The 260,778-nt window shown below is 47.6% G+C and overlaps 82 protein-coding genes and 3 non-coding genes across 85 annotated transcripts; 49 read left to right on the top strand and 36 right to left on the bottom strand.

Annotated features, from left to right (window-relative positions):
• Positions 1-4,143: 4,143 nt before the first annotated feature.
• Positions 4,144-4,533, bottom strand: HD556DRAFT_1433217 (uncharacterized protein; the record flags this gene model as incomplete). The annotated part of the gene is made up of 1 exon (XM_041305201.1): positions 4,144-4,533. One exon carries the CDS (start codon positions 4,531-4,533, stop codon positions 4,144-4,146), a length of 390 nt encoding a protein of 129 aa, XP_041157780.1.
• An 851-nt stretch (positions 4,534-5,384) lies between these two features.
• On the bottom strand, positions 5,385-6,983 carry HD556DRAFT_681706 (uncharacterized protein). The gene is made up of 4 exons (XM_041311294.1): positions 6,226-6,983; positions 6,084-6,174; positions 5,699-6,021; positions 5,385-5,647 (listed from the first exon to the last, which is right to left on the bottom strand). The coding sequence occupies exons 1-4, from the start codon at positions 6,604-6,606 to the stop codon at positions 5,420-5,422; spliced, it is 1,023 nt and encodes a 340-aa protein (XP_041157779.1). The 5' UTR covers positions 6,607-6,983; the 3' UTR covers positions 5,385-5,419.
• A 293-nt stretch (positions 6,984-7,276) lies between these two features.
• On the top strand, positions 7,277-8,253 carry HD556DRAFT_1537620 (proline-specific peptidase; the record flags this gene model as incomplete). Its single annotated transcript, XM_041309664.1, has 2 exons — positions 7,277-7,929; positions 7,982-8,253. 2 exons carry the CDS (start codon positions 7,277-7,279, stop codon positions 8,235-8,237), a joined length of 909 nt encoding a protein of 302 aa, XP_041157778.1. The 3' UTR covers positions 8,238-8,253.
• Positions 8,254-8,311: 58 nt separating this feature from the next.
• HD556DRAFT_1389311 (uncharacterized protein) lies at positions 8,312-9,600 on the bottom strand. Its single transcript, XM_041303508.1, has 3 exons — positions 9,414-9,600; positions 9,190-9,356; positions 8,312-9,130 (listed from the first exon to the last, which is right to left on the bottom strand). The coding sequence occupies exons 2-3, from the start codon at positions 9,353-9,355 to the stop codon at positions 8,625-8,627; spliced, it is 672 nt and encodes a 223-aa protein (XP_041157777.1). The 5' UTR covers position 9,356; positions 9,414-9,600; the 3' UTR covers positions 8,312-8,624.
• A 7,463-nt stretch (positions 9,601-17,063) lies between these two features.
• HD556DRAFT_1241785 (uncharacterized protein) lies at positions 17,064-17,930 on the top strand (the record flags this gene model as incomplete). The annotated part of the gene is made up of 2 exons (XM_041298227.1): positions 17,064-17,336; positions 17,391-17,930. Coding segments are annotated over 2 exons (813 nt in total), but the record flags the coding sequence as incomplete, so codon positions are not given.
• Positions 17,931-23,120: 5,190 nt separating this feature from the next.
• On the top strand, positions 23,121-24,281 carry HD556DRAFT_1295394 (proline-specific peptidase; the record flags this gene model as incomplete). Its single annotated transcript, XM_041299428.1, has 2 exons — positions 23,121-23,773; positions 23,826-24,281. 2 exons carry the CDS (start codon positions 23,121-23,123, stop codon positions 24,082-24,084), a joined length of 912 nt encoding a protein of 303 aa, XP_041157775.1. The 3' UTR covers positions 24,085-24,281.
• A 121-nt stretch (positions 24,282-24,402) lies between these two features.
• On the top strand, positions 24,403-24,727 carry HD556DRAFT_1203182 (uncharacterized protein; the record flags this gene model as incomplete). The annotated part of the gene is made up of 2 exons (XM_041296414.1): positions 24,403-24,487; positions 24,549-24,727. Coding segments are annotated over 2 exons (264 nt in total), but the record flags the coding sequence as incomplete, so codon positions are not given.
• Positions 24,547-26,917, top strand: HD556DRAFT_681410 (uncharacterized protein). Its single transcript, XM_041311293.1, has one exon. It carries the CDS (start codon positions 24,818-24,820, stop codon positions 26,681-26,683), a length of 1,866 nt encoding a protein of 621 aa, XP_041157773.1. The 5' UTR covers positions 24,547-24,817; the 3' UTR covers positions 26,684-26,917.
• A 1,252-nt stretch (positions 26,918-28,169) lies between these two features.
• HD556DRAFT_1445858 (uncharacterized protein) lies at positions 28,170-28,504 on the top strand (the record flags this gene model as incomplete). The annotated part of the gene is made up of 2 exons (XM_041306998.1): positions 28,170-28,320; positions 28,371-28,504. The coding sequence occupies 2 exons, from the start codon at positions 28,170-28,172 to the stop codon at positions 28,502-28,504; spliced, it is 285 nt and encodes a 94-aa protein (XP_041157772.1).
• Positions 28,505-31,588: 3,084 nt separating this feature from the next.
• Positions 31,589-32,020, top strand: HD556DRAFT_1528787 (uncharacterized protein; the record flags this gene model as incomplete). The annotated part of the gene is made up of 1 exon (XM_041309388.1): positions 31,589-32,020. One exon carries the CDS (start codon positions 31,589-31,591, stop codon positions 32,018-32,020), a length of 432 nt encoding a protein of 143 aa, XP_041157771.1.
• A 623-nt stretch (positions 32,021-32,643) lies between these two features.
• Positions 32,644-33,615, bottom strand: HD556DRAFT_1488016 (uncharacterized protein; the record flags this gene model as incomplete). Its single annotated transcript, XM_041308750.1, has 8 exons — positions 32,644-32,890; positions 32,949-32,996; positions 33,055-33,102; positions 33,159-33,206; positions 33,265-33,312; positions 33,365-33,388; positions 33,438-33,491; positions 33,544-33,615. The coding sequence occupies 8 exons, from the start codon at positions 33,613-33,615 to the stop codon at positions 32,882-32,884; spliced, it is 351 nt and encodes a 116-aa protein (XP_041157770.1). The 3' UTR covers positions 32,644-32,881.
• Positions 33,616-34,487: 872 nt separating this feature from the next.
• On the bottom strand, positions 34,488-35,612 carry HD556DRAFT_1310375 (uncharacterized protein; the record flags this gene model as incomplete). The annotated part of the gene is made up of 2 exons (XM_041300400.1): positions 34,488-34,543; positions 34,580-35,612. The coding sequence occupies 2 exons, from the start codon at positions 35,610-35,612 to the stop codon at positions 34,488-34,490; spliced, it is 1,089 nt and encodes a 362-aa protein (XP_041157769.1).
• Positions 35,613-38,208: 2,596 nt separating this feature from the next.
• Positions 38,209-40,845, bottom strand: HD556DRAFT_681128 (uncharacterized protein). Its single transcript, XM_041311292.1, has one exon. It carries the CDS (start codon positions 40,561-40,563, stop codon positions 38,497-38,499), a length of 2,067 nt encoding a protein of 688 aa, XP_041157768.1. The 5' UTR covers positions 40,564-40,845; the 3' UTR covers positions 38,209-38,496.
• HD556DRAFT_1202944 (uncharacterized protein) lies at positions 40,651-40,956 on the bottom strand (the record flags this gene model as incomplete). The annotated part of the gene is made up of 2 exons (XM_041296410.1): positions 40,651-40,820; positions 40,872-40,956. Coding segments are annotated over 2 exons (255 nt in total), but the record flags the coding sequence as incomplete, so codon positions are not given.
• A 222-nt stretch (positions 40,957-41,178) lies between these two features.
• HD556DRAFT_1488003 (glycoside hydrolase family 92 protein) lies at positions 41,179-44,601 on the bottom strand (the record flags this gene model as incomplete). The annotated part of the gene is made up of 19 exons (XM_041308749.1): positions 41,179-41,507; positions 41,556-41,636; positions 41,687-41,771; positions 41,820-41,858; positions 41,910-41,994; positions 42,054-42,204; positions 42,259-42,307; positions 42,354-42,440; positions 42,502-42,583; positions 42,638-42,942; positions 42,992-43,075; positions 43,124-43,457; positions 43,508-43,609; positions 43,669-43,891; positions 43,945-44,127; positions 44,179-44,218; positions 44,272-44,299; positions 44,353-44,377; positions 44,430-44,601. The coding sequence occupies 19 exons, from the start codon at positions 44,599-44,601 to the stop codon at positions 41,179-41,181; spliced, it is 2,484 nt and encodes an 827-aa protein (XP_041157766.1).
• A 201-nt stretch (positions 44,602-44,802) lies between these two features.
• HD556DRAFT_681005 (peptidyl-tRNA hydrolase) lies at positions 44,803-45,914 on the bottom strand. The gene is made up of 4 exons (XM_041311291.1): positions 45,678-45,914; positions 45,481-45,620; positions 45,051-45,429; positions 44,803-44,998 (listed from the first exon to the last, which is right to left on the bottom strand). Exons 1-3 carry the CDS (start codon positions 45,752-45,754, stop codon positions 45,056-45,058), a joined length of 591 nt encoding a protein of 196 aa, XP_041157765.1. The 5' UTR covers positions 45,755-45,914; the 3' UTR covers positions 44,803-44,998; positions 45,051-45,055.
• A 215-nt stretch (positions 45,915-46,129) lies between these two features.
• On the top strand, positions 46,130-48,281 carry HD556DRAFT_1487991 (hemolysin-III related-domain-containing protein; the record flags this gene model as incomplete). The annotated part of the gene is made up of 6 exons (XM_041308748.1): positions 46,130-47,004; positions 47,055-47,119; positions 47,168-47,384; positions 47,438-47,591; positions 47,642-47,744; positions 47,803-48,281. The coding sequence occupies 6 exons, from the start codon at positions 46,130-46,132 to the stop codon at positions 48,021-48,023; spliced, it is 1,635 nt and encodes a 544-aa protein (XP_041157764.1). The 3' UTR covers positions 48,024-48,281.
• Positions 48,282-48,897: 616 nt separating this feature from the next.
• On the bottom strand, positions 48,898-50,051 carry HD556DRAFT_680877 (uncharacterized protein). The gene is made up of 5 exons (XM_041311290.1): positions 49,969-50,051; positions 49,750-49,907; positions 49,520-49,704; positions 49,246-49,469; positions 48,898-49,198 (listed from the first exon to the last, which is right to left on the bottom strand). Exons 2-5 carry the CDS (start codon positions 49,837-49,839, stop codon positions 49,041-49,043), a joined length of 657 nt encoding a protein of 218 aa, XP_041157763.1. The 5' UTR covers positions 49,840-49,907; positions 49,969-50,051; the 3' UTR covers positions 48,898-49,040.
• A 684-nt stretch (positions 50,052-50,735) lies between these two features.
• HD556DRAFT_1389179 (uncharacterized protein) lies at positions 50,736-51,703 on the top strand. The gene is made up of 4 exons (XM_041303507.1): positions 50,736-51,089; positions 51,145-51,293; positions 51,365-51,425; positions 51,476-51,703. The coding sequence occupies exons 1-4, from the start codon at positions 50,952-50,954 to the stop codon at positions 51,536-51,538; spliced, it is 411 nt and encodes a 136-aa protein (XP_041157762.1). The 5' UTR covers positions 50,736-50,951; the 3' UTR covers positions 51,539-51,703.
• Positions 51,704-51,791: 88 nt separating this feature from the next.
• HD556DRAFT_1389172 (uncharacterized protein) lies at positions 51,792-52,992 on the top strand. The gene is made up of 6 exons (XM_041303506.1): positions 51,792-51,979; positions 52,068-52,205; positions 52,251-52,407; positions 52,463-52,602; positions 52,674-52,734; positions 52,784-52,992. Exons 3-6 carry the CDS (start codon positions 52,267-52,269, stop codon positions 52,844-52,846), a joined length of 405 nt encoding a protein of 134 aa, XP_041157761.1. The 5' UTR covers positions 51,792-51,979; positions 52,068-52,205; positions 52,251-52,266; the 3' UTR covers positions 52,847-52,992.
• An 883-nt stretch (positions 52,993-53,875) lies between these two features.
• Positions 53,876-54,444, top strand: HD556DRAFT_1445847 (uncharacterized protein; the record flags this gene model as incomplete). The annotated part of the gene is made up of 4 exons (XM_041306997.1): positions 53,876-54,016; positions 54,072-54,220; positions 54,272-54,332; positions 54,382-54,444. 4 exons carry the CDS (start codon positions 53,876-53,878, stop codon positions 54,442-54,444), a joined length of 414 nt encoding a protein of 137 aa, XP_041157760.1.
• A 703-nt stretch (positions 54,445-55,147) lies between these two features.
• HD556DRAFT_1241703 (uncharacterized protein) lies at positions 55,148-56,105 on the bottom strand (the record flags this gene model as incomplete). The annotated part of the gene is made up of 2 exons (XM_041298220.1): positions 55,148-55,656; positions 55,709-56,105. 2 exons carry the CDS (start codon positions 56,103-56,105, stop codon positions 55,148-55,150), a joined length of 906 nt encoding a protein of 301 aa, XP_041157759.1.
• A 1,241-nt stretch (positions 56,106-57,346) lies between these two features.
• On the bottom strand, positions 57,347-58,175 carry HD556DRAFT_1241755 (uncharacterized protein; the record flags this gene model as incomplete). The annotated part of the gene is made up of 3 exons (XM_041298224.1): positions 57,347-57,480; positions 57,534-57,598; positions 57,652-58,175. The coding sequence occupies 3 exons, from the start codon at positions 58,173-58,175 to the stop codon at positions 57,347-57,349; spliced, it is 723 nt and encodes a 240-aa protein (XP_041157758.1).
• A 392-nt stretch (positions 58,176-58,567) lies between these two features.
• HD556DRAFT_680615 (uncharacterized protein) lies at positions 58,568-59,551 on the bottom strand. The gene has a single exon (XM_041311289.1). The coding sequence runs from the start codon at positions 59,295-59,297 to the stop codon at positions 58,755-58,757; it is 543 nt and encodes a 180-aa protein (XP_041157757.1). The 5' UTR covers positions 59,298-59,551; the 3' UTR covers positions 58,568-58,754.
• Positions 59,552-62,958: 3,407 nt separating this feature from the next.
• Positions 62,959-65,486, top strand: HD556DRAFT_1241681 (glyoxal oxidase; the record flags this gene model as incomplete). The annotated part of the gene is made up of 12 exons (XM_041298217.1): positions 62,959-63,126; positions 63,182-63,272; positions 63,325-63,386; positions 63,443-63,570; positions 63,684-63,764; positions 63,814-63,844; positions 63,893-64,248; positions 64,304-64,479; positions 64,529-64,711; positions 64,755-65,017; positions 65,074-65,194; positions 65,245-65,486. The coding sequence occupies 12 exons, from the start codon at positions 62,959-62,961 to the stop codon at positions 65,484-65,486; spliced, it is 1,902 nt and encodes a 633-aa protein (XP_041157756.1).
• A 616-nt stretch (positions 65,487-66,102) lies between these two features.
• On the top strand, positions 66,103-67,273 carry HD556DRAFT_1241698 (kinase-like protein; the record flags this gene model as incomplete). Its single annotated transcript, XM_041298219.1, has 2 exons — positions 66,103-66,151; positions 66,210-67,273. The coding sequence occupies 2 exons, from the start codon at positions 66,103-66,105 to the stop codon at positions 67,271-67,273; spliced, it is 1,113 nt and encodes a 370-aa protein (XP_041157755.1).
• A 338-nt stretch (positions 67,274-67,611) lies between these two features.
• HD556DRAFT_1295359 (ras-induced vulval development antagonist-domain-containing protein) lies at positions 67,612-69,239 on the top strand. Its single transcript, XM_041299427.1, has 3 exons — positions 67,612-68,145; positions 68,197-68,268; positions 68,318-69,239. The coding sequence occupies exons 1-3, from the start codon at positions 67,664-67,666 to the stop codon at positions 69,153-69,155; spliced, it is 1,392 nt and encodes a 463-aa protein (XP_041157754.1). The 5' UTR covers positions 67,612-67,663; the 3' UTR covers positions 69,156-69,239.
• On the bottom strand, positions 69,240-69,953 carry HD556DRAFT_1389143 (uncharacterized protein). Its single transcript, XM_041303505.1, has 5 exons — positions 69,747-69,953; positions 69,646-69,686; positions 69,556-69,587; positions 69,404-69,502; positions 69,240-69,351 (listed from the first exon to the last, which is right to left on the bottom strand). The coding sequence occupies exons 1-5, from the start codon at positions 69,897-69,899 to the stop codon at positions 69,254-69,256; spliced, it is 423 nt and encodes a 140-aa protein (XP_041157753.1). The 5' UTR covers positions 69,900-69,953; the 3' UTR covers positions 69,240-69,253.
• Positions 69,954-70,155: 202 nt separating this feature from the next.
• HD556DRAFT_1241664 (ribosomal protein L39e) lies at positions 70,156-70,408 on the top strand (the record flags this gene model as incomplete). Its single annotated transcript, XM_041298214.1, has 3 exons — positions 70,156-70,214; positions 70,266-70,311; positions 70,361-70,408. Coding segments are annotated over 3 exons (153 nt in total), but the record flags the coding sequence as incomplete, so codon positions are not given.
• A 381-nt stretch (positions 70,409-70,789) lies between these two features.
• Positions 70,790-71,956, top strand: HD556DRAFT_680185 (WRB/Get1 family). Its single transcript, XM_041311287.1, has 5 exons — positions 70,790-71,082; positions 71,138-71,318; positions 71,374-71,556; positions 71,622-71,702; positions 71,768-71,956. Exons 1-5 carry the CDS (start codon positions 70,999-71,001, stop codon positions 71,824-71,826), a joined length of 588 nt encoding a protein of 195 aa, XP_041157751.1. The 5' UTR covers positions 70,790-70,998; the 3' UTR covers positions 71,827-71,956.
• Positions 71,833-74,302, top strand: HD556DRAFT_680159 (malate synthase). Its single transcript, XM_041311286.1, has 6 exons — positions 71,833-72,434; positions 72,486-72,621; positions 72,670-72,999; positions 73,079-73,213; positions 73,263-73,467; positions 73,522-74,302. The coding sequence occupies exons 1-6, from the start codon at positions 72,086-72,088 to the stop codon at positions 73,990-73,992; spliced, it is 1,626 nt and encodes a 541-aa protein (XP_041157750.1). The 5' UTR covers positions 71,833-72,085; the 3' UTR covers positions 73,993-74,302.
• Positions 73,932-75,042, bottom strand: HD556DRAFT_680218 (OsmC/Ohr family). Its single transcript, XM_041311288.1, has 4 exons — positions 74,803-75,042; positions 74,573-74,729; positions 74,323-74,507; positions 73,932-74,253 (listed from the first exon to the last, which is right to left on the bottom strand). Exons 1-4 carry the CDS (start codon positions 74,911-74,913, stop codon positions 74,194-74,196), a joined length of 513 nt encoding a protein of 170 aa, XP_041157749.1. The 5' UTR covers positions 74,914-75,042; the 3' UTR covers positions 73,932-74,193.
• A 13-nt stretch (positions 75,043-75,055) lies between these two features.
• On the bottom strand, positions 75,056-79,520 carry HD556DRAFT_1389132 (CPSF A subunit region-domain-containing protein). The gene is made up of 13 exons (XM_041303504.1): positions 79,265-79,520; positions 78,817-79,208; positions 78,483-78,770; positions 78,254-78,432; positions 77,841-78,202; positions 77,374-77,786; positions 77,085-77,326; positions 76,823-77,035; positions 76,491-76,659; positions 76,321-76,440; positions 76,061-76,267; positions 75,886-76,011; positions 75,056-75,834 (listed from the first exon to the last, which is right to left on the bottom strand). Exons 1-13 carry the CDS (start codon positions 79,488-79,490, stop codon positions 75,130-75,132), a joined length of 3,642 nt encoding a protein of 1,213 aa, XP_041157748.1. The 5' UTR covers positions 79,491-79,520; the 3' UTR covers positions 75,056-75,129.
• A 291-nt stretch (positions 79,521-79,811) lies between these two features.
• HD556DRAFT_1487955 (uncharacterized protein) lies at positions 79,812-80,693 on the top strand (the record flags this gene model as incomplete). The annotated part of the gene is made up of 3 exons (XM_041308747.1): positions 79,812-79,990; positions 80,041-80,481; positions 80,514-80,693. The coding sequence occupies exons 1-3, from the start codon at positions 79,862-79,864 to the stop codon at positions 80,691-80,693; spliced, it is 750 nt and encodes a 249-aa protein (XP_041157747.1). The 5' UTR covers positions 79,812-79,861.
• A 70-nt stretch (positions 80,694-80,763) lies between these two features.
• On the bottom strand, positions 80,764-83,743 carry HD556DRAFT_1389121 (MFS general substrate transporter). The gene is made up of 18 exons (XM_041303503.1): positions 83,397-83,743; positions 83,055-83,269; positions 82,983-82,999; positions 82,847-82,926; positions 82,767-82,795; positions 82,681-82,718; positions 82,556-82,631; positions 82,369-82,499; positions 82,287-82,308; positions 82,204-82,227; positions 82,125-82,155; positions 82,052-82,070; positions 81,959-82,002; positions 81,748-81,908; positions 81,314-81,697; positions 81,184-81,264; positions 80,994-81,131; positions 80,764-80,945 (listed from the first exon to the last, which is right to left on the bottom strand). The coding sequence occupies exons 2-18, from the start codon at positions 83,267-83,269 to the stop codon at positions 80,933-80,935; spliced, it is 1,503 nt and encodes a 500-aa protein (XP_041157746.1). The 5' UTR covers positions 83,397-83,743; the 3' UTR covers positions 80,764-80,932.
• Positions 83,744-86,038: 2,295 nt separating this feature from the next.
• HD556DRAFT_1204586 (uncharacterized protein) lies at positions 86,039-86,218 on the top strand (the record flags this gene model as incomplete). Its single annotated transcript, XM_041296447.1, has 1 exon — positions 86,039-86,218. A coding segment is annotated over one exon (180 nt), but the record flags the coding sequence as incomplete, so codon positions are not given.
• Positions 86,219-86,479: 261 nt separating this feature from the next.
• Positions 86,480-87,661, top strand: HD556DRAFT_680119 (uncharacterized protein). The gene is made up of 4 exons (XM_041311285.1): positions 86,480-86,892; positions 86,946-87,138; positions 87,190-87,503; positions 87,565-87,661. Exons 1-3 carry the CDS (start codon positions 86,841-86,843, stop codon positions 87,482-87,484), a joined length of 540 nt encoding a protein of 179 aa, XP_041157744.1. The 5' UTR covers positions 86,480-86,840; the 3' UTR covers positions 87,485-87,503; positions 87,565-87,661.
• A 1,368-nt stretch (positions 87,662-89,029) lies between these two features.
• Positions 89,030-90,837, top strand: HD556DRAFT_1445833 (uncharacterized protein; the record flags this gene model as incomplete). Its single annotated transcript, XM_041306996.1, has 7 exons — positions 89,030-89,069; positions 89,131-89,245; positions 89,303-89,479; positions 89,536-89,807; positions 89,872-90,124; positions 90,181-90,349; positions 90,418-90,837. 7 exons carry the CDS (start codon positions 89,030-89,032, stop codon positions 90,835-90,837), a joined length of 1,446 nt encoding a protein of 481 aa, XP_041157743.1.
• A 276-nt stretch (positions 90,838-91,113) lies between these two features.
• On the top strand, positions 91,114-93,747 carry HD556DRAFT_1208042 (uncharacterized protein; the record flags this gene model as incomplete). The annotated part of the gene is made up of 9 exons (XM_041296509.1): positions 91,114-91,312; positions 91,355-91,423; positions 91,492-91,821; positions 91,993-92,296; positions 92,324-92,462; positions 92,539-92,746; positions 92,786-93,505; positions 93,555-93,597; positions 93,648-93,747. Coding segments are annotated over 9 exons (2,112 nt in total), but the record flags the coding sequence as incomplete, so codon positions are not given.
• A 1,535-nt stretch (positions 93,748-95,282) lies between these two features.
• HD556DRAFT_1241783 (MFS general substrate transporter) lies at positions 95,283-97,160 on the top strand (the record flags this gene model as incomplete). The annotated part of the gene is made up of 8 exons (XM_041298226.1): positions 95,283-95,557; positions 95,610-95,690; positions 95,744-95,987; positions 96,155-96,371; positions 96,425-96,638; positions 96,692-96,883; positions 96,906-96,992; positions 97,043-97,160. 8 exons carry the CDS (start codon positions 95,283-95,285, stop codon positions 97,158-97,160), a joined length of 1,428 nt encoding a protein of 475 aa, XP_041157741.1.
• HD556DRAFT_1520402 (DNA topoisomerase) lies at positions 97,154-101,566 on the bottom strand. Its single transcript, XM_041309150.1, has 15 exons — positions 101,285-101,566; positions 100,864-101,228; positions 100,632-100,807; positions 100,342-100,582; positions 100,209-100,290; positions 100,010-100,146; positions 99,740-99,960; positions 99,502-99,693; positions 99,141-99,445; positions 98,794-99,088; positions 98,360-98,745; positions 98,059-98,301; positions 97,979-98,006; positions 97,818-97,928; positions 97,154-97,766 (listed from the first exon to the last, which is right to left on the bottom strand). Exons 1-15 carry the CDS (start codon positions 101,363-101,365, stop codon positions 97,600-97,602), a joined length of 3,030 nt encoding a protein of 1,009 aa, XP_041157740.1. The 5' UTR covers positions 101,366-101,566; the 3' UTR covers positions 97,154-97,599.
• A 2,001-nt stretch (positions 101,567-103,567) lies between these two features.
• HD556DRAFT_1487914 (uncharacterized protein) lies at positions 103,568-104,656 on the top strand (the record flags this gene model as incomplete). Its single annotated transcript, XM_041308746.1, has 10 exons — positions 103,568-103,640; positions 103,699-103,731; positions 103,782-103,801; positions 103,857-103,871; positions 104,019-104,077; positions 104,131-104,170; positions 104,199-104,203; positions 104,326-104,327; positions 104,384-104,443; positions 104,502-104,656. 10 exons carry the CDS (start codon positions 103,568-103,570, stop codon positions 104,654-104,656), a joined length of 462 nt encoding a protein of 153 aa, XP_041157739.1.
• A 9,246-nt stretch (positions 104,657-113,902) lies between these two features.
• Positions 113,903-115,268, bottom strand: HD556DRAFT_1310350 (uncharacterized protein; the record flags this gene model as incomplete). The annotated part of the gene is made up of 8 exons (XM_041300399.1): positions 113,903-114,064; positions 114,121-114,327; positions 114,352-114,486; positions 114,592-114,698; positions 114,778-114,840; positions 114,893-114,919; positions 115,052-115,091; positions 115,266-115,268. 8 exons carry the CDS (start codon positions 115,266-115,268, stop codon positions 113,903-113,905), a joined length of 744 nt encoding a protein of 247 aa, XP_041157738.1.
• Positions 115,269-121,190: 5,922 nt separating this feature from the next.
• HD556DRAFT_1487907 (DUF1253-domain-containing protein) lies at positions 121,191-123,951 on the top strand (the record flags this gene model as incomplete). The annotated part of the gene is made up of 12 exons (XM_041308745.1): positions 121,191-121,449; positions 121,500-121,687; positions 121,748-121,802; positions 121,855-121,990; positions 122,041-122,478; positions 122,531-122,615; positions 122,670-122,755; positions 122,807-122,957; positions 123,007-123,078; positions 123,130-123,263; positions 123,317-123,415; positions 123,476-123,951. 12 exons carry the CDS (start codon positions 121,191-121,193, stop codon positions 123,687-123,689), a joined length of 1,917 nt encoding a protein of 638 aa, XP_041157737.1. The 3' UTR covers positions 123,690-123,951.
• A 1-nt stretch (position 123,952) lies between these two features.
• HD556DRAFT_1487905 (uncharacterized protein) lies at positions 123,953-125,643 on the bottom strand (the record flags this gene model as incomplete). Its single annotated transcript, XM_041308744.1, has 10 exons — positions 123,953-124,230; positions 124,278-124,353; positions 124,416-124,440; positions 124,497-124,532; positions 124,578-124,606; positions 124,805-124,845; positions 124,888-125,157; positions 125,207-125,357; positions 125,407-125,420; positions 125,473-125,643. The coding sequence occupies 10 exons, from the start codon at positions 125,641-125,643 to the stop codon at positions 124,036-124,038; spliced, it is 1,008 nt and encodes a 335-aa protein (XP_041157736.1). The 3' UTR covers positions 123,953-124,035.
• An 824-nt stretch (positions 125,644-126,467) lies between these two features.
• Positions 126,468-126,541, top strand: HD556DRAFT_t84. The gene has a single exon. It is a non-coding gene; the product is annotated as a tRNA-Val (tRNA).
• On the top strand, positions 126,473-128,747 carry HD556DRAFT_1388968 (BRO1 domain-containing protein). The gene is made up of 7 exons (XM_041303502.1): positions 126,473-126,823; positions 126,874-126,955; positions 127,011-127,365; positions 127,418-127,940; positions 128,009-128,293; positions 128,344-128,443; positions 128,501-128,747. Exons 1-5 carry the CDS (start codon positions 126,629-126,631, stop codon positions 128,246-128,248), a joined length of 1,395 nt encoding a protein of 464 aa, XP_041157735.1. The 5' UTR covers positions 126,473-126,628; the 3' UTR covers positions 128,249-128,293; positions 128,344-128,443; positions 128,501-128,747.
• Positions 128,748-129,341: 594 nt separating this feature from the next.
• On the bottom strand, positions 129,342-132,157 carry HD556DRAFT_1388961 (HAD-like protein). Its single transcript, XM_041303501.1, has 4 exons — positions 132,085-132,157; positions 129,814-130,272; positions 129,636-129,767; positions 129,342-129,448 (listed from the first exon to the last, which is right to left on the bottom strand). The coding sequence occupies exons 1-3, from the start codon at positions 132,119-132,121 to the stop codon at positions 129,637-129,639; spliced, it is 627 nt and encodes a 208-aa protein (XP_041157734.1). The 5' UTR covers positions 132,122-132,157; the 3' UTR covers positions 129,342-129,448; position 129,636.
• A 1,166-nt stretch (positions 132,158-133,323) lies between these two features.
• HD556DRAFT_1241595 (thioredoxin-like protein) lies at positions 133,324-134,168 on the top strand (the record flags this gene model as incomplete). The annotated part of the gene is made up of 4 exons (XM_041298212.1): positions 133,324-133,698; positions 133,759-133,769; positions 133,835-133,914; positions 133,969-134,168. 4 exons carry the CDS (start codon positions 133,324-133,326, stop codon positions 134,166-134,168), a joined length of 666 nt encoding a protein of 221 aa, XP_041157733.1.
• Positions 134,169-134,971: 803 nt separating this feature from the next.
• On the top strand, positions 134,972-136,511 carry HD556DRAFT_1537587 (uncharacterized protein). The gene is made up of 3 exons (XM_041309663.1): positions 134,972-135,657; positions 135,713-135,803; positions 135,863-136,511. The coding sequence occupies exons 1-3, from the start codon at positions 135,142-135,144 to the stop codon at positions 136,054-136,056; spliced, it is 801 nt and encodes a 266-aa protein (XP_041157732.1). The 5' UTR covers positions 134,972-135,141; the 3' UTR covers positions 136,057-136,511.
• Positions 136,512-142,103: 5,592 nt separating this feature from the next.
• On the bottom strand, positions 142,104-144,983 carry HD556DRAFT_1487838 (uncharacterized protein; the record flags this gene model as incomplete). The annotated part of the gene is made up of 14 exons (XM_041308743.1): positions 142,104-142,380; positions 142,431-142,698; positions 142,753-142,822; positions 142,877-143,152; positions 143,207-143,353; positions 143,402-143,466; positions 143,516-143,640; positions 143,699-143,779; positions 143,830-143,968; positions 144,017-144,222; positions 144,275-144,372; positions 144,432-144,657; positions 144,709-144,815; positions 144,872-144,983. The coding sequence occupies 14 exons, from the start codon at positions 144,981-144,983 to the stop codon at positions 142,216-142,218; spliced, it is 2,085 nt and encodes a 694-aa protein (XP_041157731.1). The 3' UTR covers positions 142,104-142,215.
• A 3,553-nt stretch (positions 144,984-148,536) lies between these two features.
• Positions 148,537-151,931, top strand: HD556DRAFT_1388873 (RHD3/Sey1). The gene is made up of 13 exons (XM_041303500.1): positions 148,537-148,781; positions 148,841-148,938; positions 148,994-149,068; positions 149,118-149,203; positions 149,255-149,418; positions 149,474-149,810; positions 149,864-150,062; positions 150,114-150,490; positions 150,540-150,678; positions 150,731-150,957; positions 151,014-151,357; positions 151,423-151,489; positions 151,549-151,931. The coding sequence occupies exons 1-13, from the start codon at positions 148,618-148,620 to the stop codon at positions 151,687-151,689; spliced, it is 2,418 nt and encodes an 805-aa protein (XP_041157730.1). The 5' UTR covers positions 148,537-148,617; the 3' UTR covers positions 151,690-151,931.
• HD556DRAFT_t83 lies at positions 151,862-151,935 on the bottom strand. The gene has a single exon. It is a non-coding gene; the product is annotated as a tRNA-Val (tRNA).
• A 732-nt stretch (positions 151,936-152,667) lies between these two features.
• On the bottom strand, positions 152,668-155,471 carry HD556DRAFT_678457 (major facilitator superfamily domain-containing protein). The gene is made up of 16 exons (XM_041311284.1): positions 155,199-155,471; positions 154,872-155,138; positions 154,691-154,823; positions 154,564-154,620; positions 154,407-154,512; positions 154,333-154,353; positions 154,236-154,277; positions 154,168-154,180; positions 154,044-154,115; positions 153,942-153,991; positions 153,785-153,885; positions 153,683-153,725; positions 153,469-153,627; positions 153,317-153,411; positions 152,980-153,268; positions 152,668-152,922 (listed from the first exon to the last, which is right to left on the bottom strand). Exons 2-16 carry the CDS (start codon positions 155,097-155,099, stop codon positions 152,862-152,864), a joined length of 1,470 nt encoding a protein of 489 aa, XP_041157729.1. The 5' UTR covers positions 155,100-155,138; positions 155,199-155,471; the 3' UTR covers positions 152,668-152,861.
• Positions 155,472-155,571: 100 nt separating this feature from the next.
• HD556DRAFT_1388850 (uncharacterized protein) lies at positions 155,572-157,920 on the top strand. The gene is made up of 14 exons (XM_041303499.1): positions 155,572-156,118; positions 156,173-156,205; positions 156,258-156,277; positions 156,329-156,343; positions 156,391-156,429; positions 156,477-156,505; positions 156,562-156,575; positions 156,628-156,660; positions 156,755-156,757; positions 156,823-156,882; positions 156,934-157,068; positions 157,127-157,358; positions 157,414-157,468; positions 157,524-157,920. Exons 1-14 carry the CDS (start codon positions 155,833-155,835, stop codon positions 157,755-157,757), a joined length of 1,188 nt encoding a protein of 395 aa, XP_041157728.1. The 5' UTR covers positions 155,572-155,832; the 3' UTR covers positions 157,758-157,920.
• Positions 157,921-158,140: 220 nt separating this feature from the next.
• Positions 158,141-161,010, bottom strand: HD556DRAFT_1487813 (kinase-like domain-containing protein; the record flags this gene model as incomplete). The annotated part of the gene is made up of 9 exons (XM_041308742.1): positions 160,449-161,010; positions 160,365-160,400; positions 160,119-160,308; positions 160,040-160,063; positions 159,950-159,987; positions 159,630-159,893; positions 159,154-159,573; positions 158,938-159,084; positions 158,141-158,884 (listed from the first exon to the last, which is right to left on the bottom strand). Exons 1-9 carry the CDS (start codon positions 160,596-160,598, stop codon positions 158,141-158,143), a joined length of 2,013 nt encoding a protein of 670 aa, XP_041157727.1. The 5' UTR covers positions 160,599-161,010.
• A 3,684-nt stretch (positions 161,011-164,694) lies between these two features.
• On the top strand, positions 164,695-168,149 carry HD556DRAFT_1433185 (uncharacterized protein; the record flags this gene model as incomplete). Its single annotated transcript, XM_041305200.1, has 3 exons — positions 164,695-164,759; positions 164,815-166,130; positions 166,180-168,149. 3 exons carry the CDS (start codon positions 164,695-164,697, stop codon positions 168,147-168,149), a joined length of 3,351 nt encoding a protein of 1,116 aa, XP_041157726.1.
• Positions 168,150-168,725: 576 nt separating this feature from the next.
• Positions 168,726-170,002, bottom strand: HD556DRAFT_1388821 (uncharacterized protein). The gene is made up of 2 exons (XM_041303498.1): positions 169,076-170,002; positions 168,726-169,012 (listed from the first exon to the last, which is right to left on the bottom strand). The coding sequence occupies exon 1, from the start codon at positions 169,528-169,530 to the stop codon at positions 169,087-169,089; it is 444 nt and encodes a 147-aa protein (XP_041157725.1). The 5' UTR covers positions 169,531-170,002; the 3' UTR covers positions 168,726-169,012; positions 169,076-169,086.
• Positions 170,003-170,020: 18 nt separating this feature from the next.
• Positions 170,021-171,107, bottom strand: HD556DRAFT_1388818 (uncharacterized protein). The gene has a single exon (XM_041303497.1). The coding sequence runs from the start codon at positions 171,042-171,044 to the stop codon at positions 170,223-170,225; it is 822 nt and encodes a 273-aa protein (XP_041157724.1). The 5' UTR covers positions 171,045-171,107; the 3' UTR covers positions 170,021-170,222.
• A 1,916-nt stretch (positions 171,108-173,023) lies between these two features.
• HD556DRAFT_1445809 (uncharacterized protein) lies at positions 173,024-173,467 on the bottom strand (the record flags this gene model as incomplete). Its single annotated transcript, XM_041306995.1, has 1 exon — positions 173,024-173,467. One exon carries the CDS (start codon positions 173,465-173,467, stop codon positions 173,024-173,026), a length of 444 nt encoding a protein of 147 aa, XP_041157723.1.
• Positions 173,468-174,411: 944 nt separating this feature from the next.
• HD556DRAFT_1388803 (uncharacterized protein) lies at positions 174,412-175,893 on the bottom strand. The gene is made up of 9 exons (XM_041303496.1): positions 175,827-175,893; positions 175,745-175,778; positions 175,613-175,686; positions 175,502-175,563; positions 175,307-175,449; positions 175,161-175,256; positions 174,841-175,103; positions 174,730-174,784; positions 174,412-174,680 (listed from the first exon to the last, which is right to left on the bottom strand). Exons 1-9 carry the CDS (start codon positions 175,838-175,840, stop codon positions 174,627-174,629), a joined length of 795 nt encoding a protein of 264 aa, XP_041157722.1. The 5' UTR covers positions 175,841-175,893; the 3' UTR covers positions 174,412-174,626.
• Positions 175,894-175,956: 63 nt separating this feature from the next.
• HD556DRAFT_1388796 (uncharacterized protein) lies at positions 175,957-180,201 on the bottom strand. The gene is made up of 2 exons (XM_041303495.1): positions 176,267-180,201; positions 175,957-176,218 (listed from the first exon to the last, which is right to left on the bottom strand). Exons 1-2 carry the CDS (start codon positions 179,960-179,962, stop codon positions 176,075-176,077), a joined length of 3,840 nt encoding a protein of 1,279 aa, XP_041157721.1. The 5' UTR covers positions 179,963-180,201; the 3' UTR covers positions 175,957-176,074.
• Positions 180,202-180,845: 644 nt separating this feature from the next.
• Positions 180,846-181,668, top strand: HD556DRAFT_1241673 (uncharacterized protein; the record flags this gene model as incomplete). The annotated part of the gene is made up of 3 exons (XM_041298216.1): positions 180,846-181,027; positions 181,149-181,293; positions 181,354-181,668. 3 exons carry the CDS (start codon positions 180,846-180,848, stop codon positions 181,666-181,668), a joined length of 642 nt encoding a protein of 213 aa, XP_041157720.1.
• An 87-nt stretch (positions 181,669-181,755) lies between these two features.
• On the top strand, positions 181,756-182,487 carry HD556DRAFT_678001 (uncharacterized protein). Its single transcript, XM_041311283.1, has 6 exons — positions 181,756-181,865; positions 181,918-181,939; positions 181,987-182,022; positions 182,076-182,100; positions 182,160-182,232; positions 182,280-182,487. The coding sequence occupies exons 1-6, from the start codon at positions 181,842-181,844 to the stop codon at positions 182,403-182,405; spliced, it is 306 nt and encodes a 101-aa protein (XP_041157719.1). The 5' UTR covers positions 181,756-181,841; the 3' UTR covers positions 182,406-182,487.
• A 439-nt stretch (positions 182,488-182,926) lies between these two features.
• HD556DRAFT_1388760 (uncharacterized protein) lies at positions 182,927-184,139 on the top strand. The gene is made up of 2 exons (XM_041303494.1): positions 182,927-183,521; positions 183,574-184,139. The coding sequence occupies exons 1-2, from the start codon at positions 182,968-182,970 to the stop codon at positions 183,719-183,721; spliced, it is 702 nt and encodes a 233-aa protein (XP_041157718.1). The 5' UTR covers positions 182,927-182,967; the 3' UTR covers positions 183,722-184,139.
• HD556DRAFT_1310330 (uncharacterized protein) lies at positions 184,077-185,611 on the top strand (the record flags this gene model as incomplete). The annotated part of the gene is made up of 7 exons (XM_041300398.1): positions 184,077-184,125; positions 184,214-184,230; positions 184,384-184,707; positions 184,816-184,904; positions 185,155-185,200; positions 185,272-185,427; positions 185,561-185,611. The coding sequence occupies 7 exons, from the start codon at positions 184,077-184,079 to the stop codon at positions 185,609-185,611; spliced, it is 732 nt and encodes a 243-aa protein (XP_041157717.1).
• Positions 185,612-186,588: 977 nt separating this feature from the next.
• Positions 186,589-187,219, top strand: HD556DRAFT_677917 (uncharacterized protein). Its single transcript, XM_041311282.1, has 4 exons — positions 186,589-186,825; positions 186,883-186,896; positions 186,949-187,099; positions 187,155-187,219. The coding sequence occupies exons 1-3, from the start codon at positions 186,661-186,663 to the stop codon at positions 187,028-187,030; spliced, it is 261 nt and encodes an 86-aa protein (XP_041157716.1). The 5' UTR covers positions 186,589-186,660; the 3' UTR covers positions 187,031-187,099; positions 187,155-187,219.
• Positions 187,220-205,749: 18,530 nt separating this feature from the next.
• On the top strand, positions 205,750-206,571 carry HD556DRAFT_1241776 (uncharacterized protein; the record flags this gene model as incomplete). The annotated part of the gene is made up of 3 exons (XM_041298225.1): positions 205,750-205,938; positions 206,046-206,186; positions 206,242-206,571. 3 exons carry the CDS (start codon positions 205,750-205,752, stop codon positions 206,569-206,571), a joined length of 660 nt encoding a protein of 219 aa, XP_041157715.1.
• A 1,247-nt stretch (positions 206,572-207,818) lies between these two features.
• HD556DRAFT_677566 (pre-mRNA splicing factor component-domain-containing protein) lies at positions 207,819-211,140 on the bottom strand. The gene is made up of 8 exons (XM_041311280.1): positions 210,820-211,140; positions 210,757-210,767; positions 210,643-210,698; positions 210,487-210,589; positions 210,154-210,433; positions 209,956-210,103; positions 209,405-209,901; positions 207,819-209,352 (listed from the first exon to the last, which is right to left on the bottom strand). Exons 1-8 carry the CDS (start codon positions 210,842-210,844, stop codon positions 207,959-207,961), a joined length of 2,514 nt encoding a protein of 837 aa, XP_041157714.1. The 5' UTR covers positions 210,845-211,140; the 3' UTR covers positions 207,819-207,958.
• Positions 211,141-211,373: 233 nt separating this feature from the next.
• On the bottom strand, positions 211,374-211,611 carry HD556DRAFT_1241716 (uncharacterized protein; the record flags this gene model as incomplete). Its single annotated transcript, XM_041298221.1, has 2 exons — positions 211,374-211,473; positions 211,514-211,611. Coding segments are annotated over 2 exons (198 nt in total), but the record flags the coding sequence as incomplete, so codon positions are not given.
• Positions 211,612-212,763: 1,152 nt separating this feature from the next.
• On the top strand, positions 212,764-212,845 carry HD556DRAFT_t85. Its single transcript has one exon. It is a non-coding gene; the product is annotated as a tRNA-Pro (tRNA).
• Positions 212,846-213,165: 320 nt separating this feature from the next.
• On the bottom strand, positions 213,166-214,229 carry HD556DRAFT_677622 (uncharacterized protein). Its single transcript, XM_041311281.1, has 5 exons — positions 214,061-214,229; positions 213,941-214,014; positions 213,811-213,883; positions 213,501-213,755; positions 213,166-213,447 (listed from the first exon to the last, which is right to left on the bottom strand). Exons 2-5 carry the CDS (start codon positions 213,965-213,967, stop codon positions 213,335-213,337), a joined length of 468 nt encoding a protein of 155 aa, XP_041157712.1. The 5' UTR covers positions 213,968-214,014; positions 214,061-214,229; the 3' UTR covers positions 213,166-213,334.
• Positions 214,230-214,424: 195 nt separating this feature from the next.
• On the top strand, positions 214,425-215,950 carry HD556DRAFT_1433181 (protein arginine N-methyltransferase; the record flags this gene model as incomplete). The annotated part of the gene is made up of 9 exons (XM_041305199.1): positions 214,425-214,528; positions 214,596-214,621; positions 214,673-214,839; positions 214,892-214,955; positions 215,006-215,236; positions 215,287-215,402; positions 215,450-215,528; positions 215,581-215,680; positions 215,734-215,950. 9 exons carry the CDS (start codon positions 214,425-214,427, stop codon positions 215,948-215,950), a joined length of 1,104 nt encoding a protein of 367 aa, XP_041157711.1.
• A 373-nt stretch (positions 215,951-216,323) lies between these two features.
• On the bottom strand, positions 216,324-217,851 carry HD556DRAFT_677496 (Alpha/Beta hydrolase protein). Its single transcript, XM_041311279.1, has 5 exons — positions 217,398-217,851; positions 217,142-217,349; positions 216,957-217,091; positions 216,800-216,902; positions 216,324-216,732 (listed from the first exon to the last, which is right to left on the bottom strand). The coding sequence occupies exons 1-5, from the start codon at positions 217,721-217,723 to the stop codon at positions 216,503-216,505; spliced, it is 1,002 nt and encodes a 333-aa protein (XP_041157710.1). The 5' UTR covers positions 217,724-217,851; the 3' UTR covers positions 216,324-216,502.
• A 1-nt stretch (position 217,852) lies between these two features.
• Positions 217,853-218,640, top strand: HD556DRAFT_677410 (uncharacterized protein). The gene is made up of 2 exons (XM_041311278.1): positions 217,853-218,489; positions 218,594-218,640. The coding sequence occupies exon 1, from the start codon at positions 218,033-218,035 to the stop codon at positions 218,420-218,422; it is 390 nt and encodes a 129-aa protein (XP_041157709.1). The 5' UTR covers positions 217,853-218,032; the 3' UTR covers positions 218,423-218,489; positions 218,594-218,640.
• Positions 218,641-219,159: 519 nt separating this feature from the next.
• HD556DRAFT_1273630 (uncharacterized protein) lies at positions 219,160-222,841 on the top strand. Its single transcript, XM_041299206.1, has 3 exons — positions 219,160-219,894; positions 219,942-220,207; positions 220,256-222,841. Exons 1-3 carry the CDS (start codon positions 219,403-219,405, stop codon positions 222,561-222,563), a joined length of 3,066 nt encoding a protein of 1,021 aa, XP_041157708.1. The 5' UTR covers positions 219,160-219,402; the 3' UTR covers positions 222,564-222,841.
• A 2,811-nt stretch (positions 222,842-225,652) lies between these two features.
• HD556DRAFT_1295269 (CobB/CobQ-like glutamine amidotransferase domain-containing protein) lies at positions 225,653-230,118 on the top strand. The gene is made up of 2 exons (XM_041299426.1): positions 225,653-225,704; positions 225,757-230,118. The coding sequence occupies exon 2, from the start codon at positions 225,759-225,761 to the stop codon at positions 229,833-229,835; it is 4,077 nt and encodes a 1,358-aa protein (XP_041157707.1). The 5' UTR covers positions 225,653-225,704; positions 225,757-225,758; the 3' UTR covers positions 229,836-230,118.
• A 93-nt stretch (positions 230,119-230,211) lies between these two features.
• HD556DRAFT_1445792 (sorting nexin SNX3 family protein) lies at positions 230,212-230,914 on the top strand (the record flags this gene model as incomplete). The annotated part of the gene is made up of 5 exons (XM_041306994.1): positions 230,212-230,286; positions 230,350-230,416; positions 230,473-230,516; positions 230,576-230,797; positions 230,849-230,914. The coding sequence occupies 5 exons, from the start codon at positions 230,212-230,214 to the stop codon at positions 230,912-230,914; spliced, it is 474 nt and encodes a 157-aa protein (XP_041157706.1).
• Positions 230,915-231,184: 270 nt separating this feature from the next.
• HD556DRAFT_1433176 (TRAPP trafficking subunit Trs65-domain-containing protein) lies at positions 231,185-234,046 on the bottom strand (the record flags this gene model as incomplete). Its single annotated transcript, XM_041305198.1, has 4 exons — positions 231,185-231,311; positions 231,373-233,344; positions 233,396-233,833; positions 233,893-234,046. 4 exons carry the CDS (start codon positions 234,044-234,046, stop codon positions 231,185-231,187), a joined length of 2,691 nt encoding a protein of 896 aa, XP_041157705.1.
• A 171-nt stretch (positions 234,047-234,217) lies between these two features.
• Positions 234,218-235,300, top strand: HD556DRAFT_677188 (uncharacterized protein). Its single transcript, XM_041311277.1, has 4 exons — positions 234,218-234,481; positions 234,536-234,802; positions 234,855-234,998; positions 235,052-235,300. Exons 1-4 carry the CDS (start codon positions 234,290-234,292, stop codon positions 235,184-235,186), a joined length of 738 nt encoding a protein of 245 aa, XP_041157704.1. The 5' UTR covers positions 234,218-234,289; the 3' UTR covers positions 235,187-235,300.
• Positions 235,301-238,804: 3,504 nt separating this feature from the next.
• Positions 238,805-241,200, top strand: HD556DRAFT_1310316 (uncharacterized protein; the record flags this gene model as incomplete). Its single annotated transcript, XM_041300397.1, has 11 exons — positions 238,805-238,877; positions 239,004-239,074; positions 239,159-239,265; positions 239,410-239,503; positions 239,527-239,574; positions 239,649-239,715; positions 239,827-239,864; positions 239,973-240,018; positions 240,502-240,970; positions 241,044-241,072; positions 241,133-241,200. 11 exons carry the CDS (start codon positions 238,805-238,807, stop codon positions 241,198-241,200), a joined length of 1,110 nt encoding a protein of 369 aa, XP_041157703.1.
• Positions 241,201-242,010: 810 nt separating this feature from the next.
• On the bottom strand, positions 242,011-243,722 carry HD556DRAFT_1310315 (uncharacterized protein; the record flags this gene model as incomplete). Its single annotated transcript, XM_041300396.1, has 8 exons — positions 242,011-242,414; positions 242,705-242,808; positions 242,864-243,001; positions 243,045-243,144; positions 243,379-243,433; positions 243,488-243,508; positions 243,563-243,582; positions 243,641-243,722. 8 exons carry the CDS (start codon positions 243,720-243,722, stop codon positions 242,011-242,013), a joined length of 924 nt encoding a protein of 307 aa, XP_041157702.1.
• A 3,673-nt stretch (positions 243,723-247,395) lies between these two features.
• On the top strand, positions 247,396-247,809 carry HD556DRAFT_1445788 (kinase-like domain-containing protein; the record flags this gene model as incomplete). The annotated part of the gene is made up of 2 exons (XM_041306993.1): positions 247,396-247,468; positions 247,529-247,809. The coding sequence occupies 2 exons, from the start codon at positions 247,396-247,398 to the stop codon at positions 247,807-247,809; spliced, it is 354 nt and encodes a 117-aa protein (XP_041157701.1).
• A 6,902-nt stretch (positions 247,810-254,711) lies between these two features.
• Positions 254,712-255,347, top strand: HD556DRAFT_1241722 (kinase-like domain-containing protein; the record flags this gene model as incomplete). Its single annotated transcript, XM_041298222.1, has 1 exon — positions 254,712-255,347. A coding segment is annotated over one exon (636 nt), but the record flags the coding sequence as incomplete, so codon positions are not given.
• A 4,167-nt stretch (positions 255,348-259,514) lies between these two features.
• Positions 259,515-260,364, top strand: HD556DRAFT_1445783 (uncharacterized protein; the record flags this gene model as incomplete). The annotated part of the gene is made up of 4 exons (XM_041306992.1): positions 259,515-259,659; positions 259,717-259,773; positions 259,831-259,904; positions 260,053-260,364. 4 exons carry the CDS (start codon positions 259,515-259,517, stop codon positions 260,362-260,364), a joined length of 588 nt encoding a protein of 195 aa, XP_041157699.1.
• Between the last annotated feature and the right edge of the window lie 414 nt (positions 260,365-260,778).

Raw genomic sequence — 260,778 nt, 5'->3', positions numbered from 1 at the left:
ACTTGAACATGAGTGCACCTATTTCTGCCTGCCTATCCCTTTGACCATGGCATGTCTTGTCTGCGTCCCGCCCACGCCATATCATCAACTTCAACTCTACAGCTGGCAATCCGACGTACTGCGTATGACATCGGTCAAACTCTGATTGCAGTCTGCGGCGTTGTTACAAAGATGTTAAAAACAGAGGTCCAGCTGAACAGTATGTTGTCCGTGCAGAAATGATACAGACGTTCTGGATCGCTGGTTACACAAAGTGCGACACCTTCAACAGCTCCGGGGTATTGCGTCGAGGGTATCTGATTTCGGGCATTCGCGCACCATGGCGCTTTCTCGCAGACGTCGCATTGACTGTTTTCACTGCTTTGGAGGGTTATTGCGATCCCTCAAAGGCTGAGCCACGAGATTCACGCGTGGTGATGTTTTGTGAACGATACCCACATCGGTGAGTGCAAAAGTCCTCTGACATTATATGTGTGGTGATCATGTACGAAATGACCGTCCCGTCTACTGATCCATTATTCTTTACGTCAACTTTTAACCTTCCGCTGCATCGGGTCTTTAAAAGTTGTAGGCCGCAATTATTCCATTATCTAGAGGTTCAAATTCATGAGTCAAGCATTACGCCATCACCGGGACCCACTCACAGACTATACTATCGTCATCGTCATCAGCCCAGGCAATTGTTTGTGCCACTGCGAATCGCGTGAATACCATGGACAAGAGTAAGACGTAGAAGCCGGTGCTGGATACGCTCATAGTATTGAATGATACTAAAGCTCACTGGTCAAGATGCGTTGCCAGATGAGATTAGTTGGGCCCTTTAAATGTCAGCTCGGCGAAGGGGGAATGCATTGGTTTAAAATTCGGGAATGGTTTTTTCCAAAACTTTGAATGTGTCAAGTCGCACGATGTAGTGCTAGTAACTGTCACTAGAACAAATCCATTCTCCCCCTTCGTCCACGTATGCTTAATTGCTTTATATCTAGCACGAGTTGCCGTCGGCTCGATGTCAATTGTGTCCACCCCGTCATGCTGGGCTGTTCATTTGCAACTTCCAAGTTGCTCTTCCATCATTTTCATTATCAACCATACATGGATACCATCTACACATGATTCCAGTACGCCGGCGTACAACACTGAAGTACTGACGCAAGCTCACATCCTGTTACTACTTCTCATTGCTCGTTTAATTTCGTTCTTTCGTTCCAGTGCTATATGGCAACCACCTGTACTTTTCATGGATTATCCCAAATGCATCTAGGTATCATGACAATACGACAATAAAAACTACTGGAAATAAAACAGATACATCGTTCTTCTACCTGTCACTGATGACGCTGTGAATCTTCACTACCATTTTCACCACGCGCTGGCCAAAGTTGCTTGGGAGTCCGTCGACGATCTCTGTCGTTTTATTTGCAATCGCCCTCATACAGCATTCGGAGGAAAAACCTTCGTCACCCTAGGAGATTTTCGACAAGTAGCAGCCGTATTCAGAGGAGCAGGGGAATCAGCATTGAGCAACGCAAGCAGCATCAGTGAAATCATCACCATTATGGCACAAAATGCGCGTGCTTTCATTCCACACTCCCGTGTGCATGGCCGCATATCCTCAATTCACTACATTAGTTGGCGAAATTGGCGAAGACCACTGGCACTCGACAAAGGCTCCTGCTCTTAAATAAAACAACAGCCTGAGATCGATGAAGCGCGTGCTTTTCTTTTCCCACGCACATACTAGCGCTCGCGCGTGTCTCGGGTGACCGTGCATTTCTCTCGCGTATTTGTTGACGAATTCAATGACAAAAATTCTGGACTCTCTACCTGGTGAGTGATAAATGATAATCTAAGTTCAGATATTTTAAAAGAGGCAGACTACGCACCTATCGACGCTCCTGAACAAACACCAGGTTACCTAGCAATGCTTACTGCGCCCGGAATTCCTCCCCATAGACCGGATCTCAAAATTATCGATTTATCGCTCAAGCTGGAATACAACTTGTTGTTGAAGGCTGCTGTCACGATATGTGTATAGTGATCATATACAAAACGACCGTCCCGTCTACTGATCCATTATTCAACTTTCAACCTTCCGCTGCATCGAGCTTTTAAAAGCCGCAGGGCCCCAAGTCACCAATTCTATCACTTACTAGAGGTTCAAATTCGTCAGCCAAGTCCTACACCATCACCGGGACCTACTCACAGCCTATACCATCTACATCGTCACTCAGGCTCCCGTTAGTACCATTACACCCCGAGTCACTGGGGACGGGTGCTGCTGGGATTTGCGCGAGGGTCACGGACAAGAGTAAGATGTAAAAGCTAACTTTGGGCAGGATCATGGTAGTGTTGAATGATACGGTTGGCTAAGACTTGTTGGTTAAGATGCGTTTTTGTGTACCAGCTGAGATTGTAGTTGGGCCCTTTTATACATCAGCTCGGCGAGGGTTTACCCAAGTGAAGCACGTTGCTTTGGAATTTAGAGATAGTATTGCCTCATATTTTTGTCAAAGGTAAGATGGAAGTCGGCGTTCAAATTCGGTGCACAGTGATTGACTGATGCGGACTTACCATGGCTGTATTAATCGTAAGTATCGCCTGGCGGTAAAGGTCTCAGAGTACCCGTACTGACCCATATCTGACGGCACCCGCAGGTTTGTACTGTTTTTGGATCCAACACCACAATGCTGATGCATAGCACCTCCAAGCAAGGACATGCCGTCACTACTTTGAAAATAACATGACTTTGAGGGAAATCTGTTTAATGCAGTTGCTGCTATGATGAAGTACTTCGACTGAAATAGTCAGCGATAAGTTCCCAAGTTGGATTGGAACCACTCGACAATATCTGCGTGATCCAGGCTGATCAGGCGGAGCCCAAGAGGTGGATTGGGACGTCATATAATTGTACTCGCTGGAGCCTCGAGCGGTTGACCAGTCGCCATATCTGACTGTATGAGTTGTTCTGTCAACACCACACATATTTTTTCACGAAAGAAGTTACATTCTACACCTGAATAGAGATACGTCCTGCGGTCCGATAGCCATGGATCATGGTGATTGGTCTAGCTCAGCTGCTCGCCTGTTATGTTGACTCATGAGAAAGAAATAACCTTACCCTGGATTGAGGACAGTGGTACGCCTCAGCCTATCAGGGCATTCGCGCACCAGAAGATGGCATAGATTATGATACCACAAAGCCTGGTTGCCACATGGGTGAGGTGGAAAAGCAGTTCGTTGCATTTCGATTTCATTTCCGTTATCCATCGGTGATTTCCTAGGCGCCCAACATTGTGGGCGTTACAGTCGCTGCGATTAGGCCATCGGCATCATCAGAATCATCATGTGGCAACGCCACCATGCAGCCCACAGAACTTGAAGGAGTTGATTCCTTCTGTCGGTAAATCCATTCTCCGACTGCAAGCTAACTAGACATCAACACTTCAAAACAAAATTTATCGGCAATCTCCTTGCAATTTTCGACAACCCTACATGTATGTGCGGGGTGCTCCAAGCTGAAACTCCAACGTCGAAAACAAGTTTTAAACGTCCATATTAAATGACACACATGGGTCCAACTGTTGTGGCTACTGGCAGGCTGCAGCACATCATCGCGATTCGCAAGTACCTCCCACCCTCTGTCGATATCAAGTTCATCTCCGAGTCAAGCAGCCATTGTCATGAGTCTTCACGAGAGCGTGCATTCTAACCTCGATAAATATGACTTGGAGATTTATCTGCATGGTCGCAAGCGTCTAGCTATTTGCTAGTAGTCAGCACCGAGTTGAACTTTTGATGTTGATCGACTCCGCTGTTTAATCATGGACGTTGCAGCTAGCCGCTCTGCTCGACTCGGACTACATCTCAAGATATGACCATATCATTTGGCGTCTCTATCAAATGAAAGTATTCATTTCCTGGCTTTTCGTCGCTCTGGCGTTTCAGATGTACCATCCAACAATCTCACGCACATGTCGTTTTCAGTCATCCTTGGCAAACTTTTTACGAGCCCACATACACAAACTCTCGTCCAATTTGTGCAGATACATTTATTTTGGCCTATGTAAGTACAATTGTGTGTATACTTCAGTACGCACTGTATAGTTCTGGAGTGCAGTCTGTACAGGTATCCGTTCAAACCTCCTACACATCCGAAGTCATTCCATTTAGCTTATCCACCTCCTCATACACTTTTGTCCAGTCACGACAAACGGTCTCGTATCCCCTGACGGCGGTCCCCAAGTTATTTACGACCGGCTCGATTTTGATGTTGGGGTGGCACAAAATTGATTGGCGAAGATAATTCATGCAGTGACGAGTAACCGACGACGGGGGGCGCATTTCCGCATAGTTGTCACGGATAATTCCCAGGCACTTGAGCTGGTGAAAGAGCGTCACCGTGTAAATGCGACTTTCACCCGTCTCCTCATCTTTGATGGGAACGGTGTGCCCTCCCCGTGGAATGAGTTTCGCAAACTCTTCTCCGCCCTCATCTGTATCGGCGCGGTAGTGTGCTGTTTGGTCTATTCGCATCCATACTGGTTCTCCGAAATCTATTTGAAGGGATAGATCTGATACGTGGAATTGTCAGTCAAGTCTGTAGGACATGCTCGAAAGCTTTGTAGTACCATGGCTGAGAGCAATTCCTTTGAAAAGACTGCTGTCGGACAATCGAGGCCTTCGTGCAATAAGATTGGCAAGGCCAATGCCTACGACTGTGGCGAGTATCACTTTAAGAGCAAAGAAAAGTCGTCTCATCACTACTAGTATGTGCAGGGAATTGTAGTAACTTTTGGCGCTTAATATCCAACTACAGATAGTACTAGTAGCCCCGTGGCAGTACGCTACTAGTGCGGTACTCACGGTGTGATTCCCGGATTGATCAATCAGAGTCGCCGCATCATAATGCGGAATACGGCCAGTAGTCACCTGTACGATTGATGCCACGACAAGGTACGGGGACTCATCCTCATCGTGGGGTTGCTTCGGATACAGATCACTGCGTGGCTCGTAGAAGTATTTAGGTGCCGTAAATTTATGGAAGACAAAGGTTAGCGTAATGAGGACCCGGTGGTGGGGCTGAAAGGCAGTCCACCACTGGCAACCAATTACTTATCTGCGAATATTAGTTTGAGCGCATCAGCTCCGTGATAACACCGAGGCCAGCCCTTACTAGTGCTACATAGTGGGAGACCGATACGTCCTCTTCTGTTAATATTAACGTGTTTCCCTTCAGGCTGAACGACTACGCCGATGCAAGATTTCGTTACATAAATATGTTCTTTTGTGCAGTACAAAGTCCAAACAATACAATCCCGAGACCGGTCTACTGTCAAAGTATACTAAATAAATATTCGTTTTACATGTACTCTGACCCGGGGCATTCTACACTGTTATCTCAGTATCCAAGCGACCTTGCTCACACAGTCGTGTCTGCTGACTCGTGGTCATTGCTCTTGTAGTTCGCATGCACTCTAATGCCAGGGGAACTAGTGAACGTTTTGGAGCCATCCTGCAAACTGTACCCGAAATCGCCCATACGGATTGCTTGCATTGATGGCTTCGAGGTCATGACCCTGGACATGGTGTCCTGAGACCAACCCTTTCCTTGCGCGACCCGGAAAACTATGAGCAACATTGCAATCACCTGTGGCATGTCATAAGTAGCGCGAATGCCTCTCTAATCGCCAGTACTAACCTGAATCTGAGGTAGCAATTCAATAAATGCTGCAAATATGGGATTGTTTATAAGGAAGAGTATCAGGAGTGCCAGCGAAAACGCGGAATAAAGAGCGGCAGATTCGACTATCATCGCGGCAATCGACGTGTACTGAGTGCCGTAGCCAGAGCCAAGAACTTTGGAAATTCGATGACGATATGTGAGTAGACGAAGTACGATAACGATCGTGATGATGATGTTCAGTGCGAGTGAGAGGCCGAGATATGGAACGGTGTAGTTGATGTTAGTCGTGAAAAATGGGGAATTGCTGGTTAATTGAAGCAGCCACAGTATGCCCGTAACTATTGGTTGTGATAGTGAGCATCCGATACAATCAAACAGACATGAAAAGTAAGCAACTGACCGACAGATGCAGCCAACATCAGACAAGGGAACAACATGATGATCCACGCTGGCACCATACACCCACGGTAAATTACCATGCAACGCCAAACCTGAACAGATATATTAGCGATAACATTTCAACATCGAATATCTTTACTCACGACCAATCCATCTGAAAGAGCCATCATCAGAACACCACAGACGTTTCCAACCATGTCCACTGGAATGCCGAACATGTTATTCTCAAATGCGTTCGGACCGCCTGGATAATCGCGATATTGAATGAATGCGAGTTGCGTGAAATCAGCCAGCGTTGCCATAAATAAGGTGCCGAGGATAAAATCTATGGTGATGTATATGAGCAGAGGCAGGCTCTTTTTGTAGTTCGTGCGGGTGATTTGCCGGATGAGGGAGTAGAAGCACATAAAGAACAGTGTAACACCAATGCCATATGCAATGGAGCTGGCCACTGCACCCTGCAACCAGCCTTTCTCTGCGAGAAGCACTTCAGACGATTCGTCTGGTGTCCAACTAGATGACATGATGTATCAGATGGCGAACAGAATAACCTGAAGGATCCTCAGGCTTCCGGAGGAGTAAGGAGATATCTGGGGAGAGTGGGAGCGAGTCGCGACCATGATGCGAGCACCTCGTTAAATAATGCCAAAACATATCCATTGCAAGGTTCTTAAGCGGGTGCGATAAACCGTGTGGTGCTTTCAAGCATGACGTGGCGGGATTAATCACTACAATTGCAAAATCAGAACCTTTCAAATGACTAAACATTTCCTCTTCAGGAAACGAGGGCGCATGTTTGAACGGTCCACGGAATTGGAAGTCCAGGGAGATACGATGGTTCCTCCCAGCTAAGGCGCATCCGTAAGTAAGCTTGATATCCGAATGAATATCAGAATAGACTAGTAGAATTGGGAGGGACTTACCTCATAGCACAGCATCGATGCTCGATTGTAAGCAATTAGTGCCTTCTTAGCGTTGAATCCGAAGTAGATCGGCTCCCAACAAGTTTACAACCATCGAAACACCGCCATTTCGGCGGCGCATGACACAGCCGCGATAATTCAAGTTGAACGTTCCAACTTGGTCCTAACGTTGTCATTTTCAAACGCATCAGCATTTATCGCGTATCAAGCCTCATTTGGTCGACAGCCTGTAGTAGTATACCTCCGACGCGCCCCATACGTTGATCTTTGAATGGCTGAAGTTACAGGAAAAGTAGATTTCAAAGTCGGAGACGATACGTACCAGACTTGGTACAAAATCCTTGGCGATCTCACTTCAGGTGCACACCCTCTCATCGTGCTGCACGGTGGCCCTGGCGTCTCACATGAGTATATGACACCTCTCGCCGAAATTCACAACAAATGCAACATTCCCGTCGTTTTTTATGACCAGATCGGCATCGGAAAGTCCTTTTTTGAAGGTGTGGCGGACAAGCCCAAAGAGTTTTGGACCGTTGATCTCTTCGTGGATGAGCTGGAAAACCTCGTTGCCCACCTTGGTATCCAGAATGGCTTCGCTCTTCTAGGTCACTCTTGGGGAGGGATGCTTGGGGCCCACTACGCCAGCCACAGACATCCTGTGGGTCTCAAACACCTCGTCATCACCGGCGGAGCGCCGTCCATGGCATTGTGGGAACAAAGCACCCGCCAGCTGCTGAAAGCGCTGCCAGCGAATATGAGGGAGACGATTGAAAGGCACGAGAAGGAGGGAACGACAAATAGCCCCGAATATCAACAAGGCATGGAGATCTTCTATGAGAAGCACGTTTGCAAGACCCCCTGGCCGAAGGTGATGGAAATGTCCTTTGCGGCTATGATGCGACATCCCACCGTATATCATACGATGTAGGTGATGTCTCAATGCATCTTTCTGATATGTACTGATCATGGTTGCTAGGATCGGACCGTCAGAGTTTACGATCACAGGAACACTGAAGTCGTGGTCATGTCTGGATCAGATTCACACAATCACGGCTCCAACTCTGCTCACCAACGGTGTGATGGACGAAGCGCAGGACGTCTGCGTGAGTCCTTTCTTCCAGAGAATCCCGCATGTGAAGTGGGCGCAGTTTTCGCAGCGTCATATGCCATTCTTGGAGGAGGAGAACCAGGCGAGGTACCTTCAAGTGGTGGCTGATTTTCTTAATAGTTAATCCTGTAAAATATAAGTAAGATTTAATGCATGGGAATGGAATAACCAGATTATCGCAGCGATTTCCTCCTTCCACGGGTACAGCGAAGCATTAGCCCAAAGAGGGATTGTTCTACCCAAAAAATCAACATTGCGAAGACGCATAAGTAATTTGCAGGAGCCGGTTTGCAGGGCTTTCCCCTCGTCTGGGACTCGTGACAACTCTGGTTATGCAACTCCGTAATATAAGGCAGTACTACTAGTAGAGACTGAACGATTTTGTTGGGTTGAACAGGCTCGGATACACATTTAAAACCTAGTACAGCCATTGAACCACTCAGTAAAATAATACATAGTTCTGCGGATACATTCAGCGAACAGGTTGAAGCGTACGAAGTAGTGTATCAATTCAGTCCCAATGCGTCCTCCACTGCAACCACTTCTCATGGTACTCTTCAGATACAGAAATGGCCTTGCTCCAGTCCCTGCACACTAATGTGTCCCCCACTCTGTCCTTCTCATAATCGACATTCAGAAAGTCTCCCATTTCCAACGTATGTGCAGCATCACACATAAGAGTCTGCCGAAGATAATTGAGACAGTGATGTGCGTGATGAAGATTGGTCAAGGGTTTGTCACGGTTGTAGTCGAGGAGGGCTTCCTGCAGTATCCATAAACAGTGAAGCTGATGACCGAAGACCAGCACGAAAAGTCGCTGCTCTGGTCCTAGATGGGTGCGACCAACTATTTTCGGCCAACTTGGGAGGCTCTCCCACTCCAGTTGAGATTCTGTATCAGATGCATTTAGAGCAAAATGCACACTCTCGTGAAGAGTCATCGCGACGGCGTCATGGGTGAGATCGACAGGAAATTCCCATGGGTAATCGTCACCAGCGTAAGTGTATTCTATAGATTCTAAAGTGCGGAGGTCAGTCTATCATGTTTTTGCTTCGACACATATGGGAGGTACTTGCGATGTTCTGCCGGTTGCAGTCGGATGTGAGTATGCCACATGGTGGCAAGTATAGTAAACATCCCGAACATCCAACCAACTGCGAGTTCTACTCGAGACATCATGGATACTGATTGCCTGATTCTGCTTGAAGGTACTGGTAGTAACGCAAGATTAAGCCCAGGCATCCTGTTGATATATGATTAGCACTGCCAACTAATCTGCCATAGCCCTAAAATACTTTACCCCGGTCAAGTTAGAGCTCCTCGCGGATCTCGCATATGGACTGGTTGATTGTCCGGCGCGGTCAAACCTGTCCTTTCGTATGATTCAATCAGCACGTGATTGCGCTGAGTCCAGAGACAATTTCTACATTTATGAACCGCAAAAATTGTTAAGACGCGGTGCTGTACGTAGTATATATACGAGGGGGAGATTGCCGATAAATTTTGTTTTGAAGTGTTGATGTTTTCTGGCTTGCCGTCGGAGAATGGATTTACCAATAGAAGGAACTAACAGTCGCCTCCTTCAAGTTCTGTGGGCTGCATGGCGGCGTTGCCACATGATGATTCCGATGATGGCCTGATGCTGATGCTGATTGCAGCGACTGTACATAACGCCCACAATGTTGGGCACCTGGGAAATCACCGACGGATAACAGAAATGAAATCGAACTGCTTTTCCACCTCACGCATGGCAACCAGGCTTTGTGGCATCATAATCTACCGACATCTCCGTCATCCTGAAAGATGTGTCGTAAGGTACTGAGGCTAATTCTCTTTGATAGTTCTTAATGTGACAGGTGAGTAGCTCAGCTAGACCACTTACCATCATTCATGCACACGGCTAGACCGCATGATTCAGATGTAGAATGTCAACTTCGTTCGTAGAAATATGTGTGGTGTTGACAAAACAACTCATACAGTCGGATCCGATGCGGTCAACCGCTCGAGGCTCCGAACGAGGAGAGACGAGACTCCAGTGAGTGCTGTTATATGGCGTCCCAATCCACCTGTTGAGCTCAGCGATCACACAGACGTATTTACGGCTATCTTCGCCGTATTGATAGACCAGAATTTGAAAAAAAATCATTTAGCCGCCTTATGTGTTATTGGAACAACACCAAACCAACAGGGGCGCTCATACTTTGCTAACTACTTTTTACGGTAAGTCGTGATAACCTTAGTTGTATGGGGCGGTACAAATGCTGTAATGAGACATTAGAATCGTCGCAGCACACGCACACTGATCTCCGACCAGCTGCACATGGTGATGGTAGTACCGTGCTACTAGTACTTAGGTGACCTTCATAGTCAAGCAACGAATCCATCGTCGTGCAGGACACTACAATGTTGTCAATGGTAAGTCGTGCTCCTCCGAAGAGACTCCGCCATGATTTTGCTCGCAGGTCCTATGCTGCTCTGCATCAGCGTCGTGGTGGTGGATACCACTCCAAAAATCGTTACGAACCTGGAAGTGCCGTCGTGCCGGCCTTAAGATGTTCGGTGCTAGTACTTTGACCATAAGGCACTGGCAATACTTATGATTAGTACAGCCATACTAGTAAGTCCGCATCAGTCAACTATCGTGCACTGAATCTGAGTGCCGAGTTCCTTCGTACCTTTGACAAGAATACTACTATCCCTGAATTCCAACCAACGCACTTCATTTTAGGTGACCCCTCGCCGAGCTGATTGTTTAAAAGGACCCAACTACCAATATCATCTGGTATACAACAACGCATCTTAGCCAGTGAGACTTAGCCAACGGTATCATTCAACACCATGATCCTGCCCAACATCAGCTTTCACATTTTACTCTTGTCTGTGGCCTTTGCGCGAATCCCGGCAGCAGTCGCTACTAGTGGCTCGGCATGTCGCAGGACCGGTGACGATGTGGATGGTATAGACTGTGAGTAGATTCCGGCGATGGTGTAGGACTCGACTGATGAATTTGAACCTATAGCAAAAGAAGGAGCGAGCTGCTTTTAATAAAGCCTCAATGCGGCGGAAGGTTAAAAGTTGATGTAAAGAATAATGGAACCAGCAGCCGTCATCATTTTGTATTTGATTACTATACACAGTGACAGTAGCCTTCAACAACAAATCATTTCGCCAGTTTACGGAAACCGTTGCTCTACGGCCTATCCTGGGACTGTGTGCGACATAAGGAAAATAGGCAAGTATGGCACGAATAGCCGATAAAGTTTGTTTTGAAGTATTGATGTTTTCTGACTTGCGCAAGTCGGAAGGATGGATTTACCGCTATCTCGATAGAAGGAACTACTCGAACAGTCGCGGATCCTTCAAGCTTCAAGTTCTATGGGCCGCATGGTCGCGTCGTCACATGATTACATGATTCATGTCCGCTCGGAGGTGCTGTGCATCAGCATTGTGGTGTTGAATCCAAAAATAGTACAAACCTGTAGGTGCATCCCGGCCTTTCAGTACTAGTGCTCTGAAACCTTTACCGTGGCGCCGCCAGGCAATACTTGCGATTAATACAGCCATGGTAAGCCCGCATCAGTCAATTGCTGTGCACCGAATTTGAACGCCGACTTCCATCTTACCTTTGACAAAAATATGAGGAAACACTATCTCTAAATTCCAAAGCAACGCGCTTCGCTTAGGCAAACCGTCGCCGAGTTGATGTATAAAAGGGCCCAACTAAAATCTCATCTGGCACACAAAAACGCATCTCAACCAACCAGTCTTAGCCAACAGTATCATTCAATGCTACATACCATGATTCTGCCCAAAATTAGCTTTTACATCTTACTCTTGTCTGTGGCCTTCGCGCAAATCTCAGCAGCACCCGTCACCAGTGACTCGGAGTGTAATGCTACTAACAGGAGCCTGAGTGACGATGTAGATGGTATAGCCTGTGAGTAGTGCCCGGTGATAGTGTATGACTTGGCTGATGAATTTGAACCTCTAGTACATGATGGAATGAGTGACCCCTGCAAAGTCTTTTAAAGCCTCAAGGCAGCGGAAGGATATAAGTTGATGTAAAGAATAATGGCACAGCAGCCGGGACGGTCATCATTTTGTATTTGACTACTGTAGTGCACACATAGTAACAGTAACCTTTAACAACAAATTATTTCGCCAGTTTACGGAAACTGTCGCTCTACGGCCTGTCCTGGCACTGTGTACGACATAAGAAAAGTAGGCAAGTATGGTTGGGCTCGTAACCAGCCTGGCGTATAAATTGAAGCATAGTCAGACTGGTTACGAGTCTAAAGTATGGTACGAATAGCCGATAAAGTTTGTTTTGAAGTGTTGATGTTTTCTGGCTTGCGCAAGTCGGAGAATGGATTTACCGCTATCTCGATAGAAGGAACTACTCGAACAATCGCTCCTTCAAGCTCATCGTTGACTGTTTCGATCCTACTTCATTATGGCAGCAACTGCATTAAACAGTTTTCGCTCAAGTCAGGCTGTTAACCCGAAAGTGACGGCATATCCTTGCTCGGAGTGCTACGCATCAGCATTAATATTGTGGTGTTGGATCCAAAACAGTAAAAACCTGTAGGTGCCGTCATCCCGGCCTTGAGATATGGGTCAGTACTAGTAGGTACTAGTACTCTGAAACCTTTACCGCTTTACCGCCAGGCAATACTTGCGATTAATACAGCCATGGTAAGTTTGTGGTAAGTCCGCATCAGTCAATTGCTGTGCACCGAATTTGAACGCCGACTTCCATCTTACCTTTGACAAAAATATGAGAAAATACTATCTCGAAATTCCAAAACAACGTGCTTCACTTGGGTAAACATTGGGTAAATCCTCGCCGAGCTGATATATAAAAGGGCCCAACTACAATCTCATCTGGCACACAAAAACGCACCTTAACCAACAAGTTTTAGCCAACAGTATCATTTCAATACTACCATGATCCTGCCTACAATTAGCTTTTACATCTTACTCTTGTCTGTGACCTTCGCGCAAATCTCAGCAGCACCCGTCGCCAGCGACTCGGAGTATAACAGGAGCCTGAGTGACGATGTAGATGGTATAGGCTGTGAGTAGGTCCCGGTGATGGTGTAGGTCTTGGCTGATGAATTTGAACCTCTAGTAAGAGAAGTGGGTAACGAGCTCAGCCCGGCCGATATCTTTTAAAGGCTTGATGCAGCGGAAGGTTGAACGTTGATGTAAAGAATAATGGATCAGCAGACGGGACGGTCGTTTTGTATATGATCATCACTATACACACATAGTGACAGCAGCCTTCAACAACAAATTGTATTTCCAGTTTATCACTTGAGTGGGTAGTGAGAAATTAAGTATACTACCACGACTATACTTGACGACGATGGCAGAACTCTATGTAAGACAATACATTTTAATCTAGGGAGCCTGTGTCCTAGTAGGTACCGCACCTACATTCAAGGTTCGTGCAGTTAAGTATACGTGGACGAAGGGGGAGAAGGAATTTGTTCTAGTAACGGTTACTAGTACCGTACGTCGTGCGACTTGACACATTCAAAGTTTTGGAAAAACCATTCCTGAATTTTAAACCCATGCATTTCCCATTCGCTGAGCTGGCATTTAAAAGGGCCCAACTAATCTCATCTGGAATAAAATAGCGCATCTTAACCAGCGAGCTTCAGGCGACGGTATCATTCAATACTAGAATGAGCGTGCCCAACACCAGCTTCTACGTCTTACTCTTATCTGTGGTATTCATGCGATTCACAGTGGCAAATGAGTGTATCGGGGCTGGTGATGATGAAGAAGATAGTATAGCCTGTGAGTAGTCCCCGGTGATGGCGTAGGGCTTGGCTGATGAATTTGAACCTCTAGTAAACGGTATAACTGGTGACGTGGGGTCCTGCGACTTTTAAAGGCTCAATGCAGCGCAAGGTTAAAAGTCGATGTAAAGAATGATGGATCAGTAGCCTAGCGGGACGGCCATTTCGTACATGATCACTATACACATATAGAGACAGTAGCCTTCATGAACATGTTAATGTGACTTTCAAGGTTGGCGCAATCAAGTATGCGTGCCAAACTAAGGGGGAGAAGGGAATTTTTCTAGTAATGGTTAGTACTTACCGTACATCATGCGACTTGGCACATTCGAAGTTTTGGAAAAACCATTCCCGAATTCATTCCCCCTTCGCCAAGCTATCATTCAAAAGGGTCCAACTAATCTCATCTGGAATAAGACAACGCATCTTAACCAGCGAGCCTTAGGCGACGATACTATCATTCAATAATATGAGTGTGCTCAACACCAGCTTCTACGTCTTACTCTTGTCTGTGGCATCCACGCGATTCAGTGGCAGCAACTAAATGTGCCTGGACTGATGACGACGTGGATGTTATAGCCTGTGAGTAGGTCCCGGTGACGGCATAGGACTTGGCTGTGAATTTGAACCTCTAGTACATGGAGGAAAGAAATGCTTTTGAAGCCTCCTTAATAATGCAGCGACGGGAAGGTTGAAAGTCGATATAAAGAATAATGGAATAATAGACGAGACGATGACATCTTGTACATGATATAGTAGTGGCAGTAGCTTTCCTCAACAACAAATTAGTATACTACTAAGATTATACTTGCTGAAAATACATACCGTAGTATTCCTGTATCGTAACGGCGCTCGGCGGCCCCATAGAATCATCTTCTTGCGAGATAAGTCTATTTGATGTCCAACACCAGTTGGTGTGCACATGCTGTACTGAGTGTACGTATACCTTGTACTAACAGTCAGTGTAATCTCGCGCAGTATTCAATGCTCGTGCGACTTGGGGTGACAGCCACATACCTTCTTGCGATCGTGAACGATTCATGATGCTGACTCGGATGCTTAGCAACAATATTTGTCGATGCTGCTCGAAGTTAGTATTCTGTGACAGCCTCGTGCCTCGGCTGTCACAGAATTTAATCTACGCGTGAGTAAGTAAGGTGGCGCTAACGCACCTTGTCCTGACCCACGTCAGTAGCCAATTCTCTAATCACTACGTCAGTAGTAGTTCCCCCCATTGTCTTCTTTACCTTTTCTGTCGTGTATTTGCAAATTTCACGTTCCCTACTATGCCTCTACCAATGGCAAACCCAAACCTCGCTATTGCCCCCGACTTTCGAACGCCCGAACTAGTGCTGCCGTGGTCCAGTTCCGAACCGTGGTTCGAACCTGACCATTGGTCAGGTTCGTCCTTGGTTCGGTCCATGGTCCAGCATTTTGCACGGACCGAACCGGAATGAGGTTCGTGGTCCGCTAACTCCTGTGCGGTTCATCTATAGGTTCGGACCTTCCCGAACCGTTCCGAACCCCGAACCGAATCTTCCTTGCAACACCTTCAAGGCTCAATCACACGCTTATGGTCATTTTGACTTCTCGATCCTCAAGATTCGCCATGGTCACTTTGACCTTTGGCATTCTCAAGACTTTTTTTGACTTATCCTGTCCGGAGGTTCGCATCCCGCACACCCTGCTGTCCGATAACGCCTACCTGTTCAATCAAGCTCAAGGTATGACTTTTCCGTCAAATCAAGCGCAATAAACTGATTGACATATTATATTTCTTAGGATCCTTCAACGCATACTATGAGTTAGTAGGAGATTGGGTATTCACATATAAAGGGAGCAAGGTGAGTGATATATTTTGACTACCGGTACAATGTCTGAACCTGAAGCACAGTGTGCCCTCAACCCAGACGGGTCTCTAAAGGACGCCAAAGACATCGTTTTTTACAATGATCCTGATGATGCCGTCCCCATTTCCGCTCCATCCTCCTCTGCCCAGCCACCCACAGACGCCTTCTCTGTGCTACTGCAGACTGGACACAAACCAGTGCCACTTACTGCAGGTGCTCGACGCTCCATTCACACCTCTAAACCTTCTGCGCGCCTTCGTGATTCCGACAACGCTTGTTCTTCAACAAGCCGCAAGCGCGCATTATCTAGTGCAACCGAGCAACTAGTTAGGAAGAAGGTTGTGTTACAGCTCTCCGCTCCATTATCTGACGACGACACGGATATTGATACTGACCATGGTAATTTAAGTTCTTGATCCAAACTATAAGCTCGCATACGTTGAAGGCCGGTGGGATTTTGGAGATGTTGCAGATGGCAGAGCTCGTCTGGAGGCCGTGGTGAGTACTCGTCTATGTTGTTTTCCTGCTCTAATCTTTTTTTTTTTGTAGTTCGATGACTATTATACACCGCCAAGTCGAACACCTACTACCAATGAGCAATCCGCTCCGCCGACGAGAGCTGCCAGTGTACGCAAGCACTATGGTGACGATTGGATGCGCGAGGCTATTAGGACGCGTAAGACATCAGACCACCTTACTCACAATCCTCGTCAAGAGCTCAACATGTACTTGTCTTCGCCACTAGAGGAGACTGATGACATTGTGGCCTGGTGGGGGGGTAAGTTTTCTTTTTGACTTGTTTTTTCGCTACTAAATCTACTGAATAGCTTCACTCGCTGCAATACCCTACACTCGCGCGCATCGCGCGAGACTATCTACCCATTCAAGGCAGCTCCGTTCCTTCCGAACAAGCATTCTCAAGCGGAGGAATCACTTCGACTATCCGACGCAATGCACTCGCGACTGACACGTTCACTGCACTACAACTACTGAAGGGAGCATATAGGAATGGGCATCTTTCTGCAGGAGTAGAGGCTGAGGGACATGCGGCTTCATTGGACATGTAACTACGAGTACAAATATCTTGCCTATGTTTTTTTTTCCTGGCTGTAATTTTTTTGCGTTCAGTTCGCGTTCAGACCGAGAAAAAACTGAACCTGACCGCTGCGAACCGTTCGCAAAGGTTCGGTCTAAGGTTCGTTGAAATAACTAGAACCGAACCTTGGTCCGGTTTTTGGTTCTCGTCCAACCACCTCTGAACCGAACGGAACCGGACCGCGGCAGCACTAGCCCGAACACGCGGAAGCAAGAGCCGAACTCGTCAACGAAGCCATCAACGACCTGCAAGCAGCTACCATCTTAGCGAACCTCTGGCGCATCCAGAATGACGCAGAAAAGCGTCTCTGGACGGTCAGACTTGAAGGCGAAGCTCGAGAAGCAGAAGCCGAGCGCAGAGAAGCCGCAGAAGAAGAAGCCCAGCGCCAACAAGCTTTAAAGGCAGAACAAGAAGCAGCCGTCAAAGAGCAGCGTAAAAAGAACAAAGCCAAGTACGCTCCAGTCAAAGACGTTGAAATCCCTTCGGACCCCATCATCCTCCCTTCTCAATATGCAACGCGGAAGATGAAGTCCGGCGAGTACTGTGAACTATTCTATTTCACTAACATCGGTCTCGAAGAAGCATCCCGATCAGCGTTCACGGCTGACGAAGACGCCCTGGTAATGCTGCCCTCATCCGACGGACTACACAAGTGGATTCCTGCCGGCGCTGCCAAAGACCCCAAAGTCCAAGTCGTCAAAGACGAAAACCTCACCTGGGAGCAATTCAACGAATCAGCTCCGCGCATGGTCACCTTCATGAAGGACAACGACTGGCCAGACGACCGAGTGAATATGCACATTGCATTCTGGTCCGCACTACAGAATCACAGATGGCGCCACGATTTCGACACTCACAAACAACGCGCGCTGCTGTTATATCAAGCCCAACAACGCAAGCGTTGGCACCTCGCCGTCGGCAGCTCCAATAGTTGGAGCATTGCGAAAATCAACCAGGACTTGCTGAATGAAGCTCGTGAGACGATATTTAACCAATTCAGAATGCAGATACTGTCTAGCCAGGTACGCTTGCCCTCACCATCCTCATACCAGAATCGCAACTAAACGTTCTCCACGTTGCTCGCCTACCTTGTACCTTTCTCCCCCCACTCTCGTTTGGCATCGCGTCTGAACAAACCCTACCCACCGGCGGACATCACGCTCCGCCACCACCTGCGTTAACTGGACATCATGATCCATACGCTACGCGACCTCCATCGTCGCTGGCCATCACGTGCCTCCCACTCCCAAACCAAACCCGGCCATCATGCGCCAACCACACCAGTCCCGTGCCATCGAGGCAACAGGGTCAAACAGGAACCAACAGCAGCACTCACACTCTGTTAGCTTCCAGAAACGAGGCCTAGCAAGAAGAGCAAGTCCTTTCGAGACCCCAACACCCCCCTCCCCTGCTGCGCTATCTGCCTCAGCCGCAGCCCTCACCGCACCATTGACTGCTCGGCCACCCACACGTGGGACGGCAAGCACAGCACCATCTCCGAACGCATCCATAAAGCCCTCTGGACCAAGGAAGGCAAACAACTCTGCACCGCCTGGCAACGCGAGGAAGGATGTGACAGCGCCAAACACGATGCCAAGCACGTCTGCTCCGGATGCGGCGCTGTCACCCACGGGGCCCAGCGCTGCCCTAGAGCACAGAAAGCGTAGCCCCATCACGCCGTACAAAGCGGAAGCGTGGCACAGAGAACTACAACGCTTTCGACTACTGCCACGCTTCGCCAAAGTTCCTGAAGGTTTCCGTTTCGGTTTTTCTCTAAACTTCCCTACAATACTAGCCACACAAACCCCACCTAATAAACAGTCTATATCTACCTACAAATCCCAATTCGACGCCAACCTACACAAAGAACTTACAACATCGCGATACTTAGGACCTTTTTCAACTAATTCCCTTTCGAAACTTATAGGACCTTTCCAGTCGTCGCCGCTCTCCATTATACCTAAGCCCGGCAAGCCGGGCAAATTCAGACTCATACAGAATTTTTCATTTCCACACTCCTTTGATCCGCTCTTTCCTAACCCTTCCATTAACTCCTACATTAATTCTAGCAACTTCCCCACTACTTGGGGTAAGTTTTCCATCATTTACCTACTGATTTCGAGACTGCCACCAGGTTCGGAAGTGGCGACACGAGACGTCGCCGAAGCATACCGAACCCTCCCCTTGCACCCTTCACAATGGCCCGCAGCCGTCGTCAGAACCTCAGACACAGAGTTCTGTGTTGACACCTGCACGGCCTTCGGCGCTACGCCGTCAGCAGGAGCCTACGGCCACGTTGCCGATGCAGGCGCTGAGATATTCCGCCACCACGGCATAGGACCTTTAGAAAAATGGGTCGACGACCACATTTTCTTCAGAGTCCGGAAAGAATTCCTAAGGGAGTACAACGAGAAGCGCGCCATTTGGCACAAAGACCTAGCCGAAAGGGGCATCCACCAGACCGGAAGCAGACTCTGGTTTGGCGGCCGCGTTTTCGACAACGGAACGATAGAGGAATTCAGCGAGGACTGCTCGCAGCCGATAAGAGACCTCTCCAGCAACTCACCCAGATCAGAGCACGACCGGCTCTTTAGTTTCAATCTCCAGGACGTCGACGACGTCTCGGATGACTTAGGTATATTTTGGCAGCCGGACAAAGACCAGCCATTCACATTGCGCACTATCTACATCGGTTTCACATGGAACCTGTACCTTCGCGTAGTTTCGTTAAGTGAGAACAAAGTCGACAAGTACCTTCTAGCTATTCACACTTGGAGAAAGAAGCCGGCACACGTGCTACAATGTCACGAGTACCTCATACGAACCATTATTCTTTTCTGAACTCTAAGTCCTTTAAGCGCCCAGTCACAGCGCCTGTTACTAAGAAAGTATTTATAGTCGAAGATGTCCCAACAACGGCGTCTATTGTAGAGTTACCTAAAGAACCTATGAACGAGTCACGTGACTTATCGGAGTATGCCGGACTAAACTTTATTCCAAACGACCCTGACAGAATGTTCCAGAACCTTACGGTTGCTGCGGCACGTGTCATGACATCATAGTTATATATAGAATCGTACGATATCATCTTATTATTTGATTGGTAGTTAGTTCAGACTCAGTTTCGATCTCAGTTACAAATATGTGTATATAGGTAGTGTCTTGTAGTCAGTAGTTCTTTAGTTCAAACCTCTTGTATCTCCTAGTGAGCAATCCGAGACGTACCTGCTGCCTTATCCTCTTTGTGATTATTCTGTTGTTTGAGTCCTAGTCTCTGCCCAGCGTTAATTCGTTATTGGGTTGTGACATACAAGAAGCTCTACAGCTTTACGGTAAATTGATGCATGCCTGCTCCGCAGCCATAAGGGGCAGAGCATACCTGACAAGCCTAGAACGCACAATCGCCCTTTGTCGTGGGAAACCGTTCATGCCGCATCGACCCGACGAAGAAGTTCAGAGCGACTTAATCTGGTGGTCTGACACGCTTCAATCCGGCGGCATTTCTCGACCTATCTACCCTCCTACGCCTTTTGCCATCCCCCTAGCCTTCTCAGACGCCAGCTCCAGCATTGGCATTGGAATCGTTGTGGGAGACCGTTGGCGCGCCTGGAGACTCATCCCAGGCTGGAAAACCGCCAACAATGCCGCAAGAGACATTGGATGGGCCAAAGCAATCGGCTTCGAACTCCTGGTACGCACTCTCGCCTCTCTCCCTGGCATTAGCGACTGTACCGTCGTCTACGGCGACAACACCGGAGTTATCGAAGGGTGGTGGAAAGGCTGCCACCGAAACAAAGCCGTCAACGAAGTCTTCAAGCGCATTCACAACTTCATTCTCTCTCTACCCAGACGTTTCGAAATCCGCACAGAATACGTCACAAGCGGGTCAAACCCCGCAGACGGACCTTCAAGAGGAAAACTCGGACCAGAGCACCTTCTACTCCCTGAAATCCACATTCCCTCTCAGCTCAAGGACCTCATCGTCGACGCAACACTCCCTCTCACTCCCACAGAGTACCGTCTATTCCGCGACGGGCAGTACGCCCCTCCCGCCGCCAAACTCATTAATAGCACACTCATACGCCAACAAGCCATCGAACGTGCCAGAGCAGCCCGCGCTGAAGAAGACCAGATTATCATTAATGCCATCGCCGACTAGTACAAAGGTCCAATACTCTCGTTTCAGCGCCCCGTTACCACCTCCCCCCCAACCCGCTCCCTCACCGCAACCATATAAACCCGGCCTCACTCCTCTTCCCTCCCCCCTCAGACCTCACTGCCTCGCTCGCGAAAGACTTCGTAAGTGGATCCCACCAGGAACAAGCACCCGCCGGATCATCCGAAACGTCCATATCGGACGACCAAGTAGATCGCATCCTGGAAGTTATGGGGTCATCCTGGGCTCTATCTACCAAAGAAACGTACGGTGCCGGTCTCCTAGTCTTCCATGTCTATTGCGACTCTCTCAAGATACCAGAGGAACAACGTTGTCCAATATCCCCTACTCTACTCCTCGCCTTTCTTTCTAGCTGCGCAGGATCTTATTCTGGCACTGCCCTTGCCAATTACACCGCAGGGTTGAAAGCATGGCACCTTTTGCACGGTCGCCCATGGATCGTCAATGCGAAGGAACTCAAGGCCATCCTAGACGGCGCTGCAGCCCTAGCGCCAGAATCCTCTAAATGCTCGAAACGGAACCCTTTCACTGTCGATATCCTCAATACTATGCGCTCTTTCATGAACCTAAACGATCATCGTGACGCAGCAATATTCGCCTGCGTCACTACAACCTTCTACGCAATAGCGAGACTCGGAGAGTTCACCGTTCCCACAATCAAGTCCTTCAACCCTTCCAAACACATCTCCCGTCGCAACGTCTCCACCGCTACCGACCGAAACGGTCTCCCCGTCACCAAGTTTCACATCCCTAGCACTAAGTCTTCCCCTCTAAACGGAGAGGATGCTTTCTGGGCCGCGCAAGAAGGCTTGTCAAACCCTAAAGCAGCTTTAGATAATCATCTCCTAATCAACCCTGCCGAAGACGGCGCTCACCTCTTCGCCTGGAAACACCCTAAAGGTATGAGACCGCTATCGAAGAGAGAAGTGTTAAAAAGACTTGCCACAATCGCCCAAACAGCCAGCCTACCTGATCTCAAAGGGCATGGCATCAGGATCGGCGGGACGCTCGAGTATTTGCTGAGAGGAATACCTTTCGACGTAGTAAAGTCCATGGGCCGATGGTCTAGCGACGCTTTCACCATTTATTTAAGAGACCACGCAGTCGTCATCGCACCTTATATCCAAGCCTTATCCCCAGCACTTGAACCTTTCTCGCGCCAAACGCTCCCTCCGGTGCGCTGAGAAAAAAAAAAAAATCTTCCTAGGTGAGTACAGCTCCTATCATCACCGGGTGTCAAGCTTCGCAGTCCGCGTCGCTACTCTCCTACGTTTTATGGGATCACAGCTCACCTTGAAACCATAGGTTCGGACACATGCGCCGGGCCGAAAAGCCCTTCGGGCTTTTACCCAAACCTTTCCCCATCCTTCCTAATCATTAGAACCTCCATGTATATTCGTACTCCCTTCGAATACATTCCGCTTGCTACTCTCAATTAGCCACCGCTCATCGAAAGCATAGACTCCCTGTTGGAACTTGAACTTACAGAACAGGTAAGTTAATCACCGCTATAAAGTAATACCGTAGATAACTTACCCACGCCGCGTCAGTCACATCAGTGCAATCGATGGACCATCATGGAAACAAGCTCAAACCTAAGGCCTAAGGGAACTGCTCAAATCACCGCGGAATGATGGACGATTTGATTGAATGGTAATACCATATGGCTACATGCATATTGTAACTCCGCGCTCACATCACGATGTGCATGGCCATCAAGTACTTGAGCGCCCATTTCATCCAAACTCCATATCAGCCTCCATAGAACAAGTCCACAGCTTCAAGATTCTCCATACTGATTAATGATTTAACGCCGCATTCACGTGTTTGAAGTTTTGGATGAATATATTTTCCAAGACCGGTTGTGAAATCAAGCCTCGAAGAATCATATATAGCGCTAGCACGACTGATTTGATGATCAGCCTCCCAAACACCGCCGTTTCATTTCGGGCGATGGACAAACAGCCGAAATAGTCCAGTTTGAACGTTGAAACATCCTTCTCAGGTGTACATAAAGGGTTGCGTCCTGCTCGTTGCTAGCTCGCTCTCGAAACACGCCCCATACGTCCAACTTCCAATGACCGAAGTTACAGGCAAAGTAGATTTCAAAGTCGGACATGACACGTACCAGACTTGGTACAAAGTCGTCGGCGATCTCACTTCGGGTGCCCACCCTCTCATCGTGCTGCACGGTGGCCCTGGCGTCTCGCATGAGTATATGACACCTCTCGCCGAAATTCACAACAAATGTAACATCCCTGTCGTCTTTTACGACCAGATCGGCATCGGAAAGTCCTTTTTTGAAGGTGTGGCGGACAAGCCCAAAGAGTTTTGGACCGTTGATCTCTTCGTGGATGAGCTGGAAAACCTTGTTGCCCACCTTGGTGTCCAGAATGGCTTCGCTCTTCTAGGTCACTCCTGGGGAGCGATGCTAGGGGCACACTACGCCAGCCACAGACATCCTGTGGGTCTCAAACACCTCGTCATCACCAGCGGAACGCCGTCCATGGCACTGTGGGAACAGAGCACCCGCCAGCTGCTGAAAGCGCTGCCAGCGGATGTGAGGGAGACGATTGAGAGGCACGAAAAAGAGGGGACAACGGATAGTCCTGAATATGAAAAAATGGTAGGGATCTTCTTTGAAAAGCACGTTTGCAAGAGCCCCTGGCCAAAGGTGATGGAGACGTCCTTTGCGGCAATGATGGAACATCCCACCGTGTATCATACGATGTAGGTGATATCTTGACCGACCTTTCTGATATGTACTGATCATGGATTCCAGGAATGGACCATCAGAGTTTACGATCACGGGAACGCTGAAGTCATGGTCGTGTCTGGATCAGATTCACACAATCACGACTCCTACTCTGCTCACCAACGGTGTGATGGACGAAGCGCAGGACGTCTGCATGAGTCCTTTCTTCCAGAGAATCCCGCATGTGAAGTGGGCGCAGTTTTCGCAGCGTCACATGCCGTTCTTGGAGGAGGAGGACCAGGAGAGATACTTTCAAGTGGTGGCCGATTTTTTGACATATGCTTGAATAGTTAATCCTGTAAAATATAAGACTGAATGCACGAGAATGGAATGACCAGTGATTTGCACCTTCCACGGCTTCAGGGAAGGATCTTAAGGCATTATCCTGTCTTAGGTGAAGGATATACGATGAGAGGGCGGCCGTCTGCCATATGTTAGGAGAGCTTGGAGATACCAGAAACAAATGAGGTGGGAAACTGTTACTGGAATATCGGATGAGATGGGAATCCGGATGTAGACTTTGGTTTGTGTACGGGATTTGCCGAACACACAACAATAATATTGTTATTGAGCTTGACACAGTACTTATGCATTCACCAAAGACATGGAAAACATACTATCAATCGGGGCAGGCGTCGCTCTGCGCGTCGTGCTCGACATTGCAACAGGCAAAGATCACAAACTCGTAGGTTGGTCTCGAGCGGTCTTTGATTTTTTTTTCAAGTATATCTAAATTAACTTCGCTGCAAGGCATACTTATCGGACTCTGGGAAGGCGTCGTACTCTCGCACTTCCTCTCAAAACACACCCGCTCTCGATCGAGGTCAAAAGACCCATACCTCGCCCTTGCTACGCGCGTAGCAATTGACATTTACTTATCACAATCACTTTCTCGCTTTGCCCTCACATGCGCATGGACGCTAGTCGGGCTCCTCCTTGCAGACGTCGCTCCCGGGATATGGCGCGATACAGGTTTGAAGAGTGTCTATAAGACACTTAGGAAGGAAGTGAAATCCATAATGAAGACCATGCCGCGATGGAAGGTCAAGAATGACTTCCGGGTACCGAAGATTTCCATCAAATATCCCGTGCGAAGCTTGTTTAGACGTGCTCCACCATCATCTGTTGTTTCGAGTACCCGCGCTGCACCTTCCGCTTCACCCTCCCAACAAATACACAAAAGACGCATGCCACTCGGGACGCACTCTGGCCGTCCTGCCCTTTCCGAAACGAATTCTGAGCTCAGTCGCGTCCGCGAAGTCGTCCCAGGTCCATCCCCAGCATTCATATCAACCGCCGTCGATCCTGCATGTCTTCCACCTGTCGACCTGCACTCTCAACATATTTCACACCTCTCCGATGCTGGGCCTTCGAGACACGATCCTATAATTATCCAAGATGACAGCTGGGTGCACGTTAGTGTATCTACACATTCTCCAGAACAAGAGGAGGACCCAGAGCTAAGTGTACTCGACATTCCTCCACTTACATCTGAAAGCCAAATGATCACCGCAAATATCGAAGTTGTTTCTCCTACACCTCGCATGCATGTCAATGCCCTCCCTAAAATCACTGCTCATCAAGTGCCACTGCCAGAATCACGGCCGGCATCCGTCATGGGCAGCGTCCTCTCCCTATTTGGCGCGAAGAATATAATGAGCCGCGTGCGAAGCGACAAGACTACCTCGGACGTGGGAATCGATGCCACTCAACATCAGGCAAGCACGGCTGAGTGGGAGCGTCCAATTTCCAGACAAGGACAGCCTCAGCCCAGCGCAGTGACAGGACACCGCCGCGTGGGTTCAGGCCCTGGACCCTCAATGCTCAGGCATGCAGACGACGATGACGACGACGACGACGACGACGACGAATCGGTGGTGGGTTCAGTGGTAGGGAAAGGCGCAAGAACTGAGCCGATCTTCGGCGGTAGGTCAGAGTCTCTGTTGGGTACTGGTACTACAGGAGGAGCAGCTTTCGGGGGCGGACTTTCTGCCGAGGTAATTGCACCCGAAGCTTTTGTGGGTGGGTTTGCAGTGGAATGTACCGGGAATGAGTTTGCCATCCACTCAGACATTGCGTCTCAAAACCCACCCGTGCACCTCTCTCAAACACCCACCCTTCCTGACGCTCTAACTACGAGGTCTACGATTACCGATCCCAAACCTCTCGACGGGGTTCAAGCATCGAACACTGATGGTATCACGGGCACCAACATCAACACCACCGCCGACAATCCCCTCCTGAACACCATCCCCGATGCAGACGACCCTGGCAGCAACCATAATCCTGCTCTTACCGCCACTCAAAAACAAGACAGACCAGGAAGGAAGAAAAGAGGACCTAAGAATGCTATACAGCCAGCCATCCAGAACGCCACACCCGGTGCACCTGAGACTACCCCCCAAGACCAGCAGAGCTCGGCCCGTGCTCAGACACCAGGTCCTGACACTCAAAACCCTGCAGGCTCTGCATCAGACCCCCTTCCCACTCCAGATGGTCCAACGCAAGATGCGGCTGTTCCTGTGCAGCGTACGACGGAGATAGACACAAATACAACAAAGCATGGGCACATCCGTGGGATGCAAGGACCCGACTTCCCTGACAGCAGCCCTAATTCGCCGCCACCTCCCTTCAAGGAGGTAGGGACGCCTATTGAGCCGACCCTTCTTACCCCAGAGCAGACCGAGCGCGAATCCCTACGCGGGGAATTCTTGATGCGGGAGCTGAAGCAGTTGGAGGTGCTTATCTCGAAAGCGGAGAGTGGGACAGGGCGGGGAAGTCCAAGTGCATTGAGTGTGGAGAGGTTAAATGGGCTTAAGGAGAGGCTTGAGATGGTCAGAGAGAGAGTCGAGAGGAGGGTTTATGAAGGTGCTTCTTTGATTTGAATCCTTTTGGTTTTGGGCACGGTGCTGAATCTTCCACTTTCTCTTACCATGCACAGACCTCTCTGGCGAACTTGAAACCCCACCCCAACTCACCCTTTCAGGTATCGACGGCCCGTCAGCCGTTGACCTTGTACATACCGCCATTGTAGATCTGCTCCTGGAAACACCTCATGCAGAGCCATTAGCGGTCGTTGGATATATCAACAAGCAGAAGAAGGGAGGCGGAAAGGTAGGTGAGTTGAAGAACGCTGTTGTAGATTGGGTGAAAGAGTGAGTTTTTTTACCGCGTTGTTCCGCCCGCTTTTTAGCAGATGGGTTTTATGCTATTCTATTTCTTCTTTTCTATGTGGCTTCGCACTAATGCCTTACATTGTAGGAACAAGTTCAAGGTCCGGAATGACTCGGGGACCCCATTTATTCTGAATATCACGTTTTGAATGTTTATGTATTACACGCCCATTGATTACCATGTCCACAACGCTTTCACCACCAGTGTCGTATTTCGCAACTACCCCACGGATGTTTTGTTCATGTGGATTTTATCACGATTATTCAACCATGCGAGTACCCTACTCCACTAATCATGCCACGATATCGATATCTCACCTATACGATTTCATTACCTGGATACAAACGTTGCTGGACAACGTTGTCTCTGTTCTTTATGCTCTGATTTATGGTCGCTCACATATATGCAGTACAAGTACTGTGTTCTTTTGTATATAGTTTTTTATGTTGGGCGAATAATTACTTCAATGTATGTCCTGTATGATTTACGGGACTGCTGGGCATGCGATTCATTGCACATGGGCAATCAAACACTTGGTACTCCGGAGCATCAAAACACCCGCGGTGTGGTTCGAGCATCATGAGATGGACAAGGAATTTGCGCATGCTGCTCCGGGCTCCGCGATCATCTTGGTCTTCAGTGTCTTCAATTGTCGGGTCATCCATTAGCTTCCCGCCAAATATCAGAGTAACTTCAGGTCCAGACACTGAGTGTCGAGAAACATTGGCGTACTTCTCCTACGTATTGAAAAATTACAGAGATGGGGTTTAGGGCTGATATATAAGCCTTAACGCAAAACAAGGAAGACTATCGAAAGCCTCTTTTCAGTGCAGAAGGTCTATCAGTCTGTGATTATTCGCTTGCTTGTTGTGTCGATAACACGGCGTGTTCTGGACATCCCAGCGATTATGGTACTGCGGTATCCCGAGAAGCTACTCTCACACCTCTCGAAGCAGCTGAGCTTCCCATACACTGTGCGCACTTGCTGTGCTCTGGCAGCTCGCTTCAGCACCGAAGCGCAGATAATGTGGGTAAGGCCGGGGCTGATTCTGTAGGCCTCTTGGAGCAGACCTCTATCGCTTTTTTCAAGGCTACGAAGGCCCCACATCCATGAGGCGTGCGGTTCTGCTATAAATTCAGCTTGTCCATGCGTATTCCATCAAAATCGTGGGGCTCACCTCTCGCAAAAGTTTCACAATGTACCCCAACATTCCATCCCTCATTTACGTTTTATTGGTACTTCATATTTCGTGTGCCGCCATCATTGTTAAAGACCCAGGTACGAATTATGTTCCAGCTCAGCTGAGTGTTGATAACCTGTGCAAAGACGTTGCCCCGGGGATGGCTGGTGTGGATCTTCAGATATTGCCCGCAGCTATTATCTGATGCCTGTGATAGTTCCCGTTGCCGACACTCAGGATGGAAGACTGTGGATAACAGCCGTCCACGACGAAATAATCCCAAGTAAAGGCAAGAAGTCACAGCTCGTTACGCAGCGGCCTAGTAAACTGATCGCCCGCAGTCCGCGCTGATGGTCGACATACGACAGAGGCTCAAATGAGTCTGACGCCCCTCGTCGGTGCTCTTTGGCAAACAGGCGTTCACCAGGAAGTGTCACCCAGCCGAGGTAGATAAAATTGCTTGACTTGTTCCTAAGCTACCATTTCTGCTTACTATAGCAGGCAAGAACAGGGCAAACGAGCCTGAACCGACACCGGCTGCTATTTCTTTTTGGAAAACGGAGGAAATAGCTTCAAGATTGCGTCAGTCTATATGAATATGAATGATCGCTTGACTAGTAGTGCTTACTAAAAATATAGTGGCTGTTCAGCGTGCTGAGGGACCCGTACCTACGCACGTCTTGGGATTACTATTTCAAAGCGCAGTTCACGAGAGGATCTCAGATCCTTAAAGCAAGCAGTCTAGCAACCGGATGCCCTTGCGCAATAGACTGACAACGATCAAAGAACTATTTCATTCGTGAAGGGTATCACAGCAGTTGAAAAGCATTCCCCGAGTCACAGGCGGCTCTGGAAAGGTTTAGTCAATGGGAAGATTCAGTGAATTTCAACTACTCACTATGTACAACATTTCCAACCAGTGATTCGAAAATGAGTTGTCTGCATTAACGTCAGCAGCTTAGGACAGTTGAAGATGCAAGAAATTACAAGTCTTACCACTTTGAAGTGCTGACATTATCTTGTTCGCAAGTCTAAGTGCGTGTATTGGGGAAAGATCATCTGTGTCAGTCCGCAACTATGCACTGTTTTGTAACCTCTTGTCACGTTGACCCCGAAGATCGCGTTTCAAAAATAAGCTGTTAAATGTTTTCAAAAAAGCGCATGACAGAAGATAGAGACCGACACATGGCACTCAAGGACGAGAACATGTCCATTAATCAAATGACACAAACTGCTGGTTACTAGATGTCTAGACTTGCAGACGAGAAGGCCCGGTGAGTCAAGGTTGTATTTATTTTCCCCGTGAGTAATGACCAATGTGTAGCCTATAGACTGTGACATAGTCTTAAAGTGATCAAGTTGAAATATTTGGATTTGGAAGAGCGCCGAAACACGGTATTTCCCAGTCGGCTTTCTAACGTCACTGCATGCGGCCGAGAATGATGACCGTATCAATTTGCTATCGATGGCCAAAGTACTCAAGATGAAGCCTGCTAAAGCACCCCGATTTGGCTTGAGAGAGGGCGCATAGTCAAACAGGAACAGTGCTTATCCCGCTCGGAAGGTGTACATGGTGCGAACCCCAATCATTGTTTTTGGAAATCGCTAAGTGTAACTTGTGCGGTCTTTCTTTATTGATAACCAGCGGCCTGGACCATGGAACGCGGTGCATACTACACACCAGATGCGTACAGGTGTTTCCAATGAATTGGTATGATTGTGCGCTGATGGCAATGACAAGTCAATACTCCAAAGCCCGGCAGGCTGCGGGGCACAAACGACACGATGACCGGACATGACATGTACACACTGTGGATAGTGATTCCAATCAAAATCATTGGAAAAAGTACTGATGCTGAAATTTTCATTGGAACTTCTACTGAAACGGCAGGTAGTTAATTTCATTGGAGTGCTGAATCCAATTCAGCACCAAATTTCAGCACCATTATCCAATGAATCCAATTCAGCACCACTTTCAGTGCTATTTTCCAATGAATCCAATTCTCCAGCTTCGTCTGGCTTAGGAAGAGTCGGAGGCACAACCTGATTGTGTCAGGCTAGTCCAAGCATTAGCTTGGGGAGGGACACAAGCTGGTGGAGCCGCTGGGAGGGCGGGAAACCTGCTTGTGAATTTGGTCGTGCGCTAACTCTTGTGCGGCACAAATGAAGATAAGCATCTTTATACATTCTAACAATTATGATAACACTGAAATACGCTCAGGCTGCAGTAACAGTCCACAGAGATAAATAAGAGGGAGTGCTGGTGGGGGCAAGGAACAGGAAATAACGAACAACGAGATGAATGTCGTAGTAGGTAGTAGGTCGAAAAATGTAGGAAAAGGGTGGTATATATCAGGATTTGTAGTTAGCCATATCAAAGATCCTATGGCTTAGTGGTAGCGATGCTACGTACCGATGGTTAAGGTCATGTGTTCAATTCCTGCCATTGCTCAATTCCAAATGGGTAATCAGTGACACATCGTATCATGTAATCTGTGAACTGCATGTCACAGTGGTTAGCAATATTCATTTTTGTCATTCTTGAGCAGAATTTCAGCACATTATTTCAGAGTAAAAATTCAGCGCAATATCACTGAAATTTCAGAGTAAAAATCGGAACTTTCAGCACCTCGATTTCAGCACCTTGTACTATGAATTTCATTACATTATCACCTGATTTTACCTAATGAATTTCATTGCATTTACTACCCACAGTGTACAGAGTCCGAATGAGCAACTTCCTGAAGTAAGGATGACAACCGAAATGACGATGCGCCACTGCAAAAGACTATCTTTTCACCAAGGTAGCAGTCTCGAACCTGTTTGCACAGGTAAGTAGTGAAAACGATACAATCATGAATGCAGGGATCAGTTACGAGTCTAGCTGATGGTTCATCATAGTACTCATCCTACAGCGAGAGGGTCAACTCTTGGTTTCTCCTAAGAAGATGAGAGCGATGGGACAGTTGTCCCACCGATACTCAAAACGACTCCAAGGACGGGCTGCACGCATCCGGGAGAATTTTTGTTGCAGTCTCGAATGAGCGGCGAGTACAGTTCTCTATTTTTATTTTTTCAGCTCGTGGTTGTTGCAATGACTACCACTAACTTTCAGGCATCAGCACCGGTCACTCACTCATGATAAACTAAACATAGGATGCTCGTAGTACACCTAAACTCTCTTGCGCGGTAGGCTATCATGAACCATACTTGGACGTGAGCCGGTACCTCCCTTTGCGACGCCCAAAGTTGCTGTATCAAAAAATAAACATAGTTTCTGCACTTGGTAGGACCTCCGCCTATACGGCCTATTCACCCCCCCGGAATTGAGACGGTTCGAAACATTGGCGACGCTGACGCTCCTTGATACCGACTCGCGGGGTTGCCAAGGAGTGATCACTGCTGGATAATGAGCCTAGTTTTCACACCAGCCTCATGCAGTGCATATTCAGGGGAAATAACATACCGTATAAATTGGATCAAGACTCCACGCAGTCCTTTTCTCATAGTTTCTCTGCGTGTCCCAACATCGTCTATATAAACACGTCTGTCTCATTCAATCTCACTAGTAATATGTTGACCTTGCCTCGCTTCACGGTTGCTCTCGCTCTCGCATCCTCTATCTTCGGTGCTACTATTCCTGCAGTACCCTCACGCCGCTCCGGGGAGCTTTGGGAGGGTTTGGAACATGAAGAAGTAGACCTAAGAGGTCTAGCACCCTCTCGCCGCTCTGGGGAGCTCTGGGAGGGTTTGGAACACGAAGAAGTAGACTTAAGAGGTCTAGCATCCTCTCGCCGCTCTGGGGAGCTTTGGTTGGGAGCGGAACATGAAGAGGTAGACGCGTCTAGCACTCTTGCACTGATCTGAGGAAGGAGGTTTTCCCTTACATTGATGTTTGAGGTTAGTTCCTGCGCGAGCCTCACGAATCTAGTCCTGAAGCACTTCTTACAGCTATAACATGTCGTCCGTGGTTTGATATTGGTTGATCATGAGCGAGGGGCTCCGTGCTGTTGTATATACAGCATGTGGGTAGCTTGGTCCGACAGACAGGCCTCTCTTAGCATTTCCGGCAACCCTCGTATAATTCTTTTGTCACTTTCATTCTACAGTTGCGAGCACCCTATATATCTATACTAGTACTGACATGGAACGGGAACGAACGAACTAGATGACGAGACTATTTATGTAATATAACTGTATGTAAATTTGAACTGTCGCAGGCACTTTTAGCCCTCGTTGGCATAGATAGAATTCTCTGTCGTGGTTTTGAATGATCATGAGTTAAATATTGTTTGATTTTCATGTACCTGCTGTGCGATTCAGAGTGTCGAGTGCTGAAGCGCTGAAACTTTGTGTGATGATGATGTCTTGGGTCAATGGAAAAGATATCTGAATTAAAGTTCCCCCAAGCTGGAGTACTTCAAGCTGAAGACGGGAGTTGCAGTCGAAATGGCAGTTACCTGGTAAGTATGTTCAGACTCAGTCAGAAGCTCCTGCCTTGTATAGTAGAATTTTTGCTGACAAACAGAGCGCGGTGGTCCTGCCGCAGTCACTGCCAGTGCGATCGGTAATGCACCTGACATTTCAACCTCATTGAGCACTATCCTACTCAACATCCCTTGTAACTTGTTCTACATAAAAATACGATTCTGCAAAGTGGTTGCCTTGTGTACAGTGTCGCGAGTCAACACGTGAAACAAGTCTTACTAGTAATCATAGCGGTGTGGTTCAGAGTCCCTGCGTACATCACATGGTGAGTTTGACATGATTACATTCAGTGTGACACAAGGCTTACGCGCCCAGTTACCACTGGCTTGCCTGGGTCTGGTTCTGGAGTCTCTTCCTGAATACATTGTGCGATGAGTTTGACATGATGAGATTTGGTGTGAAACAAAGCTTACACGTCCAGTTACTATTGGCTTGCCTGGGTCCGGTTCTGGAGATTCTTCCTGAATAGACTATGTGGTGAGTTTGACATGATGACATTCGGTGAAACAAAGCTTACACGCCCAGTGACTACTGGCTTGCCTGGGTCTGGTTCTGGAGTCTCTTCCTGAATACATTGTGTGGTGAGTTTGACGTGATCAGATTTGGTATGAAACAAAGCTTACACGTCCAGTGACTACTGGCTTGCCTGGGTCTGGTTCTGGAGTCTCTTTCTGCGTACATGTTATGGTGAGTTTTACACGTTTGGTGCGAAGCAAGGCTTACGCGCGCAAGTGCTAAATAATTAGCCTATGTATATTGTAAGCTCAAGGTGATACTGACACGAAGCCAAGCTTACTCGGGCCGTCACGACAGTGCTACGCTTGTCAAGAAGAGCAGCGTGGCGAGCAGCCTGCAGACATTGTGTGACAATATGATAAGATTTGACGTGATGCGAGGCTTACTGGCACTCCAGCGTTGACAAGGGCCGTCAGGCCGAGGAGAACAACGAAAGTAGTAGAGAGGTGGATAAACATGATGGTGAGTTGATTTCACTTGTAGAGAGGTTGTTGACAATTGATTGTGGATGCTGTCTGTTTTATATTCCACAGAAGAGGACGTGAAGTCATGTTTTGGACATATGCATATGATAGTACTAGTGATGAAATTCCTCAATGGTATTTGTTCAAAGGGGTCAGTTGTCGAAGCATTGTACGTGTCCCAAGTCGATCCGACAATTGAATACTGTTCAAACTGTTGTAGGGATGCAAGATTCGTGACATAGCCGGACCCTGAACACATTGCAGACTTTGCACTTTTGTTTCTATCAAGAAGCCTCGACTTCCAATTCCAATTTAGTGGGAAGGAGGTTTTGTATTGAAACGATTGTGCTCCCATCTGTCCTACCATGACTCACTGTCCAGCTGACCGATGTAACATAAGTCGTCAACAACCACCGTTCTGGCACCAGTTGTAGCAATGCATGACAAACGTTGAGCGGTAGTATTACCATGTCAGCGGGCGCGAGTTACTAACCTTGTGTGCTGTATGCAATCTACATATACCGGGTCACAGAATAGGCATCGAGCAACGTGTAGCGCTGCGAAGATTGTACGCTGGACAGCAGAGCAGGACCAAGTAGAGCTATTTGTTCTTTGAGTGTCCGAGCAAAAAAAAAAAACTAATCTGATAAAACATGAGAGTCAACAATCAGATCGAACGTGTGCATTGATTCACGGTAGGCCAGAATGAGATAAATAATCTGCAATTCGCCTTGAAGGTTGCAAAATAACGTCCCCGCTACGGCAGTAATGGGTTTTGTGGTGCTACGGTCGAAAAAACTCGTAGTATATATACACGATACAGGAAGCCAGCTACGAACATCTACGTAAACCCAGTATTGATCGTATCATAACACCCATCTCCCTTCAGCTTGCAACCCGGATGCCCACACTTTCTGCCAATCTGGATGAAGACAAGATAGACAAGTCATCTCAGTACAAAAGTGCACCGGGTGATCGGACACCACAACATGAATGTCGTTTAAGGAAATAAAATACTCATCGGACACCTCAGCATCAACGTCTTTCAACCAAAAATGACCCTCTTCAGCATCTTTGGACCCTTGTATTTCGACGGGTATGCGGCGGCCCCTGAGCATGGAACCAGGGAGCGTCAACAGTTCCGCGTGTAACTTCAGTTCCATGCTAGAGTCGTACATATCATCGAACGGGAGTTTGACTTGGGGGAAAACCAAAGAGACTCTTTCGAGTCTCTCGAAAGAATCCCACGGAACGTACTCCATCCACAGAGGCGCAGCGTAGCCTTGAGATCCAACACCGCACCTAGCCCGAAAAATGATGTGTGAAGATATGTCATCCTCGTCGGGAGGGATGGCGATAAGGTGGGTGATGGATGCCAGGAAGGCTGATCCTGAGGCAAGCCTCGCCATGTCCCATGAATCACAGGTGATCCTCGATAACGTTAATGTTTTTATGTTCCACGGAAGTGGCAAACATCCACGGTCTATGCTGTCATCCATACGGCCCCATGCGAGCTCTACGGAGAATACCAGGAGGTCTAGACACGAGAACTCGATCGCTAGTGACGATGCACTCAGGAGTACTGGAGCGATGAGCTCAATGTCTGACACAGGCTCAGAGGTAAAGCGGCTGTAGACGTGAGTGTCTGAGGGACGCCCACCCCAACGCTCTCCAAACCAGATGTTGCGTATGTAAGATGTGTACTCGAAACGGAGAGCAGGATACGTGTGAGCGTATTCGTTCTGCATATATAGAGCATGCAAGAAAGCTGGCATGTTACGAAAATCCAGTAATACTGTGTGCAACATTATAGGCAGTGCAACGTGCCTAAAAGCGTGGGAGACGAGACAAAGTTCACGAGCGGTTGAGTACAGATTCATCAGCTCATATTCCTCGTCTTGAGTAAAAGTGGGTTCTGCAGCATCTTGTATGATGATGGCGACGATCTCGGCGGGAAGGTCGTTAAATGAAGCTCGGGGGGTAGTCTCCATGGTGGCTGAGTGACATGGAAAACCGGTCTGAACGAGCCCTCATTAATCATTTAACACCTCGTGAACAATGGCAGAAAAAGTTGAACAACAGTGGCCCGAGAATAAAAATATGTGTGAGACCACAAGTTATGACAGTTTGTGCCAGAGTTGTTGTTCCATTTAGTCGCACAATGTGGTCCGGCTCTGTGGAAATACTGGTTATTACATGATGCAAATGTGGGACGAACCCTCGAGAATCTACGTACACGAACTCATTCGGTGACCGCATGGCACAACTCTTACATGGTAGTCGATTGGTTGGACTACTCCAGAGCAAATTCTACTGCTGCTTGACTAATGGAGCAACTGCGAAATCCTATTGATAAAAAGAACACCCACCACCAACAACATCACTGGAACGATGAATCCACCCCGTCCGATTGACACATGGCTTGTATGTGTCGTCACTGACTCCCAAGGAGGGGGATTCTGGAGTGAGAGCGTCTGAGGGTAGCAGAATGCTTGGTTTTTCAATGTGCGCCTAAATGGAGTCTATGGTTCTCCGACGTACGATTTACGATCCATCGACAGAGTTGAAAGTATCGCAGCCTCTGTACCCTTGCTCCGTTCAGTTACGCACAACTACACAGGCAGTTGTGTGACGAAAAATCCTCTTCTCCAAAGGTATCAACAACTTGAAGTAACATACGGCGCTGATCAGCTACTGCTCGAGTGTTGTGAATCATGTCAAAGAGCGAGGATTTGGCCGAAGGGCATTGTTGTAGCAGGCCATGATGCCGGTCTCCAAGCTCCAGTATGCATGCTTTATTCTGTGATACTTCCGCCTCGATCAGGGGTCTCGCTGAGTAGAGTGGGCGCTGCTGTGAGCTACAGAGTCCTATCGTATCAAGCGAACAGCTGAGGAGAAACAGAAAAAGGTCTTGACCTCGCACTGGAAAACGATTATAATTGAATATCAAACATACGACGTGATATCCCAAGAGCAATGGTCAGCACACAGATGAGTTCGAGGCGCGCTTAGAATAGAGTTTGGGGTGAATCGTGGGGCAGGTGGAACGTGAAGTAGAGTATGTGGTCGGCTTCTGCAAGTAGGGGATTGGCATCATCTAGTCTTGGGTCTGAAGAGCCAGTAAATGGTGTATATCAAGTCTGATATATTGGCTTTCTGAGCTACCAGGCATGATATTGCGATGGAGCAAAATGATGAGGATCAAGGATGGGCTGAGCGGTGGACGGAATGAGTGGGAAGGGAAGATTGGGGTAAGGATATGGGGACTGCGGATAGAGTTCGGCTGAGTGGGAGGTTGAGGCTTGGGATTCAGGTCATGCTGCATGTGTATTTCCACAGGTCAACGTTCAACCCTGAATACAATTGATCACTGCTATGACAAGTGGCGATGTCCCTGTTAGCATCCGGTATCGACATTGTCGAGGGCTGTTCGGCACGACAGACATTGGTATGACTTGAACGAAAGCACGCGAGTCGCCCTCGGATGTCTTATTGATTTCTAAACGTTCCTGTTCCTTTCAGGTATAGCTATTCAATGCCCGCGTCCAGTCCCCATCACTTCGTGCAGCAAGAAGGAATCCAGGTAAGGAGAGGCAAGAATAGGAAGATGGTGCCGAGAGAATAGTGAGGGAATGAGATTCAAACACTCTGATGGCGAAGAGAACGCATAGTCTAACATGCTAGCCAGGGCCCAGCAGTCATCGTCGCAATTATGAACGCGGATCTATGAAAGATGAAGTCAACAGTTTACGAGTCGAATAACGCTCAAATATTTCTTGTACCATAGTCATGCGAGCATCCTACGCGGTGAGTGTGGCAGAGGCAATAAAACATCTGTTGTCCGTCAAACGACTTCGCCGCAAGCGTTATAATTTCAACATGAATTGAATCGACGTTTTCGGATCAAGACGGCTTCGTTTAGGATCGTCACATACTAGTCACACGTGACTTCACCTCTTGGATCTATGCATCCGCATATATATGATAGTCCCTCTATCGCCCAGCCAACCATTCAACTGGTTACTCTTCCAACGACTCGGTTTTATACTACACGAGCCCACGCTCAATCTTCTTGCTGCCTTCCGCGCTGTCCTGGGCAAGTAATGGCTGAATTGCTAAGGCCAACGACTTGTCGGCAAGTTACATGTGTGATACAACAAGTGTAATCTAACATTCCCATCACTCATCGAGAAAATAGCAAGAACAGCAAGGAGGGAGGGTATCCTTGTCGGGGGTATCGTATCTTGTACAGTCTCCATTACACTGTTATCAGAGTCGAAAATTGCCCATTCTCAGAACGAATCGAAAATTTGTTACTGCACCGTCAGCGTCAGCATCACAATAACAGCCATACATGTTATTGAAGCCGAATAAACTCACTCCGCATTAAACTCCTTCAATACCTTTTCCACACTCCCCCGCCTGTTCTTCGTATAAGATACTGTGACTTTTATCGGTCCAACGTCCCGCCGCTCAAGAAGCAAATCGATGATCGCATTCGTCAGCGCACTGGTGAGTTCCTGAGGACTTTTGCCGGAAGAGTTTATTTCGAAAGTAGGTGGTGGGCGTTTGGGTGGGTCTGGTAAATATAGTAAGCAAGACAGTGCGAGATCTACGGAACACGAACGTACCAGCGAAAATGATCCTTGAAATTCTTGCTTTCACGGCACTCAGACGAGCCTGAATCTCAGAAGGGCACTGATCATCAGAAGAGTCCATTATCTCCCGTTTGCGTGATTCCTCGAGTCGGGTCACTTCTTTAAGTAGGAAGGCATGGCGGTGGGTTTCAGCCTCTTCTTGGGCAGGAGTGAGACGCGTCGGCTCTGGTTTGGGGCCAGAGTCTGGAGGTAAAGCTTTGGCTTAGTTCAAATCGCCTTAGTGGACACACATACCTGTATCTTGGGAATCATCGCCTGCGACTTGGGTATCACCACTTGCAAGGTTGGCAACTTGACTATCATCGACCGGTCCCTGATTACCTTGTTCACTATTTTCTGGCTCTTGACTATCCTTGCCGTTCTCTCGAGCACAATCCTCTCGGTTCGGGCTATCCGCACCTCGGGCATTGTCCCCAGCGTTTGAAGTCTCAATGTTCCCTTTGGTATCCTCACCGGAGTCTTGTCCACCCACGCCATCCGCATCTCCGATATTCGTGTTTGTAATTGCCTCTTCTCCTTCCCCTTTGGAGACCTTATCCTGCTCTTCTCCTTTCGCATCACCCTCGGCAGCTGGCGGCTTGGCAACAGCACCCTGACCTTTGGAACCCTCCGTGACCTGTTCGCCTGGTCGCTTCCCATCACCAATGCCTGCACCAAAATTCACCCCACGCGGATGCACAGGCGACTCGAATTCTTTGAATGGTGGTGGTGGATCATCATAAATATCAGCACCGCTGGTATCTAACGGATTAAACACCCTCGTGGTAGATTCATTACGCGCTCCCACATCTGGGAAAATTGGGTCTGGTTCGGTAGATGGAGATTTGAGGCCTGGCATAGGACGAATTGGGTTCGCAGGGTCGTAATCGGTATGGTTGCGGACGGAAGTGGATGTGAGACCTGGGCTTGTACACCTCGATTTGGACGTGGGCATCGGTGTATGGGTCCTGGAGAGAGGTGCAGGTGTGGGGGTCTTGGATAGAAGTGCAGGCGTGGGTGTGGTGAGTGGCGCTGGCGTTGGCGGTTTAGTTAGTGGCGCTGGCGGCATCGGTGTATGGGTCCTGGAGAGAGGTGCAGGTGGTGTAGGGGTCTTGGATGGAAGTGCGGGTGCGGGTGTGGTAAGTGGCGCTGGCGCTGGCGTTAGCGGTTTAGTGGGTGGCGGTGGCGTTGGCGTTGGCGGTTTGGTGAAGGGCGCTGGCGTTGGCGGCTTGATCTGGGGTGCTGAAGCGGGCGTTAGGTCTGGGAGAGTGGCGGGGGTCTTGGGCGGGGAGAGTGGCGTACTCAAACCAAGCACTGAGCTCATGTGCACACCGTCACTACCAGGATGTGCTTGAGGCGTGCCGGAATGTTGAGGCGTCTGGCCGTCTGGCCGTATTGCAAACCCGCCGATTCCAGCAGCACTATCGGACAGGATGATCTGTTCAGGATGACGAAGCATCGAGTGTTCCCATTTGCTGCTGTGTCCTGTCGAATTCGGCTGATTACCGGAAATAGGCTTATTTTGTACCGACACCCCCGCTGAGCTCGCCCGTTGATGAGGTGGCGTGCGTGATTTCCCAATATCAGGGCCTCGGTCCTTACCAACTTCCCTGACACCGGTGCCAGTGTTTTGGTTCGATATGCCCGCGCCAAAGGTGGATGATAAATTCCTTACACGGGAAGCAGGACGTGATTCTAGTGGTAGAACTGGTGGCGCATGGATAGAAAGATCGATCTCAGAATCTGAGATGAGAGGGAGACCTTCAATATATGAGCGGGGGGTAGGGGAGATGATTTTGGATGTGAATGCTATTCCGACTGCAGCTACGGGTGGAGTTAAGTCGAGCACGCTGAGGTCTGCACCCTGTTCCTGCTCTTGTTCTTGCATGTGAGACGGCACGGCAGTGTGTACCCGGTCGTCATCTTGAATCGGTATAGCCTGGTCGTGCCTTAAAGAATCAGACGTGTTAGAGAGAAGGGACGAGCGAGGAGAGGGTGTGTCTGGGTTGAAAGAAGGAGGAAATTCAGGGTCGACATCAATGTGAATGAGGGCCGGGGAGGGTCCTAGAACAACTTCACGCGTAAGAGTGTTCGTCACGGAAGAGGTTACTTGGCTGGAGGGCGAGTTTGATGTTGAGCGTCTCTGCAGGATCGGAGTTGGGGAAGCTGGCGGGGCAGCACGCGTGCTCGATACAATGCTGGATGATGGAGGACTAGACAAAAGATCCGGTACACGATTTGAAATAGATATGTTTGGGACCTGTATATCGTTTTCAATCCTCCATCGTGGCATGGATCTCCTCATGGCTTTGACATCTTTCCTTAGCGCCCTGTATACATGCCTCAGCCCCGTCTCTCGCAACACACTGGGCGCTACGTCAGCAAGGAGGAGCCCAACGAGTGTCCATGCGCCAGTGAGGGCAAAACGAACTAGCGAGTTCGTGAGCAAAAAGTCGATAACGAACCGAGTCGCAAGGGCAAGATAAGCATCATTAGGATTTCGCGGATTTTTATGGAGGAAATGTGAGAGTACAAATCCTTCCCAGAGCCCAACGAGTGTACCTTGAATGATAATAATTAGATGGGCCACTCATCAACAGTAACAAGACGCACCAGTAAGCCTATAATCACTGTCAGTCACGATGTCGATAACACTGCGTAGGGCGAGCCCAAGACCGATGGCGATGATATTGTCCATGTTATCACATACGTCGTGGAGGATGACGAGCCCGATTAGCTTAGCGGACCTCGCAGCTTAATTTGTGATCGAGCAACGATCGGATCGCGACTCGAGGCTTCAATATCAATTATCGCACGGACCTACTATGTGTGCAAACAAGGACAAATTACATGACGACCTTGACCGTCACGTTCCGACTCGCATGTTGTCACAATCCGCAACAGAATCATCGATTTGCTTCTATCGTGCCCTAGCAAATCCTCCCATCGACAGACTCTCTGGTACAGGCCCACCACAATCATACGTTTTGTCCTCCGTGACAACTATTTCGATCTCCCCACCCACTCTGAACGTATCATAGAAATCAACGTAGCATCTACTTTTCGCAGGCACTCCATTGATCGTCACATTTTTCACGTACGCGGGCACACCATCGGGTATCGGGTACGCCACAGACGCACCAGAGTAGTTGGTAACAGTTACCGTAGTGCTGGTGTTGAGGTAGGCATTGTGGATAGTATATTTTGGCGTGAAGGGCGAGACAATAAGGTAATGCGTCGTTGAGGGAACTGCACCCGAGTTAATTGTATGGATGGGTGAACGAATGAGGAGCATACCTGGGTACAATCCTAAGAGATGAAACCCGAGGAGTGTTGCCATTGCGGCCTGATCGTCGTTTCCAGGAAGACCCGCGGTTTCTGGATCTAATTCAGCATCACTCCATATCAGCTAGCTTCTCCAATCTTACCGATATTGAAGTTATTCATGACAACATCGCGGACACGGTCCACAGAACGCCAAGGTTGGTTTACATAGTGGTATCCGATAGGTGTCTGCTCTACAGGTCAGCATCGTTTCAACCGTGTATATTAGAGAATAACCTGGAAAGAAGGCTCGTTGCCTGCTAGATAATATCCTTCCTGGATATCACAAGTCAATATTAGTCAGGACGACCCGTAGGATGAACCTACGTCAAAGAAATGGTCGAGTCGACTCGTGAACGTTGTATTTCCTCCCATGAGCTCAACCAAGTATTCCGTATCGTGAGGTGCATACCTGTCATTGCCCCTCGTAAGGCATCCAGCACATCTTGACGCAAGAACAGAGAAACTCACCAGCTATACTCCCACGATGACGATTCGTAGAACCCGCTCTGATTATCCTCCTGAAGCGAGCACTCTTGACTGCTCCTGGTGTCCTTCGGCGAGCAGTCGACAGGGTCGGTGTTATAGAAGGTTCCATTGGAGAATCTCTTCTGCATGAACCCTGCGATGACAGCGTCAGGATTCACATCCCCATCACTACATCGACCCAACAAACCTTGGTATCCATCACTGTACACAGTTGCATCCCAGACATTGCGGTACCACTGTAAAGTTTGCGATCAGTGATTTTTGACGCCGCTATTCGCTCACATATGATCGGTTCGTGTAATATTCAACATCGTCCGTTTTGCCAAGCACTTGTGCCACCTGACGAATACCGAAGTCCTGGAATGCATACTGGAATGGATACAGCCGGGTCATGAGATCGTAACGCCAGCATTGATCACGGAGCATTCACCTCAAGAGTTCTACTTCCCTCCCTGGTCTGTCTACCGGTACTCCCAGTGTCTAGAACAGCAAAGGGTACATAAGAAAATTGCCTGCAAATCTAATTCAGCGCTCATATCTAATACGGTATTAACGAAGTCACGCACTTGTATACATTCACCTGCCTGCCCATTGTATTCCATTCGGGCGGATTCACCTGCCCGTCCGCGACAAGCGCGGCATACAAGTCGTTGAGGTCGATTCCCAGCGCCTGCGCCTCACTGTGATAATTCACCGCAAACTGTGCCACGATGCTGTCACCGCTTGACCCGCCCTGTGTCCACCCAGGAAGATTGTTCGCGCGGCATTCCGGCATCCAGCCGAGTTTACGCCAGCCATCGATGTAGTTGTCCACGATTTGTGCGAATTCGATTGGGGAGTGAAGAGTCATGAGGGGGTAAAATGTTCGGAACTACGTATGTAGGTGAGTCAAATTCTGACATCACATTATTGCTGCTCACCGTGTCCCAGCTACAGTAAAGAGAGTCAAAGTAGAATGATGTCGTGTTCGCAAACGCGCCTTGAGTTTCTAGAGTAGCATTATTCTGCAAAAACACGGTTAGTTCAACTTCGTTACGATGGTTTACACCTACAGGAGTCAATGACGCTCGGTACAACGAAGAATACAGCATCTCTGTCACATTAGCGGGCGTGTTTACAACATCGATCTCGATCTTGCTGAGCTTCTCTTGCCAAAGAGCCTTGGACGCCTTCTGGATTTCCTCAAAGGAACTTGTGCCGATTTCCTCCTCGGCATTGGCACAGGCCTGGTCCGTCGATACGAATGAAATACCCACACGAAGGATCACTTCCTTTGGGTTATCCTCATATGAGAAGAGTGCACCTGATTGGTAGGGTGTACCCCCTATCAAGTTCTGAGAGAGATTAAGATGGGTCTGACCAAGTCCTTTTGCGTCGAGACCGTACCTGATGAGCGTATTGTTAGTTAAATTATGACAGCAGTGCGCAGTGCTCACTTATCACCCGTCCAGACGCCATATTCACTCAGTTTTTGAGTTCCGCTGTTCAAGAGATCATAACAAGCAAATGCCTGGTAGTGGTACTCGCCGGGACCGAAACTAACGCACAATCAAGCTGATTTACCACATCACTGACCCAAAGGACATTCAATGCCCACCTGGAACCGTAGTGGCCGCCAATCGTGATACGACCATTTTCTGGGTCAATATCAAGGGTCCCGCCCGCAAATGATGCCGGCAAGTCATTGGCTAGGTCGAGTACAAAGTACGGTTTCGAGCCCCCTGGGAATGTGAAGCGTTCTATCCCAGCACGACGCGTCGATGTAGCTTCCATCTTGATATCATTATCTAAAGTCAGTGAAAAGTAGCCTGGGTACGCGTCTGTTGCGCTCATTTCAGCTCCTGGGACTTCCATACAACACAAGACGCCATACCATCACTATCGTTCTTCCTGTACCTCTCACGCGCCTCCAGCGTGGTCGTGCACGTGTCAAATCCTGAAGGACAAAGGAGGGGCATGACCTCGAAGTTACCATACGTCCCGAGGGATGACCCCGTGCCACTGTCATGCAGGGGACTCATTCCGCGAGCTTTCTGGGATGGATCCGAGATGTACCCTAAGGGCGATTCATCGTAACGGAGCGTGCACGACCTGCAGAACAACTTACCCGCTGGCGCGTAACCCGTGAAGTCGGTAGTGAATTTGACCTGGAGATAGGCATACGTGTTGTCGTCACGGTCATGTTTGAATTGAGACGTACCATTCCAAAGGGCACCGACGCGCCTGGACTGCATGGCAGGCATCGTTCAACGACTTACGACGCGTCATGGAGGGAACCTACCAAACATCCCCATAATTGGTATAATCTGGGAAATAGCTGTCAGTACACGTGAAGCTGCCGAAAGAAACCCGATCTACCAGTTCCGATGAAAGGATTCACGAAAGCAGTGTAGTCGATATCCGTGGATTTGTTAGATGCCTGCGCAGCTGCTATAGCAGCACTGATACGTGCTTGAACTTCTGGTGATGGTTGAGCATAGGTCGTGCCAATACACACCGCAGCAGCAGATGCTAGTAGCCAACCAACCATGATCACACCCGTAGTTCGCTTCGTGTTGTGGGGATTAACTAACGCTATATAACAGCGCTTATGTAGATCTTCCAAAAAATTTATATACTTTCATTTAATGACCGAACACTGTCGGACAACGGCATCAGTACATGGACAACACTGCACCCTTACGTGCCATCGCGTGCAAGTCGGTGAGGCTGAATCATACCCGTGACGTAGCTCCGACGGTAAGGTATCGTTATGGCCACGCCACGTAAAATACGTGATGTACATATGGAGACGAAAAGTACACGCATCAGTCTGCGAGTACTACGGGGGCGTTCAATGTCGGGACTTCGCTGGCGTTGAACGGAAATGAAGCCGTCACCACGGGTTTGCCACGCGTCGTGGCGAATACCCCATGCTTGTCCGAGGTCTAAGGCCAAAACTTATTAACAGATTAACAAAGCGCTGAGATATGAACCCACAAAGGTCACGGTAAGCCTTGGCTCTCAACCTGTTTGCGCGCAATACGTTCGAGTTCGTTACAAATGAGGTCGAGGCCTATACCATCGCCATTCCAATAGTATTTCTCTTCCTCTGAAAGCTTCGACAGAACATATTCTGCTGCATCACCAGGACCTCTACCAATGCCAATACGAAATCGATGAAAATGGGTTTCGCCTCCGAGTGCAGATATGATGCTGCGTACACCGTTGTGCCCATTGGCAGAACCACCTATTTTTGGAGACAAAGCCTTCGGTTTATGAGATAGTGAATCGTGGATAACGACCATTGCATCTGAGGCTTTGACAGAATTGCGGAGAGCTCCTGCCACTGATGGACCGGTGATATTCATGAGGGGCTCTGGCCGAGTGTTTAAAGCCATTGAGAAACTAGAACAGTTAAATCACTAACTTGGTTTCAGGAGTGTCAGAGATACAGCAGTTTGGCCTAGCGTGACCTTTGAACGTCCAGTCACGCCCCCCATCGTTCTGTCAGTGGACATATGTATATGAAATCTTGCAGCTAAGGCGTCAATTATAAGATGCCCGATGCTGCGGTTCCAGTCAGTTTTTCGTGTCAGATGACATCTGTAAGTAATGAGAACCTACCTATGGCGGGTCTGGGGAAACGGAAGGTTACCCAGGCCTACAACAAGCAGTTGGGGAAGTCCTGAAGCGACGGTCATCCTGCGAAATTTGTTGGGTATGTGTCGGGTATTGGTGTATACTGAAGGTCAATGAGAAGAGTCGAGTTTTAGTAAGCCTTCAAGAGCTCCTCGACTCGGAGTCCGAGTCATAGTAGCTGGCAGCCGGTGCACTCGAATTGAACGTGACCGTCTATTACCAAGTGTGTCCCAAATTTAGCAATAAGTGTGACAAAAGGCACAAAGGCAATTATGCCGACAAGATACCATATTTAGAAGCGTTTCGGAGGATGTATACTAATTCCGACGTCCTCACTTCTGACGGTCTACAGATAGGCGAGGCTCTTGTTTGTTCTTCCGTCTTCCGTCTTCCGTTTTCCGTTTTCCATCTTTTATCTTCCATCTCATTTTTATACGATGTCGTCGACTGCGACGGAGGCAAATATTGAACTCCGTCCTCGTCACAGACGTCGCTTTTCCACGAATGATCCACAGCGTAACCTCCGCCTGGCTATCTGCCAGCGCCTGCCTCATTCACTTGAGGCACTCGACCTCTCATCTAACTCAGCCAAAGAGACTTTTGCTGCGCTTCGGTACCTCGTCCTATCCTATTTAGAAGACATTGAGATGCGATTGGCCACACTCGAATCTCCAATTACTGACCTTCACCTCGCTGAGGCTTTGAAGAATAAGGGTGGTTGCTCTGTCGAAGAAGCCAGACAGTGGGTTAAAGATGCCCTCGAGATGCTCCGTAGTATTCGAATGGATGTTTGCTCTCACTTCCCGGACCTCCATCTTCCAGACATATCTCCAGTAAAGTCTCATCTCCCCGAACTCCCCGATGTCCCTTCCCTGAGCGACGTGCGCTCGCGTCTACCTGATATTCCGAACGTCCGTCCACATATGGCAGCCCTAGCTCCAAGCGATATTATATCGCTGTTAGAACATGCCTACTCCCGCTTTTCCGACTTTGACTTTTGTGGTTTTCTGCCAACTCTTTCCGCTCGCTTCCAGTCCTTCCATGCGCACCTACGTTCGTTTGACCCTCGCTCTAGTGAGCTTCCATCTCTCCCGGGAAATTCTCACATATCCGGCCTCATCGATTCCATCATGTCCTCCGAACTCATCACTGAACTATCTGATGATGTCACTGAAGCAGAGGCCATGATAGAAGTGGCAGCAAAGGACATTGCTCGTGCAGTAAAACAATCATTACAAGGATCACAACTAATTGAGTATGTCGACCTTCCGCCAAAATGGCGAAACAACCCCTTTGTCCTCGGAGGCTATCGGTATGTGGCAAATCCTCACCCTCTTTGCAACACGTTCATTCGTGCATCAGGTTCATCCCCCTAGAAAAGTGGCCGCTTATTATTATGTCACTGTTCGCTGTACACAATGAAACCCGTACGTTATATTTCTTATGAATATCGTTACATGCTGACTAGCACAAAGTGAACATACACACGCATCTCATTCCATTCATTCTTTGGCTCATTAACTTGATATCCATATTTAACGCATCAAATATCGTAGACGCTCCGGAGGTGGCATTTATTTCATTTGCTCTTTTGTGCCTTTTCAGCAGTGTGGTCTGGCATACCATGGCCGGCTGTGCACATCCTCAGGGCATGGAGCTTTGTGCACGGATAGATTATGTAGGCATTGGATGGTGAGTACAATTCAACGCTTCTTGAATTTGCTGAATCATTCACATCCCACCAGGCTTATCAGCGCCTCAGTTGGCACCGTCGTATATTATGGCTTCCAGAATTGTCATCCAGAAGTGGGAAACGCATTCCTTGTTTGTTGCTTGATGACTGGGATTGCAGGGAACGCATTCCCATTCTTTAAATGGTTCGATCAGGCCGAGTATAAAGTAATGACGTTTTTCGCTCTTTGAATTTCTTACTGACTTGATTCCTTCAGCACTGTCGCATTGCTTTCTTTTTGTCCCTTGCATTTACCGCCGCCGCCCCGATGACAGCCCTCGCATACCTCCAATCGCCTGCGCAGATGTTCGCTTTCGTTTGTGAGTCCCTTCTTCTACCATACCGCAAAACATCCCCCGTATTGATAAGCTTTTCTAGACCCCGTCTGGCCCTCCATCACATCGTACCTCATCGGCCTTGTCTTCTACGCAACACATATCCCGGAACGCTTCCTTTCCGAGCGGTACTCTCACTGGCTGGACTGGTGTGGCGGCGGTTCTCACGCAATCTGGCACATTTTTATTGTCATTGCTATTGGCCAACACCGTGCTGCGATGGCAGAGCTCCGACGCGGCGTTGAGTGTCATGCTGTATCGTGACGCTGATTTTTTAATTGGGCTGAATGCATTTAGAGGAGCATTACTGATCTGCGTGACTGTTTGCTGCCATCTAAGCATAAGTAGGGATCAATTATTCCGTCCTTAGGGTATGCTAGATATATACAAGAACACCCTTCGGCCGGCTCTTCGACGATATAAATATTCTATTTACAATAAAAACTGAGGAAATACAGCACTAGCATTACCCCTACAAATAGACAGGGTCTCTTACTCGACAACGCTGTATACAATTGACCGTGAGCGTTGAAGAGATCAATCAGGGTTCGCGCTGACATCACACCCAGATCTATATCCATTGAATGTAATTGCATATGTGGATCGCAGAAGAGACCGTCTTTGATTCACTGTCTATGACAAACGGTTTGGATGGAATGCGCGAAGTCTTCACCGAACTGGTCGTTACGTTGAAGTGTGAACTTACAGGGCAGGTAAGTTAATTACCGCTATAAAGTGACACGGTAGATATCTTACCCCCACCGTATCAGTTATCAGTGCAAAAAAATGGGCCACTGATGGGCCGCCAGAGTCGTCGTTTCGCCTGCAGGCTGCCCTGGACCTGACTGCAAGTCCCCAAAACGGTATAAGTATTCCTGGCCGATTGCAAATTACAACCTCCGCATGACGATAGCCACCAAGCCGCGCTAAATGATGCAGACACCGAGGCGAACGTCCTCGGTATTCTCTCAACCAACAAGGTTTGTACGCAGGCATGGTTTGAGATCTTGAGACCAGTGCGTATTCATCTTTGATAATATATTGTGTTTGTAGTAGCAGCTCAGGAAATATAACATTAGCACAATTTTGTCACTCGTTCATCTCTGCAAATAGACACATCGCATATGCGAGTTGCAGAGGGAACTATCTTCAATTCACTGTCCACGAACATCATTCTCCCGCCTACAAGGGGGTCATTGCACTGCTGAGCCACGAGGCGATTTCAACTCACTCCTCGATCGCATCGTGAATGTGCTCATCTTCTCGTTGACTGAAAGGCAACTAGAACTTGGAACGAGGCTTTATTAGCCTATACAAGGGCACATATTTTGCGGTCGGGTATCCTTCACGGGAAATGCCATAGGCAGACCATCCTCGAGCATTGACACCTGGTGCAGTAGGCCCGGTGGCGCAAAATGTCACGGAACATTTTTCTGGTCCTATGCTAAGTGAACAGCACAGAAGAATTTACACATGCCGGACTTACTATTGGGAGACAAGTACATCATAAATGCTGCGCAAGTTGTAACTTCGGAGATGACGTACTTCCCTTTGAGGACATCAGGTATGGAATTGAGCAGCTCGATGATGCGCTCATTCTTGGGAAAGCTGATGTATCTTGGCTTGTACATGACCAGCACAGCTGCTTGTTTCCTACCATCGAACTCAAACTCAACTTTGAGAGCAACATTCGCTGCACCAGGCACGGCGCTGCAACACAGTCAGATATGTACCCAAACATTGCATATTGTAGCACATACGCTTCAGTATTTGTGCTGAGGTCCCTGGCAATCACACCCTCCGATTTGACGATGAGGCTGTCTTCCCCTTCCTCCTCTACGGGGCATAGTGCCGGATCCGTCATATCGATAATTTTATCTGCGTAAATGTTCCCAAACACCTCGAATTCTCCAGTTGAATCGTTGTTCATTCCATAGTCGCCCACCTGTGCCTGTCAGGTTGACTGAAACCAAGTGGTATATTTACATACCCTTATCTCTATTGGTAGATCCCAGCTAACCTGGTAGTTGGATGTAACGCCATAAATGAGGTCGATATACTTCCGTGACTCGGACTTCATCGCAATGATGTTGCCAGAAGACGTGCAAAGTCTTGGGTACCATGGGCAGCATAGACTTCTTTATATGCCTTTGACTGGCGCTAAGATATGATCAATGAACAAAGGCTTAAGTGAACGGGTCATAACTACCTGTCTTAGTGCAAGCTTCACAGGACAATAATCGAGGTTACTTCGAGACAGAAGCCACATGCGGCGCGATAAGCACATGATAGTTCCCACGGTTACGATTCACTTAACACGCTGCAAAGGTCGATGCGGTTTTGTTATGCAAAACCAACAGATAAGCCTAGACTCCCTTGAACAAGATTCAGACCTCAAAAAAAGACATACCAAAAGTACTATTTGCTCTGGAATTCCATGAGGTGGAGCGTCCAGGGATGAAGCTTAAGTGGTGTAAGTGTCTGACCTCATTGACGAATTCATAAGACTCGTAACTGTCGTGACAGTTCCCGTCATGGTACCTACTGTGATGAGTGATGTCGTTCAGGCCGGCTCCTTCTCTGTTTATAGCGAGCTCCCTGGTGTCTTTCGCCCTCCATCCGAGTTCATCGAACTGGCTGTTGAAGCTCAAGTTAAAACTTACAAGACAGGTAAGTTAATTATTACTGCTTAGACATCTTACCCCCACCGTATCAGCTATCAGTGAAAACCAATGGGCCATCATGGAAAATGCAAACCTAATTATTGGGAAGATTCGCTGATGACTTTACTGATGGACCGCCAGAATTGCTGTTTCACCTGCTCTGCTGATGATGGGGCTGGCAGGCCTGTCCTATGAAGGTAAGTGTAAGTATTTCTGGCCGATTGGAAATTATACCTGGATACAATAGCCACCAATCAAGCCGGCGTGCATGAAATGCACCTGATGCCATGTTATCGATGGACTGCCACTGCCAGACTTTGAAATTTCGTCTGCAGGAATATCAAGGATCTACAAATGTGTCAGCCTGTGAAGGACAATCGCTGCCAAAGTCCGGTTTAAGCCAAGTCACCGACCCATGTGCATCTTCATATCACCGTGGCCAGCTCACTATAAAGCCCCATGAAAACACCGCCAACCGACATTCATCCGATTTACATCCTAACTCCCACTCAGACTTCACGCAGCAATCATGACGAAACCTCCGCGGGGCACCTATGTCATCGTTAACAGGGTTCTCTCTCCAGCTGACGAAAGGCTTGCGATCACCTACAACGGTCCAAATCAGCCTTTGACCGTGAATACCAGGACCGATTCTTCTCACCAGCGTGTATGTGCTCCACGTCGTTTTATGTGTACTGCTTGGGTACATATCACATTTGAAGTGGATCGTTCGGGATTACGACCAGAACACCAAATCCCTGGTTCCTGTCGATGCTACTGCCCTCCAAGTTGCTTGGGGTCCCGACTGCGCGACAGTACTTCCAGCACATAACTATGTATGGGCAATTAGAGAAACCAACTCAGGATACACGTGAGTTCCACCTCGTTATTTGTGTTTCATTTCATGAATGGGTCGAATTACTTATCAACCGAATCCTCCAGTATCCAAGATGGTGGAGTAACTGTGTTTTGGGGAGTTGCGGATGCAGTCAACAATGCTACGGTAAGGTTTATGGGGCTAACATGGATTTACCGTTGCTGAGAATTCAGCAGGTCACCATTGGAACCGGCACTGGTGACGAAAAGCAGAGGTGGTTTTTCGAAAGAGTGCTGTAGTCTGTAGACCTTGGAACGAGTTGAAATGAGCACTAGTTACATCAGTAAATGGTGTTGTCCCTCGAGAACCCAATCAATGTATTAGTATTATGACTGCTCAGGCTGTGGATTGGGATGCATATGATAACTGCAATATTCACCTTGCTCCGCAAGGTCATGTTCCCCAGTTAAATGCCGAGCCTCAGCGGGAAGTCACCTGACCTCGATTGCGCGTCCCGATCGGGCGGGAACATCCAAGTCTCTACAAGCGTGACGTTCACACCTCTTCTTTCTCCACTCCGTCGACCATTCATTCCGTGCATTTCGTCAGCTTAGCTTAGCTTTTCTTTTCTTTTCGCCACTTCGCTGACGAATGTGGCTGTCGGAGCCATTCATTACTTCAGCTTACCATTTTGTGCTAATTCATCAAAACTAATTCCATCAGTTGTTGGTTGGTTGCCAGTGAGTGTGCTTTTGTGTTCACCGACAGGCGTGACAATATTGTTGTATGTATATCCCGCGGACTTGGAAATTTCGTCTGTGGGCCCAGTGTGTCAAGCATCTACAAATGTTTCAGCCTGTGAAGGACAATTGTCACTGCCAAAGTCCTGTTCAAGCCAACCGACGCATATACATCTTCAGATCATTGTGACCAGCTCACTATAAAGCCCCGTGAAAATGCTTGCTAGTGCGCCAACCGACATTCATCCAATTTACATCCTAACCCACTCAGACTTCACGCAGCAATCATGACGCAACCTCTCGAGCCGGGCACCTATGTCATCGTTAACAAGATTCCCTGTCCAACTAACGAAAGGCTTGCGATCACCTACAACGGTCCAGATCAGCCTTTGACCGTGAATATCAGGACCGATTCATCTCGCCAGCGTGTATGTGCTCCACGTCGTTTTATGTGTACTGCTTGGATACATATCACATTTGAAGTGGATCGTTGAGAACAAGACCAGATCCCTGGTTCCTGTGGATGCTACTGACTTCCAAGCTGTTTGGGATGCCGACTGCGCGCGTACAATTCGGAAATATAATTTCGCATGGATCATTCAACCAACCAACTCAGGATACACGTGAGTTCCACCTCGTTCTTTGTGTTTCATTTCATAAACGAGTCGAATCACTTGTCAACCGAATCATCCAGTATTCAAGATGATACAGGAACTGCGTTTTGGGGAGTTCTGGATGCAGTCAACAATGCTCCGGTAAGGTTCATAGGCTAACGTGGATTTACTATTGCTAAGAATTTAGCAGCTCGTCGTTGGATACGACACCGGTGACGAACAGCACAGGTGGTCTTTCGAAAGAGTGCTGTAGACTTCGGAACAAGTTGAAATGTGTAGCCACCGGCCGTGACATCAGTAAATGGTGTTGTTTCTCGAGAAACCAATCGATGTATTAGTATTATGATCGCTCAGGCTGTGAATTATGATGCATATGATAACTGCGATATTCACCTTGCTCCGCAAGGTCATGTTCCCCAGTAAAACCAACTTGATGTCGAGCCTCAGCGGGAAGTCACATCCAAGTCTCTGAGCGAACAACAAGCGTTTACATCTCTTCTTTCTCCGCTGCGTCGACCATTCACCGGCACCCCGTGCATTCCGACAAAGGTCTGTCGGAGCCATTCATTAGTACTACTCAGCTTACCATTTTGTGTTAATTCATCAAAACCAATTCCATCAGTTGTTGGTTGGTTGAGTGTGCTTCGATGTTCACATGCACATCGCCCTCAGCACTTAACGTTATAACAATAAGGAAATACGGTACTGAGTGCGCCCCTAGTGGAGCACTCGTATTGTCTAAGCGCAGTTCCAAAATTGTGGCCCACTTCAGCCCACTTCTCGTCTAACGTAGTCGATCATGTCCATTCTCTCGTCAAATGTATATCAGAGTTAAAATATAGTGTATGTGATCATTTAACACAACTATTGTATCTGCGCGTGATAACATGTCCTTTAGAATCTAACAATATATCAGTCCATACCCAACATTTTTCATTCAAGTATATTCACCATTTGATCACGAGTAATGGTGAACATTTTCCGACTCTGGTCTTAAATTCTTAGTGCGAACACAGCTTTGTAGATATCAATAATTCGTCTCCGAATTTGAGTAGGACATGTTATGTTTGGCTGTGTCTCAGGTGTGAGGTTGTATGTATGCATCTGCGGGGGTGTGTCAAGGATCGGATCTACAAATGTTTCAGCCTGTTGTCGCTGCCACAAGCCAACCGACACATATGCATCTTCATATCACCGTGGACAACGCACTATAAAGCCCCATGAAAATGCTTGCACCAACCGACATTCATCCTAACTCCAACTCAGACTTCACACAGCAATCATGACGAAACCTCCCGCGCCGGGCACCTATGTCATCGTTAATAAAGCTCTCTCCCCAAATAACGAAAGGCTTGCGATCACCTACAACGGTCTAGATCAGCCTTTGACCGTGAACATCAAGACCGATTCTTCTCACCAGCGTGTATGTGCTCCACGTCGTTTTATGTGTACTGCTTGAATATATATCACATTTGAAGTGGATCGTTCAGGATCACGACCAGAACACCAAATCCTTGGTTCCTGTCGACGCTACTGCCCTCCAAGCTGCTTGGGGTGCAGACTGCGCGACAGCACTTCCAGCACATAGTTATGTATGGACCATTACAGAAACCGACTCAGGATACAGGTGAGTTCCGCCTCGTTCTTTGTGTTTCATTTCATGAACCGAATCCTCCAGTATTCAAGATGGTGTAGGAACTGCGTTTTGGGGAGTTGCGGATGCAGTCGACAATGCTCCGGTAAGGTTCATAGGCTAACGTGGATTTACCGTTGCTGAGAATTTAGCAGCTCGTCGCTGGGTCCGACACCGGCGACGAAAAGCACAGGTGGTCTTTCGAAAGAGTGCTGTAGACTTCGGAACAAGTTGAAATGTGTATAAATGGCGTGGTTTCTCGAGAACACGATCGATGTATTAGTATTGTGACCGCTCAGGCTGTGAATTAGGATGTATATGATATTCACCTTGCTCCACAAGGTTATGCTCCCCAGTTACATAAACTGACTTGATGGTTGAGAAATTTACGGCTCAACGAGAAGAGTCACATGTCCTCGATCGCACGTCCCGATCGGGCGGGTTCAATATTCAATCCGGGCGATGGGTGGGCTTGCGTCGGCTGAGTTCGCGTCTGCCACGGCGTTAGCATGAGAGGTTCTCCTGATGTCGCGGGTCAGTATCTGGGGACAAACGGCGTGTTCATGCGATCGATGCTGGGCCTATATCACCTTCTGCAAAATCTACACTCACCAGTTACTCTTATTTTTTGCCTGACAATTTAGTTGCTTTGTTTGCTTGATTGTTTACACTTGAGCGCCGAGCCATCGATGTACTTAGTAACCTGTGCTTGCATGAGCGTAAATGGTCAAATATAAATATATTACTCATGCACGTCAAATCCAAATTTACCAGTCCGTCTATCGACGCCTTGCCTCATAGACGGGGCTGTTCGAACACCCTATGTCCGAGACATAGCCCTATTCGATGGCGGAGAGCGTGCTCTTAACTTTCAATCATCAGCGCAATGTTACTTCCATACGTGCACGCCTTGGCTCTTTCCTACATGATCTGATGGAGATGTGAAGAGCGGAATTTCTCGTCCAATCGTTTACTCACATAATTATGAATGTCCTGCGGGAAGCCTGAAGCCGACGACTGTGGCATCATTCCCTTGAATATCGCCTCGGGCAAGTTGCCCATCAAGCCGCCGTCATCTGAGCCGACGTCCAGTATGGATTGTTCATTCAGCGAATTTTGTGAGCTGTCTTCGTGCGACTGAAGGCTCTCGTGATTTGAGAGGTACGAATGTATAGGGTGTCTTTGCGGACAGATGGGCTCCAGTGAATTGTGATAAGCACGAGCCGTGTTTACGATGAAAGGTGAATTAGCTTGGTATGGACGACGTGGTGTCACAGAAGATGGGGGCGTGCATACAGGGACCGAGTACCGAAAGTGGTATATAGCAGAGAAGATAAGAACAGGGCGTCGACGGCCTAAGCACCTTGGCAGACAAGGTGCCGGGTCTGCAGGACGATACACATCATGAAGGATGGTGTATATGGTGGGGTCTTGTAGGAATAATTATACGTCTATTGCGTGTCAAGGTCGGAAGGTACGGACCTGGGGATTTGCACAAGAGTTCCCAATACCTGGGAACCAAGGCTGTTCCGTAGAGTACTGGGTTATCATCCGGTGGGTTCACAGAACCGGCAAAATATGGTCCAATACATTCGAGTTTCGTGTCCTCGCTGTGTATGGGTGCGCCATCCAATAATATAATATAGGATGACTTGCCAATGACGACAGAGGTCGAGACGAAAGTTACAGTGGGATCAATATCCTTCATGCGACACGGCGTGTTCGAGTGGTAGAGCCCAATGGGGGACTGGTATAGAGTCGAAGATGAGCCACATGAATATGATGAGGATGAGCCCCAGCGCGAACTAGACTCTGGTAAAATGTCAATGTATACTGGAGTACGTGTGTCAGGAAGCTGGTTACGTCTAGATAATGGCATGGTAGAGCTGTCACGGTATTGCGGGGAAAATAGACGAACGTGTAGTTCTCAGGTCTCAGCGGTTAAGAGCTGGAAGATAAAAAGCAAATGGGTGAATTTATATCCGCCCTCAAGATGAGGAGAAAACCTCCGTGACCCGACTTCACTCCGCATAGGCAGATGTCTATCACTTCCAAGAGTAAACCAAAAATAGAATGACGCCTCGATGAATGCTCAAACCGGCGTCGGGGCAGATATGAACATTAATCCCATCCAAATCGGGTGCCTCCATGCCTATTTGTTATAACGATCTGTGGTTGCCCGCCTCGTGAAAGATATACCTGAAGATGAAGCGATAATCGATCGTGCAGGAATCAAGCTGAAGTTCGCGTTTCGCACGAGTCACTAGAGGGGTTTTAATTATTGGAGGCCTGGATTCGGAAAAGGGCCCAACGTGAGAGGCCTGGTAAGGCTGTGAGCTGTGATCTGCAAAAGGTGATATGGACCTTTCAGCATCATGATGGCCTCGAGATAAGGCGGCCATACAGGTTCAGTTACTATGATAACCCTTCCGAAGACTCAGAATGTTCTTTTGTCTAGAAACTTCTTGACTCGATGATTTTCAAATTAGCTGCGGAGGATTGGAAGCATATTTTGTCGCGCTGGATGGAGATGAGCAGCATTCAAGCTTCAGAACGCACCACTTACATGAGCATGACATCGCGCGAGCAGCGAGTGGTTTCCAACAAGACCACTCAGCGTGACACTGTCACGTACTAGTCTGTACATGCGGAGCCCCAAGTGTGCATACCAACAATTATGAGGTTAGGGTTCGAATTCACGCCATTCACAAATTATATCAAGTGTGTTACAAGTTGATTGCACCTAAATATGCGAGACTTTTCGGTCAGCTACATAGGTCAGGCGCACAGTGAATGAAATCAGCACTAGGGGGGAAATAGTGGGCAAATAAGTAATGAGGTCGAAGATACCGTAGGCTGCGGTTGGAAGGATAGCTACTGATATGTCTCAGAGTCTATCATATTAGGTTGACCTTCCTTGGCATCGGATCAACCCGATTGAGAAAATAAGTGTAAATAAAGCCAACAATGGAGTATGAATACTTGTACAGGTGGAAGTGAGCATATCCTCGGTGGATGGGTCCGAAGAAATGCCATGCTAGATGAAGATATACTGAACCCACAGGTGTGCGTTATGCGATGTTATTAACATAGCAGTGTCAAGTGATAGACCAATATGATTTACTGATGGTTATACCAAGAAACTGCCGGAACACGCCGAGGAACGATGATACGAAGGATCTGTCCGTCAAATTCTGCGCGCACTTGCGCCAGATCAGCGTCATATCCGAATAACACACGACGTTCGAAGTGCCCTGCATTAGGAAATAAGTACACTATAAAATGAATAAAAAGATCGACAGCTTACCGCCTTCAGGCTCCCATGAATCAGCAACGACGTGAAGGATGCGGCGCCTGCGAGTAGCAATCGTACTGAAAAGGTAATCAACGAACTTCCCATGAAGCACAAACCATCAAAAACTCACATGCCATCCCTTCTGAAGCCAGGGAGTCGCACAACCAGCCGATACTCCGACGACGAAGTCTCCACAGCTATCCAAGTATCTGGGGGAGGAGCATGGCAAAGAAACGAGTCGTAAGGAGCACGTCTATCGGCATCTTCTCCGCAGCGTTCAGCTTGTGTTGGCGGTGTCAAAATCACTGGTGCCTCGGGAGCAGGATACAGGCTTGAATTAAAAGATGATGCAGGCGGGTGCGTCTGGCTATCGGAGACATTATCGCGCGAGTAGGCCGGAGCAGGTGACGATGGGATGGGTGCGTTGGACAGAGAAAGGTGTTTAAATTGCAGATCATTGGGTGCTGCATTTGTTTGCGGAGGCACGGGCAGCGTTCGCCGCTCGGATGCCTCCGACGGTGATTGGCTGTTACTGGGGGAGGGCGAAGCAACAGTTACTGAACCATCCATCCGGGGCAGAACATTGCAAGGAGTTTGCGATGGCAAGGGCAGCCTCGCTATGGGATCATCATCTAGACAATTGGTAGGTTGCATAGACAGATGACCGTCAGGTAATGACGGAAACATAGGCGCCGCTGGTGCGGATTGAGTTTCCATACTATGTGACGAGAACTGCTGGCGAATAGTTGCTGAGGAAGTATCTGGAGTATCAGGTTGCTTGTTGCCCGAAAGATGCGAAGTGTTCATGTCTGGCGATGAGTCAGGGCTTGCGATTCTAGCCGGTGTATGTGGAATAGGCTGCAACTGTATTGATGGTGACAAATGAAGCAACCCGGTGGAGCTATGATCCAATCCTGTAGAGTCGTCACTGTCCGTGTAGTGTAAGACCCCGGTAAAGGATTGAGAAACATCAAGATGTACCCTTTCGAGCCAAATAAATTTGGTCTTGTGTTGGAAGCCGTATTCGGGAATGTATAGCCCGTTAACTGAGAAGGTAGAGAAACTTCTCTGGGCGAATGGAAAGAGGTGTGTCGCTTCGAAAAGGACAACCTACGAGATGGTGGCAGCGGGGAACGAGGAATGTGTAGATATTCTAGGAAAAATTGACATAACAACAGTTGAGCGAAATTTACTATTTGAGTTGAAAGTTACGAAGACAAATTGAATACAACATTAGGTCTTTAACCGTGCCGTATGACGATAGCACGGATATATCCGGTTCCTGGAGAGATCCGGAAACAGGCCCCATGGGAACGAACGAATGCAGAAGATCCCGGGGATTAAACCGCCACGAACAAATAAGAGACTAAGTAATAAGCATGTCGACGATACACGCCAGTAGTATTGAAAAATCAAGAAAGCGAGTTTGAGTTGAAAGCAGAGCATCGCCCAACGTCGATATGGTTTTGTTATGTGACCAAAAGAAACCAGATTGCTCAAGACTAGTGGCGTCCGAGTGGGAAACGCCATTGAGAGCATCATGACCACGTAACTCGCGGCGTAGCGCAAGTGAACAAAATGGAAAACATTGTCGATGAACAGACAGCGCCGATAGCGCTTCAGCGTCAGAGACAGCAAAGACAAGAAAAAGAAACTATTTAAAAGTGAGAGTTGTAAATGGTTCTTACCTGATGTACTACGTTTGTGGTTCCGGAAGACTGGGGATTTCTCTGAATGAGGGGGAGCGTCAGACGATGGGTTTCCATTGCTGCGCATCGTCTGGAGTAAGTTGACAGAGCGTCTCTGGAACAAAGGGTGGGCGTAGTCTGAAGATCGATGCTGGATGATTTATGCGATCAGCAGGTTATGAGCGTCAGAATCGAGGCCGGTAAAAAGGAGCGAAGCAGGAAGAGATGGGATTCTTGTGCGGCTTTGTCACACTCAGCCACTAAGTAGGTCAACTGTGGTAGTTGATTCATATGCGGCGAAAGGTGGCAGCATTATAGCGGGTGGAGCAGGTTTATGATAGGTGGCGTGAGATCCCGAGGAATGTCGTAGTGACGTCACAATCTTAGTCATGATCGAATATTCGGAAATGTTGGACTCATCCAGCAGATGCGATTTTGTACGGATGCATCATCATTTCAATTCTTCTTATCGAACCGATGACGGTAGAAGAAACTTCACATTAATGTATACATTGACGCGAGTTGGCCACGAAAATATTCAGGAAACGGTCGGCGTTTGCCGATTTAAACTAACTTGAGGGAGCAGCGCCCTGGTTGGACCCATCCGTCTGGTTGAATATGGTTCTGGCTGATCAGTCTCCCGCGATTAGTATTTGATTTTGACCCCGGCATTCCAAAAGTAGTTTTCTAACCACAACCTTTAGGTTTAGAAGAGAATCCCTCATTTTTTTCACTCCTTGCTCCATCTAAAGCCGATCATCGTAGGTAGCTTATCAACCAACCCTCAGTCTACCCACTCACTTGCTCTTGGCTGATTTAATTTTCATGGCCGCTGCTTCAGTCAATCATTGTTCGCGTACAAAAAATGGAAAGAGGAACTGATACGAGAACATTAATTCCATGTCGGTTCAGAACTCCTTCACTCCCTTGCCAAAATTAGGCATGCAGCTACTTATGTTCAGGTACACTACTTGCTATGAATATTCTCGTACTAATACCTAACTTCTCTGCGGACATAGGAGCTTACCCCGAGACATAACACATATTTTGGCATCACAGCATGTCTACTGCTCACACTTTTACTACAGACAATTAGACACGTGCGTATCACCCAAACGCGCACCTGCGAACGGTATAGGTAAGCATTACTGTTGAAAAATTTCCTTATGCGGAAAGCTTGCATGATATAGCTTCACAAGTCAAGCATGAGTTTCATAAAGTGGAGACCGCGGCGCTCTTTAGATGCGTATGTCTGGGCAAGACTCTCATATCAAATTGGTACGTTTGGTACCCTGAAGGAGGATGTGAACACATGTGGAACAATCAAGGTCCTTCTTGGATACGCAGGTTTCGCCGCTGAGCGGTTGAGTACTTCATGTGACATGTATTGCCTTGGCGCCAAGCTCAGGATTTGCGGCTGAAAAACTATCCCTTGCACGGTAAACTATGTTGAATCATCAATTAAATATGGGAACTCAACAAGGAGTTGCATCAGACAGCAATGGGAGGTGGATATTAGGAAGCAATCGCTATGCCGCCGAAGTTCAAAACGGAAGACGTTTTCCACTTCGGAATAAGTGCGGAAGTCGTGTTTATGTGTTCTGACGCGCATCTCATCTATTCGGGTGCGTTCCTCGCGTCTCCTGGAGCAAACATTATTGCCAATAGTCGTGCCTGGGTAGTTGCCGTCGTTTCGCGCATCTGCGTGTCCCAGCGCGATGTGAACGAATATTGCTCTCAGCACTTATGCACATACCTGAGTGGTGGATGTCTCAGCTAATACCATGACACGTCTTCTACTCCACCACGGTGACAGATTTAGCTTCTTGCCATCACATCACTATCTTAGGTCTCAGTTATAGGAGCTTGCCTACATGCAGCTAGTCCGACAGTTCAGAACGTTCATAATCCGGTGACATCATTCATACTACTGAATCTTGAACGTGCTAGCTTCCGAAACCGATGAGACAGGAATCCGAGTACATCGTCTTAGGGCCTGGCATACCGATTGCACTGCTCTCATGACGGCAAAGGCCGACCGAACAGCGCGGAATCATATTCTGATCGGAAACTTGAGGTACAAAAGAATTTTGCTAATCCGAGCGGATCTAAGAACTTTCATTTGTGAATCCGGCAGGAGCCGATAAAACGGCTTGGGACCATCATTTGATGAGGGGAAGGTGTGGGGATACCCTAGGAAAGGCATTCTCGTTGCAGGAATTTCCCGTCTTAGTGTTACGAGATATCGGTGAACGACAGGTCATGTCAGCATGACATCCCTCGGACTGTTTGACGGGAGTTATGCCATGAGATCAGTGCTCAACTCGGCGTTTGTTACCAGAGCCTTGGACCGTTCTCACTTCACCAAGGTACATGGGTGAAAGGTTTCTGTGGAACACTCACTCAGTTACGGTGCCAGTGTGTTCTATTACTCATGATCTTGTACTTACTGAGGAGCAGTGGCCGACACGGGGTTCTTGTTGACGTCTTGTATCCACCGTGACTGTCGGTACTCTGCAGTCTTTGTGAATGATACGTACCGCAGAAGTCGGGCTTTCAACGTTCCAACGCTGGTTTCCAGCTGCGCATCGGTTCCAATGACGTCATGTGATGCGAGGGGAGGGATCAGTTTTGGAGGTGTTCGCGATCAGGTGGAGGTGATACTCAGCTAGCAGACTCATATGTTCCGTATCCAGCGGAGGGGCGACGCTCGGCAGTGGCACTGGTCGATCCATCGAACGGGTTTAGAATTATGCAAAACTTCAGTGGCGTCGGCTAGGGTCAACTTTTGCGCGGTCTGCTTAACTCCATGGTGCCCGGCCATCAAAAGTGGACCAGTATTATGAACGAACATTTTCCTTCGATTGACTGGCCTGCTAGAAAATATTCTGGTTCATACCGGAGTGCCCTGGAATTTGAAAACGACGTCACCGCTGAGTCTTGACCGCGTTGCCGACAAGGTGCTAGAAAATCGAACATGGAGGACAATCGCGTGTAGTGCCGAGTAAGTTTATGTATGACAGGCTTGAGCTGGAACTGGAACGACTTTTCTTCTGAATTATTCAATTGGGGTCTGGGGATGACTGTAGGAGCCAATTTAGAATTTTGTGCAAGTCGATGCGCAGTGAAGTCGTTGCAAACGCGTAGAGTATAGCTACTGTATGTAATCACCGACGTTTTAAGGTTTAAGCCAAATTTTCGGCTGGTTCCGAGTCGAGCTAACCAAGTCCAACAGCCAAGAGCTCACACGTCAACTTGACAATTGTCACTGCCGTAACCCACTGCCAGCAGCTGTATGGCACTCTCGGAAACCGTTATCTTGATATGCATCGTGAGGACCGTACCAGAGGTTATACTATGCTAAGGAACGACTGCCTTCTTTCGAGATGTCTGGCTGGGGGAGACTACAGAAAATATCTGTGATACACAGTGACATTCTTGCCCTGTAAGAAGTTCCATTACAGTATTGATTCAACTTGTCGAGCTAGCAGGCGTTCTACTTGCGTTCTACCACCGCCACTACTTCAAAGCTGCCAGTAACGTCTCACAAACGGGACTCCGAGTTGGAGCGCCCGCCTATAATTGTACTTTTCTAGGCGGTCCTTCACCGGCACAATATCGGCTGGTGGTAGATACTCGACTTGGACCGTTCTTGGAATGCTGTTCAACGTTATGTGATACATATTTATATTTATGTCTGGTGCATCTAGTCAACTGTTTTTCTTCCCTTCTGCCGCCGCCCTCCCGCCATGGTTCTGCTTACTTCTCCCAAGCAGACAATATCTGAACTCGTGTTATACCTTCTCTGCGCTGCTGGATATGTGCGTGCGGCGAGGAACGCACCTGGCCAGCCCAAACAGGCAGTGACGGTCAACGCGTTTGAGATCGTTGGCAACAGCATCGGCAGTGGCCAACAGGTACGTCGGCCCGCCGGTCGCTGCTTCACTTTCCTTGACTAACATTTGACCTTAGGTATTCTTGGGTACTGAAGACAAGGTCTATATCGTTGACAAAACAGAAAACAACCCGACACAAATCAATGGCCACCCTGCATGGGCTGCAGGTTTGTATTATTCTGTGACGTTTAGTTCTAATATGTTGATTATCTCCTCTAGAATGGTCTGTCAGCTCCGAACAAACGCGTCCCATGGATGTTATTACGAATACTTTCTGCGCGGTGAGCTTATCCTGTTTCCCCCTTGATCCGCATAAATATTTACGATAATCGGTCAGGGAGGAAGTGTTTTAGGCAATGGGACGTGGCTCAATGTTGGTGGTAATCAGGCGGTTACTTATGGTGGTGATGCTGCCACGAGCCAACTCGGCGGAGCTCCCTATGACGATCCTGATGGCCGACAATCGTATGCAGTCTTTTTCTTTCTTATATATCAGGCTAATGGTCATGCCACGCTGCACCTCAGTATTCGGTACAAACTTTTTATCTGACATGGCAAATTATTCTGAACCATTTTAGGATGCTCAACCCGTGCGATGGCGGTAACTGCGATTGGTTTTTGGCTGCACCCATGACTACAAGGCGTTGGTATCCTACCCTGTGAGTATCTTTGCCAACGTGTCACCCCGCACTAACGTCGCGAATGCAGTGAAACGCTTCAGGACGGAAGCATCATTATTGTACGTTTTTCACACTTCGATGTATTTTTGATTTGCTAACCCCCATAGGTTGGAGGATGCATGAATGGAGGTTACGTTAACGATGCATCACAAAACAACCCTACGTACGAGTTCTTTCCCAGTCGTGGTCAGCCAGTTCTCTCGCCCATCCTTCAGAATACGCTCCCTATAAACTTGTACCCTCTTTTATGGCTCCTTCCATCTGGAAAACTCTTTGTTCAGTCCGGCTGGAAAACGGTCCTGCTTGATATGGACCAAAATATGGAAACTCCATTGCAGGATATGCCAGATGCCGTCCGTGTATATCCTGCGAGTGCCGGAAGCACGATGTTACCATTGACCCCGGACAACAACTACACGGCGTCGATCATGTTCTGTGGTGGTAGTAACATCAGTACTGCGCAGTGAGTCCATATTCCAGACCGTATGTCTCTAGGTCGAATTAATACATGAATGCAGATGGACCCAAAACTGGGACATCCCTCATTGGCCAGCGTCTTCCTCCTGTGTGCAGATCACCCCCGACCAATCCCCGAATTACGTTGAATTAGATGCCTTGCCGAACGGTCGAACGATGGGAAACTTGATTCTGCTTCCTGATGGAAGGGTCTTGTGTTTGAACGGCGCGAAGATAGGTTAGTGCCAGAAGGCTTCTGACAATCATCTTGTAATCTTGAATTACAGGTACTGCCGGTTACGGAAACACCACATTTACTATCGGCCAGTCGTACGCTGACCAGCCACAATTGACGCCGCTCGTGTATGATCCAAAGGCACCAGCTACCGAACGTTGGTCTCTTGATGGACTTTCTTCGAGTACCATTCCACGCATGTATCACTCCACGGCTACCTTACTTCCAGATGGTAGTGTTAATGTAATCAGACCAGAGCTTCGCTAATTTTTTTCTAGGTTCAGTCTTCGTGGCAGGGTCGAATCCCAACAGTGACGTGAATACCACCGCCCCCTATCCTACCGAATATCGAATCGAGCAATTCTATCCTTCGTATTACAACCAACGTCGGCCAGAGCCTCAGGGTCTGCCGAACCAGCTCTCTTACGGTGGCTCCTATTTCAATGTTTCATTGACGCTAGCAGACCTTTTTGGTAATGTGGACAACATCCAAACAGCAAACGTTATTGTTATGAGGACCGGGTTCTCTACGCATACAATGGTACGATAGACTCAGTTGCTTATTTTTAAAATTGATTCATGATTCATCCGTTACAGAATATGGGCATGCGCTCGGTACAGTTGCAGAGCTCCTTTACAGGAAATAGCGATGGAAGCGCAGTTCTTCATGTAAACCAGTTGCCCCCCAACGCAGCCATCATGCCTCCTGGTCCTGCACGTACGCCTTTGAATCCTCTCCCTAATTTTTGGATGCTGAGCTCCCAGTAGTGTTATTTGTTGTCGTTAACGGTATCCCCTCCGTCGGTATTCAGGTCATGTGCGGGTCTGGCAATATTGAGAAACAGACGATGATGCCTGTGCAAAACCTTCCAACCTCGGGTATTAATTCACAGCAGGCGGCGGGACAAAAGCAGATCTCTGGTACAAGCTTCTTGGTCCATTCTGCCAGAGATTGGTTGGTCTTTATGATGAAATACGTTGGAGTGGTCTCCGCTATCTTACTTTTTTGAGCTAGCGAAGCTGACGCGCCTCGTGTTTGCTGTACCTTTGCATAATACTTTACATTACTTTCGACCATTTGCATGACTTTTTAGACACGGACGCTACGTCGCATACCCGTAGTCGTGTACATTGACCATAGAACGCCCGCGTATTTGTTCGTAATATGCCTGAGCGTTGCCGGTATTCGGATACCGGATCGTGCCAAGATGCTAAGGATGGTTGGTTGGAAATAATGAATATACATACTTGAGCCGACTTTTCCGAGTTCTCAGCTTCTCATGCAAGCAGTGCTAGTGAAGGTGCCAGTGCCTTGGATAATCTAGTGTAACTTATGCTTAAGCTTAGTGCTTAAATAAAGATTGCGGGGAAAGTCATAAGGTCAATAATTTTAACGTTAGTGTGGGGCAAGTGCGGCGGAAACATGGTACCAAAATAAGGTAATTTGATTATCTCAACGTCTCAGATTGCGGCCAAGTATTTAGCTGGTATAAATACTCAATTCACGTTCGTGCCAGCATGCAACGTTTGCAGCAACCACTATCACGGGCTCCTACAACTATACTCGAAGCTTATCCGTCACCTGCTCCACGTATGCCACAGTCACCTCTTGTGCAATCCGCCAAAATGCACGTCAAGAGGGTGACACTAACGTCCAAGAAGAACTGGTGGATGGGTGAGTCGCTAAGGTTTGCATATATAATCGATTTATTGACTTTTATGTTGCATTGCAGTCGAGCTAGATCAGGAGGATGAGAAGCCAGTGCATCCGTCTACCAAGTCGTTCGCGTCATCAGAAGAAACCACAGTAGTACCAGACAATGGCCTTTTCAATCAAAAGGTTGAGGGAGAGAAAGTAAAAGAAATACCATCTCCCAACCCCTCGATACCTGTGTACAATCCACCACGGCACCCAACTTCGATATTTTCCTTCCCTACGCCAACCGCTTACTCTGCACCACCAAACCCTACCGCGAACCTTGCTCCTGTGGCACAAGGTTCCGCTTCTGAGCTGTTCAAGTGCGTCGTCAAGAAACCTGACGTTGTACAGCTTGAGATCAACGGAGAGATGCAGTCAAATGCATCAGATGTGACAACACAATTCCTCGCCGAGCTGCGCGTATATACCACGGTATCGCGACACCGCAATATCACCGCATTTCTAGGCTGTTTGGAGAACGTTGGTATGGTGTTGGAATACATCGACGGACGAACACTATATGAGGTCATTCGCTTGAAACCAGCTTTAACCCGAAAAAAGAAAACCGACTTTCACAACCAACTTCTCGACGGCCTTACACACCTACATTCATTTAGACTGAGTCACGGAGACCTCTCACTGTTGAACATTCAAGTGACGCATTCCTCCGATACCATCAAGCTTTTTGACTTTGGACGTTCTGTGTCTATGGACTCGGTATTCATCTCGCCATCAGATGAACCTGTTGATCCTTTCCAATACATTGCACGGACAGGGCCGGCCGCAGCAGTAGCACCGCAAAGGAAGGTGGAGCAAATACACCCAGGTACAAGGCCATTCGCGGCTCCAGAGGTCCTCCGTGGGGAATGTCAGGATCCGCTATTAGCTGATGCCTACAGTTTCGGGATGATACTCGTCGCGATTGACCGCGTCGAGGTAGTTGACCTCAAGCCTTGGGAGCAACGGAAGGATGTGGTACCAGAGAGCCTCTTTGAGGGGTGCGAGGTATTTGAGGAGTCCGCGCGTCAATATCTCAGGCGGTGCGACACCAGGAAGAGGCTTTCAAAGCACGACATGATGATGTTGGTGGATGAATGAGTTTCTGTGCGCTTTTTTTTGCAGCTCCACAACCCCCCTCACTCCAACAGGACGACATCGAGCTCCGCGAGCCGATACCCCAGCACAACACCGCAGTTCAATTGCATCTTCGGTGTACTTGCACATTTTCCATTCTTGATGGCCAATATCCATCTTAAATTTACATTCTGTATGACTACTACTAATCTCTGGACACCACTCAATCCGCACACACTCATCACTGTATATATCACAATGATTAGCTACGTTCTGATACCGAATAATGGATTTTCCCTACTTTACATGCACTTTCCGTAACTTTGTAACCAGCCTTCCATAAAAGAAACTTGATTCCCACGCTTGTCTTTACATCCTTGACTTTCCTCTCCCGCATCTAAGTAGTCACTAAACATGGCGACCGTACATCCCTCACGCATGGGTTTGGTCCCACAAGACCCAAAAGATACTTCTCTCGCCCGCAGACGTGCACGCTCCCCTTCACCTCGAGCACGTAGCCCACCACGACACAGTGAACGAGAAAGAGACAGCGGCAGAAACCGAGCGAGGGACCGCAGTAGAGAACGCGAGAGAGACAAAAGGAGGGACAATAGTACGCATAAGGACAAGGATGGAGGGGATGTAAGAAAAAGAGACGATGATCCACGGCAGCAAAGCCTCAACCCTGACCGAGGACGAGATCGCGAGAGGGACCGCAGCAGAGAGCGGCGTCGGGGAAGCCCTGAGTACACTGACTACAAGCGCCATGCGACGCCTCCACCTACCGAGGCTCCGTGGCGGAATCAGGAGAATCTGTACCCCAACCGACAAGGGAGGGATCGACCACCGCATGCTGGTGGGTCGTATGGTGGCGGGGGGAGCGAGTATTTGGAGAGGTACGTTTCCAGTCATTGAAATCAGTAAGTGATGTATTGAATTCAATACAGTCGTCGAGCACAAAGAGATGCTTCGACACTAAGCATCTGGCCTCCTTCTCCCAAGGCTCCAACGAGAACACTGTACGTTCATTTTGCTGCTTAACATTTGGTATACTAAAATTACATTCAGTTCACCTTCTCGCGATACAAAATCACGCAAATCTAAACGTGACCAGTCATTAACCCCCACTGACTCCTCTGACAGCGAGGATGGACGCAGGCGGAAGGAACGCAAAGACCGAAAACGTGCGCGGAAAGAGAAAGACAGAGCTGAACGACGGGAGAGGAAAGAGAGAAAGAATCGAGCACCTAGCAGACACCGGAGCTACGACAGTGCAGAAGAAGACCGAGAGAGAAGCAGGCGAAGCAAGAGCAAGAGTTATCACCCTCGCAGCCCAAGTCCTAGTCGTACCCCATCGCCCCCTCGTGCATCTGAGGAGGACGAATGGGTGGAGAAACCCGCAGCTGCACCATTCGCCTCTTCGTCCTCAGTCGATCAGAGCCTTAGCTCTATGCCACCACCATCCACTATCCCATTACACTCTGGAGAGGCGATGGACGAGGACTCTGATGAAGATGTCGGACCCCAACCGCTTCACAAGGTTACGATGAAGAAGTTCGATGAACGCGCTTATGGTAGTGCTCTACTTCGCGGTGAAGGTAGCGCCATGGCTGCCTTCTTACAGGATGACACGGACTCGCGTATTCCACGTCGTGGTGAAATCGGTCTCACCTCGGACGAGATTGCTCAATTCGAGTCAGTTGGCTATGTAATGAGTGGAAGCCGGCACAAGCGCATGAACGCAGTGCGTATGAGGAAGGAGAACCAAGTCATTAGTGCAGAGGAGAAGAGGGGCATATTGAAGTTGCAGAAAGATGAGAGGCAGAGACGGGAGACTATACTAAGGGAGGAATTTAGTGAGCTTGTGACCGAGAAGCTTAAGGAGCCGCAAGTGCAGCCCAAGTGAAGGCTGTTATTTAGCTCATCCAAAGCGTTCGCGTACATGTATTTGACCCACTGGCACAACTAATATCAGTGCTTGCATGACCATTGACCATTAATTGTCTACAATTCTGAACGAGAATTTTTCTGCAGGCTAACAAGCTCGACGTCAAAGACTAAGGCGGAATGTGGAGGGATAACACTGCCAAATCCACGTGAACCTAATGGACCATGGTTGAGTATATACCTCACAGATTGCCAGAATAAACCAACCGTAAGCCATGTCTGAAGGAATCGTCAAGGTACGCCTTTCGTTGAGGCACATGCCTTGGAGACCCTCGTCCCATCCTTTGATAACCTGACCAACACCAACTGGATAAATAAACGATCAGCAAGGTACCTTGAACGCAAACTGAATGACTCACGTTTGATAGGTAATGGTTGGCCTCGGTCGACACTATACAAAGATGATTATAATTAAGTAAACGACAAACAAAGAGAAGGCCGTTGCCGACCTTGAATCAAACTTGCTACCGTCGGAGAACAACGTCCCAGTCTGTATTTCATGCCGCATGTTAATTCATGCGACATAGTCAACTCGCGAACCAAAACTCACGTAGTGTACCTTTATGGCATCACCGGTCTTGGCAGTTGTAGGGCAGTCCTCAGGCAAGTAGGTGACTGAAATCTGCAGCTCCTTCGGCGGCTCGGCGGCCAGCGTGCACACCGCCAAAGCCAACATTGAGAGCCAAAATTTGAGGAACTGCATAGGAACACACTAAAGTTCGTGTGGGTGCGTATGTACGAGTTTAAGTCTCGTCACTGTCGGATACCGGAAGCGTGGGGCGAAGAGCGGCTAATGCCGTGCATGCCGCTGAGTCAGCAACTGTATAGTGAGTTCACGATGATAACCTTATTTTTCATCACATCTCATCACAGCGAGGAACGACCCCCGACATCGACAATAATGGTGAGTTGTGACGTTGATCACTGCGCCATGTACTGACAGGTGAATTTGCTTCAAGCCTTCCCAAAAGTCCTTCAGAACGAAGCGTATCCTCGCCAAGGCCGGCCGTCAGAACAGGTGAGTGGGGTGTATTGATGCCTTTACGCCCCAGTCATAAACCACTTCCAGGCCTATCCCTCAGTGGTTCCGTCTAAAGACGGACACTAAAATTCAAGTATGTGCCGAGGTTCTTGGGAGCTGAGAGCGTTGCTGATACTTTGCAGTACAACGCTAAACGCCGTCACTGGAGGCGCACCAAGCTCAACATTTGAGCAGCCTTCTCTTTCTTTCATTCTCGATGTTTTTGGCGCTGTGAAGTTGAGGCAGAGACAACACGGAGAGACGCACCACACCAATGCAACGCAGCATGTATCACCCCTTACTGGCATATTATGGCTATACAACCACCTCCGCATGCAAATATCACCTTTCCTTCTTCCTTAAGTCATGTCTGTTTCCTTGAGACTCTCATCGCCTATAGTGCACTGTTATACTCAATTCACAGTTGACAAAACACAATACTGGCATTTCTTTTCTGTGTCATTGTCCCGAGCGCTACAGGTGTTACACGATTTTGAACAATTGAGTTAATGTCCGTCAGGACAGTAAATTGAGCAGCAAGATCAGTCCTTGGACTGCGATGTTGCAATCTACCAATTAGCGAACATGATGATCCGGTGCGAAGGCCGCAACGCCGCGAACGCCGTATGGCTTGTACCAACGTGTTCGGCTGTGTGCAGTGTTGACGTTTCTTTCAAACTTGCCGACTAGCTGAAGGCTTGATATTCAATCACCACCTGTACTTGCACTGCACATCCTCTCTTCTTTGCTATCAAGTGCGAGGCCCGTATTGATATCTACCATGTCACTCATCTTCACGATTTTTGCGCTCGTCTTTCTGACTGAGCTCATCTCATGGATTGGCCAAACTGCCCTCCTTGAATTTGTTGGTATTCTTCTTAATGCCTCATACGTATGAGTTTACAGTTTCTTCCTTCTAGGCATGGGATCTCTACAGCAGACTCTTCATGAATGCCTCATATACTCGACAGCGCCAGCTGAAAGCTGAGCTCCTTACGGCGAAGAAAGAGTTGATGCAAACGAGCGCACAAGATCAGTTTGCCAAGTGGGCAAAGCTGAAGAGAGGCGTTGACAAAGGGCTAGCAGAGCTTGAGAAGTTCAGTACGTGGGCTCCACGACACGTTGATGCATACCGATGGACTGACGTGTTTCATAGATGGAGAGCTTGCGTCCAGGAAGACTGCATTCTCACTGAAGTTCAAAACACTGATGTGGGTCTTTACGACAGGACTATCATTCGTCATTGGCTGGTGGTATAGAAAGGCTGCAGTATTCTACCTACCTCCTGGTTGGCTTGGCCCACTCGGCTGGTGGATGGCTTTCCCTTTCGCACCTAAAGGTCAGCATTCTCACAGTTATTAGCACGATCAGTCCGCGAATACTCAATGATTGACCCACGCCAAGGTTCTGTGAGCGTCGGGGTGTGGCAATTGGCTTGCCGCAGAGTCATTAAAGTTGGAGAGCGCACGGTGAAAAATATCCTCGGTAAATTCAGTCTACTTATATCCATCACTATCGAATACTTATCACAAAATTCCCTCGTCGGGTAGCGCCTTCGGAACCCGTCGCCGTCCCAGTTGAAATGGGAACCAATTCCAAGAGCTCGTGATAAGGAGTAGTGGCGGATCCCCGAAGGAGATCCAGGACTGATATTCTTATGGTGATCTGTATGCGTATGCTTCACGGATTCAACTGTCTGTACTCCGTGTTCAATTTCAGTTTCACGTAATTTCGTGGTTATTGCAGAAATAAACACATGCTCACTCAGAATGCATATGTCGGATCTGCGGTATGTCGGAGTCCCGAGACTAGTACATAACACACATTAATCTAATCTGGTTCCACAACTCCACTTATCTTTCTCAAACATGGTTGCAGGCGTTCAGATCCACACAAAGGTCGACATTTCTAACCCTCAATCTGACATCCTCACCGATGGTGCACTTACCTTCCTCGCTGCACTTCATAGGACGTTCGAGTCTACAAGACATAGCCTCCTAGTTGCGCGCGATGATGCGCAGCGCAAGTTTGACTCAGGAGTGCCTCTTGACTTTCCTCCTGAAACAGCGCACATCCGTGCTGAGCCCTCGTGGCACTGCGCACCACCTGCACCCGGTCTTGAAGACAGACGCGTTGAGATCACAGGTCCTCCTGACCGTAAGATGGTCATCAACGCTATGAACAGTGGTGCAAAAACCTTTATGGCAGATTTTGAAGGTTCGCATGCCATCCATGATACGCACAATTACGCTAACATAACATGTCTAGACTCCAACGCTCCTACGTTCGCAAACGTGATTAACGGCCAAGTCAACTTGCGCGACGCCATAAGGCGTCAGATTGACTTCGAGTCTGGCGGCAAGCAATACAAGCTGTCTGAGAAACCAGCAGTGCTTATTGTTCGGTACGTCGCACATCCTTTTTCTATTCGGTTGTTCATATTTCGGTCTAGGCCTCGGGGTTGGCACTTGGACGAGACGCGTATTACGATTGACAATACCCCTATTTCGGCTTCTCTCTTCGATTTTGCACTCTATTTCTACCACAATGCGAAGGAACTCATCAAACGTGGCTCGGGTCCCTATTTCTATCTTCCGAAGATGGAGCACTATCTCGAAGCTCGTCTATGGAACGACGTCTTCCTCTTCTCTCAGTCCTACATTGGAATAGCCCACAACATAATCAGGGCGACTGTCCTCATCGAGACGCTTCCCGCGGCGTTCCAAATGGAAGAAATTCTCTTCGAACTCAGAAACCACTCGGCTGGATTGAATTGCGGAAGGTAAGGAGCATTCATATGCGTATAATTAATTTGTCCATCATGTCATGGGTCAGTCGCTCATTTCCGCGTGTATTCTTAGATGGGACTATATTTTCAGCGCCATCAAGAAGCGAAGGGCGGACAAAAGCGCTGTGTTACCAGACAGGAAAGATGTTACTATGACAGTGCCGTTTATGGATTCGTATGTGCGCCTCTTAATCCAAACTTGTCATAGGTAATGCCACGTTTCGTTCATGACGATAAGGTACTCATCATGTTTTTAGGCGGAAGGTTGCTGCTATGGGCGGCATGTCTGCTCAAATCCCTATCAAGGATGACCTTCAAGCCAACGAGGTGGCAATGGAGAAGGTCCGAGCAGACAAATTCCGTGAGGTCGCTGCTGGCCATGATGGCACTTGGATTGCGCACCCCTTGATCAATCAGATCGCTCGCAAAGTGTTCGACGAAAATATGCTCGGTCCTAACCAGGTTCGCACAGCGATATTGTTTTACCTGTTCCTATTGCTCACGCATCGGTTATAGTACCACATCAGACGTGAGGATGTGAAAGTAGCTGCAGCGGACTTGTTGAATGCAAGCGTTCCCGGAAAGATCACGGAGGACGGCATCCGCTCTAATGTTTCTGTGGCTCTAGCATACTGCGGGGCCTGGATTGGCGGCAATGGCTGCATCCCTATCAACTACTTGATGGAGGACGCGGCTACTGCTGAGATTGCACGTGTGCAGCTCTGGCAGTGGGTGAAATATGGCGCACGTATTGACACTGGCGAGCAGATTACCACGCAGTATGTTGACCGCATCATCGCAGAGCAGGCGCCCGGCATCAAGAAGATCGCCCCGGGCGTCAAGGAAAGCCACTTGAAAATTGCTAAGAAGTATCTCACGGCGCAAATCAGGCAACAATGGCCAAGCGAATTTTTGACGAGTGACTTGATGCCATACTTGACGATGGCTGATGGCGTCGAGGACAAGTGGTACAGGAACTCTTTGTAAAAGCGTTGCGGATGCGTACCTCCCGGATATATTTTGCTCGGTGTACTTGTAGTATCATGCAGATTAATTAATGATTGAGTCGCCAAGATGTTACGGCTAATGTGCATTATGTCCTAGCATTCTCAAGGACCGGAATACGTGTGAACAAGTCGCAGGAAAAAAACAGTTCCTGGGGCCAGAGCCTGAAGGTGTACCTAATACCTATGCCTTGGAAACATTCACAACTGCGCCATGCATAAGTGCACGACTGTAGGGACAAGCCTGGGAGGAGTACCACGGTCAGCGGATCACAATACATGCTCCCAACACGCGTGAGTAGGGGAAACGTACCTCATGACCAGCCTTGATCAGTTCCTCGTCTTCCACGCCCTCAACCTTTATATCCACGGCTAACCCGAACCCCCCAAGCCCCTCCGCCTCTCCGAGATGCACGGTCGTGTGGATCACGGCGTGTCTTGCGGCATCTTTCTTTCCCGTCTTGCCTGCCATCATCTGCAAGGCTCCGAGGAAACACGCTACATCCGTTACGCATATATTCAGTGCAGATCACGCGATTTAAAATATATTAACGAATACGCACATGCGTATCCCATGGCGAACAGTTGTTCAGGGTTCGTCCCTTCACCGTTTCCGCCCATTGCCTTGGGCGTTCCCAGGTGCAGAGAGAAAGGGGTCTCGTCGAATGATTTGACCTCACCCTTGCGACCCCGCCCAGCAGCGGTAGCATGGACGGTGTACTATACACGAGTATTTGGGTTGAAAAGACGCGTTATTGTCAGAGATCATTCTCATTCAGTCTGTCAGTAGCACCTTGTGGTTCTTGAGGGCCACGGGGGCGGCCGCCTTGGTCGCGTACGACCGCGTTGCTTGGATTGCCCGCACGCGAGAGGTGTTTACGATACGTGCACCAATGTTCAACATTCTGGCTTTGCTTTGGCTTTCGAAAAGGCTTGGGATGGTTGAAGGAGAGATGCAGGTGGGAGTTTAGATCGTGCGGGGGTATTTGAGTCTCCCCGCAATCACCTGCAACGTCACTGTCCATCTAGTCAGCCGATTACATAAATCACAAGAAATAAAAAATATTTCAGTTTTGAATACAATACAATGATCAGTCTACAATATGACTGCAAACAACACCTAGAAACCACTAGCAGTCACACGCAACTGCTCTAGCTTTTTCAGCACCTCTCCCACTGTGCGATCAAGTTCTCCAGCAATCGCACTCTGCTTCGACCCTGGCAGCCGAGCATATGTCTCACACAAATCACCATCAACAACTGCCTTCACTGGTACATAGTAGCCTCTCCAGCTCAGGTGATCCCGGCCCACAAGACTGCCCTGCTCCGTACGCATGTGTTGCTCGAGCGTTGAGATGAAATCTACGTCCTCCTTGGACACGAAAGGCACGAGAATTCCAATAGTGCCATGAATGCCAGTGTAGAGTAGCACCTCGCGACCACCAGCAACGAGCGACACCTTGTGTATCGAGGTAACAAGATCACCAACGTGGAAGTGACACAGCATGTTGGTTTTGTGTGGGGCACCCATCAATATACCCTTCTCATGAAGGATACCAGCGCCTGTGGGGTCGTCATCCACTTGGTCAGAGACCTTTGAGTCCAGGCGGTTCACAAATACGTTGCCAAAGCGATCACCGGCTGCGACAGTGTTGTAATCTACCATTGTCGCCGCAGTAATCCATCTAGGTTGAGTATCATCTGCGAAGACGAGCAGTCGATTCTCTGGTGCCTTGTATACTGCGAAATGTATCGACTCCTGCATGTCGCCGACAAGTATGCGGGAACCCTGGGTGTTGAGGCTCACGATGGCAGTAGAAAATGTCTGAAATGTGAATGTGAGCAAAGCAGATTGACAATGTTGGTGTATGCTTACTTTGTTCTCTGCTTTCCGTAAAAGCTTCTTCTTACCCATCTCATATATCCGCAGAGCCTTTCCAACGCCAGCAACCAGACGTCCTTGGAATCCCATGACAGCAAGGGGGACATCGTCCGTCTCTGTCTAAATGGGTCTGTCAGCAAAATGAAGCATTCGTCAATATATTCCTCACCTTGTGAAGGAGCTCCAATCCCACGCCATCCTCGGTGAAACGATAAGTTCGCAAGAAACCACTAGTACATGACCGCGGAGACAATAAAGTATCCTGCGCCGTGCCTACGACAAGATGTAATTCATTGTTTCGTGCAGAAAATGGTACGAAGGCGAGGCTGAAGGCAGCCTCGTTGTTGTCTAGTGTGACAGTCGAAACGGTCTTGCCCTACAAAACGTAAATGTAAGCCCACGCATCAACCAGTCATGATATGGCCTTACCTCGACAGGGTCAATGATACGGATTGCGGACGCCCAGTTCCCTGCTGCCGCTTTCGGCCTTCCAAAGATCTCAGGTGGTAGGTCAAGCATTTCTTGATCAACGTGCTGTCCTGCTTGCGTCTGAGATAACGATAAGTCCGCAATAGTCACAACGCAAGAACAAATCTCACCATGGCCTGTAACCGTTTGTTTGCGGCCTCATCGCCCAAAACACGATGGTCGCCTTCAATGAGATAAAAGTGGCGATTTTTGGGGTGAGATATAAACCTCCTAGGGGTCAAGGACAGCGGAATTGAGTCTTGCTTCAATTTCATGCCCAGTTTTGGTATTTGAAAAATACTGGCAAGGAAACCGTAGTCAGTGTTAATTCGAAAAACAATAGAATAAGGAAATTTCAGTAGGAACAATTGGTATTCAAAAATATTCGGCATGTCCTCCTTAGAGGTTCATCCGGTATCTCTATTCTCATCTTCGACAAGGCATGATGGACGAGATCACTCACCGAAGAACACTACCAGCTATGCCAATGAGACCCTCAGGACTGAGCTCAGCGGAGAAGCTCCATGCATAGTCCAAGTTATCAAAAATCAAGGGGGTGAAATGCATGAGATTTTGATGTGTGTAATTCAACCAGGATCTGGAAGAGAGCGCTAGGATGGCCGGATTCCCTTGTATTTGAACACGAACCAATCTGACTGGTCGGTTCCCGAGGAACCTGATTGTAAACAATTAGCCGTGATTCTCCAATGAGCGAAACAACTCACCGAGTCCGAGTATCAGTTAGTTGCCCATTGATAGGATCAAGTACTGTTCGTAGGAGAACGCCATTTTGGAGACCAATGTTAACAAACATGGTAGGCTGGGTCTTGTTGATACTCGCATCCAGCATGTCGGCAATGCAGATAGTTGATGGCGGTGCTGTCAACGCTTGCAAACTGATCGTTTCCAGTGTGCTTTCTGGGTCAAGCGACACTATTCGAACGGTCTGGTCCTCGCACCCAACAGCCTAACAATATGTGAGTACATGATAGGATTTCAAGAAAGATGGCTTACCAGATAGGGCGTTCTTTGGCGTCCCTCAGGTACCTCAGCTATGCTTAGAGCCGTTATGGTCGAACCCATAGCCTTCCTATCTTGATATTCATTCAGCTGTCCATCAAGATCGAGTTCGAAGTAGACCAGTTCAGCAGAGCTCAGAGCAACAACCACCTGACGTTTGTTTGTCGTAGCAGTGACAATAGTCTTTCCTTGAGGAGCCGACCACTGATTGACGCGGTGGTCCGCAAGTATATGACGAATGCCTTGTGGATGCACCTGCAGGAGGGCGTCAGCACCAATTTGCTGAACAGCAAGAGTGGGCGCTGATGACAGGATACCAGTGTCCTGCACTTCTTCAATTGTTTCTCCAATGGAAAGGACGAGAGTTCCATTGACGAACGAGAGAATAATGTAGGTATCAAACTCATCTGCAAGCGACATCAGCGGATGTTTTTCGAGACATCTATGAAACAAAGACTTGCCGTCCTCGCGCCGCTTAGTTGTCCAGACGGCATTGGGAATACCAGGCAACTCTGAGCTTACGGATTCTTCAACGTCAAGACCGTGGCGAAGTGTTCTGAAAGAACTCCTTGTTCCACGTCCGCAAGCAGTAAAAATCTGAGGCGTATCTGAGTTTGGTAGTAGGTTCATCACCTTGGAATCTATGATGGGGTCCAGGGATTCCATTTCATCTGCGAGTGCAAGATTATCTAGCGGTCGTGGCCGGAAGTGCGCATGAGGTAAAGCAATGGTGGGATTTGCCATTCCGGTGCCCGGATACGACGTCGAGCTAAACTCAGGTTCATTGTCATCGTCACCCAATTTCTGGAACTGGTACAAATAACTGAAATCAATGTCAGAAACTTCTCGCGAAACGTTGAATTGAGAGACGCACTGATTTCCAAACTCGGATGCAACGAAAAGGAAACCAGATTTAAGAATACAAAGACTGGATGCCACAGGGACAGTGTCAAAATACTTGATTTTTAGTGCCTTAACTTCGTCCTCTTCATGATCAATTGTGACCTTAAAGAGGTCACCATCCTCGCTTTGAAGGAGAAAGAAGAAAGCACCCTACGAGAAATATTAATCAAAATAACAGCGACAGGTTGCAACAGACCAACCTTCATTTTGTGCATGACGGCTGTAACGATGATGACGCCTCGCTGACGGTCTTCCAGAGGGTGTTGTCTTCGTGGGATGGGGACACGGTGTTGTCGTCGGTCCATGTGTCGGTAGATTATATGGTCTTCACAGCAGACCAGAACACCAGATGGTCCATCGAAACGATCCGTAGATGCGACTTGGCCGCCAGGGACTTGAACCAGTAAATTGGCACGTCGATCTGTGGCTTCACTCCATTTTCGAACGACATGGTTGAGGCCCAAATCAAGTTCGTAGTATGTTAGCATCTGGAAACTCATCAGTCATCAGATACTACAAAATCACTGAACACACCTTCTCTGCATTGTTGAATGCTTCCCCTGTAGGATCTTGATCAGACTCAGAGTAGTCGACTTCGAGCGCAGCGAACAATGGGTTTTCAAAGCCCACATCAAGGCCGACGATATGATGAATGATCGCATTATTTTTGTGTGCTTCGAGAGGTGACGAAATCGTAAGGTTGGCTGCAGCATCTCGGTTCAAGATGTACACGAGTTTGGCCTTCTCTACTGATGAGATCATCACGCTACGGCCCTTGGGGTCAGTCGCAAGGTATTGTCCAGGTACAATGCGTCGCGCTCCAGACTTGCCAAAAGTTTCTTGATGTAGCTTCACGAAACTACTTGTCTTCGGGTCATAGTCGAGAATGATGATGCGCCCAGAATCCGAGCCTACGATTGCGTAGTCTGAGAATAGAGTATGAATAAAATGGAAACAAAAGATGATACGTACAGGGGCTCACCCTTGGTACTGCCTGTCAAACGAAAAGCTGCTAGAGAGCGAATAGAGCCAAAGACATCAGAGGCAATGACTGTTGATAGCTTGCCGGTCTGAACATCTGGGCGCAAGAGCTCCAGTCGAGTGCCACGAGAGATGATAATTTCCTGGGTTCGTGCGCCAGAAAAATTACCAACGATAGCTTGCGTAGCTGCCGTTGGGGGCTGAAGCGTCAAATTGTATAGATGCATCCTCCAAGTAGTCAAAGCCGACGACGACACGTCGAACTAAAACTATGTATGCAAACTGTCGACAATATTTTCAGCAGTTTGGTTTGTGGCTGAACAACACTTGAGCTGACATAATTGCTTGATTTTGGCAACTCCTGTTGTTCGCGAGTACACGCGGTCATTTGCATTCAACTACTATCGGTCATGCTACTTACTAGTAAATCGAATCGAATCTGTTGAGAAATGATGCAGATTGTGTTTTCAGCGTGGCAGTAGCAAAAATTAGATTCACCACCTGCCGTGGCTGCCGACGTCGGACATTAAATTTAACAGTGCGTTTCACTAGCTGCAGTCCTCCAAGTCGAGCAAGTGGTGATCGCTGAGTTGGGGCCATGGAACATTGCAGAGGCAAGCTGTCAGCATATACTGACCCCAACTATGAGTCTAGGATCCAGGCGGCTCTCGCGGACATCGCAAATGGCACCTGCAAGAATATTACAGTAGCTGCAAGAGTACACAAGGTATGATTATGTATTTTTGAAGTTCCTGCGATGCTCATTTCGTTGTACAGGTCGCGCGGCAGACTCTTAAAGACCGGAGCAAGGGTCTGCATGTGTCTCACAGAGATGTTGCCAAATTGCCGCAGCTCCTCCAGCTGTCTGAAGAGGAAGCTACTATCAAGGATTGGCCAGCTCATGAATCCGGTGCCGCATGCCCTGTGCACCCTCGTGATTTACGTGCCCAGGCTAAAGAGATCAGTGGAAAGCTTCCCGACAGTCCCGTAATGACTTCAGGGAGCTCACTCGTCACACGCTCAATTTCGACTGGGTTGCAATTTGAATTTGGATCTGCAAGTACTCCCGCAGTCCTGTCATACGATGAAGTGATGAAAAGTGACCGTGAAGACTTGTGGAAGAACATTCAGCTCCTCTACAGTCGGAACAAAACATTGTTTGAGATGCAACTGATGCAGAGTGCACAACTCGCTGCTGTAGAAGCTCACTGCACTCTCGTGAGCTATCAAATTTCGATCTGAATGAACAGTTGACTAATAAGACTCAGAAGAAGTGTCAGAAGTCGAAGAACCGTTTTTTCACATACCCAGAGTTCAAAGCAGCCTCCGAGGCTGAAAAAATAGAGCGTATCAAGAAGGAGAAGGTTGACTCGGAGAAAGCTGCCCAGAAAATAGCTGAAAACGATGTTGGACTCTTTGCACAGCATTGATGGTCTGCATAAATTAGCTCCGTATTTCTCCGTAAATACTGTATCTCACAGATTTACTACATAGTAGCATCCTAATCAATTGCTGTCGAAGTTCACGAATCAGGTCTTGGTCCACAAATGAATGGTAGATATTCAACCCGTAGAAGTTAACTATCATTTTAATGTATTGTCTAACTTAGTATTAAATGAGATGTACGATAATGGGATGTTGAAAAGGACAGTTTGGGTAGGCGTGCGTTTTATATAGCATATCTTAAACACTCAGATCAGCGAAGGTCGTGGATGAATTATGAATCTCACCTGAACAACGGACTGGCATCGCCCATATCCCTGAATTCATTTTTTCTGCTGTCAGTAAGACCTTCCGCCTGACACTGCGCTTCCTTATTTTTATTAAGCCGGCTACAGTCCCACATAGCGAACAGGCTCAGCGAAATTCTATAAGGGAAGTGGTTATCAATATTACAGTCCAAAAACCGAGAACACATACGAGAGACAAAGGAATCCCATGATAGTGCCATGTCCAATGTGGAAATTCGGCGGATCGATGTAAACGAATGAGGAGCAAATACTAAGACAAGGTTAAGCGGACGACGGATATCTGTGATGATATGACGCACCCTCCCAGGTTTCCAAGGCCAATGACCATCGCTATCACAACGCCACGCTTCAAGTCGCCTCCTGCATTTGAGCCTGCCCAAGCAAGATCGACTGCAATTGTTGGATAGACACCGATAGCAGCCAGACAAGCTCCAGTATACGACATGCCTGCTGGCCCGTCACAATAAAGTAAGATGTATCCCACAATAGACACGCAGGCGCCACCAATGATAAATGGGCCGCGAATTTGGTACTTGTCAGAGTAGATTCCAACTAGGATTGTGGCGAAGCATCCTGCAAGAAACGGTGGGGCTGAGAGCAACTGAGCATGGGTAGTGGAATAGCCGAGTTCATTGATGATAGTTGGCGTAAAGAGAGCGATGGCATAAACAGGGACGAGCAGCCTAAGGAAGGACTCAGCTTCGTCAATGAGAAATAATGAAACAAGGAGTACCCCATGTAGATAAAAACTTGAATGTAAGTCTTGTAATCTTTCATGGCCTGCAAGACAAATCGAATATGGTAGTGTGTGGCGAGATTATTCGCATCTTGTTTGAGCATATCTATCACGTATGCTCTCTCTGTCTCGGTGAGAAACGTGGCCGTTTCGGGATACTAAAAGGTCTAAATGGTTAGTGCAAGACACAACATATGCACGAACTCACATCATGCATGAAGAAAAACGAGAGACATGCTACGAATAGGGTGGCTGATTGAAGATGAACGTCTGGATTACCTCTGAGACCCAGCAGACTCACCAGCACCCTCTAATAAGAACTAGGAGTGCACATGAAATGAGTGACAACTTGACCTGAAAACATGCAAACATACAATCCATTGCCAACCATGCAATCCTCCGATGCTAATCAACGAATCAATGATGGACTGTCAATGACAATATGTTACTTACCCTTCCAAATGCTCGATACCATACCTTTATTAATGAGAAGGTCAAGCCCGACAGCAGGTTGTTCGAGAAGTTTGAAGACTCACGCAAGGAGTCCGCCGAAAGCACCTAACAACCAAAGAAAATGTGAACACGCATGAACTCGACGCTTAATGAAATGTTGCTTACCTGCGACTGTTGCTGCAGAAAAGAATATGGCAATGCGCTTAGACTGTTCAGATCGTGGATACCAGAGAGATATGTAGTAGGTCACTCCAGGGAATAAACCCGCTTCTGTCAAGCCTAGGAACATCCGAGCTCTACCGTTACATAGTTTAATGCGTCTGTTTTCACCATGTGGGTAAATTCTACGCACACGACAAGAGATCGAAATGAATCAACGAGACACATAAGGGTCATCACGAGACCCCATGCGAGCATGATAATTGGTACTGGGATGAATATTAGGCGACGGGGAAAACAAGGTGGAGGTAAACGTACTCCAGCGTGATGGTCTGAATAGCTTCAGCGCAATATTCCTGCATAAACATTGAGAATGGACATGTTATTCTTGACGCTAAACATACGAGGGGACCTCAGCAAAGCTATACAGTATCTAGAGGAGGCAAGTAAGTATTGAGTAGAGTGAGCATGTTATATCACGCACAAAAAAGACGGCCGCCGCAATGTTGTACCTGAGACCGATCAAATTCAGGTCTTTAGACATGCCAGCGACTTTCGCATTTCCTGCGAGTGGTAATGGTGATGAATAGAAAGTATGATACACACATCCCACTGCTTACCAACATTGGCCCGGTCCCTGAAGGTAGCATAAATAAGCAACACTAGACAAGGCAAGCGTTCGACAGACTCACAAGAATGACAACATGTATAATAACGACACGAATGGTAACAAATGCCAATCGAGCTTGCGCAGAATGCGTGCTCTTTCTCCCGGATTGAGCTCCTCGGCAATTTGTTTTTCCTCTATATGAAGGACCGTCGCGATGCCGCTCTTGTGCAGCGAGTCTGTACTACCCTGCGTTAAAGTAATGGAAAGGAATGACTGGTTAAATGAGTGGCTTGACATCTGGAGAGTCGAGATAAATCCCGTTCAAACAACTTGAGTGAGCGGTCGGTATGGTGGTACTGGAGTTACCAGTTGAAGAAAAAAAACTAGAGACAGAAAAATATAACGTTATCGATCTTGGACTGACCCTTGGTAAGTTGGCCAGAGGTCGGAGACTCGGATTCGACCAGACTATCAGGATTCAGGGTAGCCGTATGCTAAATATTCATTCCGTCACGGACCGAGGCCTCTTCGGTTTCACAGACCCTGAGAAGTAAAAAAACACTGCTTCATGGATAATGAATGGGTCGATACCTATGATAACTCTGTGGTAGTTACGGAACACCCACATCATTCATCAGATTCCGACCAGCTCAATCCCGCAGGAGTGCTGCCAGCTCTGCAGGGTGATGACGTAAAATTGTGCCACTGATGGCGGCAACTTATGTCAGACTTTCTCGGAGTGGCAAATTTGTACGGTGCCGCCGATCGACTGTTTACTACTACTACTTCAATTATACTGACCATGGATGACTTTCTTGATAGATTATCATGTCATAAGTATCGCCCAGCATCATGATTAAGGAGACGTGTCGTGATGCCGCTAACAGCTGTTCATTTCCAGTGAATTTGCAAACGCGCCCACCTCGAATAAACCTTAATCTATTTGGCCCGGGGGAGGGAGGCGAACAGACTTGGATGGTCGGACTTTAAGCACCACGCCAGCGATATTTGCCGACATGATAAGCTTTGCTCGATGTGCGTGGCGCAATCCTGCAGTGATACACCCTTTTGCTAATCAATAAACTTTTCAGATTGATACTTAGTGCCCCGTACGACATGTACGACCTGCTAAAGCAGTGTCTACCTAACCATGCTGCCACCAATCTGGCCCAATCTGTCATAGCGTCCACATTCGACTGATCCTGCTCGAAATTTTCCTTGTCATCCCTGAATTTGTCGGCGCATTCGCGATCCCTGCATTTTATGCCGGCGCGCTCACGTTCGACTGTTACCAACCCAGGGTCTTTGCATTCTGATTTATCACCGCAAATAATCCACACCCTCCGAAAGGTATAAATGATGTGGTTCCGGGTGTCAGTGCGGTGTCGTCGAGTTGCCTCGATCTCAGCAATGGGGGTTGCAGCTAGGACTTGAGCTGTGTCGTTGTCATCCAAAAGTTCTGCCTCATCTTCGTTGATCAAGCCTGAGAGGCAGGTGCTGGATTGCGAGATTGTCATCAAGGCTACCATCGCTATTGGAAATGTTTTTGAGACTCCGAAGTATTCTATTCTGCCTACGTCCACTAAACACTCATATACATGATGGTTTGTGCAGTTGCCACTCGCCGACCCAGGACAGATATCGTATCATCGGTGTATTGCTGCCATCTTGAGAGGACCTGTGGGAGTCCTATTGGCAAGACTTCGTGAATTTTGAATCCGTCCGTTCTTTCACAATGTAGCACGAGCCGGACCTATCGTTGCGACGGACTACATGGATTCGCCACTTGCATAGATCTGTTAATAGTCATGCTCAGACTTGGGCTACGTCACGGTACTCATGTTAGCAAACACTGAGTACAGTTCTGTGACTCATATTTTCACTTCCAAACGTTACTTCTGTCGAGATTTGGAGCAAGTGGATATGGCCCACGGGCCATGCAGTGACTTAACGGATAATATGGCTAGCGGAGTTATGTGGCACATAAAGTACAGCGGAACTTACCGAAATAGCCGCTGGGATGAATCTATCTCGAGCAGAGTTCCCGACTCCCAAAGGAGGGTTTTGTAGGTTAGAAACGTCCAGCTTCATCTAACTCCAGGGTTGCTGACATGTGCTAACAGGTTGGGCTGGGCCGAGCGTTAGATCGGGGTGGTGCGCGAGCAGGTGGAGCCGCTAGGAGGGCGGGATACCTGCTCACGAAATTCGAACATGTCAAAGACTTATCAAGCATCTATTTGACGAGATATGCAATGAAAGGATCTGCTAATATGATGACACTTCAGTAAAAATGGAGGGAACTAGTACGGTATGTGGATTAACAAACTAACAGACATTATGATAAGGGGAGTGATGGGTGGGACTCGAGAAAGCTGAAGGTGCGAGTGAGGAGGTGTGAAGTACGACGAACTCGACAGTGTGGAGGAACGACAATCGAACGAATGCTATGATGCGACATTGACGCGTCGGATGCAGGAGGTAGTGATTCGGAGGGTCAGGCCGGTCAGGAACAAACCAGAGAAGACAGGGACTAGAAGGTGCGGCCAGGAATTTGATCGCGGGAGACTCGGAAGCGGGGAAAGGTAGGTACCTACCAGAACAAGCCACAGGAGAATCAAGCGCTATGGGAAACCTTCAAAAGCTTCATGAAGCATCAAGTCACAGAGATCACAGAACTAGACACATTTGCATCAAGGTGTGTGTCTTATTAGATACTTTTATGTTTAAATGGCCTGATTGATGCTGTAGCGGCTTTAGGCTATATAGCGCTATATACCTATCACATGTAGCCTTAAGGGTGTCTACATGGCGCTATGGTGCCTACATGTGCCTATACCGTTGTCACCGTGGCTACGACGACATTGGTTTTTTCCTAATGTTTCTGCAATGTGCCATCTATAAAAGCGAACGCTTGATCATCAGTTGCGTTATTCTTTATTCTCATCCCCAAGTTCCGTCATGAGCAACAACGCTGAGCAAGAGAGCAAGACTCATTCTGACCCTCAACATCTGTCAGAGAAGACTCCTTTGTGGAAGTCTTTGTATGTGTCGTCGACTGCTCCAGGGGCAGCTACTCCGGATATCTTGGCAAATGTGCCTGTCAGCGAGAATCCTCGTCCACTGCACGTTATGGCCGATCATGCAGACTACTGGGTCGATGCAGAGGGTGAAGTCTTCACATTTACATTTCCCGCGACACTGGACCTCGACGGTCAACATAATCGGACAGGACCATACTTCAATCTTCCTCGAACTGACTCTTGGGGAAGTGGCTGTTTTTGGGCTCGTGCCACACAATCTTTGACAACTTATGTCACAGCTTGACCTTGCTGCATTGAAAAAGATGCGGGCCCAGTTTGAACTTCGGCCTCTAGACGACATGGCCACTGACAAGTATCCAATGGAAGCCATCCAATGCAGTGGTGACGCCCTTGACATATTGAATGCCCTATTCGGTGAGGTGGAGGAGGCCAGGAATGCACGTAGTAAGTACTCTCCTGCATTGTACATACTTCCAATTGCTTAGAATTCTTAGTTCTCGATAAAAATGCTTACCCCAAGGATCTGCCTTTCTGGCGTCAATATCCCCATGGTGAAGATCAGCGTTTTGCTATCATCGTGACCTCGAACGCCTTGCTGGAAGACTTCCCAGATCCGTCGCATGCCTCGGCGGTGCCTCGTTTGAAGCGGGCGGAAGTCGGAAGTAGGTTTTTCGGTCCACATTGCCTCCAAGTTGCCACAAAATGACATGTCCTTTCCTGTAGAAAGTGACACGATGCGTAGTCCCTGTGAGTAGTGATGTTTATTCTGATATCACACTAACACTTCCGCTCACTGAACAGCCAAAGCTAGAGCTAGAGCTGCTGCAATGGCAAGTGGGGGGTTTGGCGATTATGCGGAGGGATCCACTCAAATTGATGGTGCGATGTTATGCATCTGATTTACTACTTTTGGATTGCTCACAACAGCGCAGGTCATCGACGCCTGTCTGATTTGCCTGACCCCTTAGAGCGCTACGTTGGATTGATTAAACAGTTCAATCTTCGTGATACTAAGGTTGTGGCCCCTGATGTCCGTGATAGACAAGGCAATGTCATTCTGCCCGAAGATTATGAGGAGAAGCTTCACACCGGCGATGTCGTCACTGTGGAGGTATATCTCAAATTGTAAGACTTTCGAAAGTTCTGGCGCATTCTGTTGCTTAAATAGTTTCATAGATGGGATATCCGACCTCACAACAAAGGAGACAAAGGAGCTCATCTGGACAACAAGAATGGCTCGCGTGTCTATCATGTGATGTTGAAATCAATGCAGGTACTGCCTGATGCGTCCATCACGGCCACCACTTTTCCCGATGTCCACAAAGGAAAGTGCAAAGCTATTGACGAAGCTGGTCCTAGCAAGAAACCAGTCCGCGCGGATGATGCAGCTGACAGCGCAGGTGAAGAGGATCACGAGGAGGAGGAGGATGATTGTATGAAGATGCGACGGACATTCAAGATTGAACAATAGATAGATTAAAGACCTTCCAGTGAGTCTATTTCGAACATCATGAAAAATTGGTCTTCACAGGCTAATCGCACTCGTTTCAGACTCATAACTTCCTGTGAAATTGTTTCTTCGAGGCTCAACCTTATCTTGAATATTTATGCATAACATTGCCACACTTCAACGTTCAACGTTGGATGTGCGATGTAAGCCGATTGGTATTCGTTGTCACTAATCTGCGGACTGATTAGTTTGTTCTCTTTATTTGGTTCTTCGCTCCCCACATCTGTTTCTGATAGACGGACTGTTGTGGGCTTATGTTAAAAAATTGGTTATTTGAATGTATTTGGTTTGCTCTCAGGACGCCCGTAGTTGAAACGAGGCGAGACAGAGGTACGTTTACCAGAGGTTCGCAGAGTGTGCAGGGGGGACTGATACAGCCGGGCGGAGCCGGGGACTGGCGGATCACCACGTTACGATATGAGAACTTGAGAATTCTCAACTTTAACTTCAATTAATCCAAGCCGTTTCAAAGGTCCCGGGTCAAGATGTGCGAGCGGGATTCATGGTACTCGTACTCAGTATGAACCATTTCAGCACATGATTCAAGTTGTGTTGATGACGAAGCCATGGGGTCGTCGCGTCGTCTACTAACTTACATGTCTAAGGCTCACGTGAACTTGGTCGACAAACTTGACTGCAGCAGCAAAAACTTCGTTTTTAAATACGAGCAGGTTTTTGACCGTTCGACGAGATGAAGGAAATACTACGGGTCGCCACTACGTGGCCACTCCATCACCAGGTGATATTGGGACTTGATGCGCCCCAAGCATATTCGTTGCGCTTGCTGGTCTTCGTGGTCACTCAGGCTGGCAAGTCAAAGCTGCCGTTTAAGCTAACACTAGCGCGAATCCGTATTCGACTTTGGCACCCTTGGGTTCTTCTCTAGGTAAGACAATGGCATCGTCTTTGACCGGGGCAGCTAACGTCGTTGCAGTTGCTCCTGGCAAACTTTTATCTTTGGAACTTCGGGCTACTCGTTGTACATTGCCTTCTTGCTGTAATATGATTTGTCAATTGATCCTATATTTACTGAAACATTTCGTCTCAGTGCTGTTAGTATCCATTCTAGTGCCCGTGCGAGTGCTTTTGGTATCGTGGCGGGTGTCATCCATCCTTGCTATCTGCGCAGCTTTACCGTCTATTTGATTTTGAACACGCCGCTATACCAGCACTCCAGATATATGAATCGATGTGGTACCTGTATGGTGGATGATTGGTGACGGTTCATTTTCTCGCGTTTCCCCGGTATTTTTTAAAGTCCGCTGTACGCATTATTGCATTTATCTAGATTATTATTATTATGAATGTCGCAGGTCACACTACTTCCCAAGAGCGGACATGAGCAGACTAAATGGCAAACATTGTAACTTTTCTTTACGTGAATGACTTCAATTTCTGCAGTCGCAATACTCAATAAGGCTGAGGTGCTCTTTTTTAAAAGGGCAGACAAAGGTGCCACGTCTATCACTCTCTTATTGATTGCTTCCACACTCGAGACTCGGACAGATGCCAAATGCACTTGGTAAAAATGGTCGAGTTCCGGCTCGTGAGTGGCTAGTCTGCACTATGATCTGAATGATCACTGATTCCTCATGTTCAATCAACAGCCCCCGATGAACTTATCAGACCATTCATTGAAGAATTTGTTGCGAAGGGGTATCATAATTCTGAAATTGTCTCTCATCTACGCAAGCACTACGATACCGATATGTACAATGTTTCGTGAGTCACCCATCGACTTCTTATCAAACACACATTCAATACATAGTTTGATTACAGGATCGACCTACTGAAAAAGCGGCGATCTCAATGGAAGCTGAAGTCTGCACGCGGACAAGCACACACTATTGCAAGTATAGGACCTGCTATTGAGCGAGTGCGGGCACGCTTCCCACAACAAGGTTCACATGATATGAGGCAGACTCTTCTGCATGAAGAGAAAATCACTGTTCCAAGGTGCGCTTACCAGTAGTCATATTTTTGCATTGTGGTATGAGAAATTTTGCACACAGGGCATTGATACTTAGCTACATGAATCTCCATCATCCGGAAGAGGTTCTGGCTCGCAAGAGTCGACGACTGAAGAGAAGCATCTACTGGACAGCCGGTGTTAACGACATCTGGGTATTTGATCAGCATGATAAGTGGCGTCGATTCCAGCTGTTCTTGCATGTTGCAATTGAGCCGTTCTCGGGACGTATACTGTGGTTAAAGATTTGGTGGACCAACCGTAATCCTCGCCTTATTTTTGGATGGTACTGCAATACAGTACAAGCTCTCAGTGGTAAGCACACTAGTAATATGTCACTGCGTATCAACTGTAGATAAATCAATTTTGATTCTTCCAGTTATGCCCCTAGTCACTCAGAGCGATCCTGGAAGTGAGAACAATGGAATCGCTAATGGCCACACCTTACTTCGCCACCTGCAAGACCCAGCATTGGCGCGCACATTGCAACACAAATTCAAGGGTCAACATCGCAACATCAAGCCTGAGATTTTTTGGAGCCAGCTGCGACGGCGCTGGACCCCAGGTTTCCAAGATATTCTAGATTATGGTGTTAGCGAAGGTATCTATAATCCAGATGATGCCTTGGAAAGGTAGAGTACTCTATCATCACTTCATTCTCATCAAACACTGAATATCGGCTATTGAGGCTTGTTTTTCATTACATCTTCATCCCATGGCTCCAGAATGAGCTTGATCTCTTTGCGGAGAAGTTCAATAATGTCAAACCTCGTCACAACTTGCACAAGGCACTCCCACACGGCCGACCCAATGACATTTTCTATCATCCTGAAGACTTTGATTCTCGTGACTTCTCTGTGAGTATTGCGCGTTGCGGATCTTGTCAATGTTTCAAATTGATGGATAAAAATGATCTCGCTACTAGGTGAAAGTCGATCAATCTTCACTTGATGAAGTGCGACAGACATATGCTGTTCCTGACCACCCGGTCTTTCTTTTGGTCCCTCGTGAATTTTTCGATCAAGCCTCTATTTTCATGGTTGAACTTGGTGCACCGCCGGTAACTCGGGACAATGTCTGGAACATATATGCAGATCTCCTTATGTGTTTCCGATTGATTGAAGAGAATGCGCAGATTCGCGAGCTTCTTGCTGCGCAACCATCACTTCCTTGTGATGGGGATAAATTGATTGGAAGCGAGGACTTACCTGTTATAGATTTTCCGCCGTTTGTTGAAGGTAGTGGTCCTCATGGGGAGAATAACTCAAACGCTGATGGGTCAGATGATGCGGAATCTGATTTCTATGAGTTCGACTGGACCGACGAGTCTGACAAGTCTTCATAATGTATACATTGCATGTAACTGATATCTGTGAATGTCTATGTATAGAATCAACTTCACTTGCAAGTAGTAATGTGATTTGCCCCAAAAGAACTCCGGAACAGACGGAGGTGGTGATCAATGAGATTTGACACGCACTTGCACAGAATATTGCATTTGTTTCGCTAACAGTGCGCTGGCTGATCTATGCGTACATTAATATATAGTAGAGCCAGAAATTTACAATCGTCCTCTCGCCCCAACCCTACATCTATTTTGCACACTGGTCTTAAGATGGCTGACTTCACACCAATCAATCAATATGGTCCTAGGACATGTCAACGTTGTAATGTCAAATTTGACATGTCAGTGGCTTTTGAATATGTCCGTGGCAAGGATGGCTCAGGTCGTCTATGCTGTCCTGGCTGTGCAAAGCATTACGCTGATCGCAAGGCTGCTGAGTTAATGCCAAACAGCACAGGTGTCGGCAAGTTTTTACGTGTTCTTGCTATTTGGTATACAGTGCTCACCTACTAGTCAGATTTTACGAGTGGAATGGGAGCATCAAGGCATGCACTTGTAAAAGCTACATCTGCAGCACAGCGGGGTGGTAAGTAGTATCAATGGTGTCCATACCATTATTATATGTATTAGTACTCACTACCATCATTGTTGCAGAACAATTTTTCCCGAGTCAGCGCTTCAGCTCTAGCATGACTACTACCAGTGGCAGTGGGAAAATGCTTCCACCGCCTGCTCCAGTCTCCCGTGAGTACTATATTTTAAATGACCCCATTAGTTCCTTGTCTGACATGGAGTCAGTCAATACACTACTACGTCCGACTGATGTACCAGGTGGCTACACCTCCAACCATCGACTCTACAATGAGCATCGTGGCAAGATGCTTCTTGCGGCATCATCCACACGTGTCCAAACGGTCACAATTCGAGCTGCAATTCATCATTTGAAACCCGAAGGCAAATCTGGAACCTTACTGGTTGGGGTACGTCTCAGCTTTTAAAGATGCATCTATTGATTTCACTGACTCAATACACCATGACAGAACCTCGAGCGGGACATGCGCGTACCTTTAACAGTCACACGAGCAGGACTCCGCTTTTCTATAATACAGCACCTGCAGTCGCTATGGATCGAATGGTCACGCAACAACTCTCAAGTCACCCTGGAAAGTCTCGAAATGCACAAATCGCCCATGATGATTCTCTTTGACCCAAGAGAGCCCTTAAATGATCCTGACGCAATGGTGCTTCAGGACTTCTTCCTTCACTCGACAGCCAAAGATCCGGTTCCGAAGTTTCATGCTAGCACAAAGGTTGCTATTCTTTTAATTATGACTCATGCACAGTATGAAAGTGTTCAGCTTTGGAGGGAGCAAATTGATGAGTCAGTGAGTGTATTTCTATTAATTCAATGTTCAAGTGACTCGGACGTTGCTAAAACCATGTTTAGCGCTTTGATAATGTTGATTGTATGACCGGTGACATACAGACCAGCACACACGCAGCATCACATATCACACAGGCAGGTGTACATGTGTCATCACATACTACCAACTGACCAATTTTTGAAGAGCCAACATTCGAAGAAACTACGTAGCCCCAGCTCAACTAGCCCATCTAGTAGCCGTGTTTATAAACGTATTAAACAGGTATTAATTCAATTTTTAAAGGATCATCAAACTTGCTTATTCAATGATTGCACAGGGCACTGAAATATCTGTCATTCCTGAATCTACTAGTAGTCTGACGGACATGTCCACATCGGTCGTGACGACAGCCCTTCCCAGCCGCATCAGCAGTGCCATTGTGTTTCCTGAAGCTTCGCAGCTTTGCCTGCTACCTAGCCAACAACAACTCATGGCTGCCATGGAGGCGCAAGGCAGCATTCGAAAACAAGCCTCAGCTACTATTTGTATGTTACACGCTCTCAGCTGAGTATCTACTTACATAGTGATTCATTCAGCCAAGTATCAATCAAGCACTTTCCGAGTGTATGGCATTCGCTCCGTCAAATTCCATGACATTGTCACCACTCCACTCAATATCACACACTCTCGTTTTGACCTTGTTTTGATATCGGTTGATTCTGATCCAAAGTCGATGATCGGTGCTGCCGGAAGCTTCAAGACTTGTCATCCTGCTCTCTTGCACACAGCCTCATTGACACCAACTACATCCACGTCCGATGAACCATCCTTGCAGGCCACCATCTTCACAGCGAGGCAAGTGGTAGCTAAGCGTGTGTTCTTCCGAAAAGGTGAAGGGAAGAAGCGTCATAGGTTCTCCAAAGAAGATGAGTTGGGGAAGACACTTGATGAAGCTAACTGCCTATACTGGGCTACGTGCTTGATGTCCCTCGTCTACATCTTCGTTGATGAAATGATCGAGACAAAAACAGTAAAGGCTGCTGTTGCAGATCAGGTTCCTCGTCTTCGACTTGTGCATGCTGCAGTTGCAATCCCTGACGATACTTCTGATCATGCTGGAGCAGCAACATATCTATTGGAGGAAAGGATCGAGGGCAAGTTTATCAAGTATATCAATAATAACTCCGCTGTTCCCACTTATCATTTGCGGGGGTTTGAGGAGAAAATTGGACTGTTCCTGTGCTTTGCACAACACGTACAGCATCGCCTCACAAATGAGGTCGTCTATCTATCTGATTTTCAAGGTAATGCAGCCTTCATTTTTATTGATCGTGTTCTGAACAACTTTTTCAGGATCTGGGAATCTTCTCACTGACTGCCAAGTCATGACCGGACCGTCAGTTCATACTTCGCATATCTTTCAATTGTCATTAACTTGATTTACAGCGAATATTCAGCTAACTTTGGCGAAGGAAACTGTACCGAGGCATTTCATGCCTTCAAGTCTACACATAAATGCAACTTCTATTGTCGTGCATTCGGTATGCAACCCTTTAGCTCTACAGCCCCCAATTCATAGTAGTTTAGTGTATTATTGAAACTGGTATTATTAGCATACAAATGTCAAACGTATGCCGCATCCAGCGCACAACCAGGTTTCATTCAACGAGGAAACAGGTACAAAGCCTCGAGCCACATATAAGTATCTAGAAAGTGATAATGTAAGGTGAAACATAGGAATGAGACTGGGTATAGTGCGCCATCGATATCATTGCAGAGGCATCCTGAATACATCCTGAGGACGATTGAGTCAGCCGGCGGCGGGCGCACAGAATTCATACTACCTCGGTGCACATTGGTTGTAAAGTCGGACGGCTACCCGAGCTTATTGAATACCATAACACTACCATCTGCGAACTCGAGCATAGGAACAGAGGGAGATGACGACGAGCGGGGATCTGGGGAGGTATTTATGCTTCGTCAAGATAAAGTCTGAGAGGTGAAGGACTCACATCTGATTGGCCCGCCGCCAGAATATATGCTCATGCACATTCATCCAATCCAAGCTTGTCAACAAGCTCGGGTTCCTTCATGCGTATGAGAGGAGGCAGCCATCCTAAAAGGGAGTCAGATATTTGTGGTGGCTGCAACAACTTGCCGCCAGCCTGTGACAGCATACATAGGTATACAAAAAATATATAGAAATACATCGTGAATGAACAGACGGACTTTGAAAAATGCCCGCGGCAACGCGGCAAATCGAACCGTCACCAATCATCCACCATAGTACCTGATGATCGTTGGCATGGTCTTTGCCAACGGTGTACCTTCATGTTACTGACCACACGTACGTTGAGGATGAGGCCCTGAATGTCTAAGAAGACCAACGTCTATTATCAGTCGGCATACGATTGGATGCAAATTGCGGGCGTGGCAAAGATCCAACCTCCAGCGGCTGCAACGGTCCCTGGTCACATTTTCAGGGTAATCATTCATTCTTAGCACTGTGACTTCTTCGGCCTCACTAACAAATTTTACGTCAATAGCATTGCGGGCTTATGGTTCATGAATGATGATTCGATAATGCTTAGTGTGTGGTAACCATTGGACCACCTGGCAAACTTCGAAATCGTGTCATGATCTTGACACGAGTATCTTCCTTTGGTGAGCGCACCATTCATCTTCGTGGCTCACTAACCGGATGGGTTTCTACATATCATAATCAGACTTGGAGCGCGCCTCTAGTTCACGAAGTCTTTACAAATGCTGTGTGACTCCTAGTCCAGATTTCAGTGCACGACTTATTATCGTGATAGATTCAATTGAATCACATCGGTTCCTTCCGCGCCTATCAATGCTACTGATGAAATACATGTGTAATATGTGGGCTTTCGTCCCATTGTAAGTTTTAGTCAGGCATTCATTTGTTCAAGCCGTGCTAATATTTGACCAGGTATGTACTGCGTCTTACCTACGGAATTCCGCATGCCTGCAATTCATTGAGCCACTAGTAACCATATAAGAGGAAGATAGTAGTTCCTCCTTGATAATGAGCCCTCGTACGTCCATCTTCCAATTACTATGTCTGAGGTACACGCAGAAGTCGAAAAACTTGACAGCAGCAAGGTACCTGTACATCCGCACACTGAGCTTTTTAACCGTCCGACAGGATGGAGGAGGTACTACTACCACCCCATCACCCAAGTGTCGATGTTGGGATTTGTGTGTTTCTTGGGCCCCGGCATCTTCATTGCACTGACTGGTCTCGGTGGTGGAGGCCAAGTCAACAGTAAAGTCCAGGCTAACGCCAGCGCGATTTTGTATGCGACTTTTGCTTTTTTTGGATTATTCTCCGGGTGAGTTCAATTAGGTCGTCGATTTGACCCATGGCGACTCATGTCGTTGCAGTTCCATTAACAATGTCCTCGGTCCTCGATGGACTCTGATACTTGGAACGTTGGGCTACTCGTTGTATATCGCTTCGTTCCTGTATGATGTCTCGTACGTCGATCCTGTGATGTTACTGAAATGTTGCGCTTCAGTGTTATCAACATCCATCCTGACGCGAGTGCTTTCGTTATCGCGGCCGGTGCCATCCTTGGTATCTGTGCAGCTTTGCTTTGGACCGCGCAGGGTTCTTTGATGATGTCATACCCCACAGAGGCTCAGAAGGGCACGTTCATCTCTATCTTTTGGACAATCTTCAATCTTGGAGGGGTCATGGGTTCTGCTGTAGCATTTGGAACCAGTTTCAATCGTACCGTGAGTGATATATATGTTACGTTTGTGAATGGAAAGCCGCGCTCATGTCCTCCACCGTCAGACCAACAGTGGTGAGCATATTTTGGCTATGACTGACCGCGGAGCTGATTGATCTTGTCATCTTTAGTTGGCAATGGTACATATGTATGCTTTTGATAATCTCTTGTCACCAGAGATTGACACTAAACTAGGTTGGCTTCCTGATTTTGACCCTCGTCGGCGTATTCCTCCCACTATTGATGGCAAACCCAAACAAGGTGATTCGTACGGACGGGACTCACGTGAATCAGGTCAGCTACCCATCGTGGAAGACGGAGGTGTCCCGCTTGTACGTGGCGCTTAAGACCGACCCTTGGATTATCTTCCTCTTCCCGATGTTCTTTGCCAGTAACTACTGCTTTACCTGGGGTTCGTCATGGTACTGTTCTTGGGATCAGCGTGGTCGCTGATATGTTGCGCAGAATACAATAATTACAACGGCGCGATATTTACTATCCGTGCTCGGGCCCTGAATAGCTTGATGTCCTATACGTCGCAGGTCTTTGGATCTATCTTCCTCGGTTACTTTATCCTTGACCGAAAAAGGGTCCGGCGTAGAGTCCGCGCCTTCTACGGCTGGAGCCTCGTATTCTTTGTGGCTTTCGCTTCCCACGTCTGGGCGTATTTCTACCAGAAGTATGTCATCCTGCAACACCACAGCCTCAAATTACAATGGAAGTGTTCCTTAGGACATATACCCGCGCTGAAGCCATGAAGGATGCTTACAAGATCGATATCATAGAAGAAACCTATGTTGCACATGTCTGGGTCATGATAGTCCATGGCTTGCTGGATTCAATGTTGCAGACATATGCATACTGGCTAATAGGCGCCATGTCGAACGACCCCGCCAAGTTGGCCGTGTTTACTGGCTTCTGCGCGTATTAACTTTGTAAGTTCGAGTTCAATACTGATCAAACACCATACAGATAAGTCCCTGCAATCAGCGGGTGCGGCAGGCGCATGGAGTACTGATGCTGCTGGAATCCCGTGAGTTCTTTAGTCCTCTGTGTGAACAAACCACTGGACCAGTGCTTCAGATATATGAACATCTTCCTATCGACTTGGTGCCTAATGGTCGGCAGCATGATCTTTGCCGCACCAATGGTATACCTTCGCGTTACCGATCATACGGACGTAGAGGATGAGACTCTGTGAGTACCCCCTCCAGGGGTAGCGTAGTGCTGCATAGTTTAGTTAGTTACCGAGTGTCCTTCGGGCTTTGTCGTAGTGTAGTGCTTTTCACCACTTCTTGGACACGCAGGCACACAGTCGTGGTTGTACTGCCACCATGATTGCCAATATAATGCACCTGTCATTGGTGTTGATGTCCACTACAATGTGCGAGTCGCAGACGTAGAAAGAATCGCCCCAGCGGTGGCAACGACGGAGAAAGCATAGCCAAGCATTGAGGATAGACGTGAGTTCGACAGATGGATGTGTCACTCAAACTATTAGGACTTGTCAGATTGATTCGCCACTGATTAGGTCTTAAAATGTACAGTAACTGACAAACGCAAATGTGTATGAACGCTCCAATCAAGTCGGGTTGCCACTTTAAGCGGGTCGACAGCCATAGCGCATTCGCCGTTTAGCCTCAGAAATCATCTGGAGCGCCAAACGTTCCTCCTTTCGTCTTGAACGCCCCTTTCTTCCCACCTCTCTTCCCACCTCTCCCTCGGGAAGTGGTGCTCGAAGACTTTGAAGTTCTTGAAGTAGATTTTGGGCGCTTTGATGGCCCAGGCCCACCACTATCAGGACATTCTGTCATATTATGAATGAATGGGACGTCCATGTTCAGATACAGCACCATACCAGAAGTCCAATGCCCTTTCTGTCCACACTTGAAGCACGCATCACCGGACGCTGATCCTCCCGCCTTTGCTGCAGGCCTCGATCGACTAGTCATGTCACCATTTGGACACGCTATATGTATTTAGCAACCTCTAACAGCACATAATTTTACTGTTACTCACCAGACGCCCAATGGCCTTCTTGATCACACTACATGCAAGGTTAGTGTCTCAAGGCTTTGTCTTGATGTGTGCACACAAACCTTAAAGCACTTCCCGCTACCAGAAGCTGAATCATTTTGAGTTCCTGATCGAGACGACATGGGACGTGAACCAGCAGCGCTCTTAGGTTTTGGTGTTTCATCGTCCCACTCGAAGAATGCACACCCCCCGTCCTTTCCTTTGGGACATCCCCAGAATATTCGTCCTTTATTTGGCCCCTCCTTATTGACAGTACGCCGTGCCGCGTCTTCACGACATTGACATTGACGTGCAACGGCGTCGACCTGATTAAGCTCACACACCTCTGTATGAAACAAGATGTAGAACAAAACATGAACTCACTGAACGTTCGCTAGCCAATGCGCGCTTGGCCGGGACAAGCGGCGTGGGATTTGCTGGCATACCAATCGATCCGTCGTCGCACCATTTGAAAAACCCACATCCGTCACCGACTCCGCAGGCATAGAACTCCTTTCCTTCACGAGCTGACTTCTGTGTGACTGTTTTGCGCTGAGATGGGATACCACATTCACATTCGGGGGTCATACTTGAAGAAGGCAAGGGGTTGTGTCGGGGAGCAGTTGTCGGGGTAATAACCCTCGAGAATGTGGGTTTACTCCCAGAAGAAGTTGTCCGCGAGACAGGAGCACTGGGCTTTGATGGTACGTTGGATGCTCGTGAACGACTTCGAGGTGGTGAGGGAGGCGGAGGCATATCATCATTCGAATCTAGAGAACCATATCAATTCTCATATCTCATAACGTAAATTTACATACCATCAATGTCGTTGGAAGGTGGCGGTGGGGCGGCCCTAGCAGCACCTCGTCCACGGCCTCTTGGAGCTGGAGCTGCAGCGCCCCGCCCGCGTTCTCGTCCTCGACCGCGGCCACGGCCGGCACCTCCTGGCGGGGGTCCTCCATTGTCGTTATCATTATCATCATTATTTCCGCGACCGGCACCCCTTCCTGCACCCGCACCTCTACCCCTTCCACCGCCGCCACCGCCGCCACCATTGCCACCGCCACCACCCTGGTTTGCCCCTGCGTTACGTTCAATGTACCTGCGCACGCTCTAAAGTGCATTGTGAACGAGACGACAACAGTGTGTAAACCAGACCACCTACAGATACAACCTTATCGAACTCTCTCTTTGCGAGAACATACATCTCCCTGTATTGTTCGATGCTTTCGGTGAGCATCTCTGCTTTAGATTTCGTGCCCTCGCAAACTCGAACCATGCCGCGTTCGGTTTCACGCCTGAGCTGCGGCTTCGATAAGCTTCTTTCAAACCCAATTTCATTATATCCTTCTATAAGCCCAATTCCAAGGGTCGAGGGCATGAGATGTTTTGTTGCACCATCCATGCGTTCAATGACATATTCCCGGTCGACAATCGTCTGAATGTGCTGAGCAATCGTAGCATCAGTGCCTGCGGAATAATAAATGATCAGATTGGGGCGAATATCGTTGTATGTGAAAACCCACCAATGCCGTTTTTGTCCATGAGGGTAACCAAGTCCGCCTCAGTGAGGAGAGACGGCGAGGAAGTTTGACCGTCCTTGATTTCGCATACCGTAGGTACAAACTGCTCTCCTTCCTGAAAGTTCGGTATCTCTTTTGCCGACCACTTGTCATATGGGTATACTTCAAGGTAATTTCTCTGAAGGACAATCAATCCTACGAGGGTGTGAACGTGAGTCGTAATCGCAGCAGAGGTACTCACCGGTTGCATTAAACTCTTCACCGCCATAATCTACTTGCACAATTGTCTCTTTGCCTTCCGCATCCTTGCTACAACTCGCAAGAAAACGCCGAGTTATGAATTCGTATACCTTCTTCTCGTCACCAGCAAGATTCCCTGCATGAGCAGTGGGGTGAATGGGCGGGTGAGCCTTGTCGTTATTTTTGCCCCGCCTTGGAGTATTGAAATTACCCTCATGCAGGCTGAGCATGTATAAGTCTGGCGTTCACAAAAAAACCTTGGGAAGCATACCCAGTGGCGAATCCTCCCCAAGCAGGATCGGCGGTTTGCTTCTCGATGAGTGTCATAAAATTGAACTGAGGATCGTATTGGTCCGTTTCTGTGCGTGGATATGACAAAAAACCTTGTTGGTAAAGCTTCTCCGCAATCTGGTGAATATGACCACGGTCAGATGGAAAGAAATAAGCGCCTATATCTCGATTCAGCTCACATCGAGGACCTTCTTGGGAGCAAGCTTTAATAATCTGGATCCTGCTTTCTGTAGCTCTACGGTTGTCAATGGGAGTGGTTTGCTAGGATGTTCAGCCCGGTCTAGTACGGTTCAAACATGTAGAAAAACTCACTATTTTTTGACATCTTTCTGTGTCACTTTCACCACTCTGGCAGTGGGATTCTGCAAAATCTCCTGGTGTATATCAGCAACGATATCGGGTTCGAATAAGTGACCCCTTTTCCAGTTAAAGTCGACCTTCATATCATCACGATCCACAGAAAAGTTGATGAACCAGAAGTCTTCAGGAACGAAGGACTTGACTTGATTGTATCTTTGGACGACAAACCCGAGCGTCGGAAATTGACAGGGACCTGCTCGGAATGTGTCATAAAAAGACAAGTGGCTCGATGACGAACGAACCATACGAGACGACTTCTCTCTTTTCACGAAATTGGGCGAGCCGTGTCTGCAGTGTAAGAGTTTGCATACGTGTGAATGCAGCACCTATTCTCAGGTCAAGGAAGATGCGCGCCTCGACGGCATGGGCCTGAGCCATGTCAAGATCAACAGGGTGCTGAGCAGCACGATGAATTTGCCTGGGGTCATAAACGTCTGTTAGTGAAAAAACTCTGGCCAAGAACCAGATACTCACTGGGGAATGATGGCACTAAATCTAGCTCTCTTCACAACGATTTGTGGACGTGATTTCCTGCATACCTTGACAATCTCGCTCCCAATGTTCTCTCCTTCGCGATCACAATCTGTCCAAATCATGAGGGTATCCGCTTGACGCGCTTCAGTCAAGAGATTGCGTTCGATACTCTTGTTGTCTGCGGGCACTGAGGTGTGAATGGGCGCATCGAACAGTGTAATAGGGTCACAAGAATTCCACTGTCTGTACTCCTCTGGAAAATCGTGGGCAAGCAAATGACCACAGACGGCGGTTACTGTAAATTGTGAGTTGGTTTGTGGGTAATCGAAATCAAAATTCTTGATGAATCTGTTAGACGTTGGACGCTGGAAGCAAAATGTACGGATTTGAGAATGTTGGTACGTAATAATCTCTGGCTTACTGTTTCCAGGCGACCACCAGAGAGAATTGAGCTGATTGAACGAGCTATAGAAGGTTTCTCTGCCACACAAAGAACTCGCATGCTGTAGTTGAAGAGTGATTCTGTGTGAAGAGTGTGGAAAAGCCTGGTCCTTAATTTGTCGAACGAACTGGGTCGTTTAGCTTTTAACAGAACGGAATTACCGGGATAAATCCAGGTTTGATTGGCAGACGTGCTCGCGAGAAACGATGCTGCTCTCCGAGGCCCGAGCCCCACTTTGAACGGACAAAACGCGACACGGTCAGCACGCGTCGCAAGTTGGGACTCCGCGAAGCACGTGCTAACGCCAATCAAAACTTCTAGTCAACATCGAGTTACATCGTCCTTTCCAGTCGAAATCAAGGCATTATGCATTATGTCTCAATCATCGCATTTTTGCCACCGCTGGGTCAAGTATTACTGTGAGCGATACATCACAATCGAGGTCCCACGGACGATATTTTGACTCGACGGTAATGCAGCGAAATGCCTGGATCATCATGCCAGATCACGAACCTGACTTGATAGAAAGAAGCACCGTGAAAAAAACGCGTCCCCTGTCAAGAAGACATGGTCAGAAGCAGATTTCTCTCACCATGTGGCCATTGAAAATTTGCGATACTTTCAAACTGGCGCTCAAGAATACTTTTTGATCTTCACAATGTCCCATGTCACGGACCAGGATGCGACCAACCGTGATCCCTTACCACTCAGTGGAGCTGCCGCAGGACTATGTTTGGTCCAATTCCATCGATAAGATCAGTAGCGCCACTATTAATACTAAACTCGACGAATTAATCTGATCGATTGTTTGAAGTGGTACCAAATTGTGTACGTTTGCAATGTGAATTGGTTGTGCATCTTTCCGATACAACCGCAGTTTCTGCATCAGGATGAATAATTCACAAGCATCAAGCAACAATCACATCCAGGGCAAATATTTACGGTGCTACCTGATCGATCGATCCCTGAAAGGCTCATCCAGGTTATCTTACGCATTGATGATAACTTCTTGCAGTCACCATACCCATACCGTTGCATCGTTTCCTGATTTCTATGCTAGGTTCTCTTATATTCACGCATGCAGGTGAATACTGGCTCTAAAAGGCTCCATGGTTGTGCCAGGGGCAACCAATCATCCCATGATGTCCAGTTGAATCCACATAAAACTTTGCATAGAACCTCATCGTGGTGAGGACTGCATCACTTCCTGTTCCTGATTTCAGTGACCATGCGTCGCTGTCAGGCCTGTTAGACGGTGTGCCTAGCCGGATCTAAGTCGAGGGGCTTCGGGTGGTTCCCTGCCAGTACGAATGATTGTGAATATTTCAGGGCGCAGTGCAAGAGCTTATCTGGCACATCCAGAATCCGGATAAGTAGCAGTAAGGAAGGGTGGGAATAAAGCTTTCGGTTACCTGTGCAAGAAGAATTTTTGGTGCATAGCATCACCAGTGCTATGGTCATTATCTTCAAGTTCCACTCACTTTTTGACTTGTCGCACCATATGACACTGAGTCCCTCCGGATCCGGTAATCAGCTACTAAGCGATATTGTCGTGCCCCATGTCAACGCCTCAGTAACAACTAGTACTGAGCTTTTCGCTAGTGCAAGGTGTGTAGCCCAAGCTTACCTTTCTTCGGGTTATCCCTATGTATTAACAAGTAGTTGTACCTCTCATACTCGTCTGCTTGCGAAGAGTATAAGGAATTGGCATCCAATGGAGTGAACATTACCGGACGTTCAACTTTCACATTCACGTTTAGGGGCTTTATATAACCAGAGTGGCGTACTGTGCCGGCTGGTCGATCTCAGAGAGATTTGGCAGGCGAAGCATGGAGTTTTAATTTTAGCAGGTGCCGGTTGTGCCGGTCTAAGCAGTGGTACTACATAGTTACAATTCATGCATTGGTTTAGGTTAATCATCATTACATAGACATGTAGCAAAACAAACGGTTAGTACTTAGTGTCTGTACAATGTCTGTATGTACAATGACACCTGGCCGGGGGCCAGCACAGCCGGCACCCTGCTAAAATTAAAACTCCGTGCTTCATCTGCCAAACGTCACGCTGTAGTCTAATCCAGGAAAGATTCTGCACAAGTACCATTTTAATTAGCATCCACAGCCCGATGACCACGCAACAGTCCCATCTACATGGATTGCATAGATTTTACCCCTAAGGCGGTATACATATACATAGTGCGAATGTTATTGTCATACTAATCTACCAAGTTTGCCTCTCGTCCACATCAAATTCTCTACCAATATGACCATGGTCTCAGATGATCCCGCTTGGTGGCTGACCATCAATGCAAATCGTTCTCTTAGCTATTATATCGGTTCGTGGAGAGCAGTTGGATTCAATATTTCAATCTAACCTCTACTGCTGCCTTGCAGTTGCCGTCTTAGTTGGAGTGACATATGATTGGGGTGAGCATGATGATATCCAAGGACTGCTGATTTCTTACAAGTACTTTCAGCACTTACATTTGGACAAGAGGTATGTCGATGCTATGACTGGAGCAGCTGGCATCTCGCTGAGAATGGTTTTATAGGTGGAGCTGATCTGGGTGAGTAGAGTCTGGTGTCAGAGGAACACACACGAAAACACATTTGATTCCAGAGACAACGCTGGTCCCTAATGACAGTTCTGTATCTCAGTGCACGTACCTTATTTGTCATGCTTGCCATGTTGTGCTGACTTGAAAGTATTTTAGGTGCGCTACCTTGGAATCTTATCTGCTGCATATGTTCGAAAGGCTACACAATTGGTGCTGTGCTAATTTTCTATCTCTCATAATCAGCATGAACATGTTGCGTATGTCTCAGTACATTCATTGTCTTTGCTTCTTCTGACCAATGGCATTCAGTGAGTGTTCTGACCATCTTGCTGTCAGATACAGTGAGTCTTCTGCACATATAACTGCTATTCCTCTCCAATTAACCATGGTGCCCTGTAGGAGTGGGCGTGGTTCTTTACTAACTTATTGGTTCACTAATAACTGTCATGCTATACTGCCACAGATGTGAGTCTGTTTGGAGTGTGCGCTACCTGAGGCTGGTCACTCACTGGACTGGTCAGGCTCAATTTCATACAACGTGTGGAATTGGATAGTTGATGTGGCATATGTAATGCTGTGGGGTAAGCTTGGCACTTGCAAGACCTCAGCGGTTTTGACTTGACTGAAACATGCTGCAAGTCATCATGGTCACTCGGTTGCATGCCATGTATCAGCGATCCAGAAAAATCCTGATATTCCTCATTGTCACCTTCCTGGCTGTCAGCATTCTTAACGGTGTGACTACCGTAATGATGACGATGCAGATTTCAGGGGGCGAGCTTAATTGTGGATGAAAATAAATGTGCATGGGGCTTATTGATGAATACCAGAGGAATTCATTCTCTCCGGTACTTATCAGTGCCAGATTGACTATCTGGAAGATATCCTACTTCTTATGTCTGCTACTTGGATACTCGGCACTGCATGGGAGGTCCTCACACTATGTCTCGCAATCTGGATTGCGGTAAAACACTTCCGTGAACTGCGACAATATTCAGCAGGAGGGATTATCAAGGGCTGTTTCACGGTGTTGATGAAAACTCACGTGCTTTACTTTGCCTGGTTGTCACAACCCAATAACGAATTAACGCTGGGCAGAGACTAGGACTCAAACAACAAGATAATCACAAAGAGGATAAGGCAGCAGGTACGTCTCGGATTGCTCACTAGGAGATACAAGAGGTTTGAACTAAAGAACTACTGACTACAAGACACTACCTATATACACATATTTGTAACTGAGATCGAAACTGAGTCTGAACTAACTACCAATCAAATAATAAGATGATATCGTACGATTCTATATATAACTATGATGTCATGACACGTGCCGCAGCAACCGTAAGGTTCTGGAACATTCTGTCAGGGTCGTTTGGAATAAAGTTTAGTCCAGCATACTCCGATAAATCACGTGACTCGTTCATAGGTTCTTTAGGTAACTCTACAATAGACGCTGTTGTTGGGACATCTTCAACTATAAATACTTTCTTAGTAACAGGCGCTGTGACTGGGCGCTTAAAGGACTTAGAATTTAGGAACGTATAATGGTTTGTATTTGGAACTCGTGACATTACCCCCTCTCTAGGTTGAGCGTCATCGCGAAAGACATTTGGGCGGATAAAGTTTCGACGCCATTCCAAGAATTCTTGTGTTTCGAACACCGATTTATTAATTTTGCGGGGATTCAATGCTTTCGGATTTTGCCGATGAAATTCTTGAACTTTCAACCGTGCATTTTCGAGGTTCTCTTCAGGTTCCCATGTCGCTTCTTCTATCGGATATCCTTCCCACTCTACTAGGTATTGGAGTTTTGATCTGTGCAGTCTCGAGTCTAGGACTTTTCGTACTGTCCATTCGGAATCGCCTTCTGATACGATCTCTGGCGGCGGACGATGATGTGGAGGTCTTTGGATTAAGGTCGAGGGGAAATGCGGAGTGAGTAATTCTACATGGAATACTGGGTGGATCTGATATTTTGCTGGAAGTTTCAGGCGGTAATTTACATCACCCGTCTTCTCAAGCACTTCGAACGGACCAAATCTTCTGTCGGAGAGTTTCTTATTCGGTCTTTTCTGGTGAATATTTTTGGCGTTGAGCCAGACCATGTCTCCCTTATTGAACTGTGGTGCGTCTTTTACTCCTTTATCGTAGAATCTTTTCATCCGCTCACTAGCCATGCGTAGCATACTTTCTGCGTCTTCTTTCGCCTCTTTCATTACATCCACTCGTTCATCAGCTGCAGGTACTTTGGAATTGGAAATCGGTGAAAAGGTAAACTCTGGATCATATCCGTAGAGTACTTTGAATGGACTATGGCCGGTTACAGTGACAGAATTATTGTGAGCGAATTCTGCTAGTGGAAGCCAGTCTACCCAATCATTTTGACGGTAAGACGTGAACATTCTCAGATATTGCTCGACTTCTTGGTTTATTCTTTCCGTTTGTCCATCTGTCTGAGGATGATAAGCCGTTGACATGTTCCATTTTATGCCTAGGCGTTTCGACACTTGTCCCATAAATTTAGAGACGAATTGTGTTCCTCTGTCTGATATCACCTGTTTCGGAGTTCCATGGTGTTTCCATACGTTATCTAAGAAAAGTTTCGCGATTCCTCGAGCGTCAACTTCCTTTTTTGTAGGCATGATGTGCGTTTGTTTTGTGTATCGATCAACGACGACAAAAATAGAGTCGAACCCTTCGCTTTTAGGCAAATTTACTATCAAATCACAAGTGATTGATTGCCAAGGTCCCGCTGGTATTTCGTTTGGTTTAAGCGGACCGTGTGGTTGCGTTGGGTGAATCTTCGTTGCTCTGCATCTATCACAGCCATCTACGTAATCGTGGACATACTTCGTCATTGAAGGCCACCAATAATTTCTGGAAATCAATTCTAAGGTTTTGGCTCGTCCTGGGTGTCCAGCCGGTGGAGAGTCGTGAAACAACTCCAATATCTCTCGGCGGATCTCTTTATCGTTTGGAACGTAAACCAGTCCTCGGAATAACACCAATCCATCCTCAACATTCCATTCTTCAATCCCTCTGCGTAGTTGTACCGGTGCCGCTTTCAGTGTTTCTAACGCTTTAGCGACTTCAGGTTCTCGTTCTGTGCATTGCCTTATCCTTCTCAGCAATTGTTTTTCTCCTTGCACTAGAACTTGACCTCTTTTAGCAGCTTTTACGGTAAAAAACTCCGGTTTTAACAGAACGCGATCAGAATTGTCGTTTTCTACCCCCCCTCTGTGGTCTTCTCTCCGAGATAGACGGTCTGCCTTATCGTTAACTACACCAGGCTTATGTTGGAGTGTAAATTCATACTCCGCCAGGAATAAACTCCATCTGGCTTGCCTTCTTGTTAACTTTTGGCTCGTCATGAAATATTCGAGGTTTTTATGATCCGTCCAGATCTCCACATGTTGAGGCTTTCCCTGCACATAATGTCTCCACTCCTCCAACGCTCGAATGATTGCTAATAATTCTTTGTCGTGAACGTCATAATTTCGTTCTGCATCATTCATCGACTTCGAATAGTAAGCTACGGGATGCCACAAATCATCTTCCATCAGTTGAGATAGAACCGCTCCGGTTGCGTAATCGGAAGCATCGGTTTCTATTTTCATTTTTTTCTCAACATCCGGCATGACTAGAATCGGAGCTGTTGTGAACCTTGACTTCAGTTCATCAAACGCATCTTGTTGTTTCTCCGTCCAGTCCCATTTGACATCTTTCCGTAATAAGTCATTCATTGGTCTGGCAATGTCCGAGAACCCGAAGATAAATCTTCTGTAGAAGTTGGCAAAGCCCATGAATGCCTGAATATCTTTAACACATTTGGGTACAGGCCATTTCATTACTCCTTCTACTTTCACAGGGTCCATCCGAACACCACCCTTCTCCACTATCAACCCGAGGAACTCGACTTCCGACTGTTCGAAGCTACACTTTTCTGGCTTCAGATACAAATCGTTTTCTTTTAGTCGCTTCAGTACCTCACGTACAACCCTCCGGTGTTGCTCTTTATCGCCATTCGTGAATACGAGAATATCATCGATATAGACAACTACGGTCTTTCCATCAATTAGATCTCTGAATATCTCATTCATCATCATTTGAAACGTGGCAGGGGAGTTTGTTAATCCGAAGTACATTACGGTTGGTTCGTGGTGACCAAACGGCGTTTTGAAGGCCGCCTTCCATTCGTCTCCTTCTTTCATGCGAATATTATTGTACCCCCATCGTACATCCATCTTAGAGTACATCGTGGCACCGGTTAAAGCATCAATCAAGTCTTGAGATCTCGGTAGCGGGTACGCATTTTTAACCGTCTTCTCATTGAGCTTTCTATAGTCCATCACCGGTCTTAACTTGCCATCTTTTTTGGCCACAAAGAAGAAAGGTGCTGCCACTGGGGATTGTGATTCTCTAATTCGTCCCAGTGCGGTTTCAGCTTTCAACCAATCCTTCAAGGTGTCCATCTCTTTTGGTGACAAAGGGTAGGGTTTCGCATTCGGCGGAAGATCGCCGTCATCTTTAAGATCTATCGCATGATCCCATTTCTTTCTTTCGGGAAAGCGCTTAGATTCTTCTTCTGAGAAAACTCCCAGGTAATCGTGAAGCCAATCAGGAACCATCTCTTCCACCGATTTCTTCACCTTCGTTGCTTCTTCTGCAACCTTCTGTTCCGTGGCAACCGAGGCTTTATATTTGATCCATTCTCCAGGATACTCTTCATCTTCTATTTCCTCGACCGTTGCCCTTTTCATCGCCATGTCTTCTTCGTCATCCTCTTCTGTGGGAATCAGATCTGGCACTTCTTCTGTCTTTTTTTGTTCTTTTCTTTTTTCTTTATTTTTTTGTCTTTGTTCTTTTTTTGTAATACATTTAACCGGGCATCGAGAAAGTGCAAATTGTCCAGCATTCCAGTCTATTTCCGGGTTATGATATCTTAGCCAATCTATGCCGATAATAACATCATCGTTTCCTAGGTCCGTAACCATGAAGGCTGCTTCATCCTCAACATGATCACCGATCTTTAGACCTAGTTCTGCGAAATGTGTCATTGATCCCGCGGCATTTAGCGAGCCATCAATATTTTTAACCGGAATAGGTCTTAATAATTTACGACACCGGACCTCGTTCTTTTTCACAAACTTTTCACTTATAAATAGTGTTGATGCTCCACAGTCCACTAACGCTTTCACGTCTGCTTGTCGGTTCTTTCCTTTCAACGTAATCGGAATATAAAAATGCTCAGATTTGGATTTAATATATACTTCTGATACATCCGAAAACGTAGATAGAATGGAGAAACGATTGTTCGGGTCTAAGTTCGCAGACTTTGACTTTGACCCTTCTAAAAACCCTTGCCTTCTTTGCTAGCAGTCCAGTCTTTGAACCACTGCGGCATTGAGTTCTCTTCCTTTGGCACTGTAGTAGCCTTCACCTGCGCTTTTGGCGCGACTGCATCTTTGCAGTTTCTAGCCATATGGCCTTCTCCTCCACAGCGATAGCATTTGAAAGATCCAGTCTTTCCTTGGGGCTTGGGAGCCCACTTCTGCTTTCCGGAGTCGACGTCCATGGCATCACTTTCCTTACTTGGACCTGCTTTGGACTCATGGTTCCTGGGACCTCCTTGTTTCGGGGTCCACCACGTAGTCTTCTTTTTGTCCGCGTCTAGCTCTTCGAAATTGCGTCCAATTTGGATCGCGTGTTCCACCAGTTTCTTCATGGTGTCTTTGTCCTTGTAAGGGACATGTGCGAGCTGTATTTTGACGCGGTCTTGAAGTCCATTTCTGAACTTCTGTCGCTGGTCGTAGTCGGAGAATGAAGTGTGTGCAGCCTTTTGTCTGAAAGCGGCTGTGTACTCTGGGACTGACGATGATCCTTGTTTCAGAGAATCTAAGTCTCTGATCGCCTTCCCTTCTTGATCTTCTTGCTTCCACATAGCAGAGAAGTCTTCATCGAGTTTTTCCATGGTAAGTTTTCCTTGGGCATGTTCCTCAATGTATTTTTGCGCCCATTTTCCAGCTGTTCCTTTCATGAACGATAACATGACCGAGATTCTTTGCTTTTCGGTGATGTTCGGCCATTGTGTTTGGTACAGGCAGATTTGAGCAACCCAGGTTTGTGCGTCTATGGAGTCCTTCTCTCCAGTGAAGTCTGTAGGTTTGGCGAATTTAATGTTTGGGGTTGAGGGTGCCATCATCGCAGCCCCCGCTGTTCCGAATGATGGTTGCGAAGCAGCTCTCCTGACCGATTCATCCTCCTGTGCTTTCAAGCGTAATTCCAGGTCTCCATTTTTAGTGGCTAGTTCCTGGTTCTTTTGCTCTAGCTCTGCTATTTTCTGCAGAAGGATGCTACTGGTAGCGGAGATTTGGTCCTGTACGTATTGCAGGAACCATTGCTCCTGAGTTTGCGCCGGTTGCGTTTGTTGTGGTTGAGAAGACATAGTACCAGTTGTGTTCTGGAACCCGATTTACTGATGTCTTTGAAGAGCTGCTCGTAAGGGCTCTTCCGAAAAGGAATGATGGTGAGAAAAGGAAAAGTTATGTAACGGAAAACTGAGCGGTCCCCGATATCTGATCGGATCTACCACTGGCTCAGGGTCAAGGGGTTCTGGTAAAATCCCACACTGACGCTTCCCTAATACTAACTAAGAAAAGATACGTAAACTATACTCGATCGAGTGGGAAAAACTAGGGACAATGCAATCTCCGTTTTGAGGGTACAAGCCTAGGACAAGTTATCACTCTTCCAGCCGAAGCTTACAAGTGCGAGTCTCACTAGGGTATGTCTCTAAATCCTCGTAGGTCGAAAGCACGGTTTGTCGTCTAGACAGTTCCGCTATTGACTCGAAACGAATGCCTACGTGCGTGATGAAAAAGGATAGGTAAAAGGAAACTATAGTAACATTGAGCAGGCAGGGTTTTGGGCCAGCACTCAAAGTTGTAGCGAGACGCCTAATGTCGTCAACACCTCCGTATACTGGCGGCTGCAATGTAAGGCAGGGCCTGGTATAGGACTACTAACTAATAAAGCGGATAGGTATGAAATGCGCTCAAATGAGCAAAAAGTGATGAATGGGTCTCGGTTGTTTAGACCAGGCAAAGAGTAAATGGCTTTGTTTGAATGACAATATGAAAAGACTTTCAATATGGCCAAGCAAAGAAAGAGATGTGCGAGAGTGTAACGCGGGAGTCAGAGTCTCCTATAGTTCAAACCTAATGTCACAACCCAATAACGAATTAACGCTGGGCAGAGACTAGGACTCAAACAACAAGATAATCACAAAGAGGATAAGGCAGCAGGTACGTCTCGGATTGCTCACTAGGAGATACAAGAGGTTTGAACTAAAGAACTACTGACTACAAGACACTACCTATATACACATATTTGTAACTGAGATCGAAACTGAGTCTGAACTAACTACCAATCAAATAATAAGATGATATCGTACGATTCTATATATAACTATGATGTCATGACACGTGCCGCAGCAACCGTAAGGTTCTGGAACATTCTGTCAGGGTCGTTTGGAATAAAGTTTAGTCCAGCATACTCCGATAAATCACGTGACTCGTTCATAGGTTCTTTAGGTAACTCTACAATAGACGCTGTTGTTGGGACATCTTCAACTATAAATACTTTCTTAGTAACAGGCGCTGTGACTGGGCGCTTAAAGGACTTAGAATTTAGGAACGTATAATGGTTTGTATTTGGAACTCGTGACACTGGTGAGCTCATATTGTGATTATTGTTCCTTTTACCACTGATGGGTCGGACATGATAGCTCTGTTGCTGCTTCTTCCTTCTGGCTCACTATCGATATCTCTTCAATACGCTCAATGGTATGTCAATTTTTCACTTGCCTATGTATGCTACCACAATTTATCATTTTAATAGGACCAATTTTTGTCCACTGACTTTATTTATGGGTTTAGTCAGATTTTGCAGGTCGTGCAGACTTGTGTGCTGGGACCACGCCTGATCCTTGGCGTTCGAGAATACCACACTAAGCTCATTGCTGATGCTGACGCAGCGACTGGTATGACCTCAATTGCCTTTCAGGAGCATGTGCATATATCGACTGGCAGTGGTGTGTGAAGTTAACGGTCGTTTAGTGCTCTGCAAGGAGCTGGAACATTTGTTTTTATTTATTCCCACTTTCATGAAGGTATTGATCGAAGTTATTCGGTGTCCCGAAGCAGATTTCAAGGATACATACAAAGCATTCGTCGTATTATTTAATCAAGTGATTTGCTCTACGTGCTGACAATGTTTAAATCAATGTCCTCAATATCTCTATACAAGGACTCGCCTTCGGTCGGCTGCCAGCCCTCATTAATCATTCTGTGTTCATGGAGTTACGAAGGCATAGGTGCCATTCAATGTATTTACAGTAGCAAGTCAGGAAATACAATATTTGCGCAGTCTTGTTCTTCGTTCGCCTCTGAAAATAAGCACAATGTTTCTTACTCTCGATAATGCTCCTTCATCGTCAATGATAGGACCAATAGTGGTCCGTGCATCCAATAGCTAGATGCTGTCTTCCGCAGACACAGTATTCGCACCAAATGTGAACACGTTGATTCGAACATCCCAGTTCTGGAGTCGCGATGAAAGTGTGTATGGCCACACTCTCAAATGCAAGAATCTCCATCATGATGCCAGAATGTCAGGGAAAAGAAGTGTCTTGCCATATCTAGCAAAAAATGAGGCGGGCTTGGTCTTGGTAGTAGAAATGAATCCCTCCACAACTCTCGCTGAATCGCTACCTCCATATTGCAGTGCGACGCAGTTGTAGATAACAGGCTCCACTCTGTGATCGAATATCACCGTCCGTCTTCATTTCCTTGTGAATTGACTCACTGGCAGAACTGTACTCGCCAAGCAACTAGGGTCAGACTCAAGGCCGAACGACGGTCACTATTGGCCACGTTTTCTCGAAAGGAAGAGCAGACATGAAAGTAAGGTTCATCACTGGTAGATAACAGAGACGCAGGAAAACACACCTTCTGAACTTTATAGCTGCTTGACGAATTCTGCTTTCATCTCGGCCCATACGGATAGTAAGTAAACCAAGCCTTAAGAGGGATACCAAGGATGATGAAGATGTCGAGCTCACCGGCAACGAGCGCGACCGGTGTGTTGGAACAGAAGCTAATGACTTCCGAGTCCCTGCAACCTGAAAGTGACTAGTGAAGCACGGCATGTACGGTACTCAATCTCATAATGCTGTTCGGCCTGATGATCAGACGCGATAATCAGTTGCATAACATCTAGGTTCAAGAAATGATGAGTTATCCTTCTGTGACTTCTGTGAGACCATGAGGCAGTGGTTTTCGTTACAACGAAGGAACACATTTTCTGATTATCAGATAAGCAAGAATCAAAAAGTACACCCTGAGCGCGTCGTAGTCACATGATTGATTGTGTGATCATGTTTTTTTACGATCAAGTATCATCACAAAAATTGCTCAGCCTAGACACTACCATACATAGGTATATCTGCGGTGTCAACACTGTCAACAATGTCAGGGTTAGGGTCTAGTATGTCTGAGCAGACTTGGAACCTGAAATGTCCAATGGATGGAGCGTGTATGACGTGTTCCAGGCAAATAGATTATTATCTCAATTAGATTATTCAGACATTGTAAATCACACAGAGATATTCAGTTTAAGTCAGATATTGATTGTCATCATGAGAGTACAAAGTATTGTAAGGCGCTACAATGTAAGGAACCTGCTGCGCTAGCAGGAATCGGATATCGCTGAATGAGAGAATACTGAGATAGCATCAAAAACAATGTAACGAGAGCACAACACCGAAAGTCCCAGTGCAAGAATATGAGTGCAACAAGGCCAAGTCCAATTTGGAAATAGAGTGATTTGAGAAGCGGTCACCAAGCCTCTCCAAAGTGGTTGCCGAGTGCTACCCTCTTCTATGTTAAGGTTGAGCGCGGCAAACTTCACATGCATACATTGGGCCCGTTTGAGAGGTTATGGTGGTCAGAAAGATAAAAGAATAAGATGAAAACATGCGTCTATGTGCTGGGACGATGTTGAGCGCCGTCGCTATGAGGACTGTGGTTGGTACCAGGGGATATGCAGCAGAGGAATAGCACAATACGAATCCACCATTTGGAGTTGTCAATGTGTTTTGCTTTGTCGCTAGCTTGTTCTGGCTGCCGAGCAACATATAGTGCCTGTACTTAAAACTTGGATACCAGCCATTGAGAACATAGCCTCCAAACAGACGTACCTTCTTGTCATCTAGTGCAGGAACTTTGACAACAGGAGGACTGGGGCGAGAGAAAGTACTAGGCCCTGTGTGTTGCTGGAGTTCGACATGTTCATCGGCATTTGGTTGGGAACCAATGTAGATCAGTAGATCAACCATTGTCGCGCGAGTGTCTTCGCTAAAGTAGATGTACGAACTTACAAGGAGTGTCGTTGGTCTAATACCACACTGAATTATGAACCAGATACTCACCAGAGCGGCGACTCGATTTCGATGTACTCCTTGTTCAAGGGGGCAACAGGCGATGATGTAAGGTATGTAACAAGAATGTCTAAAGCCTGCGATCTCGTCCTTCTCAGGAAACTCGACGGTTTCCTTCGTGATTTTCTTGATGGGAGAACAGTTGGCACTAGTGGTCTCTAAGAAAAGTCATTTCCAACCGCTCGGGCGGGGGCCATGGTTTTGACCATGTGAAATGATACTAGGTTCAACCTTGTCCTGCACTACAGCCAATAGAGACTTTGTTCCGGTAGAAAGCTTTCCGGTAACGATCAAGGACAGATTATGTGGAACATAGTAAGTGGCGTGATAATCCCTGACTAAGATCAGAAGAACATTAGTGAAGGATGGACGCCAAGAGGGATTGATTCACTTTGCTCGACAGAGAGTCGCTCTCACTGTCACCATCACTCCCATCCTCATCAGCTTCGACCTCCAACATCCGTTTCTCAACTTGGAAGACTGAAAAATGAAAATCAGAATAACTTGTAGCCCATAAGCCAATATCACACACCATTTGGGAGCAGGATATTCAGTGGCACTGTCAATATCGGGTAAACACATGCACCTACCAAAGACTCCCTGCCATCATTGTAGTTGCATAATAAGTAGGACTAGGTAGAAACTCAACACGAACGGTGGAAAAGAGTGGAAGCAATGCGCATATACTCACCTTCAGGCAAAATTAGAAATGTAGCTGCACTCCGTGTGAGCTATTCGCTTGTATGGATGTTCATGTCAAGAACTACAAATGGGAGCTACAGGGGGGATGGTAGTAGTGGGTGGAGAAGATTAGAGGCATGATCGGAGACAGCTCAAAAGTTCAGCTTGTTGGGGGTCCAACACAACCCCAACAGTTTGCGCTTTGGCAAAGTGCCAAAGAGTACCATGTTAAGTCTAGACACAGTAAACACCTCAGTCTCGATGGAACAGACTGAGATTAAGTACCTAGACACAGTAAACACTAGTACAGATATGTGTTAGTGTCTAGTTACTGTGGCGAGATAATAAAATGAACGTACCCTCAGTCTCGATGGAACAGACTGAGGGGAAAGACGATACAAAGACAAACAATAATATATGGTTCGGTTTGGAATCCTATCAATTGCACTCCGTGTCGCGTCGTCACGTGCACTCGTGCACCAATACTCCTCCTCAACGCGACAAGCACTCCTCCTCGAATGAATCACCGTAGGCCCAAACAATTGCGGAGACGCTCATAATCTTTCCTTGGTAGAGCTTTAGTGAATATCTCTGCGATGTTATCTTTGGAGTGGACGTAGTGCAATTTGAGCTGGCGACATGATATGTGTTCCCGGATAGAATGATGTGCCAAGTCGATGTGTTTGACACGAGCGTGGAAAGAGGAGTCCTCGGTGAGGACAATCGCGCCATTGTTGTCGCACATCAGCGGGGACGCAGTTGCCTGTGGGAATTCGATTTCATTGAGCAGCATGCGTAACCAGGCTATTTCTTTGCCTGCCTCCGATGCTGCAACATATTCAGCCTCGCAGGTTGACAATGCGACTGTCTTTTGCTGATGTGCACTCCAGGTAACAAAGCCACTGCCAAGGGAACAACAGTAACCACTGACAGAACGGCGTGTGTCAATGCAGCTGCCGAGATCGCTGTCGGTGTATGCAATGAGGCGAGCAGTGTGTTCACCGCCAAGGACAAGACAGAAGTTGCGGGTCCCCTTGAGATAACGGACAACGCATTTTGCAGCCTCCCAATGAACTCGGCCATAGGAGTCGAGGAATTTGCATAGTTGTTGGACTGCATAGGAGATATCTGGGCGAGTACCAATAGCCAGGTACATGAGAGATCCAACTAGGGAACGATAAGGCGTACATTGCATGAGTTCGCGTTCAGTGTCATTGCGAGGGGAATGGTCTCGGCGGGATAGGTGGAGGCCTGGTTCCATAGGAACAGAGACGGGCACCGCATCCTTGAGGCCAAACTGGGAGACAATACGATCAATGAGAGCGGTCTGAGATAGAGAAATTGTGCGAAGGACTCGGTCACGAGCGATGCCGATACCTAGACAGAAGTGGGCGTCTCCGAGTTCAGAGACTTGCCACTTGGTCTTGATTTGAGTCTTAAAATCTGAGATAACACCCTTTGAGCTGCCTACGGTGAAGAAGTCATCAACATGAACGGCGACGAGGAGTATGCCGGCGCTATTACGACGGTAGTAGATGCAGTGCTCGCTTTTAAGTCGGACAAAACCCCAAGCGAGCATAGCCTCATTAAGAGTGCGATTCCAGATGAGACCGCCTTGTTTCATCCAATATAGTCCTTTCTGTAGCTCCCAGACGTGGTTCTCGTATCCCGGTTCCACGAAACCCTCGGGTTGTTCCATGTAGCAGACCTCATCGGAGTCTAGAAGACCGTAGAGAAAGGCCGTCTTGATGTCAAGTTGCTCGATTTCCCAATCGAGGGCAGCGCCAATGTGCGCTAAGATCCGGAAAGACTCCAGGTGGGCTGTAGGTGCAGGCGTCTTCGTATAATCTTGTCCCCAGACTGCGGAATAGCCACGGCACACATAGCGTGCTTTAAAACGCACAGGATCCCCATTTTGGTCACGTTTGAGCTTGAAAACGGGGCGACCTTTCATGATCTTTCGGCCGGTGGGTACTGTAGAATGGGGTACGAGCTTGTAGACACCTAGATCGCGCAGGGAGTCAAACTCAGCACGCATCGCCTGAGTTCATTCGGTTGTGTGTGCAGAGTTTATTGCCTCAGTGTAAGTGACAGGATCAGAAGGATGTTCGTTGTCGAAGTCATCTGGGATGGCTGCAAAGGCCTCAGTCAGATGAGCCAACTCAGCTTCCAGGTCGGCAATGTCCTCATGAGCAAGCGCCGCCAGTGCAGATTCATCAGATTCATGCACTGTTGGTAGGGTACGAAGTCGATCAGCAGAGGCCAATGAGGACAGAGCATTGCGTTGAGTCGCATTAGTGTAAGGAATACCTTCTGCTGCGCAACGGCGCTCAGACAGCACGGGTGTTCGAGTGGACCGACGAGGTAAGTCAGTAGCAGGGGGATTGGGGGCTGGTCCTGGGTTAGGTGGGAGGATAGGTGACGCAGCAGAGGGAAGGATCTCCTCATCTGGGGTGTCAGTGACAGAGGCGTGTTGCGAAAGAGCAAGCGGGACAGAAGCATTCTCGATAGTTACACCAGGGTGGAGTGGGGTATCAGCAGAATTGTGCGATTCAATAAATGATACATGATAAGAGACGAATACTTTGCGGGATTCCCGATGATAACAACGATAAGCCTTGGAGTTGAGGGAATAGCCGATAAGCACGCATTCAACTGATCGTTCATAGACCTTCGGATTGTGTCGGTTCTGTATCAGAACAAAAGCACGGCAGCCGATTTCACGGAGATGGGTAAGGTCTGGTTTCTGATCGTACCATCGTTCGTAGGGGGTGTGGCCAGCTTGGGAGGAGACCGGGGTGCGATTAGACAGGTAACAAGCAGTTAAAACAAACTCGTCCCATCGATTCACAGGGACTCCACTAGCGATACACATGGCACGTGCTTTACCCATTAAGGTGTGATGCAAACATTCAACTCTACCATTTTGCGCCGAGGTATATGGCGCTGTGAACTGATGTTGAGTACCACGCGAGAGGAGCCACTCTCGCATGGCCTCAGACTTGAGCTCGCCATTGTCTGATCGGTATATACCGACCTTCAGGTTGGTTTCGAGCTCACGAGCCTTCTCCCAAGCATGAAGTGCAGGGAAGGCGTCAGATTTAGCCGAAAGAGGGATTGACCATGCGTAGGACGAAAAATCATCAATGATGTCCATCATGTACTTATTGCCTGCTGCTGATACAGTGTCCGGATGCTCCATGAGATCCACATGTACAACTCCTAACCTTCTAGTAGCCTTTTCCCCAACGCGAACTTTTGGAACACTAGACTTGGTCTGCTTTCCAAGAATGCAAGCATCACAAATGGGAGGTTCGGTAGAAAGGGTAATAGGCATACCGGTGGCGTTACCAGAGCGCGTGAGGTCATAGACAGCATGGTAGTTTGCGTGACCAAGACGGTGGTGCCAGGATTGTAGGGTGGGGAGGCGCTGCGCCAGGAAGGCGTGATCTGCAGAGAGCTGCCCACCAGATAGGGCATATAGGCGACGGGATGTGAGGGTACTGGAGAGCATGCGTGTGCCACTGCGGGCCTGGACCCAACAGCTGGTAGCATCAAAAGAGGCGACACAGTGGTGTGCGCTGCAAAGACTCGACACGGAGATGAGTCGTATGGTAGCAGCTGGGATAAAAAGGACGTGGTCGAGCGTGAGATGGATCCCTTTAGCTACAACGAGTCGGAGTGTGCCAACGCCGATGGCTTGAATGGAGGACCCCCCAACGCCACTGACGGTGCGGGGGGGAATAGGACGCAGACTAAAGAAATCGGATTCGGCATTGCTGATATGAACAGAAGCTCCACTGTCGAGGAAGAAAGGGACGATAGAGGGATCCACGATCGTGCGCTGGCGTTGGTTGGGCGCCTTGTAGGTAATGCCCGCAAAGTCGACTGGTTGGCTGTGCTGACGCCAGTCGATGCTAGTCTGCAAAGTGTCTAGTGCGGAGTAAAGCGCCGTGAATTCATCATCGTCCACTTCAGAGACCTCACGGATGAAGGCAGGGGTGAGAGTATCATAGGCGAGTCCAGCAAATTCACGTGACACTGTGTCAGTGGGAGCAGGAGGTGACGAAGCAGAGGTAGCAGAAGGGGAGGCGATATAGATGGCTTCATGAGTCTCACCATCAAGGATGTATGCGCGCCCCCCAATGTCATAACGTACACCACCTGGATTACCCGTAGACGCGGGCTTGGTGGCGGGCTTCGCAGTAGCTCCTCCTTTGCTAGTATTGGCTCCCCGGGCAGCGCGTTTTCGAGCAAGTACCTCTTCTCGTTTCCCTTCCATGCTGCCACCTTTGGCGAAACAGTCTTTGGCGAGATGCCCCCAACTGTTGCAATTGGTGCAGCAGAAGGAATGTCCTTGACGCCCGCATTCTGTGCAGGTCTTGGACCGCCCACCAGAGGTATTTCCACTGCCCTTACCATTAGCAAGTAATGCGACATCCCCCCCTTTGCTCCTCTCGGTGTCGAGGAGTTGTTGCTCGACATCCAGATGGGCGCGGATATTGGAAGGGCCGTAAGCGCTAACAGTGGCGCTCGTGGAAGTACTGGTGGACAGAGCATCGGCGATATGATTCCAAACATGTGGGAGGTCATCTGTCATAGCGTTAAGCATCATTATGGTGATGAAGTCCTCCTCCTTAGGTATCCCGATGGCATAGATACGCCTGACCAGTTCACTGAGTTGGGTGCTGGTAGTAGAGAGGCGTTCGGAACGACGGTATCGGATCGCTAAAGCTTGTTGTATGAGGAGGATTTGGGCGATAGGGCCAACCTTCTCATGACGGGACTTCAGCGCATTCCAGGCTAAATACGCATTAGTGAAAGGGCAAAGGAATTCTTGTTCCTCAGAACTGGAACGTGTGCATAATGCTGCGATGATACAAAGGTTGTTGAGGTCCCAGTGGGACGTGTGCGTAACGCTGCGATGATACAAAGGTTGTTGAGGTCCCAGTGGGATGCGCTCGCTGGATCGGCAGATGGGTCGGGACGCATGATGAGCCCGAGGATATATCCACCTCCGTGTTTCAAAAGGAGGTAATTCTGCATTTTGTCGGACCAGATCCCCCAGTTATTCGTTCCGCGGTCTAATACCTCGATCTTTTCCAGATTAGTCTGACTAAGAGTTATAGCCGTGACAGCAGGCATGACCGGGGTAGGGGCGGGTGCCAACATCGACGAGGTTGCGTTTGTATTACTTTTGGTACGAGTATGCACAGGCATTGAGATTGACGAAGTTGGGGAGAAAGCGTGATAATGGGAGAAATCCTCACAGACCCCCTAGATCTAAGATATATAAGCGTATGATTTGAAATAATGTGTTTGATGCTTCTCGCTCGAAACGGAAACAACGAGACAGTTCAATAACTTAGATCGAAGTTTGCGCGAAGCGCTGCACGCCCGAGGTGTTATAACCTGGTACGTTAGTTCCTGGGTGATCTGTTGGTCTAGCTGGTTCTGCCACTCGTTCACGAGTGAGCAGGGCTCATAACCTGTTAAGTCTAGACACAGTAAACACCTCAGTCTCGATGGAACAGACTGAGATTAAGTACCTAGACACAGTAAACACTAGTACAGATATGTGTTAGTGTCTAGTTACTGTGGCGAGATAATAAAATGAACGTACCCTCAGTCTCGATGGAACAGACTGAGGGGAAAGACGATACAAAGACAAACGATAATATATGGTTCGGTTTGGAATCCTATCAATTGCACTCCGCGTCGCGTCGTCACGTGCACTCGTGCACCAATATACCAAACAAAGGACTTGGAAGAAAACTGAGTGCGTGTAGATCGAGGAAGGATATGGCGCGCTTTGATTATTTAGCATGCTTCTCAATCGAACGGCCAGCGCATCAAATTTTCATTTTCATTTTCTGTTGCGCAAAGAACAGTATCTATACGATATTATGTAGTGTCTAGGATGTGTCATATAGATACAAGAAGTATCTACTTAATGTCATTACGATAGTATCACGAGGTGGGAGGTATCATTCTGAGCATTCAAATGTCGCGTCGGGGTGTTGATGACATCGCACGGACTTGTTTGGTCATATGTTCAGCCACCCTGCCGTCCATATCGGGTAATCTCTCAGTTGTGCAATTTTTGTGATGATCTTGACGAGCGTCCACTTTCAAAATTACAGTATACCATGGACCTCGGCGAGAACGTCAACACTCCCACGACTCGTCTCCTGACGCTACTAAATGTGTCTGCTTTAAAAAGCAGAAAAAGAACACGGGATGAGGATTCCCCAGCACCCGAGAAGTTAAACAAACGAAAGACGGTTAAGCTGGTAGAAGATGTTACCTCGGACCCAGGCCCCTCGATGTTATGCGACAGAACTAACAACGCCACAGATGACGAGGTCTTGGGAGGTAACGAAGAAAATGACGATGTAGATCCACAAGGTACATCACTAGTGTGGTTTAAAGAAATATACTCAAAGGTACTCCGTCAGATATTACTTCGGCATACGAACAACATTACGGACCAAATACGGAGCTTGTATCAGATGCATCAAGAAGCTCTGTGGATCAACGACGCTGGACGTCTTCGAGGGAGAAAGTTGGCAAATTAACAACTGTGTTTAGTTTACGAAATGAAGATAACACCCCTCCATCGAAAAAACTGGCCAAAAAAACAGCAGTATGTTGCACCCTGTAGTATATCATCGTGTTGTTGGACTATTCATGGAATGATTACCAGATATCAGAGCGTTTGAGGGGCCCATTTCAGGCGCGACAATCGAAGCAGTCGTCAGGTATGCTCAGCGGTGTACCGCATGTCATGATATTGATATATGTACAATTCAGATCAAAAGCAGATACAAGATAATCTACTCTCGATCTTGTCCGCCCACCTTGATCTATATAATCCTGCGCTTTCTCTGGAGGATCACCGAAGTGTACAAGATGTCGTTGCATTGCACGCGCTGGACCACGTCACAAAGTTTGTTGCTTCCCATCTCTAGACTCAGCCGTGTTAATAGAAAAACACAGAAAGCGAAGACGAGTTTTGAAAAACAATGAACGTCTCGCACATGCGAAAGCAGCTTCAGTCTCTCCTCCAGAGGACGTTCAAGATCAAGGTTTTACTCGACCCTCCGTACTCGTTCTTCTCCCGTTTCGTTCGTCGGCACTCGCCTGGCTCGATGCATTAACCACACACACGCCCTCTCCGGCATATCAAATCGAAAACCACTCTCGCTTCCTATCTGAGTATGCTCTTCCACCCGATGCAGTCGATAAGCTGGCAGTTGCAGAACCTGGGACATACCCTCGAGACCATGTTGAAACGTTCAAGGGCAATGTCGATGATAATTTCAGACTTGGAATTAAACTCACAAGGAAAAGTGTCAAATTATTTGCCGATTTTTATGGTTGTGATATCATTTTTGCAAGTCCGCTCGGGTTGAGGATGTCAATCGAGAAAGAAAAGTGCGTTTATTGTGCGAACCCAATACAACGGTCAATTGTAACTTCTCTTCAGAAGCGCAGATTTTTTGTCATCAATCGAAATATTAGTGATAGACCAAATGAATGCACTGACAATGCAAAATTGGGAGCATGTCCAGGTGCGCTCGTGTCATTCTTCATGTTAATATTCTTTCTGATTATGTGCATGTCAGTATGTCCTTTCAAACATGAACAACCTGCCAAAAGATTCCCATGACGCCGACTTCTCGCGTATCAAGCCATGGTATTTAGACGGCCAGTGGGTTTCTTCTTGACAATCCATTGTGCACAATGACTTAGTCTCCGCGAGTTCGGCATACCTTCGACAGTCCATCCTCTTGTCACCGTTCGAGATGCCAGAATTGAGAGCGTTGTTTAACACCACGCTCAAAAATGCTGCAGGGAAGGTCAGAGTCGAAAAAATATGGCCTGCCATACAGGTTCCGGAGTCTATCGACCAAGTGAGTGCCTTCTTAATTGCCTCATGAATTCAGCCTTAACAATGCAAAGATGTTTGTTCCTTTCGACTGTGCGAACCCCAAGGACGAACCCGAAAAGAGATTTGCGTATTTCACCACTCAAGTAAGTTCTGCGACTCCAACCTTGACTTCTCTTATCTTACATCATGTTAAGCTACTACCAAAATTACTCAAATCCGCGGTACAGAGTGCCAACACAGTGATTTTCATACCTTCCTCATTCGATTTCATACGCGTGCACAACCACTTCCGGAAGCAGTCTTCCCTGAGCTTCACTGTACTCTCTGAGTGAGTTCCGCATAAACAAACAAAACCCGAGGACGTCAACTAACTACATGTAGATACTCTACCAACCAAGACATCTCTCGAGCACGAGAAACTTTTTTCTCTGGTAAAAAGGCATTTTTACTCGTTAGCGAGCGGTTCCATTTTTACCGCAGGTATGTCATTCAAGCATATATGTAAAGTTATGGTTTACACAGCGATTCCTGTATCTGCAGATACAAGATCAGAGGCATCCGCAATCTCATTTTCTATGGCCCTCCAGAACACCCTCAGTTCTTCTCCGAGTTCCTGTCTTTCCCATTCCTCGATGATGGGGTGGAGGCTTCTGATGTAATGTCAAAGGTGATTTATTCCAAGTATGATAAGTTCAGGTTGGAAAGAATTGTTGGGACAAAAGGCGTGAAAGGTCTTGTGGAAGGTCTCCTGTAGTTTCGGAGCGATACCGCCTCACCGCACTACTGCAGGCGTGGGTCTTTACATAATGTTTGAAGACTGCCACTCTGAAGTGTAAGATACACCGAGGCGTTCGTTCTTTTCGTGTCATCCTTACTTACGATTGATATCACTCGTTATTAGCCATTCTCTTTTCTAACGATCGATACTAGTCTAAGTGTTGTAGGCAATTGGTAGAAAACGAACGTTTGAGTTCGCAACTCACATGCAGCTGCTATGGCCAGTCAACCGAGGAACATTCACTTACAAACAAAGCTTCGATCAATTTTCATGCCTAAAGGACGCTACTGATACACCATCTCGTCGTACACTCGTTTCATAATTAACAATCAGTTTCATCATCTGTTGAAACACATGCTCGTATGTGAACTACCGCAGGCTTCGAAACTCGGTTTTGTTCCTGATTGATTGAGCGCTCTGTTTCTTGGAACACTTGAACTTGGACGTCTCGGTTCTTCAAGTTTTGCAGCGAGTCTCTGTCTGATTGCATATCTCCCGCTGCGAAACCAATTGCATTCTGAAAAAAAATTATATTTTATGCGCAGTTATTTAAATGCTGCTCACCAAACCACCACCGCGACTCTGGGCATCACCTCTTGAGGACTTCCGATTCTCTCGAAGGAGTAGCCGCCGATTCAACCTGTATGTCACGTTGGTAAGTTCATCGCGGTTATCATCTGTCTGATCCGTTTGGTGACTGACGAGGCTAACAAGGAGTTCCCTACGACTACACAATATGCGGGTCAGTATTTTGATTTGATTTCAAGTATTCCATATCATTACCATTAGGCCACAACAACCATATTCCAAACCACACATCTGCGTCATTTCAGTCGTAGTCAGATGCATCACCAACGCACTCACAGTTTTGTTTCACGACTGTGAACTTGAAGCTAGTTAGAGAACACATCATTCGGGGAAGATAAGGGTGGTACAATCCTTACCAAGATTATCACGGTTATGGTCGTCAAACTGAGAGATCATTAAAGGAAACGATTGATGAGAGAGGTAAATACCTGGTGACCAGAGCAGTCTCTGTGTAGAGGTAATGTTAGAAGGTATTCACTAAAGCAAGACGCTTGCTATCTTACCAAGTGTCCAATGAATCAAGCGGTCGACCGTCATCGCCGTGCTATAAAAGATGTAGTAAGGAGTGGTAGGCGATATCGGATACATAGTCATACTCTCTAAAACCAGAGACTCGTCCCTTTCTCAGACTCCAGGTGACGCCGACGGTGGTGATGGAGTCACAGGCCGCACGTGCAATCCAAGACAGCGCAATCAGCACAATTTGACTGTCTATAAACGTCATGAGGTCCGTCATAGAAAACGCCCTTACTGAGAGAATGAGCATGGAGATTTGTGCGACCACGGAGAGCATTCCGCAAAGAATAGGTAAGAACAGGCTTCTGGTCAACTTCCAAAGTCGAAATGCGTAAAATGACTGACACCACCCGTGAGCACCAAAGAATTAATATACATCAATCACTTACATGAACGATGAATACCGTAAAGCCACTCAACATGATGACCAGGTCTGTCGCTAGAGGAAGGATATTGAGTCGAGATGGATCACTATAGGCGCTGACAGTCATTGCCCGCAATGTTAATATTATGCAGACAAATTGGCCCAGCTGAATCAAACTACAGAACGGATGTCAATCGAAGGCACCAAGTCAAACATGGAACATACAGGATTGCAGATACCTAAACACATGATGCGATCAATAGGAATATATTGCAAGGTTGACCGACTCACAGTTGCTTTCAGGGCGAAGCCATCGCTCGCGAATCTTGTAAAATACAAGTAGGACTGGCAGGCAAGACAACCAAATAATGCAGCGCTCAAAAGCCCACCAACTTGAGTCGGCTCGATGATGGCCACGGATCCATAGGAACTATTTGCCGAGCCCTCTAAGCTGCTATTCATCGTGCCCAATGCAAGGTGATACGAAACAGTCTGGTCGCTATGTCTGGCTTATCGAAGCGTTTGCCGATATCAGTTGGTGAGGCGAGGAACCTGAAAAAATGCACGGTGAGGTCAAGTGCAGTGAATCCAAAAGTGCGGAGAGTGAGGATCCGGCAGCTCGATGTCCGATATTTATATGGCATGTGCAATTGAGCTTCAAGTTGGGTTGGACTCCGAGTCGGAAGTAGTAGTATCCCCGGATATTTGGTGATGTCATTGGGTTCATACGCAGCACAATCATTTCTGATGAAGCTCAAGTTCTGCTTTGGCGACGGCACGAGGTGCGCCACTAGTACTTACTTCTGTACGTTCCCCTAGCTTCACTCGTGTAGCGTTGGGGTGAAAGTCGTTGCAAGCTTGACCTGGATCCGAATAGTCGTCTGTACAACAGCCGCTAACTATAATAGCTAGTTGGACTTACCGTCATTGTATTAATAACGCAAGGACCGTGATGTGCGGGACTAGGCCTGCGGCCGTATGGACGGCATCGGAATTCGTCGGGATATCTGCAGAACATAGCTTCGAACCCAACTCCCACGGCGTTTGAACTTTGGAAGTCTGATTCAACCTCTAAATTCTAATTCATGTCTTGACTCCACAAAGAAAAATCCAGATTTTCTTAGAATTCTTAGAATCAATTTTTTTTGCGACATGAACAATCTGATGTGTTGGTGGCACTTCGAGCGTGGAGCGACATGTGGTTGCACGTTTGAAATATTTTATGGGGGCAAACTGGACATGGCCATTTGCATAATTAAATAATAAATATTCCTTGACTTACTATCGGTCTGATGGCGTAGTTGGTTATCGCATCTGTCTAACACACAGAAGGTCCTCAGTTCGAGCCTGGGTCAGATCACATTTTATTCTGTTAATTGAAGCCGGCACAGTCACCCCAAGCTTAACTTGTCGCTTGTTTCTACCGCCAGTGGCCGATGAATGCACAATGAGCACCTATCTTTACGAACTCCCAACTACTGGCGCTATCTCTTTTGGAGACTTTTGCGTTGACACCACGCCATCCAATGTATATGCAAGTCACATCGCTGAAGCCACCCAAGCGCGAGCAAACCTACGCGGTGTCCTGAAAGTGACCAAACGCACTGACACAGACGACAAGGATTATTTGCGCTTGATCAAGGTGTGCATCACCGTTTGCAATTCAGGGCTCGCACAGTATATATCCTCTAGGTTCTCGATGACTACCTCCCATACTTGCATGGGATCATGGCCTGTGTCGTATCAGGGGACATTCGTCTGAAATCCGAACCCCGTGAGTCTTATGGTTGATCCGCTATGCGTTTGACTGACTAGCTCGAGGTTCAAAGAATTCAGCTGGCGCACGACACTTTCCGCACATCTATTTCACATGTCCCCAAGAATCGCTCTAGCATCGCTGCATGCGGACCTTGCATCCTCATTGCTCACTTATGCCTTTGCGCTGTCGAATTTCGCGCGTGTGACGGTTGCAAGTCTCGGTTCTTATGAGTATGATCGAGCGATCTCAGAAATCGAGAGAAAAGCGAAGGACGAGAAGCTCAATTTTGCGGTGATAATGCTGTGCAGAGCGAGCGGGATCTTTACCTATGTGAGCGAGAAGGTGTTGTTGGATTGGGATAAAGGGGAGGGTGCGTCGGCTAGGCCGCCCGATCTGAGGAAGGAGGTTAATGCTGCCCTCGCAAAGTCAGTACGCTCCCTCATTTCATCTCATCTCATGTTGGATGCTATGTTTCAGGATGGCACTCGCTGACGCGCAAACTCTGGCAATTCGCAAGTTTCTCTCCAAGTCTGCATACGACAACGCCATATCCCCCGGCCCTCCGCTTCCAAAATCACACCCCTCCATCCCGCTGATATTTAAATTCCACCTTGAATGCGTGTCGCTGTACTCCTCTGCGCGTGCGCTTGCCATGACGCTCGGCTCCACACGCCCATCTTCCTCGTCTTCTAATCCAGACTCCAATGCAGAAGTCTGCATCGAGCTGCGCCGTTATCTTGCAGATGCATCGGCATTTCATACAGCGCTTGCGCATAAGTGGCTTGGCGTTGATGCAGGAGAGAGTGGAGCGCGCGAAAAGGGCGGGGAGGCGGTGGCATGGTTACTATGGGCAAAGAAGGAGCTTGAGGACATGAAGGAGAGCGGGCTTGGTATTGCAGTAGGGCGGGACCGCGAGAAGCGCGGACGCAAAGGACGTGTTGCGGATGAATTGGAGAGCGTGGGCGTATTTTTGAAACACTATAAGAAAATCAACGATTCGGTAAGTCGGAGGTGTTTCGATTGCATGAAATATTGGGTACTGATCATTTTTTTGTTTACGACTGGCAGCTGACATTTCAGCCTGTGCCTAAGCAGCAGGACTTGCAAGCGCGGATACCTACAGGGATTTTGGCGGTGCATGCAAAGCCCTACACACTGCCTTCCCCAGCATTCGGACCTGGGTCCGTCGAACATGCACGTCTACAGACGGAAACGCTAACACTAGAACACGATGATTCGTCTGGCGATGAGGCTCTTGCTAGTACTACCAGTCCGCGCACGTACGCTGGAGCTGGTTCGTACTTCTAACCCTTGTACAGTTAAGGCCAAGTGCTGTGCACATCGCATGTTCTGGTAGGTACAGTAAATTTATGAACAAGATACTATATCCACTTCTAAATCAGGTCTCAATCGATTAACCCCCCTTCTGTTATTTATCTTAAGGCGAGAAGCCACACTCCTACTTGAAATGCTTGATGAATGTGGACGTCTCAGATCTGCGAGGTATGTGCTGGCACTTGCAGTTTTCGTCAGGTGCCCAGGGCTGAGAACAGTCCAAAGTTAGCAACAACCCACCCCTGGGGTGGAGCAAGCGCCTCGTTTTGGAGGGCACTATTTACGGTGTTCAGGAGCCAGCAGTATGTTAGGGGACGGCAAACAGCGGCTTGGCATGATGGAACACGCTGAACTAGTACTAGTAGCGCGCTGATTTGTGGTAGACATGAAATTTGCTCATGCAGCAGAACTAGTACTGTTGCGCTGTACCAGTTAGTCGAGATCTCGAGATGGCATCATGTGACTCTTTGCCTTCAAGTGATTTTCAAGGGCATGTCCAACACGCTGTATTTGGACTTGGCCTGGAGTGAGAAAACATGTCCGTGATCGATCATCGTCATTTGCTACGGCATATACCGTCAAACATTCCGTGGCCCAGACCTACCTGAATGTGTGCATCTAGTTCGTGACTGGGGTTGACGTCGATCACGGCTGCTCCGTTACTTTAGGCTTCCATCGGCACGCGGAGTGTGATTCTGCCACCCTGCTAGTGAGGCTCTGTCATCTGCCAACCGTCGGTGCTGACCTGCCAATAATCAGTTGCCATGCGTCTTGTCAAGTTCATTGTTGACCTAGTCAATAGCGTTGTCGACGACTTACGTACGGACAGGGATTGTTCACAAAAAGGTGGACCCTTCAAGGGTAATTCGCATCCGTAGTGTTGACATTTTTTGTTCTAGGGTCAAAGGGATCTATAATGGACAGCTCCGTTCTGATTTCAGCCATAATAATCACAATTGTCACTTAGCCTGCCATCACTTCCTTAGACGTGTCAGACGCGGCCGCCATCACTGTCAATGTGTCTCAGATCAACAAATACTGCGACCGTAACGGAAACCACAAGCACAATATGGCATAGGGTACTTTACGCCAGGGTGATGCCCGAGATCGGAGAAAATGTGATGGTGATGGTATGCGGAAGGCAGCCACAAAGGATCACTTTCAATCGGGGGACTTTGAACTATTTTTGTCCAGTGCATCGACGAAGAGTAGCTTTTATATGCAGCAGCGCCTTTTACAAGCTCTAGGGTGCTCAATATCTATTTGCAAATCAGGTTGAAACGGAAATGACGTCCTTGTACACCTTGGGGATACAATGCTTACGGTAACGGCTCACGCCGAAAAGCTAATAATCGGTAACGTCATTTAGTGTCGTAAGGTGGGAGGCCCCACTTCTCGGGCTTGAAATGCTCGATGGACGTAAGCGTCTCATCTGGGACGTATGGGCTGGGACTGGCAACGTCCAAAAGGCGTTCATCAGGTACCCAGACAACTGAAGAGAACGTGAGACCAATTGAAACTCTGAAACAACAACCTACCTGACATTCCGGCTCGTTTCCCTGCCTGGACACCGTAAACGGCGTCTTCAAAAACGAGTCCTTTGCCCCTCTCCACAGTCTCAGCCTCTGTGCACTGCTCCGTAGCGCCTACTGCCTTGCCTAGAACACCTGCAGCATACAAGAAAATATACGGGTCAGGCTTCCCCATAGTCTTGCCTGCTACATCATCAGCGCAGACGATGTTGCCTTGAAAGTAGTTAAAAAATTCTTCGAGATTCTCAGACTTGCGGACAAAGTTCCGTCGTGAGGAAGCAGTGGCAACTATGATTGGCACGTTGTGTTTCACAAGGTGCTGGATTAACTTCTGTACTCCCGGAAGGAGCTGGACAGTTGACCACTTCGCATCTTGCTTTTCTTGGGACTCTGTGAGATACTGGTCGATTGTGATATCGATACCGGGAAACAAAGAGAGTAGGTGTGTCGCAGATTCAATTCGTGCTGCGATATGGTTTGCGTTGAACGAGTCCAGAGAGATCGGAGAGCGCACGTTTTCCCATGAGTTGTGACTTGATGTCCCATGTCATGATCTTGCCGTAGCGACCGAGGATATCATCTTGGAGTTTGTGTCAGCTGTTGAAGAAGCGCAGGGACATGGAGCGTACTATTGACTTCGGTATATACTCTCTCCGTGTCGATGAGAAGGCCTGTCAAAGATGCGTCTTGCGTTGAGTACTCGAGGAAGTTAGAAGTGCGACGCACCATCCATGTCAAAGACTACATAATCTATTCTTCTTTCCATATTATCTATGATGATCTACTGGATGAAATCGAACACGATCAGTGAGATGGATGCGATGGGACTGTTCTCACATCGAGGATTGCAATATTTAAGACATCTTGCAATCCCCGGATGGTGTCTGAGTCCATGATAGTTACATGAAGGAGTTCGGGACTCGGCGCGGACAAGTAGCAATGTTAATGATCCCCATGTGGCGGCACTGATATACTATGTCCTCGAGCTCGGTGATACGCCATGATGCAGACACATGTTGGAGTGTAGGTGTACTAGATCATCAAGTAGCCTCGTTGCAGAAAATTATACCCGACATGACACGACGGGCGCGTATCACGAGATACTTGCGAGAAAAACTGTCACGGCAAAGTCTTGCGCTGTCCTGCGTAACACGTATCGATACGTGGTGAACGTTAACGCCAGCTTCGACACTCCGCTCGCCGTCCTTCGAGGTGGGAATTGCCTTTTGGGGCAACGCGCGATATCGTTGAACGTGGCACTAGTCGACCCAGCTTGAGTGATTAGTTATAGGTTGTGGCCAAGGCCAGCTAAATTCAGTTCGTGGCCTTGGTACATCGATAGGCCAAACCTTATAAAATTACCTTCGGCCAGACCCCAGACGTCCCTTCCATCACTTACTTAGACATGTCAAACGCGGCTACCACCACTGTCAATGTGTCTCAGGTCAACAAGGACTGCGACCGTAAAGGAAACCACAAGCACAATATGGCATAGGGTACTTTACACCAGGGTGATGCCCGAGATTGGAGAAAATGTGATTGTGATAGTATGCGGAAAGGCAGCTATAAATGATCACTTTCAATCCGTAGCGTCATTGGGTGTCGTAAGATGGGAGGCCCCACTTCTCGGGCTTGAAATGCTCGATGGACGTAAGCGTCTCATCTGGGACGTATGGACTGACACTAGCAACGTCCAAAAGGCGTTCGTCAGGTACCCAGACAACTGAAGAGAACGTGAGACCAATTAAAACTCTGAAACAACAACCTACCTGACATTCCGGCTCTTTTCCCCGCTTGGACACCGTAAACGGCGTCTTCAAAAACGAGTCCTTTGCCCCTTTCCACAGCCTCAGCCTCCGTGCACTGCTCTGTAGCGCCTACTGCCTTGCCTAGAACACCTGCAGCATGCAGGAAAATATACGGGTCAGGCTTCCCCGTAGTCTTGCCTGCTACATCATCAGCGCAGACGATGTTGCCTTGAAAGTAGTCGAAGAATTCTTTGAGATTCTCAGACTTGCGGACAAAGTTCCGTCGTGAAGAAGCAGTGGCGACTACAATTGGCACGTTGTGTTTCACCAGGTGCTGGATTAACTTCTGTACTCCCGGAAGGAGCCGCACGGTTGGCCAGTTCGCATCTTGCTTTTCTTGGGACTCTGTGAGGTACTGGTCGATTGTGATATCGATTCCGGGAAACAAAGAGAGCAGGTGTGTCGCAGATTCAATTCGTGCTGCGATACGGTTTGCGTTGAACGAGTCCAGAGAGATCAGAGAACGTACGTTTTCCCATGAGTTGTGCCTTGATGTCCCATGTCATGATCTTGCCGTAGCGACCGAGGATATCATCTTGGAGTTTGTGTCAGCTGTTGAAGAAGCGTAGTGACATGGAGCGTACTGGTGACTTCGGTATATACTCTCTCCGTGTCGATGAGAAGGCCTGTCAAAGACGCGCGTCTTGCGTTGAGTACTCAAGGAGGTTAGAAGTTCTACGCACCATCCATGTCAAAGACCACATAATCTATTCTTCTTTCCATGTTATCTACGATGATCTACTGGATGAAATCGGAGACAATCAGTGAGATGGATGCGATGGCACTGTTCTGAGTCCATGATAGTCACGTGGAGGAGTTCGGGACTCGGCGCGGGCAAGCAGCAATGAATCCATGTGCCGGCACTGACATGGACACACTATGTCCTCGAGCTCGGTGACACCATGCATGTTGGAGTGTGCGTGAACTAGATCAAGCAACCTCGTTGCAGAAAATGATAGCCGGCATGACACGACATGATTAGAAGAGCGCGTATCACGAGATGCTTGCGAGAGAAACTGTCACGGTAAAGTCTTGCGCTGTCCTGCGTAATACGTATCGATGCGCGGTGGACGTTAACGCTCTTTGAGGTCCGCTCCCCGTCCTTCGAGGTCGGGAATTGCCTTTTGGGGTAGCATGCGATTTGAACTAGTTCGTTGAACGTGGCACAATCTGGTCGACCCAGCTTGAGTTATTAGTTATAGGCTGTGGCCAAGGCCAGTTAAATTCAGTTCGTGGTCTTGGTACATCTATAGGCCAAGCCTTGTAAAATTACCTTCGGCCTGACCTCAAACGTCAAGGCGGTCGGCTAAAAAGAGGCAGTAAGGTACTGCCGCAGGCGGTTCCGAATATTCAATTCTCACAAGCCTTTGGGGCGTCCAGAAGTGCACAGCACCGAACAGACCCACTCAATTTTCACGTTAACCCACGGCGTCCATGGCTGTCCTCCACGGATAAGTATATAGTCTGAACACTGGTCCTGAGACTGCTTTTCTCCCGCGTTCATTGTTTCAATCATTGCAATCTAGTCTTGGTCCGACCGACGATCTTGTCCATAACAGCCTGAGAACGGGCCGCCCCATTCTTTCAAATTCAGTACTTTCCTGTGAGCGTGCCAGCTTGCCAAGTGACTACCAGGTTTGCACTTGAATTCACTGTGTTGCCAACTTGAAGCCGTTGCAATAGGATCTACGCCTCCTCAGACGACAAGATGGCCAGCGACTCGACGAGCCGTCGCTCCACATGCTCATCGTACCGTCGTCGTCGTATTCTCCTCATTCCAGCGTTTCTATTCGCCTTTTGCCTGTTCTTTAGAACGCCATGGTCGCTCCCTCCTCTCAACCTCTCAGGAATATCCTCGTCGCTTTCACGTGCCAGTATCGTTTCGATGGTCAAAGGTCCACCAGTGGAGGAGATATATGGCTTGCTCCATTTCGTGACGAGCGATGACGATCGCATGCTGTCCCATTCGATAAACCCTGCTGCGCCGATCGATCTGAGTGTGTATCTTGGTGGTGACCAACCGGATTGGAAATCCCATATGAGAAAGCTGAGAGAAGAGTATCCACTGATCGTATTCTCGAAGGTATGTCAGGTGCTTCAATTTACTAGATCCTGTGAGGTTCTGATGCTGTGTCTGCATCAGTCATATTGCCCGTGCGTTCTTTTTCCCCTTGTAATTTGATTTGCGTGGTAGCCTCATGCACTCCGGTTCTATGTAGGTTCTCAACGAAAGCTAAGAAGTTATTGGAGTCGTATAATCTTTCTCCTCCCCCTAAAATCATCGAAGTCGATCTTCGAGGTATGTCGTGGCCGCTGTGCTTACCTCTGATGCATGCGCTGATTGTTTTTACAGATGATTGGGACTTCATAAAGCTCATCCTTACCCGTCTCACCGAGCATTCTACGTTCCCCAACATAATCCTGAATGGAGAGGGACTCGGCGGAAGCGACGACTTGCACACGTTGCGTGCACAAGGCAAGTTGAAGAAGATGTTTGAGAATGCGGGGATGACTGTAAGGGAGGATAACGTGAAGGAGCGAGAGACGCAATAGAGTTGGCGATGTCCACGTCATCATATGTGATGAAACCAGTGAGATGTGCTTGAAATCGAGCGCTGTATTGTTAAGTCATCTACATATTTATGTGTACTGCTATTATGCTGTTTTGTTCATCCGAGTAGGGGTTTGCGGTGGAACTATTTGTGGGTTTTATGTGACCTATAATGCAACTGCCAATTCACCGGTTATACATGTGTCCAAGAGCATGGTGATAAGCCAGCAGTGGAGGCAATTGTAAGACGGACATGTCAATAAGCTTCCCTGAGAAAACTTCAATGGGGACGGGCGCTCGGGTTTACCCGTCCGACATCGAGCATAGGGTTAGCATTAATGATTATGCGGGCTAGAGGTACGTATCGATAAGAGAAGAATTCAAGCTGAAGAACGAGTTTATGGTGTACCTTTCGGAGAGGGTATGGGGAATTCGAATACGTAGTATGATTAACAAACGAACCCGTGCACTGACGGCACAAGTTTGGACGAGAAGCTGCCCGATGGCGATAATCTAGGTCCACCAATGAGACATATAAGGTACATATACGATAAGACGAGCCTAGGACTGTTAACAGCGGCGTACACTCAGCGGCGAGGTGTATCAATATTCCCACGTGAATCCGGAGGCCACGTCGCCACTATAAACGTTTGTTCCATGGGCGTTTTGCCAACCTTGGCGCATCAAAAGATAATATCGATAAAGATCGGCCGTTTTACGGAGTAACATACCAAATTAGGTAATAGCGGAATTCCTGTGTGACCAAAAAGGTTCGAGCCGACGAGAAGATCAATTAGGCTCGATTCAATTCCTTTTGCTTTTCATTGTTTCGGGTTGCACTCCAACTTCTCGGCCTCGCTTTCAAAATAACCGACCAAAACTTTCATTCACTTGCCATTCATTTATCTAGGGTCTTTTTTAGTCCTCAACACTCTTTTACCTTTCCTTCCCGATTAACTCACTTCGTCGGTCATCATGTCGACGCTCCCCATCACCTCCATTCTCCATTCACTGCAGCACCAACGAAAGTCACTCAATCATAGAGCTACTTCTCTCGCTCTCATCAGCCTTATCGTTGTGTCATTTTACATCTTTTTTGTAGCAAGGCCTTCATTAGACCTTGCTCCAATAGCACTTCGGACCGACGCTCTTGGTCACGCAGGCACACATGGATCACATCAACAAGACAGAGATGATCCTCCACCCTCGTCTAGACTATTCCGTCTACCTTCGAATAGCCAAAGAAAGACAGTCGTCAGCAATGTCAACCGTCCCCAAATAGAATTGGACGAGTCGCAAGAGCTGGCAGCAGTAGCCGCTTTCATAGCAGCACTACCACAGAACATGATTCCACGCTCGATAGACCCAGCCAAACCTATCGACCCCCAACTTGTACTTGACTTCGACACTCGTAGTCCACGCGCCGCAGACGAATTAAACCAGATCGTGCAAGATGTGTGGTCTCGATATCCTGTTATGTTGTTCACCAAGGTTAGTCGCTTCTTCTCCCTCTTAGCCTCATGCTGATGCTCATCTCTCGTCCCAGGCTCACAATGCACATTCTAGGGAAATAAGACGTATCATTGCAGTTATGGACTTACAACCGCCTCCTATGACTTTTGAAGTTGATCAACGAGGTAAACTGGTTCCCTGACTTTGATTTACTAGTCACTCATCACTCTACACGTGTTCTCAGAGGACTCAGAAGTTTTGATCCCTTTGTTACATCGTCTCACATCTTCGACCGATCTTCCCCTCATGCTTGTTGGGGGCAAGTCCGTTGGCTCCATAGCTGCCATCCGCGAGCTTAATGAGTCCGGCGAACTCCATCGGTTGATTACCAATGCTGGTGCGGTCCTTGACGGCAGAAAGAAGAAGAAAGTACACTGAGGGACAATACTTTCCGATCGGACTTTTCCCATCACTTCCGAAAACGACCTAACGACCGGCATGACCTCTCAGCGATCGTATGATCCAAAACTTTCATGCAAATGTACATACCACATCGGATAATCCCAGGTGGATGGATGCTCAAGCGCTATTACATGCCACAAATCTCCAACTCTTGTCCCTCCTTTATTTCTCGTGGTGTTATAGCCGGATTATTATAGCTCGCTTTGCTTCTTGCTTTCTTTTGCATAATGGACGCCATCAACAGAATTACCCACAACCATAGAGACATTGATGGATTTTTTATTTAAGTAATTTTTCTTGTATCTACCGTTGTACGTGTATACGTAGAGGCCAGACGGTACTTAGTAACTGTTCTAGTTTACATCTACATACACAACGGGGGATGCGTTCAGCACCCAGACAATCAATTCAATAATTGAGCTTTTCCTTTTTTTGGTAAGAGGGAGATGAGTTCCTGGTATTAGCTCCAGAGTCCAGGCTCTGTTAGCATGGGAGTGTTTGACAATATCAACGCATGGTGTATCACAGAAGTTCTTCTAGAACATCTATACTTGGGTCCGCACGAAGTTCGATTCCGTCCTCCGGTTGGACAACGCCTAGGCGCTCAGGTCCTCTGCCATAAATAACAAAGAACGACATTTTTAAACTCAAGGTTGGGGGTTACAATGGGGCAGGCGGCATCTGGAAGCAGTGGCTCCGTAGACCTGACTTGCTTATCTGAGAGCACGTGCAACCCATGGCGTTGGCTCGTATTATGTGAACTCGGCGTTAGAATCGATATCGTGAACACGGCCTCGAGCGCTGATCATGCGTGCGGTGACTCAATCGTAGTCGGACGCGAGAAGCCCTCCTTCGAAATTCGGGAATCAAGGGCTTTTAGAGAGCAACCCTGTTATGGCGCTCCACTGGCAACGGATGATAAATATCCTCGCCACCAAAGATAGTCAGAAGCATGTGAGATGTGAGTGGTATGAACGGCCAACGCGGGCCAAAATGACTTCATTGAAATGCACGAGATTCTTCGTACGTCATGCTGACAATGTGCCTACATATTTTCCATGGACGCGAACATTGGAAATTAGCGGAAGGCCCGTACACATGACCGCCACTGGTAATAATTCTCGGCACTTGCGAGGGTACGATGTTACCACCAGGAAATATGAAACAATCAGTCCGTATGACAACCAATAGGTACTTCGAGTACTCTTGTACTTGACAGTGGTAGTTTGTTTGTTGATAATAAAGCACTGCGACGTAATATAATTTGTTGCAAGGTCAGGATATTAACCCCTTGAGGTCATCTTGCCAATCAAAGGTTTTTAACTTGGCAGATTCGAATAACGTCAGAGTCAGACTGGATCCCAGTGGGGTTGGCTTCATCAAGAAATATCACACGCGCCTGCTGTATCGAGGGTGGTTGGCATACACAATAACGCACTCGCATGTGCCATAGTGGACGCAATTCCGCTGCCTCGTGTAGATGATAACGTTGATTTGTCGGCATCGGGGATTTTGTAGCCCGAAGCCTATTAGCCGCAGGAGAAATAAGTCTGATAGCAAGGATGCCAAGCTTCCTTGACAGAGAAATGGCTTCGACGAGATTATCATGAGAGTCAGCCTAGATAAAAAAAATGTAGTCAAAGTATGAGAACTAAGTTATCCGCAGATAATCAGAGTCAGCTGTGTATCCCTCAGAAGAAAGAATTCGACGTCTCAACGAAAAAAAAGTTACACACTCAGGCTGTCTTTGGTGTCGTCATCAGGGTTACCCCGCTGTTGAGAACAGAGTTCCCAAGCTTGTCTGTCAGAGCGTAAATATGCCAATCAGCGTGTTGGATTGTGCTACAGAATGCTACAGAGCGCTCTGTAGTAATTACGGGCGACCTGCAGGCGTCACGAGTGTAATGGTGGGTCAGAAACTCGTCGAATGCATGCGCCTCCATCAAACCCTTTCTTGAAGGTTGCTATGACCTTGCCTATAATATAGCTACGAAGAAGTCAAAAGTCTTGAGAAGCCTTCTGCAGAACAAAGTGACAACAACAACTTGTTGCATGCTTCCGCCGCAAGTCCGGGATATCAACGGCATGTGATGCTGGAACCCTGAAAGTAGCGCTCAAGCGAGGCCGTCCAACGTATGCCGCATCAGGGTGTCCCGGCGGGTGGACGGCAAATACATGGTGAAGCGGATCAATTGCATCTAGGTCAATCTCAACAAGATAGGCTTCAAGTTGCATATAAGTAACCAAAGCTCGTGCAATCAGGGTGAGCATAGTATTGGCGCATTTACATAATGGTCTTGTGCGTACGTACTGGAAATACCGTTATTCGAAACGTCACGATCCGCATCGGGTACATTGTGCGACCCGAGTAACTGCTGTACACCGGGGGTGCTGTAATCAGATACGAGCAATCAAGTAGAAGTTGAGAAAACTCATTTGCGTGGCACCGGTCCACCGCAGAAGTCGCCCCCAACGCCATGGACGGGTACGGTTAGGCGGGAGAAGATAGTATCTACAGCGAATCAAAGTGTGCATAGACCAACGATAGAAGAGACTCACCGAAGTGTTCACTTGCTTGACCGACTAGTTCGTCCGCATCTTGATCTCGACATTGCAAATGATTCCTCCTAATGTAGCAGGGTATGACATATGTCTTGTCCAATGCCTCAGAATTTTCACAGCGAATGCACCGTGCCTTCTGAAGAGCCTGTATGCATCGTTGTGGCGTATAGGCTTCTCTTCGGATGCGAACATTGCAACATATGTGCCTTGCTAATCAGTATTTGAAACCCGTGAGTTCGCTGCACTTGATTTGAGTGATAAGACTACTGTCACGAGCCTGACGAGTGTAGCCTTGGTGCAGCATAAGTTATGGTGTAGATGAAAGTTAAACGAGATCGGTCCGATTCTATTTGATGTTGATATATCACCGGGAACTTGAACGTTCGGGAGTGAAGCAACAGGCTGTGGCTGTGTAATCATCATGCGAATTCCAATTTGCACCTGGTCACCTGGTAGCCGCGGCGGCGACACGGCCCGTCCGACGAACGTCGAGCGCGCGGGCATAGAACGCAATGATCGTTGAAGATCAACTCAAATGGAACGCAAGGCTCAAGCAAGGTAACAGGACTTTTACACCTTTTACGTGACAGTCTCAGGCTTAACGATGAACAGTAGATGCGGCCAGACGGTCGTCTGACAGGAGATGGGACGCGAGCAAGGGTCGCCCGCTGCTGTGCTTCGACCTTGATATGTGTCACAGCCTAGGCAGCTCTTAGTAACGAAATATTACGTGTCATATCCTTGCTTCCAAATTGACGACGTCGCGGACAGTCCAGGCCTGCAACTTTTGGCAACCTGTCAAATATCATATATCAGGTCTCAGACTTGGGGGAGCTCGCCTTCAGGCTCCATTCACTGAGCTCCCTAAAGTGTCTGATGCAATCTGGCGTGACTACGGCATCATGGCAGCCGGGCGGCTACAACATGGCTCTCATATGCATTGGTTTCTTTCCAGACCACCTTGGAATTCCTTGATCAACACGCTGTTGTGTTGTTCTTTCTTCCCTGGGGAAGCCTTGCAATGAACACCCGTCCATCTTAGTATTTTTATGACTGCCGTGTACGGTATTCTGGACCCAGTCGGTGTGTTTCAGCGCAGCATAGGATGCACTTGCTGCGTCCGGTTGGATCCAGGACGTCGCTTGGCATATCGCGCACGTCTTATCGTTTACATCGCTTGCGGATAACGATGAAACAGTTCAGGAATCATCCGACGCATCAAGCCGATAACAGTAGCTTCAAGATCCGGTTTACCATATAAACCCCCAAATCAAAAACCACTGTTCGAGTCCTCCTTCGGAATATGCAAGGGGCCTAATGATGTAAGACATCATGTTGACTCTCTATCTTGGGCGACAAGTCAAGCCCCCATGAAGCAATTCATTCCCCTGTGGCGATGTACTTCTCCAAATTTCACAGTGCGATCGGGTTCATGTGTTCGTTCACGGCGACGTCCATGGTCAGGTGGTCTCTCTTTTTTATGACTTGGTTGATGATTCACGGAGAAGGCCGGGAAGACATTGCGCAAAAGAATCCGTTTGAACCACAGGCGGTATTTGTTTGATCGCAGGTATCCGGCTTGATCCTAATTGACGCATTTGCAATGATTCACATATGCAATCCATACATCATGGGCATCCTCATTCACAAAGTCGCGCGCCCCAAGGGTCTGTTTTTTGAAATCAAATTTCATGTCCTATGTGTGTTATATTAATACTCTACTGATGACAGTGATATCCGGTCTAGAGGACCCCCAGTATTCCCCACACATCTCTGGGCGTACGAATGCTCTGATGTGAGGCGCACATACCCCCACCAGTCCGCCGTTCCCGCTGGCCGTTTTAGACGCGCCGCCCTCCGCAGATGAAATGACGTAAAAATACAAACTGTACATGTGTGCAACGAACTAGTGGATAAGAAGACAATACGCGTACTCGGCCGCCTGCGCGGACAGGTATGGGAGTCATAGTGCATGCAATAGAAACACATGCAGAGAATACCCATGGTTGACAGACGGAATGTTCTTCTTCCGGCTGATTGAGACCATGGAACGAGGAACATATCCGACTGCTTGTAGCGAGTCAGAAGGGGTGATAGTGCGGGATGGTATGGTACGATTTTACTTTTTGGTTTGGGTGTTGGAGGGACTTATAACAGCTATATTGGAAGTTATCAGTCCGGAGGCATGTGAGGGAGCGGTATTTCACCGAGGTTAGGAAGTTCTTGGTATTCCAGAAGCATCAACAAAGCTGACGAGGGGGGAAGGGTCCATGCTTCCACATACATTTCTGTACGGACTCCTTTTAATTAATTGCTTTATCATGCATCTTCGAATCCCCAGACAAATCACCCTTTACCATGTGATTTTATTGCTTTGAAACAAGTTGAAGCGGTTATCTTGTCGATGCGGAAATGAAGGTGTGGTGCAAAATGTAAAGTATAAGCGGCGATCTCCTCGATTCGAGCAATAACGGGACACAACAATAGCCTCGAGTTCCTGTTGTCATGCGGCAGTTTATCATATCAGGCTTGAAAAGTGCATATCGAGATTTTCCAGTATGAGTGCCTTGATGGCTTCACGGGGAGGTCCAGTCATGTGTTCCCAAGTGATATCAGGACCCAGTAGGCATACATTTACTAGCGAAGATATGCGACGTTTCCTCAAACGGAGAGATGGCGTCGTCCAGGTCAAAGACACAAAATATGCATCCGCCAATTGTCTAAAGAGCAGTGATGATTGGTGTATCAGAGTAATGGGAAACTTAAACCCAACCGTGAGCTTGTATGTTCCCCGTTATCAAGGTACTGTGCTATTTTGAGCGGGAGATAGAGTGACCCCGCAGGGGGATTAAGAAATTGCTCCGAGTGTAATGGAGGCCAGAGCATCAGGTGTATCATGATTTCGTCGAACGCATGTGCTTTCATCGGGCCCACTATTGAACCAGTGTTGCCCCTGACTATTATCTAGTCAAATAGCAAACCACCTGCCATAGGACGGATTCAGGAACCTTTACAAAAGGAACCACATCGGACTTTACTGTCACCTCTGGGTTTCTGATGAGTTGACGACCCCTTATTAGACGATGTAGTCTCGATGAAGTGATTGCATACGCGACGTTATGATCAGGATAGAATTCCAGAGTATGCAAGATAAGTATGTCGTGTAGTAGTTCCATGGTATAGTCAATATTAGTGAAATACCGCTTCGCGGTCCGGGTGATCATTATCATACCCCATTGGCAGGCTCGGTTCGAGATTGCACAAACCGGTCAACTGTTGCCGTGTGTCCGGACTCTAACTTGGACCTGGAAATAGACTGGCGTTCAAAACGTTTTAGCAGGGACACGGGAAGTTGACCGTCTCGCAGGGTCACGAGAGAGCGGGAAGAAGCGAATCACAAATCGCCAGCAATATGGAAGACTCACGAGATGGCTCACTGTATAACGGGGCATGCTGTCTCCGCATTGCACATGAATCTTCCCCAGCCTTAACTCCGACGTGAACGCCAAATGGTTGGGCTGGCAAGTTAATATGTGGTGGAAAGATCCAACCTTCTGATATTAATGTCTACAACTAAAGCTTCGCCATCGTCTTCGAGCCCACCAAACCTTCGATATCCCTGTACTTATAGTACAGATTAAGTGACTCAGGGTTTGCCACAGTCCCACTCGGCTTTAGATCGGACCCCGAAACAATCTGCTTGACCGCAATCTCGATTTTCTTGCCGTTTACAGTGTACTGCACAAGCATCAGGATCGTCATGTCCACCGCACAGACAGCCTACGTACAGGGATATCTGGGGTGTCGAACACGTAGGCTGGAACGTGTCTCGGGCTAAGGCTGGTTCTGATCGCGCTCTTTATGCGGTCAATGAGGGCAGGTGTGAGCTTGCGCCCTGAGCGCATCTTCAGAAAGAGCAGGACACGCTCGTCAGGGTCTTGTGTCCTCCGTTGGCCCACACACAATGAATCATCGACCTCGTCAGAGAAAAGCTCCAGGACAGAGTATATCTCCGCTGAGCCGAAACGAACACCAGAGGGGTTGAGTACGCCATCGCTGTGGAAATGATTAGATCAGCTTGCGTTAACAAAGCTTAATAATAGTCAGTACCTCCGCCCTAGAAAGATGAACCCTGTCGTCTTCGGATTTTTGACCACAAAATCCCCTTGACGCCATACTCCTGTACTAACGTGAACACGCACGACAATATCTAGACGGAATCAGGAGAACGTACCTGGATACATGTCGTAATATGCCTGTCGAAACTTTTTGCCAGACTCGTCGCCCCAGAAACAAACAGGTATCGAGGGATGCGGACGTGTAATGACGAGCTCGCCAGGCTGACCTGTGTTCTCAATGTTCTTTCCCATAGGATCGAATAATTCAACGGCCATGCCGAGAGATTTGCCTTGAAGTTCTGCATGAAACGCATAGTGAGTCCAAGTCAAGAGAATGATAGTTCCGATACAACCTCCAGCATATAGTGGGAAACTCGACACACAAGAGACGACTGAGGAGTGCTAGTTTAGGCACATAGGCGAGGGGCGACCCAACGAAAACTTACATGCACAGAACACGTCTGTCCCCCCAGAAGACGAACCTATAAGCAGCTTCCTACCAAACGCTTCGTGCGCCCACTCCATCAAAGGTGCAGTTGTTACGGCTCCTGTGACTGTCATCGCGCGAAGAGCTTCAAAGGATGCAATTTCAACTACAAAAGTAGTTAGCATCAACTCTCAAGACTATGATCCGACCATACGCGGTTTGATACCCCTCATCTGGACTTCGGTCAGGAAGCGTGGACTTGTGCCCAATACCGTGACACTAGAATAATTTAGTCATTGGTTGTCTGCGCTCGCTAGTGTCTTCGTACCCCTGGTCATTAATGAACTTGAGATAACCCCTGAGGTCAGGGTGGAATGGTGACCCATCGTAGAGGACAATGCGTGCACCACATGCAAGACCTGAGAGCATGAATGGCCACATCATCCAGCCCGTCTTGTATGGGTATGAGCTGATCACTTCACGCACAGCATATGTATATGGGACTGCTTACTGTAGTGTATTGAAAATAGACATCAGTCGGAAGGATGCCGAAGCCAACCATACAGTCCTTCTTGCTGTTCATGAGGGCGCCCTGCACAGGAAGATAAATAGTAGAATATGGCACGTTAGCGGGAGGCGTACCCCACCGCAGTGTACTATGCATTTCGGCGGACCACTTGTCCCGGAGGAGTATAAGATGTACAATGGATGACTGAAAGGTAGCTGCTCAAATTCCAGTGGTCGACCGTCATCTGATGCAAGGAAAGAATCCATTGTAACACTAAACAAAGGTCAAGTGAGAACACGCGTTAAGGAGTCGTGAACAAACCTGTTGGGTATGTTTAGAGACTCTGGGACAGTGTTTCCGGTCTTCGCACTCGGTAAGGTAATGATGCGCTGTACGCCATATGTGCGGAGGTCCTGTTCCACTTCCGAAGCCTTCTGCACTAGGCTGATTGTCTTCCCGGCATAAAAAATCTCCATTTCTGTGAAAATGAGCTTTGGCTTGATCTGCCTGTACCTATCAAGTATGCCCTAGTCAAGGTGGAACGTCTTGCGAGTCTATGAGAGATACGATACGGCTGACCTGGGTACCCATGTCAGTTGCGGTACTGGAGAATATTGCCCCTACACTGGAAGCCGCAAGAGCAACTACCACAGCGGTGATAGAGTTGGATATGATAGCTGCGATCATTTAAGGTTAACAATTTGTGGCAAACTCTATAGGCGTCTCCTTCGCTCACCAGCAACCCTATCTCCAACCTTTAATCCATTCGCGCGCATTGCAGCTGCCATTTTGCGCACCATCTCTCTTAGCTGACGGAATGTATAATGCGTCACGACTCCGAGTTCATTGCCTGCTGTGCAAGCGATACCATCGTCGTCTCGGTAGAGAAGGTTCTCAGCGTAGTTGAGGCGTGCTCCGGGAAACCATTCGGGTACTTCTTCATATTTGCCCTTTTGGACTATCTATGGTGATATTCGATATCATAAGGAAAAGAACAATATGAGTTGACGCACCTTTGTGGGATCTGGGGGAACAGAAGACAGAATACCCATAAACTGCCAGAGGTCGAGCCAGAAGGTGTAATTGGATACCGAGTATGCATGGAGGTCATGGTAGTCCTCTACAGCACAAAGAGGCTCCAGTCAGGCTCTCATTCTATGAAAGATGTCAACGCACTGAGTTTCAGGTTGTGCTTGAGGTTAATTTCACGCCTGAAGTTCTCGCAGACGACATGAGACGGGTAAGCGGGTGTCCAAATAAGGCGTGACTGGTCGAACTGAGCACTCATTGCAAGAGACTTGAATCACTTTGCAGTTGGCTTGGGTGGTGATTATATATCTAGCCTGCAAGGGAATTTCGGGTCGCGCTCAGCTTAAGGCGTCTTCTCCCACGGCCGGAATGATGCATGACCTGGTGCATGCGACCTATTTTGAAGCAGTTCTGCCAGCCAGTGACAAAAGCAAGGAAATTTTTCAAGTTGCTGGCACTCCAAGTGTGCTATATTGATGTGAGACCTGAGTCCAAGTCCTTGCATTGCGGTTCCGTAACCATTTTCTCGTCTACTACTGCTTGAATATTGTAGCTGGCGTCACTGGAGGCTGTTGCAACTTGCGAGTGGTGGAACAGATGTGAAATCGGTCTCGAATTACTTGGCCACGGCAACCTCGGTATTGACTTGAAAGCCGGCTTGAGGGAATTGAGAGGACGACCTCCATTGGCAAGACATCTGCTAGTACTCCTGAGTTCTGTTACATTTTGCCCACCACACTCCACACTACAGGCTGAGTAGCAATAGATAATATAAGATTCCGTTGTTAGAGTGGTAGTGACTCTTTGAGTTCAAAGTTCAAACTTGACAATTGTTCTGTGGTCACGTGGCCCGTGGGCTTCCACTTTGGGTGTAAGTATTCTTAACACCGGACCGATTTGTCTACCAATAGTGCGTGGAAGAGGCTGAGCGCAGCTCTTGGCCACTGTATCCCGACATTACGTTGATCGATTCCGGCCTCTCAAGGCCTTCAAATTTATTTAACTCCACCAGCTGTGACTTATCCAAATTTTTCGTAATGATCTTCGTGGCGGCGGCGGCGCGGCCCGTGTTCTATAAGTCATGGGCCGCCTTTGCAGAACAGGTGAATCATAGCTCTACATTGATCGTATTGAAATTTCTTGGTCAGTATATTGCTCTCCTGTTGTCTTCCTCCCGCCATCTAGATTTGCCAGTTAGGCCACTTTATCCCTTGCAATGGACGCTTTCTCGCGCAGCGTTCGTCAAGGTGCACTCATAACTGTTGTGGGAACTGCTGGAGCAAGGCCACGCAGTGTGTTGGACCCAGTTGTCACGCTTCCGCACACCATTGAGTAATCTAGATTCTGTTTGCATCAGGTGATATTGGTGCAGCCTTAACACAAGAGTTCGGGCTGCTCAGCTTCCGCCTTCGTAACATGGTAGATGGCGTCTACTGAAGTACTGAAGACAAGTCCGCACAAATACGGCAATTGGCTGCAATAGAATGTTGTCAAATCCCGCATCCATATACTGCCTGATTTTTCCCGTTTTCTTCTTCCTCCGCTGTTCTGCGATCTTCGGAAGGCAGCAGAATATGGTCCAAGATTATCAAGATCCTATCCATGTTCCACTTGGTATTGCACTAATTGCCGTATCGCAGTTGTCCTCCGAGTTCCAGTCGCTCGTACATCTTACTGGATCTTCTGATCACCGACTTCCCGACGCAAGTCGTTGGATAGTATCGTTGGTCTCATCGTTCAGGTGCCCAGGAAGTGGCCACGCATCTGGTGGTATCCTACCGTTGAATTTTGGACCTTTGTTAAGGACTTTGTTGCCATCAGGCAAGCGAACCTGGCCGGAGGCAATCACATTCGGTGTGTCGCTGCTGAGTTAGGTGTTATCGTTCAGCATTATATCCTTCACATCGCTCGCAGACGGCGATGCAATAGTCAAAGGGACCTTGAATGCATTGAGTCAAAAACAGTAGCTTCACCTGGTCCGTCACGCATTGCCGAATTTAATCCAAAGTCATTTACCATGCACGACAGGCCTTTAACTGATCAGCGACATCATACAAACTTACCTGCAGAATTCGTGATTTGCATTCTTGTCGGTTTGCCACACTATGGTTGGCGATGAGTCGAGCCCCATGAAACAATTCATTTTGCTGCTGTATGCGGTTCTCCGGATTTCGTGGGATCGGGTCTATGTGGCTTGTCGACCATGATGTTGCAGGCCAGATCGTCTCTTTTCTACAAAAATATAGTTGATAACCAAGGAAGATTGGACTGTATGTGCTGCACAAGGGCCAAGGCTGTGAAGAAGTCATGCGAAAAAAAATTCCGTTCGAATAGCAGATTGGATTTGCTCACATAGGCGTCAAGGTTCGAGATCCATTGTATTTGTATGCCATGTTTTTTTTACTTACGTTTGCAGTTATTCAGATATCCAAAAAGTAGGTTGGGCTGTGTGTTTTAGGATGAGGAGGACGAACCTCGGTGGGAAGATTGTCAAATGAAGCTTGAGGAATAGTCTCCGTGATGGGTGAGTGATATGGAAAACTAATTCGAGCCCTCCTTTTAAGATGTCATGAACAATGGCGGAAGAAGTTGCGCTGTGTGGGACCGCAAGCTATGACCTGATGGTCCATGGTAGTTTGCAGGGTTTTTGTTTTGAGGTCGCATAAGTAGTGTGCTCTGACCGTACTTACACGAACTCTGAATCATTACTGCATGGCACAAACTCTTGCATCGATTACCGAGTTGGTTGCTCCAGGGCAGATTTGATGGAGCAACTGCGAAGTCCTAGTCTACCCTGTTTGCCGTAAATATTTGCAATCCAAGTGCATGTATGTATTCGAAGATGAACCAACTATACCATGAACACATGAGGTGCTCCTTAATGCTCCGCGATGAAAACATTGAGCAAACGACAGAAGGAATGGATTGATCAAAGACCTTCGAGTTCTCATCGCACAAACATCTTGCAACACACACATGAAGGAGCTACAACCATACAGTGGCAGATATTTATCGAGATCATATCTGAAACATCATCGTCGAAGAAAATGGTGAGCGCATGATGATTCGACTGTATTGTGCATGGGGACGATGAGCGTCGCAGCAAGCAGAAAGTACACCACAAATCCAGGGAGTGACGAAAAAAAGGAGTCTAATGGCCCAGTCAAGCGCGCAAGAGTCAACATGGGCCTCCTGTATCACAGTTTTCAGAATGGCTGCCAAACCGAGTGCCGGATTGCACAGAGCATGGTTGATGATACATCTACAAGCAGCGTTATAGAATTACCCTTTGCTTAAAAGTATGAGAAACATACTATTTACTGCTGGCAGCAGCCCGCCGAGCACGCCTTTGAGCTCTCCGCCCCGAGTGTTCGTCGTTACTACCAGAAGGGTCGGAGGATTGCTTTTTGTCATTCTTTGCCTGCTTCTTGGCTTTGTGCTTTTTAACTGCACGGATAAATAACATGATCATGATGGTGTTAGGAGTAAGAGAAAGAGGAGGATCGATAGAGTGTTTGCAATAAATACTCATCGTCAAGCCCCTCTCTTTGTGATCCGAGACATTTGTCAGTCGCGGCTCATCGAAAAATTGGTGTGAAGCGTTTCATATATCTATAAGGAACCAGGCATATGAAGTCGTCTTTGTTGTTTTAAAGTCACTGGTCATGAACTTTAGGATTACATGTTACAAGTTATGTTCGACGATGATCATGAAGAAGACTATCGCGGAAGAAGCCGCTATATACGTGTAACATCACGTGATGATATAGACCCTTTAGAAGACGTGTTGAACGTTCCGCTTAAAACGTTGTCAATGTTAGTTTGACTACACGCTCACATTTCGTGTTGTTTGAATATTGTCACTCATTCCTACCCAATTTCATCCCGCAGTCATGTCGCTCGATGGAAATTCCGTTAAAATCCCTCATTCAGCTTTTGACTCTTCGTTACTCGCTACACAGCTCAATGGCACCAAGACAACAATTAACGGACATGCGTCAGCAAGTAACGAGACCTCTGAGCGATTGCAAGTCATTAATGATGAGAAGAACTTCACGTTAGTTTGCTAGCATATACGAATTTTTCTCGAGTACTCAATTACACTACTTCCAACAGAACCCACTTGACATCCCAGATAGGACGATGGGGTCTGCGCGACGCCGGCTTCAATTATAACATAGTAGCCGTCTTCGGGTCGCAGTCTACTGGGAAGAGTAAGCTGCTAAAATTCCAATTTCTGGAAGTGCTGTTCACTGAGAACTGTGGCAGGTACACTGTTAAACAGGCTATTTGGTACCACCTTTGACGTCATGGATGAGACAAGACGACAGCAGACTACGAAAGGTAAATATACGGACTGTTGACTTTCGTATCTTTGCTAACTCAGCTTGAGGTATCTGGATGTGCCGAGGGAAAGACATGGCTGTGATGGTCATGGACGTGGAAGGCACGGATGGACGAGAGCGTGGAGAGGACCAGGTATGAATGAGTTTCAGTTAATAATGGATATTGTCATTCAATCGCTCTCAGGACTTTGAACGCAAATCCGCTCTTTTCTCCCTTGCTTCGTCAGAGGTACTTCTTATCAACCTCTGGGAGCACCAAGTTGGCTTATACCAAGGTGCAAACATGGGTCTTCTCAAGACCGTGTTTGAGGTCAACCTTGGTCTTTTCGGCAAGAAAGCTCAAGATGGGTAAGGTCATTAAGTGCCAATCCATTTTCGCATCCTTAAGTTCTTCCACGTGCAGCTCTCAAGGGCGTACTCTGCTACTATTTATAATCCGAGACCATATCGGTGTCACTCCTCTCGCGAACCTCCAAGCTACCCTTACAGCAGACCTCGAGAAAATCTGGGATTCCCTTTCTAAACCGCAAGACCTCCAGGATCGTCAACTTTCGGATTACTTTGACCTCGCATTCACAGCACTACCTCACAAGATACTGGCTACAGATAAATTCGAAGCTGAAGTGCAAGAACTGCGGAAACGGTTTGTGGACAAGACGAGAGATGATTTTGTCTTCAAGCCCGCCTACCACAAAAGAATTCCCGCTGACGGTGTGGCGTTCTACATGGAAAACATATGGGTAGGGAAATGATTCATGTTCACAAATCACGCACTGAAGATGAAACATTTTAGCAACAAGTACAAACGAACAAGGACCTTGATCTGCCTACTCAGCAGGAACTCCTCGCACAATTCCGATGTGACGAGATAGCGTCCGTCGCGCTCGCAGACTTCACAGAACAGTCGAAGTCGCAGCGGAGACCTATTGAGGCGGGCCATGTTGTGGAAGGTCTCGGTGATTTAATGCGGGATTGGAAGTCCCAAGCACTCAGTGAAGATCCTATTCCCATTTAAATTACATACGTTCTTATGCATTTTATAGGCCGCTACGACCGTGATGCATCTCGCTATCACCAAGGGGTATACCAGCGCAAGCGTACCGACCTTCTTGGGGTTATGGATTCGACACTTTCTCCTCTCTTCCTCGGGCAGCTCAAGAACTTGCACAAGTCATGTCTAAGCTCCTTCAAAAGGGAGCTTCTTGAAGGCTTGCGTGGTGATGAGTATAGCTTCGCGGACGTAGTTGGGAAGGCGCAGACAAAGTGCGAGACACGGTTCGCCGATGGTGCGAAGGAGGTCTCGCTGGAGGACACTGACTGGACGTGGCAGGACGAATTCGAGTCTCTCAGAGAGGAGATTGGTAATGTGGCTGACCAGTGCAGGAAAGATGAGACGAAGAAGATGATCAACTTGATTGAGGTATGTTGTCCGAGAATTGGCTTCGATATTCATTCAAATATTTTCATAGAGGAACTTCAAAAAGCAAATTTCTGAGCCGGTCGACATTAGTCTCAACAAAGCTACACCAGACATGTGGGACAAAGTCTTGAGCACGTTCAAAAAAACGCTCGAGAAGGCCGAGTCAACATATCTGGCAAAGGCGAAAAGTGAGTTATTTCGCCTTCTTTATTACGTTGCTCTCAACAATGTGTGATACAGGCTTCAACTGCACGGATGATGAGAATGTAGCATCCCTCGCTGCTCTGCGGAAACGTGCCTGGCTCGTTCTAAGGGCCAAGATCGACGAGCAAACTGCTGATACTGTGATCCTCGGCAAGCTTCGGACTCATTTCGAAGAGCGCTTCCGCTACGATGAGAATGCTGTCCCCCGAGTTTGGAGACCCGATGATGATATTGATGGGGCCTTCAAGGCAGCTAAGGAGCAGGTACGTGTCTGTGTGAGTTTTTTCCTGCATAAACTTACATTTGAATGGTGTTCCAGACCATTGATCTGATCCCTCGTTACGCCAAGATCACACCCATTGATTCTTCCCTTGAATTTGTACTACCCTCAGAAACCTCTGATTCCCTCAATTCCGCGGATGAATTTGATTTCCCATCAACGCTCATCGTCTTTACTGAGACGAAGTGTATTGACCTTACTTCTCGCTTCCGAAAGGACGCAGATGCATACTACGTCGAAGCGAAACGCAGCACTGTGTCAAGTATTGCACAAATCCCATACTGGATGTACGGTGTTCTCGTCGTGCTTGGCTGGAATGAGGCTATGGTGGTGTTGTTCAACCCTCTGTATTTCACGTTTACTTTGATGGCGCTAATAACTTCGTACGTATATGATTTCAATTCTACTATCGACGAAAATCCTCACTTGACCATCTGTTACCTTTCAGCTACTTCATTGTCAAGCTGGGTTTGACAGGACCTTTGTTTCAAGTTTCGAAAACAGTCCTGGCTGAGGTATGTTCTATAGCTCAATTCTGTTACTTTTCTTGTCTCATCGATCATTGCTGCGATAGGTGCAGACACAAGCTACTAACCGCATGAGGGACCACTTTTCGCAACCTGTTCTAGCACAACCCGTGCGAACAAATTCCTTCAGGGATTACAATGAGGATAGTGATCAGGAAATGAGGGGATTGAGGTCGGAGCCTATGTAACTTCTTCCTTCATTACTCGGAGCCATTTGTTTTTATAATTCAGAGCATGGTCTAGATTTGTCATTATGCATAAATTCATGTAATTCTCACTTCTACCGCTCGAGGCACATGTAATTGACTTGGGATATTCTGTGTATATAAAACCATTCCCTAGGCTTGAGTACGAAAAAAATGATCTGACTCAGGCTCGAACTGAGGACCTTCTGTGTGTTAGACAGATGCGATAACCAACTACGCCATCAGACCGATGGGAAGGGCTCTCATTGCGTCATCATGATATTAATACGATGCCTTATGTAATACCAGCATGCGTCTCGCATCTAGGCAGACTGTCGCATCCTCTACCGTGGCCACTGCAATGCGTCCTGGCTATGCATTTTTAGACTCGAGTTTAATGCAATTTATAAAAGCAAAACGATTCTGAATTTGACCTGGGAAGAAATGTGCCCAATAATAATATCCATATGATGCGACAACGTTCCAACGTTTCAAACGCATCAACAAATGGCTCAAACATCCTACAGCATGCCATCTTGCTGTACTGCTGTTGGCCGTCGATGCATCGCCTGGTATGAATTTAGGCCTTTTGTGTGCTCCATTTCACAAGGCAAGGACCCACGACGAGATCCGACACTAGTGGCAGCATACACATAAACATAAACACAGGCCATCTCCAAAACCCTCCATCGCGACCATCTGACACTTGTGATGAGCTCTGAGCAGTGCAGACAAAGTGTCAACGGCCCCTGGATAATAGCCAGTTTGACACGAGTCAGAAGCGCCATTGAGATATTGGATACCCATTCCGAGTGTAACCAAGTATCCAAATTGCTGTATATCAAATTCGGGAAGAGCGACTAGCCACAATATTGTCCGGGCCTGCCGCCTGCCAGTGTAAGGTTCAAGGAGCTGATACCGACAGGCACTGCAGCATTAACGCCGGACGGAAACGTGTGCGCTGTGCTCGTCGGACAAGATAGCCGGCTGCCGGATCTGGAGTTATGTACAATGTGTCGTTCCATCTTGGTTTCTTGGGGGTTCCTATCTCTGGCACGGCGATACTTGTAAAATGCCACCGCTGCGGATGTGTCAATTCATAAATTAAGTTGGCGTCGCGTTGAAGCTTTAGTGTTTTACAATATTAATATCTATAGGTCGTATGAGTAAAAGGATCAATGTGCTGCGAAACGGGAACTCTTCCGCAATCGCGCGCCAATTCGGTAAAATATGAATCTGACGTTCAGAAATGAGGGTCAATGTTGCATATGACTTGGTGTTTGTTCGACTCACGGTAATGGCGCCATGAGCGTTGCGAGGCCGGCCAAAAGAGCGGTAGCACCAACAGTCCCCAGTCTATCATATATGGCTCTAGCGAATAGCGGGAATGCAGCGGCAAATGCTGATCGCATTGCGCTGTTACTTGCCATGGCAGAGGCAGCGATTGGGCGGTAGGCGGTGACGAGGTACGTGAACGTTGACGTAAAAACAAAATATATCCCTGAGCCGAAAGGTACAGATGCAATGATTGGGGCAATCCAGTGGACTTGCGGATATGTAGTGAACGCAAGCCAGAACAAACCTGTAGTCATGGTAAGCATTACGCGACCAAGAGCCACTGGTTACTAACCCACTGGCACGAGTATAGCTCCAACTTGACCCATAATAAGCCTCATCTCAGGAGGTGGATCACCATTGTATTTGGCAGTTTCACGGGCATATAGTCTAAAAAAAAGTGTCATTAATATTGATACTGATGCTGAACACCAGAGAAAAAGCGACCTGTTCCAGAGCGGTTGTGTGGAAATGGCCGAAAGCATCCCGAGTCCAATTCCAATGAACGCTAGTCCAGTGGTTTGCATATTAAAACCATGAATATCTCCGAAAATGATAGGGAATGCTTGGAATGCCAAGTATAGGATTCCAAGAATAAGAGCATTCCTGGAATGGTCAGTACTTACACCGAGTGTCAATGAGTTGCAAATATTGCCCTTACCAGGAATCCAAGAGCAGTGCCATTCGGTCGCATAGAAGTAATTCTAGTAAAGGTCCCACATCATTACTTGTGATGGAGCGCAGTTGATCCCTGATAACTTACGAAACGGTGTGTGGCAACTGACGAGGATAGCAGAAGCGAGGCTGCCTTCCCGTCTGTCCAAAGGAGCGTAAAACTTCGAATCTCCAGTCGACTCCCGTAGTCTGTCAAGCAGATTAATGTATCGCGCAAAGATGAGAAAAAGGACATGCACTCCTACCTTTTCGCCTTCCTTTTCAGGATTACTGGGACGTACGTCTCAGGAACAAACTAAATTCAAAACATCAATCGATCGATCTCACAAAAGAAATGCAAGACCCACTGTAGACAACATCAGCAACTCTACAAAAATCCAGCACAATTGCACTCGATACGTCCATTCCCAGTATAGGTGCTATCAGAAAAATGTCACACGAGGATCAAGGATCAGGCCAAATGAGTCTGACCTGATTGATGAATCTGCGTCATCACGTCATATCAGAAACAGTGCTGCCAATGAGCGCGAAAAATGTACCCAGCAATCAAAGGACCAGCCACGGGTCCGATAAGTGGAGATCTTCAAGATGATCAATCACATCATTTAGCCGCTAGCGTTGTTCAGGTGAACTTACATTGTATACACGGCCATTGGACTTGCCACGTGATTCAGCAGAATATCAAACAGAACGCAAATCCAAGGGCCTACCTTGCAATACTCGAATTCGGAAACATATCGCTTACACTACCTCCAGCTACACTCAAAAAGGCTGATCCGCAGAATCCAGTGATAAGGCGAAAGACCAAGAAAACAGCTGTTGTTCTGTTGTAGATCTATCATCCATTCCGGTAGTAAATGTACTCACCGATGTTAGGAGCGAACACTATGGGGAATGTGAAGATGAAGAAAAACACATAAGATGCTTGGTATACAACATTTCGGCCTGCTCAATTCCATGAAAGTATACTTTTGGATAGAAATAATGGACGTACCATACAGTTCGGACAACGGGCCAACGAGGAGCGGACCAATTCCGAGGCCTGTCACATACAGACTAATTCCGAGAATGGTCACTTCATGTGAGACATGGAGCGTTTGGGCGGCACCCTGTTCTGTGAACGCAGCCTGGAGCACGGTTAGTCTCGACCAAAAATGAGATATAAAATGACTCGCAATCGAAGAATCACACGTCACGCATAGAGAGGCGGAACTGATGATTAGGACTGCAAGCCACCGTCTGAACAAGGACATATTCTGCGGATTATCCTGTGGCTCGAGGACGACGAGGTGTGGATCACCCTCGGCATCTTGTGAGGCAGACACGTCGGTTTTTATGGTAGCAGCATCGTCGTTGGACTGGGTAAATGACCCAGACTCGGATATCCTTGTCAACGCTGACATCACGGTAGGGCACAAGTCCAACTTGAAGGACCTCTTGGACTATAAAGAAAAATGGATGTCAGTTTGTGTAAGCAGGCGCGAAGTGGATGACTGATGCACTTAACACCAAATGCCATTTGTGAGGTATGGTTGTAGCGGCGGCCGCCTCATGAAATGACCGACGTCGGCATGAATCATGATGAGCGTTTGAACAGTCCAGATGTGACCAGATTGGACCAAGTCACCAATATGCGTCTGCGACTGGTAATTGCAGAGTCCCCTAGACTATAAATGTGTTTGCCCGGTATTCCCACTGGCAGAAGATGTGATGCATTCGAGAGTCGAGATCGGTAGTAAGAACGGATCATGAGTTAGTATAAGTCTTCGGGAGCCTGTCCGATAAATTTAGAAATAAGAATGTGTAAGTTAATATTATGTAATATTGTTGACACCGCCAAGGTCCAACCAAAGCCCGACGGCTGAACTTGGCTTCAGGGGGTTCACTTGCATGTCATTTCCGGCGCCCCTGCCAGGCGTAACCCTTCTTCGTACGGCCTCCCGCTTTCATCGCTACACACTTCTATGACAGGGATACGACGGATGTATGTACTTTTTTTATCGAAACTGTACTAACCAGCGTGTACAGTTATCTTTTCACACTTGCAAGTAGAGGGAGGCCAACTTGGCCAGGTGCTGTTCAAACCTGTGTGTCAGGGTCGGCCCGTAATGCGCTCAACACTGCTTTGTGATCTCCATGATTGCGGCATTGGTATTCTTGGATTGGCACGTTCCCTTCCTCCTTCCTTGCCAAGTTGAATTCCAAGCCACGGTGAAATGGTTATTTCGGTCAATCAGATACCGTCCCTTAGATCTCACTTCGGCAATTCAAGCGCTGGATGGTGGTATATTAATCACGAGCGCGATTGTCATACATCCACCAAGTTTGCCGCCGCTCCTCTCTAATACCATGACCCTAGTTTCGAATGATCCCAGCTGGTGGCCATTCATCAATTCATATCGTATTTTCAGCTATTTTACAGGTTCGTGGAGACATACAGATGATGACATGACTAACCTTGGCCGCGGTTGTACAGTCGCCGCCTCTGTTGGGATAATATACGATTGGGGTGAGTAAGACTGAGTATGAAAGAACCGCTGACATCCTTATCGTATTCTCAGTGCTCACGTTTGGACAAGAGGTAGGTCGATTCATTACTGGTGTAGCTATCTCACTAATAATAGATCAATAGGTTGAACTCTTCTGGGTGAGCAGATTCAGACGTGGCGTTAAACTATCTCTAATTCGTAGCAGAAGGGACGTCGGTCCCTGATGACCATTCTGTATCTCAGCGTATGTAGCTATGTTTAGCAAGTCGTGCTGACGCGAACACATCCTAGACACGCTATGTTGGGATAGGATATGTTATGTATGTGAAAGACTAGAAAATTGACATTGTGCTGATCATCGATCTCTCACAATCAGCCTCAAGATGCTGAGTATGTCATCTTATATTCACTGTGTTCGCTTCTTCTGACTGGCGGCGTACAGCTAATGTTCCGACAATTTCAATTACAAGCTCAGTGAGTACTCCGCGCCGATGACTTCTATGCCCACTGAACTTCCATGTAGGGGTGAGTGAGATTCTCGACCAACTTATCGATTCAATATAACGACTGCTGTAGCTGTAAGTTTGTTTTGAGCGTGTGATCTTTCGATGTTGGTAACTAATGCTAGATTTTTCAGGCCGTATCATGTACATTACACTGGAAAGCACGAATGAGGTCGTGGCTGTGATCTTGGGCGGTAAGCTATACACCTCTGTGATATATTGAGCTGACCAAAACATCACGCAAGTCATCTTGATCGCTCGGCTGAATGCTATGTATCAGCGATCCAAAAAGATGCTGGCATTTCTTGTTGTCATCTTTCTGCCCATCAGAATCGCCAACACAGTGATGGCCGCAATGTCCATGATGCATATTTCCGTGGGTAAGCTTCAATTATGGACGAAAGACTTGGCTGCATCACGCTCATTGACGAATACCAGAGGAAGTGGTTCTCTCCGGCACCTATGGATGCAAGATTGACTACGTGGGAAATACCGTGCTTCTGTATGCTATCACCTGGATACTCGACATTGGATTGGAGCTCCTTCTGTTGGGTCTCACACTTAGGATTGCTGTAAAGCGCTTGCGTGAACTGCGACAATACTCAAAAAGAGGTATTTTTGGGGACTGTTGGACGGTGTTGGTGAAAACTCACCTGTGTTATTTTGCGAGGTGAGCTCGTGATGTGAAAATAGTTTCCTTTCCGCTGAAGTTCTGCACATGCCAGTTTTGTTGCAGTTTCTTGCCTCTACGTCGCGTTTTCTTCTCCGACGCTCTCAGGGGTATGTTGGTTTGTTGTCCATCTTCACATGTGGCCATAATTCACCATCTTCATAGAAGCTGAGTTCTGTGGAAACTCAAATTTATCTTGGTGTAGCGCAAATCTTTCAGTTCGGGCAGATGTTTGTGCTGGGACCGCGCCTGATCCTTAGTGTTCGAGGTCATCATGCCGAGGACCTAGCTGGCCCTGAGCCGGATACAACAACTGCTCTTACCTCAATTACTTTCCTAAAGCGCGTCCACTTAACTAGCGGCAGTGTGGAGATACTTGATGTAATTGATATACAGTAAGCGGGTAGTCTATAGGGAGAGAACTTATCTTGGGTTAATGTATTCTAAGTCTCGTCGTGGAACTTATCTACTGTACATGTGTAACATAGGCTTGGTCAGTGTTGTCGCCGTTATTCAACTTATTTGGCGTTGTGAAGTAGACGTTTGCCATTCTGTGATGAGGACTGTATATCAACACGTTTGTTGGACCGCCTGAGCTGGATGTGTAATATATATGCTATGCTATGCTACGCAGTAGTACTAATGACATAAGGTAAGAATAAGAAGTAGTGGCAAGCGCGTAATTAATACAAAAGGGGCGACAATGGCAAGTATACATTTAAACAACCGATAATATACCTCTCCAACAGATACATAGGTAGATAGCGACTTTCACGATATACTCAGGACGAGCGTGGTCGTAGACTCAGCCCACTTGTGACGACCCCGCGGACCTGCGCGGACAGTTGTTTGATGTGAAGAGCCCGGACCACGTCATCCAAGAGGGCTCTGAAAGGTGACGTAGAATGGTCACCTCCAGACGACTGCCGCGGCAGCTCTCTTGCATCGGAGGCGGGATACTGCGCCATGATCCGGAAGATATGTTCGCGGGACTCATCGAGGTATTTGTCGTGACTTAAAGTGATGCAAGTATGTTTGGCGATGATGTCCAGTTGAGCCTGAAACGTCGACGAATTTTCGGACCACCATCTGTCGATAGTATGAGTAGTAGCACTGGGCTGCTGCTCCTCGAAATGAGTGACAACGAGTACGACGGGCACTTTTCTTCCGTTCAATTCGCCCTGGATTTTGTTGTGAATGTCGAGCACCGCTTGCACACGAAAGTTTCTACTCGGTACGCAAAGCAGTATCAAGTCAATACTGCCTTGGCCGGATATTTCTCCGATCTGCCGTTTTTCATACTTCTTTGGCCGTTCCTTGGGCACAGAGGAAGGACCGTTACTGCATGCAAACCCAACAGTATCAAACACCCTATAGGCGGTGTCGCGAAAAGAAATTGGGTATTCCTTCAACTCTCCCGTGCAGCGCCCGGCGTCGATCGATGTGTCCGCGACACTTTTCCTAGATAAAAGATTGATGAGGGAACTTTTACCAGCACCAATGGCCCCGGCAATGACGACAGTACACTGGACTCATCAGTTAGTGACACGTGCCGTCCGAAACTAGGAGCATATGATACCTCTCTGGTCGGTGAATCGACAAGGACAGGTGGGTTGTTGCTATCTGTTATCGAGATAGTAGGCGATAGAGGTGATGGCTGCGCCACGGTGGACGTGTTGCGAGTTCGTGAAGATGCGCCATCATGTGAATCAACTGGCTGCGACGTCTGCGTGTTACGCCACACATTTCGCATGTGATTAGTATTTGAGACGTAGTTGTAATCGACAGGACTCACTAAGCAGCTTAAGTATGACGATGCAGAAGGGGTGATGGTAGGAGTGTTGGTAGGAGTGTTGCCGTCACCTCGGGGATGTAAATGACCGACTACATTTGCAATCGGTTCTTGGATGTGGCTTGGTATCTCCGTATCTAGCTTGTGCAAGACGATAGTAGGGATATCTCTATTTGATGCCTTTGTCATCGACTGCTGGATGGGAGCTTCGATACGTAGCTCCTCTTCGATAAAAACCGCGGCATCTTGACTTGATGGCCTACTGCCAACTTGAACTGAAGTACACTCGCAAATAAACTGTTTGCGCTCCTTAGAAAGATGGTTGTTGGAAGGAAAGGGCATCGACTTCTTCGCGTGATGAGCTCCGACAATAGCTAGATCACTATAGACATAGGTGTACCATGGAAGCTTTTCTGTGAAGACCTTTCCAGCAGTTAGTGAGCTCCTCGGTAAGACGGCAATAGTCGAGAAGCGCCTACATTAAGCATTATGCAGCCAAGAGAATAAATGTCGCTGGGTACATTCGGTATTGATACCGGCGGCTCATTGTCGACCGCTGAATCCATTCCGGTAGGTTGGCTTGTCGCCTCTTCTGCCACCAACAGTTCTGGTGCAGCAAATCGCACTGCCCCTGGTCGTGCTACGGAGAGTGAGAGGCAACTACCAGCCATGCCGCCAAGCACATTCGATAACCCGAAGTCGATTAACAATGCTTTTCCACTGTCATCAAGGACAACATTAGTCTGCCAGAAAAGAGTGCTTAATGTTATATGTCTTGTATAACAGACACGCCTCTTACAGTTGTGAGGTCACCATGGACAATCTTTCGAGAGTGTACTGCAAAAACCTGGTTATATACAACAGGATGAATGAAAAAATGATAACGAACGATACGCCAAGCCAATAGTAACATCTTTGATCTGCGAAATATTTGAATAGGTTGTGTGGCGGAACAAAGAAATACGCACCAAAGTCAATTTTTTTCCTGCAAGGTATGTTTCCTTCATGATCCCGGAGATAGAGTGCAAGTGTCCCGCCTCCCATCCAGGGAGAGACCATAGCAAAGCCTTCTTCTGTAAATCCCTCCGCAATACCGAGCAAAGGGACGATATTATCATGTCTTGCTGCCATCCATAATCTCATCTCACGACGTGCACGCTACAGTTAGACGTTATCAACAATGTTTCGTGTAAGAAATGAAAGTAAAGGTCAACCTTCTTGGAAGCATGTATTAGGACCTTGACAGCCACCTGCGAGATGTGAATACCCAAGGTAGTGTTAATAATGAATAAACCTACCAAAGCCTCTGGAGCCTCTGGCGCCCCTGCCCGCTGCATTATGCACTGAAAAACCTGTCCATAGCCCCCCACAGCTGCCGGAAATTCCTTCACTTTGATTAGCTGTTCTCTCGGAATGACGGGACACTCGATAGTAGATGCAGAAGCCATCAAGTGCTACGACGAGCTACGGCAAGGAGAGAGCGCAGTCCGAGTGGTAAGATCCCAATATCAGAGTTTGATGAACATCGAAGGAGCCAGGATATATATAAATGAGGCGAAGACCGTGAGGCGCCACTTGCTGTAGTAAGATAGACTTTGAAACAATCTACCGTCACCGCCATGATGCATCGTTGTTGATTAGCGGTCATATCGACAGACGATGCAAGACAAGCTGAAGCTATTTGATTAATTCCAGGGCACGCTACATACCTCATGCATTCCGTGTACTTAGCCATAATATAATAGCCTGACAAGCTTGAATTCATAACACGAGGATAGATACCTACATGGACCTGTGCCGGCTACAATACTTCTGCCGTCATAAGCAGCACAAGAGAGTCAGCGGTAGTGAGACGTTCGCAAACGTCACAATATTTCCCTAGCTGAACGTTCCGCCCGTGCCCCATCACGGTATCAGTCTGCCACCAACTTGAAGGGTCCAGAAGTCCATTTGCCTCAAGGTTTTGAAGGGGCTTGGGCTGCGATTCGGGCAGTGTAGAAAAGACACTCGCCTAGAGGGACTTGCGCCTGATAGAAGGGACATATATGAAAAGAACTTGGTGCTGTCTTCTGCATACATACATGCACTAGGATCAAGATCGTGGCTGGGTCCAGCCTCATTCCTGTACCCGAAAAAAAGAAGCAAATACCTGTTACGGATTACTTGCCGGGAATTACCGGCACGTAACTCGAACCTTGCCGGCTGAAAACCCAAGTTGGCCGAGCCTCCTACCTCAGAAAAAACTCAAGATGTTGCCAACCTTGTCCAATTGTATGTGCAGCTATAGTACTAGTCATACTCGTCGCCTTGTGAGCTAAACACATGCCTCAACGCAATTGACTTCTTTAGTTCTCGAAGCCGTGCTCACCAGCCGCATGGATTGTGACGCCATCCAACTACTACCCGGCGAACAACTTGAACGCCTACAGGTTCTCTGATGTCAGTCACTATGACCCGGGCGTCACCTGCACAGTGCAGACTCAGCATGTCCAGTGGCTTCGGACCAGTACCCCCATATCGCACAATTGAAATGTAACGGCCGTGCTCGAGTTAAGTGCCCCCCACGGTCAGTGGGGATAGGGTCCAATCGTCTGACTGACATGCAGTCGTACCTGTTGTGTTTGACACATACTGTTTGCACAGGACCCTATCAATACGCATGCTTAGGTGAATCTCTCTGCAAGCAAGAGTTCAGGAAACCCTGCCACTGCAAGACGGAGAACAGGGGCCCAACTTGCATCCAGCAGATCTGGAAGGTACTGTTGGCTCTCCATGCACAGGATGGGCTAATGTCTTAATTCCTGGTCGAACGCCATGACCAAAAAGTAGGGTCAGTCTTTTGTAATCTGTTCGGTCAGCAAACTAGGCCTAAAGAGCCCGAGTCATTTAGTGAATCTTGTTTTGTCATGCTCTAGGCTCTGTCGTCAAACGAACTCTGATTATTGGCAGTTTTTATCAGTCAATCAAAGCATGGGTTTTGTTACCCACAAACCCTTGATTCAAGTTAAACTCGGACTCGGTCACAACCAATGCGGTAATTCTGGCAGCCCTTCAAGCTTCAAGTCTTTATTGAATCCCCCTTTTTACTTTAGAGTGGAGTCCTTTGCAGGATATATGACCGGACACTTTCTCGTCATGAGTTTTCTTCCGTTAACCCCCTTTATTTTCGTTCTAGGCTAACCTAACGTTGACAGCACATACAATATAGTAATACGAAGTGAATGTAATTGAGAGCAGTAAGCGGCCCTGTTCGTATTGAACTCAATGTACTGCAATCACTAAAATCCGCATCAGGATATAAGCTAATATATGCTTTTATGGGTTATGCATAACCTCATGTATCAGATAAGACGAGATAGCTGCCCTCCTTTTATTGGTCGACCAAGGGAGACTGTATTACGGTGTGTACGGGAACTGTCACATTCTAAATTTTTCATTTGAGTTGAATGGATGACCTGACACCAAAAGCGTAATTAGCACCTGAGACGCTGTAAGTATCAATCAAGGCGCCTTGAAACCATGCCATACCAATAAGCGACCTTGCTCTTGACGCACGTTCAATAATGACGCCCGAGAAGTACCCTGACAACACACCTTAGCCTCGCTGAAACTTTGTATACGCATGCACACACCCAGCTATCAGCAGGCCAATAACCACACTACGTGACGTTGGACTTCTCGTTGCCGACACTACGCATGTGCGCAAGCCTCCAGGTTAGCTTCCACTTTCACCCCTTGAACACATCTCTGTTGTTCAAAGAATATCACGCCTCAATACGAATTGCGTACGAATGAGAGGTACGGCGCAAAGCAGCTTTGATTCGATTTTGGAAGAAATGCCCTCAGTGAGATGGTATGGATATTGACAAAAATTTAGTTAATACTGACATACCACACGTGTTGCATTGTCTTTCTTTGCATCTTAATCCAACAAGTGAGAGGTCATTAGCCTCTCACGGAAAACGGACCTCTCAAATACAACCACGCGCTCAAGAAATTTGTCAATCAAGTCGATGTTTGCGGTACCTGCAACGTCGCTGAGGTGCCACCTTTTAAATCATTAAGACCGCTGGTTCTAAAACAGCCACCTTAGCCCGCTTGAAAATCATTCATTTCCAATTTGAGCTAGAATGGAGTATGTTCTGAGTAGAAATATCAAAACATGTTCAAGTCTGAACGCCGTTTGACAAGATGAGGGGAACAAACCTAGCTCTTCAGCCAGAAACCCCAAGGTTGAAGGACGGGACGAGGAGTGAATATGGTGAGATATTAGTTTGTTAGGGCCTGTCTATTTGTGAAACCGTGACCATTGCATGTATTCCACGTCCGGCTGACGAACGAGGGACCAGCCCCTGCGGGATTAACAAAGGTAGCCGTTTCAGACGCATACCACATATAAACGGTCAAATCATCTTTAAGGACTGACACAAAGCCCCAGCAGGGTCGGGGATTCCCCACGCTGGGACACAGCCTGGGGGACACTGGAGACTGTTGTCCTACATAGGGTACAAGGACAGAAATTTGATTCCAAAAAAGTACCTACGGTAAGCGTTAAACGGCATGCCGCAGGAGCACATACATATATACTGCCGCCACTAAATAATAGCACGGTCCGAGAACCACGCTGTCAGCGCTCAGCGCTCAGCACCTGAGGCGGGTTTGTGATGACATCATCCCGACGACTATAGTATGAACTCAAGCTCCACAAAGACGAGGAGTGTGTAACATGTTTCTACTGTTAATTAAATTTCGTAAGCAAAAATCGCACAGAGCACAGAGCCTGAAGAGAAATTTCTCGGTAGATGATATGAAGATGGTGTACATAGTCCAGTGGCATAGCAGTAGAGCTAAAAGTAGCTCTGCCTAGATGACACAAGAACTGGCTGGTGTATCCGCTGTGCACTGTTTCGCGTCATAATTTCCATCTGATGTCATACCTCTTTATTCAGTGTGGATAATGCGATGCGGTGGCCGGGTTGTGCGATGATCGGTCCGAGAGCATTGGCTGTTCGTATGATGTACATCTGAATCCGTGTCGCTCGGGATCAAGGTCGACTATGTGTACGAGTACGACACATAAGTAGGCTTTAGAAGCTGCAAGACAAGTGCCTGTTGCAGGGACGCTGGCGTAGGACTGATATATCCCCTTCTTCTCGCGCTCGCGGGTACAAATACCAGGGGCCACCCTGGGGACCTTACCGGTGACTCTGACAGCGTGTTGCCGCTGTCAACTTCATTGGCGCTCAACGACTGTTTTAAATGACATCATCACGAGGTTTCGCGGGAGTGGGTGTCGAGAAAGGGTGAGTAGATATGGGTTGATATGGGTAGATGAAAAAATGTGCTCATTTGGATAGAGATAGCCCTGGGTAGACGATACCATCGGAAAGTAATCAGCGATATAAGGTAGGAGTGACTAGGATAAAATTTGAAGTCAATGAATTTCGTAGGTGAAAATCAGGAACATCGGAGTTTTAAAACTTCTTGCCACGTGGGTGTATATGTTCTCCAAGGATTGTCAAGCAACTGCCTTCTCCGGTGAACATGTCATCTTCATTGGGTTTACATATTGTAGACCCAAAAATTTTAAGTGACCAAGTAGGAGATGCGTGAGTTCTCAATCAATCTGCTACTAGGAAAAGTCTAATAACTGATAATAATCAGTTCTTCAATCATACCACCCATGTCTCTCACAGCTCCACCTTCTCGACATAAACCTACAATGTCATCTATCTCTCAAGATAATCTTTATTCTAATCTCGCAACTTTCACTTTCGGTGAAGCTCGCTCAACTTCATCAGGCGACGAGTCATCAGACGCAATCAGCCCACTCACTCCAATAACACGCCCAGGCGCTGATAGGACCCCTCGTCCATCCGTTTCAACTTTTAGCAGTCATCCTTCACAGGGTCTAGGACGCACAGTTTCAAGTACCTTCCCATCATCTTTACGCTCTTCAAGATCATACAGAACAGAACACACAGATGAAGAAAGCAGTGAAGATCCCTCATCGCCCGATCTCTACCCGAGACGCGGCTTCCAAAGAGGTCGTTTGGTCTCAGACAACGTCAGCCAGCACACATTCGGTCATCCAGCAGTACGCGGCTCAACAGCCTCAATCACTTCCTCCCGCTCAAGCTCACGTCTAAGTCTTCGCTCAGACCTCCAGTTTAGCAGTGACGAGGAAGTAGAGATCGCTTCATACGACGGAAGCTCCTCACCTGTCACTTTCGCCCGTGACCTCGATAACATCGACGAGAATGAGAATAGCCCTGTCTTTCATCCTCGTCCCCTTTTCGCGGAGCGCCGTCGTGGCAGCCTTCCAATGGCAATCCCAGGTGCCATATCAGATGCAGTCAGCAATCGCAGCCGCGAAGACAGCATCCTTACCATCCGTCGTCCATCTCGCAGCCTCGACGACGATTTCATGCCTTCCCACAGCGAAGAAGATCCAGCTGCTGTCGCACCACGCAGCGAACCCCTCACCCGCGCTGATTTTCGTTCACTTGAGGCCCAGGTGCAACAGCAGCAGTCAGAACCAGATACATGGGAATCCGGCTGGGATCTGTCCTATGTTCTCTCGAGAAAGAGTGAAGGAAGCATTCATTCCGTCCGATCGACCGCTCAGCTATCCTTTCTCGCTCCTGCACGGAACAGCACCAGCATAGGCGAACCCTCTCGTCTCTCCAACATGTGGGGCAGCAGCGGACGCCGTACCAGCACCGGCACACTTCAAACCACCAATAGCGGCGAAGATACCTTTGCCAAGCACATCGGCATGTACGACACTCAAAACCAGTGGGCTTTCTGCAAGGAAAAAGCAGACGCCCAGACCGTCCCCATCATACGCCGTCCGAATGCCCAAGCAGGCGCCTTAGTAATTATGGACAAGGCAAAACATACCATGCACCCCGGCACACAAGAGATATGGAGGAGCGGGAACGTCGGTCGATTTCGAGTCGACAGACTCGTCTTCAAACGTATGTCCTTTTTATGTCCTCGTCTTATATACTAAGATCCTGCTACCAGCATCCACAGCAGACCCTGCCAAAGCCGCCCAACAGCGCATCAACATCCGGCATATCCCCGATCCCTTCATCAAGGGTCCAAAGACAGGCGGTCCGAGCACTGTCATCCACAAACATTCTCGCGCAACTGCATTCTCCATATTTCGCTCTTATTCGCTTTTTACGTCTAAACGCGCTGGGCCTGTATCTCGCAATATCCATATGCATACAAGTGGAGGAATCATGCTCGCGCCGAAGAAAGTGCAAGAACAATATACGAGTACGAAAACGACAAGTAAACTCATTACGCATGGGTTACTCGAGGATAGATCTCGCAAAGCCATCGGCAACGGAAGCAGTGATAAATCACGTCGTGGTACTCTTCTTGAAAAGGAAAAACGGCGGGAGAAGGACAAAGAAGATGCAAAGAAAGCAAAGGGGAAAGCCAAGGAAAAGAAGAAAGAATCGAAGAAGAATAATGACCGTGACCGCGTGAGTAATCCGACAGAGAGTACGGAGTCGAGCGCAACGACGAGTAGTACGGGGAGCATCAGCGCTTCTCCTGTGATATCTGTCCCTGTGCGAGCTACGACGTCCAAGATCATGTTTGCGCCTTCGATCGTGCCCCCTAGGTCCCCTATCAAGACTCAGTCTACGAGCGGGCCGTCATCACCAGATACCTCATCAACATTCGATCACTCCTCCAAGAAACTCCTGCAGTCTGAATCCTCGACAAGCGTAGCAACCTCGCACATCCGCGGCCATCGGGACAGCATCGACTCTGACGAACACCTCCCCACACGTACGCCGCACGCCGAAGCCTTCGGCACCCTCGACCCCAACGACATCGAGCATCTCCGGCGTGCCCAGAAGCCCACTGACGGCAGCAGCAGCTTCGCGAACCGCATACTCCGACGCTTCCGAGGTGCAGCTAACCGAGTAGACAACATCACTCAACCAGTTGCGACACCCCAAAGCGCGTATAGTCCTCCATGGATCGTCACCGCTGGCAGAGACCAGAATGAGGAACATGTACGTGTGCTCACGGATCTGAATAATTCGTTTAGGGATGTTGGGTTGTTGCATACGCAACCAAGCCATAAGACGGGGAAGAGTACGGGAACGGGAACGGCGAAGAAGAAAGCGGTGACACATGATATTTTTGATTATGTCCCAGAGGACTCGCTTTATATGCTTCTGCCACTTTGGGCAGGGGAGACAGATCCGGGTGTTGGGGGTGGGAGCATCATGACGGGGAGTAGCGTGGTGGGGATTGGCAGCATCAGCGAAGGTAGCACCGCCTCCGCCTCCACGACTGCATCGGCCGCTACGACAGCCACAAGCGCCACACTCGTCACAATCCCCGAAGACCGCCAATTCCTCCTCGTTTGGTACGTCCCCTTCGAAGACAAGAACAAAAATTCTTCCTCCTCTAATTCTAACTCCAACTCCGCGTCCGCATCCGCGAACAAGAAAAAAGTGAAACAAATGCATTCGACGAGCGACACTAATGTCGAATCCAACCAAAAGAATGTTTATTTGAGAAATTTTCGGGTTAATGCGCGGTTGGTGGGGTATGATGAACTGAGGGGGACGGGGATTAGGGTGCCTAGTGATGGGTTGGCGATTGCGGGGCCTACTTTGGATGTTGGGGTGCGGAATCGGGAGGAACCAGAATCACAGCTGGGACTAGGTCAGACACAACTCGGACCACAGTCGGAGACGTCGACAGCACTAGGACTGGGAATCGAAACTGTCATCTGCATGTGCAGCTCGCGCGAAAACGGGTTTCATTTCCAACCTGAGGGACTGTGCAAGCTTGGGTTGTGTCTCCAAGAAGAGGTGGCGCTGCCTGCTGCTAATAACCCTCGAGCTGTTTATCTGGAGATTCCGACGTCGGAGATGAGGCATTTGTTGACGCCGGTTGGGAGGGCTGCTGTTGAGATGGTTTGGTTGGGGTGTTTGGCTATCACCAGTTTTGGGCCGTATTGAGGTGGGAGTGTATTTTTTTTCCTTGTATCTTTCTGTATCCGCGTGTCCTAGGGGCTGGATTTATTTATATTCCCCTTCATCTGCATCTTCCTTTCCCTCTTCCATCCCATCCGAATCCTTATATCCTTGTCTCAAGTATCGTTCTGATTTCTTTATCCTTGATCATCCCCCCAACTGTCTCCATATACAATCTCACCGCATCATCATACCATGATTTCCCTAGATTTTTTAGTTGTATACTATCATACAGATACTATGGCTATGGCTAAGCATTCATTCATCCAGTTTTGCTTCTTGCTTCTGAGCTAGTGCATACTTATATTGCTATTTTTCGTGTTCGCCTACTTACATAGAGCGGCTCTACGACGGTACTGGAGGTTGTCTACGGGGCTGTTATGGTGCTGGAGATCGTCTGCAATACCGCCTTTTTGAAGATCATAGATGATACTTTTGATGATATATTTAATCACTTTGTATACCTACTTACTTGGTTGTTTTTTTGCAATTGTATGCATGGAATGGATATCGATTGAGGTTGATTGTATGTGATGTCGACTTAGTCAATCGTGGGAGATTTGTGCTCCGAGTCCTTTCTTTTGACTTATACTTTAGATTTAATTCCTGAACTACTGAGGCTACTGGTCGCGCTCAACTCCAGTACACTATCGCCTTTTTCATCCCATGCGGTATGCTAAATGCCTAGCGTCTCCCAATTGTGCTGTCTGTCAGAGCGACAAAACTTGATCGGTGAGGAAACCTTTTAATTTAAGCAAGACAACGAAGGTCACTCGCAATCGCCAAAGTCGTCTATAATGTCAATAATGATACAAATGCAGAATGCAAACAAGCGTCTAAACTCTATGGTGAGTGCTCCTATTAAATGACTCCGAATAAGAATATATTGATGAACCACTCGGGTACGCCAGATCTTCGACCTCTAAATTCGACCGAATTCCCATTCCTCCAGCAGGCAGCACATCTTCGTTTGAAGGTCGCATTGTCTAAACTGCCAGCTGATCTCAAAACGTTGGTGGCGGAGGTGGCGAATGCAGTCCCACACCCAGTTCTGGGAGTTCCAGCGGGGATCGTGACGCGTGATCGGCACGCTTGCGAGATGACTCTCGAACAAAGCCAGCTTATGGGCTGCCACTCTTCCAATAGTAAAGCTTCCGCGCCAGTCATTGGGGTTTACGTGTGGCTGGTTGCGTCTGAACTCCATGGTGTAGGTATCTGTGTTTCCTATGATGTGGTACGTGTTCCCGATACCAGGACCCGTCGGGATATAGATAACCCAGTGAAGGGGATAAGGCCGAAGGTACTCTTTCTGGCCTTGCCAAAACTGGACGACTTCGACGTTGTAATACGTAACTGGGGCAGACATATTTGGAGATGACTATGGGACTTGGTCAGTTCTGTTCGCCGAGTTTCGTATTCTGTGTACTCGCCGAAAGGACAGACGAAGAAGAGGTGAGGGATGGGTGAGTTTGAGTTTCGGGCTCATGGATGCCCTGGATTTATATCCAAACATTTGTGGAGTTTGGTTTCGGGGACAACGAAGTGTGGACATGACATTGAATACGACATGTCCACCATCTCCCGAAGAGAGTATGTTGTGCTTTGGTGAACCACAGATTGTCCTTCCAGATCGAGTGGTTCACAATGACTCCGCCGCATTCAAAACTGCAGGTGGATGCTTACTACGCTAGGTCATTGTTACCAATCATCCTGTGGTGGAAGACATCAAAGGTTAACGTGATTTATTGTACCACACGCAATTGTTCTAGGCTTCTAGAAATAGACTTCGTGCGGTGGCTCGTTGGAGCCCTTTGTAATGGCATTCTTATGTTTTGTCAATCAATCACTCGAATTAAGGGATCGAACCACCCAGACTTTCATCTGAACAGTCAAGGTGCAGGAGGAGCTTACACGTGTTTATTAGACATCAGCTGTGGGTACGAGAATCACTGGAACTTGTTTCAAGAAAACTATATGATAATTTATGCCGACACGACAGAGTATAAGTTCGGCACTGCAAATGTTTAAAAGATCGGGGAATGAGTACTGAGTCTCAAACTAAGCCCATATGTGAACGAATACGGTAAGCAAGGCAAAGTGGTGTTTTATCTGTTCATCGGGCGTACCCCATTGGCGAGAGACTGAATGCAATTTTTGAGAGCTGCGTATACAGCCTATAGGCCTCATCCAAGTACCCTGCTGCTCGAACATGGTTTCAGGGTTAATGTCAAGGTGGTAGAGAAATACGAATCGCCTAAGATTGTCAGGGGGACGGAGCGCGACTGCAGCTAGATGGAGCTTAATGGCCTCCCTCGTCCAGGTCAGATGGGGCGGCACATTCCGCGAATCCGGTTGGAAGGCTGGTGGCAAAGTCGTTGAGACATGAATCAGAGAATGGCCAGGGGGACGCAGTGCGAGTGCTGCCCAGTAGAACTCGGTGGCCTCGTCCAAGTCAGACAGAACGCCCTGCTGCCTAAATCTGTCACAAAGGCTGACGTCAAGGTTGTTCATATAATTGGATCGAAGAGCATGGTGAGGTGGACAGAATATGAGTGTAGCTCTGTGGAGCTCGATGACATCTTCCAGTTCAGACAGGGTTCCGTGCTGCTGAAATCGGTCACGAAGGCTGGTGGCAAGGTTGTTGTTACACTCCAATTGAGGAATATGGCCAGGGGGACACAGTGCTAGTGTGGCAGCGTGGAGTTTGATGGTCTCATTCAGGTCAGATGGGGAGCCCCGCTGCCTCCATCTGTCATGAAGGCTGATGACAAGTTTGTTGAGAGTCGTGGATCGACCAGGGTGACCAGGGGAACGGAATGGAAGTACAACTCTGTAAAGCTTGATAGCCTCATCCAGGTCAGACAGGGCACCCTGTTGCATGAGTCTGGCTTGGAGACTGATGGCCAGATTATTCAGATACATTGACTGATCAGAAGAGCCAGAAAGACCCTCCTGCAAGATCGCTGAGTCGTCATCGCTTGACATCATCTGCCATGCTTTGTACTGAAAATCATAAAGTTCAATAGATATGGCAAAGAATATCGAAGTAGGATTGAGCAGCGCGAAGTTATCTAGATGAGATTGCAAGAACACAAGCTCAATGTCGAGCGTCTGGCTAATGAGTACAAAACTGAGGATGATCGGAGCGCTACGCACAGAATAGCGATACAGCAGCTGTCGTGTCTGGATACGGTTATGCTCTGTAGAGTACGCTGGCATCAGGAATATCAAAGAGGAACGGAGGAACAATGGTGACAATATTATCTGCACCAAGGAGACGCAGGCCGACAATCAGCTCGATATTGCGGGTCTTCACCCTCACCAACTCGTCGGTATCGGAAGTTCATTCAGCCTTGAAGAATCTGCACTTTCCATCGATTGATGGGAAGACAAATGACGTAACGCGCTTGTCTGGGAGTTGGCGCTATGGCACTCAGCGGGTCTGTTCGCTGACAAAGTTTTTGTGTGGATGTCCAATGAAATGGAGTGAAAAGGGCCTTGCGAGGTTGGTTGTATATAGTCCTTGGCATGAGGGTTCTGCTTGCATGAAAGTCCGTGCGCAAGTACTCCGCCTTAGTCAGCTGCACGACTCGAGTTGTCCACACACCGGCGGTTTTGGAGTTTCGCACTATGCAAGATTTGTTTTGAAATGTTAATGATAAAGTTGGCATTTTTACTATACATTTTGACACAGTAAAAATGGAAAAATTGGATGAGTGGGGGCGAAATTCTACATTTTATGAATCATTTTGACATTGTAAAAGAAAGACATTTAACCGACAGCAAGATCTGAAGAAAAATGATACCGAACATTTTGATTCAAATTTTACATGGGGTGAGATTTGAGGAAAATTTGAATAAAACGCATTTTACCTGTTGGAAAGGAATTTTACCCCGATATAAGATTTGAATCAAAATGTTCGATCATTTTTCTTCAGATCTTGCTGTCGGTTAAATGTCTTTCTTTTACAATGTCAAAATGACTCATAAAATGTAGAATTTCGCCCAAGATTTATCCACTCATCCAATTTTTTCATTTTTACTGTGTCAAAATGTATAGTAAGAATGCTAACTTTATCATTAACATTTCAAAACAAATCTTGCATAGTGCAAAACTCCAAAACCGCCGGTGTGCCAGTATGCCTCAGCCTGGCAGGTCAGACTGCCGCCGCACGCGCATAACTGTCACGCTGAAATCTGCAAAACTTACCTTTCATGTACGTACAGTACTGAGTATAAGAACTCAGGTAAACCAGCGTCCTCACAGCAGGCTGTTTAAATTTGTCTCCTTGGAAGGCAAAGTACTGACAAATGTTTTTAGCTTGTTCACTGTGCATCTGACTTCAACTTGAAGTGGCATAGCGTCACTGCAGCCCAAGCCTGAGAGCTTGAAGCTTGAATTTCCAGATCCATTGCTGTCGACTCGGATTGCTGCAGGTCAAATTGAGATAATGCGGCCATTAATCCTGGTCTACCGTCGCGTCTTGCTAGCAGCGTTTCGCTCATGTTGAAGGAATGCAAATTACTAATTACTTCATCGTCGCCTCCTTCGCCCGATTCACACGCGGACGACACCCAAGTGCCCATCTCCAACTGACAATGCGAAGGGATGGGACGTCATCACTTTCACGCCTCATTCCTGTCTGTCAGACTCGGAGCGACAGAAATTGAATGGCTCTTGAGTCTTTATTCAGTCAGGACAATGAAGGGCACTCACGATCACCCAAGATGTCTATGATGTTAATGATGATTCACATGACGATTGCAAATGTCTTGAATTTATGGCGAGTGCTCCCAATGACTCTAAATAAGAACACTAAATACTTGATCAACCACTCGGGCACACCAGATCTCCACCTCTAAATTCGACCGAAATCCCAGTCCTCCAACAGGCAGCACATCTTTGTTTGAAGGTCGCATTGTCTAAGCTCCCAGCTGATCTCAAAACGTTGATGGCGGAGGCGGCGAAGACAGTCCCACACCCAGTTCTGGCTGTTCCATCGGGGGTCGTTATGCATGATCGGAACGCTCGCGAGGTTCCATTCGAAAAGGGCCAGCTTACTTGCAGCCACTCTTCCCATGGTGTGGCTTCCGCGCCAGTCATCAGGGTTGACATGTGGCTGGTTACGCCTGAACTCCACGGTGTAGGTCTCTGTGTCTCCCAGGAGGTGGTACGTGTTTCCGACACCAGGATCGGTTGGGACGTAGATGACCCAGTGAAGGGGATGCGGCCGAAGGTACTCTACCTCGCCTCGCCAAAACTGGATAACTTCGACGTTATAGTATGTTTCTTCGGCAGACATATTAAGATATGGCTCTGGGACTGGGTCAGTTGCAGTCGCCTGAGTTTCTTATTCCGTGTTCTTACCAAGAGAGCAGACGACGGAAATCACAAGCGGGTAGGTTTGAGGTTTAAGCCCATCGAATACCTGGATTTATATTCGAGCTGTTGTGGATTTTTTGTCTCGGGAACATCCTCGAATTGTGGAATACAACATCGAACGCGACATGACCATTGTTATTCCAACAGAGTATGGTGTGCGGTGCGAGTGGATCACTGATTTCCTTCCCCGATGAGCCACATCTAGTAACCCACAATAGCCGACTCAGTTCGAAAGCAGAGGCTACGCCGCAAGTTCACGCCCTCCTTTAACTCATCGCATGATGGACTAGATCAAAAATTAATATGATGCATCTACGATTCATAATATTGTACGCAAGTGTTCTAGGCTTCTAGGCTTTTGAGATTATGGCCGTGGACCTCGAAGGGTATTTCTGGCTCGTTGGAACTCGTGACATTTTTTGTCTCGCGAATGTGGAGATCGGTTAAACCACCCGAACCGTATTAGTCCAGTGGAGAGTTACGATGCAGAAGAGTCCGTTGTCCTAGCGTTGTCTTTGACTTGCAAGAAAACTACTTGGTATTCACAACATGCAAGCGCTCCAGTCCGTTGCACATTGATTCATAGTAATAGACGTCTGTATAGAATGTTAGCCATGGTCTCTTCCTCTCCTAGGCCCTTCCGGCCGTCAGTATGTTTCATCATTGTCCGTGTGATTCCATGCTCACCATAATCTCCTGGCGATGCATCGTCTAAAAGGTGTAGCATTTTGAATGCCAACGAAATTTAGAGTGCGAATTTCAGGAGCATCCGGAGACCGAAATGAAAAGGAGCCCCAAGATGCAAGTTGGAGCGCCAGTGGAGCTCAAGTGGAGCGCGCACATGGGAGTCACGATATTGGAAATCGCTCCGTCCTTACAATATGTAGAACACAGGGACTTGATATACAAATGCGTGCAAACGCGAACACAGACGAGGTTTATTAACCAGTCTTTTGATGCAATCATGGAATATGCAGCCTTACAAGGGTTCTACACGCATTAATACTATATGGTCCGAAAGCAAAATCCACCTGAACAGTCGGTAATGTACATGGTATACATGAGGTGATGTGAAGGGATCAGTTCGCCCCGCAGATAGATAGTTCCCTCATTTCCTGTAAGACCGCCTCGACCTGACCATCACCAATGAGCAAAGGGCGTACACGTAACAGCTGATCATACCTGCGCATCCAGCTGACCTGCAGCATAATCATCTCGTACATTGTCAGGAAAATACCTGCTCATAGCATAAGCCAGATCCCTATCCATCATTTCCCGAACCCCAAAACTCACCTCTGTACAGCGCTCATCTTCTCATATCCTTCCTCGGCAAACTTACATTGCATGCGAATCATAGCCTCAAAACTGGGATCGAAATATGGTATGCGCAGATCCAAGAGCTGCGGGAGCTCTGAGATGAGCTGATCGTTCATAAGCTCGAAAACCTCTTTCGCATCGTCGTGTTCTTGTTGTGCTTTTGGAAGCTTTGTAGGGTCTTCACTTGGTTTCTCGATTACCTTTCGTAGTTTGCTACGTGCCGCGTCGAAGTCCAGGAGCTGAAGACTGTTCAGTCGAATCACTCAGGGCCCCCGATCAATAGCAGGAAGCATCACCTTTTTGTTACGCTTGGTGATATGCTCGTTCACGACGGGGAAGTAAGCGTTCATCTTCCCGAGGGGTTCCATGATGGTCGTACGATAGGGACCTTCCTGTAGAAGATATCATATAAATGGAATCAACAGAAGCAAGTATCACTTACAAGTTCCCTCTGAATGCCCCCATCAAGCTCCTCAACCGCGCTCTTGAAAGCGTGACTTGCCATAGCACCATCTGACGAGCGATCTGCAGCGCCGTAGAAGGTCTCGATGGTCTCAGCCAACCGCGCCTGTGTGGTTGTCATCGCTGTGGCACTATTTCAGCATATTACATGACACAGCGAGGCCAGATGACTTACAGCGCATGGCATCCTGATATTGTTTAGCGTCCTTCTGCAATGCTTGACACTCCTTCTCGAAGCTGGTGCAAGTCAAATGACAAGGAGGAGACGGACTGTTGATGCACGTACGCTCTGTACTTGGATTCTTCATCTGCAAATTCACGGTCTATTGTACGTTCGATCTGTCCGGTCTTTTGTAAGACCTAAGCGGTTTCGACGAGTCATGAGTAACTCCGCATAGGATGGAAGATATGTTCCTACCGTGGTACCCGCCCTATTCAGCGACTTCTTGAACCTAGTGGATATCAGATCTCAATAAGCTACATCAAAGTAGGAAACAGACCCTGTCCAGCTCATGGTACTTAGTGATATCACCCAAAAGAAGTTGTCGTTGGAATGACAAGTGTTGATCAAGGACACTCACTGCGCCCGGCTACTAGGCCCACTTCATAATGGCTTACGTAAATCACACATTTGACACTTTGCAAAGTAAAGAAATGACATATAGCATAGAGAACATGAGATCGCTGCAGGACATGAAGAGATAGACTCGAGAAAAACATCAAACCTTACAACTATCAAACTTTCACCTTATTTCGCGATGCGTTCCTCCAAGGGCCTCGATGACAATGGCTGGTGTGGTCGACCTCGGCCACCGGCACCACCCCTTCCTCTCCCAACGTCACCTTTACCGCGCCCCCTGCCGCGGTTGATGTTTCCACGTCCTCCCGAAACCTAGAAAGTTGTTAGCTCCTGACTTCAGGCCCTACTCAGAAAACCTACTGAAATCCGCCCTAGAAGATCACGCTCACGCTCTTCACGGCGAGCGGGACGCTCCTCCATGCTGTATCCCGAATCTGAGAGACGCCGGACATCCACGGTGTTGGTGTAGTCCGGTCTGTGACTGCCCTCATTCCGTCCACGCCTATCTCTCTCAATGTGCGGCCTGATTTGATGGGAGGGCGAGGGTGACCGTAGTCGATCGTGAATTGAGCTGCGCAGCTCTGGTGAGGTAGAACGACCCCTTCGCCACTCCGTTTCTGTAGCAGGGGAGTGACGGGCGAGCCCACGAGAATTCCGATAGTCTCGTTCTGGTACATAATGATCACCTCGTGGTCGACGGCGATCACGATTGTCATATTCATTATCGTGCTCCGCTGGCCTCTTTCTGCCATTGTTCATCGGCGACATTGGACGGGAAGGAATGGGAAGCCCGTGAGCTGTGGCTTCATTCTGTTCGAGGTGCCGATGATGAGATGACGTTGCAGATGTGGGAGGGGGAGAATAATGGTCTGGATAACGAGGAGCCCATCGCTGGCGCTGGCTACGAGACTCGCCACTGGTACCATTACTGCAGGTGAAACCAGAAGGTTCTGGGGATCTAGTTCGTCTACTAATCTGAGAATTCTGTCTAGAGCGTTGGTTGGGATTGTGACGAGAGGCAGATTCCGATGGCTCAGAATGAGGGGATATGGCATCTGGAGTCCATTCCTGACGGACTACAGAGGCATCCATGACCCAGGGACCTGGGCTGTTTCGGATTGGTACGAGCCCTGTCACAGACCCTGATGTACCCGCTGAACCATCTCGAGCATCGGAGCGCAAATATGCACTTGGCGCTTGACTGACAACAAGTTCGACGGAAGTTTGAGGGACACTGTTCGTTTGAGAAGCATTAATGTTCAAAATTTTGGCTCGACCAGACGGTGGATTGTCGTTTGAAACGTGAACCATGGCATTCGTAGTAGATCGCGCAGATTTTCCTTCCTCAAGGAGACTGCTAGTCCGTTTTTGATTATGCGACTCCTCAACCACTTCTTCTGTTTTTATCGTCTTGATAGGAAGCGAGTCGTCAGGTCGCTTCACGCTCCGATCTCCAGTAGCACTCTCCTCGACGCGGTGCCTGTTCTTCTTGATGTGTCGCAAATTTGCCTCTCTTTGAGCTGGTGAGAGATTCGCCTGTTGACTGACAGTCCATTCAGTCCATTCATTGCCATCGCTAGCGAGGATGGTACGTGACTTGGGAGTGTTGGGCAATGCGACCTTTTTAGAAGTCGGAGGTGGCCCATTCGGTAGGGGAGAAATGGACAAATCCAGAGGGAACTCAGAAGCCAGTTGAGTCGAATACAAAGGCGCATCTGTGATCACCTGTCTCCCAATGTCAGTGGAAGCCGATACAAACGAGGGTGTCTTATAGGAGGCTGAGACAGTTGATGATGATGATGCGGGGGTCGACATTGACGATGAAGGAGGACCGTCCGAAGTTGGTAGTGCACCAAGCATAACATTGCCCGAAGTTCCCTGAGAACAAGATGTCTGATTTGTTCGCGAGGCAGGCTTTTTTGGCGTAATATCTTGTTGACCCGGTAATGGCACAGTATGGTCGAGCGGCGATGCTAATTCGTCGACTTCCACCTCCACATTCATATCTTTCAGGCCATCACCATCAGTCGTAGAGACCGCCAGGTGTCCGGCACGCTCAGCGCGGATGCGAGCAGCATTTTCTGAAGTGGCCTGCTGTTTGTTCGCAAGCACTTGAGCGCGAAGCCTATTAAATTCAGCCTGCACATCAGGCTGGGTGTTCTGCGACTGTGCCTCTGGGTGTGCTGACTGCTGAGCGAGGAGCTCTCTGCGCCACAGTTTTTGTTCTTCATCAGCCCATTTCGCAGTCTTTTCGGCCTGGATTCTTCGCCTCTGCGCTTCCTCTTCGACTTGCTGACGTTCTGCTTCGGCAGCCTGCAAACGCTTCTGCTTCATATCCTGGAGCTCATCGAAAGATTGACGAGTCTGAGTGATTTGTTTCTTCAGATTCTCGGTCAACTCGAGTCGGCAGGACAAAGCCTTTTTATAGCTATCGACCGCCTTAATCTCTTCTTCAGTCATACCATCCTCCTTCTCGACAGGAGGCGCAATATCAGCAGAAAGCTGAAGTAGTGCTGCGCTGTTTTGAGCCAGAGTCCTTTCTCTCTCTGCACGCTCTTTCTCTGCCTCCCACCGTGTCTTCTCAGACATAACTTCTTGGAGAAGCTTCATCGCTTCATCGATCTCTTCCTGGATGGCCGTCCGTCTTAACTCGTCCTCGAACCTTCGCTGATCGTCTCGCGCACGGCGTTGAGCATCTCGAGCGCATCTCGTCTCCTCTCGGAGTCGCGATTCCTCCTCCAGCGCCACGAGTCTCTCCTCTCTGGTGCCTAACTCCTCCAGCTTCTTCTGCAACGTTTTCATCTGAGCTTCGTATTCTGTCTCCCTCGTCAACATGTGTTCCTCGAACGCCCTTCGGCGTTCATCGAAGTCTATGCGCTCTGCCTCAAATACTTGGTTCGCATCAAGGTGCAGTTTGGCAGCGTCCTCGGCGACGGATTTAAGATTCTTGATGACTTCAACCAATGACTCATTAATGCGGGCGCTACGCAAGGCTGGCATATCTGAAGATCGTGAACTCGTCAAAGTCAGGGTGTTACCATCACCAGTTGGTAATATTTCTCGATCTAGTGAACCCTTGGAATTGCAAGTGCTGTGAGGATACGGGTGTCGAAGAACAATAGCGCCAAGCTCCTCCACATTCGTTTCATTGCGAGGGCCGGCAGCCAACTCGGGTACATTCGAAGGCGGTGCAAATGGGGATGGGGTCCTGATAAGCGATGTAGGAAGGGCAAGGGATAAAGTTTTGCTCTTTTCTAGAAGCCTGGCATATAAAACGTCTTGTGCAATTTGCTCTTGAGACGTTTCAGGCTGCACGACGTCTGGAACATGGTTTGAGCTGGTCCCAGTCATTTTGAAATTCGGAGAAAGAGATGCTGATAGCGTTGACGAGGGTGGACTCGGAGTTGCGTGAGGAAAGAATCCTACGGAAGAATGCGATTTAGGCGACCCAGACGGAATGGACGACGACAAAATGTCATGATTGGGTTGTTCAGTGGTCGGAGTTACAAGAGATGAGCCTGGGTAGACGAGCTCAGGTGTTAATGCTTCTCTGGCTTTGTTGGCGGCAGCATTGGGAGGGGCTTGCATTTGCGACATGTTTGACTCGGACGTAGTCGGGAGAACCTCAATCGGAGGAATTAAATGAGGCTTTGCAGGAACGTAACGGTTGCGATTTATCCGTGGTGGAGGGGGCGGTTCACGTGTTGGATGAAGATTTTGGGATTTTGCTGACGAGTTAAGTTGTGAAGGACCCATTTGAATCCGCTCAGCCAGGTTTCGCGAATTTGGAAATGAGGCATGGGTGGGCACTGGGGGTGGAAGATGCAACGTTGCTGGTGAGGGAGAACGAAAGGGCATTGAACCCGGATCAGGCGCAGAAATGCGACTGAGTAAATTGGGCGGTTTTCCGATGGTACCGAATTGGACATCTGTGAAACTAGGTGGTGGTTGGTGAACAGGGGCCGGCATACAGGCCCCATTGCCAGCCTGCACTGACTCAGATGCAAAGTCGGCATTTAAGAGGTGAGAAGGAGAGCCGAACATCGACTCGGACATGATGTTGTTGTGGAATTGATAATGATCAGTTGATACGATTATATATGCCTGTGCGGAGTACAAATATAACAATGGTAAGAACGCGAGCCTCGAGGAGATGAACTGGGTGTACTGATATGGAAAGAATTGCAATCGTATCGTTGAGCCGTTAACAGGTTGAACGTTGCATGAAAGGTGTTGAAACAATTCAAGCTGGTCAAAGAAAAGTATTCAGTCTAGATGGTTATGAGACAAAGAGCGCGTGCCTTCGGCAAAACCCGAAATGCCATTCGACTACCGTACTTGGCTTGGGAGGTGCTAAGGCTCTATCTTGCTACCCATGACTCGATTCCTGCAGATACACCCGAGTCCGGGCTGCTTCAAGTTCGCCGTGCAGATTATGATAAAGCTTGAAGTTTGTCATTAAAGTGGACATGGCCCAATTTCGACGATGTTAAATCCCGAAGCATCCGAGTCTTTACCCTAGATCTTCTATCTCATACCCATCAAGTAGCCGCGATGGGTACTCCACTAGTTCAATGCCGTATAGAGCTAATAATCTGGTCGGGCCGTACAGATTATGTGTCTCCGAGCATAGCATTGAATGTGAAACACAGGCCGGGCACCTTTGAGAACCACTTCCGATTCGATGAACTTTATCCTAATCATCAGATATTGTTTCCTGCAAGAACGTTTCGGCGACTCAAGCTCAAAGCGCGTCACTATATGTATCCACACACTAGCTATAGAGATGCTGCATCTCTATTCTTCCGCAGCTGTGGTAGACGCGACCTCGACCTTTCCGTGAACTCCAACAGACCCCTCACATTCCCAACCAATCACCACTTTTTTCAAAGTCAGTCATAGCGATCGGACTGTTCCCTATAACCTTGCGTAACTTAGCATGGGGGCAACGAATAGCTTAGAAAGCTCGGGGGGGAAATTCGATCCAAGGCTGGTCATTGGTCCGACTCAAGTCTGTGGGCTCTTGAGTGCCGTACTGTTCGGTTGCCTGGCTTTCCAGTCCTACGTGTATTTCACAAGATTCAAAAGTGATCACTTCGTCCTCAAAGTAACTGTGAGTCAGTCAACTGTATAATTCATTGCGGATTTTGATGATCGTTTCATTTGCTTAGGTATCTGCTGTTACGTGCGCTTCATGTTTGATTTGGTTCCTTCATTGTTTAAATATTGATGTGTTTTATAGCTTGCTTCAGCTGGGTCACTTCGTCTGCATAGTATCAACATTATGGACAATGACTGTCAACAGTTATTGTGACCCCTCTCAACTCATGGCGCTTCACGTAGCAGTAGACCTGGCTATTTCATTCAGCGGATTCACGGCATTCATTGTGCAGGCAAGTGATTTCTGGCTTGGTATTTTCATTATTTGTGTTTACGGGTAATATCAGTCGTTTTACGTATTTCGACTTTGGAAGTTCACGAGAAATGTTCTAATACCCACTTTTTGCGGGGTACTCGCTGTGGGTGCACAGATTTTGACACTTATCCTCGCAGTAACGGCGACCTCAACGACGGACCTCGTGACTTTTGGAGACCTTCAATTTTTACTGATTGCGATTCTTTTCATCGTACGTGCAACCTGCGATATGGTCACCACCGCTGTCACCGCCTTCAGTTTGAGAAAAGAACGATGTCATGGTATCAAGGAGTATGACTGTTCAACACTCATTCCCGCGTCAGCTTACATTTGTCATGCTTCATAGCACGGCGACGATGATTGACCGGTTGATTCGTTGGACAATTGGTAAGATAGGCAGCGTCTTTATCAGATAGATGTGCTTTTTAACGTCGCCTCTACACAGAAACCGGACTGATCACCAGGTATTTGATTCTTGTATGGCTTACAAAGTGTTTGCGTTAATGATTCATCAGTTTAATGGCCATTGCATTGGCAACGTGGGTAAGAGCCTCACTATCTATATCATCTGGAGCGTTTTTTAACTAGCTTCAAGTTTCTGGTCGTGCCGCAGAGCTGTGAGCATGTTGGTACTCTGCATCCTACTGCAGCTGAAATGACGTAGATGTGTGGTTTGGAGTGTGGTTGATCTGGCCTAACGGTAATGACATGAAATACCTCAAAATTCATTATATTGACTCACGTATTGTGCAGTTGTGGGGAACTCCTTGTTAGCCTCGTCAGTCGCACGGACTCAACACATAATAAAAATGATGAACTTACTGATGTGACATTCAGGTTAAATCGGCGGTTACTCCTTCGCGAGAGTTGGGGGGCTCCAAGAGGTAGTGCCCGGAGGAGTGGTGGTATAGTGAGTGCCTTCTGAATTCCTGTACGGTGATTCTAATTCTGTTTCAGAACACGATTGTCTTCAAAGCCGGAGCTATGCAATTACAAGTAGACCCACTGGAGAACTCCAGGAACCTCGACGTTGAAATGTTCCAAGCAGCAGGCCCAACCGACGAGGAATACGGGCAGGTTTAAAAGCCTGCGGTGGTCATACGCAGACGACAAGACTCCTTGCTGACTGTTGGACGGTGTAATTTCACATTAGGCATGTCCATAACGATGGATCCACGAGATATGCTGAGTCTGCGGGTAATGCACACTTGAAGGATATTTACAGTACACTAATATTGATGAATGAATGTTAGATGTGGATATGGTTGCTGAGGAGTGTCAGGTCACTTTGGAATTTTGGGTAAGTTATTATATAGCTACGATTGAGCCTACGAAGTTACGAACCGAACGTCCCGTTTTAGCACTGCTATCACACGGCAACGACCGTAGTCTCGAACCAGACTCAACTGACATCCCAAATTGGGAACCCTGTCAGTAGAGTCTGGGATCCAACCGGAGGCAATAAGGGGGTTTGGTAGTTAGTAGTCAAATGTGTCACGTCACGCTCTTAACGCACGTCCAACGTCTGCCTCGTTGGCGTCGAGCAACCCGTTAGACACGTATTTCTCTTATTTATTCTGCTCAAACCTATTTTTTCTTCATAACCAACCACTATCCTTCATTTTAGGTCAATCATATACACATAATGGACGAAAATTTGACATCCTGCTGGCCTCCTGTTCGTAAACGCGCGCGCAGCCCTTCGTCAAGCGCTCGCACCAGTGACGAGGCCAATCCAACCACACCCATCCGTTCTGTCAATACACATGTCCGCACCCTCAATTCACGTTCTCCACTCATCGATGCTATCAACCTTACCCCACGCTTCCGCAATGGATACGAGGTCAAGCCGCAAACACCCTCCTACAAGCCATATGCCCTGTCCTCTCGTGGGCAAAAACGGCAGCGTGCTTTCGACTTTTCGGTTGAAGTCTCGATAAACCCCCATTCTCCGCTCACTCCTGATGAGTGGAGTGCTCTCGCTACTGGTGCTGCCATCATTCCAGCAGACTGCTGCCCACGCGACTTCCAGATTCAATGCAGCAACATCGTAATCGGACGCTCGAAGGATGTCTGTGTCATTGCACCGACTGGCCAGGGCAAGTCTTTGCTCTGGGTTCTCCCGCTGCTTGTTCAGAAATTGGGTGTTTCTCTTGTCATCACGCCTTATACGAGCTTAGGTTCGGAGGGCCGAGATAGGTGAGTTTCCGCTTTTTTTTTCAATTGACATGAGCTTTATGGTGATTTACAGGCACTGTGCTCTCGGAATCCGCTCAGTCTTCATCAACGCGAACCAGAAGGATGCTACCACACTGGCTGATGCTGCACGTGGACTTTATAGAGTTGTGTTCGCATGTGTGGAGATGATGCCACCACCAGCTAGAAATATGTTCGCGTGATGTTTAATTGTGCTGTCTTCGGAGGAAAACAATGTTTCCAATAGAGTGCGGAGTGAAAATCGGGAGAGTTGACGAGTCATGAATGCAAGCACCTCGAGGCATTTTTGGTCTGCATTGAGTCGTTGAGGTCTATCATGACCATCAGTTGGTATATATGAAAAGTCGTCGTCATCGGACTGTGAAAGCTCGAGATCCAGAAACGGCACTTGTGGGAGGTCATGAAAGTCGACACGAGGTGTTATAGGGGAGGACTCGGACCCAACAGAACTGATTGCTTCAATGTCGTCGAGAGAATCCAGGCGTGAACGAAGTGGGTACATATTGCAGCAGCCTATTTGTATTGCTTTGAGACAAAATGAAGAGAGAAAACGGGTTGCTCGACGCCAACGAGGCAGACGTTGGACGTGCGTTAAGAGCGTGACGTGACACATTTGACTACTAACTACCAAACCCCCTTATTGCCTCCGGTTGGATCCCAGACTCTACTGACAGGGTTCCCAATTTGGGATGTCAGTTGAGTCTGGTTCGAGACTACAACGACCGTTTGAATTTGAACACAACCCACATGGGCTCACTGGCTCACTGTCGAGGATGATATAATAGCCAACTCGGATACTCGATCAGCACAGAACTCATCCTGCTTACCGTGACACACTTGACAGAGCCCACACTATCTTTTGATACCGGGACTCGGACTGCAAGTGTGGTTCAATCATTATCATCACCATCATCAGACGAAATTCAAGTCACCGAATGTCCTGGGGAGTGACCCCAGCGGCCCAGAATGGGGGTTCGACTACAGTATAGGCACTCTGAAACCTGGCCCACTTACTACGAATCATATTTCGATAATTTTATGGCCCGAAGCGTCTTTACCCTATTGGCACGTTGTCAAGGACGCATGTTTCATGAAACTTATCAAAAATATTGCGAAGCTACGTACTGCACAAGTTCAACACTGGCTAGCTAATAATATCCATCAATATGTATTCACCGTCATCAGATAAGCCATGCTGCTATAGTTAATCTGTACAGTCGGCTTCTGATCGATCTGATATGTAACACACCCGCGACGTATACCGAATTTGATCAAGGTCATACCAATGTTACACGACTTAAACGTCTCCGGGCATATTGCAAAGGGAAATCATGGCCGGGAATTTGTGAAAAAAACCATAAGAAAGTAAGTGCAAGTGGTGTACACACTTGCTACTCCCATCGCCAGACGTACTAACTTGTATATGATTCTAGATTCGTCTTACAAAGATCTTTTTTCACTAAAGTGAGAAGAAAGATTCATCTTCTTGATGCATGAGTCCTGTCCAATTGTGCTTGTGGCGATTACGCTGCAGAAACCATGTGTCATGGGATATTATTGTCCTCCGAACCTGCTTCGGTGATTCAAATTCAACTTTGTCTATATCTTCATTCAGATCCTCCATGCCATTTCGTCTGGCCCCTTGCATCTACATCATTTTTGTAAGTTATATATGCAATGATCAGACTGTCTCCTATAATTTTTCTAGACTCAGTGTGAGCACGATGAATAGCTAGGACGCTCAACTAGTGATTTCGATGTAAGGCTAGTCATCGAGCCGATCCAAATCAGTGGACCGTTGAGCGCTGCATTATTCGGTTGTCTTTCCTGTCAGTCCTACGTGTATTTTACAGGATTCACGAACGACCACCTCATCCTGAAAGCAGCTGTGAGTCCTTAAAACACCTTGATCATTTCATACGGCCAGGTCTCTGCAGTCGTGTCACTCATGTGTAGTTCCTCAAGTTTCAACTAGGTTGTTTCAAATACTGACACACTCAACAGCTTGATTTACGACCTAGCAATTCATGAAAGAGCATGCGTATGTCTCGGGCAATCATCACTACGGTTAAACGGTCTCACTAAAGGCCTGGATTATCAAGTAAATGGCTGTTTCTGACGGAGGCAGACATGCACATAGCCCACAGGAACCCGACTCGAGTACCAGACTCAATTTGGCACACAACAACTGAACCGCATTCTCGTCCAGAAACTCCATCGGGACCTCCATGTATGCTTATTAATTTTGTAATCAGGCAAATGAGTATATAAAGCTGGTAGAATTGGAGATCCACGAAACTATAGGCCGTTGGTGAATAAGAGTCGGCCTATGGGCCCATTAATATTTTATTGCACCGACTGCGCTAGGGAATTAATGACCGGTCTATCTACGCACAGGCATTCTCGCGGAGTTTGAAAGACGCGTCACATCATCTCAGGCCCGCTCCTACCGCCGCCAGGCTGCATACCACACACGGGCCATGTGCATGAACATCAGAGAGTTCTTCACGACCTCGGTGGCTAAACGTCGCAACCCAAACCCCGATCCTTTTTATTTTCGATACCCTTATCCACTTCAAGTTGTCCACCTTTCTGGCGCAGCGTACTGTGTAAGTTAGTATGTCATCTAAGATCTTCAAGGCCGAGCATATCGCAACTTTTTATTCGTGAGCTTGAGTCAGAACTTCGTATAGAGCTACGAACAGTGTAAGCTCCACTGATCCAGCTACTCAGGTTCGTCCAGCTTCAACTAATTATCTAGATTCAGAGGTCACAACTCTTTCTCGGAAAATAGTACCAAGTAGTCTCCACATCAATCTTCATTGTGTGCAAGCACAAGGATAGAACATCGGAGATCAATCCCAATTTTGATGTGGCAGCCATGTGCACGAACTGGTTTGATGTTTGTTCTGATGGCATTGAATATTGCTGTCCTGTGACCATGATTTGGTGAACACTGTGCTTCGGTGTTCTGAAAGTCAAGCGCGCTGTTCTATATATTCACACATCGACACCACCGTATCATTTTTCTTTCTACTAGTCCCTCGCATCTCGATCTACTCAACGATTTTGCAAGTCACATACAACGATCAGACCGCCTCTTATAACATTGGTGTGGACCATGCACATCATAGAGCGTTCAGCCAACGATTTCGACGCGAGGTTGATCATTGGGCCGGTCCAAGTCAGTGGGCTTTTGAGCGCTGCATTATTCGGTTGTCTTTCTTGTCAGTCCTACATATATTTCGCAAGGTGCAAGAGTGATCATCTCGCTTTGAAAGCCGTTGTGAGTCAGTCAAATGCATAATTCAGTGTTGATTTTATTGATCACTTTCGCGGTCAGGTATTTGCAATCTTGTATGCTTTATGTTTGATCGGGTTCCTTCAAATGCCAACACATGTCCTGCAGCTTCATTCAACTGGGTCACTTTGTCTGCATAATATCAACATTATGGACAATGACTGTTAGCACCTATGGTGACCCATCTTAACTCTGGGTGTTGCCTCTGGCAGCAGACTCGGCCATTCCATTGAGCGCTTGTACAGCATTCATCGTGCAGGTAAATGGTTCCGGATTTATCTTCATTCTTTGTTGCTGATGGGTAGCAATATCAGTCATTTTACGCATTTCGACTCTGGAAGTTGTCTAAAAAAGTTTACTTACCTATCCTCTGCGAAATGATCTCACTCGTTGCAGGAATTTCTACACTCATTATCTCATCGAGAGCGTTCGATATGACAGACATCACAGTTTTTGAAGACAGTCAAACTATACTGATTGCGCTCTCTCTCATGGCACGTACAGTCTGTGACGTGATCACCACCGTTGCCATCACCTGGAGTCTATACCACAAACGAGTCTCCAACTTTGAAAAGTATGACTATTCGTCGTCTTGCCTACCATTCCTTACGTTTATTATAGCACGACGACATTAATCGACCAGTTGATCTATTGGACTGTTGGTGAGATATCAGGCGCCTCCATGAGATTGATGTCCTTTTTAATTCACCTCTGCACAGAAACTGGTCTGGCCACGAGGTATTTAGCTGTTTCATAAGGTGTTTCCATCAATGATCTGTTAGTTTGACGGCCGTTATAGTGGCAGTGTTGGTAAGGACTTCACTGCCTATATCTTCCCAAAAGTGGAGCGTTGTCTAATTAGCTTTAAGTTTTTAGTGATGAAGAGTAGCTGTAAGTGTATTTGTGCCGCATTTCACCACCGCTGAAATCACGCAGTCGTGTGGTTTGGAGCATGGTTGATATTGCCAAATGGTAATGATATAGAATACTTGAAATTCAGTACACTTACTGACCCTCGTATCGTTTAGTTATAGGGAGCTCCTTGTTAACATCGTCAGTCACCAAACGAACTCGACAAATGATAAACCAAACTTACCGGTATGGCATTCAGGCTCAACTGGCGGTTATTCCTTCGGGAGACTCGGCGCACCTCAAGAGGTGACGCCCAGAGTCACAGTAATAATGCTATAGTGAGCACCATTTGCTCAACTGCGTGTGAATTCTAATTCTGTTTCAGAACACCCTTGTGTTTAGAGCTGAAACTAGGCGATCACAAGCATACATATCAGAGAACCCCAAGCACCTAAACGTTGAAGGATTCCAAGAAGCAGAACGCGGGATGAAACAGGAACACGAACGGGTTTCCAAGCCTATGGTGGTCCATATACGTGTTTAACCGATGATGAGTTGCTACTGACTATTTACGATGAGGTTATTTGCTCTTGACACTTTGTAGGTTGGTATTAGTTATGGATGTTGTGATATTGGTTTCCATATGCAAGATGTCCTGAGGCTGCGGGCTTACCTGGGCGTGATGCCACTTAAACGAAGGTTTCTGCACGACTACAGCATTCCGCGAACATTGGATGCAGATGTCTTGTGCAACGCCGTAGCGTCACTACCATGGCCTTCAAACGACCAAGCTTGGTTATGACCGGGATGATCAGCAGACGATTGTTTTTGAGTGGGTGTATTGTGCGTGCTCCACAGGAGCCCAACTCGAGCACTAGACTGATGCTACATCATACGGTTGGCTTAACCGGCAGATGGACCAGGTCATCGATCCGGCTCCATTCCTGATTCTTCGAGAACTACCCTACGTGCCCCATCCACATCTAGAATGGGTGCAATGGAACATCTTGCAACCGTAAAGAACCAGCCCCTGATTGTACCGGGTCGCAAAGCTAGCAGAACAAAGACTTTCTTAGGGTGGAGCTAGTGCAGAAATTGCAGATACCAAGCCCGGGTCCACGATGGACGATTCCCAAATGGACGACTCTGACAAGTTACCAGGTGGTTTGCCTGTCACGAGGAGGAGCCTCGCTCACGAACGTTGCAGTTGCAGGATCGCCTCGGACAGCCTTTCGACACATTTTGCTAGCATGTTGTGTAGCAGATAGCTCAGCGACGTATGAAGTCAACTTGTCATATTGGTATACCTGTAGCAGATAGCTACAGCTGGTGTTAGTTACATAGGTACTAAGTATGAATATAATACTGACCTCAGCGACGTACGAAGTCAACTGAGGTAGCTACGAGGCGCGGGAATAAACGAGAATATATAGGTACGAACGAAATGAACGGTGCCGAGTGTCCATGATGAAGGTTTGATATACGACACTCCCCCTCAAACCGAGCGTAGGCCGAGGGCGGAGGCAAAGTGTTTAGCTTTGAGACTAGGAAGGGGCTTGGTGAGTGTGTCCGCGGTCATACTATCAGTAGGACAGTAAATAAGAGAAATAGGGCCGTTTTCAACAGAAAAACGAATAAAATGGTAACGAATATCGATGTGTTTCGTGCGCGCGTGAAACGCGCCAGAATTGGCGAGGGCGATGGCCGATTGATTGTCGGAATAGAGCGTGATTGGTTGTGTGAGCGGGCGAAAGATTTCGGTAATAAAACGACGAAGCCAAATTGCTTCTTTAGCAGTGTGCGTAGCTGCGACATACTCAGCTTCCGTCGTGGACAACGTGACTAACTCTTGCTTCTTCGAGCTCCAGCTTACAGCCCCTCCATCCAGAATGAAGGCGTATCCGGACACCGCATGCCTGTGCTCTTGCGAGGCGCCGTCCGCATCTGCGAACCCTTCGAGTCCACGTTTTCCATCGCCGAAAGTGAGTGTGAACTTCTTCGTGCCCGCCAAGTACCGGTAAATCTTTTTCACAGCTTCCCAATGCGGCATTCCTGGGTTCGAGCCGTACTGCGCGACAGTTGAGACTGCAAACGCGATATCTGGACGCGTTCCGACAGCTAAATGCATCAGTGACCCGACGGCCTCACGATACGGAATGTTCTTCATGAAGCTGGTCTCCGCAGGCGTCTTTGGCGATTGTGACGTGGACAATGGTATGTTTGGGTCCATGGGGATCGAGCAAGGCTTAAAGTCCGTAAAATTGTACTTAGCAAGGATAGAGTCGATATAAGTCTCGTGGGAGAAGGAGATGGTGCACGCGACACGGTCGCGCGTTACCTTCATCCCAAGCAAGGACGCGATAGGTCCGAGGTCCGTAAGCTTGTAGCGAGCGGCTACGTTGCGCTTAAAACGTGCTACGAGATCACTGTTGCTGCCGGTGAGCGTGCAATCATCAACGTGAGATGCGAGGACAAGGATATCCGCGCCTATATGCTGGTAAAATATTCCCCAGTCTGACTCTGCCCTCTTCATACCTAGGCTAAAAAGTAGCCGGCACAGCTCCTGATACCACTTGAGAGCGCCTTGTTTGGATCCGTAGAGAGCAACGTGAAGGCGAGCGACGGGACGTTTGAACTTGCCGTCGACGTTGAGACCAGGTGGGAGTTCCATGTAGATTACCTCATCAGCGTCTAATTTCCCGTTTAGGAATGCGCTATGGAAATCAAAAACGTCTATGTCCCAATCTTGTCGTGCTGCGATGGCGAGGATCGTGCGAAGGGAAGCAAGGCGTGCCACTGGCGCATAGGTGTCGTAGTAGTCGAGGCCATAAACTTGTGAGTACCCTTTCGCTACTAAACGTGCCTTGTACTTCTCAATTTCCCCATCAGCATTTCGTTTTAGTCGGAACACCCACTTGCATCCGACAACATTCACGTTGTCCGGACGTTCAACAACAGTCCAGGTACGTGCATCTTCCAACGCGTCAAGTTCCTTATTGATCGCGCCTTCCCATTTAGGCCAATCGGTCCTGACACTTGCCTCTTTGACGGTCGTGGGATCCGTTCCTTCAACAGCCTCTACACCTGCCATCATCGCAAATATTTCTTCGTCATCCTCATCCATCTCACCATACTCCCCCACCATTCCTAGTTCTGCGGCCAAGTTGCTGGACTCTTCCACAGACTGCATTCTGCGAGGTAAGTTTGTGCTACTACCGTCCGTTGTACCTGTGCCATCGCGCAGGCTCTTTATGTACGCTGACTCGATTCTCACTCGGCCAGATCGACGTGGAGGCGCTGTACCTTCGAACTGTGGGCCTAGGTGGTCGAAAGGAGGAGTTGGATTGGGGTTATGGGCTTGTGATTTGACGGTGAGTGTTGAACCGACATCATCGGTTCGTACCGTGTGGTGTCCCCCTTTCTCAGATCCTTCTAGAGGTATTCTTACCTCTGCTGTGTCGAAACGCACGCTGCGCTCGACAGCTATACACCGGGTATCAGGCAAGTAGACTCGATGTCCGTTACTTTCTGGATCAAAGCCCACCCATCTGCCTTCAATCGCGCGCATGTCCAGCTTGGAGCCGTCGGTAGTGTGTACCTTGACGCGGCTCCCCCAGACAGGTAAGTTCCCTAAGTTGGGCCTTTTCTTAAATAACATTTCATAGGGAGTTTTATTGTTCAATGCACGTGTGACGGTTCGGTTCTTCAACCACGTCGCGTGCATTATAGCCTCCCCCCACAAGTGTTTTGGTAGCCCGCTAGCATGAAGTAGCGCGCGCGCTCGTTCGACGACGGTTCGATTTAGCCGCTCAGCAACACCGTTGTGTTCCGGCGTATCGTGCACGGTGAGTTTGCGTTCAGTCCCCTTTGACTTAAGATGCTGAGTGAACTCCTCGCTAGTATATTCGCCTCCTCGGTCGGAACGAAAACGCTTGATCTTTGCGCTGAATTGCATGTCTACCCAGGCCTCGAATTTAGTGTAGGCGTCGAAAGTCTGGTCTTTGGACTTGAGGAGATAGAGGTGCGTAAACCTTGTGTGATCATCCGTGAACGATACGAAATACTCCTTTTGTCCAGGAGTACGAATGGGCGAGGGGCCCCAGAGGTCGCTGTGCACCTCGTCCCTGAAATTCTCGCGCCTTGGAGGGTCTCGAACCTTGCCTATTGCCTTACGTGTGGCCTTTGCGTATTCGCACGACTCGCAACTATCCATGGTTGCGTCGGATGGGTCTAGACTGATTCCGATGATTGCATCATCGCGAATCATCTGTGTGATGGTACTTGGCGCCATATGTCCGAGTTGCGCATGGATTTCGCGCATGGCTAGGGTTTCTTTTGTGCTTGCTACCCCCGCGAAGGTACTGTTTGTTCCTTTGATACAGTATAGACCTCTATTGACTGGGATCTCCCCCATTAGCCGTTTCTTATCATTGAATATTTTGCAGGTGTTTTCTCGGAATAACACAGCATATCCGGCGGCTGCTAGACGGCTAATTGACACGAGGGTTACACCCATCTTAGGTGCGTAAAGCACGTCTTTGAGGAGTATTCGGGTGTGTGACTCCCCATTTGGCAGCAAGATCGTTATGTTCCCTTTGCCGATCGCTTCGAAGGTGTGTTTGTCGGCAGTGGTGATAGGCTTTGGGGCAATATTGACGAAGTCTTGGAATAGGTCTCGATACGACGACATGTGCCGTGAGGCACCGGAGTCGAATAACTCGATCCGAGTATTGTTTTCCCTGCTTGAGTCGGTTAGTGTTGCATAGGTGAACGATGTTTGTTCGTTTGATGTGTTTGACTCGTGTGCTAACCACACTCCTTCAGGTTCGTCGTCTTTCTCCTTATCCTTGGCGCTGGCAGCAGTTTCGGGCTTCTTATCTTTGCCCTTCCAATCTGACTTTCCCTTGCCTCCAACTCCTCCACCTCCTGGACCTCTGCAATCCTTTTGCATATGTCCATATTTGCCGCAATTATGGCAGTTTCCTTTTATCTTTCGAGTACGCTGACCTGCATTCGTGTTGTAGGCGGCGTCGTCACTCGAGGATCCTGCCTTCTTCGACTTTGAGGCTCGACGGTTGTATTCGTCGACGATTGTCGATATCAGCGTGTCAGTGGTAAGTTTGACACTTGAGACTTTGGCTGATGCCGTTAACGCTGATAGGTGCGGGTCGTAGCTGCTCGGCAACGAGCTCATAATTGTTAGCGCACATGACGTGCACGTGAGCGATACGAACACGGACACGGCTTGCGGAGTTGAGAGGTTGGAATACCAACCACGGACGACGTATATATATCTTACCACTCATCATTTCCCCCTTCCCTCAGTCCGTTACATCTGACTGAGGGTAAGTCGCTTATTATCATCACGCCGTACCTAGATTACTCACGTATCACTTATAGAGACTGATACTGTCTAGGTACTTGCTAATCCCAGTCCGTTACATCTGACTGAGGAGACTGATACTGTCTAGGTTCACAGGTTATGAGCCCTGCTCACTCGTAAAGAAACGAGCGAGCGGAAACCTCCTAGACAGCCTTGCTTCTTAAGAAGAGGCACGTCACCACTCCACACATTCTCGGCGCGCATCGTGCTTCGACGATTTTCATCTTTCCCGTTTGGGCGAGAAGCACGTCCAACACGACGCACGTACCCCCCCCTATTTTCTCTCTCTGCGTATATAAGGATGGACCCCTCGTGTTAACGCCCTCGCGTCTCTCTCCCTAAAACCTATCACCAATAATGTCAAGGAGCTCTGGACTGAAACCCCATACTCGTTCAAAAAGCTCTTCAACCAATATGCCGACCATGTCTACTACCTCTGTCACCGTTATTACTCTCAGCCAGACTGATCTTGAGAAGATCGAGGTCCTGGACCGCGGCCAGAACAATTGGGGTGTTTGGTCAGATAAATTACAAAACTACTTACTTCTCAAGCACGGCGGAGGCTACCTACTTGGCGTCATAGCACGCCCAGACCCTGTCTCTGATCCCTCCGGCGCAGCCACTTGGGACCTCAATAATCTCTGCATTATAGCCACCCTCCGTACTCGTTCTAGTTCGGAAGAACAAGAATTTCTGCGCCCTTTTACCAACACATTCTTAGCTTGGTCTGCGCTGAAGGCACATCACGAGAAAGTTGGGCCAATTGCCCAGATTCTCCTCATTCAACAGGCTCTTGCCGTACGATACCGCCGCTCTGAACGTCTGTCCTCCACCAGCACTCAAATCAGCGACCTCGTCAGACGCATATATGCGATCGGCCTACCAAAGGAAGATGATTTTCTTACCATCATGATGCTGAATGCCATGACCGACGACCTCCCTCATGTCCGCAACCACATCGCTGATGCTCTCTCCACCAGCACCTCCACTACCGTCTATGGGCCCTCCAACATTCGTTCTCGTCTCGACGTCGAACAACAACTCATCGACACCGAGAAACTGAAGGGACCTGGAGACCTAGCTATGGTTACATCCAGCAAAGGTAACCGCCGCGACGCGCGCCCGGGCAAAATCTGCTCAGAGTGCAACGTCGCCGGCCATTCCTTCTGCTGTGCCACGTGTGGGAGCTGGGGCCACCTTGCAAAAGACTGTTTCAGTAAGGGTGGCGCCATGGAGGGTAAGCGTGATGAAGTCCTGGCACGTAAACGTGCTGCCCGTGACTCCGCTGCCGCAAAGGGAGGGTCCTTCACCTCCAAGGCGCCTGCCAAGACTGCCGCTACGGGGAAACCTGGCGGTTTGCGCTACGACCAGGGAGGACGTGCTTACCTCCTTGATAGCAGCGGCGAGGCTATATATATGGCCACTACACCTTCAGCCGCGCCTCCCACCGCTTCTTCCACCACGCAGGAGTTTGCGGGACTCGCATATGATCCTGCTCCCTCCGCATTCATTAATGGACTCCCTGGCTCCGACGACGAAGAGTATAATGCCTTGCTTGCCGCTGTGGATGATCTGCAGACGAGTATCAACTGGCGCACTCACACTAAGACTGTTGATTTCGCTGGACTTACCTACAAAGCTCCCAACCAACGTCAACGCACTGTCATCGACCCATCCATCATCCCATTCTTCCTCGACAGTGGCGCATCCGTTCACATTAGTAATGTTGAGTCGGACTTTTATTCCCTGCGGCCAGTTCCCCCTCGGTCCGTTAATGGCATTGGTGGATCCTCCATCCAGGCCATCGGCATCGGCTCCATCCGCCTGATCATTGCAAAAGGCATTCACTTGACGCTCGACCATGTTTCATTCATTCCCACTGCGACTGTTCGCCTCATCTCCGTATCTGCCATCTGCGCAGCTCATCGATGTGTCGCGTCCTTCGATGCTTCCTCTTGCTGGGTCCAGGCTCGCAATGGAACACGCATGCTCACCGGCAACCTCACCTCCCGTCGCTTGTACGCCTTGTCTGGTGGGCAACTATCAGCCGACCATGCTTATCTCGCGCAACGTCAGCCCACCCTGCAATCATGGCACCGTCGCCTTGGCCATGCTCATTATCGCGCAGTCTACGATCTTGCGCGCTCAGGCAACGCCACTGGTATGCCCATTGATCTCTCTACCCAACCACCCATTTGTGACACTTGTGTTCTCGGCAAGCAGACCAAGACTAGTGTTCCCAAAGTTCGGGTAGGAGATCGCGCAAGTAGGAGACTGGGTATTGTACACGTCAACTTGATGGAGCATCCAGACACTGTGTCCGCTGCAGGAAATAAGTACATAATGGACATCATTGATGATTTTTCTTCCTACTCCTGGGCTATCCCGCTTGCAGCTAAGAGCGACGCCTTCCCCTCACTCCTGGCTTGGGAACGTGCGCGCGAACTCGAGACTGGGCTAACAGTTGGAATTTATCGGTCCGACAATGGTGAACTCAAGTCAGAGTCCATGCGTGAGTGGCTCCTGACGCGTGGTACTCAACACCAATTCACAGCGCCATACACCTCTGCCCAAAATGGACGCGTCGAACGTCTCCACAGAACTCTAATGGGTAAAGCGCGCGCTATGTGTTCGGCTTGTAATGTACCTTCGAACCGTTGGGATGAATTCGTTTTAACTGCATGTTACCTGTCTAATCGCACACCCGTCGTCTCACAGTCCGGTCATACTCCTTTCGAACGCTGGTTCACTCGTAAACCGGACTTATCCCATCTGTGCGAGATTGGCTGCCGCGCATTCGTCCTTGTTCAGAATCGCCACAATCCCAAGATCTACAACAGGTCTGTCGAATGTGTCCTTATTGGTTATTCGCTCGACTCGAAGGCATATCGCTGCTACCACCGCGAATCACATAAGGTGTTTGTATCCTATCATGTTTCCTTCATTGAATCTCACCATGACAGCGATATTCCCTTACACCCGGGTGTTATCCTAGGAGGCGAGAAAAGTACTCCCGATAGCTCTACCTCCCCTACTACCATCCCCTCTCAGCGCGCGACTGCCACAGACGCTCACAATGATGACATATCGCCTGTGCCATGCCAATCTGACCCCCCAACACCACGTCGATCATCGCGCACTCCTGTTCCTTCTGAACGACTCTGCGCGGCTGGAGGCATCCCATACACTTCAGCCACCCAAAAGGCCGTTCTGAACTCTATGTCAGCAGCTGATCGTCTTCGCTCCCTCAAGCCTATGCCCACGGTCCTACCTGACGAAGCTGCCTTGGCCGCCATGGTCTCTGCAGATGAGCTCGCACATCTCGCAGACATATTTGCTGCCATGCCTGACCACTTTGATAGCGAACACCCAGATGATCCATCGAGCTACGCCGAAGCTATGGCATCCGTCGACGCCCCCCATTGGAAAGTTGCGCTGCAGGAGGAGTTTGAGTCTCTTCGCGATTTGGGTGTCTACAAGCTTGTCCCACGCTCATAAGTGCCTACTGGTCGAAAGGTGATGAAGGGACGCCCCGTGTTCAAATTGAAGTGAGACCAACACGGCAAGCCCGCTCGCTTCAAAGCCCGATATGTCTGCAGAGGTTATTCCGCCGTCTGGGGACAGGATTACACAAAGACCTCAGCACCTACCGCCCGACTAGAGTCTTTCCGCGTCCTCGCTCATCTGGGTGCGGCCCTCGACTGGGAAATCGAGCAGCTTGATATCAAGACTGCGTTCCTCTATGGACTACTCGATCCTGACGAAGTTTGCTACATGGAGCAGCCTGAGGGCTTCGTCGAGGCGGGGCTGGAAGACCATGTTTGGGAGCTGTGTCGTGGATTATACGGGATGAAGCAGGGAGGCCTCGTCTGGAACCGCACTATGAATCAAGCAATGCTTTCCTGGGGATTCACACGTCTTAAATGCGAACATTGCATCTACTACAGGCGTACTGATACAGGTATCATACTCGTTGCGATACATGTTGACGACTTCTTCACCGTCGGTAGCTCTACAGCCGCCATATCTGCCTTCAAAGAACAACTGCGCACAAAATGGACGGTATCCGATTTAGGTGCTGCGCGCTTTTGTCTGGGTATTGCAATTGACCGTAATCGCCCTGCCCGTACTATCAGCCTGTCTCAAGGTGCTCTCATCGACCGCATAGTCAAGCAATTCGGACTTAAGGATGCGGTACCAGTCTCTGTGCCCATGGAACCCGGCTTACATCTCTCCCGCTGTCACCATGCTCCATCCTCTGCAGAAGAACGTGACCTTATGGCACGGACACCCTACCGTTCTCTTGTCGGCTCTCTCATGTACTTGGCCATCGGCACATGACCCGACATCGCTTACGCCGTCCAGCAACTTTGCAAGTTCCTAGATAGCTATGGACGTGCCCACTGGGAGGCAGCTAAGCGAGTCGTGCGCTACCTCAAGGGGACTCGTGATGTAGCGCTTGTTCTCGGCGGCGACCATACAGCGCGCCTCCTCGGCTATACCGACAGTGATCTTGCGAGTTGCATTGACACACGCCGATCGGTCAGCGGTTACTGTTGTACACTGGGAAGTGGGGTCATCACCTGGAGCGCCCGTCAACAGAAGACCGTCTCTTTGTCCACCTGCGAAGCAGAATACGTCGCCGCATCAGAAGCAGCATCCGAACTCACATGGCTGCGCTCTCTTCTGGGCGAACTTGAATTTACACAACTATCCGCGACTCCCCTTCTATGCGACAACAATGGCAGTATCGTTCTAACCGAGGATTCATCATTTCATGCGCGCGTGAAACAAATCGACATTAAACATCACTCCATTCGGCAGAAGGTCGAATTGGGCCAGCTAAAACTTCATTACGTCAAATCCAAAGACAATCTGGCGGATATATTCACGAAGGCGCTTCCTCGAAAAGACTTCGAACGTCTGCGCAACTATCTTGGCCTCCGCTGAATCAGTCGAGGAGGAGTGTCCACCATGTTCGCATCGAGGAGGAGTGTTAGCGCACATGACGTGCACGTGAGCGATACGAACACGGACACGGCTTGCGGAGTTGAGAGGTTGGAATACCAACCACGGACGACGTATATATATCTTACCACTCATCATTTCCCCCTTCCCTCAGTCCGTTACATCTGACTGAGGGTAAGTCGCTTATTATCATCACGCCGTACCTAGATTACTCACGTATCACTTATAGAGACTGATACTGTCTAGGTACTTGCTAATCCCAGTCCGTTACATCTGACTGAGGAGACTGATACTGTCTAGGTTCACAATAATCATCACCGCAAAGCTCTCGTCCGTTGGCGCGTGGCCCAACGAAGACAATTGCTCTTTAACGGTACGCATCTTGTCGAAATGTTCGCGAATGTTCCCCTTTTCGGGGCATTTTAGGTCCTGTAGCTTGCGCAGTAGCTCGACAGAGACTACGCGCGAGCATTGCTCAAACAAACTCGAAAGGTGCGTAAAGATGTCTTTAGCCGTATCTAGATTTTTGATTTGAATGAATAGGGAATCGGGGATCGTTCCGGCGATTTGCTGTTTCGTTATGGCCTGGCCCGTGCGCCATTCTTTCAGCTCTGTTTTGTATGTACTAACTTCTTTCACCTCGTCCGGAGTAGCAGGTACCCACGACGCTCCTCTGTTAGGCAGCGTCTGGGGATCTATTGGCTTCGTCTTGGTGCCATCCAAATGGCCGAGCAGCCCTTGAGCGTCTATCGACCATTGTAGACGCTCTTTATACATCATCCAATTCTCGCCATCGGCAGCGAGCTTGGGAATGCGGAGAAAGTCTTCTCCCAATTTTCCGTTCGAGGTGGACATCCTTTTGTGAGTCTTTTCTTCGCGCGCTTAATTTGAAATTTTCACTGATGGTGCGTTGGGTTTTAATTGGTTTAAACGAATTGAATCAACGCTCGCACTCGGCTCTGGCCGAGTCTCAGCTCTACGCACATACTTGTCACTGATTGTGACATGTTGCCGTGACTGAGTCTCCTAAACGCTGGTGACGCAGACTTCGGTCTTTAGTTCTTTCGTCTCGACCGTCATCAGCGTTGAGCACGTTCTGCTTGCGCACATCCTGCGCCACAATTTAAAGCTATTTATTGAATTCTACGTGTAAAACTTCAAATTCGGTCGTACCTCCATGTCTAGTTGCCAAAATGTCTCATCCGGCACCCAAGCATCACTTACAGGACCAGAACAAGCGAGGACTTCGTCTCAAGCCAACACTGGAAGATCGGCTCTTTCGCAACAAGACTTGGTTGAGAAGTGCCTCAACATCGTTGAAGACTACAAACAATCACTCATCTCAAAGCAAGAAGCATATGTCACTATTACGAAGGTTGTCGCAGCCAGTTCCAACGAAGCCTCTGACCAAGCCGAATCTTTTATCGCGGCTCCGTACTTCGACATGGTCGAACAATGGTCCAGAGACATTGATAGGACCAGAACGTTTCGGGAACCTGACGCTGCACGACAATCTGAAGAAAGGGACTTCGTCCCTCCTAGAGAGGATGAGCATGAGAGAGAGCCCAGTATTGAGGAAGGTGAACCTGTCAAAAAACGGTCTAAACTGGACCTCTCCTGTCTCGGACGAGCCGAGCAATCATTTAAGGGAGGTCAACTCTCAGCGAATCTCACTCGCACCAACGAAATCCTTCTCAACTGGTCGCAAGACCCAAAAGAAGTTCGACGAAGACTCATGTACCATCGCTGCTGCCCGGAATTCCACGAAGCTGGATGGGCAGAAATCGTCGCAGGAAAGTGCATCAATCTTGACGCCGTCCATTCCATTATCTCCTCCTCGCGCACTATTGACAAATGCACCGAAACTATTGGAGACATTGAGATCAAGTTCTCCACCGCTACTGAAGCAGTCTCGAAAAAGATCACTACCTCTGCACAATGGTCTGCAGCTTGGAATAGAGCCGCAAGGGCCATTAAATTCGCGTTCCCTCATCGAGAGGATGAGCTCGCCTCCTACGGAGAGTACATCAACGATAAGTTTGACCGCAGCGTCGAACGAGCTCACGAGAGAATTATTAGATTTGACAAAGCCGTTAGGAACCGAGCAGCAAACTCTCGTAGAGTTGAACTCTCCGACTTCGCGGCCTTTGCAGACATTTACGAGTCCCACTTCTTATCAGACGGCAGGCATCATGATGAGGACAAGCAGTCGAAGCCCGGTGCAACGGCACGGGATAAGACCTCCTTCAATCGGCGAGAGCCTTGCCGAAAATGGAACTCGGGAGAATGCTCTCGCAGTGCTCAAACCTGCCGCTATGCGCATGTCTGCTCACACGAGCAGGATGGGAGATTGTGCGCGCGACGTCACACAGAAGCGAGGCATTTCGAAGAGTCCAAGCCCAAACCTACCTGAACGTCCAATTAAGCGCCCGCGACATAGACGGGGCCTTATTTGGTCTCCAATGGATGTTTCATTCAGTCCAACAGCACGTTCAACTGAATATTCGGAACCCGTACCTACACCTCCTTCTCACGAAGTCCTTCATAGTGATGCGGCTCAGACCATCGCTCGAAGGCCAGACCTTTTTCGTATCGTTACACCTATCAATGTTGACCGTTTCGAGGAACTTCTCTTGGACCATCCGAACCAGCCGTTTGTTAGATCGGTTTGTCACGCTTTGCGTGAAGGCTTCTGGCCTTGGGCTGACACCTCTGATGACACGTACCCGTCTATCAATGACAACTCCTCGCATACGTGTTCCAAGACTGACGTACAACTCCAATTCATTGAAAATCAGATGCAGGAAGAAATTCGTTTGGGTCGAGTGTCCGAAAGTTTTGGAACAGAGCTTTATCCAGGAATGTATAGTGTGCCAATGCACACCGTTCCTAAACCCAATTCGGACAAACTTCGCTTGGTTGTGGACCACACTGCGGGCGAGTACTCATTGAACTCTATGATTGATTGGGATGCGATCAAGGGTACCAAGCTTGATGGTCTACACTCACTAGGTGCCTCGCTGCTCAAATTTCGAGAGCAGCATCCGAACGTTGAGCTAATTATGTTCAAATCTGACGTTTCACAAGCTTTCCGTCGGTTACCGATGCACCCTCTATGGCAGGTCAAACAGATCTTGACTGTGCATGGTCAACGACACGTAGATCGTAACAACAACTTCGGTGGTCGAGGATCTCCGAAGATTTGGATATCCTTTATGTCACTTGTCGCGTGGATCGCCATTCACAAAATCTTAATTGATGCGCTTAAAACCTACATGGACGACTCTTTCTCTTTCGAAGTGGCCGGACGTGTTCTCTATTATCCTCCTTATGATTGCTACTTTCCCGCAAAACAGACTCGACTCTTACAACTTTGGGATGACCTTCACCTGCCGCATGAACGACCAAAGCAAGTATTTGGCGCGCCATTGACTATCATTGGATTTGAAGTCGACCCGAATGCTATGCAGGTCACGTTACCCCATCATAAAAAGGCTGAGCTGGTTATAGAGTTACGTCGTTTCGCGCAGAAAAATCACCGTTGGTCCCTGCGCGAATTCCAGCGTCTGGCTGGTTGGTGCGAATGGAGCTTTAACGTGTTTCCTCTGTTGAAGCCGGGTTTGTCGGTGCTTTACGACAAAATCCGAGGAAAGAAGAATGCATTCGCTCAAATTCACGTCAATAACGCGCTACTGCGCGAGTTACGTTGGCTTGCAGACCACGTCGAACGTTTGGATGGCTTACACCTATTCCGGTGTCTAGACTTTGAGCCATCAAGAGATGATGTTGTGGTTATCTACACTGACGCGTCAGCAGCAGGAATGGGTCTCTGGTTCCCGGACGATAACTTCGCGTGCCAGTCACCATCACCTGGAGATGCTCCCCACGACTCTATCTTCTTCTTCGAAGCGTTGGCTGTATGTTCTGCTATTCACGCTGTCACAAACATGGACGAGACCCCGGCAAAGTTACTCATCTACACAGACAATTCGAATACTGTGGCAATGTTCGACTCACTTCGAGCAAGACCCGTCTATAATTCACTGTTACTTTCGGCCGTGGATATCTTAATCAGCTATAGCGTTGACCTGCGGGTTGAGCATATTCCAGGTCAGCAGAACGTCATCGCTGACGCACTCTCACGGTTTCACAATGAGCTCGTGAAAGATCTCGTGCCTTCGGCGCAGATTTTTGACTTTGAACCCCCTCGGGATGCGCTGGGGGTGGCAGAAAAATGATCCGAGGTACCACACAGTCCAAGCAACCCGTGCGGGAAGCTTGGACTCTCGAACGCTTACAGCTAGAGCGTTCACTTGCCCTTGGCTGCGCTATTGAATCCACCACAGCTTCAGCTTACGACTCGCATCTAAATTCCTATCTCAACTTTTGTCGACTTCATCACCGGGAGGTAGAGCCAACTGCGGACACGCTGTCCTTCTTCGTGGTGTGGCTATCACATCATATCGAGCCACGATCCGTGGACTCATATCTTTCGGGAATTGTCAATCGTCTGGAGACACACTTCCCGCACGTTCGTGAAATACAGACATCTTTGCTCGTCACGCGAACTCTGAAGGGTTGCAAACGTCGCTTATCTAAGCCTGTTCAACGCAAACAACCACTCACTTTGGATGATCTCACTCTTGTGGTCAACACATTCGCATCATCTACAGAGTACGACGATACGCTATTCGTGGCAATGCTGGTTACAGGTTTCAAGAGTTTGCAACGTCTCGCAGAGCTCTGCTGGCCTAATGCAAAACGACACCAATCCTATCGTAAAGTGGCGCTACGCCACTCTCTCATGCTGTCTGCAACATCGGCAAGCTACACATTACCTCACCATAAGACGAGCACTTTGGGAGTAGGATGTGAGATCTTGGTGATGGCAGAGCCTGAATCTAGAGTGAATCCTCTAGCTCTCCTACAACGGTATGTACGTGCTCGCGACAGTCGCTTTCCACACCATCCACACCTCTGGCTGACTACGAGTGGCACTATCCCGACGCGCGCATGGTTCATGCGTTACCTTCGGTGTTTCTTTCCCCCAACTATTTCTGGACATTCGATGCGAGCCGGGGGTGCCACTGCCCTAGCTGCGACTGGTGTCGCGCCTGCGCTGATTCAGGCAGCGGGACGCTGGTCTTCGGATGAGTTTCAGAAATACATTCGAAAGCACCCTTATCTGCTTCACTTGCTTATACACGGTTCTCAAAATCCGTAACTCACTGGATTTGACAGCTTAACGCTCGAATTGCTTGGTTGAATTCTCGTTTGCATCAACTTCTTGTAACAGTCTGGGGATTCTAAGTACGTCATCAGCATTATTTATAATAATAATAATAAAAAAAGAAAGAAAAATAGCCCTCTAGCGCTTGGTCGAGAGTCAAACTTGACTTTCTCGACTTTTCAGTCACCAGTCGTTTGGAGGGGGCTCAGTCACCAGTCATTTGGTGACTTGTACATTACTGATTCTTTCTATTTACTATACGTACTTCTCTGTTTTCAAACGAGCTGTCACTTCCCAGTATTAAAATTGATTGCGGGTCCTCCGAGCATTGAGCTGGAGGGCCCCGCTTGCCCTAAACTCTTCGCACGAGTGCCTATCACAGGGCTCATAACCTGTAGCAGATAGCTCAGCGACGTACGAAGTCAACTTGTCATATTGGTATACCTGTAGCAGATAGCTACAGCTGGTGTTAGTTACATAGGTACTAAGTATGAATATAATACTGACCTCAGCGACGTACGAAGTCAACTGAGGTAGCTACGAGGCGCGGGAATAAACGAGAATATATAGGTACGAACGAAATGAACGGTGCCGAGTGTCCATGACGAAGGTTTGATATACGACATGTTGGAGAATATAAGAGGCCCGGGATCGCGTCAGGTCATAACATCATCGCACGAGTCAAAGACATTGCTTCGGTTGATAGCATGCACGTTGGTACTGTAGAAATACTCTAGCTATAGATATTCATGTAAAAAAACAGCTCTGACAGGTAGTCGCTTGTGTTTTGATGGTGCATATTTGAATATTGTTGCCATGTTAGTAGATGCAGATACCCTATAGCCTCACTCAAAGCAGACATTGATTTTCTCCGTCATCCCACGCCAAACTGCTTTGCAGATTCATGACCACCCCTTAAAGTTGAATTCATTCAAAGGTTCCCGGATTGATTTCCCTGTCTACTTGATTTCGTGCAACAGTACTCGCCTCGATACAGGTAAGAACGCATCTTGCTGGCAGCTCAGGTCGTGATGGAAATGCAGTGGAAGTAATAACCAGATCAGCGCCAGGCACCGATGAATCCAGTACATTTGATCAAGGAACCCCCTCCATTGAGTTTGGACTCTTGCTATACCCAGCAACATCCGCACAGACGAGCTTACTGTGACCCGGGTACAAACGCACAGGGTTCGTTGCATATCTTTCCCCAAATGGCCCCAACAAAGTAAATAGAGCACCGTGCTATGGGATCGCTAACGTGCACACACCGGAGACGAAGCGAAGGAAATTTGGGTGTGGGCAGCATATGATGCACCTGTTGTACTGGGTGACCTCGTCCTGTGATAGTTTTTAAGGAAGTGGGGTGCGTCACTACCTAAAGTGCGTGATGCGGGTGGAGCTGCGTTTTCGATATATTAGACAGTGTGATTGGTTCGTTCCAGGTGGGCTCGCTGTTACAAGGTCCCGTTGAAAGTGTGAGGAATAAGAAAGGAAAACATCGATGATGAGAGGCAAGCGACATATGCGACGTGGGCTGCGGACATGTGGTTTACACCGACGCCAAGCGTGACACGGCTGGCTGCAACGAGGGAGGGGCTGCTTGAAAAGATGAAAAAAGCAGCTCAGAGCGCAGGGCTGGAAAAAGTGGAGGTATGGAACTTGAACATACCAAAGGACTTGGATGGTCTGGAATTTGAGGGAGAGGTAAACGAGAACTCGTCCCAATGTTCAGAAGTAACGCACCTCTTTAATTCCAGCAGAGAGATGCACACCTCGCCGCCATGCCATTTATTTGAGTTCTCTGTATGTCCTCGGCCCTCCCCCGAGATTGTCGATATTGCGCTTTAATCTCCCTTCGGAGATTTGGCATCTGTATTCCTCTCTTCAAATCGGAATCCCATTGTAGCTGCTTGACAATTATTCAAGTTGGTGTACTTTGAACCTCCTCATAATTGGTACTTGTAAGTACCAGTGAACTTTGTTTATAATTATTTACCTCCGCCCATGGGATATGATTTCACCTCTAAAGCGTGAGTCCGAGTTGATCAATTGCAAGATGGCAAATATTCCGTGTAAGTATGTGGTCTGTCCCTACACACTTAATCTGGTCTGACTAGTTTCCGCAGTCGGATTGTTGTCAGATTCATGATGCGGCTAAGTTTATCTGCAGTGTACACCCAATACCCGTAAATTCACCTCATATCACGCAACCAAGTCAAGTCCATCAGATTCATTCAACTACGCAGCGAAGGCTGTGTGATGTTTACATTAATCAGTGCCAGTGTTTTACTGGTGCTATATCAATCCGTACTGATCTCCCATGGAGGAGCTACATTTCTCCATTTTCTTCAGCCCTGGTGGAGGCAACTTTCGGCCGTCCCTCGTGTCCGAAACTAATTAACGCTAAGTTCGTAAGCCAGACGAATCTAAATGATCACACTATTCTTATAACCTTGCAAAACTTAGGATAGGCACAATGAATAGCTTCAAACGAGCAAGCGATTTCAATGCGGAGCTGGTCATCGGACCGATCCAAGTCTGTGGAATGTTGAGCGCGGCGTTATTTGGCTGCCTTGGCTGCCAGTCCTACTTGTATTTTGTAAGATTCAGCGACGATCATCTCGCCCTGAAAGCAACTGTAAGTCCATCAACTATCAAACTCATCGTTGATTTGATTGATCGCTCCATACGATTAGGTATCTGCAGTCATGTGCGCCCAATGTTTGACTTAATTCCTCCAGATACCAACACAGATTTTGCAGCCTAATTCAGCTGGGCCACTTTGTTTGTGTAATATCGATGTTGTGGACAATGACTGTCAGCACCTATGGTGACCCATCTCAACTTGCGGTGCTTCCTATAGCGATAAACGTCGCCGTTCCGTTGGGCGGTTTAACAATTGTCATTGTGCAGGTAAGTAATTTCTAGATGTATATATCCATTATTCAGTGTTTACGATTCATATTAGTCATTCTACGCTTTTCGACTTTGGAAGTTGACTAGAAATGTCTTCTTGCCCATTTTTTGTCAAATGCTCTCCGTGATTGCACAAACTTCCACGTGCGTTCTCGCAGCAAAGGCAATTTCCGCGACGAACATCGCGGATTTTCAATTGCTGCTGATTGGGCTCACTTTCACTGCACGTGCAGCCTGTGACTTGATCACCACTGCTGGAATCGCCTGGGGTTTGAAGAAGCGACGAGACCCTGAGAATGAAGAGTATGGCTATCTATCATTTTGCCCGAAGTTGCTGTTTCTTACGTCGACCATAGCACGGTTACGATTATCAACCGGTTGATTAAATGGACAATCGGTGAGACATTAGGAAAGGCCTCCATCGGATGATTTCCCCACCTAACATCACCCATCACCTCTTCACAGAAACTGGTTTAGTCACTAGGTATTTGACTTTTATTATGGCTTACAATTTTTTTGATCGATGATTAGTTTGATGGCCCTTACATTGGCAACATTGGTGAGCGCTTCGTCGTCGATATCTCCTCTCAATAGAACATTCTCTAACCAGTCTCCCAAGCTTCCAACCCTGAAGCAGCCGAACTGTGAGTGGGCTGATACCCCACATTCACCACAGCTGAAACGATGCAGATTCGGGGGTCGGGTTATGGTTGCTGTTTCCTAATGGTAATGATACGAAATAATTCACATTGAATATATTAACTCACATATTGTGCAGTCGTAGGGAGCACCTTGTTAGCCTCGTTAGTTGCCAAACGGACAGATGATAAACCGACCACAAAACTTACCAATGTCATACAGGTTGAATCGTCGGTCGCTCCTTCGGGACAGGGCCTCAACAAGTGATACTCAGAGCTGTTCACGTACTCTGGTGAGCATCATGCATTTAAATAGTTGCGTAAATTAAAATTCCGTGTCAGAGCACGATTATGTTCAACATCGGGACTACGCAATCACAAGCTGACCCACCAGAAAAGCAATTTCAAGGACTGATATTTACAAGTGTGAGCACTCAACCAGTCAGGAACAAATGCAAGTTTATTAACGAGCATGTGTTTAACAGACAAACGGAACTATTTCTACGTGCTGACTTTGGGGTAAATTGCAGACGAGATGATTTGTCCTTGACCTTTTGTAGGTTGTTATTAGACTTGTATGTATGTATCGTCAGTGACGATATCAAATTCAGGATGACAATGTACCAGGCGTCCTGTGAGCTTGCTACGCAATCCCAAGCAGAGTCGTTGGAAAACTTCAAGGGTTGGACCCATAGCAAGTTTCTGAGCCTGCAGTGGTTCATGATAGTATGCGGGCATGGCTCTGAAAGATCCTGAAGGACACTCTTGTGTTTGCCCGGCATTTTGCAGAGCTGATTAAGTGAGATGTGCAGGATGCTCGGGTACAGTGGGCAGCCCCATGCAATCACCATCGTGACCCTCAAGTTAGCTTTGGACCAATCCTAGATGACGGTAAATGACTGTCTTTGGATTTAAATATGTAGAAACAACTTAATGTGTGACGATATCTAACAACCTTTGTGTATCATGTGCATTGACGCAATGACGCGGAGCACAGCACAGCACGAGGGGGCGTGTACAAAAAACTAGTTTGCGTTTAATTCGATGGACTCAGGACGTGCCAGGAATAAGCGAGTACTATAGTGTAAAAGCAGAATGATACATAGTTGCATAAAAACACTTGAGAATGAATCATCCGCTTGTTTCCATCTCAGCGAGAGCTACTTCATTGAGTGCCTCTGCCTCCGCCATGATTTTCTCCTCCAGTACAGCAACCCTGGATTCTGCATCCCGACGCTCGCGGTCAAGCTCTGCGTACCGCTCCTGCAGCAGGCGCTCTCTTCGTGATAGAGTATCCACCTCCTCTTTCAGCGACTCTAATCTCCGTGGTCCAGCTGCAGCCTCGTTGATGCTGAGTCGAGCGAAGCTCTCATAGTCCACTTTTGTTCGCACGAGCTCATTGAAAGCTTCAGTAACACGTTTGGAAAGAGCTTTTGAACGTGCTTGATATCCACCAAGGGTGATGTCAAGCTTCTTCTCGGCCTTAGCAGCTTTGCTGGCCTCTTTTGACATCTCTCCACGATTCTCCTCGAGCAGTGCGGTATAACCGGCTATTCTAGCTTCCGCGGATAGGCTACTGGGTTCTACCCATGTTCTCGAGGCGGCATCGAAAGCAAGCTGCTGACGGATACTTGCCCAACACGCACTCTCATCAATCTCTTCGCTGCTTGATAGCGTTGCCAGTCCATCCTTCACTTGGGCTTCGTTGGCATCAGGGAAGCCAATTGAGGAGGCAAGTTCAAGATGAATCTGAGCCTTAGCAGCAGCGAGGTCATCATCTGGCGGTATCTGATAAGTTGATGGCGTGCCACCAGGAATATTCGTGCCAGGGAGAGGATGCACTATCGAGTCGTGCAGTAGGAGATCCGCAATCTCTGAATTTAGGAGTTTTCTGACCTCCGCCATGTCGTCATCTTCTTCACCAATGTTCAAGTCTCTCATCAGCTGCTCCACGTCGACCCGTGCAGGACGAGGCAGACCACGGGCAACAACCTGTGTTCGTCTTGCTAAGGCTTTTCTCTCCTCCTCTTCACGTATCCGCTCTAAGCGTGCATCCCTTTCGGCAGCATCTTCCTCTGACAGCGGACCAGCGGTACCATCCTCTTCCTCTTCGTCTTCCGGAACCAAAAGCTCGAAGTTGTTCTCGGGCTTTGGAAGACTCATGAATCCGGCCTTTAAAGCACGCTTGGCGGAGTCGGTACGTAACCGCAGGTCGCGTGGTGTCTCGCCAACTGGCATACCCGTAGCGGGATTGATGCTGAGGGTATCACGCATAGGCGTCCGCAGTGGGGTTGCGCCCCACGATGCACCATCTCGCGGCGTTGCAGAAACGTCACCTGGGCCGCCATGCATAGGGGTTGCGAGAGGATTTGGGGTAAAAGCAACTTGATGCCGAGGAGTTGCGCTCTCGAAACCAGTTCCTCCCCCCGGCCCAACATGAAGGGGGGTGTTCTCATCTCCCAACAAAGGTGTTTGGGCCATGGTCATGTTCCGTAAATTGCGTGCTTCCAACATGACATTGTCCTCTATGATATAGCTCAGTCGCTGCGATGGAAGTGAGTACCAAAAAAAACTCACGTTGGGGTGCAGTACGAGGCGTTCGTGCCATCCTTGCGCCCTCCAGGCCCTCATAATCACTCAAGAGCTTCGCAGTTGCCTCGCTTCCGCCACCGACCAATGCCTTGGCATTCTCCCCTGTCTGCCCGATCTTGACAATGTCTTCTAGCTCCGCCTCACCAACCTGCGCGTTCGGCAACACAAGCTTCCGTCGCCGGCCAATGCTCTCCGCCTCTTTCAACTTCTGTATCTGTGCATCACGAGCGGCAATGAATTTTGTTTGGTGGCCATCGTTGTCGCCCTTAGCCTCTGCTGCCCGACGTTGTCGCTTCCTTCGTTCAGCCTCTTCTTCGTCAGGTTTGCGTTTGTTTTCTAGACGGCGGAGTGATTGGCCGACTGGCGCAGAGGTTATGCGTGCCTGTTCTTCCGACGTGTCGTAGAAGCCCGCCGCCGGCTTCTTTTCAAAGGGAATGTCAGCGTTGTAGTCCATACCCTTATTTTTCGTTTTATGTCGCATACTAAAGCATATCACATGAGGAGGGTCATACCGCAAAGTAAATAGATTGACGCACATGATTCCAGCAGCCTTCAGCTCACGCTTTTTCTGTAAGACTGCAAGTCGTCTTGCTTCTTCGAGCTGGCGTTCACGAGCCTTCCGCTTAGCTTTCTTGCCCTGTGTATTTGCGAGACGAGCACGGGCTTCGGATAACATTTCCTTCTCTGTATGCAGAGTCAGTAAAAACCCGCCTCCTGGAAAGAAGAAAACCTGCCATCTTCATCCATGTCAATAGGATCAGGACGTGCAGGCTTGGTTTCAGGGTCGGGGTCAATCTCTCCTGGTCGCAGGCGCCTGATGTCGTCTGCACTCGGTGCTGACTCTCCCCCTGGTCCCGCCAGCCCTAGCTCCTCGTTTTCCTTCGCCTCAGCCTCATCCAACAACTTCTGATATCGTTCAAGACATTGTGTAGCAGTACGACCCACTGCGGGGGCTATTGTCCGCCATTGCGTGGGCATAATTTTTGCGAGGTGCATCAACTTTTCATCCTCGGTCTAAGTAGTACATTGCAGGTTTCAGTACCAAAACAAGAGTGCGCAACACACACCTTTGACCATTCTGTCTTCTTGATAGACGGATCTAGCCACTCATACCACCGCGCTTTACATTGTTTGGGGGTCTTGCGGACCAGCAACGACGATATACGCGCCCTAGTGATGCTCAGTACTAGAGCAGGGCAGCTAATTATGAATGGACAACTCACCATTGATTCTTCCCATACTTCGCTATCGCAGCCTTGAGAACTTCGTCCTCCGTGTTCTGGATGAGTGTGTCAGATTCGGATTCCGGTGATACTCAGACCGAAGTTGCAATATACCTTCCAAACACCTGATTCATTTACCATTAACACGCGTCAAAAAGCCTGGATAAATTCACTTGCCTCCTTTGATGATAATTCGAACCATGGCTGGTGGTGGACAGGATTCAACAAGTACTGCTTGTAGAAGTGTTCACAATGAAGTGTTGCAGTAGCTTAGTAAGCTTCACAACTCGGAGGCGGTTCTGAAATTGTTCTCGAATGTCGACGTTGAGTGCAATCAAACGATAACCACAGCACACTGCTGCACAATGGTCAGGCGATGAGCGGTGAGAAAATTAAGGCCACATCGTGCATACTTCTTTTGACCTCTGAACTGAATAGACACAAATATGGAAAGGATTAAACTACCACTGAGCACGACAGCACCTGCCAAGTTCCAACCTAGTACGTAGCAATTAAACGGACCGGGACTCCAGACTAATGGTCTTTGAGCAACTCCTTTGCTGTAGTCCTTTCCCTGGGATCTACTGCAACATTTTAGCTCAAGTAACAGCTTCTTGCCTTCACCTTCCAGTCTCTCTATAAAATCTGCCAACGTGACATCTTGTATGATGAGGTTTAGGCACACCGTTAGCAGATATGGCAATGTTTTTCATTACAACTTGCCATCAGATTCAAAAAAAAGCTACAAGTAACACCTTGGGTGGATAGTCGACGAATCCAATGAGCTGAACAAGATGCGCAACCCCTCCAGGATCGATTCCATCGCATGGTCTTTATCTTTGATTAGGTTCCGTGTCTGCGACCCAGCGACGTCAGTTCCATACCGCTGATTTCCAACCTCAACATCAAACCCAAATTCCAGATATCCGCGTTGTATGTCCAAGGCGTGCCAAGTGCAACTTCTGGGGCACAGTGCCCGTCGAGCTATAATAGGTGTTGTCCAAGAGGGTATGAAGCATCCCTGAAAATCGCAGTGTCTGAAATCTGTAAACGCTGGTTTTCCAGGCTTGTTTTCAAGGGTTCAAAATCATCTCTGGAAAGACACATGGTACGGTCGACGAGAACCCTCTGGATCGAAGGTTATCTTGGTTCATCGTTGTCGACCGTCCGATATGGATGTCAGCGATGAAGCACAGACAGACCCTCGAGCCCAACCAATATATCGTTGCGTGTGATATCTTCAAGTTGAATAAGGGATACTAACAATCAATGTTGTGTCATCAGACTCGCCGGTGTAGACGACGTGACGCTCAACAATACATGAGCGTCCATCTGAGAAAATCGGACAGATATCGTTTAGCTTAATCAAATGACGTCGAATTTCAAGCAACTAGATGGGTTCCCGCATGGGTTCGTAGATGAGTTTCCGTATGGGTCATTAAGACTCGAACTAATCGACAACGGTTCGCGCAAATACAGCCTAGATCATGTGATGAAATCACTTTTGCGATGGGGTTGACATCTGTAACTGATATGAAGCAGACGCGGTATCATGCGACATGTTTATCGGTGCAGATCTTCAGCGTCGCATAGCGTGTAGATTATCAAAGTCATCTGGGAACAATATATTTGAAAGCCCGTAGCTTGAGGACGAGTGGCACATACCGACAAACTTCCTTGGCAAGCCTCACTGCTTGAATTTCCACCATACCTTCGCTCTGTTAGGTTTCGCGAATCACATCTTCCCAGTTTCACAGGATTAAAGTTACATTCTTCCTCGATTGAAATGTCGGGAGGCAGCATTTGTGCCCCGACGGCCCGGGGTTTGGATGATATATAAGCCTGAACTATCGAGAAGATCAACGCTTGCAAGCGTCCAACGAGTCTCCGTATTGGAGAGGAAGTAGAGCACCCTAGTGAGTCAGTGACAAGTCTGACAAGCCAGGAAGGACTGATGATTCGAATTCGGATGTGAGGTTCGTCGCGTGGATCGTGCGCGGTTGGTGCGCGGCATGTCGACGTTGGTGTCAAACTGCGCACCGTGACACCGCATGGACATGTGACCACATGGCAAAGAGTGATCGGCCTCGTGAAGGGTATGCAAACGCGCACGTATCTCAAGGCCTTGTAGTCTAGAGGTACGATACTTGCTTTGGGCGTTTCACAATTGCAAGTGGCCTGGGTTCGATTCCCAGCAAGGCCCTTCCTTTTTCGGTTATATTGCGAGGGACTTTGGAATATTTTTCAAGCGTGTGGGGATATTGTGGTTTAAATTTCAAGGTCTCGAAGACGGAAGCACTATACAGGCTAGCGTGGTTACATGCTTTAAAGGATGTAGCTAGGAAGGTGAACATCGTGATCAATATTATGTCTAGAAGCTAGTCAAACTTGATACTGTGACAATGACCTTCGAGACTTTTAGGCCCTGCCGTCAGTACGAAAAAGAAGAATTGTAGCACCAACGATAGGCTCCCATCGATATCATCTACTTGTTTAGAAAAGTTGGATTTGGTATCTAATGCATATCTGTCCGTCAAATAGTAATTTAGATACTACAGCTATACATTAAGTTAGGAACACTGTGGAAATCGGGATATAGAGATGAAAACGTCGAATAACAAGGAGAACATGACTGTGCGTTGAAGGCGTCCAAAGAAAACGAAGAAAGAAGACTGGGGGAATGCAATACCGATTAACCACAGATACCGTTGTCTATGACCGCCCCGCAGCGCTTGCACTTGACCCTCCGGTCAAGAAGGCAAAGGCCAATGCCCAACGGGAACCAAACTATTGCAGCCAAAATTCCTAAAGAAAGGCATGAGTTAACTGCTTGCCTGTGAGCATGTGATATTCCCTACCTAGGATGCCAAACTTGGTTTCATTAACATGTGCTCCTTGTTGCAGACATATCATTTCTGGGTGGTCTGGGGGCAGTAGCGAGGCGATGCGCTCGCCAGTCAAGGGATTCTGATAATGGTAGACTATGGGTTGCTGCACCAGAGGCGCAGGACGAGAGTGAACAGCCATCACAGTGTTAGGAGGTATTGAAGGCAGTTGCACTTGTTGGTTCGCATTCTTGTCATTCATCAAAGGTGGCTGTTGCTCTCCAACATCTGAAATCATAGTAAACAATTGATAATCTAGGATAAAACAAATGTGATGACAGACTTGAAGTAGCCTGAGCTGCGACATAGTCGTAGGAAGGTGGGCTATCTGCAGATTCTGCACTATGCTTGATTACCTGAGGGTTCGTTAACACCAGAGACAACGAATTTACATATGTTCGAGAGAGACTCACCATTTTTGACTGAGGATCGATTATCATCGATAAGGTCCGCTACGTGGCTTTTGTACGAGTTCGAAAGCTGCGCACTGCGGCGCATAAGCAGGGGGCACTGCGACGGATCACGTGACTCACGTCAGCCTACATAGAATTTGTTTTTCGTTATTTGTCGCATCCATTATTAGAAAGCGGTGTCCGTTTTAAAATTTCGAATTAGTCGAGACTCGGCAACGTAGTATGTCCAGAGGGAAGGAGGCTGCATCGAGAAACATGTTAAAAGTTCTTTGAAAAGCAAGTGACCTTTATCTTTGGGTCATGACTCATGAATCCGGGCTTTGGTTGTTGTAAGTATCTCAAACTGTATAGTTTTATGAGAATTTGTTCTCACGGGTCAACGTTCAGAATCTGGGATTCTTGCTACCGTGGGAACCGGCAAATTTTTATCTGCTACCTGTATTCCTTTGTGCTTCACAGCTTCACCCAACTGTTTCAATTGAAGATGGAAAGTGCAGGACCATCGACCCACCATATCGCCTCCGATGTTACATCGACCCACCATATCGCCCCCGATGTTACATCGGACTCGATGACCTCCAGAGACTAGTTCGCACATTTGCGCATATCTTCTCAAGGAAATTCTAATACCTAATTTTTGCTTCCCTTTTTCCAGTTATGCGGATTCATACGCGCATTTTGGTTTGTTGATCCGTCTGGTCGAGTTATTGTTAGTTTGACATATTCTGACAGGTATTCACGAGGAAATGCTCAAGGACACTGTCCGGACAGGATCATATCGTTCTGCGATCATGAACAACGGTCACCTTTTCAAGGGTAAAACAGTCCTAGATGTTGGTTGCGGAACTGGTATCTTGAGTATGTTCGCTGCAAAAGCGGGTGCTTCACATGTAGTTGGTGTAAGTACCACATGCCCGCTCGCTCGTATCACTTCCTGCATGCCCTTTAAAGATCGACATGTCGAATATCATCGATCAAGCTCAAAAGATCATAGAAGCCAACGGCTTTAAAGACAGTACGTCTGACTGCATGCTGCTGATACCATCTTTAGTAATAATACACTAGCAATTACCCTCGTCAAGGGAAAACTCGAGGAAGCCGAGCTTCCTATCGATAAGTTCGATATCATCATTTCAGAGTGGATGGGTTATTTCCTTCTCTACGAATCTATGTTGGACACGGTCTTGCTTGCAAGAGACAAATACCTCAAGCCGGAAGGACTGATATTCCCGGACACCGCAAAATTACTTTTTGCTGCCATTGAAGATCAGGACTACAAAGAGGAGAAGATCAACTGTGCGTATGTTTGTGGTATTCGCGCGCCTGGCTGAGAACATCATTTGTAGTTTGGGATAATGTGTATGGCTTCGACTACTCGTGTATCAAAGACATCGCGCTCCGCGAACCTTTGGTGGATACCGTTGAACTGAAAGCGGTCGTAACCGATCCCTATGTCATCAAAGTTTGTTGCCATCAATTTATTGATGATACTTGTCTGACTCCATTCAGGAAATCAACCTCTTGACAGCAACAAAAGAGGACCTGACTTTCACAGCACCCTTTAACCTTGTTGCTACACGTGATGACTGTGAGTGTGATCGTGTTAGGTATAATTGCACTATTTATACGCGCTACTTTAGATATCCATGCATTCCTTGCTTGGTTCGACATCGTCTTCGATTGCACACATAAGAAAGTCAAGTTTTCAACTGGTCCTCATGCGCAATACACGCACTGGAAGTACGTTTGCAATCCAACTCTCTGTTCTTCAGGTGTTCATCTCTTGAAAACAGGCAAACAGTGTTCTATACCCCCGAGACAATCACTATCAAAAGAGGGCAGGAAATTACTGGCAGTCTCGCTTGCGCGCCGAACGCTCGGAATAACCGCGATCTTGACATTTCCATTACGTATGCAGTCGGGGACGAGGAGGAGGAGACAATAGTCGATTACAAAATGTGCGTGATTTTGTATTCTTGCCGCATCCCTTTTCTCCTCCAGTCCGATTGATGGTGATAATGACCGTACGCTGACTGATGATAGGTCTTGATTCATCGACAATGGCTTTCCACGCTTCATCGCGTTATCATATACGTCCCCCATATACCGACATTTACCTGCAACCCGACATCTGGATTGGACACCAACAGGTATTAGCTCGGATACATCGGCCTTGCAGCCCATCTCAGTTCTTGTGTTACACATCTACATCAAACTTACTGTTGTTTGTTGTCTCATTAGATTACACCATCTCACTTATCAGTTGACCATGTGCAAGCTACGCCGGTCGCCAAAACAATCAGCTGCCTTGATTTTGCAAATTCCGCGATAGCGTCAATAAGTATCGATTCGTTCCTCGACAAACGTGCGCATCTGGATGAATTCGAACGTGTGGCCAGTTCAATTCTGGCGACGTTGTCTTCGTCCCAGCTGCGCTCATGCACGAACTAAAAATCACACTAGTAATTCACAACGTTTTGAGAGGAAATTGGGCTCGGGTAGATTGTGAGTTGGTGATGTACAACTGATGTTCGTGAGTATTCGTGACCAACCCGCCTACGCTCAACAATTTTGTTGTAACGTATCGCGAATCCAACCCTCCAGCTCTCTGTTGAAAGTTTCCGGTTCCTCCAATTGAACCCAGTGTCCGCCTTGAAACTCTACCATATTGAGACCTCCCGTCGCGTATTTCTTCATTTGTGGCACGGCGTAATCATACACGCATACGTGGTCTTTCCTTGCGACCGCGAAGAACGCGGGTTTCTTGATAAACTGATTTTCTTCTGGTATTTCTGTTACCGCAGCAAGCCGAGATTAGATGATGCAATATCGAGTGATGAGTTGGACATCGTGTCTCACCTTCCATGATGCGGGAATTAACACCACCGAGCGTGGATTGGTACCAGTTCAGGGCACTCGTTAACCCACCTCCCCTTAGTGACTCCAACAAGCGTGAGTGGTGCTATATTTTACAGACAGTCAATTCTAACAAGCCTGACAGAGTAATGAGAAACACCTCGTCTGTGAGATAACTGGCTCTCTTTGTCGTCTTTCCATTTTCGATGAAAGCTTGTATCTCCCCGGGTTGATTCATCAGAGTCAGCCAATTATCTGGGTCATCCGGATAAAACACGGAAATCAAAGATTCCAGCTTTGAGTCTTATTAATAACCAAAGATCAGAACATTGGTCAAACACTCACGTTCTTCTCGATGATTTGAGGAGCACTTTCTTGTTCGAAAAACTTCCAATACCCCAGAAGTGGCCGGCCAAATGTCTTAATATTCATCTCCAAAATAACATCAATGGGAGGGAAGGGGGCGTATATTTGGTGTGTGACCGCAACCCACGCGAAACCCAAAAACCGGTCAGAGTGTTTCATTGACAAGACGGAGATTATGCAAGCGCCCCTGATGACAGTTCTGAATTTGGCTGGTGCGCGTTTAGTTATGTCTTACCAGTCATGTCCAACGGCTATGGCTTTTTGGACTTTCTCGGCATCAAGAATGTCGAGCAAGTCTTGTGCGATTGCGGTGTGCAGAAAGAAGGACATATCAGTGGGTTTGGACGTGCCGCCGTACCCGAGCATGTCAGGTGCTACTACTCCGAATCCCCTCTCGGAGAAGTAGTTGATCTGATGATACCAATCGTATGAGATTGAGGGAAATCCATGGACAAAGAGTAGAGTGGGTTTGTCATCTACAGCTGGCAAGGATAGATAGTGATAAGTCAATCCTCTGGAGGTGACGATGTCTTTGTACTTTGAGACAAGGCTCTCGTTCATGGCGTTGTGAAAACAACGATTGGGCTGTAATTTGTTGATTTGTCTTCGTAACTAGGTTGTTGAATTTTGTTCCAAAACGAAAAGTCAGCTGCGCAGCCCGCTCGGGGCGCTCAGGATCGATCAATCATGCATCATGACTCATGCAAGCCGGTAAATATTATGCATCAAGCAGCCTGACTCGTGTGAAAGCGAACGAAGACTGTATATGTTGGACATCATCTCGTCATAATTAGTTGATTGATAAAATGAACTCGTCTCTGCTCTGCCACGTGAAGTAGTAGGTACAAAAGCAAGGCCGCGAAGGGGAAGATGGTCAGTGGAGTAGGCAGTCATCTAGCTGGCGTGTTCTGCGCTTGTCAGTGGCTATTATTGAAGTGTATCTTCTCTCTGGGATATATTTCTGCCTGTTCGTCAACGACGCTCAAGAGTGCGTTTCTCCTTTCGGTTGTGAGTCGGGTATGTGCAGATCTGCACAGGTTTACGGTAGTAGTGTCTGTTGTGTATAAGCATGGCAGCGTGGGACTTACTAACAGAGGGCTTGTGCCATTTATGAATCAAAGGATGTGCAGGCCGGCTTTTGTCAGGTCGAACTACGTTGGCGAAAATGTGACATTTGGGTCAGTACTGAGGACAGTCGAAGAGAAAGGAATGGTGCAACAACGTTCCCATCGCGAGCGTCGGGGAGGGTGGTATGAATGACATCGAGTACCTGACTATGAGTGGCATACGTATCTGCCGATGTCTAGTAGGGAGGAAAAGGTAGTAGGTGCGTGCGCGAGAAATGATGAGTTACAATATCGAGAGGGGAGAGTGCGAATGCCAACAGGAGAGAAAAATTACGCGCGACGCACCCAAGGCCTCAGACCTTAGGGGTGGATGATCCATTGAATATTTAGACTTGTGTAGCAAACCGAAAGAGAATTAGTAGAGCTGACAGGAATCTTTCCGAACAAGAAAGATACTAAGCATTGAATGCAATCATCATGGAAGACAAATAAGGAGCTAAATTTCATACGTTTGAGTGCACGGAATGGCAAGCGTGAAGCTTCAACGTATCATGTTACGGAGCTGGACAAAGGTGATGCCCGCGAAGATGGGGAAAACCCTTTGTACACTTGTTATTGACAGTCAGAGTCGACTTGATGGGTTCAAGTCGAATACAAATACTATTAGTAAGGTTGCAGGCTGAGGAACTCAGCTACTTTTCGTCGAACTTCAAGGTAGTGATGACTTCAGGCCTTCAAGTATTATGTAGCCGCTAGTGGATTCTCTGCGGTCAGCCCTGTGACGATGGGTCTTCGGTGAGACAACTGATGATGATCCGTGGAGAAGACAAGCTGTGGTTGCCAGCTGTACGGCAGCATAATTCACTTGCGGATTTGCCGCCGACGAGAACACTCCGAACTCCGACCATCAACAAGGTTACCTAATTGTGAACTTCTTATTGTGCTTCGTCCTCTTTCGCAGTCCTTTTCAAGAACAATGAGGACTCAGGACACACCGTGCCGGGACAATGATGATTTGGCTCTAAAAAGAAAAAGAATGGGTTACACCAGCGCTTCTCCCAGGGCCCTCTTTCTTGCTAGTTATTTTATCTTTCTCTCTTTACTACTGACGACCGCCACCAGTTGGCAATCAGAGTTTTATTCGACGTCGCAGGTCGACCATCATCATCCCAGATGTCCTTCTCTTTTCGCACTCAAGGAGGAATAACGCCTCCGCCAGGTTATAACGTTCATTCTACAATACAGACTTCGAGCACGACTCTCAAACCTTACCTTCAACTCCCTCACATCCTTTCCCTAGCCTGGCTAGCATATCCAATTCTTTCGCTCATTTTCGTGATATTCAGGCTCCAGCTATCATCCCAATCTGCCCAAACTGCGGTAGCCAATGCAAAGGGTGACTTCTTGATCGCATGTCAAGCAGCAGAACAAGCTGCTACAGCTGCGGCCAGTGCTCCGCGGTATATGGCAATTGCCTCAAATCAGTTAATCGCAGATACTATCAATGGCACCATGAATGACGCGCGCGCAGCTCTGATTCTATCATTGACTGTCATGGAAGCGATCATTAATTTCCTTATTGACATTTACCGCTCCACGTTTTTGTGTTTCCTCGAGCTGATTGTTGGAGGTGGGCTTGCACTTCTCATTGCTGCTGTTCAAGAGGTATGAAAAGTTTGTCTTTCGATGAATTTTTGCTGACACTGGCTTAGATCACTTCTTTCTTGCAAAGCACCATAACCACCATTGTGTCAGGTCTGCAGAATGATGCCACTTCGCTCAACTCTGCCATTACAAGCGTCGTCAACGAGCTCAACAAGGTCAATCCTTTCAGTAAAATCACCGCGCCACAATTCAACGTCTCGAGCCTGGACTCTCTGTCCAGTATCACTATCCCAACGGATTTTGAGAATGCGTTGATTCAGCTTAACAATTCACTCCCAACTGTGTCGTCGATCAAGAACTCTATTGAATCTCTGTATGTCTTACAACGAAATGAGTATATACGTCTACTAACCCGCATTAGCGTCGATACACCTTTTGAGGCCGTGAAGTCTGATATCAACAGCACATTCCAAGGCCTTGTCTTCGATGTATCGACGCTTCCTGTCCCTGCTCAGAACACGGTTTCCTTTTGCAACAATTTGGACACTTCCTCAATTGACGATCTCGGAAATGACCTCCTCACGATTACGAAGATTGGCACCATTATATTGATCATTGTTCTCTTCGCCCTGCTAGCAGGACACTTTGCCCTCGAGTGGTATAAGTGGTACTGCTTGCAGTCTCACCTCCGTCGCACTCGTGAGGCATGGGTTTCTGACCCCACCACGGTGTACACCAGCTCCGCTAGTGCCCCTTCTGTCACACTCACCAACCACAATCTTCTCATGCTCCAGACGGATGCGCAACATCCCTTACTTACTCGCATAGCCAACACCCTCTCAGCTAAACTGCGTATGTCCCCTTCACAGCACACTCACCTACGATGGTTTCTGCACTACATTTTCCATGCGCCTGCACTTGCCTGCTTCTTGATCGGTTTCTTCGGTCTACTTTCCGTTCAGGTACAGCTTCTTGCTGTCGGTCCCTTGGAAGCAAAGTACACTGCACAAGCGGCTGCGAGTGTGCAGGATCTCTCCAGCACGATCTTCGCGCAGGTGAACAGTTCAATGTATAACCAGTCCTCATCATACGCTGGTAGCATCAATGCACGTGTTGAGACTGTTCAGTCCTCTGTCAACGACGGTCTGTTCGGCTGGGTCAATGGCACCACAACAACACTCAATACGACGCTGAACGACTTCTACACGGATGTTCAGAATATCGTCGCGAGTGTGTTCAATGGGACCATCTTGGAGAACACTGCGCAGGACTTCGTCCGGTGCATTATCGGCTCGAAAGTCGATGCACTCGAAGAGGCACTCACGTTCCTGAACGAGAACTTGAATATCGATCTTCCGACTGTCAACGAGACCGTCTTGGTGCTTTCGTCGTCCAATGTTAATGAGATCACTCAGCCAATTGCAACCGCCGCGCTTGGTGGCGGTCAAAGTGACTCAAGCGGCCTGATCGGAAGGCTTGTGGCGACATACGTGGACTCTCTCAAGCAGGAACGAATTATGTTTGCCCTGTTCCTCATTCTCTGGGGCGTTGTCGTAGTCATGGGTCTCGCTATCGTTTTCTGGCATTCCTACGCGAGAAATTGGGTTGAAGCGTACAAGAAGCGTAAATGGCGCAAGGAGCAACGCAACGATGATATTGTAGCAGCCTTTCCTAACGCACCGTCCATCGTTCACATCAGCAAGGATTCGGAAAAGGGCGAAAAGACGCCTGATATGGGTTTTCGTTCGTTTACGCCTCTTCCTGAGCCGCGTTCAGCATTCAGCCTTAATCCGTTCAGCCGGTCTGCCAATCATCCGCTGAAATCGCTTGAACCGAGGTTTGAGAAAAGCTGGGATAGTTTTTTCCACGAGGGGGGTGAGCCGAAAGTTGAGCGGCAGCAGCAGCCGTCAACACACTCTCGCGCTATCAGTAGGCTGATGCGTTTGATGGCTCTTGGAAAGAGGAAGCAGGATGTTGACGGTGGGGACAGAGAGGACTTTCCACAGGTAGAAAATGAACAAACCAGGTCGCACTGGTTCAAACCCGTGACAAACCTCTTTACTAAGAAGGCTGCTCCCGCTGAGGAATTTGTCGTCGATAGGCCGATAGCCCAGTCTTCTAGACCTCAATTGACAATTTCGATCGCGCATGCTTCCTCGCTCAAGCCAGATGACCTGCCACACATTGAGCGGTCTCCAGCTCGAGAAGAGCCTTCCTCTGCTTGGTCTGTCTCGCCGACTCCACCCTCTCGGCCATGGACGAAGAGCGTAGTTCCTGCCAAGAACCCGGCACTTCCTTCTATATCCTTCTCGCCACTGCTCCATCCAGAGCAGCGCAGGAAAGCCAGCGTGCCCACTGACGTTGGCCCATTCGACGAATATGGCTTCACTCTTCCGCAGACCAAGGAACCAAGCCCGCTTGCGATGCCGCTCCATCACGCCTTCGAACGGGCGCCCCCACAGCATGCAACTGTCCCATTGACGCTCTATCCGTCACAAGTGCAGGCTGCGCTCCTCGCTGCCAAAAACAAGCCCGCAATGGCTCCTCCCCAGCCGGGGCTTACGCCGTCCTCCCTACCCCCCGTAACACGGCTTCTCACGACTACTCACGCGCGGAAGTCTAGCAATACCATAAACCCGTTTGCAACTCCGTTTGACGACGACGCCCACGCAGTATCTCCGACGCAGACGAAAAGGATAACGAACCCCCATGCTGGCTTTGCATTGTAACTCTGACACAGCGCTTATCATTTGGACTCGATCGGAGATAATGCTTTGCTCTGTTTTTTGTACGCTACGCACCACGGATGCTGTTAATAACTATCACTGCATTAATGCCATGCTCTCCCTCTTTTCATACATCCTTAACTGTAGCATGACACGTACTTCCGGATATCGAGGAGCACACTTCATTTCACATATGTAGCTCTATTCTACTGACTCTGCATTATTAGCCGCTGGGACTCGGACTACACTAAGTCAAATGACATCCGATGATATTAAGAACCTGCAGTAGTGTGAATTACCACCGCGAGAGTGCGGCCCTCGCGCGTAGAGGTTTTGATATGATTGATATCACGTTCGAAGAAACTAGCTTGCCATATGAGTTGGCATATAGCAGTCGTGTTGCAGCAGTGTTACAGCATATTCAGGATAAAATACATTGTCACCAGTCAGATCTCAGATCTGAGTCATCTGACTGGGTGCACTGCGATGAGGTGGCGCATTAAGTGAGATCCGGAAGAGGCCTCTCCAAAAGCCGAACACAGCTTTCCGGAATCCGGACCAGTTAATGGCCGAAGGGTCTGATTGCTTCTGCATGTTATGAGCAAATGTATGCAGCGAGGCATACTAGTAAATGGAAGTATCGAGGTGGGAGAAAGGTCGGGGAAAGGGGAGTGCAAAATTCTTGATACTTGAACGTGAACGAGCATCTGCAAAAACGTGGTCGAGTCTTAGTAGTGTAAAGAATACTAGTGATGGGGTATCATAAGGTATCAACAAGAAAAAACGATTCGTGACATGGTCGTGAAAGAAGAATGCGTGGTAACTGGTAAACCGCAGGGCGTCTACATACATCTACAATGGCCGGAGGAAACAGAAAGATGAAAGGAAACAATTCTAAAGTACAACCCTTGTCACTCGATGAGGACATTTCTAATTCAAGAGACTCAGTCAAAGGCAAGTCAAATATATCCGCTTGCTCGACAAGCACGTCGTCCTAGTAGACGCAGCCAGCGTCCAAATGTCATGGGCTGTTCAGGAGACTGTCCGAGGTCGGGCTGCAGAAAGTTATTAATGAATGACTGAGAAAACAATGATGTGAATTCGCAAGCTCACATAGCTGACTAACGCATCTGCAGGACTGTGGTGGGCACGATAATGATCGTCCGCGAACATGGAAGACCCATGCTCTGAGGCGTCGTGACTGGAACAATCAGAATGACCAGAATTGAAGGAGTTCAGGCGTGGTAGCCATGACGGTTCTGTAATGTCACTGTAATGTCTGACAGGCCTGTCAGGCGGCTATTGCACATAGGTCATCGACGGGTATCAAGTGTGGCTATGGTACTCACGAGTTGTGTCGCAGCAGTCAGAGCCAGAATATCAGGATCTTCGCAGTTGGCCCAACTGAACTGTTGTCTCTGGAAATGTGGCATCTTGTGTATGGGTAAGGGTTAGCAGGGCTAGGACTGAGGTATACAAGATGCAGAGCAAGGTGGAAACCGCGGGCTGAAGGTCAATTATCCTGAGAGCCTCGAGCTTTCCTCGCGGCAGACCACGAGATAGGGGACAGCCGACATTCAAGAGCTGTGCCGATCGTTAGAGATTCATAGAAGATGGCCTCAACGTTCATTTGGGAAATGCGGGTATACTCTGCAGCAGTGCTTTAGAAAAACACACAGCATTGAGTAATATAAAGCTTCACAACCTGAGATTGTCGATATAAACGAACGTGGCACACAACCTAATATCTGATACTCAGCATCAGTGCATAGCGCGCTCGATTAATACTAGCTCGTCAACGATACGCTGAACTCTGGAATCGACTTTACTTAAGATGTCGATTTCTCCAACTAAATAGTAATAATGATAATGAGTAACGTCCACAGCGATCAGATAAAATAGAGCAATGTCTACCCACATGTGTCTGAAAATCTCTTCCTTCCATACTGATCAGATAATGGCTCTGCTCCTTCTGCTCACAGCAAGACGCCATGTCGCGAGCTCTCACCCGGGTCAACAGCAGGGTAGACAAGTATTTGACCCCGCATTTCCGTGGTGTGAGTGAGGTTTTCATGGTTGCGACACCCAATCTTATGAAGGGGGGTTGTTTGTTTCGGTGGAACGCATTAAGTGGGAATGAAAAAAACCGGGATTGACAGCTGAGACTGCTATAAGTGTTGACACAGGTAGTCGGGAGCTGAGTTCGCGCACAAACATCATTTTTTGAAACAATGACAAATTTCGACGCAGACTGAGGTGCCGAGGTTGCAATGAAATGAGGTAACATGAGAACGTTCAATAGCGCTGTTGATAAGTAATTCACTTGAAACCTATGCAAAAAAAATTAAATCGCTACAGAATAGACTAAAAAAGATCACTGTACGTTATTTCCCAGCCATTCAGTCTTTGAGTATCACATAGTCTGCATCATAGCATTAGAAACTAAGGCGTTTTATCTGAAAGCCCTCTTCAAACTGGTTCACGAATTGCTGTTGGACATCTTTGCCTGTGTCAGGGCGTGACGTAGACCATCTTGGCAGCCTGCACCACGCGCACCTGCTATTGTTTTTTGGCACTTGTGACATCTATAGCGGTGACGAGCAAGTGTTTGGGCCGGAGTTGGACCAAGTGCACAGATACCTGCTTATATCGCCCAGACTACGAAGGTTGACTTACCATTTGCGGAGGCTGCTAGAAGCTCTCGACCCGAAGGATTCTGATACAATGGATTTGCATATGATGAGAGTCATTGAGAGCGCAGGCCTTGAAGCTTGAAGTAGGATTCCTAACTCGGAGCCCCGCCTTTTATGTGTGCGGTACTAGTGGAAGGAATTCAACTTGATGCTCTTGGCGTAGAAACACATCAGCTACTCGGTAAGACTTTGTTCAGAATGATGAGCTTCAGTGGCCGCGCTATAATCGTGCCATAGAAATACATCAGTTACGCAAAACCTGGCAGCTGATACGGTATGAAATATTCGCCGTGCTGGCACTGCAGATCGCGAACTTATAAAAAACCAAATATCAACAAACTTTGCGATAAGATAAGATAAGATATCGATCTGGATGACTCGAAATTTTGCAGCAGTGAGCAGATCTCGTCATCACTTGCCCAAGCTCTGTTCAGAAATTTAACTGACTGAGGTGAGATAGAAAGCCAGTACAGTGAATTTTACGCAGCACTGACATCATGCAGGCATGCTCGTCCTCCCAGGCTCGTCTGCACTCTCCTCGTCGAAGCGTCACGCACTTCTCCAGCATATCAAAACCATCAAACCGGATGTAATATCCGTTGATGCAGTCTACATCCACCTCGTCAAGTCTCCGAGCCAATCGCTACAGGATGACCTAGCTAACAATGCATCGTCACAAAGACAAGCTATTGATCTGTTGCTGGACTACGGCGATGATATCAGACTTTCATTGACATCCGAAGCCCTTCACTCCGGGCACAATGTCTTCTACGTTCTACCAAGAGCTGGTTCTATATCACCGTGGTCCAGCAAAGCGACTGACATCGCTGGTATATGTAATTTGTCACAACACATAGATCGTCTCGAACGCGGGGTCGCGTTCGTCTTCCAGCTGGCAAACAATGAAGACCTTGGGAAGGAAGATCTGACTGCGCTGTCCCATTTGCTTCACGATCGTATGACGCAGAGCGTTCATATGTCTCTACCTCTCGAGGGCGTGGTCTTTCAACATCACTCCCCGAGCCCCCTGCGGATTGTGGAGTTGAGAGGTGAAGGGGAGGAAATTGATGCTGGTGCTGCACGCGAGAAGCTTTCGACTGCGAACAAAGCACTGGGACTCGCGCTTGCAGCAGATGAAATTGATTACTTGGTGGAAGCATTTGTATCTGGATCGTCACCAATCAACCGTAATCCCACCGACGCGGAGCTGTTCATGTTTGCGCAAGTGAACTCGGAGCATTGCAGGCACAAAATATTCAACGCATCGTGGACAGTAGACGAGACGCTTCTCGACTGGTCACTTTTCCAGATGATCAGGAATACGGAGAAAATCAGTCCGCTGGGAACAATCTCCGCATATTCTGATAACGCAGCTGTCCTTGAAGGCGCACAAGCTCCTCGATTTGGCGTACATAGTCCTTCTACCGAACATATTTACCAAGCTTCTGTCGAGAACATGCCGATTCTCATCAAAGTCGAGACACACAACCATCCCACTGCAGTCTCTCCTTATCCAGGAGCAGCTACGGGCTCAGGAGGGGAGATTCGAGATGAAGGAGCAGTAGGCCGAGGATCGAAACCTAAGGCTGGACTAGCTGGTTTCACTGTCTCCAACCTTCTCATACCCGGCTATGAGCAACCTTGGGAGACGGATTTTGGTCGGCCCTCACACATTGCGTCAGCCCTCGACATCATGATCGAAGGCCCTTTGGGCGCGAGTGCCTTCAACAATGAGTTCGGTCGTCCAGCCCTTGCAGGCTACTTCCGTACGTTCTCTGAATCTGTCCCTGCCTCGGAGGACGGATCTACACAGGAGATCAGAGGCTATCACAAGCCAATCATGATCGCCGGTGGATACGGGAACGTCCGCCCACAGTTCGCGATGAAAATGCGGATTTCCCCAGGGGCGAAGATCATCGTCCTGGGTGGCCCAGGTATGCTCATTGGTTTAGGTGGTGGCGCAGCATCTAGTCAGGTATCTGGCGCCAGCTCTGCGGAATTGGATTTTGCATCTGTCCAGAGAGAGAATGCAGAGATGCAGAGGAGATGCCAGCAAGTTATCGACGCTTGCGTTAGCTTGGGGGAGGGTACTCCTATCCAGAGTATCCATGATGTGGGCGCCGGTGGACTATCCAATGCACTTCCAGAGCTAGTTCACGACTCAGGACTTGGCGCGAAGTTTGAGATCAGGGACGTACTTGTCGCGGACAGCTCGATGTCTCCCATGGAGATATGGTGCAACGAAAGTCAGGAACGCTATGTCCTTGCTGTGTCGGCAGAAAAGGCCAGCGAGTTCGAGAAAATAGCCCAAAGGGAACGGTGTCCATTCTCCATCGTCGGCGTCGCGACTGAGGAAGAAGAACTCATCGTCACCGACCGCCTCCTGTCGCAAGATGTTATTCACCTCAAAATGTCGACACTTTTCGGGAAGCCTCCTCGCATGTCGCGCAAGGATACCACTCGAAAGATTGGTTTTATGAATTTTGATACTTCCCTTTCGAAATATCTTCCAAACTCCTCCACCTTGTCCAACCGCTTGTCCCTTGCAGTGGACCGCGTTCTTCGTCTTCCATCAGTAGGGTCAAAATCTTTCCTTATCACAATTGGAGATAGAACCATCACAGGCTTGGTGACTCGCGACCAAATGGTTGGACCGTGGCAGGTCCCAGTTGCTGACGTTGCGGTCACTCGATCATCATATGGCTTTGATGTCCTGAGTGGTGAAGCCATGGCAATGGGTGAACGAACACCTGTAGCTCTGCTAAATCCATCTGCGTCCGCTCGAATGGCTATAGCTGAGGCGCTCACCAACCTGGCTGCAGCTTCCGTCTCCAGCCTTTCTCGCGTCAAGCTCAGTGCAAACTGGATGTGCGCTGCTTCTAAGGAAGGCGAAGGTGCAGGGTTGTACGCCGCCGTGGCCGCTGTCGGTATGGAACTTTGTCCTGCGCTGGGCGTCGGCATCCCCGTCGGCAAGGATTCAATGTCAATGTCGATGAAGTGGAAGCAAGGAGAGGAGCAGCGTGAAGTTAGTGCACCATTGTCTCTCATTGTCACGGCGTTCGCGCCGGTGAACAACGTCGAACGAACATGGACGCCTCAGTTGCGTACAGACCTGAAAGAACCGACTGTGCTCGTCTTCTTCGATCTTGCTCATGGCAAGACGCGCATGGGTGGATCGGCGCTTGCGCAGGTTTTCAAGGAAATTGGTTCAGAGGCGCCAGACGTCGAGAATTCTCTTACAGTTCAAACGTTCTTCGATGGGTGCCAGAAGGTCAAAAAGAATCAGCCTGACTTGATCCTTGCATATCACGATCGCTCCGACGGAGGGCTCTTCACAACTTTGGTGGAGATGTGCTTCGCTGGTCGAGTAGGCGCTGTAATCTCCCTTGACACTCTCCATAGTGCTTCCGATCCTGTGGCGACCCTATTCAATGAGGAGTTAGGAGCTGTCGTCCAAGTGCGCGAGTCCCACCTGAGTAAGCTCATGAGCGAGTTTGTCGACGTCGGCTTCCCTTCCACATCCATCCACGTCATTGGGCGCGTCAACATCGACCCTTCTGATCAACTTTTCGCCATCAATCACGAATCCAAGGTGCTATTTTCGAGCACACGTCAGGAGATTCAACAAGCCTGGGCCGACACTTCGTACCGCATGCAATCTCTGCGCGACAACCCTATCGGAGCACGGCAGGAATTCAACCTCATCAAGGATCACACTCACAAGGGTTTATTTTATGACCTCACATTTGAGCACACGCCATCCCCCTCACGAAGTCTCTCATCGCGGCCAAAGGTTGCCATCTTGCGTGAGCAAGGTGTCAACGGACATGTGGAAATGGCTTGGGCATTTACGGCGGCAGGTTTTGATGCCGTGGATGTTCACATGTCTGATATTCTCTCTGGAGCGCTCTCGCTTTCGCGCTTCCGCGGTCTAGCAGCTTGCGGCGGATTTTCCTATGGAGACGTGCTTGGTGCTGGGAAAGGCTGGGCTCACTCAGTACTTTTGAACGACATAGCGAGGAAGGAGTTTACCCACTTCTTCGCAGATAAAACTACGTTCACTCTCGGCGTCTGCAATGGTTGCCAATGGCTCAGTCATTTGAGAGAGATCATTCCTGGCGCAGACCACTGGCCCGACTTCAAGCAGAATGCCTCTGAACGCTTCGAGGGTCGTGTATCCATGGTCGAAGTCACTTCTAATGAAGTGACGAAGGCCTCCGTCTTCTTGCGAGATATGGTTGGGTCAAAGCTTCCTGTTGCTGTTGCTCATGGAGAGGGAAGAGTGTCATTTTCGGACCATACCCACAGAGAAGCCCTGCAAAAAGCAGGCCTCGTCGCACTGCAATATGTCGATTCTGCGGGTGAACCCACAGAAGTTTATCCATTGAACCCGAATGGCAGTCCCGATGGGATCACTGGCGTGCAGACAATTGACGGCAGAATAATGGGTCTTATGCCCCATCCAGAACGTGTCGTAGCACTGGAAAGTTGCAGTTGGTATCCACCCGCGTTTGGGGACTCGTGGGACGGTTCGAGTCCGTGGTTCAGGCTTTTCCAGAGTGCTCGTGCCTGGGTGAATTAGAGAGTGAGCATAATCTCATGATATGGTTATCCTCAGATGTTTATACTTTCTCGTGCAGAGAGCACGGAAGTGCGCATACTAAAATGAAGTTGAATTACCGAGAGAAAAGATCGGGTCATGATGGGAAAATATGGCTGTAGTCGGTCCAGTCGTATACAAATATCTTGTATTATGCTATCATTTACGTCGATGGGACTTTATGACCACGGTGAACAGTGCAGTTTTGTCTTCCCATAGAGATGATGGTGGAGATCTGAGAAGGTACTAACACAAAGTAGAGTAGTGATGTGTGACTCAGGTGTGACCAATTGTGACAGCTGCGTGGGTGATGATGTGCTGTTCACACTGAGACTGCACCAACGTTAACGTCGACGACATGACAACTAGCGTGTCGCCATTTGCTCGCAGCACCGCGTTCGACGAGCCCCGCCTCGGCGGGCGCGAGCAGACCGTAAGCCCACCTCACTTTTATCATCCCATTTCTGCTGCATAAACACAAGCAAGCGCTTCCCAGATTGAAGAAATGTACAGCGTCCCTGAGAGCTTCTTAGAAATTGAAGTTCGCAATCCTCAAACACACGGTGGGCAATACAAAATTTGCTCTGTGGGATTCTACCTCCTTACCATTGAATAACAGGTTTTGGCAGAAAGATGTATACCGACTACGAGATCGTGTGCAAGGTGAAACATACTGCTACCGCGGTTCCAGTCACCCGAGTGCTTATCCTTATGTGCTGTAGACAAACATTCCTGCATTTAAGCTGCGCCATTCTCTCGTCCGGCGCCGTTATTCCGACTTCGAGGCGTTCCGCGATATTCTGGAGCGCGAATCTACTCGTGTCAACATTCCTCCACTCCCTGGCAAAGTCTTCACCAATAGATTTTCCGATGAAGTCATTGAGAGTCGAAGGGAGGGACTGGAACGATTCTTAAGCATCGTTGCTGGTCACCCACTCCTGCAGGTAAGCGACTAGATAAGAAGAACCGTACAAACAATCTGACGGCCTTCTTAGACCGGTAGTAAGGTTCTCTGCGCATTTATGCAGGATCCGGCCTGGGAGAAGTCTCAGTGGGTGTAACCCACCTATGTCATACTTGTGATGACTCGGATTACCTCGGAAGACGACCTTAATATATGTTCTCTACCCTTCTGCCACACTCTCTTGTATATTTTACGCTGTTTGTTTTATGCCCTGTCTCGCTACAGATTCGATTTTTATCTGCCGATCACTCGGCGTAGAATGGAAGGATTACATCTGATGATGCTCGTGAACGACAACATCTAATACAGATCTACCGTAACTGTTCAGCACGCGAAGCAGAACTTCAGAAGACGAATTAACGTGAACTCACCTCAGATCCATAGAGAAACCCGTCTCAATATCCGTGAGACTAAGAATCTCAAGAGAATGTACACCAGGAGTCATTGCAAGGAAGTCCATTCTGACTGACTGGCAGGTAGATGGACGCAGCGGCCTGCAATTTCGAGAAACATCATTAAATAACAGCACGACAATTCACCCGAAATGCTACATACCCGATTCGCACGCGGTTTTGCAATGGGAGTATCCCAGGAGGCGTCATCACACTCTGTAACTCATTGATAGTCGTCTTGCCACCCCGCGAAGTTTTCTCCTGCTCGATCTTCCGTCTACGTCTACGGTCTGGATCCGGACAGCTGATTTCGAACCTTCTGGTCCATGAGCTCTGATTGAACACGAAGATGTCAAGCGTGAACTGATCGCAGGGATATAATTTCATAGACGCGGCGAAACCTGTAGGTGGTGGGAGCAAGCCAATGGAGACGATGATGGGCTCTCCGCCAGTTGCTGGGGTATCTCGAGCGGGATCGAATGCGCCGCCGCCGACGGTTGGTCCAGGAGTTTGTGGTATGGCTGCCGTCATTCCGAGACCACGTTCCCTGCGGATTTCGATACTCGGTCCAGAGGCTCCTTGATGGTTACTCAGTGGCGTTTGGAAGTGAGATGTTGCTGGAGCAGTAGCCGGAGGGAATGCAGGGTACGCAGGAGTTGGCGGAGTCACGAACGTTTGAGACTCTGATGGGCCATGTGGGGCGCCATTGGGTGTAGTAACGCCTAACAGGGGAATGGTCGGAGGTGGAATGCCGAATGTAGTGGAAGGAAACTTTGAGAAACTTTGTACAGTGACAGAGGGAGGAGTGTATTGTTTGTTGGAGGGTGTTGGCGAGGCGGAAGATTGGTCGCGATATGGCATCGGGCGGAAGTTAGCATTCGGGTTAATCGCCCGTATAGCTGTGATATTGTTGGGAAGGGTATGTCGTTTGTTCCCAGTAACAGATTGCGCTTTCGGCATCGCAGATGCCAAAGCGGCTTGCCCCGGGAAGGGAGACGCAGGCTCTGGTAACACACTACGAGCACCAATAGAAGGGTCTGAGAAGTCCAGAGGTTCTTCCGGTGGTTTCGAAGAAAGATCCAGGATACAGTTCCACCGAGAGGAAAATGTATGTGTTGGGTAGGTCAGGGTAGGACCATCACCGTCCTCAGAGTCATGTTCACCATCTGCCTTCGACAAGTAAGGTTTGCCATGAATATTGATTGCTACCGCCCGCTGAAGATCTGAGTTTGCAGAGACAGTACCAGACCGCCGACCAACCAGCGAGAGATCTGAGTCTGCTAAAGGCTTGAGGAATGAAACGGCGTATAACAAATTGTACTGTTCCATAGATCCGATCAGAAGTGGGAAGGTGTGCGCCTCCACTTCAGCCTCAAAAGCACCCTCTCCCCAACCAATCAGTTTGACAGATGCACCTTCGCCACCGATTTTCACATCCACCTTTTCCACTGAGAAACCAACACCTAAGCCTGATTCTCCAGAATTCTCGACTTCAACACAGAGAACGACAGTACGTTCGTTGTTCCCTGCCTCTCGTTCCTGCGCATCGCTATCATCGTCATTGAAGCCCGTCCTTGAATTCATTTCTGGAAAGAGGATGTGGGGAACAAAAACGGTTCGCATCCGCACCCGGAAGCCAGAGACTGTCTGGAGAATTTTGCGAAATGATTTCCGTAAAGTGGCATTAGGTGGACGCTTAGGGCTTGACGCAAGTGGTTGGGCAGATGAAGGTTGCACAGGTAAGAGAGAGAATAGCTCTCGACGCATGACATTCCCCAAGCGAGTGGATGGAAGCCAGAGTGGTTCCGTGCCGGGAGTAACGTTGTATCCTAGAAAACATGTAAGTGAACCCGTAACATTGATATGGCATGAAAGACTACCAGTCGAAAGACCTTCTAGTAAATTGACTTCCTCAAGCCCGGTCTGATCATCCTCCCCGACATTATCTGTGTCCTGGTTCTGCTGCTTCGAGAATGAACTTATGCCAGAAGCAGAAAGCTCAGCAAGAATGTCGCTTTCCGACAGAAATATGACAAATGGATGGTTTGCTTGTGACAGTGAAACCGCCTTCTCTCGCAATGTAGTTGACACGGTCAAGGACAGAAGAGGATCTGAGAACGAAAGGCGAAGAAACGCTAGAAGAGTGTTTAGGACAAGTGGCAGACGTATTGCTTGCGCACACTCACACACGGTCAAGGAGAGTTCGTATACAGCCAACCAAGCCTTCTTTGCCTCTGAATACAAGAGAGAAAACTTCTCTTTAGATAAACTCGCGGGCCTGTGACCCCATATACTGGCAAGAAGAAGAGTTCCTTCGGATTGTGCGTACTTGCGATCCCTCTCCGTAGAAGATGGTGTAGGATTTGGTGTATGGGGAGGAAATAAGGAAGGATGGAGTGATGTAGGCCGAGGCTTAGCCACAGATGATGTGCGTGGTGGAGCAAGGACTCGGGCAGTCTGGGGAGTTTCAGGGAGAGTTGTAGGTGTTTGCGAGATATAAGTGGCTTCAAGCGAAACCTGCACATGGGCAAGAAAATCGAGAAGGAATGTAGGTGGATACTTGGGATCAACGTCCACAGATGGACAGGGTATTTGTGCAATCAAGAGAAGGTGTAGTTGCTCATCTGATTAGCCATTTGATGAGCATCAAGACTAGCATGTTCAATGAAATCTTGTACCTTACCGAAGAACGCTTGTCTTCTTTCAATACCAGATGATTTAAGCGCGGCTAACCAATGATCAGCAGCTCCTGGCTCGGGAAACTTTATGGAGGTGTCTGGAGCTATCACCTCCAGGGTACATGACCCGAAGAGATCCTCGAAGCTGGGAACAGACATGACAAGGTCACGTCCAATGGTCTAGGTAGACCTTTGCTAATATGAGTCATCAATATTTGGGTCAGATTAAAGATGAAACCATACTAAAATGCTTTATGAAAACCGGCGGAGTGATGAGTAGGGAATACTAGAAAACGACGAGAGCTTTGTTTCAATTGTTTGTGTCTGTAATTATAACCGATCATTCAGGGCAACACACATGTAACAATGTAATGTGACAGGTAGTCGAATGCTTTCTTGATCATGCAGTTCCCTGCGCCCGACCTGTTTTCTTCTCATCGACTGCTTCTAATAACAGACCAGCTTCCAGCTCCAGCCGACTTTTTACTGCATCGATTCCTTCACTTGCACCTGAGGCAAAGCAAAACCGCGAAATGTTTTGTTCTCGCTGTATCCGAAAGCCTCGAGCGCTGGAAATCAGTAGCTTCAAAGGCTGTACGTGCAGTCCTCTGCATCTCGTCGATCTAATAGTAACTGACTTCCCCACAGAACGCCAATGTGACCCACAGCGAATCCTTTCAATTCATAGATGTCTTCGACCAGCACCTACCAGCACAAAATCGTGGAGAGGAGCCTTTGAATGTTATCTCTCTAAAGTACATCTACGATCTACTATCAGCCAAATTGTCAGACTCCCAAACCCATGGCCAAATCCCACTCGTAATCCTGGATGACATCACATCGCTCGAATGGCTCGGGGTTTCGCTGCTTGACCTGTCCCGGTTTGCTCGTGCTCTGAGAGCCCTCTGTGTCAAGGTAAGACAATATCAACTTCGGGCCATTACTGCTTTTACAAACCCAAATACAGATGGACGCAATGTTAGTCGTCAGACACCACATCGTCACTCCACCAGAGCCAGATGCACTCTTGCAGCACTTGCTTCAACTATGCACCTATCACATCGAGGTCAGGCCTTTAGCTAGCGGGCGAAGCGGTGCAGTGAGCGGAGAGGTACGTTCTGTTCTGTTGCTCTTGGATGCATCAGAAGTCATAAAACCATCAAGATATGTGTGCACCTAGGGCCTAGCACGAAAGATGCGAATGAACATGTCATATCTCGTACGTCGGCGCTGCAATATCGTTTGACGGAGTCAAGTGCTGTGTTCTTCGACAAGGGTACCAGTACAGGAGTTCTGTAAACGTTGTGGAGATGGACGTCAGAACATGAGGATATGCGCGATTAACCAGATCGCAAAATACTTGTCGAAGCTGTGGAGACAAAGAGGCGGTGTGCGTAAGCACCTCTCAGAATGAGAATACCAATACAGAAAGATTCACCATCAGTCGAAGAAAAGTACAGCGTACGCTTACTACATATGGTCTTTGAATAATCCTTGTGCAGTGGGTTGAGCCAATGTTGAACCCACTCGTTTCTTCCTAGGCTCGCGAGTAGACTGGACCACGCCACGAGCTCTTACCGCACAACCATCATGGGAACACCCCGGGAAGATCAACGCTCCCGTCATTAGTGAATATAATGAAATAAGAAGGTAATGCATCCAGTTATTCATCCATGGCCCCAAGCGATCTGACTCGGCGGTTTTTCAGTTCCTGGATCAATTACACCACATAGCAAACTACGAAAATCGATCAAGAAAACACAAGAAAACTCCCAACAGCGCAGAAAGAACAAGTCAATGTCCAGGAGATTGTTTATCCAGCTCATGAATGAGCAATCATATCAGAATTTATACCGCTCTTGGACCTGTGCATACCATTTGGATTCAGGTCTGGCACATTGTTCACAAAATACTTGATCACATGATAAGTCAGATATCAGTCCAACCCTTCTTTATTCCATGACTGCACAACTTCTAATTGTCCTCGCTCAAATCTCGTGGGGACGCAGACGACGAGGACATGACATCAGAGAACCTGTGAGAAGAAGATATCGTCATATATTGTAATATATTGTAATATATAGGAAAGGTTTTCATCACATTGGAATATAAAGCAATATATGACTATGTAAAAGCACCATAATCAGCATAATCCCCAGCAAGAACTCACTGGTTTACTGATGCATAGCCAGCAAAATGAGGACCCTGTTATGAGAACAAGCCCCATGAATTCGGATACAAACAAATCCAAACTCGAGACCGTACCCAATGTACAACGGGTGGGTAGATACGGGAGGGTGTGCAAAGAATTTGCTACTATCCCTTCCACTGCAATCAGCACCCCACAGAAGTTGGCACTTTCACAAAATTCGTATTTCTAGCTACTTAAACACAACATTCTTAACAAAGTCCCTGTTTGAAGGTCAACCTGGTCCTCCCTAGTCAGCTCCAGTCGTACAGAAGCCATAGTGATACCTGTGATATATGGAGGATTAAGATGAGCACATAAGTATTACCATCACGATCTCGTACTTACTTTCTGCCTTTTGTTTGAACGGATTGGGCTGTGCGGCATCACGCTCCCAAGCCTCCACCTGTTCTCTCCACTGTTCAACGGTGGCACTGTATTTGCCTCGCAAGCCATCATCAAGGTCCTCGAATGCTTCATGATGGTTCTCTCGCTCCAGTAACGCATCCTTCATCTTGTGAAGCATAGTACTACCTGATAAAATGTAAATTAATGTATTATTTTGACAAAAATAGACCCACCAAGTCCAACTACTTTTTTCCAGTTTGAGTCTCTGAAGTAGTCGTCAAGGGTGTCTTGCCGGGCACCAGGACCTTTGGTGCTCGAAGCGACAGGGTTAATGTTAGCCCAGCCACGTTCTGGTGTCGAGTCAAGACAGAAATCAACTTACATATGAGACTATGGGATGGAACATTTGTACTTAAGATATGTATATGAAGTTTGACATTTTTTGGGTCCGGTTCTCGGTTCAAACCCTTGCTGAACCGGAACCGGACCATTATCGGACCGAACTGATGGTCCGGTCCACGGTTCTCTGAATTTCCTAGAGAACCGGACCAAACCGGACCTGTCCATCACTACTTTCAGGCCCCTCAACTATCAGCAACACAACCTGTGTCTAACACTGCATGTAAGTGATGGTATTTAGGATGGAGTCTGAGGTCAAACTAAATGGAAAAATTCAAGATGCACCCCAATGATACGAATGATGAATGTGTGACCGTCCAGCTGCTGAAATGTTTGCAATCTTCCTGTTCAATCTTATTATCATTGGTGGGTTTGTTGGTCTGTCAAGATTGGTCATGTTTTTACCACAGTCTTCTCAGATAAATAATCTAGATCTGGTGTTATATTGTATGATTGGCAGGAAGTGTAAGGATGATTTTGGATGTGACTCACATGTGTGCACTTCTTCAAACCTCAATATTGTCTGAGACAATGTTAGTTGTGTTATTGTTAGGAGTTGACTCTTCCATGAGAGTTGCATGTGGTACAGTAGTGTCAGTACACATCTCACCATCCTTTGACAGTTTGATCTACATTCTCTGCACAGAACAATACCAGCAGGGACGCCTGTCAGAGCCAGACCTATCCCTGACTCCCACATTAGTAGAGGAGGGCTTAGTCGAACACAAAAATCAGCCTCTCACTACCCATGGATTGTTCCATCTACTTCCTGTATGTCTCCCTCTTGTTCTCTCAGACTTCCTTGCTGTATTCCTTATCATTGCTCTCTCCTGTTTCCCTTTGTTGTACTATCTTTCATGCATACACTGCACTGATACTTGCTTGTTTGTTGATCTTCACACCAGTCAAATGCATACTTCCCCCTCCAAGTAACACTAGCCAGTGCTGTTGGCTCCTGTTGTGCCTCCGGTGGCACCCTGTCTATTTGATATTTGATACTTCATGAACAGTTCTAAAATTTTCTGCCTACATTTTCTTCCCTCCCTTCTTTGATAAGGTGCATAGTTATTGGGTGTGCTGTGTGCGTCGTTGCTTAGCATTTCAGATGGTTGATATTAAGGCACTGTATGCCACTATGGTCAGCAGCGATCCTCTGTAGTTTTTCTATCCTGAAGACCAGGATTCAATATCCCTTTCTGAATTGCCCATGTTCCTTATTGTAGAGGCCAACTTCCTTTGACCTTTGTCCTGAAGAAGTGGACATGTCTTGAATCCATAAAATTCATTCTGTTGCACTTCTCTCGTTTATGTGCTGAGTTGAGTGCAGTATTTGATGAGGCTCTGTTTGCTCGTTATACCAAATTTATCTGTTACCCCATGTGACATGTCAGTCTTGCCATAGACACAGTATCCCACATAATACTATCAATAGTGAGGTTTGAAGAAGGTATGACAGTCACCTATATTTTTACTGAGTCTAAACAATCACAACTCAACAAGTGAGTCTTTGGGAGATATAGGAAAGTGGTTGAATGAAGGGCTATTGCTAAGGAACGAAGTTATGGTTAGGACAGTAGTAAAGACAGGCTGAGGTGGGATATGACATCCCTTTCCTGCGCTCAGTTTCCAGTCAATTCAATCGAATTCTTTTTCATCACCTACACAATCTCACTTACGCACAAATGTCTACTCGAGGCAGAGGCATGCCCCAACAGGTTCTGACAAATTCATTTGTCATTTTGAATCTGCCAATGAGGATGCATTGTTATAAAACAACAATCGCTGGACACTACACAAAGTAAGTAACCAGCAATATAAAATGTTTGGTCTAGCACAGCCTAGTCTGCTATACTTGCAAGACAAGTGCGTTCTACCTGAGGGGTTCACTGTAGGGTATTAGAATAATTAGTTATACAAAAAGGAAGATAGTCTGAGCATGGGAAACAAAGTCTGAAGGTATAATTATGAGTCCAATGTCAAAAATGTCAGGTCTGATGTTTTTGGGGTTTCAGATTAGCGGTGTAACGAGACAACAATTGCTGAACACTACACGAAGTAAGTAATTAGCAATATACAAATGTTGCAGTCTAACACAGCCTAGTCTGCTATACTTGCAAGACAAGTGCGTTTGACCCGAGGGGTTTGCTGTAAGGTATTTAGAATGATCAGTTATACTAAAAGGAAGATGGTCCAAAGCACGAGAAACAAAGTCCGAAGGTAAAAACGTTGGGTCCGATGTTTTCGGGTTTCAGGTTAGTGGGTTTCGTCGGGTTATGTCAGATTAGCGTCGGGAATGTAATGAATGTCGGGGATAGTGAATGGCGGGTTACTGTCAGTGTTTTCGGAGTGTTTCATATAATGAAAGGATGATATTTGCGGAATTCAACCAAGAACTACAAATATCTAATGACCTCCTCCTACTAAGAGGTAGAAAGGTAAATAAGTAAGTAGGAGGCATGCAAAATATATAGTGTCTATGTAGAATTTTGGGGTGCTATAGGCGAAAGTAGTAGTTGTAATTTTCGGGTCCAATGTCCTATGTAATAAGACATGTGGTACTGCAGACATGTAATAACACGGTCTACAGTGTTAGCGATGTGAAAACAGATAACTGCGCACCTAGTGAGGATAGATACAACAGGACAGGACATAGGGAGGACAAGTGCATGGGAAAATATCAGGTCCGATGCGCGGGAAACATCAGGTCCATCGGATTAGCGTTGAGTTAGCGGATAAACATCGGATTGAGCGGGTAAGTGTCGGATAACATTGGGAAGTGATTTGAGTGTTTGACATGCATTGGGAATTAGCTGAATACATGCTCAGCGTGAGCCTGAGTGCTACAGCGGGTTTCATTGGGTTACATCAGATTGTGTTGGAAATGCATCAGAAAGTTAGTGAATGGCAGGGATAGTGAATGTTGAGATACTGTCAGATGTTTCAGAGTGTTTCGGATAATGAAAGGATGATATTGCGGAATTCAGTTAAGAACTACAAATATCAGATGACCTCCTCCTACTTGGAGGTAGAAAGGTAGATAAAGTAAGTAGGAGGTATGCGAAATATATAGTGTCTATGTAGAATTTCAGAGCGCTATAGGTGAAAGTAGTAGCGGTAATTTTCAGGTTCAATGTCTCGTGTTCTCAATAGTGGGAGGAACGAGCACGTGCTGAGAACGAAGTCTATGCCATTTTGAGTACAGAAAGCACACACCTTCTTGTTCCTCCTCTTCGACGATAGTACCTACAGCTATTGCTACTATCTGCTATTCTCTGCTTCGTTCCAATTGAATCTGCCTCTTTGAAACACCCACCCTCCTCTCCCTAGAAGCAGCTCAATGGTTACGGCTTCGGACCGCATGACACAACCTTGGGCACTAGCGGGCAATTTACATATATGTCACATAAATGACATCCTACCAATGACATGGCACACATATATTGGTTTCGTGTAAAGCCGACTTTGTTAGTGGATTATAGACAGCAAGGGTCTGATTGATGAGCTAATGTGGATTCACTCTAGGTGGTTTGTACCTTCTAGAGCTGTAGTTAAGGCGACTTAGCTCCAGGACACTACTTCTGGACTAATTACATGCTGGGGAGTTATAACAGACAGTTTTGAACACAGTTGTTAAGAAACACCCATACTTTATGCATGTCTTTGTCTCTCTTTAATTTAGACATTACATCGGGAGGAGCTACTCTAGAGAATGCTACAGTGTCATCCAGCATAGCAGCAGGACCAGTAGCAACCGTCTTGGCTGTCTCTATGGTCATAGGCACATCTCCTACCTTCACAGGATGTGATGTCTGGACATTCGATAAATTTATCACTCCAGGACATCATACATATCTGGGATCTGGGGATCTCATTGTTGTCCATTGTCACGTCTTCAACATTTTTGCATCCCCTTTACCACTTCCCATTTTCTCAGGATCACTGTCCAACATTGCAGCCTGGGGACCGGATCATGTGGAATTCAATGTCACATTGTTGAACACTGATGAACATCATTCCAACACAATCAAATTGCCACTTGCGATTGTTCGTCTTTCCATCGTTCAACGTTTACAACAAATTCTATGGCCGTTTCCTTGGTCCTACACTGCACCATCTCCTGGTACTCTGGGCATAAGAGTACGGCAATTGTCAGTGGGCGCAAAAGTCATTGGTGATCGCGTGCCTCGGGACAGTGACGACCTACCAATTTGGACCTCACAGACCTGGAGATGTTGACTTCAGGCTGTGGTGTAAGTAACAATATGATATTACTTGTGTAACTTTCCTGATCTGATGCAGGATATCGACAGTCTTTCTCGAGCTGCTTGGCCCACCCACCCATCTCAGCGTGCTCCTGCCTGGTTCTGAAAGGCGTTGAATCTTGTTTTGATCGAAAACCCTGGCGGGTTTTGCCCAAACATCTGTTTAATTCGAGTTAGTTAGTTATGTTCTTGGACTCTAATGCTAGTATCCGCTTGTCGTTCGAAACTTAGTAAAGTCATGTTCTTGCTGTTTAATTCATCTCTTGCTTTCTTGTGAAATAAGCATAGACTATGTAATAAGACATGTGGTACTGCGGACATGTAATAACACGGTCTACAGTGTTAGTGACGTGAAAACAGATAACTGCGCACCTAGTGGGGATAGATATGATAGGACAGGACATAGGGAGGACAAGTGCATGGGAAAATATCAGGTCCGATGCAGCTGAAACATTGGGTTCGTCGGACCAGTGTTGGGTTACATTGGACTAGTGTCGGTTTTAGTGGATAAACATCGGGTTGAGCAGGTAAGTATTGGATAACATTGGGAAGTGATTCATATATAATGGGTGTTTTACATGCATTGGGAATTAGCTGAATACATGCTCAGCATGAGGCTGAGTGCTACAGCATTACTATCAGTATGAAGGTAAGCTTCACTCTTACTACAATGACACAGCGGTTGAACTTCATAGATAAGTGAGTATTGGATGAGATACAAAGTGAAATCAAAGGGTATCTAGACCGCTGTCTGAAAATCAAACTTCATAACTTCAGATATGTACAGATACTGTATGAAAGACACAATAGAATTGGTGCTAACCACACTTCTGTTTTCTATAAACCATGAACCTTTACTTGACAACTGGTGAAGTTTGAAGAAAACTTACTTATTAGTTTGTTGACTAGTGGCCTGGCCTTGCACTTCATAGATGTGAAATTAGATTCATCATTTTCTTCACTCTCTGTAACTCCTGCCATAGCACAGATATGTGTATTCGATGACCCAATGATGTTGAGTGCCTATCCATGTTTCGATGGGACATGTTGGCATGTTGTACAGTGAGGTCCTTTGGCCCCTCAGCAGTCAAAGGAGTGAGATGATCAGATGTGCCAATTGCAGTTCCAGTGGTAGCCCCACCAGCTGTCTTGTTCAGAAGTGATGGTGATAGCATCTGAGGAGACATTAGTTGTGGCCAGAGGATAGCTGCTTGTATATCTGGAACTGCTGGTAGACTAGGTAGCTCATCGTGGTGTGCTACAGCTGGAGACATGATGGGAGGTGAAACAGTGGGCTCTGAGAGTGCTCCGTTGTTGCCACATGAGAAGTCTAAGTCCTGAAACAAATAAGCAAGCTAGTCATGATATATGTACTCCTGGAGTATATGATCAAGGTCAGTTGTAGCATCTGTGTGTCCTGGCATTTCTTCATTGTCATGAATATTCCCACTTTCATCTTCATAGGTTTGCTCTGAGCTTGAGTCGTCTACATCCACATCCTTGCTGGCAGCTAGGGCCTGCACTAATGCTTCTTGATTCACAAGTGACTACATCTTTTCATCATGAGCTAGTATATGGTGAGCAATCCACCCAACAGTGAGGACTTGTGAAAATACATACCAACAGCTTCCATTACAAAATCTGCATAGGTGATCTGAATGTCCAAGAATCCAGGATAGCAGGCTGAGAATTCTGCACCTGTGTCAGTTTCTCCCAGGTGAAAGCTGTGAGTTAACATTAAGACAAGTACATGACGATCATGAGAAATGTGAGACTTACTTGGCTGCCATAACCTCTCCTGTACTAGGGTTACACCCACCAGCAATACAGGTAAATTTCAGTCCCCCTGTTTTGTAGGATAGATGACAAAATTTTTGATCCAGATGTGAGCCCAGTTTATTAAAAGCTCTGTATCTTCTATTGGAACATGAAATAATCATGAGCTGATAGTAGTACATACTGTATTTTTGCATCATCATCGAGTTCTTCAACTAACCCTACTTTAGCCAGCTCACGATCATGCTTCCACTCTACAAGCACCTCTGTGTGCTTTTGCTTAACTTCAGTTCATATGACATCATCCTCCATTGCATATATAATGTGAGTGACCTCCTTCTGTTTAGACAGCTTCACTCTACGTGAAGAAATCCCCTATTGTGGCATCAGCAGTGGCCTTCATGCATGCATTGAAGTGATATTGTAAGTAAACTTCAACTTCTTGTGGGGCCCGAGACCCTCTGAACCCACCCCCCCTCTGAGTGTGTCATTGAGGTTGAGTACACCACAGGAGTTACCTGAATGTGCAAGATGTGCAGAATTTGTCTGCCATCTAAACCAATGCTTGACAGCCTACAGTAATTTTTTCATGAAGTGCTCATTTACCCAAGTGCTAATTTGACTCACCTCCTTATGCTTTATGATAGCCTAACCAACAATGTCCTTCTGCAGGGATACTTAAGTTAGTGTTGTGGTGTAGACACATGTGCTTTGGCCACTGGCTAAAAAATGCATACAAGGTATCAATCCAAAAATTGCCATACACTTTCTGATGCTAACATTTCATATACTCAGGGAGTAGAGCTCTGAGGAACGCATCTTCTTCCACAGTCATCCACAACTTTGGACTGCGACAAATCATGATATACTGAGTGGAAGTAAATGGGAGGAAAGTAAAGAGAAAAAACTTGGTCTCAGGTATTTATGTTGTATTGGGCCCATCCAGACCATTGAACAGATGCGAACATGGCTGCAGGGATCCAGATTCACTGACACAATTTGGTAGGATTCTATGGTTCATGTGAAGTGATTTTTTATTCTCAAACAATGTATTCTCCTATATACATATCTATGTCAAACGGTGTCATATGCATGCGCGCAATACAAGTCCCGAAGTCGCGTGGGAAACCACTTTCGTCTGGCCATAGCAGGATACTCTTACCAGGGCATAGCGCCTGATGAGAGGCATCCTCATCAAGTATCCACTAACCCAATCCATATCACCTCCCTAGATTGGGTCGTGCCACAGACGGACATCGCTCCCACCTGCCCTAATCACTGGGGTCTGTTCGCCAACTCCCTTTCTACATATAAGGCTTAGAGGTAGCATTGCTAAACAGAAACAGAGGTAAGGCGGTTGGGGCAGCGGTAAGCCCCCTGATGAGACCCTTCGTAAGGTCGAAACTGCTACTGACCCATAACCGTCTTACTTACCCTTCCCTCCCATCTCCTAACTGCACCCTATCTTAGGAGACGGTGGTCAGCAGGGTTGGTGCATAGGGGCGGACAGCCTGGGCACCTAGACGTAGACCATATTCTACGCTACCTCGCGGAGGCCTCGTACCTCGGCCCCCACTGCGGGCCTAGAATTCAACATATTTGAGGGGTGCATCCCATCCCACACAACATGTCTCATCTCTTCTCCTCCTGACTTCAATCACCCTATGAGTTGAGTCCATGCAATGAAGATCCCTTTTGGCCCATCAGCATGCAACCATGGCGAAAAGTTTCATTAACAGACTTTCAAATAATTCATATTAATCAAGGTCTGTGCAACAGAGCAGAAGCATAGACAATTTATTGTCCACAATCTGCTTAAGTGAAAAGGTGCTGCATGAAACTTTACCTGCTATGGCGATCATCAGAAAAGTGCAAGCACCATTATAAAGAAGTTGTCAGTTCTATTTAGATAGATAAAAAAAAACAAAAATGAAAGAAGTCACATTACATCAATATTACATCATTAGCAAAGAGATGAAGGGCATCCGCAGATTTGCCTTCATCGCCAATAATAAGACCAATAGAATGTACCAGTGCCATTCACACTACATAGACATGTACATATATGGAAACCAGCAGATCATATCAAAATAGCTACACCTGTCAAGCTGTCATTAAGAACTATAACACGAAAGGCCACTCATGGCAGAGCCTGCTACAGTGACTTTGTTAAGTCATAATGTGAATCAATTAGTGTTATAGACACAAGTATTGTATAGATTACAGGACACCATTTGAAGCCAAGATCAATCATTATTTTCTCAAGTGTCTGTCCTTGTGACTTATGTGCACTGTGTCTACACAACCAGCGAGATACATAACTCGTCCTGGCCAGCGCTGCCTGATTTTTGTCCAGCAAGTGAATCTCGGATGCTGATGGTGCTAATAATAATTGAGGTCCAGGTGGAGTGCAATTGGCAATTCCCAAGGAAGGCAGTGTTGTAACTGAGTCATCACATGTCATGTTTGCAGTTTCAAGTGATACAATGATATTTCTTTTTCAGGCCTGACAAATGACATTAGCTTGATGATCTTTATCGATGACTAACTAGGTAAGCTTCTGTTGAAGGCCACACATGATTATCTGTGATGGTTGCGACCCTCCTTTACCCTCACCTCTATACTTCACAATTATGAACTTTAGTAAACTAGACTATTATCTTGAATGCATCACATCATAATACGGCTCACTAGTGGAGACAGTATTGGAGAGGTGGTTGGAGAGGCAGCAAGTAAATGACCCTGATGAATGAAGAAGCCTTGAGGACATACCATGTATTATGAGTGGTCTATCAGCTTTGCTTAGTGAGTTTATTATTGGAATCTCTTAAACATTTACTGAGAATGGTGCAGAGAAGCTCAAAGGATCAGGAGGAACATTTTCTTGGAAGTTGCTGCATAGAGAACTAGCTTGTTGTGACTATGTCCTTCAGTACTATCCTGAAAATGTCCTGATGCCTGGTAAGAAATGTGCCACTCTTGTGAAGAGCAAGGGGATACATGATCTCTTGCTTCGTGAGCACCAAGTCCTTATAGATGCTCTCAAGAACAATCTACTTACTGTCAGAATCACCACCAAACAAGGTACACTTGCAAACCTCAAGGCCTCTTGAAGCCCTATAATCACAGAGGAAGTGCCTGCATCTTATTCTAAGTACAAACATGGGCAACACTGGTATGCTAATGATCGATCCGATCAATGTGGTCTCTCTCCATTACCTCGAATACAACCACAGCTCTCCTGCATCATCTCCTGTACCCTCTTCTGTGTCCTCTCCTATATAATGTCCTGCTCCTGGACCACTGTCTTATATCCGAGATCCTGTGTCATCTCCTGCAAGGTATCCTGCTCCTGGCTCAATGTCTAATGTGTGAGCTTCTGTAGTGACTCATCCAATATGTTATCGACATCGACTCAAGGTGTCCATTGAGCTGCCACTGCCCCCACCCTCCTGGAGGTTGCATTCCAACTGAGAACAAAAACTGTGATTAGTAGATAGACCTAATGTTAATAAACTCATCCTACAGATATCTTACATTAGACCAAATTCACAATTGTCTGATGGGACTGTCAATGGGAAAGATGAGGCAGAGGTGGATGAACTTCTTGCATCCAAGGTAAGTCAAGGTGTGCTGAGATGAGTAGCAGCAGAGTTGTGTAATAGTGCGATCTGTCTTCTCTCATTGCTCACCTGTTGAATTTTCGATATGTTAGAAATTTAGATATATGTTGTGTGTATCGTACTGAATTGATTCAATGATTGATTATGGTCTGGTAAGATACACTACTAACAGAAACCTAATTGAAGATGTTGAGGCTTTGAGGATGCTCAGCTAGATAATGTGAGCCTCTGCATAGGTGCACTTATGAAACACTGCACCTCTGTGTCAATATCATGAGGGTCGTTCTGATCCAGGAGATAAACTGTGTTGTCTCTCCTTCATGGTCCTGCTTATTGGACATTCACTCGTAACCACTACATAGATATCAAATGTATTGAGGAGTTGCACTTCAATAAACCAATAATGCAGTGCAATCACACACATGCAAGAAGCATATATCAATATAATTGTCAAATGATTCTGCCTAGAAGATGCAAAACCAGTGCACATACTTATGGAGACCCCTGAGCTGATGAAAGAGCAATCAGACTATCCGCCACCAAACTTGAAATATTCAAACAACACATACCAGAGGCAGAATACATTGCCATCACAGTAACTCTTTGAATGACAATGAGAATTTGACAGTCTGCCCACTTTCAATTGCCCTCCTGACTAGTAGTGCCACAGCTCGGCTACGGTCCGCTCCGGTTCGGTATTTACCGATAAGCCAGAGGTTTGGCGATCCACGTGAGCCAAGCCACTGAGTACGAACTCAGTTTGACTTGTAAGCCATGTGAACCAGTTACAGCAATCACAAGCCAAAAATATTTGAACCGTGGTTTGAACCGCTTAAAGCCGGCTTAAGCCAGTTCAAGCTGAAATACCCATGCGGCGTGTGGAAGGCAAATTGTTGCTTTGTATAATACGCGATGCATACTAAGGTCCCTGTTCGAGTTGATGGAAGATTTAGGTTGGGAGACATTTTGGGATCTGGTTCATATGGTATGTCATTCATATATTACTGACTACACAATGATTCAACAAATTGACCCCACTAATTAGCTGTTGTGTATCGTGCACGGAACATCATCAAGGAGGATGCAGTTGCCATCAAGCTTGAACCCATCAGCCACTCATCTTCCGTGCAACGCGAATACAAAGTTTTGAAACACCTTGAAGGTGGTGTTGGTATTCCCCGCGTCCATTGGTTTGGTAGGGAGTCGACATATCACGCTCTGGTTCTCAACCTCCTTGGGCCATCACTACATGACCTATTCCTTACCCACAACAACAAATTCAGCCTTGAAACTGTTGTGAATCTGGGAGACCAGCTGGTCAGTTGATGTGTGGGCTGTGTTACAGTAACATTTAGCCCCTATATTCATTTCTTCTTATCTCGCTTACAAACGGGCCGTCCGTACCATGCTTATCTCTTATCTTCAACAAGCGGGCTGTCCGCCTTATCTCTTGTCTTGCTTCTATCTTGATAATACATTTACAAGCTCCGCTTGAACACTTGTATATAAACCAAGCTACATACGATTGTATTCTTTACTTTAATCTACTGGGTTTTACCTGGAACATTGTCCTTCAGTAAGGTCTCCAACCTTACTGTCTAAGAACCATTATTCTAAGGGAGTCATCGACACTCGCCTTAGCCAGAACCCTTGATCTCTCAATCGAGAGCAGACTCCCGTCTATCTGGCATTATGCCGATTGTCTATTCAGACATAGATAGCTCGACTCATCCCAGTCGTAACAAAAGATTAAAGTCTTATCACCTGAACCGTTGCCATCTGCAACGAAACCGACATCACGACTTCGTTAACCCCCTTGATCGGGGCATTGAACTTAGGAGCTCTACCAAATATTCCTCCTTTGAACACCATGACGACCAAAGCCAAAGATATAGAACTTAAGATCGGTTCCCCCCCGAATTCGATGGAGATCGAGAAGAATCCAAGAGATTCATGATGAAATGTCATGCGTACCTCGATATCAATGATCAGGTATACAACGAAGACAAGAAGAAGATCATCCTAGTATTGTCTTATATGACAAAGGGGAATGCGGCGATATGGGCAGAAGACTTCATGGAAGCAGCCCTAGACCCCAAAAGAAAAGATACCTCTGGCACCATGATCGGTTACAGAAGCTGGGCCACGTTCAAAAAGGACTTCGACGAAGCCTTTAAACCTATGGATCCTGCCGGAACCGCCATGATGAAAATCCGAGGATTAGAAATGAAAGGAGATCTCCATACCTACATCTCCAATTATAAACTCCTTGAGCACAGGGCAGGAATGACAGAACAAGCCCCCCTTATCGAGTTCTTCAGGCAAGGCTTGGATTACGGGCTTCAAGACAGCCTCCACCATACCGGAGAGAGCCTTGACAACTTCGATACCGTGGTGAACACTTGTATCAACCTCGATAACGCCTTCCAGAGGTTAAAAGCCATCAAGAAGAAGGAAAGACCCTACCAGCAGAAGAAGAAGAACTTCGGGAACAGGCACTACGTTCCCAAAAGAAGCGACGACATGGAGGTCGATCGCATTAGCCGCCTATCGGACGCAGAACTAAAGAAACATCTCAAGGAAGGAAGGTGCTTCAAATGTCACCAAGTAGGACATCGTGCCAACGATACCTCCTTCCACCCTAGAGAAAGGGACCAGATCCGGAGAAAGAAAGAAGAAGAAAGCAGTGACGACGAAGTTGAAAGTCGCGCTTCCTCCTCCAGAACTCCTATCAGAAGGAAGAAGGAAAAGAACGAAGAAGACACCCCAAAGAGGAGAGCACCAATTCGAAGGAAAACCATGAAAGAGAAAGAAGTTGAAGAAGAAGAAGACAGCGACTTTACCGAAGTGGAACGTCGCTTCATGGAGATGGATTTTTAGAAAGGGAAACTGCCTCGACGTCAGTAAACCCTACCCCTGTACGACTAATACGTTCTATTGGAACCAGAAATGAATTGAGGATTCCCGCATCCATTTTTTCCGATAAACACGTACAAACCGTCGAAACATCCATGATCATTGACTCCGGAGCATCCGGAACTTTCATAAGCGACGCCTTTTGCAAAAGGCATAAAATTAAAACCCACAAACTTTCTCGCCCTTTCCCCGTCATCACTGCAGACGGATCAGACGCTCAAGGAGGACTCATCTCTCGCTATTGCGTACTCACGGTCAAAATTGACCAACAAACCATGATCGGAAAATTTAATGTAGCAAAACTAGCCAAACAAGACAAAATCCTCCTAGGATTCCCCTGGCTCTCGGCGCTGAAGCCCCAAATCGATTGGGAAGCCAAAACAGTGTCACTCCCGTCAACAAGAAGATCATTAGCTATAGAAAGGGACATCGATAGAAAACGACGAAGAAAGGCCCTTCCACCACTCTTCAAGAAAGAGAAGGTCATCGAAAAGGAAACTTCCCGAGCCTGGGTAAACTCTAAACTACGGAAGCCAGTACAGGTGAAGGTGGCAACTAATGAAACCACCTCCCCCTATACCACTTCTGTAGAAGAAGTAATTGATGAAGAAATCCCAAACTACGACACTAAAGATGATGTCTGGTCAGAAAATTTTAGACCCCCAGTCCTTGACCCACTAGCCTACCAGCTAGCCAATGACGAAGTACTCGTTGAATATGCCACTGATGGATCAACTGTACGCATCATCGAAGACAGATCCTTCGATACCCCGCTCGTCCGGGACGGAACATCGAAAATGAAACAAAATTTCGGAAAAACAAGTAATAAAGCCCAAGAATTCGCAGTCGCAGGAGAAATAGAAAAGCAAAAGAAAACCTTTGAAGAGCTCGTTCCCCCCTTTTTACACCAGTACCAGGATGTTTTCGCCAAAGACGGCCTTAACAAACTCCCGCCTGAAAGACCTGGGGTGGATCACCGTATTGATCTCAAACCAGGGTTTATACCCAAGACATCAAAGGTTTATCCGCTATCCGGAAAAGAACGAGAAGCCGTCAAAACCTTCATTGAAGAAAACACCAGAAAAGGTTTCATTGTCCCATCTAAATCCCCTCAAGCCAGCGGATTCTTTTTCGTAGGAAAGAAAAGCGGAGAATTACGTCCCTGTCAAGATTATCGATATCTTAATGACTGGACTGTGCGAAACCAATACCCCCTCCCCTTGCCAAAGTCCCTCATCAAACGACTCTATGACGCCAAGTACTTTACCAAGATCGATATTAGGTCGGGATACAATAACGTCAGAATTCATCCGGAAGATCGCTGGAAAGCGGTGTTCACTACGCAAGAAGGACTTTTCGAACCAACGGTCATGTTCTTTGGACTGACAAACTCCCCTGCAATGTTCCAAGCGTTCATGGCGAATCTCTGTCAGCAACAGATAAACGAAGGATGGTTGGTCATCTACATGGACGATCTTTTAATCTTCTCAAAAGATCTTCAACAACATCGAGCACGGACAATAGAGATCCTCAACATACTTCGGAGAGAAAAGCTGTTTGTCAAACCGGAAAAGTGCACTTTCGACGCCCAAGAAGTAGAATATCTTGGGATGATAATCCGACCTGGGGAAGTAGGCATGGAACCCGCCAAAGTAGATGGAATTAAACATTGGCCCACCCCAGAAAACTTAAAGGACACACGATCGTTCCTAGGGTTCTGCAACTTCTACCGCGCGTTCATCGCTCATTATTCGGATATCGCTCGACCTCTTATTGACCTTACAAAGAAAGATCACCCCTTCCTATGGACAACGGACTGCCAGAACACCTTCGACCACCTCAAAAACGCCTTTTTATCGCAGCCGGTGCTAAGAAACCCTGACCCAACTCGACAATTTGCAATTGCCACCGACGCATCGCTTGCGGCAACTGGAGCAGTACTATTGCAGACTGATGAAAATGGGATGTACCACCCGTGCGGTTACCTATCCCAATCATTCAACCCCGCAGAACGGAACTACGAAATCTTCGATAGAGAATTATTGGCAGTTATCAGAGCACTCTCCGAATGGCGCCATTACCTTGAAGGAAGCCCCCATACTGTGATAGTATTCACAGATCACATGAATCTCCTCTACTTCCGCTCCGCTCAGAAGTTAACAAGGAGACAAGCACGTTGGCAGCTTATCCTGTCCAACTTTCAGCTGGAATTACACCACGTCGCAGGGACCAAGTTGGCTGCTCCTGATGCACTTTCACGACGCCCTGACCATTCACTCGGAAAAGACGATAACGAGAATCGCATCCTCCTCCCAGATACCATGTTCGTACGACTGATCGACAACAACCTGTCAGAAAGCATCACACGCAATTCTGCCAAGGATCCCATATATCAGAAAGCCCTACAAGCTTTAGACGGGGTATGCCTCCCCCCGATGAACTCCGCCCTCTCCGATTGGACGTGTACAAATGGCGTCCTCTTTTACAAGTGCAGGGCCTATGTACCGGTGGCTCAACGGCATGACATACTGTTTAAACATCATGACCACCCCACCGCTGGACACCCTGGCCGGTTCAAAACTGAAGAACTAGTAAAGCGAGATTTTTGGTGGCCCGCCATGGGAACTTATATTCGCAAATATGTCGACGGATGCGCTTTGTGTCAGCAGATGAAGGCCGATACTCATCCTACTACCCCGCCCCTGCGTCCGATTCCCTCCACTGCCACTCGCCCCTTCTCCCAAGTTTCCGTCGACCTCATTACCGATCTACCGATATCGGGCGGCTTTGACTCTATTATGATCGTGGTAGATCATGGGCTTATGAAGGGGGTAATTATCTCACCGTGTAACAAAAACATCACCTCAGAGGGAGTGGCCAAATTATTCCTCAAAAACGTATTCAAGAGATTCGGCCTCCATGAGAAAGTAATCTCTGATAGAGGACCACAGTTCATTTCGAAATTCTCTAGAGAACTCGCCCGACTCCTAGGATATCAGATCGCTGCATCAACTGCCTACCACCCCCAGACAGATGGGCAGACAGAACGTCTCAACCAAGAACTCGAAACCTACCTTCGAATCTACTGCAGAAGTAACCCATTAGAATGGGCCAACCATCTTCCTATCGCCGAATTCATCCACAATCATCGAAAACACGACACCAGAAACACATCTCCGTTCTTCCTCATGATGGGCTATGAGCCGCGGGGAATTCCCCATATCCTACCTATATCCGACACGCCGGCAGCAGAAGAAAGACTCAGGAACCTCCAGAAGATACGTGAAGAAGCACTCGCCTGTCACAACATTGCTATGCAACGAATGGCAGAAAGATCTCGCCATGGGAAATATCAACCATGGAAGATAGGAGATAAGGTATGGCTTACGGCCACCAATCTCCTAACATCTTTACCATCCAGGAAACTTGCGCCCAAAAGATACGGACCATTCGCTATCACCGCAGTCTTATCTCCCATCACGTTCACGCTGAAACTTCCGAATCAGTGGAAAGTTCATCCCACGTTCCACGCTTCTGAACTATCCTCCTATCGTGAGACAGAGATACACGGACCGAACTACACCGAACCTCCACCTGACGTTATCAATGGCGAAGAAGAATACGAAGTGGAAGCTATTCTTAGCCACAAGGGAATGGGTAAACGAAGACGCTATCTCGTATCATGGATAGGCTATTCTTCCGGAAGTAACGAGTGGATACCCGAGGAAAACTTGCGGAGTTCGAAGGAGCTTCTAACAAGGTATAAAGAGAGACACAGGTTGACCTGAACGAACCATTCCCTCGAACAAACCATCCCAAGTAACATGACTCCCCCATTGACACCTTCTCCCACTGGATCGACCTCATCCGCGTACTCCCTCGAAAACTCCACTTATAAGAAAAACATCATTGATCTAGACGACGACGCCATCGTAGAAACAACCCTGTTATCCCTCCCTCACGCAGTTGAACTAGAGAATCAGCTCGCCAAAGAACCCGCATTCGTTGCCGCCCCCATTTTATCCCAAATCCACGTTATACGTGCCACCGCCGCCCTTGAACTCAGATTCAAGGAAATCGAGGACGATGCCCTCAGACTCGCCTGCCAACACCTTCAGAGACAGATTCGCAGCCTTGAGATTCAGCTGCTTCCTTCTGCTTTTAGCACTGTCTGCAAGTCAGTTATACGGGCTGTTGCAGAACAAAACAAGACCGAAGTCGGTCGCCCGCCAAGCCCTACTCCTATCACTTCCCCCAGCAGCGTACCTGCTGCAGATACGCCTAGAGAAGAAACTCAGCCTGCTGCTCAACCAGCACAAGCTGAAGAACCATTACCTATCCCCGAACCCACCGTCGTCTTTAAACGAAAGACCCGCAGAGGAGCCATCGTGCACGGAGTGTCGAAGACTAGAGCTTCTAAGGGAAAGAAGCGTGAAGTCATTGACCTCACCGAAACCCCCGATGTCATCACAGTAAAGCAGCCCCAGCTCTCCGCAGACAATTTTGTCTGTCGCGTCTGCAAGAAACTCGGGCATCGTCACAAGAACTGCCCTGAATATCACTGCCGAGTATGCCAGAGCCAGAAACCTGGCCACCTCTCTATTTATTGCCCTTACGCCGCCAAGAAAGAACTGTTCCCATTGGTTTACACCGATGAAGGCTTCTATGAAGCGCTGTCGGCATGGGAGGCCAGGAAAGATGAAGAACTCCAGGATGAGATAGACCGGGCGAATCGGGAATACACCACCAAGTATAACGAACCGGAGTTCTGCAACGCTGACGCAGATCTAGTTTACTACGACTACATGGACGAGTATGTCAACACTGAGGAATATTGAAGTCGGAGACTTCAACCATAACAGAGGGGTAATGTTACAGTAACATTTAGCCCCTATATTCATTTCTTCTTATCTCGCTTACAAACGGGCCGTCCGTACCATGCTTATCTCTTATCTTCAACAAGCGGGCTGTCCGCCTTATCTCTTGTCTTGCTTCTATCTTGATAACACATTTACAAGCTCCGCTTGAACACTTGTATATAAACCAAGCTACATACGATTGTATTCTTTACTTTAATCTACTGGGTTTTACCTGGAACATTGTCCTTCAGTAAGGTCTCCAACCTTACTGTCTAAGAACCATTATTCTAAGGGAGTCATCGACACTCGCCTTAGCCAGAACCCTTGATCTCTCAATCGAGAGCAGACTCCCGTCTATCTGGCATTACGCCGATTGTCTATTCAGACATAGATAGCTCGACTCATCCCAGTCGTAACAGGTTGTTGCATGTGCAGATCACTAACTCTGTTTCCCAGCTTTCACGCCTCGAATATATTCACTCGCATCGTTATGTTCATGGTGATATAAAACCGCAGAATGTCGTTGTGGGGCTTGGTGATTTGAGTGACACCATCTTTCTTATTGATTTTGGGATCGCAAAGGAGTTCTGGAACACGTCAAACAATGTCCACATTCCATTTCACCAAGGTCAACGTCTCGCTGGCACTCCTGCATTTGCTTCAGTCAACAATCACTTGGGAGTTGAACTGGGTCGTCGTGACGACCTCGAGTCACTTACATACATGTTAATATACTTCTTGCAGGGTTCCCTTCCGTGGTTAACCAGTGACAAAGACAAACTTTGCAGCTCTTCAATACTCGAACGTAAAGTCAACACTACCATTGAAGATCTATGTCAGGGAATTCCTGTCGAGTTCGCAATGATTCTCATTTACACACGCTCTCTTGCATTCTCAGAGGATCCCGATTATAACCATCTTCGTTCATTGCTTCACGTACTTCGTTCATCATCTGCACCAGCTGCGTGCTTGCTGGATTTCAACCAGCCTGATGCACCTATCACACATTCCCCTCCATTCTCACATTCTCCCTGGTTAATTGAGGCAGTGCCTCCATGTCCGCCACTTCGCAGATCGACTCGGATGTGAGTAGTCCACTCACAATGTTCCTACTTTTGAACTAATGTGATTGCAAGTTTGCGCCCACATAATGGCCCCCCCTGCATGCAGCTACTTCTACTCCGCGCCGGAAAAAGACTAGGGTCGCCTAGATCTGACTTTACATGAGTACAAGGACTCCTGGTTACTATATTGAAGCTATTGAATGTTGAATACCTGTACAGACTCGTACAGTATTACCTATTATTTGTAAAAACATTGTATCTGCACAGCTGCCTGCCTGTTGCCAACTTGCCATTATGTAATGATCGAGAATTCCTCTTTTCTCACGCTAACACAATCAACATGCTGTCTGCCTCAAGTGAATCATCGCAACTTCCTGCAATACAATATAACAATTCAACAACTTCTTATTGATGGAGACTACCTCCATTGGCTTCACCATCGTCCAAGATCGAGTGCAGGTGCATTTGATTGATCAGTTACCCGGTGAGTCTGTGCCAAATGAGACTCAACTTGCTTGCGTCTTGAATCTTGATTAATGACAATCGCCCTTTGGACTTTTCCATCAGGGACTCAGTATTACTGCACAGCCCTTGGGACTTTACATCAGGGACTCAGTATTGCTGCTCCTCAGCATGTTCTGGGGTTTCCCCAGATGAAGATGTATATAAACAGACATACAGTTCTGTTACTGAACTATCTTCACCACTAACACCACCGTTACCACCACCACATGCCTCCTCGAAAAAAGAAAACTTCCCAGCTTGCTTCCAAAACCACCGCTACTGGTACTCCTGTTGTACCCATTCCTGTTGTCCATGCTCCTGTTGTCCACACTCCTGTTGTCCCCGCTCCTGTTGCTGCTCTCACCGCTGCTGCTCCCACTGCTGCTGCAGTGAACGCAAATATCCTTCGAAATCCTCGCAGGGATCGTCAGCTTCCTATCAGGTTCCGACAAGATGATGGCGATGAAGGCAAATACTTTGACCTTGAGAATGTCTCTGAGGATGAGGAAGGTGATGTGGTCTCACCTGCACCCAAAGTTAGGCCTGCTGCAGGCCATAGCCCATTTCAGACAGCAATGAGTACCACTATAACTGATCCACTGGCTACTGGTAGCCGAGCAAAACCACCTAAATCCTCTGCCGATGTTCATTTCTTCTTCAGACAGGACCCTACCACTCATTCTAATATTTGCAAGGCCTGCGAGTGAGTATTGCGTCTGTAATCTATGGTCCTTTCTGACATTCTTTACCAGAAAAATCCACGACCTAGATGATACTTACCATGTTGTGTCATACGTTCACAATACAAGCACTTCGACTCATCGCACTCATGCCTTCACTGAACATACTGACATTTACTTGGAGGAGGCAGAGCGCCAGCGCTGGCATGTCCTCCATAAATCGTCATGACTGAAGACTTTTTTGGATGAGGGCTGGACAATTGCGACCATGCGTCAAAGGCTGAGGGATCCAGATTGCACCTTAGACTCACTCAGTACTCCACCTAGTCCTGATTTACTTCCTGGAACCAGCCTGTCGGCTCCAGATGATGCATTGCCTGCATTTACTCTGGATGAGATGCACAAACAAATTGTGAAATTCATCATTGGTGATGACCAGGTGAGTCAATGTGCGCTTTCTACACTATGGTTAATAATCGTTTTCAGGCAATCAGTATTATTGAATGCCCAGAATTTCAACGCCTAATCCGTCTTCTGCGACCATCGCTAGATGATACCGATATATTCCATCGCACCAAGGCTCATGAATTAATCATCGACGCTTTCCACGAGTACTTTAATGCTTTGAAGAGGGACCTTGCGGTAGGTCTACCATTGTCAAGAGCCCCACAAAATATCTCATATCTTCAGGCTGCTCAAGGAAAGGTCTTATTTACATCCGACCTTTGGTCTGATTCCAATCTTCGCCCATTCATGGCTCTTACTGCTCACTGGATCGCTAAAGCAGACCATAATTCAGCACTTGTCTTGAAGGCGGCACTGATAGGCTTCCACCATGTTACAGGAAGTCACACAGGTGAATTGCTAGCATCGGTAATCTTACATCTCCTTGATCGTGCCGGTGTGACCGAAAAGGTCAGTGTTTCAGTGTACCATTTAACACGCTCTGACTTTGTTTAGACTGGCCATTTTACCTTGGATAATGCTTCAAACAATCAGACTGCCATGCGGGAGCTTTCAGAAAAACTGGATTCACGTGGGATCAATTTTCATCCCATTGAGCGCAGAATTCCTTGCTTTCCGCATATCATCAATATATGCGCGAGGCACATTATTGATGATTATCACAAAGCCGACTTTTCACTCGTCAAGGAACGTTGGGTAGTTGGCACTCGCACTATCATTAAGACAGAGTACCTCAAAGCTGTGACAGGGAAAGCTCTCAACAGAGCTAGGGATGTCGTGCGCACGGTCTGCGCATCAAACCAGCGACGCGATTCTTTTAGGGACACAATCATTACAGGTAACGAGAAAGAGTGGTTCCAGGATGACATGGGCGAGAAACTAAAGCTCCCTGTTGTCGAACTCCTCCTTGATGAGGCAACCCGTTGGGATTCGGTCTTCGTCATGCTCAACCATTTACGAACCCTTCGCCAGGTAAGGCACCTACTAAATGTCTACCATGAACTAACAGTCGTCTAGGCAATAGATTTATTTTTCGACTCTCCCACTCAACGCACCATCAGCAAGTTCAAACTAAGTCCAATGGAGTGGCAGTTCCTACAGGATGTTGAAGTGATCCTAGAGGTTGGTCACATTATACTTGAAACTCACATTTCATTTTCTCATTTTATACTAGGCGCCACATGCTGCTCAACAATGCATGTCAGGTGAATCCACTCCCAAACTGAGTGGTGCATTTCCGGCATTCGAAACATTGATCGAGCGGTGGAAGTTTTTGGCTCAACATGTCCCACATTGCGAGCCTCTTGTTCAAATCGGTTTGACTTGGGCGGATAAGTATGATGAGAGGATGGGCGCCACAAAAGCCTATGCAGTCAGTATGCGTGAGTCTAGCATCCTTCAGTAATGTTCGGTTGCTCATGATTGTGTTTATAGTGGTTGATCCTGCGATGCGAATGTCATGGGCTCGCAGTCGTTGGGAGCCGCAAATGATTGAAGACGTGGAGAAACATATAATTACTCTGGTATGTCTATCTGACCAACAACAGTGCAATTTTGAACTAATGTTATCACATGAAGATGCATGAAAAGCGAATCAGAAACGGCTCAGCATCTATGGAGTCTCCTAATGCACTGCCTCAGCAACAACTACGCATGCTAGGCTCGTGCCTTTATGGACTTCCTGATATCGACATCCGGCCGCATCACACCAGCAATGCCCAAACAGTCGAGCAAAAATTTGAGGCCTACACCACGGCTAATCTCAGCCCTAAGGGAACAGATGTACTCAGATTCTGGGTGGTGAGCGTCCCATATCTCAACAAGTCAAATTGTTGTTGACCATAAGGTGTTGAAAAGGTTTCACAGACCTTATTTCCGACACTCTATAGCATTGCCATGGACTATCTCCCGATACAGGCCTCTGCGGTTCCATGTGAACGAGTATTCTTGTCCAGTAGCGAAACAGACACCAAGAAACGTAATCGCATGAGCCCAGTCCTGATGGAGGCCCTGCAGGTGGTAAAATTCCTCTTGAAAAAGAACGACTCAACTTTATGAAAGGTTGGGCTGCATCACAAAAGGACATGGAGTATAACATGTTGGGCGAAGGAGGCGAGACTAACAATATGTTGACAATTAGTAGCAACGAACTCACAGGTGATGTGTGCGACACTCTTCTCAGAGCTATCGCAGCGGAGGAGTGCGATGACATTGATGATACTCCTACCACCTATGATTTGTGATGTCGAATTTCCCTACTCGTTTTTGTGGATTTTTTGCTCATTCCTTGTTCACACTACCTTGACTTGTTTTGGCTGCCTGTTTCTCTTACTACACTTCTGGCATCGTGTTATGTGCACTATTTTATATTTGTTCATCATTCACCGTCTGCCTTTCACTTAGTTTCAGCATTGGTCCTGCAGACCGGTGAGTGTTCACAAACACAGGAAATCATGATGGTACATTTGGTGAGTCCTATCTTCTTCGCACTGAATGTTCCACCATTAAGAATAATTTGTAGCCTTGGACTCTATTTCAATACCATGTCTCCAGCGTCAACGGCATCCCCTCCAACACCCCCAGGTATGGAGGACTGTACCGCTCACATAGTCTCAGCTTCGTCTTCGCCAGGTATCCCAAAACATGAGCCTGTACCAGCATCAACGGCATCCCCTCCAACACCCCCAGGTATGGAGGACTGTACCGCTTGCATAGTTTCAGCTTCGTCATCTAACTCATCTCCAGGTATCCCAAAACACGAGCCTGTACCAGCGTCAACGGCATCCCCTCCAACACCCCCAGGTATGGAGGACTGTACCACTTGTATAGTCTCAGCTTCGTTGTCTGACTCCTCTCCAGGTATCCCAAAACATGAGCCTGTACCAGTACCACCGCCATCAAAGCACAAGATGTTCGCTTTCGCTTTGCCAGCTGTCTGATGAAGGCGGCTCATTGAGTGCATTGTGGTTTTTGTTGCATTTCTTGACTTGAATGCCTGTCTTTACTGTTGTAGTATTGGTACATATATTTTACTGACTCTAAACTATTTCATTATCAATTGTGAACTGACCTCAGACACAGATACTCACCTTACTATTCCTCCTGCATGCTATCCCTCCCGCAACATATCCCTCCCGCGTCATATCCCTCCCACGTCATATCCCTCCCGCGTCATATCCCTCCCACGTGGCATTCCTCTCGCACGATGTTCCTTTCACTTCCAACCCAACTTCTTCAACACCCTACGCCACCATGTCTTCATCGGCCGCTCAACAACATCTACCACCTCCACAACATCTGCCACCTCCACAGTGTTTACCCTCCTGCCCATCTCCACTGTCCTGCCCGTCTCCGCCGGTCTACGGCTTCGGTATTCTCTCGTTCATTGTCTGATCTCTGCTTGCTCCACTTGATACTTGCGAGCTCTATCAATACTGCAATACAGCTGTTTTGATTGAGCCTTCTCGACATTACATGTGAGCATATTCACTTACATTGGCTTGTGGACCCATCGTTGATTCACGATTGACGTTGATAGTTGCGTTCGTTTATTCGATAATGATTCTTAGTATTGTAGATTGAATTGAGGTGATCGTCTCGGACTCTTTATCATGTTGATGTTTGTTTTTCGCTTACATTTTCCTCCTGTGTCGAGATACCCAAGCTCGAGCTTGAGACCACGAAGAAGCTCACATCTAACATCATTGAACTCGTTTTCAACACACTTTGCCTTCGTGATGTTGAGGCTTCTTGTTTCCAGGTGTGTGTTCTCCCAGAAATGCAATGATCGCCGTCTAACTCGAAAGC

This window comes from Suillus plorans (genome assembly GCF_016647745.1).
Source record: "Suillus plorans strain S12 chromosome Unknown HD556scaffold_47, whole genome shotgun sequence".
Classification (NCBI taxonomy): domain Eukaryota; kingdom Fungi; phylum Basidiomycota; class Agaricomycetes; order Boletales; family Suillaceae; genus Suillus; species Suillus plorans.
Note: the sequence above shows the minus strand (reverse complement) of the source record. Positions and strands in the feature narration are given on the sequence as shown.

Bases quoted from the DNA above. Each gene is read 5' to 3' on its own strand.
- HD556DRAFT_681706 (XM_041311294.1), bottom strand. From the start codon at position 6,606: ATGTCATCTAGTTGGACACCAGACGAATCGTCTGAAGTGCTTCTCGCA. The intron at 6,175-6,225 runs GTGAGTAAAGAT...ATATCTGTTCAG, and splicing joins CTCTTTCAGATGGATTGGTC to GTTTGGCGTTGCATGGTAAT. The intron at 6,022-6,083 runs GTCAGTTGCTTA...CACAACCAATAG, and splicing joins GATGTTGGCTGCATCTGTCG to TTACGGGCATACTGTGGCTG.
- HD556DRAFT_1389311 (XM_041303508.1), bottom strand. From the start codon at position 9,355: ATGCCTGGGCTTAATCTTGCGTTACTACCAGTACCTTCAAGCAGAATC. The intron at 9,131-9,189 runs GCAAGTACCTCC...TCCGCACTTTAG, and splicing joins ACTGCAACCGGCAGAACATC to AATCTATAGAATACACTTAC.
- HD556DRAFT_681410 (XM_041311293.1), top strand. From the start codon at position 24,818: ATGAAGACCATGCCGCGATGGAAGGTCAAGAATGACTTCCGGGTACCG.
- HD556DRAFT_681128 (XM_041311292.1), bottom strand. From the start codon at position 40,563: ATGAGGAGATCCATGCCACGATGGAGGATTGAAAACGATATACAGGTC.
- HD556DRAFT_681005 (XM_041311291.1), bottom strand. From the start codon at position 45,754: ATGACCGTCGCTTCAGGACTTCCCCAACTGCTTGTTGTAGGCCTGGGT. The intron at 45,621-45,677 runs GTAGGTTCTCAT...CTGGAACCGCAG, and splicing joins TTTCCCCAGACCCGCCATAG to CATCGGGCATCTTATAATTG. The intron at 45,430-45,480 runs GTTAGTGATTTA...ACACTCGGCCAG, and splicing joins TCTGACACTCCTGAAACCAA to AGCCCCTCATGAATATCACC.
- HD556DRAFT_680877 (XM_041311290.1), bottom strand. From the start codon at position 49,839: ATGAAGTCCGAGTCACGGAAGTATATCGACCTCATTTATGGCGTTACA. The intron at 49,470-49,519 runs GTATGTGCTACA...ACTGTGTTGCAG, and splicing joins CTCAGCACAAATACTGAAGC to CGCCGTGCCTGGTGCAGCGA. The intron at 49,199-49,245 runs GTAAGTCCGGCA...CACTTAGCATAG, and splicing joins GATGTACTTGTCTCCCAATA to GACCAGAAAAATGTTCCGTG.
- HD556DRAFT_1389179 (XM_041303507.1), top strand. From the start codon at position 50,952: ATGACGAAACCTCCGCGGGGCACCTATGTCATCGTTAACAGGGTTCTC. The intron at 51,090-51,144 runs GTATGTGCTCCA...TCACATTTGAAG, and splicing joins CCGATTCTTCTCACCAGCGT to TGGATCGTTCGGGATTACGA. The intron at 51,426-51,475 runs GTAAGGTTTATG...AGAATTCAGCAG, and splicing joins ATGCAGTCAACAATGCTACG to GTCACCATTGGAACCGGCAC.
- HD556DRAFT_1389172 (XM_041303506.1), top strand. From the start codon at position 52,267: ATGACGCAACCTCTCGAGCCGGGCACCTATGTCATCGTTAACAAGATT. The intron at 52,408-52,462 runs GTATGTGCTCCA...TCACATTTGAAG, and splicing joins CCGATTCATCTCGCCAGCGT to TGGATCGTTGAGAACAAGAC. The intron at 52,603-52,673 runs GTGAGTTCCACC...CGAATCATCCAG, and splicing joins CCAACCAACTCAGGATACAC to TATTCAAGATGATACAGGAA.
- HD556DRAFT_680615 (XM_041311289.1), bottom strand. From the start codon at position 59,297: ATGCGCAGCAATGGAAACCCATCGTCTGACGCTCCCCCTCATTCAGAG.
- HD556DRAFT_1295359 (XM_041299427.1), top strand. From the start codon at position 67,664: ATGGCGACCGTACATCCCTCACGCATGGGTTTGGTCCCACAAGACCCA. The intron at 68,146-68,196 runs GTACGTTTCCAG...AATTCAATACAG, and splicing joins GGGAGCGAGTATTTGGAGAG to TCGTCGAGCACAAAGAGATG. The intron at 68,269-68,317 runs GTACGTTCATTT...AATTACATTCAG, and splicing joins AAGGCTCCAACGAGAACACT to TTCACCTTCTCGCGATACAA.
- HD556DRAFT_1389143 (XM_041303505.1), bottom strand. From the start codon at position 69,899: ATGCAGTTCCTCAAATTTTGGCTCTCAATGTTGGCTTTGGCGGTGTGC. The intron at 69,687-69,746 runs GTGAGTTTTGGT...CATGAAATACAG, and splicing joins ATGCCATAAAGGTACACTAC to ACTGGGACGTTGTTCTCCGA. The intron at 69,352-69,403 runs GTTGGTTTATTC...ATGGTCCATTAG, and splicing joins TCCTTCAGACATGGCTTACG to GTTCACGTGGATTTGGCAGT.
- HD556DRAFT_680185 (XM_041311287.1), top strand. From the start codon at position 70,999: ATGTCACTCATCTTCACGATTTTTGCGCTCGTCTTTCTGACTGAGCTC. The intron at 71,083-71,137 runs GTTGGTATTCTT...TCTTCCTTCTAG, and splicing joins AAACTGCCCTCCTTGAATTT to GCATGGGATCTCTACAGCAG. The intron at 71,557-71,621 runs GTCAGCATTCTC...ACCCACGCCAAG, and splicing joins TTTCCCTTTCGCACCTAAAG to GTTCTGTGAGCGTCGGGGTG.
- HD556DRAFT_680159 (XM_041311286.1), top strand. From the start codon at position 72,086: ATGGTTGCAGGCGTTCAGATCCACACAAAGGTCGACATTTCTAACCCT. The intron at 72,435-72,485 runs GTTCGCATGCCA...TAACATGTCTAG, and splicing joins CTTTATGGCAGATTTTGAAG to ACTCCAACGCTCCTACGTTC. The intron at 73,214-73,262 runs GTAATGCCACGT...TCATGTTTTTAG, and splicing joins TTAATCCAAACTTGTCATAG to GCGGAAGGTTGCTGCTATGG.
- HD556DRAFT_680218 (XM_041311288.1), bottom strand. From the start codon at position 74,913: ATGTTGAACATTGGTGCACGTATCGTAAACACCTCTCGCGTGCGGGCA. The intron at 74,508-74,572 runs GTGCGTATTCGT...TAACGGATGTAG, and splicing joins GTTCGCCATGGGATACGCAT to CGTGTTTCCTCGGAGCCTTG. The intron at 74,254-74,322 runs GTACGTTTCCCC...TACTCCTCCCAG, and splicing joins TGATCAAGGCTGGTCATGAG to GCTTGTCCCTACAGTCGTGC.
- HD556DRAFT_1389132 (XM_041303504.1), bottom strand. From the start codon at position 79,490: ATGCATCTATACAATTTGACGCTTCAGCCCCCAACGGCAGCTACGCAA. The intron at 78,433-78,482 runs GTTGGTCTGTTG...TATTTCTCGTAG, and splicing joins CCGTCATGCACAAAATGAAG to GGTGCTTTCTTCTTTCTCCT. The intron at 75,835-75,885 runs GTAAGCATACAC...TTCACATTTCAG, and splicing joins TACGGAAAGCAGAGAACAAA to ACATTTTCTACTGCCATCGT.
- HD556DRAFT_1389121 (XM_041303503.1), bottom strand. From the start codon at position 83,269: ATGTCAAGCCACTCATTTAACCAGTCATTCCTTTCCATTACTTTAACG. The intron at 82,632-82,680 runs GTACGTTTACCT...TATTCATCCCAG, and splicing joins ATTCAGACCATCACGCTGGA to TACCAATTATCATGCTCGCA. The intron at 82,500-82,555 runs GTGCGTAGAATT...ATGTAACGGTAG, and splicing joins TCATTTCGATCTCTTGTCGT to AGCTCGGATGTTCCTAGGCT.
- HD556DRAFT_680119 (XM_041311285.1), top strand. From the start codon at position 86,841: ATGGCAAGTGGGGGGTTTGGCGATTATGCGGAGGGATCCACTCAAATT. The intron at 86,893-86,945 runs GTGCGATGTTAT...ACAACAGCGCAG, and splicing joins GGGATCCACTCAAATTGATG to GTCATCGACGCCTGTCTGAT. The intron at 87,139-87,189 runs GTAAGACTTTCG...ATAGTTTCATAG, and splicing joins GTGGAGGTATATCTCAAATT to ATGGGATATCCGACCTCACA.
- HD556DRAFT_1520402 (XM_041309150.1), bottom strand. From the start codon at position 101,365: ATGCGAGTTCTTTGTGTGGCAGAGAAACCTTCTATAGCTCGTTCAATC. The intron at 99,446-99,501 runs GTGGGTTTTCAC...ATTATTCCGCAG, and splicing joins CATGGACAAAAACGGCATTG to GCACTGATGCTACGATTGCT. The intron at 98,302-98,359 runs GTGAGTTCATGT...GAGCTTAATCAG, and splicing joins CATTGGCTAGCGAACGTTCA to GTCGACGCCGTTGCACGTCA.
- HD556DRAFT_1388968 (XM_041303502.1), top strand. From the start codon at position 126,629: ATGAGCACCTATCTTTACGAACTCCCAACTACTGGCGCTATCTCTTTT. The intron at 126,956-127,010 runs GTGAGTCTTATG...CGAGGTTCAAAG, and splicing joins TCGTCTGAAATCCGAACCCC to AATTCAGCTGGCGCACGACA. The intron at 127,366-127,417 runs GTCAGTACGCTC...GCTATGTTTCAG, and splicing joins GTTAATGCTGCCCTCGCAAA to GATGGCACTCGCTGACGCGC.
- HD556DRAFT_1388961 (XM_041303501.1), bottom strand. From the start codon at position 132,121: ATGACATGGGACATCAAGGCACAACTCATGGGAAAAC. The intron at 130,273-132,084 runs GTACGTTCTCTG...ACCATATCGCAG, and splicing joins GGCACAACTCATGGGAAAAC to CACGAATTGAATCTGCGACA. The intron at 129,768-129,813 runs GTAGGTTGTTGT...CGTTCTCTTCAG, and splicing joins GAAACGAGCCGGAATGTCAG to TTGTCTGGGTACCTGATGAA.
- HD556DRAFT_1537587 (XM_041309663.1), top strand. From the start codon at position 135,142: ATGTCGACGCTCCCCATCACCTCCATTCTCCATTCACTGCAGCACCAA. The intron at 135,658-135,712 runs GTTAGTCGCTTC...CTCTCGTCCCAG, and splicing joins CTGTTATGTTGTTCACCAAG to GCTCACAATGCACATTCTAG. The intron at 135,804-135,862 runs GTAAACTGGTTC...ACGTGTTCTCAG, and splicing joins TTTTGAAGTTGATCAACGAG to AGGACTCAGAAGTTTTGATC.
- HD556DRAFT_1388873 (XM_041303500.1), top strand. From the start codon at position 148,618: ATGTCGCTCGATGGAAATTCCGTTAAAATCCCTCATTCAGCTTTTGAC. The intron at 151,358-151,422 runs GTACGTATATGA...GTTACCTTTCAG, and splicing joins TTGATGGCGCTAATAACTTC to CTACTTCATTGTCAAGCTGG. The intron at 151,490-151,548 runs GTATGTTCTATA...TTGCTGCGATAG, and splicing joins CGAAAACAGTCCTGGCTGAG to GTGCAGACACAAGCTACTAA.
- HD556DRAFT_678457 (XM_041311284.1), bottom strand. From the start codon at position 155,099: ATGTCAGCGTTGACAAGGATATCCGAGTCTGGGTCATTTACCCAGTCC. The intron at 153,886-153,941 runs GTAGGAGTGCAT...TCTGCTTGACAG, and splicing joins CTGAAAAGGAAGGCGAAAAG to ACTACGGGAGTCGACTGGAG. The intron at 153,628-153,682 runs GTAAGGGCAATA...TGACCATTCCAG, and splicing joins GCACTGCTCTTGGATTCCTG to GAATGCTCTTATTCTTGGAA.
- HD556DRAFT_1388850 (XM_041303499.1), top strand. From the start codon at position 155,833: ATGATTGCGGCATTGGTATTCTTGGATTGGCACGTTCCCTTCCTCCTT. The intron at 156,206-156,257 runs GTGAGTAAGACT...TCGTATTCTCAG, and splicing joins TGGGATAATATACGATTGGG to TGCTCACGTTTGGACAAGAG. The intron at 156,883-156,933 runs GTAAGCTATACA...ACATCACGCAAG, and splicing joins CGTGGCTGTGATCTTGGGCG to TCATCTTGATCGCTCGGCTG.
- HD556DRAFT_1388821 (XM_041303498.1), bottom strand. From the start codon at position 169,530: ATGTCTGCCCCAGTTACGTATTACAACGTCGAAGTCGTCCAGTTTTGG.
- HD556DRAFT_1388818 (XM_041303497.1), bottom strand. From the start codon at position 171,044: ATGCAACAGGGTGCCCTGTCTGACCTGGATGAGGCTATCAAGCTTTAC.
- HD556DRAFT_1388803 (XM_041303496.1), bottom strand. The intron at 175,104-175,160 runs GTGATGCTTCCT...AACAGTCTTCAG, and splicing joins TCACCAAGCGTAACAAAAAG to CTCCTGGACTTCGACGCGGC. The intron at 174,681-174,729 runs GTATGATCAGCT...GGTGATGGTCAG, and splicing joins CAGGTCAGCTGGATGCGCAG to GTCGAGGCGGTCTTACAGGA.
- HD556DRAFT_1388796 (XM_041303495.1), bottom strand. From the start codon at position 179,962: ATGTCCGAGTCGATGTTCGGCTCTCCTTCTCACCTCTTAAATGCCGAC. The intron at 176,219-176,266 runs GTAGGTTTTCTG...ACAACTTTCTAG, and splicing joins ATCTTCTAGGGCGGATTTCA to GTTTCGGGAGGACGTGGAAA.
- HD556DRAFT_678001 (XM_041311283.1), top strand. From the start codon at position 181,842: ATGGCCATTGCATTGGCAACGTGG. The intron at 181,866-181,917 runs GTAAGAGCCTCA...ACTAGCTTCAAG, and splicing joins CCATTGCATTGGCAACGTGG to TTTCTGGTCGTGCCGCAGAG. The intron at 181,940-181,986 runs GTGAGCATGTTG...GAAATGACGTAG, and splicing joins TCTGGTCGTGCCGCAGAGCT to ATGTGTGGTTTGGAGTGTGG.
- HD556DRAFT_1388760 (XM_041303494.1), top strand. From the start codon at position 182,968: ATGGACGAAAATTTGACATCCTGCTGGCCTCCTGTTCGTAAACGCGCG. The intron at 183,522-183,573 runs GTGAGTTTCCGC...GGTGATTTACAG, and splicing joins GGTTCGGAGGGCCGAGATAG to GCACTGTGCTCTCGGAATCC.
- HD556DRAFT_677917 (XM_041311282.1), top strand. From the start codon at position 186,661: ATGCACATCATAGAGCGTTCAGCCAACGATTTCGACGCGAGGTTGATC.
- HD556DRAFT_677566 (XM_041311280.1), bottom strand. From the start codon at position 210,844: ATGGTTCGAATTATCATCAAAGGAG. The intron at 209,902-209,955 runs GTGCGTCAATCT...GATATGCTTTAG, and splicing joins CTGAAGGCTGCTGGAATCAT to TATGCGACATAAAACGAAAA. The intron at 209,353-209,404 runs GTGAGTTTTTTT...GCTATATCATAG, and splicing joins GCCTCGTACTGCACCCCAAC to AGGACAATGTCATGTTGGAA.
- HD556DRAFT_677622 (XM_041311281.1), bottom strand. From the start codon at position 213,967: ATGATAATCGATCCTCAGTCAAAAATG. The intron at 213,884-213,940 runs GTGAGTCTCTCT...ACGAACCCTCAG, and splicing joins TCGATCCTCAGTCAAAAATG to GTAATCAAGCATAGTGCAGA. The intron at 213,756-213,810 runs GTCTGTCATCAC...CTATGATTTCAG, and splicing joins CGCAGCTCAGGCTACTTCAA to ATGTTGGAGAGCAACAGCCA.
- HD556DRAFT_677496 (XM_041311279.1), bottom strand. From the start codon at position 217,723: ATGAACGAGAGCCTTGTCTCAAAGTACAAAGACATCGTCACCTCCAGA. The intron at 216,903-216,956 runs GTGTTTCTCATT...TGTAAAATATAG, and splicing joins CCAGTTATCTCACAGACGAG to CACCACTCACGCTTGTTGGA. The intron at 216,733-216,799 runs GTGAGACACGAT...CTGCGGTAACAG, and splicing joins TAATTCCCGCATCATGGAAG to AAATACCAGAAGAAAATCAG.
- HD556DRAFT_677410 (XM_041311278.1), top strand. From the start codon at position 218,033: ATGGTCAGTGGAGTAGGCAGTCATCTAGCTGGCGTGTTCTGCGCTTGT.
- HD556DRAFT_1273630 (XM_041299206.1), top strand. From the start codon at position 219,403: ATGTCCTTCTCTTTTCGCACTCAAGGAGGAATAACGCCTCCGCCAGGT. The intron at 219,895-219,941 runs GTATGAAAAGTT...ACACTGGCTTAG, and splicing joins TCATTGCTGCTGTTCAAGAG to ATCACTTCTTTCTTGCAAAG. The intron at 220,208-220,255 runs GTATGTCTTACA...AACCCGCATTAG, and splicing joins AAGAACTCTATTGAATCTCT to CGTCGATACACCTTTTGAGG.
- HD556DRAFT_1295269 (XM_041299426.1), top strand. From the start codon at position 225,759: ATGCTCGTCCTCCCAGGCTCGTCTGCACTCTCCTCGTCGAAGCGTCAC.
- HD556DRAFT_677188 (XM_041311277.1), top strand. From the start codon at position 234,290: ATGCAGTTCCCTGCGCCCGACCTGTTTTCTTCTCATCGACTGCTTCTA. The intron at 234,482-234,535 runs GTACGTGCAGTC...ACTTCCCCACAG, and splicing joins AATCAGTAGCTTCAAAGGCT to AACGCCAATGTGACCCACAG. The intron at 234,803-234,854 runs GTAAGACAATAT...ACCCAAATACAG, and splicing joins TGAGAGCCCTCTGTGTCAAG to ATGGACGCAATGTTAGTCGT.